Source organism: Elephas maximus, chromosome 22 (genome assembly GCF_024166365.1).
Source record: "Elephas maximus indicus isolate mEleMax1 chromosome 22, mEleMax1 primary haplotype, whole genome shotgun sequence".
In the NCBI taxonomy this organism is placed as follows: Eukaryota; Metazoa; Chordata; class Mammalia; order Proboscidea; family Elephantidae; genus Elephas; species Elephas maximus.
In genome coordinates, this window is record NC_064840.1 from 45,709,170 (window position 1) to 45,985,340 (window position 276,171).

At 43.5% G+C, this 276,171-nt stretch overlaps 3 protein-coding genes across 16 annotated transcripts; 2 read left to right on the top strand and 1 right to left on the bottom strand.

Annotated features, from left to right (window-relative positions):
* Positions 1-9,830: 9,830 nt before the first annotated feature.
* On the top strand, positions 9,831-28,540 carry CHRNA2 (cholinergic receptor nicotinic alpha 2 subunit). Of its 10 annotated transcripts, XM_049866519.1 has the most exons (8): positions 9,831-10,234; positions 16,370-16,577; positions 17,877-18,028; positions 18,533-18,577; positions 20,371-20,480; positions 22,170-22,222; positions 24,153-25,162; positions 26,776-28,540. In XM_049866519.1, the coding sequence occupies exons 2-8, from the start codon at positions 16,505-16,507 to the stop codon at positions 26,899-26,901; spliced, it is 1,569 nt and encodes a 522-aa protein (XP_049722476.1). In that variant the 5' UTR covers positions 9,831-10,234; positions 16,370-16,504; the 3' UTR covers positions 26,902-28,540. The 10 variants fall into 10 exon arrangements, with proteins under 10 accessions (XP_049722476.1, XP_049722477.1, XP_049722480.1 ...); XM_049866520.1 differs by lacking the exon at positions 22,170-22,222 and having other exon boundaries at positions 24,148-25,162; XM_049866523.1 differs by lacking the exons at positions 20,371-20,480; positions 22,170-22,222 and having other exon boundaries at positions 24,284-25,162.
* A 399-nt stretch (positions 28,541-28,939) lies between these two features.
* On the bottom strand, positions 28,940-194,328 carry PTK2B (protein tyrosine kinase 2 beta). Of its 4 annotated transcripts, none has more exons than XM_049867057.1 (31): positions 194,112-194,328; positions 114,067-114,312; positions 86,733-86,911; positions 86,091-86,178; positions 84,776-84,855; positions 69,728-69,790; positions 69,471-69,525; positions 68,729-68,869; positions 68,076-68,150; positions 67,389-67,490; positions 66,585-66,702; positions 65,991-66,030; positions 65,568-65,614; positions 64,728-64,778; positions 63,963-64,060; positions 63,034-63,118; positions 62,695-62,795; positions 62,290-62,405; positions 59,450-59,550; positions 59,242-59,331; positions 57,544-57,748; positions 54,140-54,248; positions 53,224-53,289; positions 51,725-51,850; positions 36,487-36,633; positions 35,862-35,897; positions 35,443-35,467; positions 33,905-33,951; positions 32,877-33,014; positions 32,542-32,622; positions 28,940-30,023 (listed from the first exon to the last, which is right to left on the bottom strand). In XM_049867057.1, exons 2-31 carry the CDS (start codon positions 114,268-114,270, stop codon positions 29,808-29,810), a joined length of 3,030 nt encoding a protein of 1,009 aa, XP_049723014.1. In that variant the 5' UTR covers positions 114,271-114,312; positions 194,112-194,328; the 3' UTR covers positions 28,940-29,807. The 4 variants fall into 4 exon arrangements, with proteins under 4 accessions (XP_049723014.1, XP_049723016.1, XP_049723015.1 ...); XM_049867059.1 differs by lacking the exon at positions 194,112-194,328 and adding an exon at positions 153,015-155,146; XM_049867058.1 differs by lacking the exon at positions 194,112-194,328 and adding an exon at positions 146,977-148,559.
* Positions 194,329-204,004: 9,676 nt separating this feature from the next.
* On the top strand, positions 204,005-233,167 carry TRIM35 (tripartite motif containing 35). Of its 2 annotated transcripts, XM_049866057.1 has the most exons (7): positions 204,037-204,548; positions 212,595-212,690; positions 217,894-218,124; positions 221,965-221,987; positions 222,806-222,924; positions 223,519-228,922; positions 230,838-233,167. In XM_049866057.1, the coding sequence occupies exons 1-6, from the start codon at positions 204,114-204,116 to the stop codon at positions 224,094-224,096; spliced, it is 1,482 nt and encodes a 493-aa protein (XP_049722014.1). In that variant the 5' UTR covers positions 204,037-204,113; the 3' UTR covers positions 224,097-228,922; positions 230,838-233,167. The 2 variants fall into 2 exon arrangements, with proteins under 2 accessions (XP_049722015.1, XP_049722014.1); XM_049866058.1 differs by lacking the exon at positions 230,838-233,167 and having other exon boundaries at positions 204,005-204,548; positions 223,519-230,825.
* Positions 233,168-276,171: the final 43,004 nt, after the last annotated feature.

Consider the following 276,171-nt stretch of genomic DNA (forward strand, 5'->3'; position numbering starts at 1 on the left):
CGAGTACATTCTATTTTGTGTGAGGAATAGTTATTGTGTTAAAAAAAAATTTTTTTTTTTTTAGGCATTATCTTTTTTTTCTTGAAAGAGTTAAGTATGGAAAGTTGGGTGTGCATGCGTGTTAGAAGCCAAAGAGCAAAACTGTAATGGACTTCTTTTATTTTTTATTTTTTATTTTTTTTATAATAACTTTTATTAAGCTTCAAGTGAACGTTTACAAATCCAATCAGTCTGTCACATATAAGTTTACATACATCTCACTCCCTACTCCCACTTACTCTCCCCGTCTTGAGTCAGCCCTTTCAGTCTCTCCTTTCTTGACAATTTTGCCGGCTTCCCTCTCTCTCTATCCTCCCATCCCCCCTCCAGACAAGAGTTGCCAACACAATCTCAAGTGTACACCTGATATAATTAGCTCACTCTTCATCAGCGTCTCTCTCCCACCCGCTGACCAGTCCCTTTCATGTCTGATGAGTTGTCTTCAGGGATGGTTCCTGTCCTGTGTCAACAGGAGGTCTGGAGAGCATGACCGCCGGGATTCCTCCAGTCTCAGTCAGACCATTAAGTTTGGTCTTCTTATGAGAATTTGGGGTCTGCATCCCACTGCTCTCCTGCTCCCTCAGGGGTCCTCTGCTGAGCTCCCTGTCAGGGCAGTCATCGATTGTGGCCGGGCACCAACTAGTTCTTCTGGTCTCAGGATGATGTAGGTCTCTGGTTCATGTGGCCCTTTCTGTCTCTTGGGCTCTTAGTTGTCATGTGGACTTGGTGTTCTTCATTTTCCTTTGCTCCAGGTGGGTTGAGACCAATTGCTGCATCTTAGATGGCTGCTTGTTAGCATTTAAGACCCCAGACGCCACATTTCAAAGTGGGATGCAGAATGATTTCATAATAGAATTATTTTGCCAATTGACTTAGAAGTCCCCGCAAACCATGTTCCCCAGACCCCCGCGCTTGCTCCGCTGAGCTTTGAAGCATTCATTTTATCCCGGAAACTTCTTTGCTTTTGGTCCAGTCCAATTGAGCTGACCTTCCATGTATTGAGTGTTGTCTTTCCCTTCACCTAAAGCAGTTCTTATCTACTGATTAATCAATAAAAAACCCTCTCCCACCCTCCCTCCCTCCCCCCCTCGTAACCACAAAAGTATGTGTTCTTCTCAGGTTTACTATTTCTCAAGATCTTATAATAGTGGTCTTATACAGTATTTGTCCTTTTGCCTCTGACTCATTTCACTCAGCATAATGCCTTCCAGGTTCCTCCATGTTATGAAATGTTTCAGAGATTCGTCACTGTTCTTTATCGATGCGTAGTATTCCATTGTGTGAATATACCACAATTTATTTACCCATTCATCCGTTGATGGACACCTTGGTTGCTTCCAACTTTTTGCTATTGTAAACAGAGCTGCAATAAACATGGGTGTGCATATATCTGTTTGTATGAAGGCTCTTGTATCTCTAGGGTATATTCCGAGGAGTGGGATTTCTGGGTTGTATGGTAGTTCTATTTCTAACTGTTTAAGATAACGCCAGATAGATTTCCAAAGTGGTTGTACCATTTTACATTCCCACCAGCAGTGTATGAGAGTTCCAATCTCTCCGCAGCCTCTCCAACATTTATTATTTTGTGTTTTTTGGATTAATGCCAGCCTTGCTGGTGTGAGATGGAATCTCATCGTAGTTTTAATTTGCATTTCTCTAATGGCTAATGATCGAGAGCATTTTCTCATGTATCTGTTGGCTGCCTGAATATCTTCTTTAGAGAAATGTGTGTTCATATCCTTTGCCCACTTCTTGATTGGGTTGTTTGTCTTTTTGTGGTTGAGTTTTGACAGAATCATGTAGATTTTAGAGATCAGGCGCTGGTCGGAGATGTCATAGCTGAAAATTCTTTCCCAATCTGTAGGTGGTCTTTTTACTCTTTTGGTGAAGTCTTTAGATGAGCATAGGTGTTTGATTTTTAGGAGCTCCCAGTTATCGGGTTTCTCTTCATCATTTTTGGTAATGTTTTGTATTCTGTTTATACCTTGTATTAGGGCTCCTAGGGTTCTCCCAATTTTTTCTTCCATGATCTTTATCGTTTTAGTCTTTATGTTTAGGTCTTTGATCCACTTGGAGTTAGTTTTTGTGCATGGTGTGAGGTATGGGTCCTGTTTCATTTTTTTGCAAATGGATATCCAGTTATGCCAGCACCATTTGTTAAAAAGGCTGTCTTTTCCCCAGTTAATTGACACTGGTCCTTTGTCAAATATCAGCTGCTCATACGTGGATGGATCTATGTCTGGGTTCTCAATTCTGTTCCATTGGTCTATGTGTCTGTTGTTGTACCAATACCAGGCTGTTTTGACTACTGTGGCTGTATAATAGGTTCTGAAGTCAGGTAAGGTGAGGCCTCCCACTTTCTTCTTCTTTTTCAGTAGTGCTTTGCTTATCCGGGGCTTTTTTCCCTTCCATATGAAATTGGTGATTTGTTTCTCTATCCCCTTAAAATATGACATTGGAATTTGGATCGGAAGTGCGTTAAATGTATAGATGGCTTTTGGTAGAATAGACATTTTTACTATGTTAAGTCTTCCTATCCATGAGCAAGGTATGTTTTTCCACTTAAGTATGTCCTTTTGAATTTCTTGTAGTAGAGCTTTGTAGTTTTCTTTGTATAGGTCTTTTACATCCTTGGTAAGATTTATTCCTAAGTATCTTATCTTCTTGGGGGCTACCGTGAATGGTATTGATTTGGTTATTTCCTCTTCGGTGTTCTTTTTGTTGATGTAGAGGAATCCAAGTGATTTTTGTATGTTTATTTTATAACCTGAGACTCTGCCAAACTCTTCTATTAGTTTCAGTAGTTTTCTGGAGGATTCCTTAGGGTTTTCTGTGTATATAATCATGTCATCTGCAAATAGTGATAACTTTACTTCTTCCTTGCCAATCCGGATACCTTTTATTTCTTTGTCTAGCCTGATTGCCCTGGCTAAGACTTCCAACACGATGTTGAATAAGAGCGGTGATAAAGGGCATCCTTGTCTGGTTCCCGTTCTCAAGGGAAATGCTTTCAGGTTCTCTCCATTTAGAGTGATATTGGCTGTTGGCTTTGCATAGATGCCCTTTATTATGTTGAGGAATTTTCCTTCAATTCCTATTTTGGTAAGAGTTTTTATCATAAATGGGTGTTGGACTTTGTCAAATGCCTTTTCTGCATCAATTGATAAGATCATGTGGTTTTTGTCTTTTGTTTTATTTATGTGATGGATTACATTAATGGTTTTTCTGATATTAAACCAGCCTTGCATACCTGGTATAAATCCCACTTGATCAGGGTGAATTATTTTTTTGATGTGTTGTTGGATTCTATTGGCTAGAATTTTGTTGAGGATTTTTGCATCAATGTTCATGAGGGATATAGGTCTATAATTTTCTTTTTTTGTAATGTCTTTACCTGGTTTTGGTATCAGGGAGATGGTGGCTTCATAGAATGAGTTGGGTAGTATTCCGTCATTTTCTATGCTTTGGAATACCTTTAGTAGTAGTGGTGTTAACTCTTCTCTGAAAATTTGGTAGAACTCTGCAGTGAAGCCGTCCGGGCCAGGACTTTTTTTTGTTGGGAGTTTTTTGATTACCGTTTCAATCTCTTTTTTTGTTATGGGTCTATTTAGTTGTTCTGCTTCTGAATGTGTTAGTTTAGGTAGGTAGTGTTTTTCAAGGAATTCATCCATTTCTTCTAGGTTTTCAAATTTGTTAGAGTACAATTTTTCATAATAATCTGAAATGATTCTTTTAATTTCATTTGGTTCTGTTGTGATGTGGTCCTTCTCATTTCTTATTCGGGTTATTTGTTTCCTTTCCTGTATTTCTTTAGTCAGTCTAGCCAATGGTTTATCAATTTTGTTAATTTTTTCAAAGAACCAGCTTTTGGCTTTGTTAATTCTTTCAATTGTTTTTCTGTTCTCTAATTCATTTAGTTCAGCTCTAATTTTTATTATTTGTTTTCTTCTGGTGCCTGATGGATTCTTTTGTTGCTCACTTTCTATTTGTTCAAGTTGTAGGGACAGTTCTCTGATTTTGGCTCTTTCTTCTTTTTGTATGTGTGCATTTATTGATATAAATTGACCTCTGAGCACTGCTTTTGCTGTGTCCCAGAGGTTTTGATAGGAAGTATTTTCATTCTCGTTGCTGTCTATGAATTTCCTTATTCCCTCCTTGATGTCTTCTATAACCCAGTCTTTTTTCAGGAGGGTATTGTTCATTTTCCAAGTATTTGATTTCTTTTCCCTCGTTCTTCTGTTATTGATCTCTAGTTTTATTGCCTTGTGGTCTGAGAAGATGCTTTGTAATATTTCGATGTTTTGGACTCTGCAAAGGTTTGTTTTATGACCTAATATGTGGTCTATTCTAGAGAATGTTCCATGTGCGCTAGAAAAAAAAGTATATTTTGCAGCAGTTGGGTGGAGAGTTCTGTATAAGTCAATGAGGTCAAGTTGGTTGATTGTTGTAATTAGATCTTCCGTGTCTCTGTTGAGCTTCTTACTGGATGTCCTGTCCTTCTCCGAAAGGGGTGTGTTGAAGTCTCCTACTATAATTGTGGAGGTATCTATCTCGCTTTTCAGTTCTGTTAAAATTTGATTTATATATCTTGCAGCCCTGTCATTGGGTGCGTAAATATTTAATATGGTTATGTCTTCCTGATCAATTGTCCCTTTTATCATTATATAGTGTCCTTCTTTATCCTTTGTGGTGGATTTAAGTCTAAAGTCTATTTTGTCAGAAATTAATATTGCTACTCCTCTTCTTTTTTGCTTATTGTTTGCTTGATATACTTTTTTCCATCCTTTGAGTTTTAGTTTGTTTGTGTCTCTAAGTCTAAGGTGTGTCTCTTGTAGGCAGCATATAGATGGATCGTGTTTCTTTATCCAGTCTGTGACTCTCTGTCTCTTTATTGGTGCATTTAGTCCATTTACATTCAGGGTAATTATAGATAAATAAGTTTTTAGTGCTGTCATTTTGATGCCTTTTTATGTGTGTTGTTGACAATTTCATTTTTCCACATACTTTTTTGTGCTGAGGCGTTTTTCTTAGTAAATTGTGAGATCCTCACTTTCATAGTGTTTGACTTTATGTTAGTTGAGTCGTTACGTTTTTCTTGGTTTTTGTCTTGAGTTATAGAGTTGTTATACCTTTTTGTGGTTACCTCATTATATACCCCTATTTTTCTAAGTAAAAACCTAACTTGTATTGTTCTATATCGCCTTGTATCACTCTCCATATGGCAGTTCAATGCCTCCTGTATTTAGTCCCTCTTTTTGATTATTGTGATCTTTTACCTATTGACTTCCATGATTCCCTGTTATGTGTATTTTTTTTTTAATTAATCTTAATTTGTTTGTTTTTGTGATTTCCCTATTTGAGTTGATATCAGGACGTTCTGTTTTGTGACCTTGTGTTGTGCTGATATCTGATATTATTGGTTCCCTGACCAAACAATATCCTTTAGTATTTCTTGTAGCTTTGGTTTGGTTTTTGCAAATTCTCTAAACTTGTGTTTGTCTGTAAATATCTTAATTTCGCCTTCATATTTCAGAGAGAGTTTTGCTGGATATATGATCCTTGGTTGGCAGTTCTTCTCCTTCAGTGTTCTGTATATGTCGTCCCATTCCCTTCTTGCCTGCATGGTTTCTGCTGAGTAGTCAGAACATATTCTTATTGATTCTCCCTTGAAGGAAACCTTTCTTTTCTCCCTGGCTGCTTTTAAAATTTTCTGTTTATCTTTGGTTTTGGTGAGTTTGATGATAATATGTCTTGGTGTTTTTCTTTTTGGATCAATCTTAAATGGGGTTCGATGAGCATCTTGGATAGATATCCTTTCGTCTTTCATGATGTCAGGGAAGTTTTCTGTCAGAAGTTCTTCAACTATTTTCTCTGTGTTTTCTGTCCCCCCTCCCTGTTCTGGGACTCCAATCACCCGCAGGTTATCCTTCTTGATAGAGTCCCACATAATTCTTAGGGTTTCTTCATTTTTTTTAATTCTTTTATCTGATTTTTTTTCAGCTATGTTGGTGTTGATTCCCTGGTCCTCCAGATGTCCCAGTCTGCATTCTAATTGCTCGAGTCTGCTCCTCTGACTTCCTAGTGTGTTGTCTAATTCTGTTATTTTATTGTTAATCTTTTGGATTTCTACATGTTGTCTCTCTATGGATTCTTGCAACTTATTAATTTTTCCAGTATGTTCTTGAATAATCTTTTTGAGTTCTTCAACAGTTTTATCAGTGTGTTCCTTGGCTTTTTCTGCAGATATCCTAATTTCATTTGTGATATCATTAAGCATTCTGTAAATTAGTTTTTTATATTCTGTATCTGATAATTCCAAAATTGTATCTTCATTTGGGAAAGATTTTGATTCTTTTGTTTGGGGAGTTGGAGAAGCTGTCACGGTCTGCTTCTTTAAGTGGTTTGATATGGATTGTTGTCTCCGAGCCATCACTGGGAAACTAGTTTTTCCAGAAAATCCGCTAAAAAAAAAACTGCAGTCAGATCCCTATCAGAGTTCTCCCTCTGGCTCAGGCTATTCAGATGTTAATGAAGCCGCCTGGGGAGGGTGGGGGAGGGAACAGAGAGATAGGAGAGTAGCACTTCAGAATATAGCCAGAGTTGCTTGTCTTGCTTGGAAAGACTATTATATCTGAGATTCCCGCGGGCGCGTCGCCTATGTGTGCTGTCTGTGTGGAGATTGCCCCCGGGGGGTCTGGCCCGCTGGAGTCACGGTCAGATCCTCCGCTTCCAGCCCCACGCCCAGCGTCAAGGCTCCCCTACTGGGACGGTGCACTCTCGACTCCAAAATCAGTCGCTGCCTCCCGGGGACTTCTCGTCCCTCCAGCCGCGTGGCCGTGCCGTCCCCGTGAACCAGGTGGGCCCCCTCCCGGGGTTAGTTCAGATGGGTGGAGTAGCTCCCCGTGCTTGTGCCGCGACCGAGTGTCCCGGCTGGAACGCTGTTCTCCCCGCTCCAATACCAGTCGCTGCCTCCCGGGGACTTCTCCTACCGGCTGCGTCCCACGCCGCCCGCGCGACCCGGATGGTCACCTTCCCGGGGTTAGTTCAGGGGGTGGAGCAACTCTCCGTGTTTATGGCGTACCTGCGTGCAGTCCAAATCCCTGTGGGACGGTTCCCCGGCTCGGGTGCTGCTCTTTCTGCTCCAAGATCAGTCACTGCCTCCCGGGGACTTCTCCTAACGGCTGCGTCCCACGCCGCCCGTGGAACCGGCTAGTCCCCCTCCCGGGGTTAGTTCAGGGGGGTGGAGCAGGTCTCTGTGCTTGTGCCGTACCTGACTGGTATGCTGGCTCCAGGCTCTGGAAACAATCGCTGCTTCCCCGTATTAGTTCGTTCTCCGTCTCTAAATCTGTGTTTGTTGTTCAGGGTTCGTAGATTGTTATGTATGTGATCGATTCACTTGTTTTTCCGTGTCTTTGTTGTAAGAGGGATCCGAGGTAGCGTCTGCCTAGTCCGCCATCTTGGCTCCGCCTCCGGACTTCTTTTATTTTGGGGAGCTTCCCACCACTTAAACTCCTTTTAAATATTTTGAGAATGTCCCCATCTTGTTGGTGCAGGCCTACCTTACCCACAGAAGCTCAAAATAGCAGACTTCTGCTTTTTCATGCTTCCTTTTATCTAGTTCTTGGGCATATACGTGATTAGTCAGATGCATCTCTTCTGGCTTCTGTATTGGGAGCTAGTGACACAAAGAAGCACGACAGAGGAGAATTAATCCTGGTAGTAGTGGCAGCAGAAGCAGCACCAGCTGGTTTCTAGGGGCAGCAGTGACAGCGGTACCAGTGATGGTGGATGGCTTCATATCCCAGTTCCGCAGCAGAGCCCCACCAAGCTGGTGATGGGTATAATTTTGTCTGCAGTCCTGGCTGATGTGTCCCTTGTTCTCACCTGTTTCCTAAACTGGTTCTCCAGCTTTCTAAATGCTTCTGTGAACTACCTATGTCCTTTTAATAAAGTCATTTTCTGCTTCAATCAATCAATAGCTTTTGTTTTTTTATTGCTTGCAACCCAAAATTCTGATGGATACAACCTGTAATGATTTTCTTTCTCTCTTTCTTTCTTTCCCTATCTTCCTTCCTTCCTTTTCTCTCTGTCTCTGGAGAACATATGCATCAAATACCTATATAACTTTTAAATCGTACGTATATATACATATATAGATGTGTATGTAAATATCAATATGAAAGTAGATATGACCAAGTATTAACATTTCTAAATTACGGGTGGTAGAAATATGGATAATTTACAGTTTTTGTGTTTTATTTCTTAAATATTCTCAAAAGATTATACTAGCAATGTACATGCATGTGTAAATATACGTGTGTGTGTATATATGGCTTGCACTGTTCTAAGCACTTTATTTGTATTAACGAATCTACTCCTCATAACAACCCTATGAAGTATGAATCATTATTAATGTCTTCATTTTACACATAAGGAAACTGAGGCACAGAAAGCTTAGGAGACTTATTCAAGATCACATTTTTTTTTCTTTTTTTATTGAACTTTAGATAGAGATTTACGGAACAAACTAGTTTCTCATTAAACAGTACACACATTGTTGTATGACATTAGTTAACAACCCCACGACATGTCAACAACTTTCCCTTCTCAGCCCTGGGTGCCCTATTACCAGCTTTCCTGTTCCCCCCTACTTTCCAGTCCCCGCCCTAGGGCTGGTACACCCCTTTAGTCTTGTTTTGTTCCACGGGTCTGTTCAATCTTTGGCTGAATGGTGAACTTCAGGAGTGGCCTCATTACTGAGCTGAAAGGGTGTCCAGGATCCATACTCTCAGGGTGTCTCTAGTCTCTGTCAGGCCAGCAAGTCTGGTCTTTCTTTTTGAGTTATAATTTTGTTCTCCATTTTTCTCCAGCTCTGTCCAAGACCCTCTATTGTGATCCCTGTCAGTGGTGGTAGCCAGGCACTATCTCGTTGTACTGAACTCAGTCTGGTGGAGGCTGTGATAGATGAAGATAAGAAAATTTTAAAGAGCAGAGCTAGAAATCAAACCCTGGTGGTCCATGTTCAGGGCCTTTATTTTTAAAGAAATGAGGAAGATGAAATGGCAAGTAACTTGAGGGACAGGTAGAACCCAAAGAAGGAGGTCCACTTATTTACCAGTTGAGGATAAGGAGCAAGTAGAGAGAAGAGGCGAAGATGTAAGAAAGATTGGGGATATTTAGTAGGTGGGGATGCTATCAAGATCACAGGGGCCAAGATTCACCAGGCACAGAAAGAGGAACAGGGCCCCTTGTTTGAGACTAGAGAAAAGGGGGTAAGGGGTCAGTTTATTGATTTTGAGGCAATGTGACCTTACTTCTCCAGAAAATAGAAGGCAAGGTCACCTGCAAGGAGATCGAGAAGGTGACAGGCAAGCTACAGCTGATCCAGGTGGCAGTGTGAGTAAACGCGGTGGTCCTGTAGGCAGCTGGTTGGGGGTGAAGGCGTTCTTCCAGGGGACAAAGGGAAGGAGGGAATTGTAGGCTAGTGGGCCAGTGGCTCTATCTTTATTTTATTCAAAACTATACTGCCCTTTCAACAGACAGACCCAGGCCCCACACATGGTGAGATCAGAGAGCATAGGCAGTAATTCTGGAGTACTGGGTCCTTCAGAGAAAAGGGTTAAACATTATAGTGAATGGGCAGAGGGAAAGCAAAGCTGCTGTCTGTCCCCACTGGACACAGGCTGAATAGTCACAGGCTCCTCCTCCTCCTTCCCTCCTGAGAGGGTGTGTGTGTATGTGTGTGTGTGTGTGTGTGTGTGTGAGAGAGAGAGAGAGAGAGAGAGAAAGGAATAAGCCTGTGCGCTCCTTAGCCAGCAGTCCCTCCTGTGGACCAGCATTGGTTTTACCTGCAGAGGCCTCTGTGCCCAGGAGCTTTCCCTGATGCCTTCAGCAGTAGTACCTGCATGAAGCCCTCTCCAGCTGCCAGAGCTGGGCAGCCCCAGCAAAGCTGACCTCTCTGCAGAACTTGTCCATCCACCTTCCGGGAAGCCAAACTGCCTCGATAGTAAGGTCTCCCTTGTCTCTCCAGGGTGTCTCCAGGCCAGCATCTTTTTGACCATGAAATGAAGTGAATGAGCTCCACTCTGTACCTGCCTCTCCATTTCTGGGGGAACTTTTGTCAGCTGCCCAGCATCTCCAAGCCAGGCTGGTCCTCTGCAGCCTTTGAATGGCACATCTTCTTCTGTGGCCACAGGTAAGAAAGGTGCCTCTGAGGCTTGTGTTGGGGACATTGTAGGTGTGGGGACATTGTGGATGTGGGGCCAAAGGGATACTAGCAGCTTCTGGCTACCTGGGGGGTGGTATATCAGAAAGCTGGAAGTCACTTGCTACTAGAAAAATTTTAGTTTTTGGGTTGTTCCTGCTGGGGTTGTTCAGAGCCCAATGACAGTCATGCCCTCCTGCTGGGTAGGGCAGCTTAGTCTCAGGAGCAGTGGCTTTACTGTGTGGAATCTACCTCTATATCTTTATTAATACTATTTATTCATTTATATATTCATCTAGTAAATATTCTACATACTTGAACAAAAAGCTAATAGATACTGATAGTGTTTACTGACAGAAGGTAGTTAGGTCTTCATTGCTGGGTTGTTCTGAGGCTAGAATTCAGGGTGAGATTTCTACATCAGCAAGTGTGATAGTCGAGGTGACCTTTAAGATCTCACCCAGCCTTGGGGTGTTAAGCTTCTGTGATTGATCCATTTATTGAGCAGGGTAGATATAAAAACTAGAAATATGTCCTCTCTTCATTAAGCAGCGCTAATGAAATTATTTGGAAGCAGCAGCAATATCATTTCCTCTAATCAAGGGGCTTTCTTTGGCTTATTAGTAATGGTGGAAGAGCTGGGATTCCCAGGCTTGGGGAGGTGCTGGGTGGCAGAGAGGGGCTGAGTGGAGACTAAGAAGGCTTTCTGGAGAAGGTGGTGCTTGTGAAAAGGATAGAAGATGAGCTGGTGAGTAAGACCAGCTGCAATAGGAAGATGGACAAAAAAGCAAGGCCAAATAACCTTGATGTCAATGCATCTAGGACTTAAAAGATGGATGAGAGGCTGCAATGAGCCTGGGGAGGTGGAAACAGGGTCAGGACACCGTGCGTATCAGCAGGGAGACAAGCCCAACAGGGATGGATATTAGTCTCCAAACACTCTACATCTGCAATATTTTTGTATAGGTTTCTCTGTACTCCCCAGCCACCCAGACTCGCTTTATATACAGGGACTTCTCCCACTGCCACCCCCACCAAGTCTGCCAGTCCAGCCGCTTAGGGGATCAAAGTGTTCAGCGCTCTTTCTTTTTTCATGTCTTTCTAACAAGAGGTGAAATGTTACTTTAATTACTGTCAATTACCTGGAACAATTTCTTCTTTTGTTTCCAGTGACAAATTAATAAAATTACTATTGCAGGCTAATTACAAGGGATGCAAATTTGAGGCATCTTGCAGGAATAGGTCCTCTAGAGTCGAGTGAATCTCATTTGCACATTCTTCCTGAGGAATTTCCAGAGAGAGGTCCAGAGGTCCCTCACCGGACCTTTATGTGATGCAATTTCAGCATGCCTGAATTCCACCTCTTCTCCCCTACTCTCATTAATGCGAAAACAACATCTTTCTTTTATGTAATGTGCTTGCTTAAAAAGTAAGATGGATGGTAGCCTCGCACTTTGTGACCATGATATTTGCTTGGAAGGAGTGAGTGAATTTGCACACTAGAGGAGGAATCTCCTAGAATCTTGGATCCAAATGAGCTCAGTTTTGGGATGGGGCACATTCCCCATCTCGTCATCTGTCCCCCACAGACCTCAATTCTGATAGTGGTTTGCTATGACAGTCATAGCGCTGGGATCTATAGAATAGATGCAAGTACTAGCCACGTTGCTCATACAACATCGTCGTCCTACTTGGTGCCACTGGGTAACACTTTACCCATATCCACGTTCACATAATAATTTGGAAGCAGAAGACCTGAGGTCGAATCCCAACTTTACCACTTTATCACCTATGTGGCCTTAGGCAAATCAATCAGCTTCTCTGAGCAGCAGTTTTTCATTTACATAAAGGTGATAATAATATCTCTTCTCTAGGCTCTCCTAGGGGTGCTGTGAGGCTCCAACGAGTTCCAAAGTGTGAACATACTTTGTAAACCTTAAAACTATAGAACGGAGGGAAGTTGTTCGTAGGAAGACCTTCTAAGAATTAACAACAAAGAGAACCCCGGGATCTCTTTCCCTGTGCTACCTAGCTCTATTTTCTCACATATAGCCAAAAGCAAAGCAGTGAACCTTCATGCATATGTGATGATAGATAGAAGCAATTGAGTTTTACAACTCTTTTTCATTTCAACAGGCAAACAAAACTTCCAGATGGTGGTGATAGTGGAAGTAAGGCAATATTTCAGTCACTGACATCCACAGGTAAATTAGGAGGACATGGGACACTTGAGGAGTGCCCGGGTGGTGCAAATGGTTAAGCGCTTAACTACCATCCAAAGGTTAGCGGTTAGAACCTATCCAGAAGTGCCCTGGAAGAAAGGCCTGGTGATATGCTTCTGAAAGGTCACAGCCTTAAAAACTCTGTGGAACAGTTCCATTCTGCGCACTTGGAGTTGCCGTGACTCAGAATTGTCTCAAGGGCAGATTTTTTTTTGGGGGGGGGGCGGGGAGAAGTGAGGGTACCATGCAGTAGGAGCTCAGTGATTGCCAGATGTCTGGATGAGTGAAGAGAGAAATGAAAAAGCATAATGTACTCTGCAGTTTTTCTTGGTGTTAAAGAATCTAGTCTCCTACATGTGGTATCAACACCAGGATCTCTAAACTAAACCGAACCGAACCGAACCAAACCAAACTAAACTGAAGCATACCTCTGATGCTCACCTAGAATCAGGCTCTGGGAAGAACTTCCAATGTGGGGAGTTGTATAAAGCCTGAAGGGTTGCCTAGGAGAACCTGGCGTTTCCCTTCATGGCTCTGAAACGAAGAGAACTTAATGCCTCATAGCAAGGGTGGATGAAGGATGTCTAGGATATTTCTTCCTTCTGCTTCTTCTCCACTGTGTTCTCCTCTGGACCGTGTAAACTTAGTTCTTGGTCTCTAATGCCTGGCACCTTGTTAGCCCCCAATAAATGGTGAATGAATAAAGAATATAACAAACAATGGGATTATGGGAATAAATGTTCTATACAGTCTTGCTTCCTAAACTCAGCGGAAAGCCTTGGTCTCCTTCCACAGATGTTCTCCCAGCCTTCTTTTTCCCTTTCCAAGTTGCTCTACATGCCTGAAGACCACAAAGTGAGTGCCTACTAAGTGCACGTACTGTGCTTGGGCTGGAGGTAAAAAGTATCTAAGACAGCATCCTTACCTTCAAGAGGCTCACACGGGGAACTTCTACTTTACTTCAAAAGCCCTTGTAGACTTTTTTGTCCCTGATCACCAACCCCCCACCCATGAGGGGTTCAGAGGCTGCCATCCATTTCCTAGTATCATTCTTGTCTCAGCCCTAAGATGATTCCAATGAACATAGTTGGCTTTTGATTACTTACCCACCATTCATGGAGGGATGGAGTCTCAATCTGCATGTATTTTGGGAAGAATTTGTGTAAAACACACAGCAGGTGAGTTTTAATATACATTTTATATTAAGAAACTAACACATACTTATGGTAGGAAATTTGGAAAATAGAGAAAAGTACATATATGTGTTTGTGTGTGTATATATATATATATATATATATATATATATATATATATATATATATATATACCCCTGGTGGGACAGTTGTTAAGAGCTGCTGCTGCTAACCAAAAGATCAGCAGTCCAAATCTACTAGCAGCTCACTGGAAACCCTATGGGCCAGTTCTACTCTGTCCTATACAGTCACTATGAGTTGGAATTAACTCCATGGCAATGGGTTGGTTGTTTATACACACACACACACACACACACACACACACACACACACACACACATATATCTTGGTTGGTTGATATATATACACACATACATATATATACACATAAATATATTCCTCTAATTCCTGCACCTAGAGATAACGCAGGTGATCACTATGTAATAGGAAAAGGCCAAAATGGCAAAGATAACTTCCTTTGGACATAAGTTAGCTATGCTCATTTCCTCTGTAATGGATCTGCTTTGGGCAGTCCCCAAGGAGACAAGTTTCTGCACCTTTGAGAGCCAGAGACCCTGCGACCCCGCGGCTGCAGCTCAGCAGCTCATTGGCACCTGGGCCACAGGTGTTGAAAGCCCAGGTGGGGGAGGGTGCTGCACAACCATTCTGCATGATTTGGTGGTGCCTCTGGGGACCCCTTTCCGGGCTAGCTGTGGGCTGTTCCCTTCTGGTGCCCAGCAGGTGCTTCAGAGCAGCCACCCTCTAGGAACCACTGGGCTTTTCTCCCTCAGGACACAGCTACCAGGTGGGGCTTGGGAGCCGGGAGGGGAACCAGAAACAGTCCTAAGAGAGCTGGGACTACTAGGAGTGGAAGCTGGGGCATGAATTGTAGTGTGGTGCTTAGTGTGGCTGGTGATGAGGAGCCATCTTCTCCTGCGGGAACAGGACAGTAAATATAATGATCAATTTCGAATAAGTCTTTAATTCAAACTTCCAAGAAAATTGAAGTGGGAGTGTCTTCTACTCCAGACATACTCTGGATTGATGTTGTCGTCGTTAGTTGCTGTCAGGTTGATTCTGACTCATGGCAACCCCATATGTCAGATTAGAAGTGCTCCATAGGGTTTTCAAGGCTGTAAATTTTCCGAAGCAGATCACCAGGCCTGTCTTCCAAAACGTATCTGTGTGGGTTCAAATCACCAGCCTTTCAGGTAGTAGTAGAGCGCTTAACCGTTTCCATCACCCAGGGACTCTACTCCAAACATATTCTGGAAAAGCCTATTTTAATTAATTTTATGTCCCAGAAATTCCAACACTTTGAAATTCACATCAAACCCCTCCAACAGCCTCTCTTTCTCCAAGTTGGCACAAGCCATCAATGTGTGATGTTATTGGATCATTGTGTCTTGATAAGTGTAAGCGCAACCACTACATGCTCCGGCACTCTGCAGTGCTCGGGGCCTTTCGTGGGCATTAGTCCGGCTGTTGCTCTCACTAGGCCTGGGGAGCGGGCAGGGCAGGGAGTCTGCTATCCTTATTTTACACATAGGACAAAATCCCAGTGGGGCTGAGTGGCTTGCCCAGTCAGTGGTGGAGCCAAAACTCAAAGCCACATTTGCAAACTCCAAGTGCAGTTCTCTTTCTCCTACCAACGGAAGGTAGGATGGAGTCGGCTGACAGGTGTGATGGGAGGTGAAGTATCTATAATGTCTGGAGTCATTGCTGAGAGTTGGGACAGGGTGGACTAGGGGGATGTGATCAAGCCAGACAGAAAGGCTTCATGACTCCAATAATACTAGTTCTTATTCCCTCCTGTATTTAGTGCCCTGGTGGTGCAGTGGTTTAAATGTTTGGCTGCTAACAAAAAGGTTGGCAGTTTGAATCCAGCAGTTGCTCCTTAGAAATCCTATGGGGCAGTTCTACTCTGTCCTATAGGGTCTCTATGAGTCGAAATTGACTTGATGGCAATGGTTTTTTTCTTTTTTTTAAATTTAGTGCTTTACATATTTAAAGCATTTTTACTCATACTCTTTTTTTATTATGTTAAAATACTCATAAGATAAAATTTACTGTTAGTGACATTTAGCACATTCATAATGTTGTGCAACCATCACTACTATCTAGTTTTGGAATGTTTTCATTGCCCCAAAAGGAACTCTGTACCTATTAAACAGCTGCTTTGCATTTTCCCCTCCTTTCGGAATCATTCAGTATGTGGCCTGTTGTGATGGGCTTCTTCCGTTCAGCATAATGTTTTCAAGGTCATCTATGTTGTAGCATTTATCAAGTACTTCATTCATTTTTATGGCTGAATGATAGTCCATTGTATTTACAGACCACATTTTGTGTATGTATCATCAGTTGATGGGCATTTGGGTTGTTTTCACCTGTTGACTCTTCTTTTACTTAACCACCCTTCGAGGTCTAATTATCCCCATATTATAGAGGAGACTCTGCTGTCAGCGTATTGGGGGTTTCTATCCTGTCCTGTGCCTTCCTTTCTGCCACAGGTCGGGGCTTGTGTTCTGGGCAAAGTGGCTGGTTGACCTGGTTCTTCAATCAAGCCAGAGAGAACCCAAGAACCTTAACATTCTAGGAGGCCTGCTAAGGGCTGGTTCCTCACCTTTCACACCTCTGTGCAGAGGGAGAAACAAAGCTCCTTCTTTGTTGAGGATGCACAATACTAAGAGCCATTTCCCCTGCGTGCTCAGGTTCAGCAGAGAGTGGGAGCCACGAAGAGTCCAGGGGCAGCTCTGCTGTGCCAGCTGTTTGAGGCCCAACCACAGAGAGCCCTGGCCTGCCCTTCTTCTGCTGTCTAGGGGAAGCCAGGCCCCACCACCGAAGCTATGGGCCTCTCCTGTCCTGGACTCCCACCCATGGCAAAGCTCGGCCTGTGGTGGCTCCTTCTGATCCCAGCAGGTAAGTGGGTTTAATCAATAAGGCGTAATTTCATACTCATAAATCTCACATACTATATGGAAAAAACTCCTGCTGATAGAATCAGCACAACAGCCAAAGCTGCAGACCATGTCAGAAATCATCAGCTGAGTAGTTTGTTCCACAGTGAGAAGACAGAGGGGGCAGTCACAGCTCTGACAATAACATCTGTGTCACCTTGAACTTCCCTGAGCTTCAGTGTTCCTCATCTGCAAAATGCAAAGAACACTGTGAACCTCCCAGAGCTATTGTGAAACTAACATCTGTAAATAGCAAGGGGTTAAATAGCATCTGGGATACACTCAGTACACTCTCCCAGCCCAGTGCCTCACTCTAGCTACTGTTATTGACAAACTTTCTGTCAACGACATGTTCTTCTGGAGTTTAGAGCAGTAGTTCTCGACTTCCTCAGGTAGCAGAATCCCTGATATGGTGAAGCTGTCTGGAGAGCACTATGAAACTCATGTGTGATTTCATCAGACTTCTGTGGAACACTGTGCCTAGCTGATTACCAGTGGCCATCGAGTCTACTCCAACTCATGGTGACCCTGTGTGTGTCAGAGTAAAACTGTGCTCCATAGGGTTTCTAATGATTTTTAGGAAGTAGATCCCCAAACCTTTCTTCCAAGGCAGCTATGGGTGGGCTCACATCTGTAACCTTTTGGTTAGCAGCTGAGCATGTTATTCGTTTGCACCAGAAGTAGCAAATGCCAATGGTTTAAGAAAAAAAAAAAAAATAGGGGAAACGCCCAACGTGGCACAGGATTTCCCAGTCTCAGAATCAGGCATGCTATCATTAGTGATTCATCTAAAGGCGGCCCCACTGCTGCAGGTCACAGTAACCAAGGCAGGCACAGATTCTTCAGGAAATCCTTCTGCCTCAGTTTACCCCACATGGACCAGGTATCTGCACCATGTGGCTGTCCCCCTTGGGGCGCTTCCGTTCAAGGTTGAATCTTGTCTCTAGGTCTGAATTCTTCCCCATTCCTTGCCTCTGTACCCCTTTCCAGCACTTGTTTCCACTACTTCTTATGTAGCTGACATTTCATGAGCTCGAAACATGAGTTAAGTCTTTGCTAAGCTCTGGCCTACACTGTTAGATTTAATCCTCAACCGTGTTTTGAGTTAGGTTCTGGATTATTACCCCCATTTCACAGGCGAGGAAACTGAGGCTCAGTGAGGTTGAGTGGCTCTGATTTGAGCAGAGACGGAGCGGAAGCCAAGTCTCAGGTACCATGAGTGGACTCCTGGAGACCCCACTCCTCTCTCCCTCTCTCATAGCTTTGGGACAGTGGGGCTCCCATACCCAAGCTGAGGACCGCCTCTTCAAACACCTCTTTGGGGGCTACAATCGCTGGGCGAGGCCGGTGCCCAATACCTCAGACGTGGTGATCGTGCGCTTCGGCCTGTCCATCGCCCAGCTCATTGATGTGGTGTGTTTCCCTACCACCCTTCACCCTTCAGAATCAGTCCCCAGACTGGTCTGGTCCCTTTCCCGGGATCCTCTCTCCAACCCCAGCTCCGGCCCTGATACGCCCATCTCAGTCACAGCCTGGTCAGGGGCCCACCCCTGGAGCTGGGTGGATTGGAGGTGATCTGATCCAGGTCTTCCCAGGTCTGCTCCTTCTTTCTCCCGCTCCCTCAGCCCGGGAGTCTCCTTCAGGGAGGGGACTGGTGGGCAGCAGTGGGCTTTCTGGATGCTCTGCTTGTTCCACTTGACACAGCGAAGAGGATCCAAGTGGCCTGTAGATCCTGAAGAATTTGAGTCAGGGCAGCAGGGTCAGGTGGGGGTGGCAGGTAGGGTAGACTTGGGGTATCATGTAAGTGTTTTCTCCAGTGAGGGTGGGGGCCTGAAACAGCCCATCTCACTCCACCCTGTTTTCTGGGGCTGGTTCTGTCATTCTAATTGTTATTACTCTCTCCCCACTACCTGCCAGGATGAGAAGAACCAAATGATGACCACCAACGTCTGGCTAAAGCAGGTGAGGGCCTTACCCCCAGCCAAGGCAGGAACGGGGCAGAACCCACTGACCTGGGTTGCCCCAATTATCCTCATGCGCAGGGTTGGAGGGTAGGGAGTAGAGGGAGGAGCCCCGGAATGGGAGGTTACTTAACCTCTGAGTCTCCCTTCCTCCTCTGTAACATGGCAGTAAGACGAACTACCTCCCACACACCTGTGAGGAACTAGATGATGTAACCCTGCTTGGGGTGGCTGCCCCAGAAATGTTGGTTGAACCCGAAAGCTTGACAGGCCATGCACTGGGGAGAAATGTGCACACTGATGAAGACCAATCACTTTCATAGGTGTTAGCCAGTGTCTTGAGAAATTCTGACACATTTACAAACATGTTTATCTTTCCTATTTTGCAAGTCTGACTCCTCTGCCCACCAAACCCTTCTCCTACACATGAGCAGTCAACACCATGCTAGACTAAGATCTTCCCAGGCTGGTGTCGGTACCAATGGTGGCTTAGTGAGATGATTTCAGTTGGCTCACAAACCTTTTTTTAGTAGTTGTATCTTTACATTTTAACAATTTTTTTTCAAATGCTGTTAGTTTCCCATATATATCAGTGATATAAAATTCAAATGTTAATCTACGTAAGTTTAAAAATAGTGAACTAATTAAAAAAAGACTTGTTGTTGGTGGCCCTGAGTATTAGAGCAGAACTGCTCCACAGGGTTTCAAGGCTGTGACCTTTCAGAAGCAGATCCCCAGGCCTGTCTTCCAAGGCGCCTCTGGGTGGGTTCGAAACAACAGCCTTCCGGCTAGTAGTCAAGCACTTAACGGTTTGGGCCACCCAGGGACTCATTAAAGAAACTATTAGGTAAGTCTTGGAAACTCTGTAGGGCAGTTTTACTCTGTCCTATAGGGTCGCTATGAGTTGGAATTGACTCCACGACAACGGGTTTGGTTTTTTTTAGTTTATTAGGTAAGTGATAGTACAGGTGGTACACATATGTGGCAAAAATTATGAAGTTAGTACTTAAAGTGTTTGAAGTTTGGGAAACACTGAGCTAGACAAAAAAAGTTTTCTTCTCATGTGCCTACTTTCTGAAACCTCAAATCAATGTGTAATCACAACTTGTGATAAGACCATAAAGAAAAACCTGAGAGGGTAATAACTAACCTGTGGGTTGTGGGGAGAAAAACGGTATCACTTGGAATTGCCTCGGTGGATGCAGAGATGGGGCCCAGGGCATCCCCCTTCCTGCTGAGACCCCTAACGGGGCTCTCTGGAGCATAGTTTGAAAGTCTCTGGTTAATTCCCCATCTCAGGTGGATACCTCCAGGTTGTTTTTACCTATCTGGTCCTCAGTTCCTCATCCGATACCTGGGGAAATACTGGTACCTGCTCGGCATCACTCTTCCTGGGTGGAAGGTGTGAAAGACTGAACAATGACAAAAAACGGCCTAACTACTGAGGAGTGAAGTGGGTTCCCGGGGCTGTCCAGCTGGAGAGTGGCAGAGTGAGGACGAGAGGCCCGATGAGGGTGACCAACCGTCTCAGTGTGCCCGGGACTGAGGGTTTCTCGGGAAGCCAGACTTTCAGAACCAAAGCCAAACCTAGAGGTTGGTTATCCTCGGCCGGACCTTGATTCCTAGGCCAGAGCTCTTTCCGTGCATCACAGCCGTTTTTATTGTCCGGGGCTGGAGGAGGAGCTCCGGGGGGGCCTGACCGTGGTGCTCAGGCCTGGTCTCAGGGCGTCCCCAGGCTGCCCATGGTCAGCGCTGCGGCCAGGCCTGCAGGGACGCCTCCCTCCCCACGCACAGGAGTGGAGCGACTACAAGCTGCGCTGGAATCCGGCCGATTTCGGCAACGTCACTTCCCTCCGGGTTCCTTCCGAGATGATCTGGACCCCCGACATTGTTCTCTACAACAAGTAGGAAGCCTTTGGGGTCCTGGGAGGAGCCTGACGTAGGGGTGGTGACGGAGGCTGTGCTGGGTGGATACGGGAGGGCCTCCCCATCGCATTTCAGCTTCCTCGTCTGTGCTTGGCCGGTTTGGGCTCTAGTCCTTACTCGCTAAGAATTTCTTTTTCATTTCTTCTATTCCCTTATTTGTCTTATTTTTGTCTTCTCATTCACTCATACAACCAAATTTATTGAACGCCTACTATGTGTCAGTGCTCAGCACTGTGCTAGTAAGACAAAGATTTGTCAATACTGAGGTTTTTTTTTTTTTTTTTTGAATGTGAGGCAGGCTCTGAAAAGAAGGCCTAAGGGTTTGTGTGTTGAAGCCTGTTGCACTGTTGACGTCATGAGCAGCACATTTGAAGGGGCAAGACACACCTGATGTCTGTATTTTAAAAAATCATGTCATTTCATATTTGCCTTGTAGTCCAGACCAAAAAAGATCAGTCTATGAGCACAATGACTAGAAGTTAGTAAAAACAGGTTTGTCTAAAGAGAACACTGGTGGACAAAAAACAAATTTATTTATAGAAAAAATAGAGAGCTATACTTCCATTAAAGTGTTTGCTATCAGGTAATTCTTCGTGGAGAAACCAGGAAGTTAAAATTAAAAGATCTAATTTTTAATTTGGTGTTACATTCATCTAAAAATGTTTCTAAGGATCACTGGAGTCCTTGGCAGCGCGAATGCTCAGCCGCTAACCGAAAGGCTGGCGATTCAAATCCATCCAGAGGCACCGGAGAAGAAAGCCCTGGCCATCTGCCTCTGAAAGGTCACAGCCACTGGAAACCCTGTGGAGTGCAGTTGCACCTTGACAGCCCCTGGTTTTAGTTCACTGAGATGTAAATAGGTGTGAAAAATGGCTCAGTGGTCAAATAATTTTGCATAACATTAGATGGCATAACCCCACATCCTTTAGAAAATGTCTAGGCACAATAGTATTTTAAATGTTGTTAGAAGTTCTGCAGCAAAGAAACCCATTTAACCCAGCATTTTCCAGTTTATTTGACCCTACTTTGAAAACACTATTCTTAAACAACAAAACAAAGGGGAAAACAAACCACTACTGGATTTTGTGTCTCCAGGTAGATATGAATGGGACAACAATGACTTCTTTATATCGTCCAGTTCTGGTCAGATTCAAAGTCCTTTCACCTCAACATGTTTATCACCTGGAAGGGCTGACACAGCAGATGCCTGGTGGTTGCTGCTGCTGCAGGCCTCACAGGTGCCCCATCCCACCCCGTATCTCCTCTGTGTCCCAGAGCAGCTCCCAGGATCCTTGTTTCTGTTTCCTGTGTATCTTGCAGAGGTCAGGAGCAGAGTCCTAGTATCAGATAGGACCTTGTGTTTTAGGATTACCAAATAAAGTTGAAGTCAGTATTACTTGATTTTAATAAGAGATTCTTTGCTAGGACAAAAGCCCAACACCAAATCTTGCAAATATCTAAAGAAGGTCCTCCCTCCACATAAACACTCCGCTCCAGGTTAACAAGGATATAAAGCAAGTCTTTTCTGGCCCAGGCCTTCCTCAAAATGGGGGGGGGGGGGGGGGGGGGGGTGCATGTTGCCATCTAGTGGTGATTATGTGTGATGACAGAAATGCCTTTTTTTTTTTTAAGTTTTGCTCTGACCTGTTTGTTGGTTTCTTTCAAAGTTCCTGTTTCCAGCCTGCCTATGACTCTGGCCTGCAACTACTCCAAAAGAAAGGTCTCCCTGTTCCTATGTATTCTTCTGATCCCCTGGGCCTTAGGGTTGACTGGGGGAATTCGAGGGGAAGAGACTGTGCATTAGAGATAAATTCATGGAGCCAAGCTGTGGCAACTCCCAGGGAAACTCAGGCTGAGAAGAAGTAGATGCGCAACTTGATGAATCACTAGGGCCCCAGGGTCCTCAGAGCTCTTGCCTTCCATGAGGTCAAGACCCATTGTGGGTATTAGAATCTCTGTCACGTTAAATGTTCTTCTTTTCCATTTATATGGCTACAGTAGCAAAGTCTTTATTACTTCACAGTGTGGTGTAGTGGTTAAGTGCTACGGCTGCTAACCAAAAGGCCGGCAGTTCAAATCCATGAAGTGCTCCTTGCAGACTCTATGGGGCAGTGCTACTTTGTCCTATAGGGTCGCTAAGAGCTGGAATCTACTTGAAGGCAGTGGGCTTGGTGTTTTTTTTTTTCGTTCGTTTGTTTATTCTGAATATCCAAAACCAAGCCAATTGCCCTCAGGATGACTCTACTCGTGGCACCCCGTGTATGCCTCGGAGCGGAACTGTGCTTCACAGGATTTTCAATGGCTGATTTTTTGGAAGTAGATCGCCAGGCCTTTCTTCCGAGGAGACTCTGGGTGTACTTGATCACCAGCCTTTTGGTTAGCAGATGAGGGTGTTAACCTTTTACACCACCCAGGGACTCCTGACTCTGAGAACCAAAAAAAGAAATAAAGAAAAAACAAAACCCACTGCTGTGGAGCCGATTCTGACTTATATACCCGTACCACAGTAACCCCATAGCCCTCTCTTAAGTCTCCCTTCATGTAGCCCCAGAGGCCACAGTGTCACCCCCCTCCCCAGCTGAAAACTTTCAGTGACTCTCCTTTCAAAACCTCTGCTCTCCAGTCCCATGGGACCCTTCTGGCTTTATCTCCCACTATACCCTTTTTTTTTTTTTTATACCCTAGGCAGAAACCCTGATGGCATAGTGGTTAAGAACTATGGCTGCTAACCAAAAGGTCAGCAGTTCAAATCCACCAGTCACTCCTTGGAAACCCTATGGGGCAGCTCTACTCTGTCTTATAGGGTGACTGAGTCAGAATCGACTCAATGGCAACGGGCACTCCACTCACATCCTGCTTTCCAGCCTGAGCCCGGCATACGGAGTCTGTCCTTTTCCATCTCTGTTTGTTTTTCTGCGGGTCCCTCTGCTGGTACGGTCTCCACCCCATCTGTGCGCCAAATCCTACCAGCCATCAAAACCTTGTTCAAAGGGCAACTTCTACGATGACCTTGCTGGCTCCAGCTGAAAGGAAGTTTTCTCCCATAGGTCTTGTGGGGCACTTGGACCACTCTCATGCCGTTTTTGCCCCTCATTGTTCTTTCAAGGCCAGGGATTGGGTCTTATATTCCTCTACCCCCACAGCTCGATAGAGGCCCTAGATGATAAGGCTGCCTCAAATATGCAAGTTACATGGATGGAATCAAGAAAGGAGTTTCACCAGCAAAGCTGTTAGGTCTTTTCTTTGTAAGGAAGTAAGGACCCCAAGGGGAGAGAACATATAAGTAATTACTCTGAAGTATTAAACACATAAAAACAGGTGATAAAAGCACAAATATGTAAAAATGTTATCTGTGGCAAAGGAAATACATCAAAATGTTAGTAGTGATTATTTTAAAAATTCTTGGTGCTTTAGTATATTCTTCAAAATTTCTTCTTTTGTGTTAAAAAATGGTCTTTAAAAAGACAACCCCTGTAGCTATAAATTTTCTGTGTGCTGGGCAAGCCTTATGCACTTACATAAAACCTAAACAACTTGGCCAGGTCTGACTTTGTTATTGGATTACCTCTCCTGCCAGCTACCTGGAGCAGCCTGGCTTGGGCAGATGGAGTGTGCAAGGCTCCCGAACTCCTTTCCTCTCCCCAGTGCAGATGGGGAGTTTGTGGTGACCCACATGACCAAGGCCCACCTCTTTTCCACGGGAACAGTGCACTGGGTGCCCCCCGCCATCTACAAGAGCTCCTGCAGCATCGACGTCACCTTCTTCCCCTTCGATCAGCAGAACTGCAAGATGAAGTTTGGCTCCTGGTCCTATGACAAGGCCAAGATTGACCTGGAGCAGATGGAACAGACGGTGGACCTGAAGGACTACTGGGAGAGTGGTGAGTGGGCCATCATCAACGCCACAGGTACCTACAACAGCAAGAAGTATGACTGCTGTGCTGAGATCTATCCCGATGTCACTTACTACTTTGTCATCCGGCGGTTGCCCCTCTTCTACACCATCAACCTCATCATCCCCTGCCTGCTCATCTCCTGCCTCACCATGCTTGTCTTCTACCTGCCCTCGGACTGTGGCGAGAAGATCACCCTCTGCATCTCTGTACTGCTCTCACTCACTGTCTTCCTCCTGCTCATCACCGAGATCATCCCTTCCACCTCCCTGGTCATTCCACTGATTGGCGAATACCTGCTTTTCACCATGATCTTTGTCACCCTTTCTATCATCATCACTGTCTTTGTGCTCAATGTCCACCACCGCTCTCCCAGTACCCACAATATGCCCCACTGGGTGCGGGTGGCCTTTCTGGGCTGTGTGCCCAGGTGGCTTCTGATGAACCGGCCCCTGCCACCCTTGGAGCTCTGGGACCCCTCAGGCCTGAAGCTCAGCCCCTCTTATCACTGGCTGGAGACCGATATGGATATGGAGGAGAGAGAGGAGAAAGAGGAGGATGAAGACAGATGGGTGTGTGCAGGCCATTCACCCCCCTTGATTGGTGCCATCTACAGCCACGAGGGCCTATATCCAGGGGCCTCAGGCCCCAAGGCTGAGGCCCAGGGACAGAAGAGTGGGCTCCTGCTGTCACCTAGCATACAGAGAGCACTGGAAGGTGTGCACTATATTGCTGATCACCTGAGGTCTGAGGATGCTGACTTTTCGGTAAGTTGGAGCTGAGCAAGGGGCCCCTTGTACACTAGCTTAGTAGGAACCACAGGGTGTTAGCCTGTGCCAACTGAAGCTCCTCCCTTGAGGACCCATCTCCCTTAGTCATGGCCCTTCAGTGCCCGGAATACATTGTGGTGGGTAATAGCTAGGTAGTAGACTCTTGTTATTAGTTGCCATTGAGTTGGTTCTGACTCACGGCGACGCTACACGTGCTGAGAACTGCTCCATAGGGTTTTCAAGGCTGTGACCTTTCAGAAGCAGATTGCCAGGCCTGTCTTCTGAGGTGTCTCTGGGTGGATTCAAACCACCAACCGTTCAGCTAGTAGTCGAGTGCTTAACCATTTGTGCCACACAGATTCTTAGGACATTTTATTAGCAGATGGCAGAATACCACGGAAGTCAAGACAGCGACTCGCAGACAGTGAGTGGGAGAGGGGCAGATCTTAGAAACTAAACTTCCCCAGTTCCACCTCACGCCAGCCATTTGTCAACATTACCCTGTATGGTGGGAGGTGGAGAGGCAGGAGGAGGTGGAGGGAATATTCTCAGGAAAGATCAAACAAATGAGTTCACTGTTTTAGCCTTCCACTTTTGTCCTGGATGGTCTCCTGCTTCTTCTTGTTCATGGGCTCTGGATGTTTTGTGAACTTCCGTATTCACCCAAACTCTGATGAATCTTGATTGTAGCAGATAGGCTTCCACCCCCGTCCCCACCATGTCCCACATTATTAGGTGAGCAGTGCATGGCCCAGGATCACAGAATTCTTCTTATCACACAAGTGCCAACTTATTAACTTAAAAAAAGGATAAAAGGCCAGGAGGTTCTTACTGGGTGGCCTTGTTCAGTCGATAAGAAAAATTAATCATTATCTAATCCGGGAACAACTTGGAATCCAGACTCCCTTGCCTAGGCTGTGAGCTTAAGATTCTCCCTGAGTCCCACAAAGGGTCCTGCAATCTTCCCTGGGTTGCACCTACCCTTACCAACCTCCCTCTCTCCATTTCCTACAGGTGGGTGGGAAGGCAACATGGGGCAGCAAAGTCTTTGCCATTCTGTAACTGCTGGGCATTGCATTTAAATCACTTAAGGTCTCTTCGGATGCAGTGGTGGCATAGTGGTTAAGTGCTATGGCTGCCAACCAAGAGGTTGGCAGTTTGAATCCACCAGGTGCTCCTTGGAAACTCTATCGGGCAGCTCCACTCTGTCCTATAGGGTCACTATGAGTTGGAATTGACAGCAGCGGGTTTGGTTTTTGGCTTGGTTAAAGGTCCCTTTGGGAGGGTCCCTGCCTGTAAGTGGCTCCAGCCTTTACCTGGATACCTAGCCACCCTTTACCTGGAACTTAGGAGCCTATAGAAAGGCTTTGAACCATTTGGAGGGAGTGGGATATGTCAGGAGTCATTAGGTGAGGATTATTTGAGCCTTGAGTCAACCATATTTCTGCTTTCCACCCACTCCTCTCTCTGCACTGGCTTTTAGCTTCCCAAGGTCTTGGCGGGGCAGTTGCCCCCCAGTGGTGATCCTCACAGGAGCTGTGCATGGCCAGGAAACTTCCCCTTCCTCCAAGGCCTGGCCTCTGTCACTGTGAGCCCATTTCTACCTCCAGGTGAAGGAAGACTGGAAGTATGTCGCCATGGTAATCGATAGGATATTCCTCTGGCTGTTTATCATTGTCTGCTTCCTGGGGACCATCGGACTCTTTCTTCCTCCATTCCTGGCTGGGACGATCTGATCTCATATCCCTTGCCTTGGCTCAAAGGGGTCGCTGCTGACCATCTTAACTGTTTCTGCCTCTAGAGTAAGATTTTGGGGTTAGCACCATCTGACTGCAGGTGCCTCTCCCTGAAGTCCCTAAACTGGCCCAATCATTGAAGATATGGAACAATTCACCTTGACATCACTGGACTCAGAGCTAAGAATCTGCTGAGCACACCTTGTTTTGAATGCAGAGGAGCTAGAAAAGGTGCGGGATTTGCTCTCCAGAAGCTTAGGAGGTGATGGTGACAGTGCGAGGCAGTGTAAGATGTTCCTCAAGGAGTGATGTGACACAAAGTGATGGGAGGGCCAAGCAGGGAGAAGCAGAGGGCGGGAGTGGGACCAGCAGAATGCAGATGTCAAAGGAGGGACACAGCAGGAAGAGGGGAGAAGGTGCCCAGGGTGGGGGAGTGGAACTGCTGTGAGCAAAGTTTTGGACTCACGTATCAGCCTCAAGTGTTGGGGAGAACAGCCAGGCTGAGGTGGGGCTTAAGTGTGGGGAGCAGTGGGAGGGAAGATTGGAGAGGCTGGTTGGGGTGGCTATAAACCAGACTGAGAAAGAAGTTGAGTTAATCCCGAGTCTGGAGGGTTTTGAGCTGTATAGTAAATAGTGTAGTGATAAGGGTGCTTCAGGGAGGGGAAGGAGGTGAAGGCAGTGCACTCAAGGGGGGAGGGCAGAGTAGTAATGTGGGCTGGAGGTACAGAGCAGATCCTTCTGGATGGAGGGGTGGATGGATTGTTGAATGCAGATAGCTAGACCATTCCATCCACCCTGAAGTCACTCCCCAAGGCTCCCCCTCAACTCTACCCTCCCCTTCCCTGTGGCAACATTGACTGCCATTCAAGAGCCAACTCAAACTCATAGCTTGTTAGACCCTCCCTCCATAGGGCCCTAGGCCCTTGGTGCTTCATTCTATGGGCTCATTCTGATTGTGAACTCCTTGAGGTTAGGGATTATGCCCCCCCTTTTTTTTTTTGGCATCCGCAGCAGCAGCCAGCCTCATGCTGGGTGAGTGGCGGTTGGCACTCAGGACATGTGTTCTGAGTGACTGGATTGCTTTGGACTCTGAGATGGCTTCATGAGTGCAAAAGCTGCAGGCCAGCTTGCCTTCTCAGCCTTCTCTCTCCTTCCTAAAGGCCCCCATTGTGTTCTGACCCACTCTGAACTTCTCTGTGGAGCCTGTTTTCCACTTTGGAATGGGAACAGTCAAGGCCTTTGGTCATGTGTGGGAGCCAGGATACAGCCAAGCAGCTGACTGATACCAGGTTCACCAGAAGGCTTCTGGAGAGCCCAGCAAAAAACCAGAGCTGAGCTTTTAGCTTCCTCTCAGCCTTTGGGATCCCCTCCTTCCAACCCCCGATATGCCTCTCCCTGGAAGGTGGATGCTTGCCAGACCCAGGGGAGACCAGCCTGACCCTGACACCCTGCCCCAAGACTCCCCCTCACTGGCCCGTTTTGGTTTCTTTCTCCTCCCTACTCCTACAAACGCAGCTTTCCAGCTCTCCCTCCTCACTCCCAGAGGTCACTGGGCTCTCTGGTCTAGTCTCACACTTATCTCCTGGTGTGGTGATGTTCACTAATGTCATTCACATTCCTCATCCATCTTGCATGTAAATAAAGGGATGAAATGAAACGTAATCTGCTCATTTAACTAAGGTCCTCCTCTCTGGCCACTTCCTCAGCACCATGAGCCCCTCCCAAGCCCCTCCAAAGTCTGGACACTTTGGTATCCACTGGGAGAGTGCCACTGGCATTCCTCAAGTGGCTGTGGTGGGAACTGCCATGGGTTCCTCTGGCAAGCGGCCTTTCTCTCAGGCCCCTCCCCCATCATGCGAGGCAAAGGGGCTGGAACAAACTCCACTACCCAAGCGTCACCTCATGCCCCCCCTTGGGTGAGGCCCAGTGTCTACCCATCACAGGGCACAATCAATTTACCCAGGGTTGTGGTTCAAGGCCAACATTCTTCCCCAAAGTGCGGCTCAAACAAACAACAAAAATCAAATAAACCACAAAGCAAATTATACAATTTTAATTCAACCACAAGTCAAATAGAAAGGAGGTAAAAGAGTGTTCTACACACACACAAGAGAAAGGAAAGGAGTGGAGGAGAAAAAAGGAGAACGAGTAAGAAAAGAGGGAAAAAGAAGGGAGGGGAGGGGTGGAGAAAGTAAAGGAAGAAAGAGAAAAGAGGGAGAGAGGAAGAGAGGCAGATGTGGCTTGAAATTTTGTTTTGGCCTCTGTCTCTTCCTAGTCTTCCCAGTGTGTGGTTTGTTGATATAACACAGTGTCCTGTGCCTAGACTCCCAATTAGCTTGTTCCTGGACCATCTCCCAGGTCCTCCCTCAGGAGGGCACACAGCTGTCAGTCCAGACGGACTTACATTAAATAAATTCCAATGTACACTGTACACAAAAGCCAAGTTCATCCCTTGCCTCACCAGCAACTGCCTCTCAAAAAAGCCCCTCTGCAGCCCCTCTGTACAGTAGGAGTCCTCTGGGGGCCAAAGAGGAAGGAGAATAGCTTGGTTCCCAAGTCTTCCTGCCATGTCCATGCTGCTGCTCCTGGCTCCATGGTGACATCCAACAAGGCACCCATGCTCTGGGCCAGGCAGGTGTGAGGAGGGAGTGGCCGTGCAGCTGCAGTTCTTCCTCCGAGCCCTCTCTGCCATCCCCCAGCATCCACAGCCCAGGGTCTCCTGTGTCCAGCTGCAGCCTGAGCATGGGTGGGGGTGGGGAAAGGGGGTCGTGCAAAATGGCAAGGGAAGAGCTCCCCTAGGCCTTCCCCCTGAGAAGACCCACGTGATCGAAAGCAAGGCAAGGGCTGGGGGGTGGGGTACATGACACCAGGTGGGGTGGATGATGCAAGCAGGGTAGCACCCTCCATCACTCTGCAGGTGGGTGAGCCAGGTTGGCCAGAACCTTGGCCTGGTCCACAGCATCGAGCAGGTTCTTGGCATCCACAGCCAGGGTGTGGGAGGCTGTGAGCATCTGCCGCTTACACTCCTCACTCAGGGAGGTCACGGCGTTCTGCTGGGCCAGCCGCATCTTGTTGATGAGCTCTGCGAGGTCCTTGTTCAGCAGTTTCTGGGTCCCCTCAATCTGCAAGGAAAGAACATGTTGGAGGCTAGGAGCTGAGTGGGCTGCAAAGCCTCATGCCAGGAGGAGGGTGACAACACAGGTGTTGGCCTCAACTGGGTTCAGACTTCGTCCAGGGTGGTCAGAAATTCCCTGGGCTCAATCCAAGGTCCCATGTAGGCTGGAGCCTGGGACAGCAAGGACTGATATCAAAGACTGGCCTGGACCATTCAGCCCACCCTGCTACCACCCCAACATGATCCAGATGGACAGGCCCCTTTCACTGAAATCTCTCCTCTCGCTGGGTCAATGTTTGAGTGAATGGTCATGGATTAAGTACACATACTCATGTGTTTAGCTGCCTACTGTCAACTCCAAGTGTGTCTGTTTTGTTTATTGCCCTATCCCTAGAGCCTAGCATACTTTTGAGCACATAGTCAGCGCTCAGAAGATATTTATCAAATGAAATGAATGAATTGTTCATGAATGAATGAATGCATGATCATCTCAAAGGTAACAAGCACTCACACCAGACAAGGCAACCCAGGCTGGGGCTCTGGGCTGCTGCTGCCACTAGAAGGGAGGTTGGGAAATGGGTTTGAACCCTTCTGCCTCATCCTGTCATGAGCAGCCACAGACAGTGGAGGTAGGCTGGGAGGTGGTAGGCACCTGTACCCCATTACTGACGCCTGGGGAGGGTGTAGATGAAAGCGCAGCCTAATGGGGTGTGAAAGGGCTTTCTTGGGAGTCTACTACTGGTTTCCAGATGCCTCAACATTAAAATGCAGATAACCAACAAATTGACAGTGGTACTGTATCAATGTCCTATGGCTGCTAGGACAATTACCACAGATTTTTAGGGCTTAAAACAACACAGATGTATTATCTTACAGCTCTGGAGGTCAGTAGTAGGAAATAGGTCTCACTAGGAGGTTAAGAGCTCAACTGCTAACGAAAAGGTCGGTAGTTTGAATGTACCAGTCGCCCCTTGGAGACCCTATGGGGCAGTTCCACTCTGTCCTATAAGGTCGCTATGAGTCAGAATTGACTCAATGGCAACAGGTTTTTTTTTGGGTGGGGGTGCTAAAGTCAAGGTGTCAGCAGCACTGTTTTCCTTCTGAAGGCTCCGGGGAAGAGTCTATTCCTTGTCTTGTCCAGCATCTAGAGGCCACGTGCATTCCTTAGCTCATGGTTTCCTTCCAGCAATTGCATCACTTCGACCTCTGCTTCTGTCTTTACATCACCTTCTCTAACTCTGGCCCTCCTGTCTCCTTCTTATGAGCATCCTTATGATGACACTGGGCCCACCCAGGAAATCTCCCCAAGTCAAGATCCTTAATTTAATCACATCTGCAAAGTCCCTTTTGCCATGTAAGGTAACATCTCCACAAATTCTGGGGATTAGGATGTGGATATCTTTGGGGGCCATTATTCTGCCTACCACAGGCACAGTCTCAATACTGAGCATGAATGCTTTAGGGATGTTTCCCATTCTGGTTTTCAGTGATAATTTTGTTTGCTTCTCATTTCAACAAAGAAAATTAGATCAAATGATTAAGTATAGAAAACTGTAAACTCTATTTCAATGACACACTCACCTTAACCTCTAATATGGAAGGTGACTAGATAAAAGATAAAAAGAGGGAATAAGAGGAAGTTGTACTTTCCTTTGCATATCCTCACTCAGTAAGAACACTGCAATGAACCAAGGCCTCATTTATCCAGAGACTAGAAGAACTAGGTGGTGCCTAGCTACCACTACCAACCATTCTGACCAGGGACACAATAGATGGTCCTGGATAGAATGGGAGAAAATTGTACAACAAAACTCTAATTCTTATTTAAAAAAAAAAAGGCTAGGCATACTGGACTAGTAGAGACTAGAGGAACCCCGAGACTATCATCATGAAAAAAAAAAAAAAATCACCATGAGATACCCTTTAAACTTTGAACTGAAACTACTCCTAGAGGTCACTTTTCAGCTAAATAACAGATTGGCTTATAAAATAAACAATACCAGCTGTGAGTACTGTGCTTCTTATTTTAAAAAAGAATCATCTATATGAGACCAATGGTCAACATTTACCTTAAAGCATAGATGAGAAGGTTGAGAGAGGAGGGGGAGCAGGACACTGGATTAATGGAATCAGAACAACCAGAATGGAAATATGGAGGATGTTGACACAGTGTCAAAAATGTAACTAATGTCACTGAACCATATGTACAGAAAATGCTAAATGGGAACCTAATTTGCTGTGTAAACTTTCACCAAAAACTCAATAAAATATTTAGGAAAAAAAAAAGAACTCACTGCAGTTATCTGAGACTTGAGCAGGAAATTCACACCAGGAAGCCCCTAGTGCCCTCTCAGTTCCCTGGTGGTCACTGCTCAAAACCTGTGGTGCACAGCTGCCTTCAGGAGGCAGAAATGAGGCTGCCCAGAATGGCCTTGTGAGCCTCAGGTAGGAAACACAGCCAGGGACAGGTGGAGGGGAGGAGAGAAATGAAGGCTTACAGCACTACCTGGGACGAGGACACTCACCTCTGTTCGTGAAGATGGTGGCAAGGAAGGCAGGAGATCGTCCACACTCCCAATGAGCTTCCGCAGCGTGAGCCCAACATTCTGGGGAGAGAAAGGGGCAGGGAGACCATCACTTCCTACATTTTGATAAAGCTGTTTCCCTTGGGATGGTACCTGCCTTCTGAGGCTATCTGGAACTAAATTCCCTTTGACCACCTTGCTCTAATGAGGGTCTTCCTAGGATAAGTACCTGCTGGGGTAACAGACAAGGAAGCTCAGCCCCTGCCTCTCCTTCTGGGTCTAGGCCAGGCAGCCTCCACCCCCCCCCATCCCCGGCTCAGGCTCTTGGCTCTTGCCTTCACCACGACCACATAGCCCTCGGGAGGCAGCTGACAGAGCTCGTTCTTGAGGTCTAGCACAGCCCGCACCAGCTCCATGACGTTGAGGTACACCAGGTCATCAGTCCTGTCCAGGTTAGCTGTGGGCTGGATGGACTGAGGGGAAAGAAGCAGATGGCCAGGGTGGGGGAGTGGGGGTGGAGTGGGAAAGAGTCAGGGGCTGCTATAATCCTTTCCTGAGCAGGCACTACAGGTACCCACTCAGACACTAAACCGATTTGAAAAGACTCTTCTCTGGAATAACAGCGCCCTGTCTTGGGGGTACATCCCTCCCTCCTGTTCCAGGGCAATGGTCTCAGCCCTGACTGCTGAGGCCAGGAGCTTCAAAACACTGATGCCCCCTTCACACCAGACCAACTGAATCAGCACCTGGGCATGGGGCCCAAGTAGTTTTCAAAGCTGCTCAGGTGATTCTAAGAGGCAGCCAAGGTTGAGAACCACTGTTGAAGAGAGCGGAAAACCAGCACCTCAGGCTGTTATATTGACAATAGGGGAGCTGGAAGTCAACAGGTAAGGCTAAACAGAGAAAGGGGGCCCACATCTCGGGCCCCTCGGGCTGGACCAACGAGTTTTCCTCTAGGTTGGGGAAGAGGCACAAGAGATAAGAGGCTGGTTCTTCTTGCTTTTTCTTGAATTGGCTGTGTGGCCTTAAAAAAACCAAACCCGTGGCCATCGAGTCAATTCCAACTCATAGCAACCCTATAGGACAGAGTAGAACTGCCCCATAGGGTTTCTGAGGAGTGCCTGGTGAGTTCAATCTGCTGACCTTTTGGTTAACAGCCATAGCTCTTAGCCACTATGCCACCAGGGTTTCCTGTGTGGCCTTACGGCAAGGCATTTCCCCTCTTCGGGCCTCATCTATATAATGAGGATATTGGACTAGATTATGCCTGAGGTTCCTTTAAGTTTGAGCAGCCCATGATCTTCAGTCTGGTGGAGACCTGACTCAAAGGGGTTACCAAACTTCTGCAAAACCCACCACGTACCTGTGCGCCCAGCCGCGGTGGCTTCTGTGGAGGCCCTGTGAACTCCGCTGCAACAAAGAAGGAGGGTGAGCAGGCCAGTTCTCATCACCCAGGCCCTTCCCTTCCTACCTCCCGATCACCAAGGGGACCCTTTCTCCTCTACGACCAGAAGGCCCCTGGGAAATGAAACCTGAATTCCAGGAATACAGCAGGAAAATAACCTGCAGCCAAATGAAAGTACCAGCAAAACACCCTCTGGCCTCTCTGGTTCTCCTGCAGGCAGAGACAACACTACCGTCCATTTCATAGAAAGAAAAAACCAGAGCCACGTGGAGATGTCAGTCAGAAGGGACCCCAGAGCCCGAATGCCTGGGCTCAAATCTGAGCTCTGCTAATGATTAACTGTGTGACTTTGGGCAAGTTACTTAACCTCCTTGTGCCTCGATTCAGTCTTTTGCAAAATGGGGTAATAATAAATTGTACCTATCTCACAGAGTTGCTGTTAGGATTAAATGAGTTAATATTTGTAAATCACTTAGGCCTGCGCTGGCTTGTGTTAAATTTTCTGTGACTTTTGTTGTGGTTGTCATCATTATCAGTATCATTGTTGTCATCATCAGGTAACTGTTAGGCCCTTCCAGTCCCCTTCCCCCAAGGATCCAGGCAGTAGCCTGGCTCACAGCTAGCTCCTTCCTCCCTGCTTTCAGCAGATGTTTCTGGAGAGACCCTGCAAATCCAGCTGCCCCCTCCTACTTTCTCTCTTCCATCCGTCAGGCCTAGAGAAGGTGAGGAGGAATGGAGAGAGGCAGGATGTTATTGTTAGTTGCCACAGAGTTGATTCTGACTGGTGATAACCCCGTGTGTACAGAGTAGAACTGTTCCTTAGGGTTTTCAGGACTGTGACCTTTCAAAGCAGATTCTGAGGCCTGTCTTCTGAGGTACCTCTAGGTGGGTTTAAACCTCCAACCCTTCAGCTAATGGTCGAGGGCTCATCTGTTTGCACCACCCAGAGGTAGGATAAAACAAAACAAAAAAAACTGTTGCCATCAAGTCAATTCTGACTCATAGCGACCCTATAGGACAGAGTAGAACTGCCCCATAGAGTTTCCTATGAGCGCCTGGTGGATTTGAACTGCCGACCTTTTGGTTAACAGCCGTAGCACTAACCACTATGCCACTGGGGTTTCCAGAGGCAGGATAGGGCTACTTTATTATTCATTAACTACTCTGTGCAAAAGAACCTCCAACAAAGTGAGGAGGAGACAGGAAGGAAGAATCACCAACTCCTCAAAATACATTCAAGGAGACAAACTAGGAAGAGGACTGAGGACTCAGGCAACAGAGAGAGATGAGAAAAGCTGCTACGCAGAGAGAAAGCAGCACAGATAGATGGAGCAGAGGGATGGATAGCAACTCGACAATGGGCCCTCATCATATCCTGAATTAAAACAAGGCAGATGTTTCTTAAAATTTCTGCAGCAGACAGCGAGCAAGGAGGGTGGCTCAACACAAGATGCTACGCAGAAACTCCAACCGAGAGGAAGGGTGTGAGCACTTACTGTAGCCAGCCTCCTTCTCTGGGCTCTGAAAGGAAGGGAAGAATAACAGTCACTAATGCTGCTCTGGGGACAACTGACTTCCCCTTTTTAATTACCCCTATTCCCTCAATTGTGCATTCAGATAACACAGGCACAGAGGGGAGCCCTGGGGAACTCCCGACCAGAAGTGACCTGGGGTAGGCCCTTCCATTTAAAGAGGCTGAGGGGCCCTGTGGCTTGCCAAGGCAGTGCTAAGGGTGTAGAACACACAAAACTTAGGAAACAAGCCACTTGGAGTTCAGTGTAAAGGGAAAAGACATTCTCCTAACATAAAAACAAATAAAATAATAATAATAATAAAAGAGCTAGAGCTGGGGGTTCCATTGTTTAAACAAACTGAGGCCTTACTTCTAAGAAAGAGACTTCTCCTGGTGACTTACCAGTGGGGACTTATCATTCATGTAAACCATGGGGTCCTGCAAAAGAGAAAACCAAAGCAAAGGACTTAGGATTCTAGAGATAAAAGGAGTAAAAATACATAGAGAGAATATTATGCTGCTGTAAAGAGAAATGAAGCTCTGATGTGTGCCACGGCATGGATGAACCTTGAAAACACTATGCTGAGTGAAATAAGCCAGTCACAGTTATATGAAATAAGCAAATATATAGAAACCAAGGATTATTAATGGTTCCTGGGGGTGGGAGGAAGGGGGAAAAAGAGAGTTTTTGTTTGGGGGGCATTGAGTTTATGTTAACAGTGGTGAAATATTTTGGAAAAGGATAGGGTGAATTGTAGCACAGCAAGAAAAATGTAATCAATGTCATAGAATTGTAAATATGAAAGTTGTTGTATTGGTGAATGTTCTGGTTTGCTATTTTCACCACAATTAAAAAAAAAAAAGAATGCACAGAGAGCATTCACTCTCATCAGCCTGGGAGATGAAAGAAAACACGAATTGACATGATAGCATGGAAATCCCTCCCATGCAAGCATTTTTATCAAAATGTGCTCAGCAGAGCTGCAGAGAAGGGTCCATTCCTACCCACAGTCCAGCAGGTGCTCACCAGGGATCTCTCCTCCTGCCTCAGCCACTTGTAATCTTCCGCCATCTGCTTCTGCTGCTTGTCCAGCATCTGCCGCATCTTGACCCTCTCGGCCTCCCATAGCTGCTGGGCCTCTTCGCGGCTGCTGGGTCGGATGAGGTCCTCCTCCTGACAGAGCAGCAGAGAGAAAGGAGAGGACCCAGTGAGACCAGTCCTCAGACTCAGAGGAGGGACAGTTCTCTGAAGAGCCTCGCTGGAGCCACAAACCTGGTCTTGTAAGCTGCATTTTTCTTGTAAGAAAAAAATTCATAGCCATGCATGGAGACAATCAGCTTCAAGCATGTGGCTATGGTGCAGCCTGATGCCAAGCTTGCGGCTACATTGATTGACATGCACTATATTCAAACTATTACACAGCCCATTAATGAAATCTTGTTTTCAAATTACTGCCCTAATATTATTTTCTCAGTTGACATTTGTGATGATTACTATCACTCAATAAATGTAGAAATGCAAAGCCAGCCCTCTGGAAACCCTCTGGTGCTTGTCTCCACCCCAGCACATGGCAGCAGTTCTGGAAGGGGTGCGGCCTCTAGCCCACAGGTTGCCGTCCAGGCCCACGTAACTGTCCATGGCTGAGCAGAATCTGGTACAAGGAGCAACGGCATGTACCCACCTGATCATGCCTGTCTATGAAAATGTACTCTTACTGGGACAATAAAAATAATTTACAACAAAAACAATAGCCATCGAGTAAATTCCAGCTTATGGTGACCCCATGTTTGTCAGAGTAGAATTGAGATCTGTAGGATTTTCAATGGCCAGTTTCTCCAGAAGTAGGTCACCAGGCCCTTCTGAGGTGTCTCTGGGTAAACTCGAACTGCCAACATTTTGGTTAGCAGCTGAACACATTAACTGTTTAAACCACTCAAGGACTATTAATAGCTTGGGTTTTTCCAAAGGTTAAAAGAAATGCATGAGCCAAGAGATAAAATGAAGATCAAAATTTAAGAAATAATACTCATGCGCTGTATAACATCTGTTTGGGCAACGTCCGACTGCATATATATGTCTGTGGTCCCATAAGTTATAACAGAGTTCAGAAATTCCACTTGGAGAATGAGACTTAGAAGATTTAGGCATGACACACTTGACACGATGATCCTCAAAAACAAAAAATCTTCTAAGCTGTTAAATGATCAGCTGCACTGAAAGCTACAAGGCTAACAGAAATGCAAGAAAGACTTATTTCAGACATGGAGAAATTGCTAACGACGTGGCTCAAGGACCAAACACAAAAGGGAATCCGTCTCAGCACATTGACAACCACAGCTAAGGCACAAAGCTTGTTCGAGATGATTAAACAAAAGCAGGACCAGACTACAAAATCGAGTTTAGTGCTAGCTCTGGGTGGTTCAAGTTCTTCAAACAATGTTTTTTGCTGCATAATGTGAAAGTGGGTGGTGAATCTTTGAGTTCTGATGTGAAGCCAGCAGAAGAATTTGTTGAAACCTTAGATAAATTAATTGTCCACAAACCAAACCAAACCCACTGCCATCGAGTCAATTCCCACTCATAGCAACCCTATAGGACAGAGTAGAACTACCCCATAAGGTTTCGAAGGCTATAAATCTTTACAGAAGCAGACCGCCACATCTTTCTCCCAAGGAGCAGATGGTGGTTCTAACCGCCAATCTTTTTTTGGTTAGCAGTCAAGCGCTTTAACTACTGTGCCACTAAAAAACTGGGCTCCTTAAACTAATTTTAGAGGGAGGCTATTTGCCCCAGCAAATTTTTACTATGGACAAAACCTCCTTATCCTGGAAGCAAATGCCTGAAGGGACCTTCATCCGTAATATAGTGTTCACACAACATCCAAATCACATAACATCTTATCTCCGGAACGTATCGTTGATGTTAAGCACCACATGACTGTACATCTATAGATCTGTGATAAATGCTTCCTTTCACTGGCTTTATTAATTCCACCCTTGTTTTAACTCACCTGTGGGGCTTTGGACCTATTCATAGTTTTACCTGCTAATTCCTAAACAGAAGGCACTGCATGTGCTTTCATTACTTCTTTTCCCTCAGTGTTCCCCAGGGTTCATTTGCATATCATCTGCTCAGTCCCTCTAAACTCTTTTGCTTTTTCTGCTGCACATGATCACCTCAGCTCCCTGAACTCATGCAGGAAAAGCATTATTGGTATCCTCTTAATTGCAATAAAACCCTGAGGTTGCCTTTTCTGGGGCAGAGGCCTTCTAGGACACCCAGGCCAGCAGGCCCCTTAGTTCTCTTCCTTTGGAGCATCCAGTTTACATACGAGTCATTTACATAAAATGCTAAAAACAACAAAAGCAATTCTCTACCTACTTTTACAAGCCATAATCTCTGCCAAGCCTTTTAAAAGACTTTCCCCACTAAACCCTCTAAAACATCCTTGAAGATAACAACACAGTTTAAAAATAGTTATATAGAGATTTTTCCTAGTGCTTGTTGAACTTAAATTACTGATCTCAGATTCTAACAATACTTATCCCCATGAGTTTTTTTTCCTGCTGAAATGCTCTTTGTTCAACAGCTATTTATTGAGCATCTACTATGTGGCAGGCATGGCGCTGGGTGCTGGGAGGACTGTGATGGTGATATATACAGTTTCTCTGTTCTCAAGGAGCTAAATAAACATTAGCTAGGAACAGGGTTTCTCAACCTTGGTGGTATTGACATTTAGGCCAGATAATTCTTTGTTGTGGGGTGCTGTACATTGTAGGATGCTTAGCAGCAACCCTGGCCTCCATTCACTAGATCCCTGTAGCACTCCCACCTCCCCACACACACTTGTAACAAAAATGCCTCCAGAATTGCAAAATGTCCCCTAGTGGCAAAATCATTTCAACTGAGAACCATTTAGCTAGACATTAAGAAAACAAATTTCAGAATTATGGATCTGATCAAAACAAAATAAAATTTATTTGATTCTGGAAAGATGGCAGCGTAAACAAACCGTTGTTCCAATCTTCCCTCACACATACAACAAGAAATACAACAAGGAAATGGTGCTCAGCTTTGAGGGACTCTGAATAAGGAAGGAGAGGAAAGCAGCGGGGGGAACTGCAGACAGGCAAGAATCAACCAAGCAACAATGCATCGCATCCGTAGGAAAATCACTTCTCTCACTGTCCCCGCCCCTCCCCCTAGCCATGCAGGCCACTACACCCCTTGCCTGTACAAAGAGACAGGATCCCAAGCTTCTGCTCTAAAATCAACAAGGGAGACCTTCCCAGGGGTCCATCTGGAGTATGCAAGCACCTTCCCCACCTGGACACTGTTGGCTGCAAGTGGGTTTGTGCATACTGTGAATTTCTACAGAAGGCCCCCCTGCATGGAGTCTGCTTCCATAGTCAACACTCTACCTGGCCCCATAGCTCAGGCCCTTGAAATCAACAGGAAAGACCTCCCAGGGATTCAGTTTGGGTTGGCACTGAGGACTGCTGACTAAGGCTGCTGTGTACTAGGAAGCAGGCATCTTGAGTAGACATAGAGGATATATCCACAGCCAACATACTCTGGGGGGCTCTGGTAGCAGTAAAATAGACTTCCTTGGGTGTCCAGTACCTCTCCCACCTGGACACTATGGGCTGCAAGCCTACTGCAAATTGCTACAGAAGACCCATGCAATGGAGTCTGCTCCGATAGTAAATACTCTGCCAGCCTCCCTCTGCACCCTGTAGCTCAGGCCTCTGAAAACAACAGGACAGATCTCCTGGGGAGTCAGCTCAGGTCTGTTTGCTCCTCCTTCCAGTCAAGGTTGAGGACTGTTGACTGAGGCTGCTGTGTGCTAAGAAGCAGGCTTCTTTAGCGGAGGCTACACCCACAGCCAACATACTACAGGGAAGGCTCTGATAGCAACAAGGCAGACCTCCCCGGAGGAGATCTGTTTGGGAGCATGACAGCCCCTCCCCCACCCAGACACTGTTGCCAGCAAGCCTGCCATGAATTGCTACAGAAGGACCCTGCAGTAAAATCTGCTCCTCTCTTAGTTATCTAGTGCTGCTATAACAGAAATTCCACAAGTGGATGGCTTTAACAAAGAGAATTTTATTCTCTCACAGTCTAGAAGGTTAGAAGTCTGAATTCAGGGTGCCAGCTCCAGGGAAAGACTTTCTCTTTGTGTCAGCTCTGGGAAAAGGTCCTTGTCATCAATCTTCCCCTGGTCTAGGAGTTTCTCAGTGCAGGGACCCCAGGTCCAAAGGACATGCTATTCTCCTGGCTCTTGTTTCTTGGTGGTATGAGGTCCCGTGTCTCTCTGCTTGCTTCTCTGTTTTATATCTCAAAAGAGATTAACTTTGGACATTACTTAATCTTGTAGATTGAGTCCTACCTCATTAACATAACTGCCACTAATCATATCTCATCAGCACCATAGAGGTAGAATTTACAACACATGGGAAAATTACATCAGATGACAAAATGTTAGATAATCACAAAACACCAGGAATCACAGCCTAGGCAAGTTGACATATACTTTGGGGGGACACAATTCAATCCATGACAGCTCCCATAGTCAGCACTCTACCTACCCTCTGGTGCACCTCATAGCTCTGGTCTCTGAAACCAGCAGAACAAGCCTCCTGTTGTTAGAGCTAGTCTGACCCTACTTCCAGTTGGTGCTGAGGACTGACTGAGGCTTCTGTGTGCTAGGAAGCAAGAATCCTGAGTGGAGGCTGCACTCACAGCCAGCAATCTACCAGGGGGACTCTGATAGCAACAAGGCAGACCTCCATGGGAATCTGACCAGAGCATGACGCCCCCTCCCCCACCTGGTAATTGTTGGTTGCCAGGCTGTTGCAAAGTGCTACAGAAGACTCCATAGTCAGCACTCTGCCGGCCCCCCTGTGCACCTCGCAGCTTAGGCTTCTGAAACCAACAGGATAAATCTCCCTGGAGATCAGTTTGGGTCTGTCTGCTCCCCCTTATAGCTGATGCTGAAGACTGCTGACTGAGGCTGCTGTGTCCTAGGAAGCAGGCATCTTGAGTAGAGGCTATACTCACAGCCAACATGCTACAGGATGGGCTCTGATAGCCACAAGGCAGACCTCCCTGGGGGTTCATTTGGAGTGTGACTTCCCTTCTCCAACTGGTAACTGTTGGCTGCTGAACTGATACGAACTTGTACCAAAGGTTCTCTACAATGGAGTCAGGAGGCAGGTCACCTAAGTGGAGACTGCTCCCCCAACCATCACAGGGCCACTGGGGCTCTGAAACCAACAAGACAGATCTTCCAGAAGTCCTTCTGGGGAGTGCCAGCTACCTCCTCCTGAAATGGAGGAATGTCTGCCTGTGCTTCCCTTGAATGCTAGCTCAGATATAAGAAGCTCTCACAGAGCAGGGTACAAAACCTCAGGAAAAACCAGAGGGCAACATCCAGCCCCAAAAGAGGTTTGGCGGGTGTGGGTTTTCTGACTGAAAATGTGATTGTAGAAACAGAGAAGGAAAGGGAGTAATAACCAAAGAGAGGGGACCGTGCCCCCTGGTGGACAGATTGATTAGTACATGATATCTTGCCTGAGTGGTGATGCCTGCTGGTGGACACACTGACCATAGATTGTTCTCTGGTGTGTTTGGGAGAGACTGAGAGTTGAAGAATGATATCAGGAACTTTCAAATCCTGGTTAAACCAGGGAGGGAGAAGGAGCTATCTTAGGGAGGGAGAGAAAATGGTAAGCAAAGGCTGAAGGCTCTGCCCATCTCGGAGTTTCTTGCAGAAAGTAGTGTGGACAAAAATACCAAATACTGGGGAAAACTGAGAAAGTTAACACCCTCAAAAATTCCAGAGTCCCAACAAAAAAATCACAAGACACACAAACAACAGAGAAACAATGGCCCATCCATGTGAACATGACAAAGGGAGTGGAAGTACATCTAGTGATGACCAAATAATGGGTAAAATGGAAGAATATAATACAACAACATTAAACATAATCAAATAACTAGGGGAAAACACAAAGAGCTAAAAGAAATGAAAACAATGGAAGAACAAAATGAGGATCTAAAAAGAGATTTTGCAACTGAAAGGGACAATAACTAAAATGAGAAACACAATAGAAGGACTTACTGACAAATTTAATCAGGCAGAAGAAAGAATGATCAAATTAGAGGATAAGACAGTTAAAATTACAGATGCCGAAGAGCAAAAAGAGCAGGGGCTCAAGAGACCTGAGCACAGTTTAATGGAACAAGAAGAGACCTAATATACGTGTCATGGAAATGCCATATGGAGGTGAGAGAGAAAAAGGGACAAGAAAGAATATTTTAAGACATAATGATATAAAATTTCCCCAGTCTAACAAAGGACATGAATTTACAAATCCAAGAAGCTCAAAGAACCCCGATCAGGATAAACCCAAAGAGATCTACACTAAGACACATCATACTCAAGCTTTCAAAAATTAAAGATAAAGAGAGAATCCTGAAAGCAGTGAGAGAGAAGGAAACAATCCTATACAAAGGATCTCCAATAAGATCAGATGCTTTTTCCTCAGAAACATTACAGGCCAGAAGGCAATGGAATGATATATTTAAAGTGCTGAAAGAAAAACAAATGTCAACCAAGAATACTATACCCAGCGAAACCATCCTTCAAGAATGAGGGTGGAATTAAAACATTCCCAGACAAAGAGAAGCTGAGAAAGTTCATATCTACCAGACCAGTCCTACAAAAAAAAAAAAAAAAAAAAAAAACTAACAGAAGTTCTGTAGATGGAAGGGAAAAGAAACTAGAAAGTAATTCAAAGCTATACATAAAAAGAAAGATCCCTAATAAGGGGAAATGCATGGATAAGTATAAGGGCTAATAGTAAGAAATTCATGCTTGATAATTCTAAATGTTTTGTCCTTCATGTTTTTTATTAAGAAATATATAAAAGGAAATGATAAAACTATGTTAATAAAATGTAAACATATAACTGGTAATAACAACAACAGGGGGAGGAGAGGAATTTCCTGTATGTTACTGAAGTTACATACAAAAAGGCTCACTACAGTAAACTAGTAAAACACAAAAGCATGCAGTACTAAAGGACAAAGGCAAAGAAGGCTTAACCCAGTGCTGTTGAGGGCTTAAGACACATAAAAAACAAATAACAAAATGATAGAAGTAAGTCATTTCTTATCAGTAATTACCCATACTCATTGCCGTCAAGTTGATTCTGACCCATAGTGATGCTAGAGGGCAGAGTAGAACTGCCCCATAGGATTTCCAAGGAGCAGCTGCTGGATTTGAACTGCCAGCCGTTTGGTAAGCAGCCAAACTCTTAGCTACTGTGTAACCAGGGCTCCTATCCGTAATTACAGAGAACATAAATGGACTAACTGCTCTAATTAAAAGGCAGAGAGTGGCAGAATGGATTAAAAAAAAAATGATCCAACTATATGCTATTTACAAGAGATACACCTTAAACTAAAGGACACAAATAGGTTGAAAGTGAGAGGATGGAAAAAAATATTCCATGAAAATAACAACCAAAAGAGAGCTGGGGTGGCAATCTTAATATCAGAAAAAATAGACTTTAAGACAAAGTCTGTCAGAGGAGATAAAGATGGCCATTGTACAGTGATAAAGGGGCCACTTAATCAAGAAGATTTAACAATCATAAATACATATGCACTCAAAGTTGGGGCATCTAAATATACCAAGCAAACACTGATAGGATTAAAGGGAAATAGCATTACAATAATAGTTAGAGACTTCAATACACCACTTTCAATATTGGACAAAAGATCTAGAAAGATCAACAAGGAAACAGAGGACTTGAGTGACACTATAAACCTACTAGACTTAGAAGACATATATAGAATATTCTTTTTTTTTTTTTTACCGAAAACAGCACAATATACGTTCTACTCCAGTGCACATGGATCATTCTCTAGGATAAACTACATTTTTAGGTCACAAAGCAAGTCCTAATAAATTTAAAAAATTGAAATCATACAAAGTATTTTCTTTGACCACAACAGAGTGAAGCTAGACATCAATAACAGGAAAAAAAAAAAAACCCAGAAAATATACAAACATATGGAAATTAAATAATATACTATTAAACTACCAATAGGTAAAGGAAGAAATCAAAAGAGAAATCAAAATTTCTTAGAGTCAAGTGAAAATGAAAGCACAACATACCAAAACTTATGGTATGCAGCGAAGGCAGTCCTCAGAGAGAAACTTAAAGCAATACATTCCTACATAAAAAAGATCTCAAATTAACAGCCTAACTTGACAACTCCAAGAAATAGAAATAAAAGAGAAAACTAAGCTTAAACCTACCAGAAGAAGGGAAATAACAAAGATCAGAGAATAAATAAATAAAATCGAAACCAGAAAAACAATAGAGAATCAATAAAACCAGAAGTTGCTTCTTCGAAAAGATCAATAAAATTGGCAAACGTTTAGCTAGACTGACAAGAAAAGATACAAATAACCAAAATGTAAAATGTAAGGGGCGACATTACAACTGACCCAACCAAAATAAAGAGAATTATGAGAGAATATTATGAACAACTGTATGGCAACAAACTGGATAAGTCATATGAAATGGACGAATTCTTAGATGCACACAACCTACCCAAATGACTCAAGGGGAACTAGAAAGTCTCAACAGATCCAAAACAAGTGAAGAAATCAAATCAGTGATCAAAAGCCTCCCAATAAAAAAGAGTCCTGAACCAGATGGCTTTACTGGGGACTTCTACCAAACATTTAGAGAAGAACTGACGCCAATACCATTTGACCTCTTCCAAAAGATACAGAATATAGAAATACTTCCTAATTCATTCTATGAAGCAAACATAACCCTCATACCCAAACCAGACACAGACACCACAAAAAAAAAAAAAAAAAAAGCTACAGGCCAATCTCTCTTATAAATACAGATGCAAAAATTTTCAACAAAATCCTAGCAAACAGAATCCAACAGCATATTAAAAGAGTTATACACCGTGACCAAGTGGGATTTATTCCAGGAATGCAGAGATGGTTCAACATTAGAAAATCAATCAACATAATACATCACATCAATAGATTAAAGGAAAAGAACCACATTACCATCTCTACAGATGCAGTTGATAAAATCCAACACCCTTTATTGATTGTAATTGAAGGCAAATTCCTCAACATGATTCAGGGTATATATGAAAAGCCAACAGCCAACATTATACTTAACTGAGAAAGACTGAGAGTTTTTCGCTTGAAATTGGAAACAAGACAAGGGTGTCCGCTCTCACCACTTCTATTCAATATTGTATTAGAAGTCTTAGCCAGAGCAATAAGACAAGAAAAGGAAATAAAAGTTATCCAGATTGGAAAAGAAGTAAAATTATCTCTATTTGTGGGTGATATAATCCTATATACAGAAAATCCCAAAGAACCCACAAGAAAACTTCCAGAGCTAATAGAGGAATTAGCAAAGTTGCAGGATACAAGGTCAACAAACAAAAATCTGTTGGATTTCTATACACTAGCAATGAGAAACCTGAAATGGAAATTAGGGAAACAATTCCATTTACAGTAGCATCTAAGAGAATAAAATACCTAGGAATTAACCTGACCAGAGATATGAAGGACTTATACAATGAAAGTTTTAAAACATTGTTGAAAGAGATTAAAGACAACTTAAATAAATGAAAAGATGTTTCATGTTCATGAACTGAAGGACTTAATATTGTTAAGATGTCAATGCTATCCAAAACTATCTATGAATTCAATGCAATCCTGATAAAAATTCCAACAGCCTTCTATACAGAAATAGAAAACAAAATCTTCAACTTTATATGGAATGGCAAGAGGCTAGAATAGCTAAAGCAATGTTGAAAGAAAAGAACAAAGTAGGAAGATTTACACTTCCTTACTTTAAAACATACTATACAGTTGTAGCAATCAAAACAGCCTGGTACTGGTATGACAATAGACACATAGGCCAATGGAATAGAATTGGGAGTACAAAAATAAACTCACACATCTATGGTCAACTGATTTTTGACAAGGGTGCTAAGTCCATTGGATGGGAAAAGAAGGGTCTCTTCAATAAATGGTGGTAGGAAAACTGGATTTCTACATGCATAAAAATGAAACAGAATTCTTGCCTCACACCATACACACACACACACACCCGCCCAAATCAAAATGGATTAAGGATCTAAATGTGCAAATTAAAATCATGAAATTCTTAGAACAACAAGCAGGGGCAATGCTGTCAGGTCTAGTTTTCAACAATGGATTACCAAATATAATAAATGTACAAACAGTGAAAGATAAAATAAATAAATTGGAAATCATAAAAATTAAAAACTTTTTGTTCATCAAAAGATTTTATCAAAAAAGTGAAAAGACAAGCTACCAACTGGGAGAACATCTTTAGAAACCATATAACCAACAAGAATCTAATAACCCAAATATAGACAAAACTCAGACAAATTAACAACAAAAAGATAAAGAACCCAACCATAAAATGGGCAAAGAAATTGAATAGACATTTCGCCAAAGATGACATTGAAATGGACACCAAACACATGAAAAGATGCTCAGTGTCATTAGCCATAAGAGAGATACAAATCAAAACCACAATGAGATACCACTTTACTCCCTCTAGAAGTAAATAAAATAAAAATCCTCACAACTGGACCAATAAGTAACATCATGATAAACAGAGGAAAGACTGAAGTTATAGAGGATTTCATTTTACTTGGATCCATAATCAATGCCCATGGAAGCACCAGTCGTGAAATCAAACAACGTATTGCATTGGGCAAATCTGCTGCAAAAGACTTCTTTAAAGTGTCAAAAAGCAAAGATGTCACTTTAAGGAAGAACAAACAAATCTGTGTTGGAAGAAGTACAGACAGAATGCTCCTTAGAAGCAAGGATATGTTATCAGGAAGGACCAGTTCCTGCAGAAGGACATCATGCTTGGTAAGGTAGAGGGTCAGCAAAAAATAGGAAGACACTTGATGAAATGGATTGACACAGTGGCTGCAACAATGGGCTCAAACACAGCAACAATTGTAAGGATGGCACAGGACCAGGCAGTGTTTCATTCTGTTGTACACAGGGTTGCTATGAGTCAGAACTGACACTATGGCACCAGCAACAACAACGAGGATGGCTAAGATAAAAAACAAACACACAAATAGAAAATAACAAATGTTGGCGAGAATGTGGAAAAATTGGAACTTTGGTCCATTGCTGATGGGCGTGCAAAATGCTACAGACACTGTTGAAAACAGTGTGGCAGTTCCTCTAAAAACTAAAAATAGAATTACCATATGACCCAGCAATTCCACTCCTAAGTATATAGCCAGAAGACTTGAAAGCAGGGACTCAAAAAGAGACTTGTACACCAATGTTCACTGCCCCACTATTCTCAATAGTCAAAAGGTGGAAACAACCAAATGCCCACCAGCAGATGAATGGATACATAATGTGGTACATACATACAATGGGAAACTACTCAGCCTCTAGGAGAAATGCCACAGTATGGATGGAGCTTGAAGACATTATGCTGAGCAAAATAAGCCAATCACAAAAGGACAAATATTGTGTGGCCTCATATAAAAAGACAAGAGAAGGCAAATGTATAGAGACCAAAGTTTACTAGTGCTTACCAGGGGCAGGAAGGAGGGGGAAAAGGGAGTTTAACAATGATGGAAAAATTACATTGACTAAGGGTAAGGTTGATAACTGTAATTGTTGTCAATAAGTTGTACACCTGTAAAAAGCTGAATTGGCAAATGTGTGATAGATATATTTACAACAATGACAAAAAGAAAAAAATTTATTTCACAGAGGCTGATGCTCCAAAATGAGGGGATTTTAAAGCTATAAATATTACCTGCTAAATGTCAATACAATGGTATGGCTTCTTCAGGCTATTGACAAGTAGGAACTAATTTTCAAAAAGTTCAGAGTATGGAGATAGGAAAATCCAGGTGTAATAAAAATGTATGGACTGAGGAAGATGAGAGTAAATACTGGCAGGATGAGTTACTAAAGTAAACAGTATTTAGTTCCGTAAGTGTGAAAAGAAGATTCCTAGCACTAAAATGCTTAGTATGCCTGCTGGGTGCACAGGAGTGCTATATCTTTCTCAGCGTCTCTCTAGCTGCTAGTGGGCATGAAGTATATGCTTTGGGGAAGGGGATATGATTGCCCTCTGCAGAAACTCAGAGCTCTGTTAAGCTATCTTAGTGGGATAAAGGAGGAAAGGCTCTGTTGCTAGTAAATCTAGCCCGTTCTGAACAGGGGCGATAAATGATATCAATTAGCTGCAGGGGGCCTTTCATTTTTACTAACTCCTTTTACCTTTTATGGGCCTTTTCATTATCCCTTCCCCTACCTGTTCTCTGTTCATGCTATTTGTCACATGGCTGTATGATTACTATTTAATCCTGGGAGAGAGGAAATCAGGCGTTCTCTCAAGATGCAAACAGTGGCATGTCTGGATGCGATCTCACATCATGCTGGGATGGGAGCCTAACTTCAGGGAACATAGGCTGGTGATGACGTATGCTTTTCTACTCATCTTTGTCCTGTTTATTCTGTGAGTAATGAACACCCATTGACCACGCCATTAGAACAGTGTCTGCTCTGTGCTCTGCTCCAAATGATCTTCACTAAGAATTTGGGAGTATAGTGACATTGCAATGTCCCTGACCTGGTCACCAACTCACCAAATGTTTTAGCATGTACTGGAAGATTTGTGCCTTATTCCCAGTTCATAATAAAACTCAGTAAAAAAATGAGATTTTAAAAAACTGAATCTCTTTAAAGACTTACTTTGATGAGATGTACCTTGGGTACGCTTATCAGGCAATAATACATTGCTGATCATTCTTAAAAGAAACCAGGTACTGTGGCGTTTAAAAAGGACTCTTACAAGCTGTGACGCCTTCTATAATTTGGCTACAACCCATCCTGCCAGTCTTATTTCCACCTCCACATGTACCCTTCCTTGTTCCAGCCAAACAGTGCTCACATTTGCCCTGTTTTCCCATCACTAAATCTTGGCTTATACTGATGCTTCTGCCTCTTCCATCCCCCGCGTCCCAATTTCTTCTTGTCAAAATCTTTCCCATCCTTCAAGGCCCAGCTGAAAAATGAGTATGGAGGGAGCTGGTCTCCTCTATGAACCCCCACTGCATTTTGCTGTATCTCCATGTGGCACTCATAGCTTTTGGCTTGTATTACAGGTAAATGTGCCCACGATCTGCTCCTTCTGGCAGACTGTAGGCAACTTGAAGCCAAAACCGCCTTTGTCCTCCCTTCAGCACCTAGGACAGCACCAGAGCCCACGGTACCATTAGCTGAATTTCACTATTATTTTTTAATCTCCATTGTGAGATTTTGAAGAGAGAATTGTTGCCTTCCTGACTTTTTCATGGCATCCTGCAGACTCTCAGATGCGTCAGGCTATAAAGTCAATCAGTAGAAAAATTGTTTTATGTTAAATGCTTTCAAATGCTTTGCAGAGGGTCGATTATACCTTTTTAGCATTCTACCTGGAAGAGGTTTTCTCACTGTTTCTGATATATGTCATACAAATGGAGTTTATATTTTAAACAAATTGGTTTTGTTTATTTAAAGAAACACTCGTTATGTTCTTTTAGGTAGATTCCCCTTATGAGGAGAACTTCTAAGCCCTTAATACAAAAGTTCTTTTTCCCTGCTGCATAGTCTGTCTTTATGGGACTGAACAAAGACCTCCTGGTGAAGCAGAGCTTAGACAAAGGCAAGGCCGCCTCTCAATTGTGCAAATTTGCTTCTTTCTAAAAAACACATTTTTAAGCAAAACTCACTAAAAATTAATTATGAATAAAGAGTTAAGGGTAGAAGGGTAGAAGAACGAAACACTGCCTAAATTATAGTGCATGTTTAAAAATGCAGTTATATTATTGCTAAGTACATGCTAAGGTATAAATTGGTTAAATTAATGTAAAAGAGAAAAATGAGGTAGGCCATGGAAAATTTATTCACACTAGATCTTCATGTGTAGAATTCTGTTATCTTTCAAAAAAAACCCAAACCTGTTGCCATCAAGTCGATTCCGACTCATAGCAACCCTATAGGACAGAGTAGAACTGCCCCATAGCATTTCCAAGAAGTGCCTGATGGATTAGAACTGCCAACATTTGGGTTAGCAGCCATAGCTCTTAATCACTATGTCAATAGTTATCTGTTATCTCAGTCATTTCAAAATCTTACTAAATTAAGAATAATGGGTCAGAGGTATATCAATATACTTTCCTACATTTTCCAAATCTATTATAATAAGCATGTATTATTACAAAAAAACTTTAGGGTCTTATATTGTTGTTAGCTGCTTTGGAGTTAACCCCCGATTCATGGAGACCCCATGTGCAACAGAACAAGATGCTGCCCAGTCCTGCCCTAAAATATCAGGCATATATACAGAGTCAGAACCAAAATAATAAGGGCTTTAGTTTGTTTTACTTCATATCAAGATTCAAGTGAGTAAAATACATCCAGGTGAAAGTGTTCGTGGCAACTGACTACCACAAGGGGACACTTGTATTGAAGAGGAAGCTGGGTGGCGGCAAGTGGGTGTCTGGCTACAAGCAAACATGGTTCTTTTTACAAGACCTGACAATCAGAAGGTGGTCCACCTTAGAGCTTCACTGGCAGGTGATGACAAAGAGATGACCGGGGAGGGTTCCTCTCCCCCTGAGGAGGCTTAGCTTAAAAGCTCCTTACCATATAGCACCAACTTTTATAAAAGCAGCAAGAGCGGTAGCCACAAAAAAGCCCTTCCTTCAACTAAGGAGAGATTTAGCAACCAAAGCAATCAAGCAAAAATGGGCAGAACAGGGCAGAGCCTCCAGGGTGTGTATTCTCCAGCACCGTCAGGCTTGGCTGTCCTCTGCCTGCAAGCCTCTACACTACTGTGTACTACCGACCCAGGAGTCAAGAAAGGGACACATTTACATCAGTCCTCACAGCACCAGAGTATGCACAAGAGCAGGTCCAGACCTCGCTGGTGTCCTCAGAGAACAGCCTGGCATGGCCCCAGCCTCAGAATGCTTTCAAAGGGAAGGATATCTCAGAGCCCCTCGGTGGCTTGCCTGACGCATGGCAACATGGAGGGTGCCTCCTCAGCCTGAGGACAGGGGGTTCCTGGTGTCCCAGGCCACCTCCCCTCCAACAGCCTCCTCAGTGCGGGCTGGGACCCAGCATGCAGAGCCCTCTTACCCGCATGCTGTGGCGCTTGAAGACATTGTGCCGGTGAAGAGGTGGGGTGTGCAGCGAGTTTACAGGAGATGGATACTCCATAGGGCTGGTAAGCGTAGGTGAGCTGGCACACAGACCCTCGGGTACCTATTCAGGAGAAGCAGAGAAGCACAAGGCACAGGGACAAGGCAAGGGGGTGGACAATTAGCTGCTACAAACACACGGACAAAGAAATGACATGCAAGCACTGTGGGGGTCACAGAGCTGTTCTGGGGATGGACTTGCTCTCCAGGAGCATGGTGTGGGTGTTTCATCGGCCTTATAGGGTTCCTGTGAGTCAGAATCAACTTGACAGCAATAGGCTTGGTTTTTTTTTTTTTTTTTTTAAATCTGAGAGACATGGTGGAGAAATGTACACAGCTCTGGGCTATAGTCAGCACAGGCATTGTCCCCTTTCATGCATCTAACCTTCCTTCCCATGACGCTCTGCATATACCAGGGACTCTATGTGTGCTACTGATATCCTTAGAAAATGTTTCCTTCCTCAAGACTCTTTGGAAAAGAGTCAAATTTCCTAGTCATGTTACAAACTGACAGATATGATCAGCCTGTGTATGTGTATGTATACACACACACACACATATTTATCTGTAGTTACATATATGTGTGTGTGAGCATCTCTCTGTGTGTGTATATACATATATTTTAAATCGCTGTTATAAAAACTACAAAAGGTTATGTTTCTTTTTAAGGCCATTTCTTCTATTTTCTGAATCCAGGTTTTTTTTTTACGTGAAGAGGATTTATCTGCTAGGCCTTGGCTGGGCTTGTTTGGGCACTGGGGCACCTCCTTGAGGAGAAATACACGACCATGGGGTGACAGCTTTCTGCAAGGAGCACCAAACAAACAGTCATTGTTTCTATTGGTTGGGATGCTCCATTTCTGAGCAGCAGCTCTGAGCTGAGGAATGTAAGAGAAGAAAAGAGAGGAGCTTGGGCTCCCTATGATCTAGATGCAAGAGGGACACAGGACACAGATATTCTGTGACAGGGACATCCAGCCTTGGTATGATGGAGGGGGGAAGAAAGCTCAGATGGAACCCCTCTTCACTGGCCACCCAGATTCTGGGCCAGAGCCTCCGCATGGAACTCCAGAGAGCAACTCCAAGCTCTAGAGAAAATCAACTGTCCCCAGTTGCCTGGGATTCCTTCTCAGGGGCTCTGCTCAGGGCAGGGGCCCAGGGAGGCCTTGGACATGGAGAGTCAAGCTGCAGGCAGGCACATGAAGCAGCAGACACCGTGGACATTCTCTGAGGAGCTGATGGGTTAGGCTTAAGACAAGTCTTCTTAGACAAGGACAGCCTGGTATAATTTCATTTTTACTCTTGATCTTGGACACTCTGAGTTCAAATTCACCAGCAGGAAATTGCTGCTCTTCAAAGGCACAAGAATGGCATTTCAAGAATGACCTAGATGAAGAATGGACCAGAACTTTCCCATCCCTCCAGTTATATATGTACCTGGAATTGCAGTTTGGGAGCCAGAAGGTTGGTTTGTGGAGGGGGTCTGTACTTGGGCCGGCTGGGCTGCAGAGAAAAAACAGGTAAGTCTGTCCTCTGTGTGATGCTTTCCCTCCTCGAGTGAGAATAACTCATCAAGGGGAATATCAGGCTGGAGACAGGTCAAGGTTGTTCAGAATGAAGAAGAGATGAGGGACAAAGTTATTATTTAGATCACTGAAGTACCAATTCCATGCTGAGCAATGGGAATATACAAAAAAGCTAGCCTCTCTGCCTTCCTGGGATTAAGGGCCTCTGTATGTGTCTGTGTTACTACCTATACATTGAGCACCTGCCAAATAAGCAATCAAGAGCTATAGGCATTCAGAAGTAAGAGGTCACTGAGGGCTCAGGCACTCATGGAAACTTCAAGGAGGAGATAAAAATTGAGTTGGGCCCTGAGGGAAGGGTCAAAGCATGCTGAGCCATGGGGACAATGAGAAAAGGTCTTGGAGTAGACTAAGCATGGCCCTCAAAACCTAACCTCCTAATGGTGTTACAGCAAGGCACTGGCACCTGAGCCCAGAGGTGCCATGGAGGGCATGGAAACGGAGACTGGACGTAAGGGGTCCAAGGATACTCTTTGTTCACGTATCCTCAGGGGAAAATAATGTGTCCAGAAAAAAAGTTTCAAGAAGAAAATGCTCCAGCCTCTCAAGGGAAACTTTTCCAGGACAATTCCCTGCCTCAGCTTTCTACAAGGTGTCTGCTGTCAGATTCCATCCAAACTGCCAGGGCAATGATGTGGCAGGGGCTGAGTTCCGTGCTGATGTTGGGGAAACATCTTGCTGATGCAATGAGAGGCAAGAGAATGGGCCAGAGAGGGGCCCGGCTCTGCTGTGACCCACAGGAATGAGGAGCCTAGAGCTTGGCTTACCTTGGGTGGGGGGTCCTGGAAGGCTGTGGGCTCCAAGATTTTGGGGGCTCGGTAGCGAGCATTTCTCTCCTGCTCTATAGCAATGTCCTTCTCCATCTGGTAAATGTCACTGCCAAGAAGTCAAATCAGTTAAGGAGAGAGAAACAAGGTCAAAGTCAGCTGTCCATCAGGGGAACATCTTTGCACCCCAATGAAGCCCAGAGAGGCCTGGATGATGGTTGCTGAAGTTCATTTCCATCTCCTCGGCAGAGTTGCCTGGGGAGACCTCTCTGTGACAGGCTGAGATATGGGATGATCACAGGAATAGATCCAGGGTGGGAAAATATCCTTGAGATCCAGTGGCAGCCCAAAGGGCCAGGGGAAGTCTGTTTCCAGCCCTATCTGCCCATGCCTCTTGCCGTCTTGTATCTGCTGTTGCCACCATTCCTGGACTAGATTTCTGATGTCCCCAGCCTACTGCATGTCCAAGGCCTATGTTCTACATCTCTTAGTTTTCATAACTGTCATACATATTACTTCCTTAAGAGTTTAAGATGTCCAAAGCTCTTTCCATCAACACCTCCCTGCTGCGTATTACTGGGGAAGGGCTGTGAATTTTCTCCCTAGTGCATGCTAACCGGAGGTTTCTTGCCTTAATCATCCAACCCAGTGGTTCTCAACTTGGGAATCCAGACCCCAGGGACTCTGGAATTATTGAGGGGGTCCATGAATGCATATGTTTATATGTGTACCAAGTATTGTGTTTAGCCAAAATATTGTGTACTGCTGATATTTAACATTTGGTATTGATGTTTCAAATGTGTATGTATTAAACTATATCTAATTGAAAAAGAAAATTCACTGTAAAGTTTACTACATTTCTTCAGTCCATGGGTACTAAAGTATAATGATTGTTACATGGAGGGAATCTCAAAATTTGGCATTGAAAGGGCCCTTCCTACTCTGAAAAGATAGGGAAACACTGATCTCATCCCGTCTTAACTCTAAAGGCAGGAATGTCAGGCCGTGGCATTCCACTGATAGAGGTCTCCTGGGGAAATCTGGAGCTTTGAGCATCCTCAAATCACACTAGAAAAGCTTCCTCCTAACCACCTGTGGTAGGGGGTGACAAAGTATCTCTGATTGGGCACACTTCACAGCCCAGAGGTGGACACCCTGCTGCCCCTCTTGAAAGTTTCCAAGGCCCCAGATGAAATAAGACACCCCACCCTCATTACCCCTGAGATTTCACACTCTCAAAATGCCTTTCAGATACTCTTCTTCTGGGACCCTTTGGGTTCTTGAATCTCCCTAATGAGAGCAAACAAATGAGCCTAGAATTGACTGGGCATGCCAATGAAGGCACAGAGAGGCGTTTAAGTTGGGGATTTTGCAGATTGTGTTGGAGGCCCTGCCCCTCCAAACTAATGTAGTGTCAAGTGTCATCCTCACTGCCCCCAGCCCAGGAACTCTCAGCACCTTCCCCTTGGGTCCCTGTGCCTCCCAAAGGCAATTTCCAGGGGCCATTTTCTTGACCTCAAAAAAAAAAAAAAATGTTGACGAGAAATGCTAGTGTTTGAATTTAATTACCTGATGAATGTCCTAAAGTCAGAGTCAGCAAACTAGGCCTAGGGCCCAAATGTGGCCTCTGCCTGTTTTTGTATGGCCTTGAAGCTAAAAATGTTTTTTTTTTTTTAAACAATTTTAAATGGTTTGAGGGAAAAAAAAATTTTTTTGTGATATGTGAAAATTATATTAAATTTAAGTTTCAGTGCCCATAAATAAAACTTTTATTGGAAGACAGCCATGCTCATTCATTTACATATTGTCTGGCTAGTTATGTGCTACAACAGCAGAGTCGAGTAATTGCAACAGATATTGTACGGCCTGTAAAGCCCAAAATATCTATAATTTGGTTCCTTACAGGAAAATTTGGATTTGCTGAGTTTCACCCTAAAAGAAGCCAAAGGAAGCTAGACCCAAGGGAGAGCTGACAGCAGGCACACACCAAGAAAACTAGAGGACCCTGAACTCTGAAATTATCTCTGATCACACCTTCACCATTGATTTCATGGTACTCAGGGGATACCTTGGGCACCTGAAAATGATCATACGCTCAGCTCCCACCCTCCATTCAGAAAGGAGAGGTGACACCTGGGACACTGTCTTGATAACAAGTTAAGAATTTCTCCCTGGATAGTCAGCAACAGAAGAAGGAAGTGGAATGTGTGGCTAACTGCCTCCACAAAAAAGTGCCTCCTTTGCCATGAGACCAGAAGAACTAGATGGTGCCCAGCTGCCATTACTGAATGTTTTGATCAAAGATTCTATAGCGGAATCTTGATCAAAAGGGGTAAAATGAGGAACAGAGTTTCAAATTCTCATAGAATCCAGACTTTCTGGCTCCATGGAGGTTGAATGAACCCCTGAAACTACTGCCCTGAGATAATCTTTAAACCTTAAACTGAAAATATCCCCTGAAGTCTTCTTAAAACCAAACAATAAAAAAAAAACAAAAACCAAACAATAGTTTAGCTTAATTAATAAAGAATGCCTGTCTTAAGCATTGTGCTTTTTTAAAGAACTATCTACATGAGATTGAATTGACAACAGTAACTCAAAAGGTTAGATAGGACTCTTAGGGGGCAGTGATTTATGTTAATGGTGGAAGAACAATTCGGAAAAGGAGGGTGACAATGGTTGCACAACTTGAAGAATGTAATCAATGTCACTGAACTGTATATGCAGAAATTGTTGAATTGGTGTATGTTCTGTTATGTGTATTTTCAATAACAACATAAAAAAAAAAATTACTCCCTTGCCTGCTAATTTGAAGGAAAGGCAAGAGAGTGCTTCTGAGAAAGCAGGTTGCATGCCCCAGTGCCAGCATCTGGAAGGTGTACTTCCAACTTATACAAAGAGCAGAGTAACTTCAATGAAAGTCTGGTTCAGTCTTTTGAGTAAAACCTAAAAAATATTTCCTGAGCACATCGTATGTGCAAGGCACTGTGTTCAGCATTGAGACGCGCCACCATGAGCAAGGCTTAACCAGGCTCACCTTTTCTCTGAGTTCGTATCTGACAGTAAACTTGGTTTTGACCTTTTGTTTCTGACAGCTACTGGTACCTCTGTGATATGTATCCAGCACTGTGCTTCTGTTGCAAGGTTTGGCTAATTCCACTTGGATGCATGACTCAATGTTGGTCAGAAGGAAGGCCTGGGTTCAAATTGCAGCCCCATCCCTCCCTGCCTTGGGCAAGTCATAAATTTTTAACCTTATTCAAGAACACCTGCTGTATAGAGCTCTGGTGGGCCCCTGAGCATTTCTTATTTGGGGAAGTCTTTGGTAAGCCTCTAAAAGCTGTCTGATGAGCCTTGTTCCCACCTCAAAGGCCCTCTGCTGAAGCCCCTCCCTCCATACGCACCTGAGGCTACACACAAGCTCAGTGAAGCGAGGCCGGTCACTGGGGTCATAGTCCCAGCAGCGGGTCATGAGTGTGTAAAGGACAGGTGGGCAGAGGTCAGGTTTGGGCAGCCGGTCCCCTTTCTCCAGCACTTCAATGACATCCTTGTTTTCCAGCCAGAAGAAAGGCTGCTTCCCGAAGCTCAGGATCTCCCACATGCACACAGCTGAGGAGAAGGAGGAGAGGGCTCAGGGCCTGTGCTGGGGAGGACTGGTTCCCACAGAGACAAGGCCATCTTCCCCAGACTCTGATGTGACAATCAGCACTCCAACCCTGCCAGGAGGGACCACTTGCCTTCTTGCCTCCCACTCTAGCACCTCTGAGGTCTTACCCGCCATATGGTCCACCCGAGGACCAACACTTACATCTCTAAGTGAACTAAGGCCTCCCTCTCCAGAACCCTGTTATGGATTGATTGTGTTCCCCCAAAACATGTGTTGGAATCCTAACCGCTACATCTGTGGATGTAATCTCTTTTGGAAATAGGGTCTTTTTGTCTGGTTAATACAGCCATATTAGTGTGAGGTGTGTCCAAAACCTAATCACTCCTGAGTTATAAAAAGAGCAGATTTGACACAAAAGCACGAACATGGGGAGGGGGTAGACACTATCTGACTACGAGGCAAAGGAATCTAAAAGCCCAGGAACTCTAAGGATTGCTGGCCACTAGACCTGAAAGGAAAACCTGGTGGCGTAGTGGTTAAGAGCTCAGCTGCTAACCAAAAGGCCAGCAGTTCGAATCCACCAGGTGCTCCTTGGAAACTCTATGGGACAGTTCTAATCTCTCCTATAGGGTCGCATTAGTCAGAATCAACTTGATGGCAACAGGTTCAGTTTTTGGTTTAGAACCTGAAATCCCCCTCCCCCTAGAGCCACACTCTGAACTTAGACTTCTAGCCTCCAGGCTGTGAGAAAATAAATTTCTATTCTTTAAAGCCACCCACTTGTAGTGTTTCTGTGACAGCAGCACTAGGAAATTAAGACAACCCCATATCCAAGGAGCTATAAGGGTTCTGCAGCATCCAGAAGTGGCAGTCAAAGGCACATCTTTGGGACTACTGGTGCCTTCTCTAGGACAGCTGGAGGGTGGTGAAGCCTCTATGAGAAAACTGGGATTCAAAACCTCGCTCCGTCACTTGTTGCCTATGTTGTTATGGGCAAGCCCCTAACGCAGCTGAGCCTTAGTTTCCATGACTGTAAAATGGGAATAATAATGATAATTTTTTTCAGGTCTGCTTTTGCGAGGTCTAAATGATCATCCACATGGCTGCATGTTCTGTAGAGGGCTGACCATTGATTACCTGTTTTGTTGTCACCACTTCCTGAACCCCCTTCTCAAAGCAAACCTCAAAGATTTGTCTTTGTGTGTCCCCTCCAGATTGTCCCAGATTAGTCCTTGGTGCTGGCTAATGGAGTACACACTCATCACAAGAACTATTTCCAGGATTAACCAATGCTGCCCAAGGTCAACCCTTAGCTCATATCACACTCAACCCACCACTGGTCTCCCCACTCTGGAACTTCTCAGAGGCCACAGCAAAAGAGAACTCTTGCAACACAATGGGAGAGAGGGCATCAAACCCCTGCCCCCATACCCTGTCAGGGACCCACTTAGCCTGGCCATGGAGGTGAGAAGGGCCCTCCAGAAACTCCACTCACCAAACATCCAGACGTCACTGGCTGTCGTGAAGCGGCGGAAGTTAATGGACTCAGGAGACATCCACTTGATGGGAAGACGAGTCACAGAAGCTTTGGGTGGCAAAGAGGTTGACAGGAGATATTTAGAGATGCAAAGACCCAGAAGGTATCCAGAGATACAGTCTATTCTCTGCAGTCCTTGGCTTGACCAATCAGAGCCTCCCCTCACCTTTATAATACTCCTCATCCTCAATGTACCGGGAAAGGCCAAAGTCTCCCAGCTTTACACACTCAGGCGAGGCCACCAGGATATTTCGGACAGCGATGTCCCTGGAAGAAGGATGAGAAGACAGGGTGAGGTACATCCATGGGAATAGGGATGCTTCACAGAGAGAGACACAGACAGATGGTCAGAGAGACAAAGGAGAAGAACATTGGCCTGCGACTAGGATTTCAGAGCAGAATCGGGCAGCTTCTGTTGGTGAGCGCTTTCCTCCCCACTGCTGCCAGGACTATCCTGCTAAAGCATAGCTCAAGTCCACCCTGTGGCTGTGGAGCTGGTCCTTCCTCCACTCGCTTTGTTTCCTGTTGCCTGAAATGCAGGTTGTGTGCTCTCAGAGCACTGGAGTAAGTAGATGGATTCCTTTCAATTCAACAGCATTGAGCCTAGGCTGCCTCCTCCATACTTCCTGACATAGCATTCCAGGCACTTGGCCATCTCTTCCATCTCACCAGTTGACCTTTGTCTACCATGGTCCCTTCTCACATGTCCCTGACTCAAAGCCCGTTTGCTGCTCCCAGAACATGACTTGTCCACTTCCTCTGTGCTGTTGTTTATATGGTTCCCTCTGCAAGGATGCTGTCACCCTGCTGATTCGTTAAGGATGAACCTCTACAATTGCTACAAGTTTCCTGGCCGCAACCATTCTTTCCCTATTCTGCCTTTCCATTGTTGTTTTTAGTTTTTATTATTGCTATGAACAGCAGCAGCAAAAGCAGCAACACAGCTAACTATGATTATTAAGAAACCAGTTGCCTTTGAGTTGGTTCTGACGCATAGTGACCCCACGTGTGATTAGGCACAATTAAAAAAAAACAACCAGTTGCTGTAAGATCTATTCTGACAGCATTTTATTTTTTTGGTTTTTTTTTTTTGTTTGTGCTTTAAGTAAAAGTTTACAATTCAAGTCAGTTTCTCATATAAAAACTTATACACACACTGTTATATGACCCTAGTTGCTCTCCCTATAATATGACAGCACACTCCCTTTTCCACCCTGTATTTCTTGTGTCCATCCAACCAGCTCCTGTCCCCTCTGCCCTCTCATCTCACCTCCAGACAGGAGCTGCCCACATAGTCTCATGTGTCTACCTGAGCTGAGAAGCACACTCCTCACCAGTATCATTTTATGTCTTATAGTCCAGCCTAATCTTTGTCGGAAGAGTTGGCTTCGGGAATGGTTTTAGTTTTGGGCTAAGAGAGTCTGGAGGCCATGACCTAGTCTCAGTCAGACCGTTAAGTCTAGTCTTTTCACTAGAATTTGAGGTCTGTACCCCATTTTTCTCCTGCTCCCTCAGGGATTCTCTGTTGTGTTCCCTGTCAGAGCAGTCATTCGTAGTAGCCAGGTACCATCTAGTTCTTCTGGTCTCAGGCTGATGGAGTCTCTGGCTTATGTGGCCCTTTCTCTGACAGCATTTTTAATGGCTGGTTTTTCAGAAGGAGATCACCAGGCCTTTCTTCCAAGGTACCTCTGGGTGGACTTGAACTTCCAACCTTTTGGTTAGTAGCCAAGAATGTTAACCGTTTGTTGCACCCAAGGACTTCAAATAGGCACAATGGCCAGGATCGTATAAGTGCTTTCCATACCCTAAGTCATGACCTAGACCTTCAGAACCTCCTGGTATAGATAAGGAGACTGGGTCCCAAAAAGCTAAAGTAGCTTTGCCCAGTAGGCTCCTGGTGAACAAGGATTCAGCCCAGGTAGCCTGTGCTCTTAGTCCACCCAGAGGTAGCGTTCACTGACATGTTTCACCTGCGTTCCTCAACACTTCTCATAGGCAGGCTCCGTTCCTTAAAATTTATTTTTACTATTGAAAAGGTGGCTTAGAAACATGACAACTCTAAATAAACAAGCACAAAAAGGAAAAAAAAATGTATTATGTCATCATTTTTACCGTGTAACTACTTACGTTTTGCATTTTACACTCAAACAAGAATGTAGCCCCACAAGGAAAAGAAGTTTTGTCTGTTTTGGTCATGACTTTATCCAAGGCCTAGAACAGTGCCTGGCATAGAGTAGAAGTTCAGTAATATTTGTTGGACGCATGAATGAATTTTTATATCCTCCAACAATGTTTAGCATGGTACCACACACAAGGTCAGAGAACTGATGTCAATGCTGCTGGACTGAAAGGAATCTGCCCACTCACCCCAGTACTCTTAAAGCACCAACCTGACTCCAGGAGATCATCGCCCCAGGCAAGAACCTCCTTTCAGGGAACTGGGAACAAAGCAAGGTGGGGAAGGGACCAGCTATAAGCCACAAGATGAATTAGCCCAGGGCACACTGGGGAAATAGGGCAGTGTCATCTGCTCAGCCTGGGAAGTGCCTAGGCCCTAGGATCTTCCTCATGCTGCTCTTGCCCAGTCCCTTCTTCCTGGGCCCTGTGACTCCCAAGGTGTTCCTGTGGTAACCAGTGAAATGGATGAGCCAGGAGGGGGGCAAGCTCTAAGCCAGCTGAGAAACTAGTTCCTGGAACTCAAAGGGAAGGGGACTAGAATTTATTAGGGGACAATCAGACACCTAGGGCTTTGGATTTACTCTTAACAGTAGTCCTGCAAGGTACATACTGTTATTTTAACTTTTCAGGTGAGGCAGCAGGTTCATAGCAGTTGCTCCAAGTGGCTCTAAGTTGCCAAGATAGGCAGGGTCAAAGCCAGGATTCAATACTGGTCTCCACATTCAATACAGGTCTCAATGAATCCACAGCCCTGCTTCATCCCAAACTTCTCAAGGATCAGATAAAGGGGCCTGGGCTTCCTGGCTGCCTGCCCTGCCCCACCCGTACCTGTGGACACAGTTGATGCTTTCCAGGTAGGCCATGGCCTTGCATATCTGCAGCGAGTACAGGACAAGGGTGAGCACCTTCAGGGAGTTCTTGTTTCTCTCCAGGTAGTGGCCCAGCTGTGGGACGGAGGGGAGGTTCCATCAAGGCCTCTGACACAGCTTCTCCATGGAGCAGAAGCCAGACTGCAGGCAGCCACTGGCCCTTCCAGGCAGGGTCAAACCCAAAACCAGCAAGATATTCCTGAAATTTCCTCTACAAATGCTCTCTTGTTTGTTCCAGCTGAACACAGAGGTAGAAAATGAGGCATTGGGGCTCCTCGCTCTAAATTCCTCACATCCCAGAGGCCCTACTCAACTGGAGGCCCAGTTTTCACCTTAGGGTTTGTCTTTCCCTCCTCTAGCTCACCTCTCCATAGGGATACAATTCCATGATGATCCAGATGGGCTCCTCCTCAATGATGCCGATCAGCTTCACGATGTGTGGGTGGTCGAGATTCTTCATGATCACTGGAATTGGGAGAAGAGGGATAGGCTGGGTCCATTCAAAGGTCCAATAGGAGGAACCTTGCTTTGCAGCCCCAACTGGGAGAAGAGGAAGTAAAAGTCTCCTCCTGACCTGAGGCCCAGAAGTGATCATTGCCCCTCCCCTTCCCAGATTTGAGGTCACCCTTCTATCTTGGAGGGTTTGCAGGCTCTGGGGGCCTATCCAGCTCATTGGGCTATGTCCTTCCTCGAAAAGGCCTACCTGCCTCACTCATGAACTTCTCCTTGTTGTCCAGAGTGCAATCTTTCTTGCAGGTCTTTATAGCGACATTGATTTGCTCCCCCTTCTGCAACAAAAGTGTGTTCAAGGTCCCTTGGTCCACTTTATTGTGCAAATGAAAGTGCCCCTTCCTGGCATCACTGTGTTCTTTCCATAAGGATTTGTTGCCAGTCAAAGGAAGATGGAGGTGACCTTGGGAGCCCTCTGCTTCTCTTCACATCATAGCATGTTTTCCCTCCCTTTCTTCTTTTTCTCTCTTCTTCTCCCTTTTTCATTTTCTCTTCTCTACTCCCCCACTGCTTTCCTTCTAAATCAGGGTATGTTAGAACTGGAAAGGACTTTAGAGGTTAAATAAGTCAAGCCCCTCATTGTATGGATGAGGACCCTGAGCCTCAGAGGCGTTATGTGTCCTGCCCATAGCTAACGGGTGTGTGCTCCAGTCCAGACCACCAGATACATTGTTCAGGGCTCTTTCTCTCTTTTTATTCTTGTTTTTAAAAATTTTGCTGCCTTTTTCCTTCCCCCGCCCCCCACCCCCAGGACTGCTAGAAGCACAATTACAAAGGCAAACCTTGTATGGCCCCACTGGTGTGCTCAACACTAACTCCTGCCTCAGATTCTGCTCTTTGTTTTCTCAGAACAGTATTTCTATTTCTTCTCCCCTTGCATTCTTTCATAAAGACATCTTTCTCCTGGTTCTTCTCCTATTTTGCTATTTTTCTCGGTATTGCTATCCTTCTTGGAAATTACTCTTATTTCCACCATCTCCCTGGATATTTCATTAGTACTTTCAAGTGCCAAATAGATTCACCCTTTCACAGCTGCTGCCTGCAACTCTTATAATCTTCAAGCTCCTGCCTCACCCTATACCCAAACTGAAGAGGAGTGTCAGGGAAGAGTCTAGAACTCACATGGTTCTGGTAGACACCTTCGTATACCTCCCCAAAAAAGCCTTCGCCAAGAATGCGACCCAGAATCACATTTTCCCGGGTGACGCCATACTGTGGACCTGTGCGAATGGAGAAAACAGGAAGTCCCAGAGAGCCCAGAGGCCAGCCAGCATCTCAGGAAATCTGAGAGTTTGTAGCAGGGCTTCCAACCAATACATTCCAGTTTGAACCCCTGCTGAGAATTTGCATTTCCACCCCAGATATACTGAACCAGAATCTACATTTTAACAAGATCCCCAGGTGATTCTTATGTATAACTTCCTCGGAACTTGTTAGACATGCAAATTCTCAGCAAGGGTTCAAACCAAAGGAACAAGTTCAAAGCCCAGGTTTGCAGGCCCTAACCCCATGCCTCCTGCCCAGGCTTTACCAGGCCCCCAACACAGCACCTCCACCAGGGTGCAAGGGCTGGGCTGAGAAAAGGGATCCAGAATATCCATTTCTTCAGACTCAGAGACCAGCTATCACCTCCTCTCAGAAAGTTGGGTTGCGTGTTCATGCTTTTAGAACTCCCACACAGCACCACAGGTATACAAAGTGTCAATCAATACAGAGAAAGGGTAATTATCATATCTTTCCAATAAAAGTGCCTCAGATTTGCCCCTTTCCAGGCCACATGGAGGGAAGGACAAAGGAAGGGAAGAAAGTTCCCTCTGTGGTGTCATCTGCCTCAATGTAGTGTCACTTCACAGGATTGGGGTCAACATGGTAGAGTCAAGGACCTACCTCCAGGCCTTCTCAAGGTCTCATCAGGGATCTCTGCATAGATGTCTGACTCTGGAATGACAGGAAGAGGCCCCATCCCATGAAAAAGAAGCCCTCAGCAGGCATCACCCAAGACTGAAGTGTGTGGCTCCCACCTTAAAGCAGTGGAACCAAGGCTGACACCACTGGAAGAGGGGAAAAGCCAGGCTCATCCCATTGTTTCCATCCCAGGTTTGAAAGCAGTCACGTGGTCTAGAAGTTAAGTACAGAATCTGCAGCCAGGGAACCTAGATTTGAGTCCCTGCTCTGTGACTTTGCATTTGTGTTATTTTAGAACAAGTTGGTTAACCTCTCCTAACCCCAGTTTCCCTTTCTGTGAAATGAATGTTTCTGGAGGGTGTTGTAAAGACTGAACAAAATAGCTATAAAGTGTTCAGTGCAGCATCTGCCACATAATTACTGTTCAGTAAGAAACAAAAACAAACCTATTACCATGGCGTCGATTCTGACTCATGGTGACCCCATGTGTTACAGAGTAGAACTGCTCCATACTGTTTTCTTGGCTTTAATCTTTATGGAAGCAGATTGCCAGGCTTTTCTTTTGCAACACCTTTGGGTGAATTTAAACCACCAAGCTTTAGGTTAGTAGTCAAGTGGAAACCGTTTGCACCACCCAGGAACCTTGTCTGCTCGGTACACATTAGCTATTATTTGAATGGCATTTTAAAGCCCTCGTCGAGAAGTTATGGGAGAAGGTTGTTTTTCTGTAACTTTGAGGGAATCCTTGGAGATATCATGAGAGCAGGCAGAAGCAAGAAGAGCAGAAGAGCGGCTCTAGGCACCAGCCAAGGTTTGGCTTACCTATGCTGCAGCTTTCTGAGAAGTGAGATCGTCGATCCTCCAGGTTTCTGTAGGGCAAGATCAGAGGACAGAAGCCAAGTGGGCTCAGAGCCTGGCAACTGCTCCCCCTACTCTTCCTGCCTACAGGGCTGGCATGGCAACCCCACTGGAAGCATGGCTCCAGGCTGCCAGAAGGCAGGGCACGGGGGACGAGCAATCCCCTACTAAGATGACACCAAGTGGCATTAGGACAAAGGAATATCCTGCAAGTATTTACTGGAAGGGAAAAACTGCCACTTGTGAAAATGCTGGGGTTCCAGTGGTCTCCCTTGAGGCCTGGAAGCCAGAAACTATGGAGATGAAGGCTCCCTGTTTTCACTTCGTCATCCTGGGCAGACATAGGCTAGGCCCAAGGCTCTGTTCCTGCTTTTCCATTCTACTCACAGCACAGGGATCTGGGGCAGGCTGTTCCGCTTCTCACCATCTGGGGAGAGAGGAGAAGGAGGAAGAAGTTGGAGCAGGCAGACACAGGGGTCCTGAATGGACATCTGACCTCTTCTCTGCTCCTAGGACTCAACACAAGGGAATTCTCCCTCCCAGCCATTCTGTTCTCTCTTTGAGTCACAGTGCAAACATTTGGATACTCCTTGTACGAAAACTGCCACCTTCCACATGTTTCAGTCCAGAACCCTGCTCCCTGATTCCAACCCTAAAACAGAGGCAGAACCAGCTTGTTCTATCTAGCAATGGCTTTGATCTTCCTAGGTCTACAAACATCTCTCCTCCAAACATCAGTGCCCATGCCACCTTTGACCAGCAAGGCCAGGGGACGATGGACAGGCTGGGGGCCTGTAACTGAGGACCCAAATGGGTCCACAGGGCACATCCAAGCAGGGCTGTGTGAGAACATCCACATGCTTCTAAAGCCTCTTTTCTCACAATCAATGGCTTAGCTTCTCCTGCTCTGCTTCTGGAGACTTTGGCTCAGCTGTGCTGCCATCCAGTCTTCAGTCAATTTTCATTAGAGTGGAAACCCACCTTTCCTGGGGTGAACGATGAGAGAGCCTTTGTGCTCCCCCTGCAACCGGCAGTAACCATCGACAAGGTCAGCCATGTTCTCAGCTTCTGCCAGAGAGGAGGTTTTGATGGACAAGGACTGCAGAGAAGAGACCAGCCAAGGATGAGACCCCATAGCCTTGGCGAGAGTCTACCCACAGGGCTGGAGAAAAGACTGCACACTCAGAAGGAGCAGGACCCCTGCTACCCACACCTCTGCCGCCCTCCATCACACCTCTCCCAGGGCTCTGAGTGCATTCCCTATAGCCACCAGGGGGCAGTGCCTGTCATCCCTACTGAATGCCCTAAGGTCCATGAAGGCCAAAGTCAAGGCTGAATTATTTTGGTCTCCTCCATTGCTTAACACAGCGCCTTGTCTAGTAGATGCTCAATGTGTAACGGCAGGGAAGAGGGAGGGCGTGGGGAAGGGGACAGATGAATGAAAGGAGAGATAGACAATCTGTTTGTAGTCTGGGGTCTCCCTGATTCTTTTACCACAAAAAGCCCTGGTTCCCTGAGATCTTGATTCTTGAGTTGTTCACCCTTGCTTGGTCACCTTTACCTACCCTAAATATTGCCCCAACTTCCTTCCTGACATTTTTAAAATACACATAATAATTTATCATCAACCTGGCACCTTGTTTAAGAACTGGGTACCATTTTTTTTTTAACAAGAACCCAGAAGCCAGGGAACTCTTGGCCTCCTGCCCACCCTGGCCAACATGACCTAAGAACTCCCAACCTGCATTTGCACCCACTTGTTTCCAGATGTCCACAGATGCTCACCTGGGGGGCGCCTTCAATGCCCAGCTGCAGCACGGCCTGTCCCTCCTCCAGCGGGAGGCACCGGATGGACCTGACCTGCTTGAACTCAGCCAGGCAGGTGGGCTGTGGAAAATTGGCCCTTAGTTCCTCCCGGAGCAGGAGGACCCTTCTGACCACTGAGGGATTAGGCCATGCATATCCATCAGTGCAGGGGAACCCCAGGGAGGAACTGGGAGAGTCTCTCAGGGAGACAAAGTGAGAATCAAAGAACACTGTACTAAGGCTGGAAAGAATCATCTTATCCAAGCCCCTCACTTTGCAGAGGAGAAAATGAGATCTGGAGAGAGCCAGTACTTGCCCAAAGCTATATGCCAAGTTGGTGGCAGAGCCAAGACTGGACCTGGGCCCCCTGACAGCCAGCCCAGTGATCTTGCCATTGAAAGAGCAAGCCTTCTAACAAAGCCAGAGAACAAAGTTAGGATAGGGGCTTAGTACGGGGAAGTAAAGGACAATCTGTCCCATGCTGTTTCTACAGCTACTTTATACCAAGGGCATAGCCTTATAAGACCTTTCTGCTCTTGGCAATAGTGGTAGGGAGTACCAGTGGGGTGGACCAGGGTGTGAGGCAGCAGAAAGGGGAAGACCTCCCAGCCAGGCTCTAAAGGACCCCTCTGGCTGGATGGTGGCTGCTCCCCAGTCTCTTTCTACCTTTGCATCTTGACTTGTCAACTGGCGGATGCCTTTAGGTCCAATGACCAGGTCCACAGTAATATTCCATCCTTGCTGGAATAAAAGGAGAGAGGAGACTGTTTTCCCTGTACTGCTCATCCCATATTTCAGAAATCTCAGGGAAAAAAAGCTCACTGAACTAGACACATGCCACTGTCCCTTGGGCCCTCCAGTTTCTTCCACTCTAAACCCCTACCATACAGATTACCTCCCTCCCAACACACACTCAGAATATTGGGCCTCAGAGTTGGAGGGCCAATATTTCAGTTCCTGCCTTCAGGCAAGTTCCAGTTGCTGTTGACTCCGACTCATGATGACCTCATCTGTGTCAGAGTAGAACTGTGCTCCATAGGGTTTTCAATGGCTAGTTTTTTAGAAGTAGATCAGCTGATCTTTCTTCTGAGGAGCCTCTGGGTAGACTCAAACCTCCAGTCTTTCAGTTAGCAGCCAAGCGCACTAACCATCTCAGACAAGTAGATTAGCGGTAGTTCCATTTTAGGGCAGGCCAGTGAGGCTCTGCTGCTTAAGAATCGACAAGCAAGTGAGCGCCTTCCCACCCCGAGTTGGCCTTCTGGACCCCTTCCCTGAGAGGCCTGGAATTCGGGTCAAAAAAAAAAGAGGGCGTGTCATACAATGAGTTCACAGCGGTAGGTCTCCTGGTCGATGTTGGCAAAGCCTGCGAGGGTATTGAAGAACTTCATGATGCACTCCTCCTCCTTCAGCGACGCATACTGCTGGAACGTCTGCTGGATCATCTTCCGGAACTGTTTAGGCTGTTGTGAGGGAAGGGTGGCGGGCGGGGGAGATGCCATGGGTGAGTGAGGCCTAGCTCCTCAGAGCGATTCCTTCCCTTAAGATCCCCCTTGAATTTCAGTCTCAAGACTGTCCATTGCTGCAGGGCAACCCCCAGACCCTGTGCCTAGAAAGCAGCCTTAATATATTACCTAAATCACACTCCCATTGTCTCAAGGGAGGTTCAACAGAAGCCTGTGAGGGAGAGCAATTCCATGTGTGTCAGAGTAGAACTCTGCTTCATAAGGTTTTCAATGGTTGATTTTTTTCAGAAGTAGATTACCAGGCCTAAAGGCAAGTTCCACCAACTTTTTGGTTAGCAGCCAAGTATGTTAACCATTTGTACCACCCAGTGACGCCATGAGGGTGGCAGGAGAGGTATTATCTCCACTGCCCAAGCCACAGAGCTAATAAGCCTCAGATCTGGAACTAGAGCCCAGGCATCCTGGTTCCCAGAATTTTGTTATCCCATCTCCAGGTGGCCTAAGGTAGCAGATGCCCTGGTTTCTTAGAGTACCCTGAGGCCTGGGAACCAGCACAATGGGGGTCTGCCTGGGCCTCTCCCCCACCAGTTCTACCCACCTTTAAGTTCTCCTGCATCTGCCTTGGGAAAAATAGGTCCAGCCCCACTTCCTTCCTAAAAGACAGAGCAAAAAAGTAGCATTGGACTCCCCCTCAGTCCCAGTCCAGGACTTCTGTCCAGTCAGAGGATGATGAGGGAGCTTGGAGACTGGGGAGGCAGTGTCTGCCTGGCTCTGGTTTGCAGACGAGTGGAGGAAGGTGAACAGTAAAAGGAGGACAGGAGAGGAAGAAGAGGCAGGGGCCCTTCCCATACTTACTCCAGGAGCTCAAAGTTGGACTTTTTATCAAGTGCATTGTGGGGCATATCCTTGAAGAATCGCCTGGAGAGATAGAGAGAGAAGTTCTGGAGAGGCAGACTGATAGCTGGAGAATGAGGCCAGCATAGCCACATCACCCATGTGCCTATACGTTGGCCTAGAAGCCCCTCCCCCAGATGTGGGGAACCACTTTGAGGGAGACAGGAGAATTATAAAATTTGATTCTTAGAAAACCATGAGGAAGATGAAAGCCCATGAATTTCATTCCTAGAAAAGACTCCAGCCCTGTGCTTTGGAAGATCCAGCACTACAATGGCACGCTGTGCAGAGGAAGGAGATGGTGGCTCTCTCTGTGGCCCCTAAAACAAAAGACCTAGGACAGCTGACACGTAAGCTACCAGCCTATGAATAATCCGCCTCTACCTTCAGGTCTGGTTCTCTTTGTGATCTCTTTTTCCTTTATTTGTTGTCTCTGAAATAGTAGGTGTGTGTGATTGTGTACTCATTTAAATGATTATTAAATGTAGTACATGTGAAAACTTTAGAGATTAAAGAACAGGATGAAGAAGAAAATAAAAATAATCCATAAGCTTTACCACCAGAGGTGACGTCTACTAATATCTTATACATATTCTTTAAGTCCTATTTCCCTTAAAAATGTATGTTTTGGGGAGTATTCTTATGTATTATTTATTTATAGCGATTGTGGTTTAAGTTGAGACCAAACAGCTAATGTCCTGGATGCTCCAGCCTCTCTTCCTGGCCTGGGTCACAATTTCTCATGCTGACTGTTGCAGTCACTGTTCCCTCCTGATCAGACGGTAACCCTGTGTTCCTTTAACCCAGGTGTCCTTTTACATATCTGTGAACAGTATTATACTACCAATACTATAAGCAGACAGAGGTAAGAAATTTATGATTCAAAAGCAATGAATTTAGACAATTAACTGTGTTTAGAAAATAGGAGGTCAGATCCACACCTCACACTTTATTTGAAAATACTTACTGTAGATGGATTAAAGGAATAAATGTAAACAATGAAACCATTTTAAAATTAGAAGAAAACCCAGAGAAATATATCCAAATCATGGGATTGAGAAGAATATCTAATGCATAAAATCATAGAAAAAATCCCCAATAGAAATTCAAAACATATAATGTCATATAAACTAAAATTTTTTAATAAATGGGATTTTTTAATATACTGTCATTTAAGATAATAAAAAAATAATAAAAAAAAGTATCATTTAATAAATATGGTCTCAATTTTAGGAAAAAAAAATGCATTTGTCTTAGTCATCTAGTGTTGCTATAACAGAAATACCACAAGTGGATGGCTTTACCAAACAGAAGTTTATTCTCCCACAGCCTAATAGGCTAGAAATTCAAATTCAGGGCATCAGCTTCAGGGAAAGGCTTTCTCTGTCAGCTCTGGAGAAGATCCTTGTCATCAATTTTTCCGTGTACTAAGAGCTTCTCCATGCAGGAACCAAAGGACGTGCTCTGCTCTCACTACTGCTTTCTTGGTGGTATGAGGTCCCCAACTCTCTGCTCACTTCTCTTTCCTTTTAGCTCTTGTAAAATAAAAGGTGGTGTGGGCCACAACCCAGGGAAACTCCCTTTACATTGGATCAGGGATGTGATCCAAGTAAGGGTGTTATATCCCACCCTAATCCTCTTTAACCTAATCTAATTTTGCCTTATTAACCAAAGACAGAGATTAGGGTTTACAACACATATTGTTGTTGTTAAGGGCCGTCTGTTGAGTTGGTTCTGACTCGTAGAGACTCTATGTACCATAGAATAAAACACTGCCCAATCCTGTGGCATCATTAACAATTGTTGCTATGCTCGAGCCATTGTTGCAGCCACTGCGTCAATCCATCTTGTTGAGGGTCTTCCTCTTTTCCACTGACCCTGTACTTTACCAAGCATGATGTCCTTCTCCAGGGACTGATCCCTCCTGACAACATGTCTAAAGTATGTGGGACACAGTCTCAACATCCTTGCTTCTAAGGAACATTCTGGTTGTACTTCTTCCAAGACAGATCTCTTCGTTCTTTTGGCAGTCCATGGTATATTCAATATTCTTTGTCAACACCACAATTCAAAGGCATCAATTCGTCTTTGGTCTTCCTTATTCATTGTCCAGCTTTCACATGCACACGATGTGACTGAAAATACCATGGCTAGGGTCAGGCACACCTTATTCTTCAAGGTGACATCTTTGCTTTTCAACACTTTAAAGAGGTCCTTTGCACCAGATTTGCCCAAGGCAATGCATCTTTTGATTTCTTGACTGCTACTTCCATGGGTCTTGATTGTGGATCCAAGTAAAATGAAATCCTTGACAACTCCAATCTTTTTTCCATTTATCATGATGTAGCTTGTTGGTTCAGTTGTGACGATTTTTTGTTTTCTTTTTGTTGAGGTGTAATCCATACTGAAGGCAGTGGTCTTTGATCTTCATCCATAAGCACTTCAGGTCTTCACTTTCAGCAAGCAAGGTTGTATCATCTGCATAACGCAGGTTGTTAATGAGTCTTCCTCCAATCCCGATGCCCCATTCTTCTTCATATATTCCAACTTCTCAGATTATTTGCTCAGCATACAGATTGAATAGGTATGGTGAAAGGATACAACCCTGACACACACCTTTCCTGATTTTAAACCAATCAGTATCCCCTTGTTCTGTCCGAACAACTGCCTCTTGATCTGTGCACAGGCTCCTAATGAGCACAATTAAGTGCTCTGGAATTCCCATTCCTCGCAATGTTATCCATAATTTGCTATGATCCACACAGTCGAATGCCTTTGCATAGTCAATAAAACACAGGTAAGCATCCTTCTGGTATTCTCTGCTTTCAGCCAGAATCCATCTGACATCAGCAGCGATAGCCCTGGCTCCACGTCCTCTTCTGAATTCAGCCTGAATTTCTGGGAGTTCCCTCTTGATATACTGCTGCAGCCACTTTTGAATAATCTTCAGCAAAATTTTGCTTGCATGTGACATTAATGATATCGTTCAATAATTTCCACATTCAGTTGGATCACCTTTCTTGGAAATAGGCATAAATATGGATCTCTTCCAGTCGGTTGGCCAGGTAGCTGTCTTCCAAATTTCTTGGCATAGATGTGTGAGCACTTCCAGCACTGCATCGTTTGTCGAAACATCTCATTTGATATTCTGTTAATTCCTGGAGCCTAGTTTTTCAACAGTGCCTTCAATGCAGCTTGGACTTCTTCCTTCAGTACCATTGGTTCCTGATCATATGCTACCTCTTGAAATGGTTGAATGTCGGCTAATTCTTTTTAGTATAATGCCTCCACGTACTCCTTCCATCTTCTTTTGATGCTTCCTGCATTGTTTAATATTTTCCCCATAGAATCCTTCACTATTGCAACTCGAGGCTTGAATTTTTACTTCAGTTCTTTCAACTTGAGAAATGCCGAGTGTGTTCTTCTGTTTTGGCTTTCTATCTCCAGCTACTTGTACATGTCATTATAATACTTTGTCTTCTTGAGCTGCCCTTTAAAGTCTTCTGTTCAGTTCTTTTACTTCATCATTTCTTCCTTTTTCTTTAGCTGCTCAACATTTGAGAGCAAGTTTTAGAGTCTCCTTGGACATCCATCTTGGTCTTTTCTTTCTTTTCGGTCTTTTCAATGACCTCTTGCTTTCTTCATGTATGATGTCCTTGATGTCATTCCATAACTTGTCTGGTCCTCGGTCATTAGTGTTCAATACATCAAATCTATTCCTGAGATGGTCTTTAAATTTAAAACTCAAGGTCATATTTTGGCTCTCATGAACTTACTCTGATCATCTTCAGTTTCAACTTGAACTTGCCTATGAGCAACTGATGATCTGTTCCACAGTCAGCCCCTGGCCTTGTTCTGACTGATGATATTGAGCTTTTCCATTGTCTCGTTCCACGGAGGTAGTCGATTTGATTCCTGTGTATTCCATCGGGTGAACTCCATGTGGATAGTCGCCGTTTATGTTCGTAAAAAAAGGTATTTGCAATGAAGAAGTCACTGGTCTTGCAAAATTCTATCATTCGATCTCCAGCATTGTTTCTGTCACCAAGGCCATATTTTCCAACTACTGATCCTTCTTCTTTGTTTCCAACTTTCTCATTCCAATCACTAGTAATTTATCAATGCATCCTGATCGCATGTTTGATCAATTTCAGACTGCAGCAGCTGATAAAAATCTTCAATTTCTTCATCTTTGGCCTTAGTGGCTGATGCGTAAATTTGAAAAATAGTTGTATTAACTGGTCTTCCTTGTAGGTGTATGGATATTATCTGACAGCATTGTACTTGAAATGTTCTTTTTGACGATGAATGCAATACCATTCCTCTTCAAGCTGTCATTCCTGGCTAGTAGACTGTATGATTGTCAGATTAAAAATGGCCAATACCAGTCCATTTCAGCTCACTAATGCCTAAGATACTGATGTTTATGCATTCTATTTCATTTTTGATGATTTCCAAGTTTCCTAGATTCATACTTCGTACATTCCAGGTTCTGATTATTAACGGATGTTTGCAGCTGTTTCTTCTCATTCTGAGTCGTGCCACATCAGCAAATGAAGGTCCTGACTGCTTTACTCCATTTACATCACTAAGGTCTACTCTACTTTCAGGATGCAGCTCTTCCCCAGTCGTCTTTTGAGTGCCTTCCAACCTGGGTGGCTCATCTTCCAGCACTATATCAGACAATGTTCCGCTGCTGTTCATAAGGTTTTCACTGGCTAATTCTTTTCAGAAGTAGACTGCCGGGTCCTTCTTTCTAGTCTATCTCAGTGTGGAAGCTCAGCTGAAACCTGTCCTCCATGGGTGACCCTGCTGGTATCTGAATATCAGTGGGACACAATTCAATCCATGACAGCACTGGAAAAAATCTGAATGGATCTACCGTGTTAATGGAAGTTATCTCTGGATAATAAAATTCCAGGTAATTTTAGTGTTTTGTTTTTTCCTTTTCTATATGTTTCAAAGGAAACCCTGGTGGTGTAGTGGATAAGTGCTATGGCTGCTAACCAAAGGGTCTGCAGTTCAAATCCACCAGGCGCTCCTTGGAAACTCTATAGGGCAGTTCTACTCCGTCCTATAGGGTTGCTATGAGTCGGAATCGACTCGACGGCACTGGGTTTTTTATGTTTATATGTTTTAAATATTCCATACTGAACAAGCATTACCTTTTTTACTTGATTAAAAATCAAGGCAATAAGTTTGGTTAAACTGTCATAACACGAGCTTTCTGGGCTCACTACCTGACAAGGCAGCCTGTTGCACTCTTACATGTTCTACTTGGTAGAAGGTTCTTTCCTGTTCCTTCCTCTCCCTGGTCCCCTGGAGCTGCACAGAATAAGTTTAATCCCTTTCTTAGATGTCACATATTTGAAGACAATATTTCATCATAATTTCTCCGCCTTTCCCCAATCCCCAGTACACACACCAGGCCGTTGTTCTCAATGACCTCAACCTTTTCACTTGGGTGAGAAAAAGTGACGCAAAGTAAGAATGGGAAGGAAAAGAATGGAGATGCGGTGTGAGAGCCACAGTAAGTAGTTATATTTCTACTATGGCAATTGAGTGTGTTTAAAATGCCATAGGTTGAAATGGAGGTAAAGCGGGAGATAATATTTCTCTTATAGAATTAAGAATGAGTACATTAAAATGAAGGAGCCCTGGTGGCACAGTGGTTAAGTGCTCAACTGCTAACCAGAATGTCAGTGGTTCAAACCTACCAGCTACGCTGTGGGAGAAAGACATGACAGTCTGCTTCTGTAAAGATTTACAGCCTTGGAAACCCTATAGGGCAGTTCTACTCTATCCTATAGGGTCACCATGAGTCTGGATGGACTCAGCGGCACACAACAACAACATTAAAATGAGTATTAGGGAGTAATAACATTTAATGATGGCTCAGTAAATATTGAATTCCGTTTGACAATATTAAAATATATTTCTACCCTATTTCCTTGCACGAAAGGATGCAAGGATAAAAACCAAAAACCAAACCCAGTGCTGTTGAGTTGATTCCGACTCACAGCGACCCTATAAGACAGAGTAGAACTGCCCCATAGAGTTTCCAAGGAGTGCCTGGCGGATTTGAACTGCCAACCCTTTGGTTAGCAGCCGTAGCACTTAACCACTACACCACCAGGGATATGAAGTCTTAAAATATGTTTAAATAAAATAGGGCTAGAAAGAAATCAGGAAATGACATAAAGAATATGACAACCTATAGTAGTGCCATGGAAAGTCTGGTTGCGTAGTGGCTAAGGGCTATGGCTGCTAACCAAAAGGTTGGCAGTTTAAACCCACCAGGCGCTCCTTTGAAACCATATGGGGCAGTTCTCCTCTGTCCTTTACGGTCACTATGAGTCGGAATCGACTTGACGGCAATACGTTTGGGTTTTTGTGGGGGTATGGTTTTTGCCATAGATGTTATCATTTAGTATAGGTTTGGAATTTGGTTGTCCTGGCAGCCAAAGTAATGCATAGAAGAGTTCATCCAGTCTCTAATTCATCAAGTGGAAAAAAGGTACAAGCAGTTCCTGAGTTATGAATGAGATCCATTCCTAACTGTGTCTTTACGTTTTTACGTTGAATTTGTAGGTAAGTCAGAACAGGTGCCTGCGGTTCTTATTTAGCCTTTCTTTAGTGCAAGAGGGAACCCTGGTGGCGTAGCGGTTAAGTGCTATAGCTGCTAACCAAAGGGTTGGTAGTTCAGATCCTCCAGGCGCTCCTTGGAAACTCTACGGGGCAGTTCCACCCTGTCCTATAGGGTTGCTATGAGTCAGAACCGACTCGACGGCACTGGGTTTGGTTTTTTGGTTTTAGTACAAGAAAAGGCTCAAAGGCTTTTCAGTGATTTAAAAGCTGCATGTGCAGCAAGTGGAGGTGACTGATGGAGAATTTGTTGCAAGTAGAGGTCGGTTCAATCACTTCAAAGTGAGGGCAAATTTACTTAACAGTAAAGGGGAAATAGGAGTTGCCCTGAAGTCTGACAATACCAACCCTGGGACTGCCTGTACTGTAGAAGGTAGATTTCATTACTTAAATAAAAAGTTTGAAAAGACACTGATTGAAAAATTCATTTTACCCAAATTTTTTTAAAAGACAATTTCATATTTTTTTCTTTTGTTGCAATTTTGGCAAATCAAGGCCATAACATTAAAGCACAATTGAGTAAATATGATTATGTGTGGCTTAACTAAATGTGGTCCAAGTACATGACCTTTCAGTGGCTCTCAACTGGGGGTGATTTTATCCCTGGGAACATTTGTCAGTACAGGGAGACATTTTTGGTTGTCATGCCTTTGGGGCAGAGGGGGGTTTGCTACTGGCATCTAGTGGGTAGTCCAGGGAAACTGCTAAACATCCTACAATGCACAGAACTGTGTCTCCTCCCAACAAAGAATTACCCAGCCCAATATGTCAATAGTGCTAGAAAGTGGTGGCACTGAGAAACTCTGGCAACTTGATCCAAAGAGAGAAGAGTGACTCTTCTGCAGAGCAGGACAGCAGATGGGACAGTTTTGCTCCTTGAGAATGAGTTGTATGGCTGGTTAAGGGCAGGTCTGCAGACTTTGGAAGTCTGTTATGGATTGAATTGTGTCTCCCAAAAATGTGTGTCAACCTGGCTAGGCCATGATTCTCAGTATTGTGTGACTGTCCACCATTTTGTCATCTGATGTGATTTTCCTATGTGTTGTAAATTCTCTATGATGTTAACGAGGACTCAGTCTACAACTTTAGGTTTTGTCTTAAGTCAAGTCAATCTCTTTTTAGATATAAAGAAAGAAGCCAGCAGAGAGACAGGAGGACCTCGTACCACCAAGAAACAAGATCCAGAAGAATAGCGGGTCTTTTGTATCTGGGGTTTCTGTGCTGTGAAACTCCTTGACCAGGGAAGATTGATGACAAGGACCTTCCCCCAGAGCCAACACAGAGAGAAAACCTTCCCCTGGAGCTGGCACCCTGAATTTGGACTTCTAGCCTCCTAAATTGTGACAGAATAAATTTGTTTGTTAGCACCATCTATTTGAGGTATTTCTGTTACAGAAGCCCTAGATAACTAAGACAAAGTCTGATGACTGGTAGGCAGGGATGGCATCAGGTTATAAGTATGAGAAGCCTATTCAGTACTGTTTTCTGGATGGAAAAGCCTCTTTCTCCTGCTTCTGAAACCCTGCTCCGCTGCAGTTCACTCCCCCTTTGTTTCCATGCCACCATCTTCACAAACCTTGGCTTCTGAGATTTGTTCCTAGCGCTAGATTTTTGCTTATGCACAAGCCAAGATCTTGGCGCATGCACAAACCAAGAGAATCGTGTCCTTCCCTAACCCTGGATGAGCTGAAGGTATTCTACAGCCCTCCATTCCACCACAGCCCCTTTGGAAAGTGAGAAGTCCCAGAACTCAAACTTCTCATGAAGAATGACTCAGCATTCAGATCTTCAAATTTGGACATAGGAGGGCTCCGGGTGTAGGGTTTCAGGTACCAATCCCTGCCCTCACCCCATCCCCTCGAGGAAATAAAAGGTCTCCCATCCTCTCCAGTGGGGAGCGCTCAGTCTTTTTTTTGGCCAGTAGGCTTCTGTGCAGACAATAAATTTGCCACTTTCTGTTTCCCATCCTATTTTGATAGGCTAATAGGACAGGACAAGAAGCCAAAAGGAATTCGGTTACACTTCCACCTGCAGGGCGTTTGCCTGTCAGAGCCAGAATTGTTTGCAGGAAGCAGCAGCCTTGGGCCTGTGCCAGTTAATAATATCCCAGAGCACCACATAGTGAATCATGACAGACTCTGGACATATTCTGACCAGTGTTACCTGCTTACCCTCCACATTCATAGTAAACCTCAGAGCACTCCTGTGAAGTATTGATTATAAGCAACGTGGCCATCCACTCTTATCCTTAGGCTGAGTGAGCTGAAAATGTACTCCTAGGTAACTGAACAAATTTGCTTTTGGGCCAAAATTATTTAATTCTAGCAGAATAAATTCTGGCAAATGTCCAGCAAAGAAGAGCATTTCAGTTTTTTCAGAGTCATCCATTTATACAAATAGTTATCGAATTCTTGTTACGTGCCAGGCGTGGGACTCCAGATTCAAAGATGAACTCAGCACCAGCTCTGACTTCAAGAAATTGACAGGATTTCACAATCTAGTACATGTGAGCACAGCATTGCTCCAACAGAGCTACACATAAAGTACAGAGTTTTGAAAAGGAGGGTGGTTGGGGTGGGGATAGGGCAGGGAAGCTTCAAGAAGGAAATACCCTTAAGCTGGCTCAGCAGAAGGGTGAGTGGCCACATTGCTTATAATCAACGCTTCACAAGGGAGCTACGAGTTTGTCTGTGAATGTAGAGGATAAGCAGGTAACAATGGTTTGGAAAACTTTCTGAAGCTGCCAGAATAAAGAAGAGTTTGCCAGGCTGAAAAGGAGGGCTAGAGTATGTCAGGCAGAGAGGATGCGTTGCCCACTGAGGAGCTGTGACCTGCTTCCCAGCCAGAGATGATGGTGGTCTCTTAAAGTCACTCCTGGTTTATGACAATTATTGAATGAATGAATGCACTTTGAGACTGGGAATGGAAGATTTCTGAGGACTTGGACATTTAAATAAACACTAGTAAAAAAATTGGGGGTTGGCTAAATGGAAGACTGTTATGGATTGAATTGTGTCCCCCACTCAAAAATATTGAAGTCCTAACCCCTAGTACCTGTGAATGTGACTTTGTTTGGAAATAGGGTCTTTGATGATGTCATCAGTTAAGTCAAACCAAACCCAAATCAAACCCATTACCATTGCGTTAACTCCGACTCATGGCAGCCCCATGTGTGACAAAGTAGAACTGCTCCACAGAATTTTTTTGCCTGTAATCTTTATAGAAGCAGATAGCCAGGCCTTTCTTCCATGGCACTGTTAGGTAGGTTTGAACTGCCATCTTTTAGGTTAAGTAGCCCAGAGCAAACTGCTCATGCCACCCAGGGACCTATCAGTTGTGTTAACATGTGGTCATACCAGAAGAGACTGGGTCCTAATCCCATCTGAGTACCATCCTTATAGAAGGAGAATAGACAGAGAGAGACAGAGGAAGAAGCCATGTGACGCTGCAGCTTTCAACCAGAGAATGCCTTGGAGCTTCGAGAAGTCAGGAGAGAGGAATGGAATAGATTCTTTCTCAAAGCCTCAGAAGGAATCAGGATGGCTGGCATTCTGATCTCGGACTTCCAGCCTCCAGAGCTGTAAGATGATAAATTTCTGTTCTTTAAAGCCACCTACTTTGTAGTACTTTGTCATGGCAGCCGTAGGACACTAAGACACTGGGCAAAACAAATTTTGAATTAACATTATAAAACACATGGAAAGTAAAAACAATTTTAAAATGATTAAGAAGGTAGAGGATGAAAAAGATGTCTTATTATGAAAGGGGAAGTTCAGCTAACCCACTTAGGTCATCACGATCTCTTGAAATCCGGTTTTCTCAGTTCTTAGCTCACAGCCTGTGTCACTAAGCACCTTCTCCCATGCACTGAAGTCAGTTACAGAGTGCTACTCCGGACTAAGGTACCCCGGCACTCAAATGTGCCATGAGCTCTGTGTTCCTAACATTCTGAGCAAACTTCCTGGGGATGTCCAAGAGAACAAATCACTACCACTAGTCAGAAATACTGCTCTCTCCAGAGACTGAGCTTTGCAACCTTCTGACTGAGCCCCTTCTCAGCTGCCGCTCATCTATGAATGAGGCTGCACCTGCTAGAAGCACCTAGCTGGTTTCCCGGGCCCAAGCCTGCAATTTTGAGTAGCTCACAATCAGACAGCAGCAGAATCTACAGACATGGTACACACAGGCCCATGACTGATACGCAGGTCAAGGACAGTGGGAAGTAAAGGAACATCTACTCAAAATCCAGTTGCTGGTGTTTTTCTTCTAAAAAGCAACAGAGAGATTAACTCATTGCCTGAAAAGGTTAACCTTTATAAATCAACTATGAGAAACAATGTCTTTTGAAGCAAGGTAAGTGTTCTTTCTCAAATCTTTACCTATTATCAGTCACTACTTAACTAATCTTGGGTTACACATTCACTCTGACTGATTTCTTAGGTCAGAGGACTCTGGGGCTCTGCTTCAGTTGGGCAAGGGTCCTGGGTGTCTCAGGTCAAGGGAGAAACTATTTGGTTCCTCAAACTGGACAGGTACTAATTTCTAGCATGAACCATGATTTTCAAATTTTAATTTACAGAGGAACATTTAGATAAAATCATGACTTTTGCACTTATAAATTATTCCCAATAAATCAATAAAAATGTTAATTAGTACAAATAATAATTATTGAACACTTCTGTTCCTGTCATTGTTCTAAGTGCTTTACATGCTTTCTCGTTTATTCCTTATAACAACCTTACAAGGTAGCCACTATCATTATCATTCCCATTTTACAGAAGAAGGAACTGAGGCAAAGTAACACAGTAAATGGCAGATGAGGGATTCAATCCAAGTAGCATAGCTTCAGGCCCTTTGCGCTTCATCATTATGCCCAACTACTCCTTGATATGAATTGAGTCCATGGAGAATTCATTTCACAATTTCATATTTCATGCACATATCCTACTTTTTTTTATAGCCAGGAAAAAATATATTTTTTCCTTCATGAAGACTATGTATCTGTAAGACTATATCTCTATAAGGAGCCCTGGTGGTACAGTGGTTAAGTGCTTGGCCGCTAACTGAAAGGATGGCAGTTCAAACCCACCAGCTGCTCCCTGGGAGAAAGATGTGGCAGTCTGCTTCCATAAAGGTTTACAGCCTTGGTAACTCTATGAGGCAGTTCTACTCTGTCCCATAGGGTTGTATGAGTCAGAATCCACTCAACAGCAGTGGGTTTTGGTTTATATAGCTATAGGCAGGTGATACAATCTGTAGACAGGTAATGATCAATGATGGTAACAGAACAAGGGGACTTCTGCCCAAGATTTGTAGGTAAACCTGCCTTGGAACCTTTTCAGGCAACAGCCATAGTCCTGGAAAATTCTGCATTGTGGCCTGATTTTCAGAAATGCGCCTGACTCTCTTGGTCAGAAACAGTCGTAACTTGATTTTAAAATATCCCCATCATAGCCTATAGCTTTGTATTCAACTTAAAAAATTATTAAACTAATGGACCACATCTACCATGGCCTCCACCAGACTGAGTCCAGAACAACTAGATGGTGCCTGGCTACCACCACTGACTGCTCTGACAGGGATCACAATAGAGGGTCCTGGACAGAGCTGGAGAAAAATGTAGAACAAAATTCTAACTCAAAAAGAAAGACCAGACTTGCTGGCCTGACAGAGACTAGAGAAACCCTGAGAGTATGGCCCCTGGACATCCTTTCAGCTCAGTAATGAGGCCACTCCTGAGGTTCACCCTTCAGCCAAAGATTGAACAGGCCCATGGAACAAAACAAGATGAAGGAGGTGCACGAGCCCTGGGGCAGGGACTGGAAGGCAGGAGGGAACAGGAAAACTGGTAATAGGGAACCCAGAGCTGAGAAAGGAGAATGTTGGCATGTGGTAGGGTTGTTAACCAATGTCATAGAACAATGTGTGTACTAACTGATGAGAAACTAGTTCTATAAACTTTCATCTAAAGTACAAAAAAAAAAATTATTAAGCTTGAAAATCTTTTAAGCTTACAAAATGAGTATTCTCCATGTCGTGTCCCTAATATTATACACTCTGCATCTCAAAGGTTAACCTGTGTGACCAGGAATATCTATCTGACTCTGTTCCTTGGACCCTGGAGATGTGAAATGGTATGCCCGTCACTAAATAAGTGTGTGTTTTTGAATAATCTTGGTTTTTGGATAATCTCGAATCGATGGCAGCAAACATCACTAGACTGTTAGCTCCTGATGAGGTTATAAACAAGAGCCGTGTCTGATTCCTCATTGGGTCCAGCGCATTCAGCACAGTCCCTGGCGCTTAAGCCTCAACCATTAGTAGTTTATGAATGATTGGAGGGAAAAAGATGAAATACAATGCTAATGTGTCCTTTCTATGCTGCTGTTTTACTAAGTGGTGATTGTTTGACAGGTGACTTACATAACTGAAGTCTCAAAGTGATATTAGAGTCCTGGGTAGGAGATTCATGAATAAAAAGGTAAAGATAAGTTTTTTGGAGATGTGCAATTTCAGGGGTGAAAACAGGGCAGCGTGTGACGTGGTGCAGGTTACAGGAATTGCAGTGGTCTTGGGAAGGCATACAGGGGCACATGTGATGAGCTACGTGTCACAGAACACCACTGACCCTCCAGCACATATGCTGAACTCCCAGAGTCTCTACAAATTGAGTGAAATTGTTTGCTGTCTAACTGGATGCAGGGGCTGAAGGCTTTCTCTGCATAAGGGACCCTAGTTGTCTCCTTGCTTGTTGAGACAGAGAGTCAGCAAATGGTAAAGCAATGAGGAGCCCTCCAAGGCTGCCCTTGGCGTATTTTATCTCAAACTCCAACAGTCTCAGATGCTGAAATAAAATGGGAGCTCTCACCTTCCCATCCTATGGCCCTCTAGGGAACCCATCAACACTTTCTCTGAAACTTGGTATGGGAGCCAGAATTCCCCAATGACCCCTGACTCTGTAGAAGCATTGGTAGGCTTCTACTCACTAGAACATTAGGGTCACAAATAGGGTTAGGACTCCCCTGAAACCACATTTCCAGGAAACCAGAAGTAACCCTTTGACAAAGGTTTCCCTGGCAATCGTCCTGAAAATCCTTCCATCAACTCACTGAGGCTAATGGCATCCAAATCACCTGGGAAGTGTGTTAAAAATACATATTCTAGGGTTCCACCCAGATCTACTAAACCAGAGCTTCTAAGGGTGGAGGTAGGAAATCTTCATTTTAATAAGTTCCCCAGGCGAGTATGATTTACAGCCATATTTAGGAACCACTGTTCTGTGACAGAAGGAGCCCTGGTGGTTGGCGCAGTGGTTAAAACAATCAACTGCTAACTGAAACGTTGGAAGTTTGAAACCACCAGCTGCTCCAAGGGAGAAAGATGTGGCAGTCTGCTTCTATAGAGATTTACAGACTTGGAAAACCTATCGGGTTGCTATGAGTTGGAATCAATTCAACGGCAGTGAGTTTTGGGTTCTGTGACAGACAAGGGGCACAGACAAGGTAATGTGATGGTGGGATGGTCAGACAGATGGTGAAGTTGACAATGGTGACTCATTGGTCAAGGAAGTGCTAAAGGACAGATTGAATTACATTAGTGTCCTCTGCCCCAAACTGCAATGACTCCCAATACCCAAGAACAAGGACTAATTTCTTAGAGTGTCATTCAAAGCCTTCCACAATCAACAACTTCCCTCTCCAAAGCCATCTCCCACTATTCTCCAGCCTATCCCTTCCCCGCATTATCTACCTATTGAAATCTTTCTCCTTTCCAAGGAACAGTTCAAATCCCCTTCTTCCATTGATGCTGTCTGTCAGGATTAATGGCTCCAACTTGTAACTCTGTTTAGCACATATTTCATCCTGCCTTGTGTTACGATTAATTGTATACATATCTGTCACTTTCCCTAACACTGTCAGTTTGAAGGCATCTCTGAATGATTTATTAATCCCATAGATACTTATTGAATGCCTACTGGAGCTGGGGACATAGTGGTGAATAACACAGACTGAAAATTCCTGCATTCTAATACTCCCCAGAAGCTAGCATGGTGCTCAGAGAAACATTTGCTGAATTGTTTGAATATCAGGCCTAGACGATGGATAAATGGAAAAAGCAGGCAGCCTAAAGGCAAGAGTGGTGGCAGTCAGAGGAAGATAGGAGGATTGACCAGAAAGAGATCCGATCCTTCAGGCTCAGGGACCAAAAGGGCCCCTAGCCTACTTCTTCCCTTCCTGGCTCTCACATATCCATTATTCTTGGTTCCCACCCTAAATGTGAGGAAAGTCTCAGTCAGCTGAGAGCCCAGCACAGGAGGGGAGGTACAACAGGTGCCTCCCTTGGAGAGTCCTCAAGGCCAAGTACCTGAGCTCCAGACAGCCCAGCTGCAGAGCCATGCCCTCGCTGACCTTGCTGGCGTAGCGTTGCATGTAGTCATTCCTGAGCTGTAGGGGAGAGAAGACCAAGGTTCAGACTCACACTCTCATTCCCTGTTTCCCTAAGCAGAAGCCCCAGGAGATGGCAGGTGCCTGGAGCACAATCCTGCCTCACTGATGTCTCTCATACCCAGCCCACCATGAAGGAGCATGCAGTGGGGGATGAAGAGCAGAAAGGGATGCTCATGCTCAGCTCTGCCTGACTCCCTCTGTATCCCTGGGCAGTGGTAATCATGCCTCCACAAGCGAAGCATTAGGGCTGTTGAAGTGCATTTTCACTTCTGCATGAGGCAGGAAGTGGTCTGTCCTCTCTCATCCCCAATGCCATTTTGGAGATTAGGAAAGTGAAATTTTGGGAGAAGTTAGTAATTTATCCAAAGTCTTATTGGTAAGAAGATGTCATCCATGGTCCAAGAAAAGTCTGGCTTGGTCTCCAGCAAACCAGCAGGGAGATCAAGAAGGGAGCTAGGACCAGATGGAAAATAACGATGGCAGCTCACATGTACTCAGCACTTGTGCCAAGTCCTGTGCTAGGCCCTTAACCTACATTATATCCAGTTGTATGCTGGAGTGGCTTCAAACAGCTCATGAGAGCTGGTTATGACATTTTCAAAAATATCATGAGCATTTGATGCCACACTAGTAGCCAAATAGGCCATAATGGGAGTATTTATACCATGCAAATTGGCAAGTGCTACAAATCAGAGATTTTTGATTCAGAGGGCTCGCTTATCAGCAAACCACTGATGATAACATTTGGTCCTCACAGCAACCCCATAATGTAGGAATTATTATTATCCCCATTACACAGAAGAAGAAATAGCTTCAAGCAGGTCAGTTATGTTCCTGTGGCTACCCAGTTAGTAAATGGCAGAACTGGGCTGGAAACCAGGTGTGTCTGACTGCAAAAGAGTCTACTGTTAAGTGCTACAGCCTTCTCTTTGGACTTGCTCTTCTTTCCTCACAAGTTTGGACTCCTGGGCAGTAAATGGCCACTAGGAAATCCAGGAGGAGCTGTGAGCATATGGGACAAGGTTAGGCCATCACTTAGTTAGCTGGGAGAGAAGAAGGATTGGAGAAGCTGACCAGGGACCAGGGAAGGTCCACAAGAGAAGTTGCATGGATGGGTCCCTTCAAAATCTGGGCTTTGTCTTTCCATCCTCCTAGGAGAGGATGAATAATACTGTACTTGGCTTTTAAGATGCACTGGGACCCATGGGGGCAAGAAAATAAAGTCCTTTTACCTGTTGGTAAAAATAAAGCAGCGTTGTCCTGTCTTCTTTCAGGCTCTCCATGAAGTCCTCTGGCAAGTAGCGGATTTGAAGGTCATACCTGGGACAGGAAATTCAGACTCTCTGGTTGATACAGGGAAGCTGGTACCTAAAGGAGGGAGTGAGGCCTGCCAAGAGCAGAAGCCAAGAGTCCCCAGCATGCAAGGGACTTACCATGAGGCTCCTGGGCACTCATTTAGGACTTATTTCTTCTTTCCCTTCTCTATGGTTGGGTGGAAGACCATGGAGGACAACGGTGTGACCAGCAGGCAGTGGTTAGCACTAGTCCTGACTCCCCACCTCTTCCTCCACATGGCAACAGTTTTCCTTAGGTTCATACACATCCTGTGATTGACCTGGCCTCTCCACCCTTCTGCTTTCCCTTCACATAGCACCAACAATATTCTGTCTGGGAATATTTCTAGATATCTGCCCTGGTGAGGATATATTATGAGCCCAAGTCAGGGCTTGGCGAGTACACTGGACACTTCGGGAGGACTGAGCCTAGATGCTACTCTGATTTTCTGGAGAAGTCTCAGAAGTTGCGAAGGGTCACCCAGGGCCACCCCATACCACACTCTGCCTCCATTACAGAGCCAAAGACACCCCTCCTACCTCCACTCGGCCTCCACGTGTAGACGCTCGTACTTGTCCTGCACCTCACCCACCGTCATCTGAGGATGCAACCAGTGGATCTCATCTGACTTCATGTGTTTCAGCCTCAGCCCATAGCACTCAGCCAGCTGGATGTTGGGCCCAATTCGCCCACTCAGCAGGATGGAGGTGATGATCTCCTATGGAGGAAAAGAGGCATGTGACTTAGTGGTGCCCACTTCTAGGCTCCCACAGCCCACATATAGCCCCCAGAATTGTGATTCTCTTGGGCAGAGGGGGTTCTGTTTTAATGGTTTATTCATCTCTGAGCGTCTAGCACTTGGTGTAGGGCTTGGTACATGGGCTCTCTTCATTCATTTGAATGAACAAATGGGTGAAATAAGACAGAGAGAGAGGAACTGAGGAGAGAGCAGAAGTGAAAGAGAAAATGCAGAAAGGCAAAGAGACAGATTCCCTGGTAAGCTCCTGCATTTCATTCCAAGCAAATCAATTAATAATTACTAAGAATCCATCATATGCAAAGCACCTTCCAAATGTTTCTGATGTAGCCAGTGTTACTGAGTGTCTGTACCAGGCACTGCTAGGCAGTTCTTACACATTGTTTCGTTGAATCTGCACAACACGTGAAGTAGGTGATACTCTCCCCCATTTGGTTGATGAGAAGACTGCTGTAGGTCACACAGCTCGTGGTATTAAGCTAGGATTTTGAACCCTAGGCCACTGGACTCTTAAGAATTCTACTAGGTCAAGCTGCTTCATAAAATTGTGGGGCTGGGCAAGACAGAAACACAGGACTCATATCAAGGGATTATGTGTCCCAGTCCTCACACAAGAGGCGTGACAATAGGATAGGTAATGCTGGCAAGAAATCTGGTGTCCTCTTGTTCTTGGTTTCTTGTTGACCAGAGGCTTAGTAGGCTCCCTGCTGCACAGCCTGATGCCATAGCTTCCTGACCCATAGCCAGAGCTGGATTAAGAGGAGGGCAGATGGGAAGCTCATCTACAAGGCACTGAAATGGCCAGCTCTGAAATCACTTTGGTGCCAGGTGAACTCAGGTTTCTCATGTGATTCCACACATACTTTGTAAATTCAGCCCACTCCTGATGAAGCAGAGAATGCCCTTGAATGCAAAGTTTAAAACTCACAGGCACTGACCTATGTCTGTTGAATAACTTTGCAAGGTGCACTCTACCAAGCCTACCACCAGCCTAAAGACTGAATAAAGGACAGAAGGAATGACACCTTATTAGTCAGGTTTTATGCTGTTGTTGTTGTTTTTTTAACATACCTCCCAAGAAGTTGTCTAATTTAGTAAACAAAATGTACTCAATTTCTTAATTGGAAATAAAAGAAAAAGGTATATGATTCTTATTAGAAGAAAATCAGTAAATGCCAAGCTAACATTTAAATAATACTGGTTTGAAAGAACACCAAATTATTCATCTGCCTGGGCACCCAAATGTCTCAGTCTAGCTCAGCCTCCCATCAGCCCTCTTCAGCCTCATGGAGTCATGAAGCTAGAAGGTTCTAAGCCTAAAAAATCCCTTCCCCGTTAGGAAAGAAAATGCCTACCAGATCAACCATCTATTGCTCTCTGAGACAACTGGTGAAATAGAGGCACAGAATGTACATGTGAACAGTTAAAACAGATCAGTGCAGGAATAAGAACCACAGCCCTGGGATGGGCAAGAGGGCTGCAGTCCATGGCACCTCTACAGTGAGGATCCTAGACAGGTGGAGAAGCTCAAGGCTGTGAAGTAGAAAATTTTGTCATCATCTCCACTCATTTCTCCTGTCACTGACACTCTGCATTACTCCGTCCACTTGGTTTTGTCTGTTCTAGAAATTCATATAAATGGAATTATTTAGTATACACTCTATTATGTTCGATTTCTTTCACTCAGTGTAAAGTCTGAGATTTATCCATGTACTTCAGTAATTTGTTTTATTTTATTGATGAGTTATACTCCACTTTATAAACAAACCACAATATATTTATTTATTCTTCTGTTGCTGGATACCTGGGCTATTTTTAATCTTTGGCTATGAGAGGTTAAGTGCTACGGCTGCTAACCAAAAGGCTGGCAGCTTGAATCCACCAGGCACTCCTTGGAAACTCTATGGGGCAGTTCTAACTCTGTCTTATAGGGTCGCTATGAGTTGGAATCATTTCGACGTTTTTTTTTTTTTTTTCTGGCATTGTGAATAAAGTTACTATGAACATTGATGTACAAGTCTCTTTGTGGACATGTGTTTTCATTTCTTTTGGGTAAATACTTAGGAGTGGAACTGTTGGATCAAAGGTAGATGTACGTTTATAAGAAACTGCAAGATTTTTCCATTTTATATTTTCACTGTAATATGAGATGTCTGTTGACCATCTCTTCACCAAAATTTGATTTCATCAGTCTTTTTTTAATATTAGTCATTTTAGTGAGTGTGTATAGTATTTCATTTGCATTTAATTTGCATCTCCCTGATGACTAACGATATTTGGCACATTTTCACGTGCTTATTGGTCATTCATTCAAATATCTTCCTTTTTCAGGTGTTAAAATCTTTTGCCAACTTCTTTGTGTTGTCATTTGAGTTGTGGAAGAAGATCTTTATTCATTCTGACATATGATTAATGAATATTTTTCCCAGGACTGTGGCTTGCCTATTCATTTTCTTATCAGTGTCTTTTAATAAAGTCTAATTTATCAAAATTTTCTTTTATGGTTAGTGCTTTCTGTGTCCTTTCTAAAAAGTCTTTGCTTGCCTCCAGCTCATGAAGATATTCTCCTGTTCCCCTTTATAAGCCTTTACTTTTAGGTCTATGATTCATATATAATTAATTTTTATGTATGGTGTGAGATAGGGGTCAAAATTTATTTTCCCCCCTCATATAGATCTACAGTTTTTCTTGCACTTGTTGACTTTCCTTTCCCAATTGAAATGTTTTTGCTACCTTTGTCAAAAATCATATTGGCTGTATAAGTTTAGGTGTATTTCTGGACTATCACTTCTGTTCTATTGATCTTTGTCTATACTTATGCCAATACATCATTGTCTGGATTATTGAAGCTTTAGAGGAGACCTTAAAGTCAAATCGGGTAAGTTTTCCACTATTTCCCCCCCAAGGTTGTTAGACTACTCTACGTCTTTAAATTTCCATAGAGTCAGCTTGATGCTTTCTAATTAGAAAATCTGCTGATTATGACTGGGATTGTGTTAAATCTACAGTTTAATGGGGGGAGAACTGATATAACAACACTGAGTCTTCCAATCCTTATATATGATATACCTCTCCATTTACTTAGATTTTCTTAAATTTCTCTCAGCAGTGTTCTGTAGTTTACAGTGGATAGGTTTTATAGGGCTTTTGCTAAATTTATTCCTAAATAGTTTATGTTTTTTGATGCTCCCGTAAATTTATAAAATTTTCTATTTTGGAGCTCATCACCTCTGTGACTCTTTCTTTCCAGGACTTTTCCCTAATCTTCTGCCTACTCTGCCAGCTCAAGTTTTACCCCTGAACATCTTAAGCCGGTAAGGCTGCAACTTTCTGCCCCTGAAGCCCTTCTCTGAATGGAAAGTCTCTCAGGTAAAAAGCCACAGACTTGCAAATCTCATTCATTGCAGTTCATGTTTCAAGGGCAGATGTCCCTCCAGGTTCTGCTTTCTGTGGTCACTCTCCAGTGCCTTCAAATTGTTTGCTTTTATATCTTGTCCAGGTTTTATCACTGTCATCTGCAGAATAATTAGTCCTACCAAACTACTCCTCCACGTTTAAAACCTCTGTGCTATTTTTATGAACAAATCTGTGTTCTCTGAAAACGGAAGTGGATTGGAGAGCAGAGAGCTCCGGCGAAGATACAGATAGCCGTACTAGAGCATAACAACTATCCAATATACAGCCCTGGCATCAGACTTCAGTAGTGCTTCATCCTTCAGTGCGCTGCCCTTGAACAATGTATTTAAACTCTCTGGAGTCAGTTTCCTTATCTATAATATGGAGAAAATAATAGTACTCATTTTAAATGGCTTTGTGAGGATTAAATCAGATAAAACTCCTTAGAACAGAGACTGGCACAAGGTAAAGGTTAATATTATTTTAATACAGTAATCTATTGCAGATTCTGGTACTTTGTAAATCACATTTGTGGAGGAGGGGGGCTCCAGTTTCTTCTTCTTCCTTTTGATCTTCTTTTCTTTTCCTTTCTTTGGAGGCAGTGTTATGGCCAGGGGCCAATGAGGTAGTGAGGCTAAAGAGTTGGTAGCTGCAGCAGGGCCAGGGGTGGAGCAAAGGCAGTGGGGTCAGGGGCAAAGATAGAAGAGTAGTTAGGAGATTAGTTACATAGAAGGGTATGGAGCAAAATAATAAATATATTTAGGATAATAAGAGTCAGGTTTCTTACTGTTGGAGTAAGTACTCAATATATAGAGAGTGGTAAGACTAGAGAGGACGCTGAAGTGGGGGGCTGGAAGTGTTGGTGTGAACTCACAACTTGATAGCTAGGCAGATAATAGATAGATGATACATACACACAGAAATAGATCGATAGACATATATTTCCTAGCTTTTCTACTGAAAGGGCCTAGGAGCAATAAAACCCATAAATTATTTGCACATCAAGTGCCAGGTCTTGATTTCTTAATAACATTATCCACTAAAGAGATCCAGGGATCCTTGAAGAACTGGCTGATTCCAGGACTGGAGCAAGGAAAATACAAGATGAGCCTGGAATAACTTTTTGTGGCAAAAAATAAGGAGGTGCTTAAATAATGGTGGGGACACGTCACAACGACACAGGAACAGCTTGAAGGAAGGGGTTCCCACTGGCCAAAATCTGGGACAACCTAAGCATCATTTATATCATGATAGGACTGAATTACAATCCACTGAATAAAACAGAACCCATGATAAAAGATAGGTAGACAGACAGATAAATAGAAAAGAAGGGAAAATTCTTCCTTGCAGTAGATGCCAGCTAATGAGTGTAGAACTAATGGAAATGGAAAATTACAACTGGGTGACAGCTTGCTTGTGGTTGATTCAGGCAGACAGGGCCTTGCAACTTTTCCAGCCAAACTCTCTGAGAGGAGTCAGACTGAATCCTTTACTCTGTGGTTGCTGAAACTCTCCAGGGCCTGGCTTGTGGTGAAAGCTTTCCATGATTCTTACTAAGAAGCAACCAATTTCTGTTGTAAGGGATAAGAACCTTGGAGAAGAATTTCATTAAAAGAATCTTCACCCAAAAGATATTCATAGGGAGGTAGTTTTCTACCTGGAGTTTTTTAAAGCATGGAATGTACTATTTAAGCAGGTTCCCTGGTGCTGGGCAGATTCTCACCAGATAAGCATTCTTTCCAAGGGGGCAAACCTGAAGCTACTGGAAAGACGGAGCTTTACTCAGTGGCAGCTTTACCTATTACCACCATTATCACTGCTGGTTACTGACAGAAGTGTGTCAATCCTTCTGTGACACAGAACTGCAAGTGACATAGAAAGAGGACTAACCCTAAATTACACAAACCTGGGTCTGTGACACATACTTCCAGCAGGGTGACTTGCTCCCGGAGCCGCAGTCTCCTCCCAGCAGTTCCCTACTCTTTTCATGTCAAGCTGCCTAAAGGCTATTCCATTCAAGCAGTCAGCAACTATCCATTACACACGTGTTATGCAAAGCAGGCAGGAGCTCTGGTGGTGCAGTGGTTAAGCACTCGGCTGCTTACCCAAAAATGTTGGCAGTTTCAACTCACCAGCTGCTCTGTGGGAGAAAGATATGGCAGCCTGCTTCTGTAAAGATTCCAGCCTAGGAAACTGTATGAGGCAGTTCCACTCTGTCCTATAAGGTCACTATACTCGGAATTGACTCGATGGCAATGGGTTTGGTTTTGGGTGGATGCAAAGCAGGGAGGTGCTGTAGACACACACACACAGAGCCCTTACCTCCAGGAGCTTATACTCAGTAGGGGGAGGAAAAGTGGCTTGAGTTCAAGGAGGCTCAGAGTTTCAAAGGAGAGTAAGAGTTGAGGTCTGAGATGATCTCACTTGTGCCACTTTTGTATCAGCCTTACCTTGCTCACCCCTTTGCTGCTGCTTTTCCAATATTCACGCAGCTTCTCAAGCGAACAATGGGTGTGGCAATATCAGCACTCTGCTCGTACACTGTCATCAATGAGTCAATATTTCTTTTTCTGCAGTCCCTGCGGACAGTTAATGTGCTCAGCTGCTAACCGAAAGATTGGCAGTTCAAGTCTACCCAGAGGCTCGCTGGAAGCAAGGCCTTACTTCTGAAAACTCAGCCATTGAAAACTCTGTGGAGCACACTTCTACTCTGTGACACACACGGGTCGCCGTGAGTTGGAACTGACCCCACGGCAACTGGTACTGCTATTTCTTTTTCTATCAATAAATCATTTTTTTAAAAAACAACAGTACGTTTGAGTACTCACTAAATTGTCATTATGTAACATGAGCCAAAAGAAAAAAAAGAAAGAAAACCTGTCTTAATTTTATTAACCGCTGCTTAGCTAAGCTGAGGATTCTTTTCTGCTATGGGAAAACCTCTGCTTCCTCCCATATAAGGGTTTTCAGGTACTGAAAAGTCAGCCCTCAGACTGCCCACGGCTCACAGCATGGACATTAAAATCCTTCTCATGGTTTCTTGCAAACATTGGGGATTCGATGGCTTTTCTTCTGGATGGCTAACACTCACGCCCTGCTTCACCAGATAGTGTGATGACCCCAAGCTGCCCTTGTCTCTCGCCCTACTCTGTCATTTCCTCTTATAAGTCATAAATAAAGAAGAAGAAATGAGACTGGCTGCTTTGTCCCCAAGCCCAGGATGATTTACTTCCAAAAAGCAAAAGGTTCCCTAAACATTTAATTACTCAGTTCACTTTCCCTCTTCATGATCAGCGCTCAGTCACAGTTTATAACTTCTTCAGTAATCTCCTCAGTCTCACTGTTTTCTTAGACTCACCTTTTTTTTTTTTTTTTAATAAAGCATCTAGCCTTTTTTGCTTTTTCTAGAGCTTATTTAAACATATTTGGGGCTAATGGTCGGGTTTTAGAAATAATACACAATGGTTTCGTTAAACGTTTCTTTGAGAAACACTGTCTCCGCCCATAGCTCCTGGCAATGTTGACAGTTAAGCCCCCGATTCCCTCTGCCAGGATTATCCTCACTCAGAGAGTCACCCTTGCTTTACTGCTGGGAGCACGCATCCAGTGACTGGTCAATACCAAAACCCAAACCCATTGCTGTCGGGTTGATTACTACTCATAGCAAACCTATAGGACAGAGTAGAACAGCCCCACAGGGTTTCCAAGGCTGGAATCTTTATGGAAGCAGACTGTCACTCTTTTATCCGTCGGAGCAGCTGGTGGATTGGAACCGCTGACCTCTCGGTTAGCAGTCGAGTGCTTAAGCACTGTGCCACCAGGGTTCCTTGACTGATCAATACAGTGGTATAAAAGCCCTGCCTTTTCATCCAGTCCCAGCTCCAGAGCTCTCTGTGGAATTGGCTGGAGCTTTTGCTGCAGCTGCACCACAGTCCAGCATCTCCCTCTGCCCAATTCTGCTTCCTTCCATCCCCCAAGTGATTTCATGAGACTTCTCCTGGCACACGTTCTGCAAACGAACCTGCATCTCACAGTCGGCGTCCAAGGAGTCTGACCTGAGGTACTAGCCTTCAGGTTGCTCTCCAGGCTTGATATGATGCATCCTCCTTATTCTTTGCTCCGTGAAGACAAAATACTCCTCTTTTTAAAGATGATTAAATTAAAAATTTTAATGAAATAAATTTAAGCCTTCATTTAAAAAAAAAAACCTGCTTAAATTTTATTTTAAAAAGTGCCACTCTGAGATTGAAGACAAATGCAAAGTGGGTGACTCTTGTTGAACCCTCATTTTCTGCAGGATAAGATCCAAACTCTTTGGCACAGGGCATCAAAGGCTCTTCGGCATGTTTCTCTGAATGTTCTTTCCAGTCACATCCCCACTCTTCACTCACCACGTGCTCTATGTGCCAGCCTCCCAGGATTTTCTCTTCCTTCCCCCAAAACAGCATGCCCTTGTATTCTTCTGTGCCTTAGCACACTTCATTCTTCCAGCCTGGAGGGTCCCGAGCGCCCCTCTCCCACTTGTTCTCCCACCTAGGGAGCCCCCAGGCACCTTGAAGGCCCAGTCGGCTCATGGCATCCTCTGTGAAGACCTCCCTGACTCCCCTTTGCAGGCTTTTCGTTTCTTCCTCTGGGTTCCCAAAGAACTTTGCACATACATCTAGTGAGACACTTACCAGTTAGAACTAAAACAATTGTCCATATTTGTCTTTCTAACCTTGCAAATTCAAGTTCAGAGGCCAAACCTTACATAAAATATCCTCCCCAATTCCAAGCCCAGTGCCTGGTACAGAGCAGGTTCTCCAATATTTAAGTAATGAATTAATGAGTAAATGAATAGGAGCCACTTCTCTGGATAGCAAGCGTACAGTGACCAAAGGTCAGAATGTACATGAAATCAGAAGTGTGGTGGTTAAGGACAGAGGCTTTGGGGTCCACTGGACCTAGCCCAGGCTGTGTGCTCTTGATGAGGGCACTTAACCTCCACTTCCTCATCAATGGGGGAAAATACCACCTCCATCATGGGACTTTGAGAGGATTAGACAAGATAAAATATGGCAGAGATGAAGAACAAATATGAAATTATAAGTATGTGAAGCCGTCTGCCCTCCATTTCTAAGGAGATTTCTATGCTTCTTGGGCTCCTCTTACATGAACTTGATAATGGGTGAGATTGAGAAGGTTCCAAACCAGCTGGACTTGACTTACACTGGAGGAGACAAAGAGTGACTAAGGGCAGAAAAAAAAATAGAAAAGATCTGGAAGGTGAGAAACAGAGGGAGAAAGATAAGAGTCTTTTTGGGCTGGATTTTAAGAGTCCTGAAAATGTAAGTAAAGATATTTCTGGACAGCAGCCAAGCTGATTGGATATTAAGTTGTATAAGAATTTCAAGAAATGTTGCTATTTATCTTGAAAGTGACCCCCCATGATTTGTTTTCCAAAGAGATTTTAGTAAAGATTTAAATTGATCTTCAATTATTTTTAGATGTCAGACTAATAATTTTTTGGTATGTGACACTGAGCTGAGGCTAGCTTTAAAGTAAAAGAAAGTTGGCAGGTTTTAATTTATATGAGTTGCAAAATACATACACAACTTAGCATAACGCTTGGCAAAGAGTAGGTGCTCAACAAATGGCGGCTATTATTATGATCTACCACCCGTCTGTCATTTTATCATACTGTGGTGGCTTGGGTGTTGCTATGATGCTGGAAGCTATGCCACAAGGATTTCAAATACTGGTTGGGTCACCAGTGGTGGACAGGTTTCAGTGGAGCTTCCAGACTAAGACAGACTAGGAAGGAAGCCCTGGTGATCTACTTCTTAAAACTAGCCAATGAAAATCCTTTGGATCATAACAGAATATTACCTGATACAGTGCTGGAAGATGAGCTCCCAGGTTAGAAGGCACTCAGTCCACAGTGGTCACAGCAATGGACTTGAGCACACAAACTATTGTGAAGATGGCACAGGACCAGACAATGTTTCATTCTGTTCTACATGGAGTTGCTGTAAGTCAGAGTTGACTAATGGCAACTAACAACAACATTATCATGATGGACAGACAAGAAGATAAGGGGTAAGCATGGCTCAAGTGTCAAGCCAACCTGGGGAACTGGATTAATTAACACCAGAAGCCTATATTTGAGACATAAAGATGTGAGCCTGAAGTGGAGTCCAAGCGTCCCTCAGGCTCTCCCTACCTTGGAAGGAATTGGTGTCTTGGAAGACCCAGCCCCACAGGAGTAACTGGCTAAGTAGTGGCTAAGTGAAGGGGAAGGAGCCATAGTTGCCAGTAACTTCCAACAAAACTGTTTTGCTCTGCACAAAGAATATAGGAAGTTGAAGAAAACAGTCTCTGGAAAAAGGGATAGGAGGCTGCCTGCAAGCTGAAGCAGGCTGGTAAAGTAGATGAATGCACCTGGTAGAATGCTCAGGCCACGGCCACTGCCGATCTGGCTGAATAAGCCATGCGGGAAGAAATCATGCAGAGAAAAGTGACTTCCTTATGCTTACAGGAAGTTGGGCTCTGAGAAAGTGAGAAAAAAATGTTGAATAGGCAAAAGGAAGCCTCCTCTTCAATTGGCTTGAACAGAACGTAAGTAGCTGTCTCAGAAAAATAAAAAAGATTCTGTTAAAAATAAGACTATTCTGTCAAAAAGTCTGATTCACTAGCAAACTCACAGGAAACGCCCTTTGATGCCAAGCTGAAATTTGGGAGGAATGAAGAACAGCCAAGGTCAGGCAGGAAAGTACCAGGTGGATTTCATGCACTTCTTTGCAAAAGTCCCCTTACCAAAATACCTTTTAAAGCGATGACCTTGAGATTCATTCATGTGATATGCAGTGTTTGCCTCAGGGTGGGAGGGGTGGATCACACGGGTAGCTTCAGCGTGATCAGTAGTTTTATTTCTCACATAGGCTGACGGGTTCAAGGACATTCATTTTATTGTGATGCCTTGAACTTATAGCACTGAGTCTCAACAAGGCACCGCTGGCATTTGGGGCAGGACGATTCTTTGCTGGGTGAAACTGTCAATACCCATGGCCTCAGCCCGCTAAAAGCCTGGCCCATGCCCCAGTTGTTGTGTCAATGATGACAATGGGACAACTGCAAAAGTCCCCTACACATTTCTAAATACCACCTTCCTGGAGGTGTGGTACAGTCCCCAGGAAGCAATGCTGACTCACATATTCAGTACATATTTTCTTTTGCATATATAAAAATTACAAAATAAAGCCTTTCAGATGGATTCCTATTCATTCTTTCATTGAGCACGCCTCTCCTATCAGGCATCACTCTAGGTTCTTTGGATATAGCAGTGAACAAGGCGAAGACTGATACCACACGAATATATGTGTTACATCAAGAAACTTAAAATCACGGACTGCGCCACACACTCAGTGATTCATCCAAAACAAGGACAGCAGCCTAAATTCCAATATCAGAGACTGAACGAACACCTTCATCTTTGAACATTTGTTGTGTTATTTTGCACAGGGCCATTCTTTGTACTTGTTTGTTGTGCTTTTAAAACAATTAGCAAAACAGCTTACATTTGTTTTTTTTTTTTCTATTCCATACTTCCCCTCCCCCGCTTCATGTTTTTCTTCTCTTCAAAATCCATTCCTTTAAAAAAAAAAAAGGAGAATGGAAAAAAAAAAAAACTTTACAAGTGTTCTTATCTTTGACTTAGTATCATGCCCGGAAGCATAAGCTCAAAACATAATTCCAAATAATAGAAAAACTCTTGTGTACAATGAAGCTTACTGCAGCATTATTTAAATTACCAAAATCCCCACAATAACCAATCAATCCAACCCATACGTGGGATTATACACTAGCTTTTAAAATTGTGTTTATAAAGGGTTGGTAATAACTTTTGGAAATGCTTCTATTATAACAAATGGGAGATAGAGGATATAAAATCATATATAAAGTATGACAGTGAGAGAAGAAAAGCAAAAGGAAAGAAATCTGGAACGAGCCACATCAACATGTTAACAGTGTTATCTGAAGGTAGTGCAATTGTGCACATGTATCTTTTCATTCTTCTGACTTCCCTGTGTTTTGAACTTTTGTATTTAATGCAGTGGTTAAAAGCATGGCCTCAAGTCAGAAAACCCTGTTCATCTCCAGCTAGCTCTGTGATTTTGGCAAATGAACTCCCTGCCTTGGTTTCTTCACTTGCAAAATGTAAATTTTCCTAACTCACAGGGCTCTTATGAGGATTAAATGAGACAATACAAGTGAAGAGTTTATAATAATGCCTCACACATTAAAAAACAAACAAACAAAAAACCACACTTGTACCGTTGAGTCGATTCTAATTCATAGAGACCCTATAGGACAGAGGAGAACTGCCCCATAGCGTTTCCAAGGAGTGGCTGGTGGATTCAAACTGCCAACCTTTTGGTTAGCAGCCAAACTCTTAATCACTGCTCCAAAATGCTATTATTATTATCGAAAGAACATGACTCATTCTATACATTGTTGGATTTGATTTGCTAATATTTTGTTAAGGATTTTTTCATCTTTGTTCATGAGACATGTTGGTCTGTAGTTTTCCTTTCTTATAATGTCTTTCATGTATCATTTTATAATTTTAAAAAAGACTTCAAAAATAGTAGATTAATATTTATGTTTAGATGTTTTAGTAGACTTGGTTTTACAGATTAGGAGTAAAGAATTCCTAGTTACATGATATAAGCAGACATCACCTTCTGCCAGTTTGGAACCAATGCCCATGGCTTACACCTAAGTGCTTGTTCATATACAAAGGATACTTTGCTCTCAAGCACAGGCTACCCACCTGTGCCCACAAACCCTACTTATAGGTTCAGCCTTTAAGAGGTTCATAGGCTCCCTGAAAAATATAAAACTCTAAAATTCAAATGTTGACTAGGCAGTAAATGTCACAGGGTCAGAGAGAAAAAGAATGGCCAAAATTCACTCAGGTCTCCACAAAAGTTAAGTTAAACAGAAGTTTTGCGTTTTAGACCCTAGAAGCTCATATGTGAGAGCAGGCATCGCTGATGTAGCCACAAAAATAAAACTCTCCAACTCTAGAGACGGGCAAATGTTTATTACGCTCATAAAACTTAACCTGGGATTTCTGAGCTAGAAGTAACTTAGAAAACTAAAAAAGAAGTAACTTAGAGATCACCTAATTTGATAGCTTCATTTTTCATTTAAGAAACTGAGACCCAGAGGGTCAAATGGCTTCATTTAATTAATTAATTAAACAAACTGGGGAAACAAAAACAAAGTCCCTGCTCTCATGGCACTTACTTTCTTATTTCCCAGGGTGAGGGTAGAAAAAAAAAGTAGATTAAAAAAAAAATCATATAATAGTTTCTCAGGTTCTGATAGGTACTAAGAAGAAAATCAAGCGAGGCAAGGAACTGGAATGTCAGGGGCTGCAATTTTATATTGGGTCAGGAAAGTCCTCTCTGTTAAGGAGGCATCTGAATAGATCCCCAAAGGAGGTATGGGATACAGTGAATGGCTTTTTCCGTAAGGTCTTGCAGGCAAAGGGACCAGAAAGCACAGAGGCCCCAAGGTGGGGGTATGTAAAACTCCAGTTTAAGAGACCGTGAATACGCTAGTAGGTTTGGGGTGGAGGGAACTGGGAGGAAAGTGATAGGAGGAGGGGTGAGAGTAAGCTAGACCGGGAGATGGCAAACTCTCCTCTGAGCATCTAGTAACTAACAATAAACTCTGGTCTCTATGCACTTGCCTATTCTAGATATTTCATATAAGTGCAATCATATAATATTTGTCCTCTTGTGTCTGACTTATTTCACTCAGTATAATGTCACACAACATGTATCAGGACTCCATTTCTCTTTATGGCTGAATAATATTTCATTGTATGGATATATCACATTTTGTTTATTCATCTGTTGATGGACATTTAGGTTGTTTCCATCTTTTGGCTATTGTGAATAATGCAATGAACTCTGGTGTACACATATCTGTTCAAGTCCCCACTTTCAATTCTCTTAGGTACATATACCTAGAAGTGGAATTGCTGGGTCTTATGGTAATTCTGTGTTTAACTTTTTGAGGAATCGGCAGACTGTTCTCCATAGCAGCTGCACTATTTTACATTCCCATTGGCAATGCGCGAGGTTCCGATTTTTCCACATCCTCGCCTTTCTGTTTTTCTGATAGTAGTCATGCTAGTGGGTGTAAAGTGGTACTTCACTGTGGTTTTGATTTGCATTGGACACAGTAAAGTTTTTCTATAAAGGGCCAGGGAGTTAATATCTTAGGCTTTATGGGCCATACAGTCACTGTTGCAACTACTTAATTCTGCCATTATAATGTGAAAGCATCCATAGAAATAAGTAAATAAATGAATGTGGCTGTGTTTTAATAAAACTTTATTTACAAAAACAGGCGGCAGGCTGTTTTTGGCCTGCAGGTCATCATTTCCTGACCCCTGTTATGAGGTAAGGACTTTGGATTTTCTTTTGAGTGAGAGATAGATAGCCATTAAAGAGTTTAAAGTAGAGTAGTGATATGATCTAAACTATGCCTTACATATATCCCTCTAGCTGATCTGTTTTAAAAATGCACTGTGATTGCTACCTATAGAATGGACCACACAGGGATAAAGGCAGAAGCAGTTAGGAAGATTGTGTACTATTCTAGGCAAGAGATGATGATGGCTTAGACCAGGGTAGAGGCAATGGAGGTGGGATAAGTGATCAGATTGTGGATATACTTTGATGGAAGAGCTGACAGGATTTCCTGATGGAGTGTGAAAGGAAGAAAGAATTCAAGGATAATCCAAGGTTTATACCCTGAGACACAGTTAACTGAAAGAAAGGAGCTGCAATTAACCAAGATGGGAAAGGCTAGAGAAGAAGCAGACTTTTAGACGAGGATTATGAGTTTGATCCTTCACCTGTGAGTTAGATATCCAAGCAGAGATGGTGATATATGAGTTGGAGATGTGGGAAGAGATTGGAGCTAGCACTGTGAACTTGGGTGCCATTGGTTAGTTGGAATTTAAAGCTATGTGTCTAGATGAGATCACCCAAGCAGTGACAAGGGATTAGCCTGTGGCTTCATGTAGCCTGACAACATCAGAGGAAACATCTCTCCAAGGCACAGGTTGCCTATAGGCTGCCCAGCCACAGAGAATCCCAGGTAGTAGGGAAAAGTAGCACTTGTCAGCTCGTGTTCTGTGGTCGGTTCTATGACACCCGGACATCTTCTGTGTGAGACATCTTCTGTGTGAGTGTGCATATGCGTGCTATGTGCTTATGTTCACCTGTGTACATCTGTGTGCATGGGCCTGTGTGTGCCTGAAGGGGAACACCATCCACAGACACTGTGATTCTAACTGATGACTATAGTGGCTTGAATTGGTGGCCCCCACAAAGTTATGTCTCAGTCCTAATCCCCCAAACCTGTGAATGTGGCCTTATTGGAAATAGGTTTTTGCAGATGTAATCAAGTTAAGAATCTTGAGATGAAATCATCATAGATTATCCTGGAGGGTCCTAAATCCAACGGCAAGTGTCCTCATAAGAGATGCACAGAGGAGAGAGAGTGAAGAGAAAAAGGCCCTGTGAAGACAGAGGCAGAGAGTGGATTTGTGCCGCTACAAGCCAAGAATGACAGGAGCCACCAGAAGAGGGAAATGACTTTTCTCTAGAACTTCTGGCCTGGCTAACACCTTGATTTCAGACTTCTGGCTCCAAAACTGTGAGAGAAGAAATTTCTGCTATTTTCAGCCACCAAGTTTGTGCTAATTTGTTGTAGTAATTTGTAGGAAATGAATACAATGGCTATATGAATTCTCAACATACACCTAAGGGATAATTTTTAAAACATGACTGAAGAGAAAAATAATAAAAATTAGCATAACTTATCACTCTGAAAGCATTCATTTTGATGTGTTAAAAGCCTCTAAAAAGAACATTCATCAACACAACCACCAGATTAAAAATAGAATGTAAGCACAGGCGCCTGGCTCCTAATTTGTCAAGGTAATAAATCTAAGCACATTGGTAAAATAGAGAGAGCCCTTAACTCTGCCTGTTTGCAGGGTGCTTGCTTCTGCTGGTGTCTCTGTGTGGGTGGCCTGGGGAGTACACACAGGAAATGAGGAGGGGGTGCAGAAAGGAGGAGGTACATCTTTTTATATCTTTGTGAAGGTACATCTTTTTATGTCTTTGTGAGCGTCTCTATGGTAGTGGTTTGTGGTTTCCTGGCTGAGCGCTTTCCTCTCTGGCTTTCAGGTAATGATCTCATTTATGGGGGCCTGGCTTTGTGTAATTCCATTTATTCTCTTTACAGTAACATTTCTTTCAGAAATAGTAACTTCTCAGGATAAAGTTCCCTTCCCTTCTTCTGGTGCCCCAACCTTACAGCCTGCCCTAGCAACATCTGAAGGAGGGCAGCAGTGATTGGTCTGGAAACGAAGACACTGAGCCAATGACCTATGAGGCAGAAGTCTGTTCCTTAGATCAAAGGGAGCTGGCCCTGTGTCTGGTTAAGTGATAGGTTTAAATTAAAAACTAACTGGGATCAACACCCAATGAATACAGGTCAGAGGACAATAGATCACAACATCTAAATCTGCCTCTCTGGGATTCTGGAACATACCACCACTGAATTCATGGGGGCGGTGTGGGGGGTGCAGGTGAGTTCACGTGTGTATGGAGCAGGCTTCATTTGTGAACTGGACTTGGCCCTGAACACTTGCCCAGGTAAGCAGCACCCACTGCCTCCTGCAGCCCTGGTGTCAGGCTGGAGGGACGCAACTGGATCCGGTGGGAAGGCATATGATGGCTTCAGTTTCTATGCATCCCGGAATGTAAATGTGGATTCTGGAGTGGGAGAATGCTTCAGGAGAAAACAGTGATGACTCCTGAATGTGGCTTTCAACATAGTAGAGGCTAGCCGAGTGAAACAGTATTGGACAGTGGACATGGGGCCTCGCCATCATCCTCTGAACCATACCATATCACAACCTCCCATGTGAGAAACAAACAGTCAGATGATGGATGCAGATGGGCACATGCAGAGAGCAGGTGAGTCAGAGTCAGCCAGAGAGAAGGGAGAGCAAGGCACGTACAAGTAAGCGAGCATATAATTTATCCTCCAAATCACGATAATTTTGAGATTGGCAGGGGAAGTTATTGATGACTATTCCCAGAACAAAAACAACAAAAAAAAGTGGAGATGGACATAGGCTCACTCCAAGCCCCTGCAAGGATTCTAGTCACATGCAGGGAATGCTAGGCTACACCCAGGGATCACCGCCAGCTGCTGTTGAGTTCACTCCAATTCATGGTGACCACATGTGTGTCGGAGTAGGACTGTGTTCCATAGGGTTTTTAATGGATGATTTTTTGGAAGTAGATCACCAGGCCTTTCTTCCTAGGTATGTTGGCATGGACTTGAACCTCCAACCTTTCGGTTAGCACTGACTGCTTAACCATTTGCACCACCCAGGCCTCCTATTCCTGGACAATGCATGCAAAATGGGACCGTCTCAGGCTAAGTGGGACATATATTCCCCTACCCAGAAGACCCCCCATGTGTCTGTCAGTTTGTCATACTGTGGGGGCTTGTGTGTTGCTGTGATGCTGGAAGCTATGCCACCAGTATTCAGATACCAGCAGGATCACCCATGGAGGACAGGTTTCAGCTGAGCTTCCAGACTAAGACATACTAGGAAGAAGGACCCAGCAGTCTACTTCTGAAAAGCATTAGCCAGTGAAAACCTTATGAATAGCAGCAGAACATTGTCTGATATAATGCTGGAAGATGAGCCACCCAGGTTGGAAGGCACTCAAAAGATGACTGGGGAAGAGCTGCCTCCTCAAAGTAGAGTCGACCTTAATGACGTGGATGGAGTAAAGCTTTTGGGACCTTCATTTGCTGATGTGGCAAGACTCAAAATGAGAAGAAACAGCTGCAAACATCCATTAATAATCGGAACCTGGAATGTACGAAGTATGTATGAATCTAGGAAAACTGGAAATCGTCAAAAATGAAATGGAACGTATAAACATCGATATCCTATGCATTAGTGAGCTGAAATGGACTGGTATCGGCCATTTTGAATTGGACAATCATATAGTCTACTATGCTGGGAATGACAACTCGAAGAGGAATGGTGTTGCATTCATCATCAAAAAGAATGTTTCAAGATCTATCCTGAAGTACAATGCTGTCAGTGATAGGATAATATCCATACACCTACAAGGAAGACCAGTTAATACAACTATTATTCAAATTTACGCACCAACCACTAGGGCCAAAGATGAAGAAACAGAAGATTTTTATCAGCTGCTGCAGTCTGAAATTGATCGAAGATGCAATCAAGATGCATTGGTAATTACTGGCGATTGGAATGCAAAAGTTGGAAACAAAGAAGAAGGATCAGTAGTTGGAAAATATGGCCTTGGTGATAGAAACAATGCTGGAGATCGAATGACAGAATTTTGCAAGGCCAATGACTTCTTCATTGCAAATACCTTCTTTCACCAACACAAACAGCGACTGTACACATGGACCTCGCCAGATGGAACACACAGAAATCAAATTGACTACAATCTGTGGAAAGAGATGATGGAAAAGCTCAATATCATCAGTCAGAACAAGGCCAGGGGCCCACTGTGGAACAGACCATCAATTGCTCATATGCAAGTTCAAGCTGAAACTAAAGAAAATCAGAGCAAGTCCAAGAGAGCCAAAATATGACCTTGAGTACATCCCACCTGAATTTAGAGACCATCTCAAGAATAGATTTGACGCATTGAACACTAGTGACCGCAGACCAGATGAGTTGTGGAATGACATCAAGGACATCATCCATGAAGAAAGCAAGAGGTCACTGAAAAGACAGGAAAGAAAGAAAAGACCAAGATGGATGTCAGAGGAGACTCTGAAACTTGCTCTTGAGCGTCGAGCAGCTAAAGCCAAAGGAAGTACTGATGAAGTAAAAGAACTGAACAAAAGATTTCAAAGGGCCACTTGAGAAGACAAAGTATTATAATGACATGTGCAAAGAGCTGGAGATAGAAAACTAAAAGGAAAGAACACGCTCGGCATTTCTCAAGCTGAAAGAACTGAAGTAAAAATTCAAGCCTCGAGTTGGAATAGTGAAGGATTCCACAGGGAAAATATTAAACGACGCAGGAAGCATCAAAAGAAGATGGAAGGAATATATAGAGTCATTATACCAAGAAGAATTAGTCGATATTCAACCATTTCAAGAGGTAGCATATGATCAGGAACCGATGGTACTGAAGGAAGAAGTCCAAGCTGCTCTGAAGGCATTGGCGAAAAACAAGGCTCCAGGAATTGATGGAATATCAATATATTGATATCAATAATCTCAATATATTGAGATATTTCAACAAACAGATGCAGCACTGGAGGTGCTCACTCGTCTATGCCAAGAAATATGGAAGACAGCTTCCTGGCCACCCGACTGGAAGAGATCCATATTTATGCCTATTCCCAAGAAAGGTGATCCAACTGAATGTGGAAATTATAGAACAATACCATTAATATCACATGCAAGCAAAATTCTGCTGAAGATCGTTCAAAAATGGCCACAGCAGTATATCGACAGGGAACTTCCAGAAATTCAGGCTGGATTCAGAAGAGGACGTAGAACCAGGGCTATCACTGCTGATGTCAGATGGATCCTGGCTGAAAGCAGAGAATACCAGAAGGATGTTTACCTGTGTTTTATTGACTATGCAAAGGCATTTGACTGTGTGGATCATAACAAACTATGGATAACACTGTGAAAAATGGGAATTCCGGAACACTTAATTGTGCACATGAGAAGCCTGTGCACAGATCAAGAGGCAGTTGTTCGGACAGAACAAGGGGATACTGATTGGTTTAAAGTCAGGAAAGGTGTGAGTCAGGGTTTTATTCTTTCACCACACCTATTTAATCTGTATGCTGAACAAATAATCCGAGAAGCTGGACTATATGAAGAAGAACGGGGCGTCAGGATTGGGGGAAGACTCATTAATAACCTGCGTTATGCAGATGACACAACCTTCCTTGCTGAAAATGAAGAGGACTTGAAGCACTTGCTAATGAAGATCAAAGACCACAGCCTTCAGTATGGGTTATACCTCAACATAAAGAAAACAAAAATCCTCACAACTGGACCAGGGAGCAACATCATGATAAACGGAGAAAAGATTGAAGTTGTCAAGGGTTTCATTTTTACTTGGATCCAATCAACAGCCATGGAAGCAGCAGTCAAGAAATCAAAAGACGCATTGCACTGGGCAAATCTGCTGCAAAGGACCTCTTTAAGGTGTTGAAGAGCAAAGATGTCACCCTGAAGACTAAGGTGCACCTGACCCAAGCCATGGTATTTTCAATCACGTCATATGCATGTGAAAGCTGGACAATGAATAAGGAAGTCAGAAGAAGAGTTGACGCCTTTGAATTGTGGTGCTGGCGAAGAATATTGAATATACCATGGACTGCCAAAAGAACGAACAAATCTGTGTTGGAATAAGTGCGGCCAGAATGCTCCTTGGAGGCAAGGATGGTGAGACTGTGTGTTACATACTTTGAACATGTTGTCAGGAGGGATCAGTTCTTGGAGAAGGACATCATGCTTGGCAGAGTACAGGGTCAGCGGAAAAAAGGAAGACCCTCAACGAGGTAGATTAACACAGTGGCTGCAACAATGAGCTCAAGCATAACAACAATTTTAAGGATGGCGCAGGACCGGGGAGTGTTTGGTTCTGTTGTGCATAGGGTTGCTATGAGTCCGAACTGACTCAACAGCACCTAACAACAACAACAACAACAACCAGAAGACAGTAAGAAGAAAAGAAAGAAGGGAGGGAGAGAGAGAGAGAAAATGAAAGAGAGGCAGCAAGAGTCAAAGAGAGACATGTTGTGTGGGCCCATCTGGGTGGTGCTCTGCCAGTTGTTTTCAAAGTGTCGTCTTAACCCCTTTCCTAGACAAGCAAATTAGAATGTTAGAGAAAAATATAATGATATAAGCCTCCACTTGGTACAGAGATTGAGAGCTCCCGAACAAACACAGTTTCCTATGACTATCAAACAAAAGGGAAATGGAAAATCGAGAAGAGCAAAATACATTTCTCTTTAGGCAAATTGCTCAACTCTCTTAGAACACCTGCCTAATTTCTGTTAGGTCCTAGACACGTGGGCCAGGACTTATTTACGTAGCTCTTAACAACACAGAGAAAGCATCACATGAGGCTATTACATCTGCATAGAAAAAAATTGAGAATAAAAACAAAAACATGAAACCAGTAAGTATGCATGAGTATGTTTTGGGAAGGTGCCATCACATGCACCATCCCAGGGTGATTCTAGATTACTTCTGTATGATCAGACAGCTACTTGGGGGTGTCAGAATTTCAGGGCTGTTCTTATGGAAGGACAAAAGCTTGGCAAATTTGAAAGGGCTGACAGTATTTTGAGCTTGTGGAGGGTGGCAAAAGAAGATACAGAGCTGGAAGTAAAAAAAAAAAAAATCAGTCCAAGAACAAAGGCAAACCAGGTAAGGAAAGTGTAAGAAGTCAGGAAGCAGAGGAAAGAAGGCACTACTTCCTGAGAATCCAGAAAAGAAAAGAAACCAGGGCTGGGCCTGCACTGCTGGACTGTCACATCCTACAACAGGCTCTGAAGAACAAAGCTGTGAGGAAGATGAAGCCAGAGGCAGGAGTGGAAGCAGTGGAGGGGAGATCTCTGAAGGAAATCCACAAGAAACAAAAAGCCAGGAGAAACGGCCAGTCCAGGAGCCCAGAGACAACCACCACTGCCCTTGGATTGGTGCCCCTGCAAATTCATGGTCTCCCACTTCGGTTGGAATGTGGCTGTTCCTCGAGGTTTGGGCTGAGGTCTTCTGTATTACAGGCAGCCCCTGACTTACGATGTATTTGAGTTATGACGACCTGCACTTACGACCCTCTTTTTTTTTTTTTTTTGGCACATCTTCTCATTAGTACTACATACTACGTTGTACTACATACAGTGCTGCAGTGTGTAATTTGCTGATGTTATTATTCTCAGATGTTCATGCAGAAGGTGTTCAATTTTTTGATTTACTGTTCAAAACTCTGCTATATAAATTTAGCTTTCTAAACTAAATCAAGGGCTTCAGTTGCTTGAAAACATGGCACAAAAGCTGATTGCTTTGTTAAAGTCAACAGGCAGATTTGGGAAGCAGTGAGATGTTACTGCAAAATATATGAAGAAAAAAGAAAAGGACCACACAGACAACTCTCACTGAGTTTATGACTAGAAACACTATCCCCATTCCAAGGATAATCCAGATGACCCAGATCCTTCCACAAGTGGAGTTATTACTGCAACTGACAAAATACCAATGTTGCTCAGCTCTTCTTCATCATCATCAGAGTAAATTTTTATGATTTGTGTATTTTTATGTATGTATTAAGACATATTTGTAAGTTTATATGTAATGTTTCTAACCCCCAAAGTCAAATAAAGATCAGATTTATAAAGATACTAATAATAAAAAACAATAATAGTGAAAACTAAAAAAAAAAAATGAGGTATTCGACTTATGTCAGAACCGACTTACAATGGAGTTGTCAGAACGTAACCCAGATAAATTGGGGACTACCTGTATATGCTCTCACAGGATGTATTTCTTCCCACAAGAGCACTTGCCTTAGCTTGTAAACGTTAATGCATTGGTGCGATTCAGTGTCACAATAATGGACATGACAGCAGGGAGTGCACCTGTGTTTTGGGGTATGATGATATCTCCAGGTTGTTCCTTGCATGGTGGCAGCACAAGGGGCACCCAATAAATATTTGTGGAAGGGATGATGGAATTACTCAGGACTCTTTCCTAAGTGATCTCATCCACAGCCATGGCTTCAACCACCATCTAAAAGCTGATCACACTCAAATGTTTATCTCCAGCCCAGTCCTCTCCTCCAAAATCATGTATTCAACAGCCTACTCAATACTTCCCTTGAAAATGTTCAAGCATCTCAGTCATACTCTACAGGTCCAAAGCTGAACTTGTGAACTCCCTAGCTTGTTTCTCCTCCAGTGTTCTTCATTTTAATGAATGGGACCACGTCCATCTGGACCAGGGCTGTCATTCTTGACTCCTCCCTCTTCTTAATTCCCACGTTTCCTGTCCATCACCAAGCCTTTCATTTCCACGTCCTAAATCCTCTGGAATACAATCACTTCGCTCCATAGATCACAAAGGTTAAGAGTGCAGACTCTGGAGGTAGGTTGCCTGGGTTTGGAAAGAAGCTCCACCACGTACTTGCAATTTACTTAACAACTCTGTACCTCAATTCCTTACATATAAAATGGAGATAATATGAGTATCTATTTCATAGGTTTCTAATGAGCGTTAAATAAGATGATGCATATAATGTGCTTTCAAAATTGCTAGCTGGTATTATCACCACATCATCATCATCATTTCTGTGGCTACACTCTAGCCCAAGCTACCATTATCATTCATTTAGATCACTGCAATAACCACTGAATAGCTCCCCACATCCATTCTTGCTTTCTTCAAATTACTTTTTCACCATGTAATCCAAGTGATCTTTTACCAACATAATTTCATGTCACTCATATGTTTAAAATATTATCAGAAGCTTCTCACAAAAGACGGGGTAAAGACCAAAATCTTTAATGTGGTTTAAACAGCCAACGTTGAGCTACCACTCTTAGCTCCAAATCTGCCATGTGTCTTCCCACTTTAGAAGCTTCATACATGCTATTCCTTCTGCCCGGAATACTGTTCGTTTTGGTTCTTTCTTTCCCTTCATGGTCAAACGTCTTTGAAATGTTATTTACACTTCACTGTCTTTGCTCCCCGTTCACTCCTCAACCCACTGCATAAAGGCTTCTACCTTCATCTCACCCTGGAACTGCCCAGGAAAAGGTTGTCTGTGGTATCTGTTGCTGAAGCCAGTGAACCTGTTTCTGTCCTTATCTGACTTGACTTTTCTGCCGTCTGATACTGCTAACCACTTTCCGCAAAATTTTCTCTGCCTTAGGCTCCCCTGACTTTGCTCGCTTGGTTCTCTTAATCTTTCTTTGGCTAATTCTTCTTTTTCTTTCATTTGCCCCTCTTTCCCTATCAGCCCTGTAAAAGTTGATTTCCCTAGGTACCTAATTCGAACTCCTTTTCTCTTCCCTATGTATTCTCCCTGGATGATCCTATTCATTTGTATTTCATCCATTAGATAATGGCTCTAGGTCCTTTTTCACTCCTGAGCTCCAGATCCATGCTCCTCTGTGGGAATGTTCTGTAAACACTTTAGATACATATATGAAAAGCTGAAATCTCACATATACTTCTCCTATCTCTGTTTGTATCTCAGTGAAAGGCACCAGCACCCATTCAGCTGCCCAAGCAAAAACTTGAGTCATCCTCGTCTCTTTCTTTTTTCTGCCTCCCTCCATCTAGTTAAAGGAGCCCTAGTGGCGCAAAGTTAAGCACTCAGCTGCTAACCCACCCAGCAGCTCTGCACATAAAAAGACCTAGTGATCTGCTCTCATAAAGATGATAGGCTAGAAAACTCTTTGGGGCAGTTCTACTCTGACATATGAAGTTGCTATAAGTCAGAATCCACTCGACGGCACATAACAACAACAACATATCTAGTTAATTACCAACTCCTTTTTTTTTTTTTTGACCCTGCCTTCTTAGATATACTCAAACCTATTGACTTAACTCTGCTCCAACTACCACTCCCTTAGTTCAGGCTCCTGTCATTTCCTACCTGCATTATTGCCAGAGCCCTGTAACGCATCTCCCTCTTACCAGTCTTTCCTCTCTCTAATCCTTCTTTGCACTGCTGTCAGAGTTTAGGTAAAACGGTTCATCAAGCAGTTTTCCAGAGATCTAGTTTTCCAACTTTTCTAAGAAGGATTTCTTAGATAAATAAGAAATGGCCTACTTAAGAAAATACCACTTCTTTGACCCTTTCTTAGCAATTCACCAGACGTAGCAGCAAATTCAAGGCTTTGAGAAGTCCTGCGGCAAAAGAATCTGTTCAAAATTGTTCAACCAAACATTTGCTCAGATTTCTTTGACCATAAAACTTCTCCTCCATAGCACATTTTTAATATCTTGCAGAATACTCTTATGCTGTTTTAAAACACAAATCTGATCACCCTACTTCTCTATTTAAAAATAAGACAGACAAGTAGATTTAAAAAAAGACAATTTGCACTTTGTTCTATGGGCAACTAGAGACCCCTGGAGACTTCTGGTCAGGGTAGTGACCTAATACCTACACAATCAATAGCTGCCAGTTTTTGAGCCTGTACTGTGTGCCAGATGCATCACATCTATTATTGCTAATGTTTACAACAATGCTATAGGTGAACACAATCCCCAAGTGAGAAGACAAATACCTAGGTTGACTAAGCATTGGGCCCTAGGCCGTATAACCAGTAATAGTGAAGCAACATTTGGCTCTGAAGTCTAGGTGGCTTTAAAACCCATTGTTGTCAAGTCCATTCTGAACAACAGCGACTCTACAGGACAAAGCAGAACTGCCCTACAGGGTTTCCAAGGCTGTAATCTTTGAGGAAGCAGACTGCCACGTCTTTCTCCCATGGAGCAGCTGGTGGGTGTGAACTGCCAACCAGGGCTTCTTGATGGCTTTAAAACTACAGCTTTTTGCAATAATCAGGTGATATTTGTACTTCTGAGAGACTGGAGGCAGGTAAACTAAAAGACTTAGACACAAATTCTGAGAAGACAGGCACCTCTTTCTTCTTTGGTCTTTTCCACTTTGGGCCCTATATCCCTCTAGATAATGCCTCAAGTACTAGTAGCCATTCTTTTTAAGCTTGGATCTCATCACCTTTTCTCTAGGCCCGTTGAAATTTTCCCCCCTTAAACCACCTAGCAGGACATCATACAGCTCTAGGAACGCCTCTCCTCTGCTTAAAAATTGTGTATTTTTCCCTAGTGCCTACTCAAGTCCAAATTTCTCAGCCTGATATTCTAGGCCTTCCACTATCTGCCATCAACTTTCCCTTCCATTCTTAACTTTATATACTTTTCTAAGTCTAACACATACTCAAGCCAAACCTAACTACTCAGTGTTTACCAGCCTTCCTGCCTTTGTTCATGTTGTTTCTTCTACTTGGAAAGCCTACTCCTCTCCCCAGTGCTGCATCCTTAAATCCTACCTATTCTTCAGAGCCCCTTTCCACTGCCAACTCCATGTAAAATGTCTTAAACTGAGCCAACCAGATGCTCTGTTCTTTAGCACAAAAGGGTAGTAAGGTGAGGTGAGGTGCCCCCATGCTTGTTAATTATTTTCTGAAAATTAAGCTAGCAAAACCTGCAATGGATGGCTTCAGCTATCTAAAAAAATGACATACTCAAAGGAAGAGTCAATAAGTGGACAGTTAAGTGGACAGGATATAAGAAAACATCCTTCTGGATACAAGGTGGCCAGGACTTCTCTCAGGACACAAGTATGTATACATAACAGAAACCATAAGATGGGCAAACAAAGCCCTAATCAGATCAGTCACAGGAAACAGAAGCAGTCAACCTAACTGTAATCAGTTGTAATAACTGGCCAAGACAATGACCTAATCAATTACATTCTGCTCTGTATACAGAAGCGCAGTTATACTGAAATAGAAGGAAGGTAGCCAAGGTGATGTGGCTTAGTCTGCCGCCAGCACTGCCTAGAGGAGACAGTCGCTGAGTTTGAAGGACACTGACTTTTAGGATACAGGAAGGGTTGGCTATGAGACAGAGAGATTTCATCCAGTGTTCTCAGACCTGGTTAGTTTTTCCAAAAGTCTCCTGCTTCCTTTGCTTAAATTACAAATCAATGAAATAACCTTCTGTGAACCAATTTGGCCTTCCCTTACACCATCAGAAAGGAATATTCTGGGCAGTAGAAAGGGACATTCCCATTGTATCTACCCCATGGGGCTGCTGGGAGGATTCAATGAGCTAATGTGTGCAGAGACTGACCCAGGCCGGCATATGGTGATTGTTCAATAAATGTGGGTGATGAAAATTAGTTAGCATACCAAAACTCTGCTTTCAATGACAATTTCTTATAAATTTAGTTATGGTGGGCTGGCTTCCTAGTATCTATATTCCCTGATAAATATGGGTACCTGGACTTGCAAAATGGATTCCGTGACCCTGGGTGGTAATGAACCAACGGAGGTTCTGACTCGGAAAGACCTGGGAACCACCTGCTTATCCTTGGGCCTCTCAGTCTTATCTTCCCTCTCTTAAAAGCCCCATCAGCTCCAGACATCCAGGACCCATCTTATACCGTTTTTGTTCATTTTGATGCAATCACTGGTGTATCTCTCTAGTTCCAATCTCATCTGAGTGTAAACTCTTTGAGGGTGTGGGTTTTTAACTCCCTTGTGGAGCCTCAAATATCATAAATTCTTAATGAGTTGCAATGAGTTGGATCAGAGACCAAGCAAATGACCTGAGGGTATAAATGAAGGCTATAAAACTTGCCTCCCTGGCTACTAGCGAGTGAGATGCAGACTCCTGGAGACGAGGCAGGGGGATACGAGTTAGGAACATCTGTCCTGATGCCATTCCAACTCCGTATCCCAGCAGGTGGCTACAAGTAAACCAGCCAAGCTGAAGGAGGACTGCTCAGCTGCCCAGGAGGGAGAGGGAGAAACAGACAAACAGATGGAGTAAGTGCTCCTACACTTACCTGGATCTCCGTCTGTATGGTGCATTTGACCAGTTTGAAGTTCTTCCCGGGGTTGAAGCTGTTACTATAGAAGCAGACCTTGAGGATCCGCACATCTTCCTTTTCCACATCTATGGGCACCACCACCATGGGCTCTGGGGGGCCTTCAGGCCGGCGCAACGTGCCCACCTTCACTCGGCTCAGGGGCTCGGACACCCCAGACATCCTCTCAGACAGCAGCTAGGACCAGCACATTGCCGTAGAGTCCTGTGGGGACAGTAGAGGCACAGCCCTGAGATGAGTCTCCCCGTAGGCCTACGTGCCTCATCCCTGAGGGGCAGCACCCACCAAGCTCTGAAACCTACACAAACTACACATTCTTGTGTTTCCGAAAATGTCCCATACAAGCTTTCTGCTTTATTGACTGGGGAGGGGCTAAGGCATGAAGCAGTCTGTATAAACACCCAGGTATAGAATCAGGACTTGGCGCTGCCAGGGTTGCCATCTCTTTTCTAGAAGCCACCTCTCTCCATCACATTTACCCTCCCACACTGTGCTCCTGGGCAAGGGGCCCACACTTAGCAAAAGCAGCTGTGAGAGGAGGCGGTTACAGCATGGTTCCAAAGCACAGCTGAGCAGAAAAAATGGAGAGTGAGACAGTAGAAAATAGCAGGAGAGAAATAGGAACAAGGAGAAAAAGCCAAGAAGAAACAGAATTTAAGAATGGTTGGTCCTGAGGGAACCGGAATGGGGAAGGCAGGAAAGGATGCAGGTGGTGGGCCAAGCTATCAGCTGATGTCTTTGTCTACTCCCACCCTCTGCTTCTAGCTGGAACTTTGTGAACTTTATGGTAGGAGGCCACTGTCCCGCAGGAACTCATGATGTAGAATATCACTCGTTATCCACAGGGGAATTCAAGAGGAACGGCACTGTGCTCCCTGCAGCCCAGTTTGGGAGGTCATTCTGCAGGGTGGGAGGTGGCTGGATGGCACTAGAAGACCTAGCCCAGTTCTGGTGACAGCCTGCTATGATACACAAATGCACATACATGTATTATGAAGACATGAAAGAGATGTTATAAGGACGAGGGAAGGAGTAGGGCATATCCATTAGGTCAGAGACAGGCAGACAATAGGCACAGCCCCAGGCTTAAAGAGAGCCAGAACTTGGGACAAGGCAGATGGAGAAAAGACTCTCCAAACTGCTTTATTATTATAGATAGATAGACAGATAGATATGGGGTAGCCATGAGTCCGAATTTACTCGTTGGCAGCAGGTTTGGTTTTGGTTTTAGATATAGAGATAGAGATTATAGATACAAAAACTCTGTCCCTCTATCTTAGAAGTATCCATTCCGTTCTTCCAACAAACATCTACTGAACATGTCCCTTGTGCCAATACTCTGCTATATACTGAGGATGTTTCTCAGTCTCCCCTGACCCTCAACAAGGAATTCAGAGAAAGTAGTTTATTTGAAAGGTAGCCGCAGGAGATACCCTAGGGAAGTGGGAAATGCATGACAGGGGAGGGAAAATAATCAAAAATAAAGGGGGGCTATCAGCCACTCCTTGGAAATCCTATGCAGCAGCTCTACTCTGTCCTATAGGGTTGCTATGAGTCAGAATCAACTCAACAGCAATGGGCTTTTTGGTATCAACCAAGTTATCACTTGCAACTTAATCTTGCTGGGGAACTCTGAGAGTCAGGGAAGAATGCAATCCTTAGTTATCCTACACAAGGAGTGAGGGATCTGGGGTATTTATACACCAACTGCTTACTGGTGAGGGTTGCTGGGGTGAGGGGACGCATTCATATCTCAGCACAAGGGCAGAGCAGACTGGGAGCCATAGAAAGCCCTCAGGCACAAAGATGCAGAGGCTGGCAGTTGGAAGAAGGCAGGAGGAAACTGAACTGGCAAGGCCTACGGGGCCACTAATAGCTCCTGCTACAGGATGTGAAGATGAGAGAAGAGTACCTTGCCCCTGAAGAGCATACACTCTAGTGGGACAGACCAACAGGCAAATATATGTTGTAAATAAATACCTATACACATAGCTGGTCCCAGAGGAGTCTGACGTGAGATCCAGTATCAGGGTATGTCAGTTTAGCAAATGACCCCATGGCCCCCAAGCACCTAATTTGTAGGCCAGGGCCTTCATGAAGAAGCTTTGTGAACAGGTGTCCTGGATAGGGATAAAATGGGCTGGTGTGTGGTGTCTGTTCCCAGGGACTAGATCCTACTAATGGAAGCCAAAGGATCTGCATTCACAAAGGCCATTTTGATACCCACAGCACAAGCAGTATTACCATGTCACCTGGTGGGAAACTGGACTCAGAGCTGTCAAGTGCAGTAACACTATAGGGTTCATTGTGCATCGACAGCAAGAGAGACGAGATGCCATCTGCAGCCTTGGGGATACCAGGAAGCTCCCCGCTTGGGGTCAGGCAGCCTTTTCATCCAAAGGGAGCTGGCACCCGTAAAGACAATGTGATATCTTAGAGGCTCCCTGACACACCCTGGGAAGAGTTTGAAAGAAAGTAACTAAATGAGAATAATACATCAGTAAAAATTAAGTGATATGACTGGTAAGATGTGGAGACACTTCATTTTCACGTATTATATGTGTCACTGGCTGAAGAGTGACAGAAGATAAGGTCTCTCTGAATGGCAGACCACAGGGACAGAAACAGAGCAGATGAGTTGGAAGCCATGCCTAGGACAGAGCCCAGCATAAAGTTGGGCAGGAGAAGGGGACTGGGTCTTCATGGCACATTTAATCCTGTTACTGTTACATTCAATGGTGCAATGAAATGTGGTGTTTTTAAACTTGAGGAGCCAAAAGAATGTGAGAATGTCACGATGAAAACCCACAACCTGATAGTGACCCCTGCCACACAGCCTGACTGGGCAGTATCTAGCCACTCTGGAGCCAGTCCCTGTTCTGGCCCTGCCCAAAGGGAAACATTCAGACTCTGCATCTGACCGAGTCCTGTGTAGCCACCCAGACTGATGCTGGTATTACCAACATGCCTGGAAGCCACTGGTTTCTTATTGTCATTGGTTTTTCCTAGCCCTTGGTTCAGGAGTCATTAAGCACAGTGACCATAGAAATATTTTAGCAAAACCATCTCAGTCACCTGGAATCTACCTTTATTTTCAGCCTGATGTAAGTCCCTTAGTCCTTCACTGTTAAAGTAGTAATCTCTGATCAGGTTGTTTATTCAGAAAATAACCACAGTGTAAAAACTTAAAAATAACACATAAGTGATTTATACAACAGTCCTGGAGGTGGGCAGGGGAAACCCACTGAAGGAGGTTAAGCTATTTAGTCAAGGACTCATGCCTGTGAAGTAGTAAACTCAGATCCCAAACTAGATTTGAATCCTAATTCAATGTTTTTTTTTTTTCCACTTCACCAGCTGCTTTTGAAGAAGGTAGTTTCTCTTGGAAGACAGTACAAACTCTGCAAGAACAAATGTGTCAGCCCAGTGTTGAGTATTCCCAGTCCATGAAGAATCCTGAGCCCCTCCTGGCCTAGTAAGCATGACTCACTCGCAAGTTAGGACTTTGTCTTGAGAGGTCCCGCAGGGAATCAGGGCTAGAAACCAAGTATTTGCTAAAAAGTCCCCAGGCCTAGAAGGTGGTGCCCATGTCTCTACTGATATATGGCAAACTCCTCAAGGGTATTCAAGCTCCAATCTACTATAAAAAAGATCTGCAATGAACTGCCAAGGGATTCCCATAACTGTCCAAAACAAAGTAACTGAAAGGCGTGATACAAAGAAGACCTCAGCTACCCTTATCCAGGGTCTTGGGGGAACATATCCCTCAACCCCACCCTCCTGCTTCTCTCACAGTCATTCTGCCTGTCTTCTGGTCCCAGCTCTTCCTCGGAGAAGTGTTGTGAAGAAGAAGTGAGAAAACATAAGTGAAAGCTCATCATAAGCAATAAAAAAAACCAAAAAACCAAACCCGCTGCCGTTTAGTCGATTCCGACTCATAGTGATCCTAGAGGACAGAGTAGAACTGCCGCATAGAGTTTCCAAGGAGCAGCTGGTAGATTTGAACTGCTGACTTTTTTGTTTAATAGCCGTAACTCTGAACCACTACGCCACCCGGGTTTCCCATAGGCAACAAAGCAGGACACAAATGGAAGAAGGCTGTATCATTAAGATTTTCCAAATCTTGACTAACTTATATTCCTAATATCTTGTCCCTCCTGCCAGGGGCTCACCAGGGGGAAAACTAAAAAAAAAAAAAAAAAGCAAAAAGGGTCCTGATTTGCAGCATTTGCTAATTTCTATGGTGTAAATATCCCCACCATGAATGATTTCAAGCTACCAATGTACATCACTGAATGCAGAGTCCGGAAGAGAAGGGAACCAATCTGTTCCTTTTCCTCACAACAGAACTTAACCTGTTCCTCCAAATTTTGCCTGATTACTTGAATTTCTCATCAATAGCCTATCTCTGGTTTCTGATGACCTCAAAGTCCTCTGACCCTTTACTTGTGAGCCAAAAGCCGTGCCGCTTTCTGCAGTACAGACCTCCTTCCTGGCTTACCCAGCCCTGGTATTCTCTCCTCCCTGCACTCTGGCCTGCCCCAGGCTCTCTGAGCAGTGACAAGAGAGAAAGCTCCTGCAGCACTAGCAATAACCTTGGCTCTGAGCCATCTTGGGCTCCAGCTTGCCTCTCAAACCCCAGATCTGCTGAAGTCAATGTCAAAGAATAACAAACACAAGGAAACAGGCTCAAATTAAAACAGGAAAGGTTTTAATTGGCTCTAAGAACCTCTTGGCCAAAACCTAGGAAGGGTCCTGAGGGAGGCTGGGCAGTCTCTGAGAATTTTCAGGAAGAAAAATAAATTGTAGTCCTTCCTGGATGGCAAGAAATCCACCTGCCTGAAGGAGGAGAACTGAAGGGGAATGCTGTCCCTTCCAGGTCCTCCAGGCTGTCACTGGACCTAGCGCTGTGTTCCCAGTCTGGGGACGATGAGAGGGTTATGATAAGTATCACAAAAGCCACGACTTTTGCCCTTGAAGATGTGTCAGTGTAATGGTACCTCTTACTGAGCACATAGTATGTGTCAGGAATTTACACAAGTAATCTCTGATTTCCCAGAAAAATTCTGCAGGATAGCTAATGTTAGCCTAATACCACAAGAGAGAAAACTGAGGCCTAGAGAGAGGAAATTGCTGAGACCACATCACTGGTAAGCAGCAGAGCTTTGGGGCCACCATGTTGCAAAACTCCAGAGCATCCTGTGAGTAATTCCCCCAGTGTTGTGTAACATGGCAGCCCCAGGACACGTGTTTTGAACTCAGGTTTGAATGACTCAAACATGTGTGCCCTCTCCCTTACATTATACTGCCTTTCTGACTAATGGTCCCTGTATTAGGCTGAGTTCTCTACAGAAGCAAAATCAGTGAAATATATATATAAGCCCTGGTGGTGCAGTGGCTAAGAGCTATAACTGCTAACCAAAAGGTTGGCAGTTCAAATCTACCAGCTACTCCTTGGAAACACTATGGGGCAGTTCTACTCTGTCCTATAGGGTTGCAGTGAGTCAAATTGACTCAACAGCAACAAGTACGGTATGTGTGTGTATATATATTTATTTATATATTTTGTGTGTGTATATACACACACACACACACATATACATATACATATACCTATATACGTATATGTATAAAGAGAGAGATTTATTTCAAGGAGATGGCTCATGCAGTTGTAGAGGCTGGCAAGTCCCAAATCCATGGGTCAGGCAGCAGGCTGGAAGCTTCTCCTGACTCATGTGGTTGCAGGAGCTGACGAACTCAAAATCAGGAGGTCAGATGGTAGACTGCTGGCTCATGTCCCAAGAACCAGAGGTCAGAAGATGCCAAGTTGGATGCAGGATAGAGAGAAGGTGAGCTTTGCCAGAACATCCATATATATTGGATGCAAGCCACACCTCCAAGGAAACTCCCCTTATATCAGATCACAAAATGGAGGATGATTACATAATACTGAGAATCATGGCCAGGCCAGGTTGACACATAACATTAACCACCACAGTTCCCCTTTCAGTGCTCTCTCAAATCAGGGGTAGAACTTTTAATCCTCAAGACAACTACATTTTACCCTCAGTACTCCCACTGACTGCTCTCATTTGTGTCTCCTCAAGAGGCCAAGCTTCAATGTCAATAGCAAAGAATGGAGGGCTGGTGCTATGTCTTGCCACCAGGCTCAGGAGTTAGTGCCTGGGCTCTGTCACTAACTAGGTTTGATGCTTTGAGACATGGGCTTAGCTGAGTCCGAGTTCCTAAGCAACAGTTGCTAAATTGATGATGGCCTTTGATGATGTTTTCACATGTCCATGGCAAAATGGCAAGCATAAGGACAATGTAGAGAATTTTTCATAAAGCTCAGTGTATCATAAAGCTCAACCCGAAAAAGGGCTGTCTTTTATTCTAAGATACGTCTTTCTGCTTTTTTATAGTTTTACAATGCTCATTCACTTAAGAAATGGCAGTGCTGTGAAACAATTCCACTTACAATAGCAGCTAAGAGAATAAAATACCTAGGAATAAATCTAACCAGGGATGTGAAAGGCTTATATGTTGAATACTATAGGACACTGCTGAAAGAGATTAAAGAGGACTTAAATAAATGGAAAGATGCTCCATGTTCATGAATAAGAAGACTTAACATTGTTAAGATGTCAACACTACCCAAAGCTATCTATAGATTCAACGCAATCCTGGTAAAAATTCCAACAGCCTTCTTTACAGAAATAGAAAAACCAATCTTCAACTTTATGTGGAATGGCAAGAGGCCCAAAAGCTAAAGCAATGTTGAAAGAGAAGAATAAAGTAGGAGGACCCACATTTCCTGATTTTAAAATACACTATTCATCTACAGTAATCAAAACAGCCTGTTACTGGTACAATAACAGACACAGAGACCAATGGAATAGAATTGAGAGTCCATAAATAAACTCACACATCTATAGTCTACTGATTTTTGACAAGGATGCTAAGCCCATTTGAGGAGGAAAGAAGAGTCTCTACAATAAATGGTGCTAAGAAAATTGGATTTCTACATACAGAAAAAATAAACAGAATTCCATGCCTCACACCATACACAAAAACAAATTCAAAATGGATTAAGGGTCTAAATATGCAAACTAAAACCATAAAATTCTTAGAAGAAAAAGCAGGGACAACACTGTCAGGCCTAGCTTTCAAAAATGGATTATCAAATATAACAATAAAAACAAACAGCAAAAAACAAAATAAATAAATAGGACCTCATAAAAAATTAAAAACTTTGCTCTTCAAAAGACTTTACCAAAAAAGTGAAAAGACAAGCTACCACCTGGGAGAATATCTTTAGAAACCATATATCCGACAAGAATCTAATAACCAAAATATACATAAAACTTTGACAACTTGACAACAAAAAGATAAATGACTCAATCATAAAATTAGTGAAAGGGCTTGAATAGACATTCCATCAAAGAGGACATTTAAATGACCACCAAACAAATGAAAAGATGCTCAGCATCATTAGCCATCAGACAGATGCAAATCAAAGCCACAATGAGATACCATTTTACTCCTACTAGGATGGGTAAGACTGAAAAAAAAAAAAACAGAAAATAACAAATGCTGGCAAGGATATGGGGAAACTGGAACCCGTAACCATTGCTGATGGGAATGCAAAATTGTGTAGCCGCTGTGGAAAACTGTTAGGCAGTTCCTCAAAAAACTAAAAATAAACTACCAAATGACCCAGTAATTCCATTCCTAGGTATATACCCAAAGGACTTGAAAGCAGAGACTCAGAGACTTGTACACCAATGTTCACTGCAGCACTATTCACAATAGTCAAAAGGTGGAAACAACCTAAATGCCCACCCTTCAACGGACGAATGAATAAATAAAATGTGGTATATACATACAATGGAATATATTCAGCCAGTAGGAGAAATGAAGTCTTGATGCATGCTACAAGATTGATGGAGCTGGAAGTCATTATGCTGAGTGAAATAAGTCAATCACAAAAAGACATACTGTATGACCTCACTTATATAAAAAGACAAGAAAAAGTAAATGTATAGTGAACAAAGCCTATTAGTGGTTACCAGGGGTGGGAGGGAAGTCAAAAGGGAGGGTTAATGGTGATGGAAAAATTGCATTAATTAAGAGTAGGGTTCACAGCCGATTATTGTAATTGCTATCAGTAAGTTGCACAATTGTAAAAGCTGAATTGGTGAAAAGTTGTGTGGTTGATATATTTGCAACAACTTAAACTGCTGAGACTGCTTATGTACAACCAAAACCCTCATGGAATTTGGTTTCTTGGTTTGGAGGTTTAAGGTCATGGTTTCATGGGACATCCTAGTTAAGTGGCCTAATAATATGTTTAGTGTTTCTGTTCTACCTCCTAGTTCGATGCATAGTGTCTAGGGTCTTAACAGCTTGCAAGTGGCCATCCAAGGCTTAACAACTGGTCTCTATTCACCTGGAACAACAGAGGAATAAAGAGAGTCAGAAATAAGAGGAGGATATGAAATGTGTGGCTAATTGCCTCCATAAGCAACTACCTTTTTTGCCATGAGACCAGAAGAATTGGGTGGTGCCCGGCTTCCATAACTGAATATTTTGATCAAAGAATCCATAGAAGAATCCTGATCAAAAGGAGGAAAATGTAGAACAGAATTTTAAATTCTCATGGACTCCATAATTTCTGGAGCCATGGAGGGTGGATGAACCCCTGAAACTACTGCCCTGGCTAAACCAAAATATCCCCTAAAGTCTTCTTAAAACCAACTAATAGTTTAGCCTAACTAATAAAAAAGGTCTGCCTTGAGCATTATGGTCCTTTAAAAACTATCTATATGGGATCAAATTGACAGCAGCAACTTGAAAAATTGGACAGGAACCTTAGGGAGGAGTGAGATTATGTTAATAGGGGAGGAAGAACTCAGAAAAGGAGGATGAGAATGGTTATACAACTCAAAGAATGTAGTCAATGTCACTGAAATGGTACATGTAGGAACTGTTGGATTGTTGTATATTTTGCTATGTATATTCTCAACGACAACAAAATAAATAAAATTATATATATATATGCATATATATATAGAGAGAGAGAAATGGCAGTGGTAGGAGATGGTAGGCACATGTATCTTTTAAATACCAGTGGTCTGGCAGAGTAAAGAACTGGAAATGTAAAAGACCTATACAAAGAAAGCCATACAACACTATTGCAAGATACCAAAAAAGACCTACATAAATGAAAAAACCTACCATGCTCATGGATAGGAAGACTCAACATGGTGAAAATGTCAGTTCTACCCAAAGCAATCTACAAATATAATGCAACACCAATCCAAATACCTACAACATTCTTTAACAAGATGGACAAACTAATTACCAGCTTTATATACAAAGGAAAGAGGCCCTGAATAAGCAAAGCATTACTGGAAAAAAGAACAAAGTAGGAGGCCTGATCTCAGAACTTACTATACAGTCAAAGTAGTCAAAACAGCCTGGTACTGGTACAACAAGAGACACAGACCAGTGGAACAGAATCGAGAACCCAGACGTAAAGCCATCCACCTATGGTCAGCTGATCGTTGACAAAAGACCAAAATCCATTAAATGGAGAAAACACAGTCTTTTTAACAAACGGTGCTGCCAAAACTGGATGTCATCTGTAAAAAAATGAATCAGGACCCATACCTCAAATCATACACAAAAACTAACTCACAGTGGGTCAAAGACCTAAATGTAAAATCTAAAATGATAAAGATGATGGAAGAAAAATATAGGGACAACGCTAGGGGCCTTAATACATGGAATAAATACAATACAAACCATAACTAAGAAAGCACAAACACCGGGAGAGAAACCATATAACAGGGGGCTCCTAAAAATTAAACAATAGCAAAAAGATGGAAACAACCTAAGTGCCCATCAACAGATGAATGGATAAACAAATTATAGTATACACGCACAAAGAATTGGTAATATCAGAGTCACTGGGTGGTGAAAAGAGTTAACATGCTCAGCTGCTAACTGAAAGATTGGAGGTTTGAGTCCACATAGAGGTGCCTCAGAAGTAAGGCCTGGCGATTGAAAACTTAGCCATTAAAAAACTTATGGAACATTAGTGCCTGAGGTCTTAAAAGCTTGCAAGTGGCCATCCAAGGCACAACAATTGGTTTTTATTTGCCTGGAGTAACTGAGGAAGCGGAGTCAGGAATAGGAGGAAATGGAATGTTTGGCTAATTGCCTCCATGAGCAACTCCCTCTTTTGCCATGAGGCCAGAAGAACTCGATGGTGCCCTGCTACCATTAGTGAACATTCTGATCAAAGATTCTACAAGAAGAATCCTGATCAAAAGGGGGGAAATGCAGAACAGGAAGTTCTCATTGGAACCCAGACTTTCTGGAGCCATGGAGGCTGGATGAACCGTTGAAGCTCTTGCCATGAGATCATTTTTAAACTTGAAACCAGAAGCATCTTCTGAAGTCTTCCTAAAACCAAACAATAGTTTAGCTTAACTAGTAAAGAATGTCTGCCTTGAGCATTACGCTCTTTTAAGATCTATCTATACAGAATCAAACTGACAACAGCAACTTGAAAGATTAGACAGGAAATGTAGGGGGCAGTGAGCATATGTTAATAGGGGCGGAACAACTTAGAAAAGGAGGGTGAGAATGACTGCACAACTGGAAGAATGTAATCAGTGTCACTGAATTGTACATGTAGGAACTGTTGGTTTATGTTTTGCTATGTATATTCTCAACAAGAAAAATAAAATAAATTACTAAACAACAACAACAACAAAAACCCTATGATACACAGCTCTACTCTGACATACATGGGGCCAAAATGAGTTGGAGTTGACTTGCTAGCAACTTTTTTTTAACCCAATTATCGGTCTCACTTTTTAAAAGTTAAACTACCCAAGTAAGTCCAGGATCAGATAGTTTGGCTGCCCCTTCCATCTCCAGCGTTCTGAAGCTGCCTTTACATCAAGACCCATTTTCCTCCATTCCACCTGCTCATCTAAAATATTGCCTCTTGCTCCTACTCTTTGCTCTCAAAGAGCACTGTCCTCTGCCCTGAGAACACCACATGAAGCATGGAAGGAAGCCTCAGAGGAGACAGTCATCACCAGCTCTTCAGATCCAGCAGCAGCCAGAATGTCACGAGACGCACATTTTATTTCCACTCTGTCTCTGAGTCACTTCCCCTGGCCATTTCCACATCAACAAAATGGAGAATGATACCTTTCCTATTGCAAAGGCCTGCTGAGTGCAGTCACTTAACTAATTGGAAATGTCATTGTAGTCACAGTAACCTGTGCCTTGTTTCTGGGCAAGGCTAGGCCTCACTGGCTCCCTGCAGCCACCCCTCCCCAGCTCCAGCCTAAGCCCTTTCAGCTCCCACTTCCCGCAGAGCAGGCATTCTGCCCAATTCCAGTGCCACTCTATCCATCGTTTAATTAATCCCTTGCCCTCCTCTCCTAGCATCCCTCCCCATTACCTTGTGAAGGAAGGAACGAAAAAGCTTGTGATTTTCACCAGTTATAATTCAGTGTAATTTCAAAAAGCTTTTATTAAGACTCTCCCACATTTTTTCAGCTCCCTCCTCCACGCTCATTACTCACTCAGGATCTGTCTCTTGTTAGCAGGAGCCAACCAAGAGGCCAGCAGACTTGGGGCTGGCTCTCAGGGGCAGCAGGAGAGTGACAAGGACATGCTTTACCCAGTCCTTCCTGGTTAAAGTACTTCTACTCTCTTACTAGTTCAAGGCCTTTGATCCCTGCAGAGAGCTGTGTTTTTCTCACCTCCTGATAGATCTCTGAGTTCCACTGCTTTCCTGACTCTTCAAAATATCACACTCACTTTGCTTCTTATTTGCCCATTCATGAGTGACTTTTGGCTGGCCTGTTTTTGTCCCTCCCTCCCTTCCACCCTTTTTTCCTTTCCTCCTCCCTCTCTCCCTCCCTCCCTCCCTCCCTCCCTTCCTTTCTTCTTCCTTCCCTTCCTTCTCTTTCTCTCCCTGTCTCTCTCATACTCTCTTGCTAGCTTCTCTTGAGTCAACCCCTGACTCATGGTGACCCCCTGCACAATGAAACAAAATGCCTTCTGGATGGGAGTATGCCCATGAGCATATATAGATTTGACAGAGGCTATTTCTATATATACCTGTATTTGTATGGGCTGCAAATATATCCATGTATATACCAGAGCACACAGAGGGCAAAGTTATGAAAACTTCTTAGCCATAACCAAACACCTTGAGGGACTGGGTCACTGGGCTTGAAGCCTTAGGACCATAGTCTCAGGGTACATCTAGGTCAATTGGCATAACATAGTCGATAAAAACAATGTTCTAAATCCTACTTTGGTAACATCTGAGGTCTTAAAAGCTTGTGAGTGGCCATGTAAGATTCAACTACTGGTCTCTTCCTGTCTGGAGCAAAGAAGAATAGAGAAAATCCAAAGGACTAAGGGGCCACACAAACCACAGCCTCCACTAGCCTAAGACCAGAAGAACTAGATGGTGCCCAGTTACCACTACTGACCACTCTGATCAGGATCACAGTAGAAGGTCCTGGACAGAGTGGGAGAAAAATGTAGAACAAAGTTCAAATTCATAAAAAAGACCAGGCTTACTGGTCTTATAGAGACTGGTGGAACCCCCAAGACTATGGCCCTTAGACACCCTTCAAACCTGGAACAGAGCCCACTCCTGGAGATCACTTTCAACCAAACAAAAGACAGGCCTATACCTGTGAGGAACATGCTCCTCAGAACAATCAACCATACGAGACCAAAAGGAAAGCATTTGCCCAAAAACAAAATTCAGAAAGCAGGAAGGGGCAAGAAAGATGGGCAAATGGAAATGGGGAACCCAGGGAGGAAGTGGATAGATTGCTGTTGTATTCAGGAGATTGCAACTAATGTCATGAAGAAGAATGTTTATACATTGTTGAATGGGAAATTAATTTGCTTTGTAAACCTTAACTTGAACAACAATAAAATGTTCAAAAAAAAAATTGTTGCCTGGTTCTGCTCCATTCCCGGGATTGGTTTTGGATAGGATCATTGTGATCCATAGGGTTTTCATTGGCTAATTTTCTGAAGTAGCTCACCAGGCCTTTCTTCCTAGTCTTAGTCTGGAAGCTCTACTGAAATCTGTTCAGCATCTGTTTTAGTTATATAGTGCTGCTATAATAGAAATACCACAAGTGGATGGCTTTAACAAATGGAAGTTTATTCTCTCACAGCCTAGAGGCTGGATGTCCAAATTCAGGGCACCAGCTCCAGGGGAAGGCTTTCTTTTTCTGCCTGTTCTGGGGGAAGGTCCTTGTCATCAATCTTCCCCTGGTCTAGGAGCTTCTCAGTGCAGGAACTTTGGGTTCAAAGTACGTTCTTCCTTCCTGGTTCTTCATTCTTGGTGCATGAGATCCCTCTGTCTCTCTACTCACTTCTCTTTTATATCTCAAAAGAGATTGACTCAAGACACAACCTAATCTTGTATATTGAGTCCTGCCTCACTAACATAACTGCCTCTAATCCTGCCTCATTAACATCATTGAGGCAGGATTTACAACACAAAGGAAATCACATCAGATGACAGAAAGATGGACAATCACACACTACCGGGAATCATGGCCTAGCCAAGTTGACATTTTTGGGGGGATACAATTCAATCCACAACAGCATCATAGTAACACTCAAGCCTCCACTGACAGATGGGTGGTGGCTGCACATGGGGTGCATTGGTCAGAAATCGAACCCAGGTCTCCTGCATAGAAAATCAAGAATTCTACCTTTTATCAATGCCTTCCTATGTTCCAGGAGGCATGCAGACCCTGAAGTTATGAAGATAAACAGAAGAGGGTCCCTGTCCAGTAGCGACTCACAATTCAGTGAAAAGGAAAAAAGGGTGTTTTTTTGTTTTTTTTTTTTAAAGGCAGCCACAGCATGATATGGGATCTAATAGGGGTGTAAGCATGGTGCTGTAGGATCACAGAAGAGGGCTTGCCTACTGGACCTTGGGGCACCAGGGAAAGTTGACAAAGCAAGATCAGGAAACCGCATGCCAGAGTGATGTAGGGCTGGCGAAGGTGGTAGGCGAATGGTTGTCGGAAAATGAGACTAGGGAAGTGGCAGCATGCTAAGGATACTGAACGTCATCAAAAACAGATTTTCATTTTAACAATATGACTCTGGCCATGCTGTGGAGTGTGAAGCACAGGCGTGAGCTAGAAGCCAACAGAAGTTAGGGTAAGGGCCTGAGCCAGTGCTGGCACATGTTAACGACTGGCTCTCCAGGGGAAAAAGCCTTGAGTTGTGGCATTTGCTGATTTCTGTGGTGCAGATGAGGTCCCTGGGTGGTGCAAAAAGTTAATGAGCTCACTGCCAACTCAACTGTAAAGTCAGAGGCTCCAGTCCACCCAGAGATACCTCAGAAGAAAAGCCTGGCAATCTGCTTCCAAAAATCAGCCACTGAAAACCCCGTTCTACTCTGACACACATGGGGCCGCCATGAGTCAGAGCTGATGCAATGGCAACTGGTTTAGGCTTTCGGTTTTGATGGTGCAAATGCTCCCACCAAGGCTGATCTGCAAGCTACCTACATCATATCACTGAGAACGGACTTTGGGGAGGTGGCGCCATCAGTTCCTGAGTGCTGGCCCCAGCACGCCACTGGTCCAAACAGTGAGAGAGAGCCAGTGAAAAGGAGGACAGATCTCAGGACCACAAGCCCCAAGCCAGTTCTGAACTTTGATGTCTGCCTGGTCCTTGCAATGATATTACCACCCAGTACTTCAAGACGGTGTTTTGCAAGGTACGTGGAAGCACAAAAATATAAGATATGTTTTTTCCTCCAAGGAGCTTCTTTTACTCTTTCAACTGCTATTGTTGTTGTTGTTAGTTGCCATCAAGTCAGCACCAAATCATGACAACCCTACACACCATAGAATGGAACATCATTTGGCCCTGAGCCATTTTCAAGATCATTTGTATGGTCCGGTCCACTGTTGCGGCCACTGTGTATTTTGAGTGCTTTCCAGCCTAGTGAGCTCAACATCCAGGACTACATCAAACGATATTCTGTCAAGATCCATAGGGTTTTCACTGGCTAATTTTTGGAAGTAGATCACCGGGCCATTCTTCCTAGCCTGTCTTAGTCTGGAAGCTTTGTTGAAACCTGTCTACCGTGGGTAACCTTGCTGATATTTGAAATGCCAGTGGAATAGCTTCCAGCATCATAGCAACACGCAAGTCACCACAGTACAACAAACTGATAAATGGGTGGTGGTCTCAACTCCTAAAAAACATAATTTTCAAAAGCAAACCTTGTCATCTTTAACCCTAAATTCTACTCCAACTTTTCCACTTTGAATGATATCAGCTTTTTCCTTCTCTGAGTAGGTTACAAAGTTGGTTGAGTAGGGAAATTTGGTAGTACGATGAATCAGTACTTCAGTTAGGTGTTTGACTGAGTTCTTCTCCATTTTCTTGAGCAGTTAATGAGAAGGCCGGATGATAAGCAGATGGATTCATAACTGGTCAAATGGTTTCTTCCAAAGACTGCCGAACAACTATCCATGTTAATCCGGAGGGGCAACTGTTGTTTTAATTTCCCCTTGGTTCACATTCTTTAATTTGGTATTAACGAGTTTGTGCTTATCAGATAAGAAGCAGGAATTTGAGCAAAGGATTTGGAGAGATTGTGACTTTAACAGCTGACTTAAAAAAGATTGTCTAAATCCCCTAAACAGGCTAGCAAGACCTGCCAAGTTTAACAAAATGAAGCTCGTAAAATGGGATAAATGTGAAGCTCTTCATGTAGGTTAACAAAATAAGCACAAATCTGCACTAGTCTGGGATGAGGAAGATGTGGTTTAGCAGCAGCATGGATTAAAAAAAACGGGGTTTAAGCTAGCTGTAAACTCACTGTTAGTCACTTCATAGTAACATCATTGTAACTGCCAAAAAAGTTAATGCAGTTTTGGGGTTACTAGAAAACCCCTAAAATAAGGATGGGGCTTTTCCCGCAGGGCCCTGCCAGTGGCATCATTAGGGTTGGTGTCACGCAGTATGGCAGCTCATACTCCATAGTCCTCCTTCTGATTAGACCATAGTCCTCCTCCTGAATCAGGCCATACAAAATCCGTAGTAATATTTTTTGTACTAATGTTACTCGTGAATTGTAATTCCTGTACATGACACCTTCTTTCCCTTTACTTACTACTTCATTCTCAAAAAAGTGATTGATAAAGTTTCACAAATACTAATTACCACAATATTGTAGTTAAAACACTAGAATACTTGACAAAATCAGCAACTATAGAAACACCAGCAGCAAAGAAAACAACAGCGTACGCTTGTGGCACGGCAGACAGAACCATGTGATTCAAAGTGTCATTGTAATTGGGTAATAATGACTGCTCCGATTGGAGGGCATTAGAAGGTCCAAAAAGAAAGTTAGCACAGAGTTTTAGCCTTGTAGGTATATTGATACATGTAAGCTGGGCTTCCCAAAAACATTTTTGTTGTTATAACTAACTACCAGGATATTTTTATTAAAAGAAAAAAATTTCAGGTGAAATACTGCACAAAAATTTTATAGGTAGTCATTTTGGTGTCACGCCTTCTGACTGTGTCAGCCAGTGTGGTCCACACCCCCTGCACCCTTGTGACGCCACTGGGCCCTGCACAGACACAATCATACCTACAGTACTGCCAGCCCTTCTGGGCAACGAGGTTTGTGAGACTGTGTTCGAGGAGAGGCAAGTCCACGTCCTGTAGAGACTGCAGCCTCCTAAACCTGAAGGGAGACGAGTCCTGGAAGTGAAGACATGACTGCTAGTTTCAAATGGTTGAAGGGCTGCCTTGTAGAAGATGCATTAGACCCTTCATCCAAACCAAAAAACAAACAAACAAACAAAACAAAACCCTTTGCTGTTGAGTTGATTCCTATTCATAGCCACCCTATAGGACAGAGTAGAACTGCCCTGTAGAGTTTCCACGGAGCGCCTGGTGAATTTGAACTGCTGAGCTTTGGGTTTACAGCTGTAGCACTTAACCACTGTGCCACCAGGGTTTCCACATCCAAGCCAAGTTTTTAAAAAAGCACATCAAAACAGAGAAGAGGGAAGACACCCTTGACAGTCACATATCACCTACTGTGTAGCCCTTTATAAGGAGCCATGGTGGCACAACTGTTAAGCATTTGGCTGCTAACCAAAAAGTTGGCAGCTTGAACCCACCCAGAAGCTCCCCAGGAAAAAGACTTGGAGATCTGCTTCTGTAAAGATTACAGCCTAGGAAACCCTATGGGGTAGTTCTACTCTGTAACACCTGGGGTCACTATGAGTCAGAATCGACTTGAAGGCATCCAACAACAACAACAACATAGCCCTTTATAAAGTGTTTGTACAGTCATTATCTTGCTGCTATCTCCCAAGGTAGATGTCACTCCCATTTTGAGGTTAAGAGAAAGAGAGTGAGCACCAGGCTCACAGAGACAGGACTAGAACTCAGATCACCCGTCTTCATTCAACAAACGCAACGTGTGGCCTAAGTCCCAACAGTGAGCCCACCTACTCCGGGCTTTCTCTCTACACAAGGTAATTTCCATGATGGAAAGGACAGTCCAGGTGAAATCTTGATGATAAAAAGAAAACTCAAAAAAAAAAAAAATTTTTTTAATATAACCAGAAAGTACAATCACAGGCCTAACAGTACAGGTGTTGTCCCTCCTTGTTTATCCCAACACTGAAAACAACACAAAGCATTCTCTTGAACGAGCTTCTCCACCTGCCAGCCTCCTAATCTGCTACTCTTTGCAAACCCAGTAAAACCAAAAACCCACTGCCATCGAGTTGGTTCCGACTCATAGTGACCCTCTGGGACAGAGTAGAATTGCCCGGTAAAGTTTCCAAGGAGCACCTGGCAGATTTGAACTGCCAATCTCTTGGTTAGCAAACCCAGTAGACACTAAAATTTTGCTTTATGTAAACAGATATCAAAACCATTAAACAGGAAGATGCACCCTATCTGTGCACTGCAGCAATCTGCTTTCATCTTCATGTGAATTGGATAGAACAGCAATTTAGATGGCCTATCAAAACAAAACAAAAAAAAATTAAAAAAAAAAATTTTTTTTTTATCAACAAACGGAAACCCTGGTGGCGTAGTGGTTAAGTGCTACAGCTGCTAACCAAAAGGTTGGTGGTTCAAATCCGCCAGGCGCTCCTTGAAAACCCCATGGGATAGTTCTACTCTGTCCTATATGGTCACTACGAGTCTGAATTGACTTGACAGCAGTGGGTATGTTTTTTTTTTTTTTTTGGTCAAGCAAACAGGATGTTACCTGTGTGTGAAAAGACTTGGGAAAATTAAAAATAGATGGAAAAATTCTTGACAGTTAAAAATGCTAACTTAAACAACTTGAAGGTACCACCATAAGCCTGTTAAACAATTCAAGATACCTAAAGAAAATTAATAAAATCTTATGTTTATGGACCTCAAGTGAAATAGACACAGCTATCAATCGATTGAGAGCTGGTTTTCTGAAGAATGAGCTTGCTAAATACAAAACAACTCACATTTTTAATCTGGTCACCCAACTTAGGAAATATACCCCAAATATCTAAGGGAGTGGGATTTGTGACATTGCACAAAGCTGTTCATAGCTGTACTATTTTTAATAGTGAAAATCAGTACAAGATGCTCAGGGGAATATCTAAACAACATCAATAGTAAACTCCAGGATAAAAATGTTTATTATGGTGATACACGAAAACATTTATATAAAAAATGTTTTTCGTTTACTTAGATTCTATGGGTTATTTCAATTCACTTCCAAATAAATTATATAGATAGATAGATATTATCTCCTGAAATTTGTCTATATATATATATATGTGTATATATAGATATAAATTTCTTAAGCAAAATTGGAAATAGATTGCTATTATTTGCAGCCTAGACAACCTGGGTAAAAAACCACAGGCAGAGAATGGAATTTACATACTGATTATAACTACATAAAAACATACCTACATTTAGAATTGCATAAAGTTAAAAGATCTTAAGTTCTCTTACTATTATACAGGTTAAATATATAATAGAAACACGTCAAACATATTCCACGACGACAAAACCTGGTTCTGGTTCCCGTGCTTCTGCCTCTAGCCCCTCCTCCAGCACAGTGTTAATCTCCTCGTAGCCTACAGAGTGGCCAAACCTCTAACCACAAGGTTCAAGAGAGCAGATGGTGGTGTTGCTGTTCGCAATTGAGTTGATGTGGACTCATAGCAACCCTGTAGGACGCAGTAGAACTGCCCTGTAGGGTTTCCAAGACTGAAATCTTTACGGAAACAGATCACCAGGTCTTTTCTCCCACAGAGCGGCAAGCGAACCACTGATCTTTCAGTTAGCAGCCAAACCCTTAACCATTGTGGTACCAGGACTCTGACGGCAGACAGCCCCCTGAAATCTAGATTCCCGGATGCTACCAAAACCCTCAGGACGGGGGTAAGCAGGTTAAAGAGGTATCTCAGTGAAGTCGGGCAAAAGAACCCTGTTACTACAGAAAATTATTCTGAACTCCAAATGGTCCTGCAAGAGACCAGAGTGTCTGGCATGCCTCGGGGTCCTTTGTCGCATTGTGACCTCGTGTCTGCTCTGAGATCCTGAGAAATGTTCAGTTCCCCTTCTCCCCTTCTCCACACCTGCCTCAGACATGTTACTTCTGAGAAATAACAGCAGTTACACTTACAGAGTGCTACCAAGCTAGACCCTGGGCCTAGTGTGATCTCATTTCATCCTAATAACAAACCTAAAAGTAGGTACTGTTATCACCCCATCTCACAGATAAGACAACTGAGGCTGAGATATATTAAACATCTCACAGCCAGTAGGGAAGAGGCTGTGATTGAATGGCAGCTGCAGTGGCTCTAGGGCGTGGGCCCCTTACCACCCCCTCACGCAGGAATCAAGAGCCCAGGATGCCACTGAAGGAAGCCTCCTCCTATAAACACCCCACAGGGAAATGTTCTTTGAGGCTCTGGGTTTTGATGGTGAGAAGAATGAACCATTAGATCTGAAACAAAGCCTCAAATAGCAGTTGGTTCCATGGGATCTGCACCCTAGCAGCAGGCATATTGGAATCATATTTATAAAGATCCAAGCCTAAGCCTTACCCGTGACCAACTGAATGGGGCCTCTGGGAGTGGGGCCCAGTCATCTCTATTTTTTGATAGCATCCCAGGTGATTCTGATATGCACATGGTGATGGTGGATTGCTGCTGGTTGGGGACTCATCGCACCACTGAGAAACTGAGGGAGAAAGTGAAACTCAGAGAAATGGGTGGGCTCTCAGCTGGAGCACAGGTCTCCTGACTCTCAGGGCCACTCTCCCCCCGCTGACAGGGGCATGGCGCACCAGCGCTGGGTTCCCAAAACCAAAACTGTTGCCATTCGGTCTGATTCATAGTGACCCTACATGACAGAGTAGAACTGCCCCATAGGGTTTCCAAGGAGTGGCTAATGGATTTGAACTGCCCACTTTTTGATGAGCAACCGAAAACTTACTTAACCACTGTGCCACCAGGGCTCCAGCTGGACAGGTCCGAGGGAGTTACAATTCTTAAATGCAGGACCTTCCTGTGCATTTCTGGATCTCTTCTTTCAGGGTACATTAGTGGTTTCTGTTTTAGTTTCTTGTAGTTACCCAAACCCTTTATTGAAATGAGCAGAAGGAGAAGAAACAAGTGGTTTCAATAATTCAGAGCTCAGAAAATGTTGGGGCGGGGGGAGTGGTGGGGAATTTGATCTTTTAAACCTCCAGCCACGGTAATTCCAAGGCAGGGAAACTCTAAGTCCAGTGGCAAGAAATCCCCCAGCTCTAACAATCCTCCTAACTACTACTAAAATGTAGCTGGCGTTTTTTTTCCCCCAGTTAAAAAACAAAAATGGCAGGTGGCGGAGACCCACTGAAAAATTCTTGAGCATGAAAAGTAACAAAATGACTGTTACCCTTTTCAAAAGAGCTATGGAAGAATCTTAATGGACCCAAAATCAGACATACAAACTTAGAACCAGGTAGCCAGTACTGGGCAGGGCCTTAGGGCCCCGTGTAGCTCACAATTTGAGTAGCAAAACCCCTGAAAATAGAAGTTGATAGGCAGAAAGCTCAGCAATGTTCATCAAAAGAAAAACAAACAAAAATGCACATTGCTTTCCCCACTGTTCTTTGACCTCAGCTGGGTACGGAGCCTTACTCAAAACTTCTTGCCTGTTGTAAAACGGAACTGATAAGGAGACAGCTTAGGCATATGCAATTAAAGTGACATAAAAACCCCAAGGCTTGTATATATATTCTCTATACAAATATGCTCCCATGGTTACAACTTAGTATATGTTCAGAACGGAAGAGGACATAGAGAAATTAAAACAGTTGTAGTAGAAGGTGATTCAGTTTTCCCTTTTAATGTTTGTTTGGTTTTAATGAGAAATACTTCTAAAGAATCACTCTGGTTATTTCTTTAGATACATTGGACCTGAGCCTGAAAATAATGAGGACCCTACCATCTGCCCCCAGCCCCAAACACTTATATTCCCTACACAGCCAAGTTGGGGATACACAAACTCATTCATTGCCCTCGAGTCGATTTCGACTCGTAGTGGACAGAGTACTCAGAATCACTGAGATTAGTTTCTACAAAAATCGTGAATCCAGCTCCCCCAAGTTGTATATAAGTCTATGTTTGGCATAATGTTCCCCAGACTCTTTCTTTAGCTGTTCTTTAACTGAGGTCTCCGAAGCACACAGGAAATCAGCAACCAACTTTTCCACAGCTTCGCCGCAGACATGCCCCACCTGTAAAAATGGTGTGGCGGTAGCAAGAGACCTCCTCCTCTCACTTCACAAGGGGAAGGAGAGAGAAACATTATCAGCATCAGCAGCCCTAGGCTGACTGCTATGAGGTGGGGGTCAAACACACCTCCACTCTCAGCCTTTTTACCAATTCTGACACCAGTCATCCCTCCCATGGGACTCTACTTCTCTGCTGGGTTTGCTAATTTGTTGCAATGGCCACCCAGAACTCACAGATAATACTCATGATTATGGGGTTTCTTAGGGAAGTAACAGGTTACAATTCAGGGTCAGGAAGGACTCAGGATACAGTTCTTCGGTCAGGACAGCTTCTCTGTTGTGCCCACAAGCAGTCCTTTCTCTGGCCCTGAGCCCCTTGATTTCTTGGGCCAGCCCAGCCTCTGATCTGCTTGGGCAAGTATTACGAAGCAATTTAGCTCCTCCAATAAGTGCCTGGAGTTACCTCACTCCACCAGCAAAGCTTGGCCTGAAGGTTTCCGGCTCTCTACCTCCATGGGTCGGCAAACCTAGCTCCACCAACAAGTACCCAGAGGCACCCCACTCCACCAGAAAGACTGCTGCCCAAAGGTGTTCAACTCTCTCGTTCCATGGGTTGGCATGCCTCCTGTAACCACTTTGCTCTGTGGGCTGGGAAGCCCACTTCACCGTCTCATGCTGGTCTCCTGGTTCTGTTGCTGCCATTTCTCTGCTGCTGCTTCTTGTCATCTTGCACTGTCTCCAGTGTTACAGTTTTCTCTCTCTCTGTCTCCTGGGTCTAGGAGGGACCCAGGGTCCAAAGGTCCGAAGAATGCACTCCATTTCTATCTCTTCTTAGTGGTAGTGAGGTCCCCCCTTTCTGCCTCTGGAATGGCTCATTTTAAGCCTAATGGGATGGCTAAATTGACCAATCCCCTCATTAAGGTTCCATATACCTTATTTGCATGGTCCTACCCCCAGGAGGGTATCATGCACCTTATTTGCATTATTAGCAAGTTGTTCAATCCCCTTAGTGGGCCACAGCACCCTATCTACATAGCCCCACACAATCATTTGATGGTAGTTACAAGAGCATGGCTAGAAAGTCCATATAAAAGTGATCCATCACAAAGCAGAGAGAGCGGAACCCAGACAGACTGCCTTGTGACAGACAGACTGAAGGACTGAACTACCTCACTGCTGATCATCAGCCTCCTTGGTGTGAATAAAAATGTAGAGGTGGGAGCAAGCAGAAAGAGGTAAGAGGGGAGTGTGGGGCTTACGTCCATATTCAGGTTTTCAAGAGACCCAAAAAGAACCAAGTTCTACTTCTCTCATTCAGTTGACTGGGAATTTTCAGGTTACCACACACACAAAAGTTATAAGATTTTAAATTCTTTTGGACTGGATCAACTTTAATCCTAGTTGATCAACTTAAATCTGTGACAACTTTGGGCAAGTCACCTCACTTGTCTGGGCCTTAGTTTCCTCATATAAAGTGAGAAGATTAGGTGAGAGAAACATTTTTCCAACAAAGTCTTGAGCAGGAATATTTCAAAACTGTTAAAAGTGGTATACTGGTTTCTGAGGAGATTTAATTCTTTGTCGTTTCATTAAAAAACGCTTCAATGTTTGCAGAATCCCCAAAACACTTTGCCGTGTTTAAACTCAGAATGAAGCTACTGGGCTAGATGAGATGATTTCCAAAGTGCGCTCTTGGATCTAATATTCTCGAATCTAAAATCCTTTGCCCCAAGGAGAGGTTCTAGTTTGTTTAGGGAGAGATGAGAGAACTGAGTAAGAAATATGAAGCAGGGGAAAATAGTTGGAAAGAAAGAAAAAGAATTTGGGATGTTGGTAAGGGAGGAAAAATAGCAAATAGGACTGTTCTCATTAATACTGAGAACCAGAGCTGAAGGGGGCTTAAAGATGATCTATTTTTATCCCTTTTGTTTTCCAGATGAGGAAACTGAGGGCTCCAGAGACATTAAGTGACTCCCAAACACACAAAATGAATCTTGATTATAGGCAACAGAGCGGGACCCCTTTTATGGGGTAGAACAACAGGACTGAAAGGCCTGAGGATTAATTTATCAGGAGGCCCCTCTTACTCAAAGTAAATAACCATTGTGGGTGCCAGAGCCCAATGGATCACTTACTACGTGGATGATGCCAGACAGGTACAGAGAAAGAGGCTATCCATGTCTTCCAGAACCTTCCCCACTTGCACCCAGCTCTTCCCTAGAAACTGAGGCCTCAGGCCACTGCCCCCTCCATGACTTTTACCCTGCCCTACCCACCTTGGACTGCTCTCCTGGGACAGGCTTTTTCTAGCCTGGGCCAGTGTGCTCCCCTCCCCAGAAGCAGGGTCTACATTTAAATGATGACTTGTCCCTGGGTGGTGCAAATGGTTAACACACTCAGCTGCTAACGAAAAGGTTGCAGTTTTAAGTCCACCCAGAGGTGCCTCAGAAGAAAGGCCTGGCAATCTATATCTGAAAAACCAGCCATTGAAAACCCTTGGAGCGCAGTTCTACTCTGATACATGGGGTAGCCATGAGTCAGCATCAATTCTACCACCACAACTATTTTGTTTTGTTTTGCTTTTTAATGTAAATACTCTTTCTTCCTTCATGCAACACACCTGACCTTTCTCACCCCTTCTCTCTTTGGGGGTGGTGCTGCCCCACTTTACAGGGTAGGGGACCCTGGCTCAGAAAGTTTAAGCAGCTGAGTTAAGACTCACACAGCAGGAGGCAGAAGCAGGACTGGAACCTCTTGACCCCATTGCCAATTAATCTTGCTCCCTCCAAAGATGGAATTCCTGGTGAGAGAAGTTCACCCACACTGGGCGGTGTTATAAGCACATATTTGGAGGTCTGTGTGGCCCAGTCAAGTCACTGGGCAAGTCGTGTAACCCCCCTCAACCTCAGTGTGCTCTTCCAGAAGACGTGGGCATTTAATACTACCTTCCCCTGAAACTGCTGTGAAGACGAACTACAATAACATATGTGAGAACACTTGGTAAACTACAAACCTCCAGTGCAGGTGTTGGTAATGATAACAAATCCTCTGTGTTCCTCTGATTCCTTCAAGCTTCTATACAAACATTTCAATGACAGGGATTCCTTCTTGTCAAAAACAACTCTGTCATTCCATTTTGGGACCATTTTAAGTAGTACTAGAGAAATCTTCCCTATAGTGTGTAAAAGAGTATCTCTATAACTTCTGTGCCCAGGTGCTAGCTTTGCTTCTGGGGCTACCAAGCATGAGCCGTGTCCTCGTCCCGCTTTGCACTGCCAGCCTGCTGGTGCTAAAAGCAGGACTGTAGAGAGACATGGGGGGCTGGGGAGTCCACAAATCATTCCATACCAGGACCACCTGCTCCTCGTACACATTTTAATCCCAACCTCATGAAGTCCATGAAAATCAGTTTGGACGAGATATGTCAACATCAGAGGCAGTCACTAGAAGCTTCCACAGTGATTCAGCTCCTTGGAGGGGCAACAGCAATGGCAACAGAAGAGCAGTTAATCCTCCTTGGTCCTGCCTGAATCGGCCCTACAGCTCCCTGCTCTCTGGTTCTAGGTCTTAGGCTCTTGGGATTTTAGAGCTGACAGGGCTTTGAGGGTCACACCCCCTGGATCTTCTCCTACCAGATGTGGCTCCTGTCTGATGCTTGGTCCACTCTGAACTCTGGTCTCTGCTCATCCTTGAGTTGAGGCAGCAGCCACAGCCCTCTTTGGTTCCTGTTGCACCTACTGAGCAGGCTGACCTCCCACTCACAGGTTCTATTCTCAGCTGTCAACGTTGCCATCACCATTGCCATCACTTGTCAAGTGCCTAATTGCATGTGGCTTCGTGCCAGGTGACAGGAACAAAAAATCACAGAACACAGGCTAGCCTGCTCACTGCTATGGCCCACAGCCCTTCAGGGAACAAACAGGTCATACAGGCCAAATACTAAACCAAGACATAAATGGCTACAGAGCACTTATGTGTAGCTCAGGTTCACCAAAGGGTGGGAAACAAGGCCAAGTGCATAACTGGGGAGGAAGAAAGAGGCCCACCATGGAAGAGGCTTTCAGGGAAGAGGACGGAACATACATCAGGAGGCAGACACCTGGGTTCTGGTTCCCACATCTTTACCACCTAGTAGCTTGTGACCTTAAAGTCATTTTGGTTCTCTAGACCTCCACTGCCTCTGCTGTAAAGTAGTAATACTTTACCCACATGGTCTAGCCCAGGCAATGAGAATACTGTAGCATTTAGAGTAGGAAGGGGTCTCAGAGATCATCCAGTCTGGAGATTTCTAAAACTTGGATGCTGCTCAGGGTTGGGGTCGGAGGGGTGGGGGGGAGGGGTGGGGGGAAGAGGAAGAAGAATTGTTAAAAATGCCAATGGCCTACTCTAGATCTTCCAGTCAGAATGAACACATAGGGCAAAGGAACCTTTATTTGAATACAAAATTATGATGCAGCAAGTTGGGGATCACTGAATCACAGATGATAAGATTGGTGGCCAGACCAAAAACCAAATTCCTTGCCATCAAGTGGATTCCAACTCATAGCAACCCTATAGGACAGAGTAGAACTGCCCCATAGGATTTCCAAGGAACAGCTAGTGGATTTGAACTGCTGACCTTTTGGTTGGCAGCCAAGCTCTTAACCACTTCACCACCAGGGCTCCTTGGTGGCCAGAGAGGGAAAATAACCTGCTGAAGTCACACTCTTGGTTCAAGGCAAAGCTGGAACTTGAACTGAGGTCTCCTAATCCCAGGCTTCATTCAGCTATAAGACCTCAGATTTAAGGGCTCCCTAGGAGTCCCTGGGTGGTCAACAGTTAAGTGCTTGAGTATTAGCCAAAAGGTGGTGGTTCAAAGCCACCCAGAGGCACCTCAGGAGACAGGCCTGGGTATCTGCATATGAAAGGTCAGTCACAGCCTTGAAAACCCTACAGAGCAGTTCTACTCTGCACACATGGGGTCACCATAAGTCGGAGTTGATTCAATGGCAACTATCAAAAATGACATGCATCCCTATGCATCTAAGAGTGTGGGGAGTCAGGAGAGCTCGCTGATCAGTCCCAGACTGCACTGCTGACCCACATCATCCTACTGCCTCCGGGAATCACAGATGCTGCAGGCCTAGAGGTATTTCAGATATTCTTAGGGTGCTCAAATCCACACTATTCTAGTTTGGGTAGATTCTCGGACACCTTTGTTGCTCCTGCCAACACATTCAAACGTCACAGAGTAGCAGAAAAGGCACTGGGTTCCAGGCCCTGTGCTGCAGCTAACCATGAGACTTTGACCAAATCGGTTGACTTCTTTGGGTCTAGGGTACCCTCTGTACAAAGAGTGGGTAAAACTGGACTCTCTCAGGTGTCTTCAGTCTGGGATTAGTTGTCTGATTTATAGCAGCTCAGGGCTTTTTTTTTTCAGGGCTAGTAGGTTATTTAGGTATCATCTAGTCCAGTTTCCCACCTGGCATACTTTGATCCCTTCAGCCCTTGGGGACTAGGCAGGGCCAGCCATGGCCTGAACTTCCGAATTGTGCATAGGTCTCCAGTTTGCCACAGTTTACCTCCAGTGTGCTGTAGAAATATTCTCATTGCCTTTGTGTACCAGAACATGAAAAACTTTTGAGGCCAACAATCCAGTCAACCTCCACTCTAATAATCAAATCCCCTCTGCAACCTGCCACTGCCTGCCTCTCCAGCCTGTCTGATCCCCTAGGTCAACGGCGCCTTACTGCCTTAGGAACTGGTCCTTTCTACTTTCAAAGAGCTCTAATTAGGAGACCAGTCTGCATTGTGCTTACTGCAAACCTGTCTTCTCACAGCTGTTGGTCGCTGGTTGGACTTCTGCCCTCTGGGGACATACAGAATCGGTTCAATCCCTCTTAGATATGACATCACTCTAGCTTTGTAAAAGCAGTTCTGGATTCCCCAGAGACTTTTTTTCCCCAGTCTAAACGCTCCCAGTTCCTTCATTGTGCCTCAGAAATTAACACTCATGTTTGTTCACTGTCCTTGTGGTTCTTGAGCGTTCTACCCCAAGGCTCACCTCTGAGGGTCTCACCTGCCTCAGACATAAAGGAGGAAACAGAAAGGCGGAGCTGCTGGTCTGGTGTCAGCCACTTGCCCAAGGTCAGTTCTCCAAGTAATTTGGTACTTTCCTAGTTGGGATGAAAAGAGGCCTGGTGGCCCAGTGGTTAAAGCATTTAACTGCTAACCAAAAGGTCAGCAGTTCAAGTTCATCACCAGCTCCATGGGAGAAAGATGTGGCAGTCTGCTTCCATAAAGCTTTCCTTGGAAACCCTCTGGGGCAGTTCTACTCTGTCTTACAGGGTCGCTATGACTTGACGGCACAGTTAATGTTGGTTAATTAGTTTCAGGGAACAGAGCATTCCCACCACCACCACCAACACCCAAGGCCCCTCCCAAGACAAAGAGCTATGAAAGGAGTATGGCTACAGTAGATACTTTAAGACAGCAGCTCATGATGGAACTAGTCCACAAGACAGCTGACGTGTGCTTTGAACACAGTCTTACACTGCCGTCCCCCCTCTGCTCTCACAGAGAGAACATAGCATGTTGTCAGCTTGGACTCTCCTCTGGGTGCAGGGGAGAGGTCCCTGAGGTTCATGTGGGGTATCTTTCTCCTAAAGCTGAGGCAGCAGTACATACATGAGTGGGTATGTCAGGCAAGGGTGCTGGAGGCCAAGCTGACCTGGACAGCCAGTACTCTGACTAAGGGGAGCAGTCTCAGCTCAGATTCAGCTGACAGTTGCCATGTGAGAATGAAGGCTCCATCTAACCACTTCTAGTTTTTCATAAGAAGCTGGAAATCTAGATTTTTAATGTGAAATCTCCTGATTTTTGAAATGTGGGCTCAAACTTACAAAACAGATTGTAAACAAACAAAAACGCGTCTTGGGATTGGATCAGGCCCCAAGACCGCGAGTTTGCATCCTCTATCTCAAACTTGGCCAGGGATACCCTCCTCTTTGGGACAGAGTGGTTGTCCAGCAGGGGATGCAGATGCCTTCAGTGCTTCTCCAAGTCTTTCTCAGATACAACATCTTCTAACCACCAGTCTTCTTAACCAAAAAAGAGCTATATCTCTAAGGAAGAGGCTGAAGATTTTATCACATGAAAATGCCTTTTTCTGGTTCTCTGTCTAACCATTCATACCATATTTCTAATGTTGAACGTAATAACAATAATAACTACCATTTATCAAGCACTTTTTATGTGCCAGGCATGGTGTTGAGTAATATACATATACATTCTCCTTCAGTCCACATAGCACTTGTCCCTCTACCAGGACACATGAGAGCTACAATAACAGGGGCCATATTAGTCCTTCCCACCTGGACCAGTAGATACTCAATAAATACGTGTTGAGTTAAGGAATGAATCGGCCTTTAAAGTAGACAGTGTCAATATCCCCATATTACAGATGAGGAAATGGAATATCAGAGACCCTAAATATCCAGCCCTAGGTCACAGGGCTTAGAAATGGCGGAGCTGAGACTTACTCCCAAGTTCACTAAACTTCAGAATCCATGGTCTTGATCCTACACCACCTCCCAGTCTGCACACAGAGCCAAGCCCCAGTGTCTAGACATTCAAACTTTCTCAGCCAACAAAAATGAGTGTTGCTCATCCACAGCTCAGCAAGCCCTGAGACCAACAGATCTGCTACTGAGCCATCCACTGAGGTTTCGAAGACTAATTTGGGAGTCTAACCACATTTTCATCTTTAAAAATAAAAAAAAAAACTCGAGAGGAAGTCCACTGCAGGGGCTGTAGAATGCCTGCTTTTCTCAAAGCTGCCTCTGGTAACGGAAGAGATCTGCAAGTGTGGCCCCCATGCTAAGAAGGCAGACCGCAAAGAGAAGTGGGGCTGACCACTCTTGGCCCTGGAGGGGAGGATTGTGAGGCAATTCAACCAGTTTCTAGAAACTACCACCTGCTGACGTTCTGCTTTGCTCTTTAACCCAGGTGAGCCAAGCTGCACAGAGGGCAGGCAGATAAAGGACTGGTGGTGAGATGAAACTAGGCACAATTCACAAAAGGGAAAATTAAATACCAAGCATAGGAGAGGGGCAAAACAGGGAAAAGGGCAAAGACAGGCTCCAGGCTAAAATAGGGATGGGAAGGCTTGAACTGTTGTGGATACACTGTCAGACCCACTTGCAGTACCAGTGGACTAGTTGCCTTCATGTTGATTCTAACTCATGGTGACCACACAAGTGTGTCAGAGTAGAACTATGCTCCATAAGGCTTTCAATGGCTGATTTTTCAGAATTAGATCACCAGGCCTTTCTTCCAAGAAACATTCTGGTTAGCAGCTGAGCACATTAACTGTTTGTGCCACCCAGGGACCCCAGATGGTGTAAGCGGAGATTATTAATAACTTTGCTCCAGATGTAGGTATACATACAAGGTTTTTCAGTTGTTCCTTAATGACAAGACCCTCGCATCCCCACGTATCCAGAAAGTATCCTTGACTTCCCTGCTCCCTCTTGGAAGCCATTTAGGTCCAAAAATACACTGGATATGGTACATCTGCTTTGTTCAATATAAACAATAGTCTTATTTCTCCTTCTGTCCCTTGCAGCATCAAACTCCCATTTCCATAATTTCAATACAACATAGAAATTCTGATAAAGACATTGTAAGGCACAAGGAAAACTGCACGGTCAGGGTTTGCAGCTCCTGCCTTAACTCAAGTAGCTCTGAGACTCTGAGTGAGGGCTGTCCTTGCTGCGGCCTCGGCAGCACCACTTAAGCACATGGGGGTTAGACCAGTTCTTACATTCTCTGACTTAAATCCTTAATATGTGAGCCCCTCTGTGTTACCTGATGCTGAGTTCTTTCCAGGGAGGAACTCCCAGAGCCCCCAAGCCTAGCTCAGGGCCTGGCCATAGCAGGCCCCAGTACATGCCTCTGAAGGGGTTCTGCAATTACACGGTGGTAGTAGGAAAGCTAGAGGGAAGGAGGTGTGGTGGATGGAGCAGTAGGACACAGCCTTCAAACAGAGGGAAGTGGAGGTTGGAAAACACTGGAAAGACGGGGGCATAAAGAGATGATATTTCTTTCTCTTTTTATTGCAATATCACAGCTCTGTTTATTCTGAGAAGCAACCAGCTGCAGCTCCAAAATAGATGTGCTGAGAAACGCCTCTAATGACAGAGAATGCTTCTGAGGGGACGAAGAAGAGGCTGGAGAAGGGAGACACTCCTGGGTGCTCTGCCCCTCCCACCCATCCTCCTCGCCTCCCAGCCTGAGGCAATAATGGTTCTTTCCAGGGCCTCGGGGCAGGTGACAGCTGACCCCCGATGTGTTCACTCTTCGCTGACAGGAGTTCCACCACCAGGTATGGTGGATGTCTTTCCTCTCCCAGCTTATTCTCAAGCAGCTTTCCAGGGAGCAACAGAGATGATGGGGGGACCTGATGGAACCAGAAGATTTGTTAAGCGTCTGTGTTAAGAGTTTGTGTGTGTCCTTCTTTTGGTTCATGGATGTGCAGTGGTCAAGGGTGGGGAGGGTGGAGAGAGAAGCAGAGAGAGCAGTACATTTGGGGAAAGAGCTGTTCCCTCCCTTACCTTCCTCTGAAACAACCTGACTACCCAAAGTGAGCATTGGCTCTGATACAAGCCACTAGACTATCATCCACTCACCCCTCAGCAGAGTGAAAGGTTGGTCCTGGGCTACCTAGCTACCACCTATCTGTCAGTCTGTAGTATTGTGGTGCCTTACATGTTGTTATGGTGCTGAAAGATATGCCACCAGTATTTCAAATATTAGCAGGGTCATCCATGTTGAACAGGTTTCAGCGGAGCTTCCAGACCAAGACAGGCTAGGAAGAAAGGCCTGGTAATGTACTTCCAAAAATTAGCCAGTGAAAATCCTATGTATCACAAGAGAACGTCATCCAATATAGTGCTGGAAGGTGAGCTCCGTAGGTTGGAAGGTACTCAAGATATATAGCAGCCCAAACAATGGTACAGAGCATATCAACGATTGTGAAGACGGCAGAGGACCGAGCAATGTTCATTTCTGTTGTATATGGGTCGAGTCCGACTTGACAGCAACTGACAACAAGGCTACTTGGGGATTGGTAATATGGCAGGGTAGGTTTTGGCTCTCAGAGAGATCAATCCTATTCCAAGCAGGCCCAGCCTGGGCCTGATTCCACCCTGTCCTATCAGTTTGGATTCTCTTTGTTTCCACACCAATGCCCACTGCACTTGCAGGGATGGATCTGGGGTGATCCAGGCGGAGAGAAAAATCTTTCCTGGAGGTCTACAGTCTGCCTTGCAGCCTACCGGATACTTGGTTGAGAATGGACTGGTGGACAGGCCCAAATACATGCATACCTGGTTTGCTCAATCCCTCACCATCCTCAGCAGGACTACATGGATCCAGGGATTTTCCAGGACATAATTTAAGGACTTTTTGCTTAATTTCCCAGAATGTCAGGCCTCTCAGCTGCCTGCCTACCCCCATCCCCACCAAAGGGATTTCTCAGGCAGAGCCAGGCTGCACTCAAAGCCAGGAGGGCCACTTGACTTAGGCCTCACAGGATAAAGGACCTCAAATTTAAAATCTGTCATTTTCAAATGTGTCCATTCATGCAGCCAGTGTATGTGTGTTCATATATGTGTTTAAAACCATTAATTCGTGAAAATAAACATTTAAAATAGACGATAAAGTTTGCTGCTCTGTGTTGATATTTCTTCATCATTTTTTTTTTTTTTAATCCAGGGAGCCTCAAATAATGCAAGAGGCCCAGACTTCTCTAGAACTTTAGAGGCCATGTTCTCTGGTACCTTCTCTCTCCTCAAACAGAAGATTCAAATACTAGGTAAGCCAGGGTACAGCCCTCTCCTCCCATCCTGTACACTTTTCTCCATCCAATTCTCTGTTTCTTAGGTCGCCTAGGTCGCTACTCACCACTACTCTCCACACACTTCTCCCTGCTCCTTCCTCTGCTCCACACACACTCACAGACACAAACGTCCCCTACATACCTGGAGCTGAGTCTCAGACCTGGCAGACTCCTCTCCCAGCCCCCATTCTATGTGCTCGGAGGTTTCAAATGGAACTTCCTGCCTTGCTCAGAGATACAGGCTAGGTCATAGAAATTTGCATATTGCAAAGACTGACCTGAACAGGAACTCTGCTCAGGAAATATCTTCCCACAAGCAGGAGGTTGGGGTGGGGGAAGCAGAAGGCTAGAAGTTTGCTGCCATTCCCAAATGCCTGTTCTGATCCTGGCCTGGAACTAACTCTCCAGGATTCATGGTAAACTGAATTAGGCAAAGGCCTACCACCACCAGACCCTGGACACTCAAATCTAGAAGGTGTATGTTCCCTGGGGAAGTTGTTCTGTTCACATGAGAAAGAAACTAGTTAGCATAAAGCCTATAAAGTTGGGAACAAGGGGGTAAAGGGGGGTGCAGGATGGGAGGCATAAGCAGAGATAAATTAGTCAAAGGCCCGGCTCTGAGAGAAGTTGACAGCCTCCCCCGGGCGAAGGCGATGAGTACTGACACCAAAACCAGTTGCCATGGAGTCAACTCTGACTCATCGTGACCCCACGTGTGATAGAGTAGCATGTGCTCCACAGGATTTTCAATGGTTAATTTTTGTATTGCTAGGTCTTTCTTCAAAGGTGCCTCTGGCTGGGCTCGAACCTCCAACCTTTGGTTAGCAGCCAAGCACATTAAGCACTACTTGTTTAAACTACACAGGGACTCCCAGTAGAACAGTAGGAGGTTGAGGTTGAGCTGGGTGGGTGGGTGTGAGGAATCTGTCTGCAGGGAGGTTGGACTCATTCCTGGGACAGGATGAGATGGAGCCCCTCCTCAGATTTTCTAGGCTGCAGTTTATTCTGTCACCCCAAGACCCAGGTTTTTCCAGGCACTACTTGCCTCTTCGGGTCTCAGGTTTCCCGTGGATCACATGGAGTGAATTATCAGGTGGGTCATCGTCCTATTTGAAAAGGAAGCTGAGGAGCTTCACTGGAGAGTGGCCAGGAAGAAGGGATGAAGGGGGTGGCGTCGGGGCTGACTGCCAGAGCTCTGGGAAAAAGTGTGAGGTATTGTCAGCGTTCTTGTTGGGACCCTTTCTCCTCAGGACTGCTAAGTCTGAAGTTCCTCGTTATCTTAGCTCACATCTGAATCCTCTCAGACTCAGTTTTGTGGCTTTTGACAAGAAGATAACATTTTAACAACTAGCTGGAACATTCCCCATTACTAGGATCATCCCAGAGCTTTCTAGTTTTAAAATGTACACCTTTTGCCTTCTAAGAGAAGACACGTTGTTGTTAGCTGCTGTCAAGTCAGTTCCCAACTCATGGCGACCTCTTGTCCAATAAAACAAAACGCTGCTTGGTCCTGTGCCCTCTCCATGATTGGCTGTGGATCAGACCATTGTGCTCCATAGGGTTTTCACTGGCTGATTTTCAGAAGTAGGTCACCAGGTCTTTCTTCTTACTTCATCTTAGTCTGGAAGTTTTGCTGAAAAACCGTTCAGCATCATAGCAACATGCAATCCTCTACTGAGTTAAGTGGTGGCTGCACAGGAGGTGCATTGGCCAGGAATCTAAGCCAGGTCTCTGGTATAAAAGGTGAGAATTCTACCACTGAACCACCAATGCCCCCAGGAGAAGACATACCAAAAACAAACAACCAAACCCATTGCTGTCAAGTCAATTCCAACTCATAGCAACCCTGTAAAGAAAAGGACAGAGTAAAACTGCCTATAGGGTTTCCAAGGCTATAATGTTTATGGAAATAGACTGCCACATCTTTCTCCTGAGGAGCAGCTGGTGGGCTCAAACTGCAAACCTTTGGGTAGCAGCCAAATGCTTAACTATTGCACCATCAGGGCTCCTGGAGAAGACATAGGTTATTAATAATAATAGCTTTAAACTAATGAACATATACTGGGTATTTTTAATGTTCCCATTACAAATATTAACTCATTTAATCATTAAAAAAAAGCAAGGATGTTGGTACTATTATTATCCTGGCAAGTTACATATGGGGAAACTGAGGCATACCAAGATTAAACAACTTTCTCAATGTCACAGAGCTAGGAAATTGCAGATTTGGCTCCCATTTCCTTAACCATCGCACCATACCGTCCTTCAAGGACACAAACTGAACTTTCTCACCTTACAGAGAAAAGCAGTGGAGGCTTCAGCAGGCCTCTGTTCTTGCTAAATTGTTTCTTTTCCCTTAGAAAAGATACGCTGTACTGTGCCAAGGTTAAGTTATCTGTGCAGCTGCTTTCCCAGGGTCTCCTGCCCTCCCTCAGTCTAGGGCAGTCATTCAGCTGAACTCCGGGAACTGTGATTATCATCAGTTCAACAAACATTGAGTACCTACCATGATGGGGAGGGATGACAAAATAAAGCACGGTTTGATCAAGGAACTTAAAACAAGAGGAGGAGACAGACATATTTAGAGAATAATAATAGGAGGCAAAATGTGGTGAGTGCTACAACATAGATACAAATGAAATTATACACAGGGAGCAGCAAAAGAGAAAGAAGTTAATTTTACCTGATTGGTAAGGGCAGTATCTGAGCCCTGCCTTCAAAGATGGATAGATACGCAGCCAGGAGGAGGTGGCCAGGGAAGGTTGTCAGCCAAACTTAGAATGAATGTGGGCTGAACAGCAGGGAAGTCTAAGGCTTGCTAAGGATTCAGGCAAAAGGCTGGAAGAGAGCTTGGGGCCTTGAATGCCATATTGAGGAGTTGGGTCTTCTGTTATGCAAGCCTGTGGAGTCTCCTATGAGCATGGGAACAGCACGAAGACAGCCAAGGTTTATAAAGGCGACTCCTCATGACAGCTTTGCACAGGAGGGACTTATAGTAAAAAACCCTGGGGGCAGAGAGATCAATTTGATGCTGATGTATTGATTTACACAAGAATAATTAGGGTCTCACCCAGGATGGGGGCAATAAGAAGGGAATGAAGAGATGGATGAAAGGAGATGTCAGAGGTGGAATCCACAGGAATTGGAGGAAGAGCTAGTGTCTCCGGTAAATGAGAGAATGGTGAGACCATTCATCAAGTCAAAGGATGAAAATGTTGGTGGTTGGGCTGAAAAGTTCTCTCTGGGGCTGAGGCCATCCATGGGTGGGTACAGAAAATAGGAGGGCCCGTGAAGCTTTCTTAACAATACCTCGAAAATTCACAGATACAATTCTATTTGGTCCGTGTGGCATAGAATGGAAGGCCTCCCCACATCCACGCCCCATATCTCTGTCTCTATACACTTCCTTTTTGCAGAGCCCACCTCAAACTCCATCTCTGTCACCAAGCTTTTCTTTACATTCCCCAACAAGATGAATTCTATTTGCACCCTTTGTGGGAAACTCTTGCTTATCGTGAACATGTCGTATCCACTCTTTTGTTCTCTCCATCTTGGTTGTAAGTTTCTTGATCACACCTTGATTGGTTTTATATTCTCTCCCATCTGTCCACACAGTGGGTACTCAATAATGTTTGTTGAACTGACGATAATCACAGTCTCTGGAGTACAGCTGAATGACAGCACTGGAATGAGAGAAATAGAAGGAGGTCCTGGGAAAGTGGCTGCACACATAACGCAACGCTGGCATACTGCAGCATACTTTCTACAGGCTTTTGGGCTATAGGTTCCTCCTAAGCTAGTAATGGTACCTTGTTCACTTTTTTTCCCGTTTGTATTTAGCACAGTAGCTGGAATATTCAGAGCAGGCCATCATCCACCCAGAAGTATGGGATTAAGTGGCCCTGGTCTGAGCCCCTGAAGTACATGACCTGCAGCCACGTGAGGCCCCCTGCCTTGGACGCCTGTGAAATGCACCTTACAGCTCTGTTCCTGGTGGAGCAGTTAGCAGGACAGCCAGACAAACTGGATACGAAGCACAGCTCTATTGCTAGTTGTGTCACGGACAAACTTTCAGCTATTCTCAGCTTTGGTTCCCTCACCTGTAAGGTAAGGCCGCTGTTTTAGAGTCACTGTGAGGGTTCATTGTGAGGCTGTATGTAGGATGTACATGGAGCTCCCAGCACAGGACCACACACAGGCATTTGATCAAGGGCCCCCCGGTGTGCACACATGCCTGTGGTGCACAAAGGCCCAAGGAGCAGAGGCGAGGGCTCTGGGTCTAATCTTAGCCTGGCAGTGGCCTGGGTATTTCCTCACTTCCTCTTCTAGAGCACGAGGGAGAGTAATCTTAGGTCACAGGCCTGGGGGTGGGAAAAATGACCGGTAAGAATTCACATAAACATGTAACAGAAATGCTAAGTGACTGTACCAGCTCAGCCCATGGCAGACATTTCTGGGGCTTCTGCCAACAGTCATCACAGAGCCCACTCCAGATGTAGGCGCAGGCGTGACTGTGTCTCTGCCTGGCCAGACAAGGGTTCTGTGATGAGAAAGATGGAGATATGCTACAGGGAGCATGGTAACGTTGGCAGAAAAGGCCAGGCCAGACCCAAATCCAAGACTCACAGAGGCTAAAAGTAGGAAAACTTACCAGAGGTCAGCTAGTCCAGCTCGGACCCAGCACAGGAATCTGCTCTTAGTCACCTTCTGCTTGAATTCTTCCAGTGATACGGAATCGCTATCTAAAATTTTAGCAATCTGTTCCATTGCTCAGAGCTCCAATTATTAGAAACCTTTCTCTTCTCTTCAGCCCAAATACATTTTTCTGGGACTTCCACCTGGTCTGTCTTCCGAAGATATGGAGAACAAAACATATCTCACTTTCATCTAATACCCCTTCCATAACAGAGAACCGCTTATCTGATTCTCCTGAGTTTTCCCCAGTCTAGGCTGCTTCAGTTCCTTAAAACAGTTCTCACAAGGCACGATCTTCAGATCCTTCACCTTCCTAGATACTTGCAGCAAGGCCTTTCCAGCTAAAGAGCGGCCCTCAGAGCTGGGCTCGAGACCATGGGAGTAGCATGCTATCCTTGTTCTATCCTTACCCCAGTAAGGCGATTTTTCTCAGGGCCTGCAGACACTCCCCGCTTTTACCGATTTCCTACCGTGAGGAGGGCAGAAGTGCTGCTGTCCTTGGAAGACCTTCCTTGTCGATATCCAAGAATTCCCGGCCACCTCTGGCCACTTGGGTGTCATGGGCATCCATTGTTACAAAGAAGAGCGACAATGCTGGCAGAGCAGTGACACTCCAGGCACTTAAACCAGCTGCTGTCAGGTTGATTCCAGACTCTGACTCTTGGCTCCACAGGGTTTTCAATGGCTGATTTTTGGGAAGTAGGTCACCAGGACTTTCTTCCAAGGAGCCTCTGGGTAGACTCAGACCTCCAACCTTTTGGTTAGCATTCAAGTGCTGTAACTGTTTGCACCACCCAGGGACTCCACCAGGCGCTTAACTGAACCTGTTTCCTACCTAGGGGTTCTAGATTGCAAATTGAATGGTTCCTTGCCTGCAGGCTGACTTTCTCTCATCCTGGCCTGAGCAGAGTTTCTCTGAGAAGCACTAACCAGGATGGCCAGGGATGCACTTTCCCGGGTGAGTCTTTCCTGCCCAGTTTTGGGGCTCAGCATCACCCTGCTTGCTAGTCTCTTCAGTGAGGGGCAGGATTCTAACAAGGCAGCCAGAAACGAGCCCAGAAGTTTCTCTGGTAAATGTTGGCTTTCACTGGCAAACCTTACCAATACTGGGCTGCATGCAAACCCAAAGTGTCCCAGCAGATGGGATGGAAAAGCGTTGATGGGAAGGAGACGGAAAGAATGAAGCTGCGCTTGGGGGCTGGTCTGCCAAAGGTGTCAGGGAAAGAGGGATGCATAGTGACAGAATGCCAGAGAACAAACTGTTCCAAGTCCCTGCTTCCCCAAAACATCTCCCAGAAAAAACACAGAAAGCTTCCCACAGGCAACAAACTTACCCTAACAATAAATCACTAAAAGGGTGAGTACCTTTCACACCCAAGCACTGCTGGTGTATGGAGGGAGGATCCAGCCCTTTCAGTCAGCCTAGGCCAGTCACGTGGGGCACTAAAAGTCTGGGTTTCACCTAAGTAAGGAAATGACACATACCTGTCATGCCAGAGGGAGCTGCTGGGTGAATCACACCCAGGAAGTAGAAAGGACAGAGCAGGTTGGTCCAGGGGCAGGCGGGAAAGGGGAGGGGAGAACTGGGAGGCCCCGGGAAGTGCAGGCTGCTGGCACTGCCAGAGGCTGTAACTTTTCAACTCCTGGCCCTGCCCCTAGGGTGACTAACTGGATCAGCGGAACTAGGAGGCTCAGGGCCAGACCTGGATTAGGAAAGTTCGGCGAGAGTGATTGGTCAGCAACTCTTGTCCATAAAAGGAAGCTCCACAATGAGCACAGGGCCTCACCCTCCTGCCGCCCAGACCCAGCCAGGTTAGTGAACACCAAATGGGAGCACATTCAGCTCTTCATTTCATAACAGGGAGACTGAATTTTCTTGGCACAACTGAGCAGAGTTGGCTGCAAAGATGAATCTGAGAATGAGCATAATTCCTGAGGGAGGGTGTTTGGTTCTGCAGGGTTATCAGTAAAGAGGAGGGGGTGGGGGCAGGCAGGGAGGCTGGCCAGCTCCAAAGCCCTGTAAATCTGGGTATAGAGGCCCAAGGGACTGTTGATAATGAGGTTACTGGACATGCAAGGTAGCTGGGACCACAGCAATACCCATTTCCTCTTGGGAGACCACCTTGAATACCAAAGCAAGAAGGGCCCTTCTAGTATCCTGAGCACCAAAAAAAACCCCAAATCCATTGCTGTTGAGTCTATTCTGACTCACAGCAACCCTATAGGACAGAGTAGAGCTGCCCCATAGGGTTTCTAAGGCTGTAATCTTCATGCGGAAACTGCACGTGGTTAAGTGCTATAGCTGCTAACCAAAAGGTCAACAGTTCAAATCCACCAGGCACTCCTTGGAAACTCTTTATGGAAGCAGACTGCCATATCTTTCTCCCTCAGAGCAGCTAGTGGGTTAGAACTGCCGACCTTTCAGTCAGCCGCCGAACACTTAACACTGTGCCACTGGGGCCCCAGTATGCATCCTAATTTTACATATAAGAGTCCTGGCATCCAGGAGGTCAAAAAGCCAAATTCTACCTACCTTTCCTTCATCACTCCCCTGGCTGTTTTAAAGACTAAAACCTTCTATTTAGAGAATAATAAACAGTTGCCTTTGAGTCAACTCAATGGCAATAGGTTTGGTTTGGTTTTGAGCTCCATGGCTTGGGCTGCAGCTGCTAACTGGACAGGAAGAAAGTTAGTTCACAGCCCAGACAGGGCTCTTACAGTCACTGAGGGAGGAAGGATCGCTCTGGTGACAATTCCCACCCCTTGTAATTAAACACTAGTCCTAGTTGTGCAATGGTTAAGTGCTCAGCTGCTAGATGGAAGGTAGGTGGTTTGAACCCATCAGCTGCTCTACTGGAGAAAAGACCTGGTGATCTGCTTCTAAAGATGACAGCCTAGGAAACCCGATGGGGCAGTTCTACTCTGTCCTACAGGATCGCTATGAATTAAAATTGACTCAATAGCACATAACAACAACTGGCTGGCCTCTGGCCTTTATGACATCTCCCTTCTTTCCTGACAGCTAACTGGGTCCAGTTGCCCTTAGTCAACTGTCTTAGAACAATGTAAGAATGTATGAATATACAATTTTCAATGTAAATTGGGCTCCTTCCACTCCAAATGCATAAAAATTGCTGGATAAAATGCAACAACAACAAAAATTCTTAATCATACCCAAGCTTGAAAGCTTGAAATTCCCAGGTGTCAATAGAGGGGACATAAATCCACAGCATAAAACTGTCGTGGCCACAGGGGTGTGAAAGGAACTTAAAATTCATGCAGGTGGTATAATCAGGCTTCAGATTTTGGTGACTCAGGGACTGAAAACTGAGAGCAACTGCCCTGCTTATGAGATGGACTCTAGAAAAATTGTCCTGCTAACTAGCCCAGGGAGGGGAGGAAGCTTGGGACCCAGTCTAAAAAAAAGAGAGAGAAATTAAAAACCAATGCCTATGCCGTTCCACTTACGTGCAGGTGGAATTCTAATTCAAGTAATTAAAGTGATAACAAATCCAGGAAGTGTGACAAATTGCTCAAGCAGAGGAATAAGCAAAACTCTGTAGGACAGATTCCCCTCAATAGGACATTTCCACAACCAAAAACACATGGAAATATCTCTCTGTCTATCCGTCTGTCTCTTACACACACACACACACACACACACTCACAGTTTGAAATTATAATTTAAAGTTACAAATCACACAAGCAAACAAATGACCATGAGGAAGGGTCAACGGATGCAAATTATAGATTAGAAAATCAAGCTGGAGTTAGTAGACTACTGCAAAGACAATAAAACATATACAGTAAAATCTGTGAAAGCCAGAATCTGTGTAAGGCAGAAACCTATCAGAGAAGCAAACTAAACATGTGATTAAGGAAATGGTAAGACTGCACCCTATCAAAGGCAGAAATGTTAAGAGACCCAGAAAAATAAGGCAGTCCCATCGAGTTCCAGATCTCACAGGTTTCCGTGTATTTGTAACATTTTAAACAGAGAAAAAAGGTCTGGGAATTCCAAGGTAATAATCCTAATTGCTAAACTGGGGAGGGGGAATTTTGCAAGGAATTTAAAACTAAAATACTAGTTGACAATAGCTTAAAAGATGAGAGGAGAAAGATTAGAGTCAAAGTGTTATAAAGTCCTTCCATTTTGGGGAGGAATATAATGATATTGACTTATGTTAGACTCTGAATTCAAATAAAGGTGTTAAAAATTAACAACTTTTAAAATAATAGAGAATATAATATATAATTTATAAATCAGTAGAAGGAAAAGGGGGAAATTAAAAAAAAACACATAATCAATCCAATGAAAGGCAATAAAGTAGAAGACAAAGAAAAAGCGTGGCAAATATAAAATATAAATAGTATAGTAGAAATGTACCAAATATATTAGTAATCTTAATAAACATAAAAGCTTTAATTGCCTGTTGAAAGACAAAGACCTTCATATTTTATAAGATCCAAGACCATTTTTATCCTGTATACTCAGTGGGGAAAGCTATGCCTGGCACAAATTACACACTTGATAAAGACCTACTGAATGAATAACTGAACAAATGCAGATATAATTCCAACGCCTTTGCTTTTTCTATGATAGCAGACTACTTTCTCAGTTATCTCATTTAATCTTAGCTTTATATGACTCAAATAGCTACTTACATAACACAAACCTCATTCACTCCATCTAAATCTTTCCAAAAGGGGCTTCTTCTCTCTCCAGCATATTTATTGGCCGTCTCCCGCCCTTGATGGAGAGTTGGCAAAGAAAAGAGAGGAAAGCCAGGCTCTCACAACGCATATCAGGGTGTTTTACAGCACAGCCGAGACCTGTCACAGATGGGTTGGTTAGGAAATGATGCCCCAGCAGCTGTGGAGGGAGAGTCAGGCACAGGGTGGCCCAGTGCACTGGAGATCTGGGAGGAGTTGAGTTTCCCACTCTCCTCTGTTTTCAGTTGCTAGCATCATCTCTCTTTCCTATGTGGCCACAGGCAGACTTCTGGGAAGTGATGGGGACCATGAGGTATTTCTACAACAAATGCCCTGTAACCATTTGGAGGGATGATAAAATTCTTGGGGATAGACGTTTCCTCAGGCAGAGGAATTTTAGTCCATAGGTTTTTTTTTTTTTTTTCTTCAAACTTTTTAATGGTAGACTCCTAGGAAGTTGCAAAAAATAGCACAGAGTCCTGTGTACCCTTGATCCAGCCTCTCCCATGGTGACGTATTTATGTACCCACTGCCATCAAGTGGATTTCGACTCATAGCAACCCTATAGGCCAGAGTAGAACTGTGCTATAGGGTTTCCAAGACTGTAATCTTTATGGGAGCAGACTGCCACATCTTTATCCCGCAGAGCAACCGGTGGGTTCAAACCACCGATCTTTCAGTTAGCAGATGCGCACTTAACCATTGTGCCACCCAAAACCAAAAAAACCAAACCCATCGTCATGAAGTTGATTCTGACCCACAGTGATCCTACAGGACAGAGTAGAACCACCCTGTAGTGTTTCCAAGGCTGTAACCTTTATGGAAGCAGACTGCCACATCTTTCTCCCACAAAGCAGCTGGTGGATTCCAATTGCCTACCTTTCAGTTAGCAGCCAACCACTTCAGCCACTGCACCACCAGAGCGCCTTATATTTATATACCTGAAGTATAATATCAAGGAGCCCCGGTGGTGCAGTGGTTAAACGCTCGGCTGCTAACAGAAAGCTTGGCAGTTCAAACCCACCAGCTGATCTGCGAAAGAAAGATGTGGCAGTCTGCTTCCATAAAGATTACAGCCTTTGAAAACCCTATTTGGGCAGTTTTACTTTGTCCTTTAGGGTCACTATGAGTTGGAATTGACTCGACGGCAATGGGTTTAGTATAATATCAAAGCCAGGAAACTGGCATTGATACAATACTGCTAACTAGGCTACAGGCTATTTCATTTTCACCATTTTAAATTAATTTATTTGTGTGTGTGTGTGTGTGTGTGCGTGTGTGTGTAGTACTATGCAATTCTCTCCCATGCATAGCTTCAGGTAACCACTACCACAATCAAGATACAGATTGTTCCGTCGCCGTAAAAGAACTCCCTGTACTACTACTTTATAGTCACACTGACCCCCCAAATCATGCAACCACTATTTTGTTCTCTATCTCTATAGTTTTACCTTTTTAAGAATGTTAAATAAATGGGACCACACAGAATGTAACCTTTTGAGATAGACTGTCTTCACAAAGCACAATGCTGGTGAGAGCCATTGGGTTGTTGCATGTATCTGTAGGTCATTCCTTTTTATTGCTGAGTAGTACACCAGTCACTCACTGAAGGAAATTTGGGTTGTTTCCAGTTTTTTACTATTGTTCGTAGCTTTTTCATAGGATAGCTAGTCCTGCTTCAGGCTGCAGACCCTTTAGAAGGCCCAGTGAGCGGCTGGTCCTATTTTCCTCTCCACTCCAGCTACATGTGCACAGGATGGAAAGGACTGCACACCGTGAATTGGCTTTTCAGCTGTGGTTCACTTCTACTGATTAGGTTTTAACGGGAATATCACCTTTTCTGAGAAGTCTTGTGTGGATAACGGTCTCCCTGGCCTGACTCCTTCGGCTTCCCATAGTCTCACTATATGCTCTTTGCCTCTGTAACCCCAGCTCTGGTCCAGTACTCAGCACACTCAGCGAGCATCCGTTGAATCAGGAGGTTGACAGCAATGCTGTCATCACAGTCATTTTCTAGTGCCGGCCATCCCCACTTGGGATCACAACACACTCTTGGAAGCCATATCATAAAGGGAGATAAAAAGAAAAAACCAGACCATTGCTGTCGAGTCAATTCCAACTCATTGCAAACCTAAAGGATGGTCATCATTAACTGGGTCTTTTTTTCTTACTTGAAAAATGTTGTAACTGTAGTAAATTAAAGATAAAGCCAACAGTAGAGCCATCAGGTGGTTCTAAGATTTTGTAGTATTATAGAAAACACTGTAATGAACATTTTAATACACATTTTTTTTAGTATATTTCTGAATATCTGATTATTTCATCGGGAGAGAGTCCTAGAAGTAGAATTAGTGAGTCAGCAGGCATATGCTCTCTTGATACAATTTGCTAAGTTTCTTTCCAGAGGATAGTTGTATTAGTTTCCTACCGTTGCTAACAAATTACCATAGATTTAGTGGCTTAAAACAGCACAAATTTATTATCTGGAGATCAGAAGTCCTAAAATTAAGGTGTCAGCAGGACTGTGTTCCTTCTCGTGGCTTCTAGAGACTGCCTGCATTCCTAGAGACTGCCATGGTCCCTTTCTCCATCTTCAAAGCCAGCAGAGTAGCATCTTCAAATCTCTTTCTATCTCTCTGACCTCCACTTCCTTGTCACGTTTCCTCCTATCTTCATAACCACCTTCTCTGACTCTGAGCCTCCTGCCTCCCTCTTATAAGGACCCTTATAACACTGGCCCACCCTGATAATCCAGGATAATCTCCCCAAACCAAGATCCATAACTTAATCACATCTGCAAAGTCCCTTTTGCCATGTAAGGTGACATATTCACAGGTTCTGGGATTAGAATGTGGACATCTTTGGGTTACCATTATTCAGACTCTCATAGCAGTATAGATTTATACCCATGCCAGCAAAGTATTTAGTGTTAAGACTCCCTTTGAGCAAGGGCAAACTGTAAGAGGCAAAATCAAAAAGTCATTTATTCTAAGAACATGATTCACTGAAGACTAAAGGGCAAAGTGGTTTTTCAACTACAGACATAAACTGCAAAATAAAAACATCATCTTTGAAATTCAGGGATGATTCTGTGGGAAAACTGTCACTGATACTGACATTGAGTTCAAGCCCCGGGAATAAAGAACAACCACGTGAATTGATCTGTTCAATCCTACAGGTCAATATGACCAGGAAATCAAGCTCAGTTATCTCTTTCACGTAATAAATGTTGTCAAACAATACAGCAGAATGTAAACTATCTTTTGACGTATAATTCACGACCTTGCTACCTGTTCCTTCCACAGGGTTTGATTTAGTTCTCAGCAAGGACATAATTGTACATTGCCGATCTCCAACCACTTTAGATGGCACCAGTATCCTCCACTTCCCAAGTTTAACAGTCCTCCCAACAGTCACCCCTCACACATGCTTGGTAGCCACACATTACAAACTGCTACATGCCCAAAGCTCGCAAATTTATTTCAGCTCATTTGTTGTGTCTGCCTACAACACTTGCTCCCCTTCTTCAGAGAACTTCTCTTTCTTGGTGGGAACAATTCCTCCTCCCATGCCAACTATGTAGTTCTAGGGAAAGCTTCCCAACGTGGTAGACACCTGTCCTACCTCCCCACCTCAGTATGGACCACAGGACAGGGCCTATTAGCCAAGCTGAGGCAAACATAGTACCCCCATTCTCCTGGCCATGGGGATTGGCCCACAAATGGATGCATGATCTTAACCTAACCAATCAGAGTTCTTCCTTGGAATTTTTAAAACTTTAGCTTAAAAAAAAAATTCTTTCCTTGTGTGGATAAAGCTAGGAGGATGAGAGCTTGGACAAAATTAGCAGCTATGTTCTCTACTTTTTACGGGAGTTGTTCTGAAAAATGAAGAGAACATACTGGAGGAACGAGAAAGAGCGGAGAGAATGACAGAGAGGTAGAAAGGCAGGTCCAGAGACACTTGGCAATGTCTAAGTTTCTAGTTCTAGAGTTCAGAGCTTCCAGATCTCCCCTTAGTTTGAGTATGTGAGCCAAGGAATCCTCTCTTTTGGATTTCTATCATCTGCAACTAAAAGAGTACTATTTACGATAAATGGGCTGTATGACACTATTCTTTTTTTGCTTCATCTTCAATTGTAGCTCCTTTTCTTCTTACGAAGCCCTGGTGGCACAGTGGTTAAGAGCTAATCAAAAGGTCAGCAGTTGGAATCCATGAGCTTTTCCTTGGAAACCCTTTAGAGCAGTTCTACTCTGTCCTGTAAGGTCGCTATGAGTCAGAATCAACCTGACGGCAATGGGTTTGGTTTTTTTTTTTTCTAGTTTTTCTTCTAACGCAAGTCCCTGGGTGGTGCAAATGCTTAATGCACTCAGCCAGTGCATTAAGCATTGACCAAACGGTTGGACCAAATGGTTGGAGGTTCCAATCCACACAGAGGTGCCTCAAAGAAAGGCCTGATGATCTACTTCCTAAAAATCATCCATTGAAAACTGTACAGAGCACAATTCTACTCTGATACACATGGGGTCACCATGAATTGGAATTGACTTGGCAGCAACTGGTTTTCTGCATTTTTTTTTCCTTCTTATGCTATGTTTTTCTTGCTCTTGGGGAAGGTCTTATAAAGTCAACCATAGTCAGTTCTAAGTCACTTAAGGAGTATTCATCTTTCAGCAGCTGAGCAGTGGGAAATCACTCCTCATAAGCAACCTCCCCTTAACACAATCCTGTCACTACAGTGCTTCGTTTGTTCAAGTGCTGGTCTTGGTCCACCACTACAGGCTAGAGATGGGGATGTATTGTGGTGATTAAAGTATAAGCGTGGGTGAGAATACGTGTGTGTGTAACAGAGAGATTGAGATCAAGGAGATGGAATGAGTTAGGGCTCTGCTTACTGGTCTCAGAGGTTAACATGTGAGGACATAGTAGTTAGGTCAAGCCAGGCCATTCCTATCCCATGAGAAGAAAGGAGAAGGAGGGAATAAATCGTATAGTAGATGACAAGCAATGAGCACTCTATCTAGGATGGTTTGGCAAAAGCACTCCATGGACTAGGTGTGCCATCCCCAAAGCTAAGGCAACTCACTGGCCTGGTGTGGTAGCTCCCCATCAGCCTCACTGCACTTGTCTTGGGCATCTGATAGAGCACAGCCTCCAATGTTAACAGTTGCCATTGTGTAGCTCACACAAATTTCTGCTATAGACCTTCTGGGCCTCTTTCATAACGTGATATAACTCATTGCCATTGAGTCAATTCCAACTCATGGCAACCCCACATATCAGAGAGTAGAACTGAGATCCACAAGATTTTCTTGGCTGCGATCTTTACAGAAGCAGATTGCCAGGACTTTCTTCCACAGTGCCACTGGGTGGGTTTGAACCACCAGTCTTTCAGTTAGCAGCCAAGCAAAAACCATTTGCAACACCCAGGAAACTGCCTATTTCATTGCAGGTTCTAAGTAGATATTTTGGAGTTAAATTCTCCTTGAATGCTGAGACTAGGTTGGTAAGTACTTTGAGCACGAAGCTCTCCACTTCTCATTTTCTTTGAGGTGACTGTGATCTCAATGGGCTTAGGAGAAGGAGACCCCATGCTTCTTAGTCCATGGTTTTTGTTGTTCCTGTTATGGAAAACGCTGGGACATTTTACCATCCCCTCGAGTTCAGAATAAAGTCCATCCCAATAAATTAAAGCTCCTATCTTGGCTGACTCTTATAGGAAAAGCAGTTCACAAGTGTGGGCTGGCCCAGATGACCCCTCCCTTAAAAACATCAGGTATATAATGCTCTTGCTCGAACAAGCACCTAGGAGAGGAGAGAAGTTTGGGAGGCTTTTCCTGTCTTTTGTTTTTGTTTTTCACAGGAACATATTTTGAACTTTACTTGGCCTTCCATGCATCATGCATATGCTGGAGACTACAAGTTTCACAGATGAGTAGGTGGGTGACAAAAGCACTTTGGCAGTTTATCAAGATGCATGTACAGCATTTTTATTTTTTAGCGAGGAGTGGGAGACACCACCTTTATTGATTTGAGAGCACCCTGTAAACTGGGAAGGGTCAGGGCTATCAGAGCTTGGAGTGGCAGAGGGGAACTTGGTCAGCAGTGGGGAAAGGAGAGGCAGCTAGACCATAGGGCCCTGAGTGCGCCCTGAGTCACATTGGCTGGGCGGGCACAACAGAGCTGCTGCTGCCAGCTCTCTGCCCAGGGGAAGTGGAGCCCAAACAGCAGACTGAGTCATATTAATTGAAGAGACCATAGGAACAAAAGCTGTAGACAGGAGCCTGTGCGGGCGATGGCATTCAAACTGCTTTTACCACCTCATTAGCAGTGTTTCTCTTTCCCTCAAGTGGATGGGCCATGTGGGATGTGGGTTAAGAAAACAAAATACAGGTTCCATTTTCACATTATCCTTCAGCAGGCAGTTTTAACCCTATAGAACCATGTAGGTTTTGAGAGATTTGCTTACAACTGACATTTTATTTTTAACGTTCCCCCCAAAAATAACTTTATGTTTTATTCAAAAAAGAGCATTGATGAAGTCCTGAAAATTGTGAAATGCTTAAATGCTTAAAGTTAAGTTTTAAACTCTAAAGTTGTAAACTGTAAAGACTAATTAGCAGCAATGGTTACATTTGTATTATAGAAGATCTTTTTGGAAGCCCAACTTTAGCCTTAGTTAGAATCCCATTTGGACAAGCAGAAGGATGGATGTCAACAGATTTCAGAGCTAGACAAGTTCTGCCTGTAAATTACTACAGAACATTAAGCAATTCACTTTCCTGTTTTCTTATTTGAAAAATAAAAGGAACAATGGAGAAAATAACAATCATCCCTATTTTCTCAATCCAAAATTAACCACTGTCTTAGTCAAATGCTTAATGTACTCAGCTGCTGACTGAAAGGACGGAGGCTCAAGTCCACCCACAGGCACCTTGGAAGAAAGGCCTGGAAATCTACTTCCACAAAATCAGCCACTGAAAACCTACGGAGCACATTTCTACTCTGGTACACATGACTTGATGGCAACATGTTAACCGATTAACATCTTAGGGACTATTTTCCCGTATGTTAATAAAGGGGCTGGACTGGATAATTGCCAAGGTCCCTTCCAGCTTTCAGAGTCTTCTGTTCTATGGCTTACTATTCCATGGGTCCAGCCAAAACATAGATCAAATCTGTCTCCACAGTTCCGCCACTCAAACATCTATATATTTAAAAAGTCGGTTGTAATGTAATTAACCATTAAAACCTGTGTTGTATCTATCCTCCTATAAATTAATTATGAGCAGAATTCCCAACCTTGTAACAGGGAGTCTCTACTTATCTTTTCCCTGAAGCTCTAAGATTAGAGGGTAGATAGCAGCAAAGACCCTGAGTGAAGCTGCATTCCTCTCCCCAAAGAGCTTTGAAATAAATTTTTCAGCAAAGCCAGACCTTTGAGAGCTACCAGCATATCCCAGTTTACCTGCTGGGATCCTCTGTTATAAGGAGACCCTATCATTGCCTGGGGGAAGTCCCAAGGAAGAAAATGCAAATGTGTCTAGAGTGTTCCTCCTTGGTCAGACTCCCAACCTCTAAGATTTCAAGAACATCCAAATTCTATTTGCTTGTCACACTTTTATTTAAGTTACTGTAAATTACTTATGTTACACGCTTTAAGATCTCCTGTTTCAGGTATCTTCTGGTTGTAAGTTCAGCTCTTTCTCAGGCCACTACTAAACACATAACCACCATGGAAGTATCCATGACATAAACTCCAACACCTACCCAGCAACTGCTTCCCTAATATCTCTATCACGCTTTGGGCATGTTCTGACTCATTTGTTTTCTTTACTGAAAGGACAGAGCTATACACATCCCCAAGCCCAAACTAGAAGAAGCCTCTACAATGTTCCTGAGCTGAGATTCTGACTAGATAATAACCAACAGGCTTGCTCATGGGGCCCCAGGGAATGGAGAGTAGAAGTATGACTGCAATCTGTTTTTACAACTACAAGACAAATGGTCTGTAATGAAGGATTGGTCCTCTCCGCCTGAGGGGCTTGAAGGGCAAGTGACTATCATCTCAGTTTGCTACAATTTCAGGCTTTAAGGAAACTTTAGACATTTTGCAATCTATCTCCTTCATTTTACAAGTGGGGAACTGGGACCCAGTTTATCCATAAATTCTTACCTGAAATTTGTAAAACGCCTCCTTGAAATGTGTAAAGAACAACTTTGATACTTTATCCCCTTTGAACCTACAGCAACTCTGTACATTAGACCCGTCAGGTGTTCTTAGCCCTATCTTACAGGTGAATGACAGGACCTCGAACCTCGGGGCTGATGAGTGTAGAGTTACAAAGCGGCAGAGGCAGACCTGAGAGCTCCCAGCTCCCAGGCCAGCATTGCTGTCATTGCTCTGCACTGCCTCTTGAGATTTCAACCAGAAACCTGGCTTTAGCAGGTTTGAAAGGAAGACTAAAGAGCTAAAGCTAGAAGGAGAGAACAGTTAGAGGTCTGCGACTGCATGCCATGCATTTTGCTAGCTTCTTTCTATTTGTTACTTCATATAATTTTCATAACAGCCCCCTGAGGTAAATAATCCCATCTCCTTAGAAAGTAAAGAGATTAGAGAAACTTGACCTAAATCACATAGTCAACAACAACTGAAAGGATATCACATAGTCAAAACAACAAAAGACCTGGGATTGGAACGTGTGTCTTCGGTCTCCACACTGTTGCCTTCTCTCCTGTTTTATGCTACACGACACCCAGGGAAAAAACCAGTTGCTGTTGAATTGACTCCGACTCATGGCAACCCATGTGTGTCAGCGTAGAACTCTGCTCTGTGGGGTTTTCAATAGCTGGTTTTCCAGAAGTAGACTGCCAGGCCTTTCTTCTGAGATACCTCTGGGTGGACTTGAACCTCCAACCTTCATTTAGCAGCCCAATGCTTTAACCTTAAATTACAATGATTTGATCAGGATACTCATGTAGTGCAGGCAGTGGGCCTCAGCCCAGGTCTGTTTGGTGTCTGGCCCATTGGTCCAAGGCTGGGACAGACATGAATGCTAGAGCCAGGGACAGAGGAGGGACATGCACAGAAATTAGGAACCTGGGGCTGTACAGCAACATGGAGTGGTATTCAAAGCAGAGAGACCTGGGACTGGATGAACAGGAGGGCTGCAAGGTGGAGACAAAGAGCAGTGCCAGAGCACAGAAGCACAGCCTCCAAATGAAAGAGGCTGTGGGGAAGGCGGCGGTGGGGGGAGCGGGGCTTGGTGAAGGGCAGAGCTGCGTGGGAGCAGAGAGGATTCTGCAAGCTGCCCTGCCTGCATCACAGGCATCCTGAGAATAAGTGCAAGCAGAGAGATCCGGCCCTTCGAGAACCACCTACCCATCCGCCCCCACAAAGACATTACCCAATGCCAAGGAAAAGCAAAGCAGCAACCAATTTGGGCCCCCGGATGATGAGCCAGTGTCTCTGGAGCATAATGCTGGCCACCTCTGACGGTTACCTTTCCCTAGTTGCAGAGAGAAACCAGAGAACTGTTTGTATTGTCTGCAGTGCTCCATGTACAGTGCTGGGAGGTGTGATCACACTTCCCTTACGGGTTGCTAAGCATATAGTTACTAAGCAACCACATTAAGATGATGTACCAGGCTGAAGCTCTAGGAGGTGTGTGTGTTTGAGTATGTGTGTGTGTATGGGTGTGTGCATGCTCGGGAAGAGTTAGAAACTGAAAAGAGAAGAAAAGTAGGGTCTGTTGATTTTGCTGGGACTGAAGAAACTTGGCAAATGAGGTTTAGGAGAGCTCAGTCTTGTAGAAAATGCATGCAGGAGATTGCAGCTTGTCTGAATCACGGGGAACAAAGTAGGAAACACCTGAGTATTCACAACTTCGGAAAAGGGCTAAGTCCTGCTTAAAACTGCTACCCAAGAACAGTGTCTCAGAATAGACAGATTTCAAGCACCCAATTTCACTAGCTTCTGGCTTCTGGGACATAAGAGGGTTTTTTGTTTGTTTTGTTTGTTTCCCATACAGCAGGCAATTATGACTTCATCAGGATGCTCTGAACTGGAAGAAAAGCACCTTTAGCTTGTCAAACTTGAGGCCTTTGTTGTTTCATGTTGCAATGGTATAATGTTCTTGAAGCAAGCAGAACAGGCCACTTCAAGAGAAACGGAGTTCTCCATCTCTGTAAGTGTTTAAACAAGCTGGACAGCCACTTGACATGAGATGCTTCTTGGAAGAAGCAGCCTTGAAGGAGAAGCAGGGGAAGCTGGAGAGCAAGGAGCAAAAACAAAAGTATGAGAGATGAAAGGGAAGGGTGTGTTTTCAGAAGAAAAGGTAAAGTCAGCTGAATGAGAGTGATGGTAAAATAGAGAGAATGGTGGGAAGCAAAGCTGGAAGGGTAGACCAGAGGCAAACTGCATAGCGTTCTGGGGCCTTGAAAGCCTTGTTTAGGAACTCAGACTTAAGGATTTGTAGATAGGCTTTACTTATATTTAATTAGCAAAATATTTCAAAACAAAAGGTCCATTTGGAGAGGGGGAAGATGTGGTCCAGAGTGACGAAAAGGCTGGGAACCACCAACTAAAGCCCTCTTGTTTCTTGTGGAGAGTTATGTCTACTTCCGACCATGACATTTTAAGATGGCAACAAATCCATTTATATAGAAGTAAAAAGCCAGAAAGGAAGAGCATTTGACACACCATCTCATGCAAGGAAGTGGGGAAACAGCTCTTTATGTTTAGTCTAGATCAGAGAATAATGGGGTGGGGTGGTCTCCTACATTTGATGGAAGTCATATTTAAAAATAGTCATTATTTTAGAAAGTCTCAAAAGGCATTTCTAGCACCAGTGAGTGAGTTTCACACAGACAGTTGAATTCAATGGAAGGAAAAGTCATCTAGCAATAAGTATCCAACAATGGGATGGGTTGTCTGCATGAGATATTTTCCACAAATGCTCAAGGAAATACTTTTTTCCATGAGAAGGAGTTTAGATTAGATGACTTCCAGAAGTCTGCCCCGCTTCTCCTTTCCCAAATAATTCTTTGTTCAGTGGGGGCATTTCTGGTTCTTCTTGATGCCCCAGTTGTCTAGGATAAAATGAGAATCTACATCACTTTCCCCATGACTTACAGCAGCATGGGGAACAGAAAGCAAGTAATTGTATAAGAATAGATTTTTTTTAAATAAAAAGGATCCACAGAAATGCTTTCTTGAGATCTTCCCTATCCACAAGGGGGAAATTGAAGCTCCAAGAGAGCAAATTGCCTATAACGCATACCATCATCTTGAGCAACCAGACTTGTAGCTGAATCAGATTCTCCTTAACTTCAGAATCACAGTGAACTTCCATAATTACATGTTGGATTTCTAAAAGATATCTAGAAAATTTACTGGGTTCCAGACACTGTCTAAGTTACTAGCCAGGGCTGAGAGTGTATTGAAAGGCAGGTAAGACAGTTGCACAGGGCTCTCTCGAAGCCTGAAGGAGAAGGCTTCCCACTGCCATCCAAGCAGCAAGAACAGGGCCATTCATTCTGACTGTAGGCAAGAGGAGATCTAGGAAGCCTTCACAGAAGGGGTTCACACGCAGGAGAATGAGGATTTCAAAGGGCAGATAAGAAGAGAGAAGAAGCAAGAGGGAATGAGGAGCATTTTGGGTACAGAAAACAGCTTTTCTGGCAATGGTGTGAGAAGAGAATACCACTTACAGGAACGAAGAGCTGAGGTACATTTGGTACAGTGTCTCCAACAGGCTCAGTCACTTTGTGGTAGATTGTGTGAGCATCCCCTGCTTCTGAATGTTCCTCACCATGGCCACAGCCCTCATTGTGGGCTCCAGCATTATGAGCTCCTGGTCCCCCCCAGGGCAGCTATAGTATCTGCTGCACATGTATACATTTTTTACTTAACCACCTTCTCATGAATGGGTCAACCTTGTCATAGGCTTTGTTTGCTTGTTTTCTATGCCTGGAAACAAGCCATAAAAAAAAGAAATTGTCCACCTCTCCTTTCCTTATTTGATCAGAAAATCACTGTAGCAGCTCTATACAAATGGGTTACCAAATCCCACCATCAAAATCTCAGGTCTGTGATGTGGGGAAAGCAACTGCTTCTCTTCAAGAACAGTAAAAACCATCCAAACCTCCTTCATGGCTCAGACTGCCATTTCAGGGGAATTGGCGGGCGTATGTTTAACAGTCCATGTCCTCCAGGCCACTAAAACCCTCTCTCCTTCCTTCATTCCTTCCTTCCTTTTCTTGATGAAAATATACACATCCATTCAACTAGTTCTACATGTACAATTTAATGACATTGGTTACATTCTTCACGTTGTGTCATCATTCTCACTATCTCTACCCCTATTGTTTCAGCACCATTGACTTAGGTTTACTACGCCCTAAACTTCTCGTCTGTGCTTTAGAGTTACTGTTGTCGATTTGATCTCATACTAGGTAATACTTTAAAACAGCACAATGCTCAAGGCAAACATGCTTTACTAATTTAGCTAAACTGTTGTTTAGCTTAAAAATGACTTCAGGGGATATTTTCTTGGTTCAAGATTTTCTGAGGGCAATAGATTCAGGGTTTCCTCCAGTTTCAATGGATCCAGTAAATCTGGTTCCATAAGAATTTAAAATTCTGTCCCACATTTCCTGCCCCCATTTTGATCAAGATTTATTTATGAAGTCCTTGATCAAAACATTCAGTAATCGTAGCCAGATACCATCTACTTCTTCTGGTCTCAGGGAGACAATTAGACCTGCAGTCCAGTTCCTTGTCAGATTCCTGGGTCTTCTTCCTCTGCTGCTCCAGGCAAATAGAGAGCAATTATTGTATTTTGGATGACCGCTCCCAAGCTTTTAAGATCCCAGGCACTATTTACTGAATGAGGAGTTGGAACAGAAACTTTAAAGATATTAGGCCCATTGACCGGACAGTTCCATGAAGCTATGAACCTAAACCTAGAAGAAGAGGTTCCTATCTTCTTAGGGGATGGTAACAGAATTCCTCTAAGGAATAAAACCATGTTTGTTTAGAAAAATGCCCCACTAAATAATTACAGTTGGAAGATGAGGCACAAGAAGCCTGGCATAAGTATAATGTGTTCGTGGCTCTGGAAAAGGAGCAGGGAGAGGAAAGGAAGAGACCAGAGAAACATCAGAATGCTACATGAGCTGACTTTCTCTGTAACACTCCTCTCCCTCCCTCAAATTCTTCAGTAAAGCCCATAAAGTCATAAATGTTCTGTGTAGTAATTGGCGAAGGGGCTGAGCTCTGTGACTTGGGGTGATGTGGCTGAGCAAGATCTGATAGCACAGAGGTGGAAAGAAGCCTAAAGATTTAAGTCTAGAACTGGTGGAAATCATGGGGAGGACCTCGGCTGCCAAAGGCTGTAGAGCTGGGACTTTGGCCAGGTGTGATCAGATAGACAACGGGTGGAGGACCCAGGTGACATTTCAGTTGCACATGTTTCTGTCTTCTAAAAATGTATGCCATTGATAAACATAACAGCTAAATACATTAAATACTTATCACATGCAAAACACCAGTTCTAAGTAATATATATATATATATATATATATATATATGTTGTTGTTTGCTGAGGAGTTGATTCTGACTCATAGTGACCCTACAGGACAGAGTAGCACTGCCCCAGGATATAATCTTTATGGGACCAAATTTCTAGGTCTTATCTCCTACAGAGCCACTGGTGGGTTTGAACTGCCAACCTTGTGGGTTAGCAGCCGGGTGCTTAACCTTATCTTTTTAATCTTCTCAGTATCCCTTAAGGAAAGCACTACTATTATCATTATGTTGCATATAAGAAAGCTGAGAATTAGAGGGGTTAAAAATGTGCTGGAGGTTATGTAGCTAGGGAGTAAAGGAGCCATGCCCGGAGCCTGAAAACAAGCTCCTAACCATTATGAATATGGACATGCTGATAGACTGTAAAGAATGTAATTGTAAAGGGATGTTCCTTTGCCTCCACAAGGGGACTTCATGGCTCCATATATAAAAGAGCAATAATAATATCAGGTCCAAGCTTGTGCCAGGGAGGGGGTATGTGGAGTGTCAAGGACGTGGAGAGTAGGGAAGAGAGCACACAACGAGGGAAGATGATGTGGTCGCCATTTTCCTAAAAAAGGAAAGGTGGGTTCAAGAACTGAGTCTAGGAGTCCTATCTCCAACCTCAGGTCATTTTCTGTTAGTCACAGCACTCAGAGAAAGCAAAAGGAGAAAGCCCAGAAAGGAGGGCACACGGTCATAGCTAATACATAAGGCAAATGTTGGAGAAGGCTTACCAAGAGCAGCTCTGCAGAGATGAGCCATGATCTGTTCTGCAAGCTGTGGGGCTCTTCTAGGGTGATGTGAATAAACAGCAAAGTGTAGTATTTCCCCCAAGATGTATCTGGGACATGCTGGGGCTTCTGTGATTCATGTGGGATCTTCAGGTTAGGGGATACCATCAGCCCAGGCAGTATCGGTGGCTTTGTTTGAGAGGAATGAAGTCAAAGAGTAAGAACTAAAAGGCTATCTTGGGGGAAAGAACTATGTTTGGAACCTATATGAGTGTTGAAGTTAGGGAAGAATGATGGCTTGGCGATATGTAACCAAGAAATCTGATTTGTGGGATGGGAAGGAGTATATATATATATATATATATATATAAATCATAAAATGAAATTTCTGAGCTAAGATGCCAAAGGCAGCAAAATTTTTGCCTGAGGAAAAATTCTTAATACAGCTCTGGGGTTGGTAGTTCTTAGAGAGCTATAGATTAGTAATTAAGTTATTTTCAAGGCTGATGAACCAATGGGGTTTAGCAAATGCCTCCTCTTCCCCATCACCCCTGAAAATGTGGATACATTTCCAGAACTAGGGGCCAATAAGGGCCAAAGCCAACTGGTCTTCATTTGTTTTTCTGACCCTCACAGCAATCCAACAGACACTGATCAAAAACCTGCTTTCTGAAATCCACTGAGGAGGTTATAGGGACTATGACCCTGTCTGAAAGGAATTTATAGCCTAGTTGGGAAAAACAGTACGTATATAATAAACAATAAAATAAGGCAAAATGAAAGTACTAATCAGCGTTACACAGAGGGCTGTGGGAACAGAGAGGATGGTAAGATGAATTCAGGCTGAAGGGACTGGGAAAATGTCATGGGAAAGGTGGTATTCTATTAAGGTTTGAAGAAATCTGAGAGGCAGGGATTTAGGAAGCTCCAAGAGGCAGTCCTGACCAAGGGAACACCATGATCAAAAGTGGGAAGTGAGAAAACTCAAGGGGTCCACAGGAGGCTGTGGTCAGGTAAAGGGTGTGGCTGGATCACAGACCCCCATGGAGACGTGGTAGTCATTTATACCAGGGTGGGCATCTAAAACATGTTTAGAGCTTTAAAAACGAAGACAAAACCAACCAAAAAGAAGAAATGTCTGCCTGGGTCTGGCCACAAAAACCCACAGGCTAAGTCAAAATCCCTGGAGGGCCCAGGCATAGGGGCATTTCGAAAGCTGCTTGGGTGGTTGTAAGACACCCCCGTAAGTAACAGTATTAGAAAGGTGGTTGAGGGTCAGATCACTCAGGGTCTTCTATGCCAGAAGCATCAGGATCACAGGGGAATCTGCTAGAAATACAGATTCTGGGGCCCCACCTCAGAACTATAGCATCTGAAACCATGGGTTAGAGCCCAGTGTTATGGACTGAATTGTGTCCCCCAACTGTATGTGTTGGAATTTTAACCCCTATACCTATGGATGTAATCCCATATGGAAATAGGGTTTTCTTTGTTAATTTAATGAGGTCACATCAGTGTAGGGTGTGTCTCAAACCTACTAACCTTTGAGAAATAAAAAGAGCAGATTAGGCCAGAGAAGCAAACACAAATGGAGAGGAAGATGGATGCCACGTGGAGATCTCTAAGGAAACCCCCAAGAATAACATTAAAGAAGCTGAGATAAGCATTTTCCCCCAGAGAAGACAGGGAGAGCCTTCCCCTAGAGCCAGTGCCCTAAATTCAAACATCTAGCCTCCTAAACTGTGAGAAAATAAATTTATCTTCTTTAAAGCCACCCACTTGTGGTATTTCTGTTATAGCAGCACTAAGAAACTAAGATACCCAGTAATCTGTGTTTTAAAAAGCCCTCTGAGGCAAAACTATAAAAACCAATAACCACTTGCCATTGAGTCAACTCTAGTCCATGGAGACAACAGTGTGTCAGGGTAGAACTGTGCTGCATAGGGTTTTCAGTGGCTGATTTTTAAGAAGCAGATCACCAGGCCTTTATTCAGAGGCTTTTCTGGGTGCATTTGAACTGCCAAACTTTCAGTTAGCAGTTGAGCTCGTTAACTGTTGGCAACACCCAGGGACTGCAAGGCAAAACTACAGAGACAGTAAAAAGATCAGTGGTTGCCAGGGGTTCGGGGGAGGGAATAGGAATGAATAGGTGAAGCACAGGACATGTACAGGGCAGTGAGACTGTCCAGGGTACTGTAAAAGTGGGTAATGGTATTATACATTAGTCAAAACCCATAGAACTATATAACACAAAGAGTTAACCTCAATGTAAATTATAAACTTTAGTTATTAATAATGTATCAGTATTGGTTCCTCAGTTGTAACAAATGTTCCACACAAATGCAAGATGTTAATAACAAGAAAAACAGTGTGCACAGGCAAGAGGGAGTGTCTGCAAACTCTGTACTTTCTGCCCAATTTTTCTGTAAACCTGAAACTGCTATAAAAAATAGTCTATCTTAAAAACAGAGACCATGAAGACCTGAGTCATGTACAAAGCATGTAAGAGCGGCCATTTCCCTCTTAAAGAGGATCAGCATCTGGTAATTGAGGGTAGGGGAGAAGACCTCAAATGCCAGTGAAGTTCAAGAATGACTACTCTATGGCACACTGATGAATCTGGGTTTATTCCATAGTCAGCAGAAGCAGGGCATTGCTGTTTCTCTCTCCCCTCTAGGTCATTATACATGCTCCCACTTCACAACTTCTCCAAGTGAGGTCGCCCGGGGGTCAGGAAGTCCTCCACCCAGATGTCACTTTTAGCATCTGATAGAACTTTGTATATCTTATTTTAATAGGGCTCCCTCTCACGTCCTCATTCCCACGGGTATTGGTGACCATCTCTAATTTAACACTTTCTCTTCAGATCTGTTCCCTAAAACCTCCCCAGATCTGAACAGTTTACTGAGTACAAGCGTGATACCCTGACATTTGCTGGTTTATCATTGGGAGAAAATGGGGACATATAACGAGGTCCCTGCCTTCCACAATTCCATTTAGCAAAGCATGTACGTGTGAAAAATAATTTTATCTCAAGAAAACATGTGCCAGGCATAAATGGATAGTACAGCCAAGTACTCTGGAGGCGGGGCACTCCGGGAAGGTGGAATGTGGGGTTCTGTTCTCTATGAAATCCCTTTCTCTCCACCACAGTCTTCACATACTGAAGATCTTATATATCCAATATTCTTATGGTATACTCAAGTCCAATGCTAGGGCAAAAATAGATGTCTGACCACCCCCCACCCCTTGCTTTCCAGGTAGGTATCTTTTTCATGGACATCTTGTCCCTGTAGAATGAATATCATCTTGACCTCTGTACTTCCTGATGGAAGATAGGGTGGTTCTTACTCATTTGGCCAAGCCCCTCTCTCTTCTCTTTGGCCCACTCCCTCACTGCACATACACACACACAGGAAGTAGGAAGTGGGGTTTTCTTCAAGGCTGGCCCTATGGGCCAGCCCTTACCACCACTCTCTTTGGTCAACCAGCAATGTGAGTGGCTGCTACACTTGAGCTAGCAGCAGGAACTACAGGACCATGCCCCTGGTGGGTTTGCACTGTCCACTTGTGAAACATTGGCCACACCCTGGAAATGTTTATCTGTGAATCTCCCAGACAAGCCCTTCTCTCTGTTTGGCACAAGGGCTTCCCGGACCTGGTGCTAGAGTCCTCTTCTTCAAAACAGAAATCTGACTCTTCTCCCTGCTTAAAAATTCCTGTAGCTTCCCGCTACTAGAGAACAATGTCCGGAGCCAACGCAGTGATAAAGGGCCTTTCTACATCCTTCCAGCATTATTTCCATCATGATACTACTTGATTCAGCTGCCCTGAGCTGATCACAGTTTTCTCAAAGGCCACACTCTTTGGTGCCTTCTTATGTGGTTGTCGTTGTTAGGTGCTGTCCAGTCAGTTCCAACTCATAGCAACTCTACAACAGAAGGAAACACTGTCCGGTCCTGCACCATCCTCACAATTGTTGCTATGTTTGAGCCCTTTGTTGTAGCTACTGTGTCAGTCCATCTCATTGAGGATCTTCTTCTTTTGTGCTGACCCTCTACTTTACCAAGCATAATGTCCTACTCCAGGGACTAGTCCCTCCTGATAACAAGTCCAAAGTATGTGAGATGAAGTCTCACCATCCTTGCTTCTAAGGAGCATTTTGGCTGTACTTCTTCCAAGACAGGTTTGTTTGTTCTTCAGGCAGTCCACGGTATATTTAATATTCTATGTCAACAACATAATTCAAGTGCATCAATTCTTCTTCAGTCTTCCTTATTCACCGTCCAGCTTTCACACGCCTATGAGGCAACTGAAAATATCATGGCTTGGGTCAGGTGCATCTTAGTCCTCAAAGTGACATCTTTGCTTTTTAACACTTTAAAGAGGTCTTTTGCAGCAGATTTGCTCAATGTGATACATTGATTTCTTGACTGCTGCTTCCATGAGCGCTCTCGTGGATTGAATTGTGTCCCCCAAAAATACGTGTCAATTTAGCTAGCCCATGATTCCCAGTATTGCGTGACTGTCCACCATTTTGTCATCTGATGTGATTTTCCTATGTGTTGTAAATCCTACCTCTATGATGTTAATGAGGGAGAATTACAGACAGTTACGTTAATGAGGCAAGACTCAATCTACAAGATTAGGTTTTTGTTTCAAGGTAATCTCTTTTGAGATATAAAAGAGAAAATGGAGCAGAGAGATGGGGACCTCATATCACCAAAAAACAAGAGCCAGGAGAATAGTATGTCCTCTGGACCCAGGGTCCCTGTGCTGAGAAGCTCCTTGACCAGGGAAGATTGATGACAAGGACCTTCCCCCAGGACCAAGAGGGACAGAAAATTCTTCCCCTGGAGATGGCACCCTGAATTTGGACTTCTAGTCTCCTAGACTGTGAGAGAATAAATTTATCTTTGTTAAAGCCATCCACTTGTGGCATTTCTGTTATAGCAGCCCTAGATAACTAAGACAGGCATTGACTGTAGATCCAAGTATAACGAAATCCTTTACAACTTCAGTATTTTCTCCATTTATCATGATGTTGCTTATTAGCCCTGTTGTAAGGATTTGTTTTCTTTATTTGAGGTATAATCCATACTGAAGACTGTAGTCTTTGGTCTTCATCAGTAAGTGCTTCAAGTCCTATTCACTTTCAGCAAGCAAGGTTGTATCATCTGAGTATTGAATGTTGTTAATGAGTCTTCCTCCAATCCCGATGCCCTCTTATGTATGCTATGATCTTTAAATATGCTGATATCTGTCCCGAGAATAGCACCTCATCACCCTTTCTCTGCCTGGTACACTCCTCTGCATTCTTCAAACCCTTCTCAGTGTCACCTCATTTGTGAAGCCTTTTTAGCCTCCCTTTGGTAAAGGTGGTAGCTGTGGCCAACAGGCTTCCATGGCATTTTGCACCACTCCCTTACAGCACATCTCATTATATTGTGAATGCTTGCACTTCCATTTCCTCAACCTAAATATAAGCTATGAGTCAGAATCAACTCGACGGCAATGGCTTTGGTTTTATATATGCACATATTATGTCATTTTAAGATTTTTTACATGTATAGTTTAGTGACTTTAATTACGTTCATCATGCTATGCAACCATTGCCATTATCCATTTCCATATTTTTCCATCACCATTACTAGAAGCTCAGTGTCCCCAAAGCAATGAGTCCCCATTTTCCCTTTCCCTCCTTCCCTCCTGATAACCATTAATAAACTTTTGTCTCTCTACAGTTGCCTATCCTAGGTATTTCATATTAAGTGTGATCATACAATATTTGTCCTTTTGCAACTGATTCATTTAACACAGCATGATTTTTCAAGGTTATCCATGTTGCAGCACAGATCAGGACTTCATTGCTCTTCACGGCTGAGTAGTATTCCATTGTACGTATTACCACATTTTGCTTATTCATTCATCTGTTGATAGATATTTAGGCTCTTTTCATCTTTTGACTATTGTGGATAATGCTGCAATGAATATTGCATTTCTGCTTTCAATTCTTTTGGGTATATACCTAAGAATGGAATTACTAGATCATATGGTAGTCAGATGTTTAACTTTTTGAGGAACCACCAAACTGTTTTCCACAGTGGTTGTACCATTTTACAATCCCACCAACAATGGACAAGTTTTCTAATTTCTCCACATCCTTGCCAATATTTTTTTAATTATAGCTATGTTAGTGGGTATTAAGTGCTCTCTTATTGCACTTTTTATTTGTATTTCTCTAATGACTAATGATATTGAATATCCTTTCATGTGCTTGTTGAAATTATAAGTTTCTTGAAGTCACTTGATCACCTCTATATCTCCAGTGCCAAGATCAATGCCTGGCCCATAAAACTAAATCTGTTGCTATCTAGTCAATTCCAACTCATGGTGGTCCCATGTGTGACAGAATAGAACTGCTCTATAGGGTGTTCTTGGCTGTAATCTTTACCGAAGAAGACTGCCAGGCCTTTCTTCCATGGTGCCACTGGATGAATTGGCCCATAGTAGATGATAAATAAATGTACAGTCGAGCTTCAGATTCATCATGTAAAAGCCACTGATTTCATACCCTCAAAAACAGGAAACATTACTTCAAGGAAGAATATAGACTCTCCTTCCTTGATAATTTTTAAAACAAAGAGAAACACTCACATGGGTGGATGGGCTTAGACTCAGCCCCATCGTGCCCCAGAAGAAAGGCTGAGCTCTCACTGCCAAAGGAGAACACTGGGATCTTGTCTACGAATGGGGTAAGAATTACAGAGAGAATCTGGATTCTTCTCTATACACAGTCCTAAGCCCATAACTGCAATCCCACTGACTTCTATCAGTAGAGGAAGGAGCCCAGGCCACGCCAATGCTGCCCTTCTCTGTTCCTTGCTCCTTGACCCCCAACTCCAACTACACACACTCTAAACTTCACAGGAACCTATCCTTCATGTTGCTGACTTGAAGGTCTTTCTATAGAGCAATATTTTCCATCATTTATTCTCTCTCCATTGTTTCAGCCTTTAAAATCTCTCTCAGGCTTTTGTCCATGTCTCTTTTACTTCATCATATACCTGGCCACAGTTTCCTTATTCCTTATTCTCTTGCCCAACATTCTTCCTCTTTCTTTTCCATATACTCACCCCTAACTCCAGAGTATCATCCACCAGCTCACATACTTTTTTCTCAAGAGAGAAACAAAGGAGAAGAATGCGGCAGAGTAGTCTCTGCAGAAGCTGTCAGTGAATCCCTAGTGAGTGTGGTCTTTGAAGGAAACCATACTGTCCCACCACAGAAAAGAGAGAAGAAAAGGCCTCTAGAGCCAGACCCCCGAGGCACCAGGAACCTTGGAGTCCTCACACTGGTGGGAGAGGTGGTAATGGATCGGAAGTCTGAACAGGGCAAAAATCCGCTGGCACCTTCTCACAATTCTAAAGATCCTGCTCCAGCAACCGTGAACTAAATCTCACATTATGTTACTTGATCTCTGAGTTTTTCAGCCATCTCCAAGAAACTGGGCAGCCTCAGGTTCACCCGTTTTAAAGGAAGATATAGATTTTTCAGATAATGGAATATAAAATATCTATTTTATATATGAGTTTCCGACTTATAACTAAATCTCCTTTTAAAATAATTTTATAAATGGTTTCATGTAACGTAAATTAAAAACCAGTCTGTTTTCTGATAAAAATTAGAAAATCCTGGATAAAGAAGGGCAGATTGGGGTGGTTGCTTGGTTGACTAGCTCACCAGATTGCATTCCTTCTTTTGCTCATTTACTCGCTCCTATGGCCATTATTAGTCCACCTTCCCATCCATAAATCCATCCATCCCTCTATTTATTTTTAAAATATTATACATACTTAAATATAAGGTGAGATGTTTCCCCTCCAAAATTATGTGTCAAAAAAGAGGTAGTTTATATTTGAGTCTTTACAGAATCACTGAAATTATGAGTTGCTCTCTCAGTTACCTTATTTTGAACAAAAATATACTGTTGAGAAAAAAATATTAGCCTAAAACCACTTTAATCGTAGCTAGTTTGGGATACTGACATAATTAGCTGATATAATTTTTTTTTTTTTAAAAGAAGGCATAGAGATATAATATAAATTCAGTAACTTTTCTTGGGATTATAGGCTTACAATATAAGTGTTAATGTTACCGTAAACAAACCTTACAAGATTTTTTTTTAACAAACAATACACTATGTGGTTACACTGTGGACATAAAAAAATACTTTATAAAGATTTGAATAGGAATTTCTCAAAGAAGACATACAAGTGGCCAATAACTACATAAAAAGATGTTCAACAACATCAGTCGTTAGAAAAATGCAAATCAAAACCGCAAAAAGATACCACTTCACATTCAATAGTGATCCTTAAGGTTGTGTGTCAACTTGGCTGGGCCATGATTCTCAGTGGTTTGACAGTTACGATGTAGTTTGGCAGTCATGATAATGTGATCACCTCCATTACAGAATCTGCTGTGAGTAGCCAATTAGTTGAAAGGGAGTTTCCTTAGTGCAGCCTACATCCAACATATGTGGACTCTCTGGAAAGGCTCTTGGGCTTTTGGTTGCTCTGGATCCTGAGCTTGCTCCTGTTCATCTGATCTCTGGTTCCTGGGACTTAAGCTAGCAGTTTACCTGCCATCTTGCTTGCAGGTCTTGGGATTCATCTATCTTTGCAGTCTGTGAGGAAGAGCTCTGCTGTCTGACCTGTCAATCTTTTGTTTACTGGCTATGTGAATCAAGAGAAGCCTCTATCCTGATCCACAGACTTGGGATGTTCCAGCTTCTACAACTGTATGAGCCATTTCCTTGATATAAATCTCTTTCTATGTATATTTATATGCTTTACTGGTTTTGCTTCTCTAGAGAACCCAGTCCAAGATAAATAAGATGGCTAAAATCAACATGACAATAACAAGTGTTGACAAAGATGTAGAAGAATTAAAACCCTCATATATTGCTGACGGGATTGTAAAATGGTGCAGGTACTTTGGAAAACAGTCTGGCAGTTCCTCAAATGTTAAACATAGAGTTACCATATGACCTAGCAATTCTACACCTAAGTATATACCTAAGATCAATAAAAATAAAACCACACAGAAATGTGTACATGAATGCTTACAGCAGTATTATTCATAATGGCCAAAATCAATTGCATTTCTTCTTTTGTTCATTTATTCATTCCTATAGTGCATCTTTCCATCCGTATATCAATCTATCCATACATTCATTTGTCCATCAGCTAATGAACAAATAATGTGGCATATCCACACAGTGGAGTATTATTCAGCAATGAAAACATTATGCTGAGTGAAAGAAGCTGTACACAAAAGGTCATATATTGTATGTCTATATTTATATCAAATACCCCAAATTGGCAAGTCCACAGAAACAGAAAGTAGATTAGTGGTTGCTTGGGGCTGGGGTGGTAATAGGGAGGTAAGAGGGTGATAGCTAAGGGATAAGGGGTTTCTTTGGGGATGATGAAAATGTTATGCAATTAGATAGTGCTGATGCTTGCACACTTCTTTGAATATACTAAAAATTTCCAAATTGTACATTTTAAAAAGGTGAATTTAATGGTATGTGAAATGTATGTCAATTAAGCTGTCATTTAAAAAAAAATGACTTCAGGGCTAATAAAAAATATCCAACTGTCCTTAGACTGTGGGGATGATAATATATGCCAGAAAACTGCTAGCTGATTCAAAAAGTGATTATAGTGATGACAAGGGCACTGATGGCAAAGAAATGAATAAAGTGTTTGAATGTTTCATAAACAGGGAGAGGGAGAAAGCAATATTTTTAAGTTAATGTATTATTTTATATGGTATCTGATTTAAAATGCGTGTCACTAAAATAATATATTAAATATTATTCTAAAAGTTTATAGATTCAAATTAACCAAACATTTTTTTTAAACAACCCGCCTTATTAGGAGAAATGGGGGATACCTTATATCCAGGCACACATCATATCGATAGAATGTTGACTTTGTGTTAGGCATCAAGTCATATTCTGAGGTTATCACACTGACTCTCAGTACAGATATGGTTCTGCCCTCAACAGGGTTTACAGACTACTTAGTTTGAATTCAAGAGGAGCTCGAGTTTCATATGAAAAGTTTGTATAATTGATTATAAAATCTGTTCTTGGTATTGTTATGGATTGAATTGTGTCCTCCCAAAATATGTGTTGTAAATCGTAAACTCTATGCCTGTGATTATAATCCCTTTTGTGAATAAGTTGTATTTGTTGTGTTAATGAGGTAGGATTAGTGTAGGGTGTATCTTGAGTCAATCTTTTCTAAGATAGAAAGAGATTAAACATGCAAGCTAGAAGAGATGGGGAAAGAGAGATGCCAAGCCACATGAAGATCACCCAGGAACAGAAGCTCAGAAGAGACAAGGACCTTTCCCCAGAGCTGACAGAGAGAGAAAGTCTTCCCCTAGAGCCAGCAATGTGAACTCAGGCTTCCAACCTCCTAAACTGTAAGAAAATTAATTCTGTTTATTAAAGCTACCCGCTTGTGGTATTTCCATTAAGCAGCACTGGATAACTAAGACAGACTTTTAGAGTCACAGGTTCCCTGGAGAGACCGATAAAAGCTATGGAATTCTTCCAACAAACGTGCATTTTCTCAGAGTTGAAAGTTATGCATCTTCTTTCAGGGAGTTCATATATACAACTTCCACCCAACACATACACACCTCATACCCCAGGTTGGATTCCCTACTTTGAAATAACTCTTTATCAGATTCATTTGAACCCATCATCCAACCCCCATCACACATAAACAATGAATACTTCAAGAAGTGGAGACCCAGAAAGAATTCAAGATGGTCTGGTCCCCAGGAGATTCATGGAGAGCCCCAGGGCCACTGCAGAAGGGAGCTGAGGGCCTAGCAGACAGCTGCCCTTTTCATCTCAAACTTGGGAGCAGTTCTACTTTTACCTGCTTTACATATTGGGCTTTGGCCTAAGATCCATTTTGAAAAAAGGTTTCCACTAGCTAAAAAAATCTGAAAACTCCCTTACTTTAGAAATGAAGAGGCTTATTCAGGTGACTCAACCAAGGTGGTATGGTGGGATAGTGATAGAGCAGGGACCAGAACCCAGGGTTCCCCAGTCCTGGGGCAGCACACCTCCCCTCCTTCACTTCTCTCCCATGGAGTGAACAAAGGTTAGAGGCTGAGCTTTTAGCAAATGGTTGTAGGAACAATTTTTCTACACAAAGAGTCAGGTAAAGAATGAGAGGGGTCAGAAGCCACATCGGAGACAACTGAGGGCCACCTTCTGGGGATAAAGGATCTAATATGTACCAAGTGCTTTTAAATCTTGCTACTGCAGGAGCCAGGAAGCTCAGAGCTCAGGTACCACGAAAAGCGCTGAGGTGTGCATACCGTTAGGTCGGAGATTGGGTTACTTAAAAACTCTCAGTCTCTGCCTTGTACATCTCTCTCCCATATCTCCAAAGGAATTTTACTCTCTACCAAGGCTTGCCAGCTTTTTTCCTACACAGGATGTTTTTCTCTTGTCATTCAGCCTGGCCTACATGGCTCAATAGCAAAAGGATGAAGTAAAAGGGAAAAGACAGACTCAGATGGGTTAGTGAGACAGAGGCGAGGTTAAGTAAAGAGATTACTGAGCACCTGCTCTAAACCACCAACTCCTTCTCTCTATAGAAAAGCTCTGCATTCTAGAGAGGCAAGGAGCACAGTCTGAACCCTGGGGTGAGAATTCAAGGGGCTCAGGATATTTCCCCTGCTTTGTTGCAACTGATTGTGGTGACACCAAGTACAGGTAATGAGGAAGACGGGGTCTGACTCTAATGAGCCAAGCATGGCTGTGCAGGGAAGGAGGGCATCTCAATTCCCTTGCCCAGGGAAATAGTATCTCCTATTCTGGGGACTTGAGGGCTTTAGGAAGAACAAAATGAACAGCACCTCCTTGCCCTAGAGGAATTTAGCATCAGATTGAGTTGATAAGGAAACCCTGGTGGCCTAGTCGTTAAGCGCTAGGGCTGCTAACCAAAGGGACGGCAGTTTGGATCTGCCAGGCGCTCCCTGGAAACTCTATGGGGCAGTTCTACTCTGTCCTGTAGGGTTGCTATGAGTCGGAACTGACTTGACAGCACTGGGTTTGGTTTTGGTTTTGAGTTGACAAATTTTCAAGGAGATCAGAGGATGCAAGAAGCTCAGAAGATGGAGTGGGGAGCAAAGGTTCCAGAATGGGTAGGACAAGAACTGTGTCTTGAGAGGTAGATTTTGGGGAAGATGGAAGGAGCAGGTAGGTACTCCAGGCAGGACACAAGAAAGACCTGAGCAAAGGTCTGATGGGGACCAGTGAATAGACCAGGCTACCCGTTACCCGTTGCTGTCGAGTCGATTCCGACTCATAGCGACCCTATAGGACAGAGTAGAACTGCCCCATTAGAGTTTCTAGGGTAAAGTGTTAAGTTTGGAAAGTACGGGGAAATTAGGTTAGAACGGTTGACGAAGGTTAGTTTATGAAGGGCACTGAATGGAACCTAAGGGATTAGGATTTTCCTAGAGGCACTGAAAAGAGCCCCGGTGTGTAGTGGTTAAAGTGCTTAGCTGCTAACCAAAAGGTCAGTGGTTCTAACCCACCAGCCACTCCACAGGAGAAAGATGTAGCAGTCTGCTTCTATAAAGATTTACAGTCTTGGAAACCCTATGAGGCAGTTCTACTCTGTCCTATAAGGTTGCTATGAGCTGGAAGTGACTCAATGGCAATGGGTTTAGAGGCACTGAGGGAGTGCTAGTGGCACAATGGTTAAGTGCTTGGCTGCTAATGAAAAAGTTGGCAGTTTGAACCCACCCAGCCCATCTGAGGAAGAAAAGACCTGGAGATCTTCTCCTGCAAAGATTACAGCCTAGAAAACCCTACGGGACAGTTCTACTCTATCACTTGGGCTCAATATGAGTCGAAATTGAGTTGATGGCACCCAACAACAGAGGCACTGAGGTGTTTTGATGGAACTAGAGATAGGAAGAGGAAAGCCTCTCCTGACGGATTGCATATTAGGTAATAAAGTTTGGACTAGAGTAGGGCCCTGGACAAGTGAAGAAAGGAATAAGGGGCAGGGAGAAAGAATCTGTGGAATTAGTGATGGGCAAAATAAAGGCAAAGGAGAGAGGAAAGGAGTTGATGATAATGCTAAGACTTTTTGACATGAATGTCTAGGAGAATGACAACTGTAAGATGGTGTGAAAAAATGATGAATTCAGTTTCAGGTATGTAATATTTAAGATGATGAGCAGTTCAAGTGGAAATGTCCTACAGACTTCAGGACTAAAGAAAGGGAGGAAGGGCAGGGTGGGGTGGGGGGCTCGTCTGCATGAGGGACATCCTGAATTGCTGAGGGTGGTAAGATCTGAGTGCCAGGGGGCTGTAGAGGTCATAGCCTGGTTTCACTCTGTTGTTGTTGCTGTTAGCTGCCATCAAGTTACCCCGGCTTATGGCAACGCCATGCACAAGGGACTGCTGTGACCCATAGGGTTTTTCATCGGATGATTTCCAGAAGTAGATCGTCAGGCCCTTCGTCCTAGTCCATCTCAGTCTGAAGCTCCACCGAAACCTGTTCAGCATCATAGCAACATACAAGCCTCCACTGACAGACAGCAACATGGCTGTGCATGAGGTGCACCAGCCAGGAATCAAACCCAGGTCTCCCACATAGAAGACGATTCTACCACTGAACCACCACTGCCTGGGCTTGACTCCAGGAGGCTGCCATACAGAGGTTACCATAGAGAGCTCTAGACAGGTTAACATTTAGTACTTTTCTAGCATAGGTGAGACCCATGGCAAAGGGCTTATCTATGAATAAAGAACATGGAAAAAGGAGAGGCTGAAGGATAACAGCAAATTACTTATATAACCTAAACAATTTGATGCTTCCATAAATCCTGTATCATTTAAATCCATATAAGAACCAATTTCAGTTTAGAAAAAAGTAAAAGCCTTCAATGACCTGTAGACACTCCCCAGAACCCCAAACCATCCTGAATTACACAATGTATTCCAAGGCTCTTAAGGCATGAATTATTATAATAGCCTTCTACCTGCCCTTCCCCCAATTTCAAGCTCTCTCCTCTCTGATCTACTTTACACACTGCTGTGTGAATCTGGTCATGGCACCTTCACCCAAGTCACCATCTTGGACAGCTCCCTACCGTCTTCAGAATAAAGTCTGACAGCATCCTACAGCCTTCATAAAAATCTCCAAATTCCCCAGCCCCCATGTTCAAACCTTATCTTACTTTCTTCACTCATTTTCTATTACCCTTCACCATCCTTTGCTCCACCCAAATTGAGTCATTCAACCAGTGCCCTGTGTTTTTATTTATACTTTTCGTTCACCACCAAAACCCAATTGCCTTGGGGTCAAATCTGACTCATGGCCACTCCATGTGTGTCAAAGCAGAACTGTGCTCCCTAGGGTCTTCGACAACTGATTTTTTTTGAAGTAGGTCACCAGGCTTCTGGTGTAGTTGAGCTTCCAACCTTCCATTTAGCAGCCCAGTGGATTAACCATTTGCACCACCCAGGGATTTCTCTCACCATAACCACTGCCATATCCTACCCATCCCTTCAGAACCTGAAATGCCACCACCTTCATGAAGTTTTCCCAGATTGCCCAGTCAGAAGTATTCTCTGTTCTTCTGACCTCATAGCACCTTCTCTGTGCTTCCTTTGTGACACTGATAAGTCCCCATCTTGTCTTACAGTTATTTATCTGCATGTGTTACCTCCCCAACCAGAGTGTAAACTTAACGGGAAAAAAACACTGTGCCTTAGAGTGAAAGGGTGTGAAGAAGGGGAGGCACATTAAGCAAATGACCATAATGTGTTACAAACGAGAAAAATAAGGCTCAGAGGGGTTAAAAAAAAGCTTAGCAATGACATCCAGGTAGAAAGGGGCAGAGTCAAGTCTCATGCCCATACCTCTCTGACCCCAAATTCTTCATCTTTACTGGGACAGTACCCAGTGGTGGTTTAAACAGATTACAAGTCACTTCCAGATATGTCAATTGTTTCTCTCAACAACCCCATCAGAGAGGTAATATTAGTTCCTCATTTTTAAATGAGAAAAGTGAGGCTTGAAAGAGTTGAGAGACTTACCCAAAGTCACATAGCTATTAATGGAAGAGTCTAAACCAGACTGAGGTCTCCTGACTCTGGAAACAGTTACCCAGGCTGAAAATTGCCTTGAGCTAGAGGCTGCTGCTTCCATTGAGCTGGGGTCTTTGGAATTTAAGCTTGTGGTAAGCTACTTACAACTGCCTAAATTGACATTACTGTATTTCAGGGCTCAGCGTCTGTGTAAATAACTGAGGAAATGTAACTGGATGCTGGTGAGAGCATCTGTGACAGTGCCATAGTATTGAGTCTCTTGAAGCATGCTTGGAGCAGGCCCTGGGTGTGGGAAGGTGGTAAACCTGAGCTAAAGTGGGAGGAGCTGGGCTCTAGCTCCTTTTGGGCCTGGGAGAGGAGCAGAAACTTCCAGAACACCAAAAGAAGTGCTTGAGGTTAGGGAGAAGCTAGAGGGTAGGACAAATTTCATTAGTTTAGAAACAAGAAAAAGATGTGGTACTCCAAGTGGCCAGGACCAGAGTACAGCCATTCTCTCACAGATGGAAAAGCAACCCCCACGAAGAATGAAGCCCAAACTCAGAACAGAACTCCCAGCAACTGTGATGGGAGCCCCTGAGGGCATTAGTGGGACTGTAACAGCTATGGGAGTCTTTGAGAATCTGGAAGAAGACTTTCAAAGAAAGAAAAGGAAAGAAAAATGGGGACTACTGTCCTTGTGCCCTCAAAATGGTTGGGAGTACTGGCCCAATTTAAAGGAAGACTAGTGTAGAACACAAGAATTAAACCTAGTACCAAGTTCTAAACACTGAGCAAGGTCTAGATTCCTTTGAGCCCCTATCTTTAGTGAGTGACGATGCCAGATTCTGTGTGGGTGGATTTCAGAACATAAAAAAGAAGGGAACTGGAGAGGAGGAAAATGTTAGTAAAGTACAGCCAAGATATGAAAGGGGAAGGCTCACCCTTTCGTGGTCTTGGCAGTCCTTTATCATAGTTCTGATCACATTGACTGGCTGTCTTCTAAAATCAGCAATCACCATAGAGATCCCTCCAGCGCTGGAAAAGGCAACAGTTGGGGACTGCCCAGAAAACCAGAAGAGTGCCCACCTCTGCAGCCCACCCAAAGCCTACCTGGAGGGTCTCTGGAAAACAAAAACCTGCACCTCTATCGATCTGCCCAAATCGGTCCAGAATACACAGCACAGTCGGCTTTCTTAATCACACTGCCATCTTGAGTAATAATTGCACCTTGGGAAACAGCAGTGACTCAAAATGCTATCCCCTCCCCCACCCCTACCCTCTCCCAAGGCTCAGAGCTCCGCACACTCTGTGAAGAGCCCAGGAAGGCAAAGCCACCACCTTCTCCTGCCTTTCAGCTCTCTGAACACTTTTCTTCTTCAAGAGAAATAAAATGGTGCTTCTTTTTTTTCCCCACCAGCTCAGCTTAGCCATAAGTGGAAAATTATAAAAATGAGAGCTAACACCATTGAGTGTCTATTGTGTGCCAGTTATCAGACTAAATGTTTTATACACAGTTGAAGCTAATGTTAAGGTGACACGTATGGGCATCTGGGATGCTAAAATATTGACATTGCAGTTGGTAAATGTCTACTACCCCAGTCCCCTGAGAGCCAATCTTCTCCACCCTCCACAAGGTTTCCATTATCCAGCCCTAAAAGGGTGACCCCTGGCACGGCAGGGGGCCTTGCCAATCCTACCCAGGGCAATGGCTAGTGTCAGTTCTGTTTGATCAGTGCCCGTGCCTGTTTGTTACTGGTGCTGTTAGCTGCTTTCAAATTGGTCCCAACTCACTGTGACCCTATGCATGATGGAACAAAATGCTGGCGGATTCTGTGCCATCCCCATAATCAGTTGGAGTAGTAACACACAAGCCTACACTGGCAGATGTGTGGTTGCTGCACATGAGGTACATTGGCTAGGAATCGAACCCGAGTCTTGCACAAAAGGCAAGAATTCTACCGCTGAACTATCACTGCGCCTGCCCAAGCCTTGTTGTTGTTGTTAGTTGCCTTCTAATTGATCTGACGCATGGTGACCTCAACTGTGCAGAGTAGAATTACTCATAGGGTTTAGACGGCTGTGACCTTCGGAAGCAGATCACCAAGCCTGTCTTCTGAGGTGCCTCTGGGTGGTTTCCAGTCACCAATCTTCAGCTAGTAGTCAAGCACATAACTGTTTGCACCATCCAGGGATTCCTTGCCCATGTCTCAGTAGCTGATAGACATTAGTATTTTGAATCTCTGTCCTGTGTATAATATCTCACTCTGTCCTCACAAAAAACCCTGAGATCATCTCCATCTTACAGATGGGGAAGCTAAGGCTAAATTACTTGCTTAAGTTCACGTAGGAGCCCTGGTAATGCAGTGGTTAAGCACTTAGCTGCTAACTTAAAGGTAGGCAGTTCGAACCCACCAGCCACTCCATGGGAGAACGATGTGGCGGTCTGCTTCTGTAAAGATTACAGCCTTGGAAATCTTATGGGACAGTTCTATTCTGTCCTGTAGGGTCACTATGAGTTGGAATCAACTTGACAGCAATAGGTTTGGCTTTTTGGTTTTTAAGATCACATAGTGCGCTGGGATTGGAATCCAGGCAGTCTGATTCCAAGTCTGGGTTCTTAATCATCTTACAGCTTGCGTGGAATGACCACTGAAGGGTTGGCAAAACCATCGCCACTATCACTGCTGCTACTCCTTTACCCTAGAAATGACTGAGAGATGAGAGACTCTTGATAACTTGGCCAGCAAAAATTTCTCTTTATTACCACCCTTTCAGCCCCAGGCAAGTCTGTGGTTGTGTAGCTCCACTCCAATCATTCCCATGTGACTACCTCAGAACCCTGTTCATCTGAGAGGTTAGGGCCGCATGGTCCCAAGACACATGACTCTTGGGTAGGAGAAAAGGCTAGGGACTGGGGGACCTATCACAAGGGTGATTCATTTCAGCACATGTTCTCTTCCCTCCCCTATCATTTTTATTTGTCTTAACAGTATTCAGGACATGGAGCTACTGTCATCACCATGGAGAGCGAAGTGCTAAGAGGCTTAGGCTTCTCCCAGGGTCCTCTGAACAATGGGAAATGGACTTAGGGTGCAGTAGAAAGATTTTGCCTGACCCAGGCAGAAGTCTGCATCTGTGAGAGATGTGTGACACTGGGAAAATTGCCCACAAGAGCTCATCCATGAAGATCTTCAGTAAGTTTAAACACTGCTGAATCTAGGATAAATTAGGTCCATTCTGCACAGCGTTATGGGGATGAACAAGGTCCTCTAAAAGACCCGGTTGATCCCCATACTGTATCTGCATTAATAGCACTAAATGTGGAGTGCTATTTCCTGAAGATTGTAATAGGTATCCTCAAAGCTGTTGCAAGGGTTCAACAGTCACAGTTAGGGAATGCTAGGTTAAACCCAGTGATCACCACTGGTTGCCGAGTCTGACTTGTGGAGACCCCATGTGTATCAGAGTAGAACTGTGCTCCACAGGGCTTACAGTGGCTGATTTTTCAGAAGTAGATTGCCAGGTCTTTCTTCCAAGATGCCTCTGAGTGGACTTGAACCTATACCCTTTAGAGGTTAGCAACTGAGTTGATTAACCATTTGCACTGCAGGGACTCCAAACCCAGTGATACATATGTCTTTAATGCAGGACTTATTATAACTTGACCATGCAAATATGCATAATAAATTTCCAAGAGTGGGCTCATTTAAACACTCTCTCAACGGAACATCTAAAAGCATCTCATAGCATAGAGTTATTCTGAACACTGTTTGGGAAATGCTGCTCTAAAGGGCTGGGGAGAAAATGCTTACACTGGGCAGGGGGATGGAGAGATTTAGCCACCGGAAAGAGGAGCCATTTTTAAATCCAGCAGTTCTCACAAGAGAAACACACTTTCCATTTCCTCTTTCTCTTAGTAAACCCTTAACCGTCTCCAGGTTCCCTTTTAGGAGGTTCTTATGAATATTTCTGTTAGTGTCAAAACAAGGCACCCTTACTTCATCTACCCTCAAGCACTATTTTTCTAATGAGGTATTGATTATAAAACCAGAAATAATGGCAGCCAATTTTATGGTGCATTTGTATGTGTCAGGCACTTTGCTGCGTGTTTTACATGAGTTCTTTCTTTTCATTCATTCATATTTACCTTCAGTTAATTCTACTTTGAAGGAGCCCTGCTGAGGCAGTGGCTAAGTGTTCAGCTGCTAACCGAAAGATTGGTGGTTCACACCTACCAGCTGCTCTACAGGAGAAGATGTGGCAGTCTGCTTCTGTAAAGATTACAGCCTGGGAAACCCTATAGGGCAGAGGGCAGTTCTACTCTGTCTTATAGTGTCCCTATGAGTCAGAATTGACTCAACAGCAACAGGTTTTAATTCTACTTTGAGCCACCCCCCTCCCTCTACCCACCATCCTCCAAGAAGCGATTGAAATATCTCTTCCAGTTGATGCAGATCATATGGGAAGGGAATGGCAAAGCTGAAAAAATTCAGCTTTTCCTTCCCCAACCAGGGTCAAACCCACTCTTTCACTAGAAGCACAATTCCCCCTGGATCCCCAAGTGCTCGATAAATACGAACTGAAATAAATAAGTCCCAAGCAGTTTGTAGATGCTATTTTGGTCACTGACTTTGCAGGTGTTAACAAAAATTAATATCTACCATTTTTTTTAGCACTTACTACGTAATTTCTACCATTTGTCTGCCAGTTGTTTAATGTGCCAGCTTGCATGTTGCTATGATGCTTGAAGCTATGCCACTGGTATTTCAAATATCAGCATGGTCATTGATGGTGGATAGGTTTCAGGGGAGCTTCCAGACTAAGACAGATTAGGAACAAGGACCTGGCGATCTACATCTGAAAAAATTGGCTAGTGAAAGCATTATGTATAACAGCAGAACACTGCCTGATATAGTGCCAGAAGATGAGCCCCTCAGGTTGGAAGGCACTCAAAATATGACTGGGGAAGAGCGGCCTCCTCAAAGTAGAGTCAACTTTAATGATATAGATGGAGTAAAGCTTTCAGGACCTTCATGTGCTGATGTGGCATGACTCAAAATGAGAACAGGTACAAACATCCATAAATAATTAGAATGTGGAATGTATGAAGTATGACTCAAGGAAAATTGAAGCACTTACTGATGAAGATCAAAGACTACAGCCTTCAGTATGGATTACACCTTAACATAAAGAAAACAAAACCCTCACGACTGGACTGATAAGCAATATCATGATAAATGGAGAAAATGTTGAAGTTGCCAAGGATTTCATCTTACTCGCATCCACAGTCAACGCCCATGGAAGCAGCCATCAAATTAAATGATGTATTGAACTGGGCAAATCTGCTGCAAAAGACCTCTTTAAGGTGTTCAAAAGCAAAGATGTCACCTTGAGGACTAAGGTGTGTCTGACCCAAGCCACAGTATTTTTGATTGGCTCATATGCATGCAAAAGCTAAACAATAAATAAGGAAGACCAAACAGGAGTTGATGTATTTCAGTTATAGTACTGGCAAAGAATATTGAATATACCATGGACTGCCAGAAGAATAAAAAAATCTGTCTTGAAAGAAGTATAGCCAGAATGCTCCTTAGAAGTGAGGATGGCAAGACTTTGTCTCGGGTACTTAGGACATGTTATCAGGAAGGACCAGTCCCTGAGAAAGACATCATGCTTAGTAAAGTAAAGGGTCAGCGAAAAAGAGGAAGGCCATCAATGAGATGGATTGACACAGTGAAGACAACAATGGGCTCAAACATAGCAACGATTGTGAGGATGGCACAGGACCTGCTGTACACAGGGCCACTATGAGTTGGAACCAACTGGATGACACCTAACAACAACAACAGGTAAATTACATATATTACCACTAATCTTCCCAACAACCTGGATGTTCGTGTCCTTATTTCAAAATGAGGATTCCGAGGCTCAGAGAAGCTAGGTGATTTCTATGATGCCTCACAAACTGGCAAGCGGCTAAGCTGGGATTTGGATTCAGGTCCATTGGGATCCAAAGCTCAATTTCTTTCTGCTATGGCAGTTTTTTTTTTTTTTTTTTCCCATCTGTATAGATGAATGAGCTGGCTAAGGAATTGATTTTGTTTTTCAAAATAACATGGTGAACCAGTACCAGTTGCAGTCGAGTCAACTCCAGCTCGTGGCAACCCCATGTGTGTCAGAGTAGAACTATGTCCATAGGGTTTTCAATGGCTGATTTTTCAGAAGTAGATTCAAGCCTTTCTTCTGAGGCACCTCTGGGTAGGTTCAAACTGCCAGCCTTTTGGCTTGCAGCCTATCACGTTAACTGTTTACATCACCCAGAGAATCAAAATGGAATCCATGAGGATTGGTTACAAGGTAAATATGTCCTAAGACTGTTCTCCTGGCACCAAGCACGTCTTATCCTGCACTTCCCAGCCAACAGCACCTTCAGCTTGCTCGTAGTATAGGGTTGCCAGTAAAATAAAGGATACCTAGTTAAATTTGAATTTCAGATAAACGACAAATAATTTCTTAGCATAAGTATGTCCTAGATATTGCATACAACATACTTATACTAAAAAAATTATTTACTGCTTATCTGAAATTCAAATTTAACTAGGTATCCTTTATTTTATCTGGCAACTCTATACCTGTATTTTTACTTGGAAAACCTAGCAACCCTCTCCTGGATTTGGAGGCACGCTGGGAAATCTCATGCCTGGCTCTAGGTCCCAAGCGTTGCTCCAACAGGAGTTGCCATGGCAGCCCTTCCAAGGCCCTTCTGGAGCTGTCTCAACTTACCTCTCCAGCTTCATCTCACTCCTGCACTCTCTATGCTGTGAACATGCTGAGCTACTTTCAGTTTCCTGAAAGCGTCATGAGGCTTCTAGCCTCCAGTCTTTCCACTTGCTGTTCACCATGCACAGGGCACCGCTCTTCCCCCTCTTTTCCTTGCCTGGTTCCTTTCTACTGATCCTTGGGGTCTCAACTGAGGATCACTTCTGCCAGGAAGCCTTTTGAGACACTCCTGACTATCTCCTCCCACAGCCCCCTAGGACTGGGTTAGTCAGCACCCTGCACCTCCCCATTGCAGCACACACCACTCACTGCACTGTACTTATCTCCATGACCATGACTCTGGAGGGCAGAGGCTCTGGCACGCTCACTGTTGTACCCCACGCCTAGCACCAGTGCCTGGCCCCGGGTGGGAGATCAGTACATGCTATTTGAATGAAGACTGCCTTACCAAAGCTGGGCCTCTTTAATATGACTACTTCCTTCCTCCTTTCTAAACAGATACGCTTAGTCCACTTCTCATCTCCGCCTCCTCCTTTCCCCCTCCTCCAAGTAGATCTGTGAATGGCAGCAGGTGAGGTCAGCAACAGCATTTCTTGGCTTGGACTTTCAGGTGAGGAGAGAAGAGCTAAGGGTGGAGGGACCTCCTCATGCCCCTTACACTGACGGTGCCACAGCTGGCTCAGGTCTAGCTACTGGTCAGCTGAAAGCTCTTCCTTCTCCATCTTCTGAATGCTCCTGGCTAATGCCAACCCTGTGGCCGACTTACTGGTCTTTTCCTCCCACTACCCCCTTAAACGAGACTGTTTAGATTTAGCTCCAAGTCTGGGGGGTGGGGAGATGCCAGTGTCAGATGGCTGAGGGTTAGGGCAGGTGGTAGGGCTTGGCGGACTCAGAACATCACCCATGTGTTCCATGTTCACCCACCCAAAGCTTTGCCCACGCACAGCCTGACAGCAGGAAGCAGCAGCACTGAACTTAACCCTTTAGCAGCATCAAGGAGGTAATCAGAAAGAGCCAGTGTGGCAAGTGTTAACTTCAGTCCTCACAACACACACACACACACACACACACACACACCTGTTTTGTCCCTATCCTGCTTGCACAGCTTGATTCAGAAGATATTCTCTTAGGAGCAAGAAACAGCAGCTGTAGGGAGAGGTGGGGGAAGGTAATAGGACTTTGACCCACATGGGGTGCTGAAAGGCATAGGGGAGAAGGGCACGTGCAGGCAGGACATAGGGAGAGGTTCTAAGGCAAGAGCTGAAGTTAGGTTCTGAAAACCCTGTTTGTTGCTCTCATATCTGACCTTTAGAGGCAAGCAGGCTTTGTGTGTCTTCACACCGTCGCGCCCCCCACCCCCTAATCTGAGTATGGTACGAGGAAAAGAGGGGGAAACACCATTTAGTTTCAAATTAACTCCAAAAATAGCACCCCTCTTCCCCTGCGGAAGGCTAGCAAGCTCCAGGCGCGCACAGCATCGGCAGCTCAGACTTCCTGGACCCACTGCTCCTTTCCCAGGAACTCCCAGACCTGTCCAGGTAGCCAGAATCTCGGAACCGCTACCACCCCCTTCCACCTCGTCAAGCCTCCAACTTCTCAGCCGGGCGCCCAGCCCCGGATTGCAGAAAGGTACTCACACGGAGGGAAGCGCGGACTCCGACGGCGCCTGCTTCTCGGACTCGGCGGGGCAGGCGCAGGTGAGTCGGGCCGAGGCAGGTGCGGGGGCGCGGGGCGCCGGGGCTGCCTAGGGGCCGGCAGGTTCGGGCTGCCCTGTCGTCGCTGAGTAAGAGAGCTGACAGGTTTGTGTTTTACCCCTTTCCTCCTTCTAGTTGTTAACCACACCCCTGCTGCTCTTCTACCCACTTCCTTAAAGGGTGGGGTGTGTTGTCTGTGTTGGTGCGTGTGTGCTGGCTCCAGCCTCTTACCATAAACTCTGAAATAGACGCTGCCTGCAATTCCCTGAGCTGTGGACGCTGACCTGAGGCTGAATCTCTGCCATCTCTGCGGCCCTGAAAGAGGTCCTCTGATGTGATGCTCCCATAGTGAACAGAGACCCCCCCAGTTCTTCCACCTCCACTTGTAGACGTTGGGAGGCCACACTTTTCGCATTGGTTTTTTCTCTCTAGCAGGCAGGTATGTTTCAGAGTGGGAGGCAGTTTACCTACCACACATACTTTCAGCACCCATTTTCTAGGCTCTCCACTTCCTAGAGCAGCCCTAGTCCTTTCTTGGGGGCACAGGAGATCAGGTGAGTATCTCCAGGGGCTTTGGCAGAACTGGTCCAAGTCCCTGAACATCAAGGACCAAGTCCCTGAGCGGTGATAGGGCAGGACCAGAGGGTGGCACAAGGAAGGTGAGAAAAGCTGAGCAGCCTCTTCCTGTCCCACCTCGGTCCACTTTACTCCCCAAATAAAGAGGCTGGTCCACCTCTTTACCCAGGTGAGATTTGGGGCAGGAACTCAAGGGCACTTAGCACCGTTTTACTCTCACTAGAGAGATTCAGGAGTCCCTGGGTGGCTCAAATGGTTAAATGCCAAAAGGTTGGCCGTTCGAATTCACCCAGAGGTGCCTCAAAAAAAAGGCCTGGTGATCCGCTTCTAAAAGGTCACAGCCTTGAAATCCTATACTCTCCTAAGTAGGAGTAGGTGGACTTGACCTGAGGTCAAAAAGCTGGAGTATACTCTGTGTCACCCACCATCCTCAAAGTTCCTTTCCAGAGCCCCTGCCCCAAACTTCTTTATTCTCGCCTGTGAAGAGCTGGGATCTGACTCCCGAAGCTGTGCCATTGCAGAGCTCTACAGGATGCTATTCACATAGTTCCAGAGAATGGCAGCCCCCGGAGCTGTGCAGTGTGCGTACTCTTCAGCCGCATGTGTGAATACACAACAGCTCTGCTGACAATCCCTCACCCCACTCTGATTTAGGGGACCAGAACAGTAGGAAAAGCCAGCATGTCTGAGTGCCCACAACTGTGCTAAGGAAGCACTTAATTTACCGGATTTCATTTAATTATCCCCAGTTTTGGAAAAGAAATCAGAAACATAGTAAAATTTATTAACAGGTCCAAGGCACAAAGCCGGAAAGTCAATGTTTCTGAAAGTGTGATCCTGCAGCTCTTTACAATGCAGTCACTACTCCAGGTCTACTGAAAATCAGAATCTCTGGGCCCACCCTCCAAAACATGGCAACTCACAACCCATCTGATGGGAGTTCACAGCCATAACTGCGGGAGCTTGCATTCATCCTATTCACCGATTCGTCGTGTTCCCAGCACTCGTGGAGACTTGCAGGTAGCACTGGCAGCTGCACAGCAGTCAGAGAAGGTGGCTGGGTGGGTGAGGGAAAGCTGCACATAGTAGGTGGTGCTTGAGGGGGGACCTTGGCTAGGGCTTGAGGAGGCAAGGCAAGTCAGAAAGGGGTAAGCTCGAATTAAGAAAGATGACTTGGGAAATGTAGGTGGGTAAGGAGTCCCTACGAAACTCTAGTGGCACAGTGGTTACGAGTTCAGCTGCTAACTGAATGGTCTGTGGTTTGAACCCACCAGTTGCTCTGCAGGAAAGATGTGGCAGTCTGCTTCTGTAAAGTTTACAGCCTTGGAAACCCTATGAGGCAGTTCTATTCTGTCCTATAGTGTCACTATGAGTCGAAATCAACTCAATGACAATAGGTTTTGGTTTTATGGAGTCCCCGAGTAGTACAAACAGTTAAGCCCTGGACTACTAGCTAAAAGGTTGGCACTCCGAACCCACCCAGAGGTACCTTGGAAGACAGGCCTGGTGATCTGCTTCTGAAAGATCACAGCCTTGAAAACTCTGTGGATCAGCTCTACGCTGCACACACGGGGTCACCATGAGTTGGAATTGACTTGACGGCAGCTAACAACCACCACCCGATCATATTGGAAGGTAAATATCAGAGGGGTCCAGGCAATCGTTGTTGTTAGTTGCCCTTCAGTTGACCCTGACTTATGGTAACCTTATGTACATCAGAACAAAACATTGCCTGGTTCTGCACCATCTTCATGATTATTGATATGTTTGAGTCCATTGCTGGGACTATTGTGTCAATTCATCTTATTAAGTGTTTCCCTCATTTTCGCTGACCCTACTTTACCAAACATGATTTTACCAGACAGTGATTGTCCCTTCTGAGGTCATGCTCAAAGTATGGAAGACAAAGTCTTGCCATCCCCACTTCTAAGGAGCATTCTGATTGTATTTCTTCTAAGACTGGTTTGTTCATTCTTCTGGCAGTCCATGGTATTCAATATTCTTCACCAACACCAGTTTGAATGCATCAATTCTTCTGTCTTCTTTTTCACTGTCCAGCTTTCACATGCATATGACGCGATTGAAAAGACCATGGCTTGGGTCAGGTGTGACTTAGTCATCAAAATATCTTTGCTCTTGTTGAAAATTTTAAAGAGGTCTTTTACAGCAGATTTACTCAGTGCAATATGTTGCTTTATTTATTGACTGCTGCTTCCATGGATGTTGATTCAAGTAGAATGAAATCATTGACAACTTCACTTTTTTCTCCATTTCAGGCAGTTAAGTGGCCACTATATTCTTGCTCATGGGAATGAGGTACGAAGATTGAGTTATGTGAAGGTTAGATTCCTAAGCGAATTGTTGAGGGTCTGTACTGGGATGGTGGCAGGGGAAACTAAAATGTCAGATGGTGGCAGTGGGAACTAAAATTGCAAAGTGACTTCAGAGACCAGTTTAAGAAAAGGGAGTTTGTGTATGCTGCCCCAGTGTGGCCAAATAAATGAACTACAATCTCACCAGGGAAGATGAGTTTTTTTTTTTTTTTAATTTTTGTATGTTGTTGAATTCTTCAGCGACTTTTAAAGCTCCAAAACCTAACTCTTAGAATCATAGGTTTTACTTGTGGAAGAGCACTCACAGAATCATAGCTTTCACTTATGAAAGAGACCTTGAGAAACTATACAGTGTGGCCAACTCTGCCTTCACTTCTCATATTCTGTCCATTGTAGCACATGAGGGGTTCAGGAGACAGGGTCCCACATTTCTACCTGCTACCTGCCTTTTAAAAAATCTGTCACAAATGCCTTCAGGAGCCTTATACTTCTATACAAATTCTCTGGGTCATTGTGGGTTATGATAGTGACCAGGGGAGCAAAATATTTCCCTTCTCTATAATTCTGTCTGTCTCAAGCTGAGAAAGTGCCATTGTGGAAGGACCTGGTTGGGAGTGAGGTGGGGTGGGGGAGAAACATATGGCTGAGTCAACTGAAGGAGAAAACTATAAGGAAAAAAATACTTTGACCAAATGTCCTCTTTGGCTGCAGGACTTTTCCATTTAGATGTTCCACCCTCATCCCAGATTCATGTCTACAACCAGGTATCATATTACTCCCAAGACAGGCCCTGTTTCAGTTTTCCCCATGAGTGTCAACATTCCCCCAGGCCCCTAGTGCTAAAAAAATCACTGTGGACTCTCCCTTCTCCCTCACTACCCCATAGTCATTCGATCTCTAAGTCCTGGGACTACTTCCAGGAATACATCCTATTCATCCTTTTCTATCTAGCCTTATTGCACTCCCCCCCACCACCCCAGCCCATTCATGTTCTGTCTTAAGCCTAAAACTTGTGAGTTTACCTAACCAGCCCCTGGGGGCCTTGGTGGATCAGTGGTAGAATTCTCACCTTCCATGCAGGCGACCCAGGTTTGACTCCAGGCTAATGCATCTCATGTGCAGCCACCACCTGCCTGTCAGTGGAGGCTTTTATGGTGCCACAGAACTGAACAGATGTCAGCAGAGCGTCCGACTAAGATGGACTAGGAAAAGGCCTGGCGATCTACTTCTGAAAACTAGCCCACGAAAACTCTATGGATCACAGAAGCTACGCGTGCACCTTGAGGATCGTGCCCTTAACGAGAGCAGGCACGCCCTCCATTAGTCCCTTTTCCCCTCTTGCTGGATGGAAACTGGAGCAGCCATCTTGGTTTATGATATGGAAAACACATGTTGAGAAGAGCAGAGCAACGTAAGAGATGAAGCCTGGGTCCCTAATGCCATCAAACCACCATGCTAGCCCTGGACAGAGTCTGGACCCATTTGAGAGAAAGAGACATTTTGTCTAAATCACTTTATTTTGGGTCTCTCTGATACTGCAGCCTAAACTGTACTCTAATAACTCATCATTTAGCCTTTTTTCTCTTAGACACAAATTAAGGCAGAACCTCAATTTCCTCATCTATAAATGGGAATAATTTACCTTACCGGGCTGTTGGGAGAATGAGAAATAACACATGTAAATTTCCTTGCGTAATGCTGTGGCTCAAGGCAGACAATAAATGCCATGGATTATGTCCAGGTATAACTATTAAAAATGGGTTCCTGGACATAATCCAAAGTGAATCCATTGAGAAGTTTATTTGGTACGCAAATGTGCAGATGAGATGAACAGTGTTTCTTATTTCCCATTAAAGAGCTACAGGCAGATCCCCGAGGCCACAGAGGCAATGTGGTTTCCACAGCCTTGAGTACTCCTGGAGCTGTCCAAGGGAGCTGCAGAGCTGTGGGGGGCAGGCTACTCCTGTAGAGAGTGACTGCTTGGAGGCTACGCCTGCCTCTGTGCTTCTGCCCACTCCTGAGTCAGCTCCATAACTTCTGGGACTTTGGCCCTATTGGCTTTAAACCTCTACCTCACCTGTGAGCGTGCCCATCTGCCCTTCCCCCTCCCCCCAGTTTATGGGTAAACTCGGAAACAACGGACTGACAGTATGAACCTAGTTTTGCCATTGTAGACTTGGCCATCCGGTCCCAGCCCACACTAGGCTGAAAGCATCAACTAGGAAGTAGAAGCAGGTTGTTAACAGGCAGATTCCTTATTAGTGACAATAACCCTCTAGAAAGGAAACAAACAAGCAAAAAACACAAACACAAAAATCAAACCTGTTGCCGTTGTGTCAATTTGGACACACAGTGACCTCATGTGTTACAGAGTACCACTGCCCCAGAGGGTTTTCTCAGCTGTAATCTTTACAGAAACTAATTGGTTGCCCTGCTGTGTGGGTTCAAATTGCCAATTTGTACTGCAAACCCGTCTGTCACCCAAAAACCCTCAAAATGTAGGCATCTGTGGCTTTTTACTGAATGAACAGAGACCAACAGTCCTATACACACTTCATTAACTCCTGAGGACATCACTTTATTACTCAGCACAGAACAGTAATTATTGTCTATTTTGATAAATCATGAAGAAAAGTTTAAATTATATTCTACATCCTTTACCCTAAAGAAAAAAAAGCATCTATTTTCAGGCAAATTTCTTTTCAAATGTTTGAAATAAAATAATTGAGTGCTTAAAGATAAATTTCAGAAACATGGAAAATCAGCTTCAATGAGGGCCTCATGAAGATATTTTCACAGCCCAGGCAGAGAGTGTCTGTGTCTCCCTTTAATATAACAGCCCCAGAAAAAAAGTCTACTTATTTGTTTACTTTATTTCAAATACAAATTGACAAAGGAGAAAAATAAAGTAACAAAAATATGCTTAGTGACTGTTATGATTGATTTGTGCTCCCCCAAAATACGTGGAGTAAATCCTAACCCCTAGCCCCGTAGTTGGGAATAGGTTTTCTTATGTTAATGAGTCAGTATTAGTGTAGGGTGTGTCTTAAATCAATCTTTTTTGACATAGAAAAGCAGATTAAGCAGCAGCAAAAAAGCAAACATGAGGGAAGGTAGATGCCAACCCACATGAAGATTGACCAGGAACAGAAAGAAGCTCCAAAGAGCAAGGACTTTCCCCCACAGCCCAGAAAGATTTCCCCCCTAGAGCCGGCACCCTGAATTTGGACTTCTTGCTTCTTAATTGTGAGAAAATAAATGTCTGTTAAAGCCACTCATTTGTGGTATTTCTGTTATAGGAGTACTAGATAACTAAACAACGAAGTAAGAAATAAATATTGAAAACACATATACAAGTAAAGTATTGTACACAGATTACATCAAATATAAAAAATCACATTTTCTTTAGTGATCACATCATCATTATTATTATTACAACTATTATGAAACAAAAATAAACATATGGGCGGTCAGCCCCTGATTATAACTGGTACATACAGAAAAAAGACACAATTGTTCTTGTTAAAAACATAATAATCAAAACAAAATACAAACATGTATAATTGTATAAGTAACTACATATAAGAAACTCTTAAAAAAGACTGTTTTCTGAAAAAAAATATTCTTGCTTTTAAATCTGCAAAAATTTGAACCATTTAAGATTTAGTTTTTGGACTATGCTATTTTCAATTACTAAGACAGTAAGAGATTTCAAGCTGTCCTTTGTCAAATTAGATCTCAGATAAGTTTTAGTAATTTTAGTTTATTAAAACTTTTGCAACTAGCATATGCCACCAGTAGCATAAGTAAAATTCTTAGGGCAGCCCATAAATCTGGTACCACATTTTGTGGATTATTTGCTTTTATGTATTTCAAAACTTCCAGAGGAGCACTTACATTTTCAGAAACCAACTATTTAAGGATTTAATTTCATCAAATAATTTTCTGTCATTAGTGTTTGTCTTAAATAATTACAGTAAAACCTGCGAAAGTCAGAACCTGTATAAGGCAGAAACCTGTCAGAGAAGGAAAATGTAAATATTTTCCACTAAAATGGGCTACAGAAAAGAGGTAAGTTAGCAGCTGAACATGTCAACTGTTTGCACCACCCATGGATACCTTATATTTAAAGTGGGTTTCTTTTAGGAGGCATACAGTCATTTTTATTTTTATTATTTTTTACCTAATCTAATGATCTCTCCCTTTTATTTGCAGCAGCCTCTTTCTAATTCACTGCTTTTAAGGGGGGGTGGAGGCATTTCTTCCTCTTCTCTCTGCATGTAGGAATCGCTTTTCCTGACATGTTTAATAAGTTATCACACCTTACATAAATTTACATGATGACGGTACGGGGTTTGGAAATCTAGCAGTGACCGGCAGGAATGTTTGAGGGAAGTTAGAGGCAGCAAGAACTGTGAGCAGGCTTCTGTAGTACAGGCAGTCCCGGGGTACAATCCGTAGTTACGAACCAACTCCCGTAAAGCCTATTGTATTACAAATTTGAGGTACATACAATGTTTCATAAATTCAAGCGGGTGCTACTTTGCAGTGTGCATCAAAACATTATTATTATTGTATTTTATGTTAAAGATATTTTTGTGTATCTGGAAGGGTTTCTCTAATGTTTTTTATGCATAGAAAGGTACACTATTTACTATATACTAAGACAAACATTTGACGAACTCACATTAGATACAAACCATACCGAACTCTTCCGATTTACATATAAATTAGACTTAAAGACAGATTTAGGAACAGAACTCATTCATAATCTGGGGACTGCCTGTAGTTTAACTAGTATACAGAGGCCCTGAACTTCAGAGTCCTCTGAAGAAAGTCCTTCTCACTGAAAGAGAAACTGAAGTTGGGAACTGATCGGTTATAGTCACCAAGATCTCTGTCTGCCCTGGTCTCTAGCTAAGTCTTAGTCTCCCTCTTTACTGAAATCATGCAAAAGATACAACAATTTCAGAGTGTCTGAACTGGAAAGGACTTGGAGCAATTAGTTCCATCTCTCCTTTATGGCTGAGGAAATGGAAGTAAGAAAAGTGAAATAATTTGCCCGAGGTCATGCTCTGGGTTAGTGGTGGAGCTTGGAATGGAACCAAGTCTTTTTCTGATTTCTAGAAAGACCAGAGAACCTTACTGGTTTAATGTTAACTTTTGTGTTCTACTCAAAACAAAATGTTAATTTCTACTCTTCACCCTTGTTTTTGTTTGTGGCCCCACTCAGAGAGAGTATGATAAAAATAAAACAAATAAGGAAAATCATGTGAGAACAGAATGAAACACATAGATAGCAAGACAGATCGATTCAGAGAGCAACTGGGACACACAGATAAAAGAACATGACTAGAGGAGACAAGATTTCCAGGGTGGCAACTGTAGAGTGTGGTTATTAGTCCCATCTTGTGGGCTTTTTGGATATTGTCTCTAGGACTAATTTCTGAAACAAACAGCTGTAACTGGAGACCTGGACTAAAGCTGGAACAAAGGTATTCAAACTTAAATGTGCCTAAGAATCATTTGGAGAGCCAAGTATGAATGCAGATTCCTGGGTTTCTCCCACCGAAGAGGTAAATTAATCCGAAGCGAGCCCAGGAATCTATACTTTTAGCTACTTATAAGAAACACTGAAGAGGGCAGTAAGAACTAGTGAAATTCATCCCTTTGACACGTGGGGGAAAGGACTATTTTGAGGAAATGTTTGGAAGGAAATTCTTAAGAACTCTAAAGGGTCTGAGATTTTACCCTGCCCTGCCACAATCTCAATGGATGCTGGTAAAAGACATGAGACTCCTGGGTCAGCATCAAAAGACAGTTTATTACTCACAGCAATAGCAGTCGTCAGAGTATCATCATGTGGGCGTTTCCAGAGCCCCCAATTTCCAAGCTATCTGATGAGGGTCAGGTGAATTTAACACGTGCAGGGAGGAACGCTGAGTTTAGAGAAACCGAATCCTTTATAATGGATGCTAAGCCTACCTGAAGACCTGAAAGCCTGGACTAATTCTGTTCACCACAGAAACATCCTTGGAAAAGGCAGTCAGTGCTTCTGCTCAAAAAATACAGCAGAGACCTATGGAGGGCTGTCTCCATTGTTCTCCTGTGAAGAACAGACTCGAAGCGCGTTAGGGGAAAAGGAGTCCTCCATCTGAATACTGTAAAGTGAAAAAACTAAGGAATTGGGAGTTGGAGGGATTCCCGCCCACAATACCACGCAAGAATTCAGCCTAGATTCTGGTTCCCATAGCTATCTTTGCAGAAGCCCTAATCTGTTTTAATGGGAGCCTGCCTAATGTCATGAGCACGTTCCATTTTTTCTTCACTTTAATCCTCATATCTCTTGGAGATAGTATGGTCATTTTACAGATGAGAACATAGATTTTTAAAGATTATGACTTGTACACTTTTTCAACCACAGACAAGAGTCGGGTCTTCGCAATACCTCCTTCCCTCATCCCTTTTCTCCTTTTTTCAGTGGGCCAGGGTAAGACTGGCCAAAATAAGTAAACAAACAACGCAAGAGCAGAGACATGTCTTTGAAAACGCACTATAAACTCTTAAATAATGAAGATTCTAAGGGCGCTTTAAGACCAAGCCTCTGCTTGGGAACAAGGAAGCTTCAAGTTCTGGCTTCTGCCACCAAGCCCGCCCGAGATTTCTGACTGGTTACGGCAAGGGTTCCTAGACTTCATTTCCATTTCAAATCGGAAGTAGGTTTCCAAAAGCAGGGAAGTACCTACCAGCACAGTTGATTTTTTCTCCTTTCCTAAACTGGCCTGCCCCGCCCGCTAGCATTGGCTGGAATCGGACCACGCGGGGACTACCAGGCACTCCGGTCCCGCCCAGGCCTTCCGGGGTTTCCTGGGCCGACCGGAACTGGGGAGGAGCCGCCCGACCGCGCCCCGCAGGACTGGCCAGCGCCGCTGTCACTCATCTTTCAGGGGCCTTGGCACCGCCCATCGGGGGGCTGCAAGCCGCGAGCCGAGTGGAAGAACGAAACTTGCCGGCGCTTGGGCCCGCGGCTCCTGAGATGGAGCCGAGCCCCGCCGCGTCCCCCGGGCCTTCCCGCTCCTTCAAGGAGGAGCTGCTGTGCGCGATCTGCTACGACCCCTTCCGCGACGCCGTCACTCTGCGCTGCGGGCACAACTTCTGCCGCATGTGCGTGACCCGCAGCTGGGAGGTGCAGGTGGCGCCCACCTGTCCAGTTTGCAAGGACCGCGCGTCCCCTGCCGACCTCCGCACCAACCACACCCTCAACAACCTGGTGGAGAAGTTGCTGCGAGAGGAGGCTGAGGGCGCGCGCTGGACCGGGCACCGATCCCCGCGCCTCTGCCGCCTGCATCGCGCCCAGTTCAATCTCTTTTGCTTCGAGGACAAGGAGCTGCTGTGCTGCTCGTGCCAAGCTGACCCCCGGCACCAGGGGCACCGCGTGCAGCCAGTGAAGGATACTGCTCATGACTTTCGGGTAAGATCAGCAGTGTGCGGGAGGTGGGCGCGGGCCCAGCGTCCAGAACGGTAGACCTGAACCGGCGCTTGGCCGAGGTCTGGTCAGCCGGGACAGTGCGTGCATGTGAGTGCCCAGAGTACGCCCAGACAGAGCTGGTGATCACCGGAGCGCACACGTGGTGGCGGAGCCAGGACCGGAACCCAACGTCCTGACACCACGTCCGCCAGTCCAGCCTTCCGTCTCCTCTTCTGCTCCCGGCTTGTTGGTGCCTCCTCAGGACACCCGCTTTCCCGACTCTGGTTACCTACAGAGGCTGCTGTGTTGTCAAGGCCAGCCCAGGGGGCCGAGATGGGAGCAGAGAGAATGTAAACCGGAAGTGAGAGCTGGGGTTACCTGATGTTTTCAAGACAACCCTGCTTCTGATGGGTTTAGGCCTTGAATCTCTTTATGCCAGCGGGGTGTGGCCCATACCCCTGTGAGAAGCACAGTCATGTGGGTAATGTCCCGGAAGCCTTGAACTTGGCACACTCTATTTAGAGGTGGGGGAGGGCGCCAAGACCTGGCCAGGTATATGGAGCCTTAAGATCTAAAATCGGTCACCTACTTCCTGATCTGACAGTGTACGGACATACATAGCTATGGGAGGCTTCTGGCTCCAGCCAGCTGATTATTCTGGGTCACTTTCTCAGCATCCCAGTGTCTAGAGTTCCAGTGGCTATAAGTAAACCAAGGGGCAATTTATAGGCAAAAGTAACCTGGAGAATTCTTTGGTGGAGTATGGGAGAATGATCAAAAAATAAGGGTTAGCCTAACTCAGGATTTTTCAAAATTTTGACCTTAGCCCATAGTAAAAAATACATTTCACATCGTGACCCAAAACACCCATACATACGTATTGTTCGCAACAAAAGTTTTGTGAAAACGTCCATCGTACTCTGACATTTTCTGTTTCTATTTTATTTTATTTTTTTAAATATGCAGGTTGTGAAACACTAAATTTATTTCACCCCATACTAATAAATGGGACTGCTCACAGCTTGGAAAACACTGGTGAGAAGCTGAGTGTACTGAAAAGGAGGCAGTTTAAGAACCCAATGCCTAGTTTCCAGACACTGGACACTTGGAGGAGCTTTAGGACAAGGCAGATGTGCTGGATACTGATTTGGGAGACCTGAAGTAAACTAGTGGGGGAACCATGGATCAAGCCATGATTAATCCTTGTGGGCCTGGGGAGGTACAGATGAGGACATGGGCAGGGGTCAAGACCAAGAGTACTAAGGCAAAGGCCACAGGTTGGGGCCAAGCAAGGGTTCAAGAACAGTGAAACCAGGCACCAGGGAGGTATATTGTGATCTAAAGACAGCTTTCTGTTTATTCAGCAGGTGCCTTGTATTGCCAGGTGCCAGAGATATTGCAGAAGATGAGATAGACAGCAATTCCTACCCTCAAGGAGCTTCAAGCAGAGACCTGAGGGATGAGGAAGTGTTAGCTAGGTGAAGGGGATGAAGGAAAGTATTTCGGTCAGAGACAACAGCATATGTAAGAATCCAAAAGCGGGGAAGCCTGAGTTTCCAGGCACAAGGGAACTTCCGAGTACTTAGAATGGGGATGGAGTCCCTGGGTGGTGCCAACGGTTAATGTGCTTTAAGTCCATTCAGAAGTGCCTCTGAAGAAAGACCTGGAGATCTACTTCTGAAAAATCAGCCATTGAAAACTCTATGGAGCACAATTCTACTTTGATACACATGGAGTCACCATATGTCTGAATCAACTTGACAACAATTGCTTAGAGTAGGGATGGTGAGGGAAGAGGAGCCAGGGAGCCTGGAGGCTCAGCTTTTACCCTGAAGACTGTAGGGAGCAGTTGAAGGGTGATATCTGAGGAGATTGGGAGTAGTCCAGGCCCAAAAGATCTGAGGAGAATACAAGATGATTGGAGTCAGCCTGAAGCAGGGTGGAATTCACTCACTTATTAGGCACATATGCACTGAGTGCCCATCGTGTCCCAGGACCTATTCTGGGTGCTGAGGCTGCAGAGGTCAACCGACAGGCCCCTTGCCTCATGGAGCTCATATTTCTTGGGGAGAAGCCAGACAGACAGTAAATAGACGTGATAAATTCAAGTGGTAATAATTGCCATCAAGAAAATACGGAAGAGCGATGAATGGGGAGTGGAGGGCAAGTGCATTCTTCACAAAGCCACAGAGACTGTTTAGAATGTGTAGCAGAATCTGTGACTTACAGGTTGTAGTCTGTGTGATTGGAGGGTAGGTGGGGGGCGGGGAGAGCAAGTGGTATGGAAAGGCTCCAGAGGTGAGAAGGGCTAGCTCAGAGCGGGGTTTCCAGTGTGCAATGAGGAGGCCTAAGAGATTTTAAATAGAGGATTTTGTGATGAGATGTGTGCTTTAGGAAGATTATTTGGGCAACTATATGAGGAACCCAGGAAAAATAATCATACCAGCTGTTTTAGGCTGGGTTCTCTAGAGAAGCAAAGCCAGTAAAGCATGTAAATATATATAGAGAGAGATTTATATCAAAGAAATGGCTCACATGATTGTAGAGGTTGGAATGTCCCAAGTCTGGATTAGGATAGAGGCTTCTCCTGATTCATGTAGCTGCAGGGGCTGAAGAGCCCAAAATTGGCAGGTCAGAAAGTAGGGCTCTTGCTCACAGGCTGTGAATATCAACAAATCCCAGGATTGGCAGGGAAGACCGAAAGGCTTCTCCTGATTCACATAGCTGCAGGGGCTGGCGAGCCCAAGATTGGCAGGTTGAAGAGCAGGGCTCTGCTTACTGGCTGTGAAGATGGACAAATCCCAAGATCAGCAGATAAACTGATAGCTCAAGTCCCAAGAACCAGAGGTCAGACGAACAGGAGGCAGCCGTAGGATCAAGAGCAAGCAAAAAGCCGGAACATCTGCTTATATTCAGATGCAGGCTATGCTCCCAAGGAAACTCCCTTTCAACTGATCAGCTACTCATAGCAGATACTATCATGGGAGTGATCACATACAAACACTGAGAATCCTGACCCAGCTAAGTTGACACACAATCTTAACCATCATACCAGCTAGGGCTTTTTTAACGCTTAACAAGTGCTAGGTGCTTTTACGGAGCCCTGGTAGTGCAGTGGTTAAGAGCTCAGCTGGTAACCAAAAGGTCAACAGTTCGAATCTACCAGCCACTCCTTGGAAACCGTATGGGGCAGTTCTACTCTGTCCTAAAGGGTCGTTATGAGTTGGAATCAACGCAGTAGCAACAGGTGTGTGTGTGTAAGTGCTTTTAAGTGTTTACAAGTGTCACCAAATTTAAATCCTCACAAAAGTTTATTATTGCTGCTGTAACAAGTTACCACAAACATCTACGGTCACTATGAGTCAGAATCGACTTGATGGCAATGGATTTTTTAGTGGAGTGGTTTAAAACAACAAAAACTTTTTATTAGAGTTTGGGCGGTCAGAATTCCTACTGTCAAGGTGTTGGAAGCTCTAGGGGAGAATCCATTTCCTTGTTATTTCCAGCTTCTAGAGGCCCCTTCCCTTGTCTTGAAAGTACATCCTTCCAACTTCTGCATTCCTCATCACATGACCTTCAATGACCCTAACTCTACCCCCTGCCTCTAACAGGGACCCTGGTGATTACATTGGGCCTGACCAGATAATCCAAGATAATCTCCCATCTCAAGATCCTTACCTTAATTTCATATGCAAAGCCCCTCCTGCCATTTAAGGTAACATAGTCACAGGTTCGGAAACCCTGGTGGAGTAGTGGTTAAGTGGTATGGCTGCTCACTAAAAAGGTCAGCAGTTCAAATCCACTGGGTGCTCCTTGAAAACTCCATGGGGGCAGTTCTACTCTCTCCTGTAAAGTTGCTATAGGATCTATAGGGTCACTGTAAGTTGGAATCGACTCAGCGGCAACAGGTGTGTGTGTGTGTGTGTGTGTGTAGTCACAGATTCCCGGGATTAGGATATGGGCCACTTTGGGGGCGGTTATTCAGCCTGCCAGTTAGGTACTATTATCCCAATTTTACAGACAATGAAATTAAGTCTCAGAGAGGTTAAGTAACTCATTCAAAGTCACAGAGCAAGTAGCTCCAGAATTCACCGGGGGCCTTGTTCAGCTCCCACTCTGGCTCGTGGACTCTGAGGGAAGCTTCTCTAAGGGTAAAACTTACCCTGTTCTGGAAGCCGTGTGGAGAGCTGATCAGGGTGTGGGTGGGGATACTGACAGCAGCTATTTATTGAGTATCTACTACATGCCAGGCACAGTGTGAGGTACGGGGGATCCAGTAGAGAACAGGACAGTCCTACCCTCTGCCTTCATGGAATCAGATAGACATGGATTAGTTTCAGACTGTGACATTTGCATGATTATAACAGGGAGGCCTGATCTGGTCTGGTGGGGCACAGGAAAGAGTCTCTGAGGAAGTGACTTCCCAGAGACCTTAGGGCTCAGAAGGAGTTAGCTCCATGAAAAGGCAGCAGCCACAGCGATGGTGGGGCAGGGAGTGTTGGCAGAATGTTACACCTGGGGAACAGGGGCTGGTTGCAATAACAGAGGCATCCTGAAGGAGAAATGTGGTAGTCCTGATGCTGCAGGGCACTGATGGGCACATTGAGGATCGGGGGTCTTGTCCTAAGTGCAGCGGGGCCCCATGGGAAGGACTGATGAGATTTCAGAACATCACCCTAAGTGTTTAATCCAGAGCTTTAAAGAAGTGTTAGAACTAAAAGGGTTCCTCAAACTTGACCAATGTACACACTCATCTTAAAGGAAGAAATAGGGCAACACAATGACTTCAGTTGTTTTATTACTTTATACGTACAAACACTACACTAGTATAACTTCCTTTCGCTTATACCACATATAAGCAATGAGACCAAAGAGAGTATACAAGTTAAATACACACAAAAGTAAAGTCAGTCAAATTCTAGTTAAAATATTAATTACAAGGTCTTACATTGCTGGAACTAATAAGTTGCTGCTCCTAGGTAGCTGGGTCTTCTCTGGCAAAGAAACTTTTTTTTTTTTTTTAAATAATTTTTGTTGTGCTTTAAGTGAAAGTTTACAAATCAAGTCAGTCTCTCACAAAAACCCATGTACACCTTGCTACACACTCCCAGTTACTCTCCCTGTAATGAGACAGCCCACTCTCTCCCTCCACTCTCTCTTTTCGTGTCCATTTCACCAGCTTCTAACCCCCTCCACCCTCTCATCTCCCCTCCAGGCAGGAGATGCCAACATAGTCTTAAGTGTCCACCTGATCCAAGAAGCTCACTCCTCACCAGCATCCCTCTCCAACCCATTGTCCAGTCCAATCCATGTCTGAAGAGTTGGCTTCGGGAATGGTTCCTATCCTGGACCAATAGAAGGTCTGGGGGCCATGACCACCAGGGTCCTTCTAGTCTCAGTCAGACCATTAAGTCTGGGCAAAGACACTTTTGATTTCCCTGTTTCCCCTGATTGCTTGGTTTCAAGTGATTGCTTGGTTCGCCGGCCAAAATTTCCCAAAATTGTTTAAGAACTGTGAAACAATCATGTGACATAATTGGCCTTCATTTGGTTCTAGCACATCCTTTACCTGTTAAGTATGTTTCTGTTCTTTTCTTATTAAAAAAAAAAAAAATTATTAGGCCAGTACAATTAAAGGAGTAGAGCCTGGTGTCAGGTTAGTTGTTAACAACATACAGATGCCAGTGCAGAAGTTGTAGGAACTGAAAGCATGTATCAGCTCTCTGTTTAGAAGGTGACTCAGAAGAGCTTTATCTTAGTATTTTTTTTAGATTATGATTAAGCGAGAACACTAATTTAGAATGCTCACAGAAAACTTGCAGATGTCACAAATACACAGGCCAGGCCCTCCAGGGGTCTGTAAGGAGATGATTACATTTTACTGAGGAGAAAGCTGAGACTTGCAGAAATGCAGTGACTCGTTCTAGTCACAGGACATTAGAGTGGTACACTAGGGTTAGAGCCCAGGCTGCTGACTCCAGTCCACCATTCTCTCTCTGCTGTGATGCTGGCTTGCATCTTCAACATGAGACCTACCCTGAAGCCCCACCCGGTCCTGGCCTCCAAACTGCTTTGTCCAGGTCCCTTTTTCATCCATCCCATGGGATTGACATGATGGCCATTCTCTACCTTCCAGCCTTTTCCTTCCTCAGCCCCAGCACTTCCTTCTCCTTCTGGGATTGCCTTCTTAGAATCAGTCTGGCCAAATCTAACCTAAGGGTGTTCCAGGTACCTCTTAAGCCACCTCAAAAGTCTTCCTCTTTTCACTTCTTTCCCTCTTTTCCCAACTACTCGTCCCCATCCCTGTTCCCTGGCTTATAGGCCAGGCCCTACCCAGATTAACAGTTGCACCAAAGAACATTTATCACCTGCTTTTTTTTTGGCAAGGCCCATAACCAGGGGGAGGGATGGAGCCTTACGGACCAGTGTTTACTGAGGCTTCTGAGTTATGTGGCCCCAGCACTGGGTGCCATGATGTTGTTATTATTAGCTGCCATTGAGTCAATTCTGACTCATGGTGACCCCATGTGTTGCAGAGTAGAACTGTTCTATAGAGTTTTCAAGGCTGTGACCTTTTGAAAGCAGACCGCCAGGCCTGTCTCCTGAGGCACTTCTGGGTGGTTTTGAAGCACCAATCTTTCAGCTAGTAGTTGAGTGCTTAACCATTTGCACCACCATTAATGCTATTAGAGTTATTTTTACTATTTCTCCAAAGAAGATTTCGAAACACTTTCTCAGAATGTAGAGAGAAAAGGATAAAGATGGAGAGAATATGATAGGTCTTAGATACAAAAAGTAGGAATCCAACTTAAAGCATATAGTAGTTTTTCAAGTAGACCGAGAAGATAAGAATCAATAATTAAAATAAAAAAACAAACTTTACTAAACAAAAAATACTTGAATTTGCTGATTAAGATTTTTCACATGATTCAAGCAATATTAGAATATTGGAATAAGGCAGAGGTAAGGGTGGACATGTAGTTTAGGTAAGGACTCATGGAAATAACTATTGTTAGTTGCCATTAAATTGCATGGCAGCTAACTCATGGCAATCCCAAGTGTAACAGAATGAAATGTTGTACAGTCCTGTGCCATCTTCATGACCATTGGTGTGTTTGAGTTCTTTGTTGTGGCTGTTATATTGACCCATCTCATTGAGGGATTCCCTCGTTTTTGTTGGCTCGCTACCAAACATGATGTCCTTTCCTAGTGATTGGTCTTTCCTGATGATGTGTCTAAAGTAAACAAGTCCAAGTCTTGTCATCCTCACTTCTAAGGAACCATCTGGTTATATTTCTTCTGGCAGTCCACAGTACATGCAGTATTTTTTGCCAACACCACAGTTCGAGTGCATCAGTTCTTCTGTCTTCCTTTTTCTTTATCCAGCTTTTGTGTGCGTACGAGATGATTGAAAAGACCGTGGCTTGAGCCAGACACACCATAGTCTTTGCTTTTTAATGCTTTAAAGAGGTCTTTTGCAGCAGATTTGCCCAATGCAATACGTCATTTGATTTCTTAATTGCTGCTTTCTTGGGAATAACTGTACCCTCTGTGAAATAACTGAATTACCCTATAATCAGACCTGGTTAGTAGTGACTGCAAACCAGTTCAGTTTAGAAAGTAGAGCTGGGAGCCTGTGACCATACCAACTCTGCAGCCCCGCTCACAGCTCAGGGATTCACAGTACAGCCTGGACCAGCTTTGCCCAAGCAGGATGCCTTTCTGTGCTATAATGTGACCAACTTGAGAAATAACAGATCCCTTTACTGCCGATGCCCTGTCTCCCCATCTATACCAGGTGTGAGATAAAGGGGCTGGGCTAGAGGATAGGGCCCTGGATGCTGTAAACTTTGGCTTCTAGGCCAGGAATTGTACTTACTATTCAGCTGTGCCCTACAGTGCATGGCACATACCAGGCTTAGTAAATGTCGTTGCATTGTACTGATGTTAAGGTGGGAATTCCAGTGTAAATGTGGTGTGGCTGTGCTGTCTGACCTGGTCTCCAGCCCTAACTTGCCTTTTTGCTTCCATCTGGTCCATTCCCATTAGGCCAAGTGTAGAAACATGGAGCATGCACTGCGGGAGAAAGCGAAGGCCTTCTGGGCTATGCGGCGCTCCTATGAGGCCATCGCCAAGCACAATCAGGTAAGTGAGGGCTCAGGCTGAGTAGGGAGGCTGGGGACCCCAGGGAAGTCGGGAAGAGGTGAAGGTGTGACTGAGTCACCCACGAGGTGACCATAGGTGCAGAGTCTGCACTTCTCAGCTCTAACGGCCTTGTAGAGCTGGGCCTTCTGAAGCTGTCTGTGTCTACTCTGCCTTGGCCCCTTTAAAGACGTGGGCATGCCCATGCCAGCAGCCAGGAGAGTGGCTTAAAAAGCCAACAAAGCCCTCTGCACTATGGCTGAAGAATAACTTTCAGCATGTGCCATGCTTCACCATTTACCCATTTGTTCAAGCTAACCATGACCTGGGAGTCATTAGTGATTCCTCTTCTCCTGTCACTGCCCATGGTCACGCCATCTGCAATCCTGTCCCTCTGTCTCCAAAATATACCATGCCTGTCTAGCACTCTCCGTATCCATGGCTACCATCCCTGTCCAGGTCGCCGTGGTCTTTCACCAGGACTCCTGCAGTAGCCTCCTGACTGGGCTACATGCATCCCCTCATGCTTCGCAACCCTCCCTCTAGGGACTGGAGGGGTCTTTTAGAAAAATGCATTGATTATTTCACCCCTCTGCTTAAAACTTCCCTGTGGCTTCCTGTCACACCCAGAATAAAATCCAGACTGCTTACCATGGCCTCCTGCCTGCCCCTTCAGCAGCCTCTGCCTGCCACACTTAAACAAGGTGAGCCCCTTGGAGACTTCTCAGATCCTCCCCTGGTTAGCATCTCTGTCATTACAATCTCAGCTCAGATGTCCTTTCTGAGAAGCTTTTCTCGATCAACCCAGCCTAAGTAACCTTCCCTTTCAGTCTTTATCATATCTCCCTGTTTATTGTCTTCATAACGCTCATTACCTATAATTATCTTTTTTCTATTTTTGTATTAGAATGTAAGGAAAGCAGGGCACAGTACCCAGTATCTAGAAGAGTTCTTGGCATATAAGAGGTGATCAATAAATGTGTGTTAGTTGAATGAATGAATTGGCTCCCCTCTGTCCTCTCTCACATTGTTATACCTTGGTACCCTCTCTTCATTTGAGTCCTGTTTTGATTGGCAGCCTGGTTTCTCACTGTTTGTCCTGGCTGTGGTCTGTCACTTCTTGAGGCTGTTGCTTCTAGTAATTACTGCTCACTTGGCCCTCACAACCATAGAGGAGACATGCCTGCCCGGGCTGCTGGGCTCTGCCCAAAAGGGCTTGCAGTAGCCAGCAGTGTTCGTGTATACACAGAAGAGGATTAGGCTTAAGAGAGAGCCTCATTAACAGCTGGCCAAGGAATTTCCATCAGAGCCCCAGACCTGGTGGAACAGAGTAAAAGGATTGCAATATGTTGAGGAGCCAGGCAGAAGCCTCAGAGCACACCTGTTTTCAGACCCAAGCCTGGTGCTTCAGGCAGATCCTTCAATCCCTCCAAGCTAATCTCCTCATCCCTTTTACATGGGGTCGTTATGAGGTGGAATCGACTCCACAGCACCCAATAACAACAACAGGATCTTTTAAACATTCAGATAAGTTAATGTGTATGAAGGGAGTAACAGAGAACTCGTTCATCAAATGTTAGTCTTCTCACTGCTGATGCCTTAGAGATCATAAAGCCAGTTTGAGAGATGACATTTTTCACTTTTTCAGTGAGCCATTTTATCATTATATTGTCAGCTGTAAACATATAGTGGACTTTCAGCAGAACACGCCTTCAGTGCTAGAGCTCACATTTTGAGTTCTTTTTTTCAGTGGTGGCCAGGGAATTGTAGAGCCTCATTTCTGTACTTCTAATGAATTTCGTTTGTGGCCAAAGCCATGGGACTGGCTTGACATGTAAGGAGTCTGTCCATGTTTGTCCATGTTGTAGCGACCTGTCTGCCCATCCAGTCATGGTGGAACTCTGAGCTTTTTGCTGGGGGACAGTGGTGATTCAGTGGTAGAATTCTCACCTTCCATGCGGGAGAGCCAGGTTCGATTCCTGGCCAGTACACATCATGTGCAGCCACCACCCTTATGTCAGTGTGGACTTACATGTTGCTGTGTTGCGGAAGAAGTTTCAGTAAAGCTTATAGACTAAACTGACTAGGAAGAAAGGCCTGGCAATCTGTTTCCCAAATCAGCCAGTGAAAACCTGGTGGTCCACGACAGTTCGATCCTGTTGTACACTGGGTTGCCATGAGCTGGGGGCCGAGTCCATGGCAGCTAACAACAGCAACAGCAAGAAGCAGCTTTTTTTAAATTGTGCTTTAGGTGAAAGTTTACAGCTCAAGTTAATTTCCAATGCAAAAATTATACACATATTGTTTTATGACATTAGTTGCAATCCCTACAATGTGACAGCATACTCCCCCTTTCTACCCCAGGTTCCCTGTGTCCATTCAATCAGTTCCTGTCCCTTCCTGCCTTTTCATCCTGCCTCCAGACAGGATCCACCCATTTGGTCTCATGTATCTGATTGAACTAAGAAGCATACTCTTCACGTGTACTATTTTTTGTTTTATAGTCCTGTCTAATCTTTGTCTAAAGAGTGAGCTTCAGGAAGATTTCAGTTCTGGGTTAACAGAGTATCTAGGGGCCATAGTTTCGGGGGTTCCTCCAGTCTCTGGGAGACCATGAAGTCTGGTCTTTTTATGTGAATTTGAGTTCAGCTCCACACTTTTCTCCTGCTCCATCCAGGACTCTCTGTTGTGTTCCCTGTCAGGGTGGTCATTGGTAGTAGCTGGGCACCGTTTAGTTCTGGTCTCAGGCTGGTGGAGTCTTTGGTTTATGTGGTCCTTCAGTCTCCTGGACTAATATTTTCCTTGGGTATTTGGTTTTCTTCATTCTCCTTTCCTCCAGGTGGAAAGGGACCAGCTGATGCATCTTAGATGCCAGCTAGCAGGCTTTTAAGACCCCAGACGCCACTCACCAAAGTGGGATGCAGAACATTTTCTTCACACACTTTATTATGCCAATTAACTTAGATGTCCCCCAAAAGGCAACTATTTGCTGAAGCAAAGGGTAACATGGTTAGATGTGAAGACTCTAAGGATCCCAGTTTGATTAATATCCTCTTAAATTCAACTAATCCAGCTTGATGAGTAGAGTGAAAGTTTTGATATTTACTTGTGTATTGTGAGGCTGTCATTGCCAACAGTGCAGGTGACTAGGGTTTATTTTTCACTTGCTGGCTTTTCTGTTCTTTATGTTCCATTGTAATAGGAATCATCCTAGATTTTACTCTAACACTGAACATTATCAGTCTTTTACTTAATATTTGCCAGCCTGATATTTCAACAATGCTGTCTGTTCTCATTTGCGTGTATTTGATTATTGATCATTTCACACGTGTAACAGCCATTTGCTTTTCTCTGAGAATGACAAGTCACATTCTTTTTTTCTTGGGATGTTTGTTTTTCTCCTAGTGGATTCATAAGAGTGCTTTGTATATTCAAAATGATGAGTCTGTTATATGTGCTGTACATATTTTTCCTAGTTCATCATTTCTTTTTCAATAAATTAATTTTTTACTTCTTTTTTGTCATTTTCATTTTTTCAGGGAGTCATTTTGTCATCATATTGTCCAAGCCATAAGTATATATCTTAAACTTTCAATCCAAAAATGTGATTACTAACCTGCATTGCTAGAGCACATTTTTTTTTAATAATTTTTATTGTGCTTTAAGTGAAAGTTTACAAATCAAGTCAGTCTCTCACATATAAACTTACATACACCTTACTACTTACTCCCACTTACTCTCCCCCTAATGAGTCAGCCCGCTCCCTCCTTCCAGTCTCTCCTTTCGTGACCGTTTTGCCACTTTCTAATGCCCTGTACCCTCCCATCTCCCCTCCAGACAGGAGATGCCAACATAGTCTCAAGTGTTCACCTGATGCAAGTAGCTCACTCCTCATCAGCATCTCTCTCCAACCCATTGTCCAGTCCAATCCATGTCTGCTGAGTTGGCTTCGGAAATGGTTCCTGTCCTGGGCCAACAGAAGGCTTGGGGACCATGACTGCCGGGATTCTTCTAGTCTTAGTCAGACCATTAAGTCTGGTCTTTTTATGAGAATTTGGGGTCTGCATCCCACTGTTCTCCTGCCCCCGCAGGGGTTCTCTGTTGTGCTCCCTGTCAGGGCAGTCATCGGTTATGGCCGGGCACCGTCTAGTTCTTCTGGTCTCAGGATGATGTAGTCTCTAGTTCATGTGGCTCTTTCTGTCTCTTGGGCTCATAATTACCTTGTGACCTTGGTGATCTTCATTCTCCTTTGATCCAGGTGGGCTGAGACCAATTGATGCATCTTAGATGGCTGCTCGTTAGCACTTAAGGCCCCAGACGCCACACTTCAAAGTGGGATGCAGAATGTTTTCTTAATAGAATTTATTTTGCCAATCGACTTAGATGACCCCTGAAGCCATAGTCCCCAAACCCCCGCCCTTATAGAACACATATTTTGAGTTGTTTTTCCAGTAGTGGTCATGAATTTTATTTATGTGTTTAACTTTGTTAATAGTCTCTTATCACACAGAACTTCTTACTTTTGTATTTAATTATCTCATTCTGTATGTATTCAGTTATCTCATTCTTTCTTCAGGGCTCCTCAGCTTTATATTATGCTAAGAAAGGTCTTTCTCATTCCAAGATGAGAAACGTTCTTTCTCTTTTTCTTTGCATGCATTTATGGCTTTGTTAAACTTTATCTGTGCTTTTTGTTGTTATTTCTGCATGCTATTAATGATTTATTTTAAAGTAAGTAATTATTTAAAATAAATACTTTTTCTACTGTTGTAGAAAGCCTCTGGATCAAACAAATTTGAAGCCCTGAGATTGGAAGACAAATATTTTTTAAAATCGTTAGTATTTGTAACAATTTATTTCTGTCATTAAGTATTTTTCTTGCTACTGTTGAAGACTCAGAACATTACACTTTGAGGGTGTTATAGGACTACAGTTGTCATCTGTAGATGGTGATTTTGTTTTATTTTATTTTTCAGTTTATCAAAACAATTTCATTATGCTGCTTGACTTTCCCATTTTAAATTTGAACTTAACAGATTTGTACTAATAAAATACTACCCCATATTTTATCCGTTGGAGTTCTACATAGGATTTTTTTTGAAATTAGCGTTCCTGTACTAAAAATCTGTGCTAGGTGATCATAAGATTCAGTGTCTGACCTTCTGTGACTTGAGGGCCCTCAGCTCCCTCTCGCTGTCTGCCATAGGTAGAGGCTGCCTGGCTGGAAGGTCGAATCCGGCAGGAGTTTGACAAGCTTCGAGAGTTCCTGAGGGTGGAGGAGCAGGCCATCCTGGACACCATGACCGAGGAGGCGAGGCAGAAGCAGCTTCTGGCAGAGGAGAAGATGAAGCAGCTTGCACAAGAGACAGAGGCTCTGGCACGTGAAATTGAGCGGCTGCAGATGGAGATGAAGGAAGACGATGTGTCTTTTCTCATGGTAAGGAGTCATTGTCCTAGTTCCAGGGACTGGGGGCGGATGTTCAGGAACCAGCGAGAGCTGCAGACTATCAGCCCTGGCTGATCCAGGCTTCTGGTAGCTTCCCGGACAGTGGCTGGGAGCAACTTACAGATGAGGTGCTCTGCTTGTATAAAGAGGCTAAAAGATTTTAATTAGGAGCAGCTTATAGATGAGGTGCTCTGTTTGTGTAAAGAGGCTAAAAGATTTTAATCAGGTCAGAGTTCCTTGAGAGTCTCTTTTGTTTTTTTCTTCTTTCTTTCTCTCACTGTGTCTTCTCTCATCTCTCCTTAATATAATTGGAGTATTTTAAAACTATTCAATTATTTAATTCTTTATTTAAATATGATGTGGTGGTATTCTCTAATTTTTTTTTTTTTAAAGATGACTCCATTCTGTCTTTTAAAAAAAAAAAAGTCGATTTATTCCCTCACCCCTTTTTATTGACTTCATTTTGCCCCCATGAGTCATTGGGTCTTTATGGAGAAGTTTCCGTAATTTGAAAGCTGGTTTGGAAACTGGTCAAGATAGAGAGCTATCTCCTCAACTTGGAAAACAGCTGGTCACTCTGGAAAGGGGAGTCTTTGTAGAGCAGAGTGGGAAGGGACATGGACATTTGTTTGCTAAGACAGGATGTCATATCCTTGTAGGGCCTTCGTGAGGTCTTAGCATATAAAAGGCCCTGAACATGATGTCTCCTGTCTCTGAATTACCTGTGATTGTAAAATCATTTGGTAGGTTCTAAGAGCCAGACCCGTTGCTACTTCTGGTTAGGATATTGGGAGCGTTATCTTGTTCAATACTCAGATGTGCTTTCAGATGTGCTTTCAGGAATTATTTTATGACTTCTTTTTTTTTTTTAAACTGAGATATATTCACATATCACACAATTCATCCATTTAAAGTGTGCAGTCCAGTGGCTTTAGTATATTCATAGAGTTGTACAGCCATCACCACAATCAAGTTTATGACATTTTCATCACCCCAGAGAGAAGCCCTGTATCCGTTAAAAGTCACTCTCCATTCTTCCCTTCCCCTAGCCTCTGGCAACCACTAACCTACTTTCTATCTCTATGGATTTGCCTACTCTGGACATTTCATATAAATGGAAGCATATGATATATGACCTTTTGTGAATGACTTCTTTCACAAGGTTCATCCATGTATAAGTACTTCATTCCTTTTATGCCAAATAATATCCCATTGATTGAATGGGTATACTAATCCAAAAACAAAAACCAAACTCACTGTCATCGAGTTGATCCCTACTCATAGCAACCCTGTAGGACAGGGTAGAACTGCCCCATAGGGTTTCCAAGGCTGTAAGTCTTTATGGAAGCAGACTGCCACATCTTTCTCCTATGGAGCAGCTGGTGGGTTCGAACCTCCAACTTTTCAGTTAGGCAGCTGAATGCTTTAACCACTGCACCACCAGGGATTCTTAATGAGTATACTACATTTCATTTTTCCATTTACCTGTGAAAACCACAATGAGATACTTCCTACCCACTAACCAAAAAAAAAAAAAAAAAAAAACCCAATGATGGTTAAATTTTAAAAGACTGGTAATAACAAGTGTTGATAAGAATGTGGAGAAATCAGAACCCTCATACATTGCTGGTGGAAATGTAAACTAGTGCAGTCGCTTTGGAAAAGTCTGGCTGTTCCTCAGAAGGTTAAACATAGAGTTGCCATAAAACCCAGAACCCGGTGTAGTCAAGTCGATTCTGACTCATAGCGACCCTACAGGACAGAGTAGAACTGCACCATAGAGTTTCCAAGGAGCGCCTGGTGGATTCAAACTGCTGACCCTTTGGTTAGCAGCCGTAGCACTTAACCACTACGTCACCAGGGTTTCCAGAGTTGCCCTATGACCCAGCAGTTCCATTCCTAGGTATATACCTAAGAGAAATTAAAACATATGCCCGCATAAAACCCTGTACACAATATTCATAGCAGCATTATTCACAGTAGCCAAGAAGTAGAAAAAACCCAAATATCCATCATCTGATAAAGGGGCTCCTTAATGGGTATAAAAACCAAACTCATTGCTCTTGAGTCGATTCTGACTCACAGCGACCCTATAGGATACAGTAGAACTGCCCCGTAGGATTTCCAAGGAATGGCTGGTGGATTTGAACCAACCTTTTGGTTAGCAGCCAAGCTCTTAACCGCTGTACCACCAGGACCCCCTTAAGGGGTATACTGCATTTTTTAAATCTATTTATCAGTTGATATTTGAGTTATTTCAACTTCTTGGCTACTGTGAATAATGCTATGAATATGTGTGTATAGGTTTTTTGTGGGCATGTGTTTTAAGTTCTCTTAGGTATATACCTAGGAATGGAATTGCTGGGTCATATGACAACTCTATGTTTAACCTTTTGAGGAACAGTCAGACTTTTCCAAAGTGGCTGCACTAGTTTATGTTCCTACTAGGCATGTATGAGGGTCCTGATTTCTCCATATTTTTTTTTTTTTATCAACACTTGTTATTATCTGTCTTTTAAAATTTAACCATCCTTTTTTTTAGTGGGTATGAAGTGGTATCTCATTGTGGTTTTCATTTGTATTTCCTTGATGGCTAATGATATTGATCATCTTTCATATACCTTTTGGCCATTCATTCTTTGAAGAACTACCTATTCAGATCCTTTGCCCATTTTTAAATTGGGCTGTTTGTCTTTTTGTTATTGAGTTGCAAGAGTTTTTTTGATATATATTCTAGATGCAAATCATTATCAGATACATGATTTACAGGTGGTCCCTGACTTATGACAGGGTTCTGTTTCGATGACTGCCATAAGTTGGTTCTCATGTAAGTCAAATACCTCTTTTTTTTTTTAGTTTTCATTATTATTGTTTTTATTATCATTATCTTTATAAACTCAATCTTTGAACATCTGCGAGTGAACATCTGAGAATAAAAACATCAGCAAATTATGCACTACACCATTGTGTATAGTACATATTACTAACGGTAAGATGTACAAAAAAAAAGATGGTCCTAAGTGCAGTTTGTCGTAACTCAAATATGTCATAAGTCAGGGACTGCAAACATTTTCTCCCATTCTGTGCGTTATTTTTTTTCCCTTTCCTGATGGTGTCCTTTGAAACACAAAAGCTTTTAATTTTGATAAAGTACATGTTATTTTTTCTTTTGGTTTTTTATCTAAGAAACCATTTCCTAGTCCAAGGTCATGAAAATTTACATCTTTGTGTTCTTCAAAGAGTCTTATAGTCTTAACTCTTAAATTTAGGTCTTTGATGAATCTTGAGTTAATTTTTATATATAGTGTGAGGTAGGGGTCCAACTTCGTTCTTTTATATGTGGATATCCAGTTGTTCCAGCACCATTTGTTGAAAAGACTATTCTTTTCCCATTGAATTGTCTTGGCACCCTTGTCAAAAATCAATTGACAGCAAATATGAAGGTTTATTTCTGGACTTGAATTCTATTCCATTGAACTATGTATATATGTATAGTGTTGCTTTGCAGTAAGTTTTGAAAATGGAAAGTGTGAGTCCTCTAACTTTGTTCGTCTTTTCCAAGATTGTTTTGACTCTTGGATTCTTGAATATCCACGTAAATTTTAGAATCAGCTTGTCAATTTCTCCAACAAAGTGAGCTGGAATTTTGCTAGGGATTGCATGGAATTTATAGATTAACATGGGGAGTATTGCCATTTTAACACTATTAAATCTTCCATCCACAAACCAAGACTCCTTTTGAGTTCAGAAACTCACAAGTTTTTTTTTTCTGTGTGTGTGTGTGTGCCTGTCTGTCTGTGTTTTTGTCTCTGTGGTTTTTCTGTCTTTCAGAAGCACAAGAGCCGAAAACGACGGTAAGTTGCCAAGGCTGGTTGAGGGATCGGGGGAAGAGCAGGCAGAAATACCAGGGCATAGTCTCCAGTGGCTCCAGGGGCCAGGCAGGTATGAAGTAAGCTGGGTACAGCACAAGAGGAATGGTGGGGGCTGGCACCTAGAGAGAGTCCTTCTTTCAAGGCATTCCCATTCTGACTTTGTACTGGAACACACAGTCCTCCTGAGTGTGGAGGGCCACCATCAACCATAAGGGAAGAGAGAGCGCTCTCCTGTACTTAACTCATGCTTCTCATTTCGACTCATTTGTCAGCCCCCGCTCTGAGAGCCTCAATGCACACTAGTCTGTGTTTACCGTTGCTGGGTTCACAGGGATGAATAAGGAAGAACTTTGTTTCAGGCAGAACTGTCCAAAAATGGTAAAGAGTCCTTTGGGCAGAAGTGAGTGCTTAGAGGTATTCAAGCAAAGGCTGGATAACAATTTGCTGGGGGTTCAAGTAGCAACTGGAACTGTTGGACTAGATGACCCTTAAGGCCCCATCCAACTCAGCCATCTTATGGGGGAATACGGAAGTGTGGTTTCTGCCTGAGAACCTCATACTTATATTTACCCCACCTGGGGCAGGGCAGGTCCTCAGACTGAATCCCTGGTGGAGGTAGCAGCCCAGTTTGTTTCCGGTTCATTTCCCAGCAGAGCCCAGTCCAAGTTTGTCTTGGGGAAGGTGGCCAGGAAATTTAGACCTGAGGCAAGGAACAAGTCCTGTTCCCTGTTCCCACTTGTCCCCACTTAGGCCAGGATCCAGGTGAGCCCTGCCCGCCATGTCCGTTTCTCCTTTCCCAGCCTCTTCTGCACCATGGAACCAGAACCCGTCCAGCCCGGCATGCTGATCGACATCTGTAAGTACCTGGACTCCCTGCAGTACCGCGTCTGGAAGAAGATGAGCATGTCTGTTGAATCTGGTGAGTTGGGGTGGGGGGTCAGGGTAGGTGCTATAGGCTGGGAGGGAAGCACTTCCTGCTGGGCAGAGAGGCAGCTGAACTCATTTCTTCCAGGTCCCCATCACCTCACACCCCTCCTCTGAGCCACTTTCTTCTCAGCAGGCCCCATCGTCCTGCTACTGCTCCAGTCCTTGCCCTCACTGCTCACACCCCTCCCAGCGGAACCTATTCTTTGAGTTCTGACCCTTCCACCTCTTTAGGAAGAGAATCTGACTTCCTCTCTATTCAGATTCCTATTGTGGATACAATGAAAGACCTTCTCAGTCCTCAGAAGCCTTTTATTTTCAGGATCACCTACCTCTCCCAAGGTGACCCAGGTCACATGAGTCTCTATGTCATGGCTTTACAGGGAGAAGTGTTAGTGACCCAGAGGAGTGTCCTGTGCTTTCCTAAGATGCCCCTGCTCCTCAGCCAGGGCTGTACCCTCCCTGGATCGGGGCCACGCAGGTTATAGTTGTCCATTTTGGGGGGATGGAGACGTCAGCTGGCATGCCAGAGGGAGGGAATGTGAGATTTGCTGATCCCCTCTCTCCTACTTTTCCTCTCTGCTCTCAGTGCCCTTCAGCTTCGATCCCAACACGGCAGCTGGCTGGCTCTCTGTCTCGGATGACCTCACCAGCGTCACCAACCACGGCTACCGGGTTCAAGTGGAAAACCCAGAGCGCTTCTCCTCGGCGCCCTGTCTGCTGGGCTCTTGTGTCTTTTCTCAGGGTTCCCACGCCTGGGAGGTTGACCTGGGGGGGCTGCAGAGCTGGCGGGTGGGTGTGATGCGGGTGCGCCAGGATGCCAATACAGAAGGACACTCACACAGCTGTTACCACGACACCCGCTCCGGCTTCTGGTACATGTGCCGCACGCAGGGGGTGGAGGGGGACCACTGCATGACCTCAGACCCGTCCACGCCTCCCCTGGTCCTGGGCATCCCGCGCCGCCTGCGAGTGGAGCTGGAGTGTGAGGAGGGCGAGCTGTCCTTCTATGACGCTGAGCGCCACTGCCATCTCTATACCTTCCATGCCCGCTTTGGGGAGGTGCGGCCCTACTTCTACCTGGGGGGCATGCAAGTGGACGGGCCACCAGAGCCTCTGCGCATCTGCCCCCTGCGCATCACTGTCAGGGAAGAGCTGGACGACTGAGGCTGGGCTGGGTACCATCCAGGTCTCCTTTCATGGCCTTTTTCATCCTAGTGCCGGCATTCACCTCAGTACCTCTCTGCTACCCACCTTCTGGCCAGGGATCTTCCTACTCTTTATCTTATCCTTCTCTGTGACTCCAGACCCCAAGCCTCTGTCTTCATTTTTGGTTCTTTCTCTACACACAAGCCCCTGGGTGTCACAAAACAGTTTGCACTGAGCGTCTAAAGTCTGGTGGTTCATACTCACCCAGCAGTGCCACACAAGAAAGGCCTGGCAAACTGCTGTCATAAAGATTACAGCCAAAAAAACCTTATGAAGCAGTTCTACTCTGTGACACAGGAGGTTGCTGGGAGTCGTAACTGACTGTACAGCATTGGGTTTGGAGTCATCAGGAGGTGCCTTACTGGGCCCAGGTTCTTCCCTACAGTCAGTGGCACTTTTAAGGATGTGGGCTAATTCTGACACCTCTCGGGTGAATTTTTGCTTCTAGAGTGGAACCGTGCCATGGCTTGGGGCAGGACTCAGGGCTAAGCTTTCCTGTTGCTTTTTATCAGTATTTTAAAACTGTGCTCTACAACCTCCCTGGGGTTCTCCACTGGGGAGGCAAGGCTACCCACCAGATCAGCTCTGATTTCTCTAGTTACAGTTGTATGACTTCCAAGGCACTTAAAAACAGAATGTGTACAACTGTGGCCTTAAACCCGTTCCCTCTCTGGGCATCATTTTTCTAATCTTCAAATGAGATAGTTGGTCTAGCAGATGTCAGTCTGTCAAGGCTGTGGAGGAAATGCCTCTGATTAATTCTTAGAAAGGAGAAAAGAAGGGAAGGGGGACCTTTTCAGTTAGGAAGAAAGGAAAGGGAAGATGTGGTCTGAGGTGGTGCTGTGGAGTGAGTGGGTGCTGTGTCCTCGGCCCTCCGCTGCCCCCCTCGCCTTTGCTTACCTCAACCTGCCTCATCCCGAGCCTCTTGCTCTGCCACTTCCTTGGGTTTTCCTCCCGATTTCTTTCTTCCTGGTGCCTATAGACTTGGACTTGAGCCTTTTTTTTCTACAGATGCCTACAGATAGTTTCTAATTGTCAATTGATTGTGTCCTGGAAGCAGCACTGTAAAGGAAATGCTTTCCCGTAGACACAGTGTTATAACTGGGGCCACATTCCTGACCAAGGGCTCAGCATCCCCACTCCTGTCTGTGCTCCACAGTTCACAAAAACTGACATTTCAGACAGTATGATTCAGGTCCTGTACATTGGTTACCAATGTGCTGTCTATAGTGGTTAGACTAAAAAGTAGGGGTCACAGGGAGAGACTAGTAGGAAATGTCACTGTGAAGAGGGCCAAGTATAAACGGGGAGTAGTGGAATGAACTGGTGAGGGCATGCCCCATCTGAAGGCTCTCAGACTCAGAGAAGTTTACGTATCTGAGGCCAATGTGAGGCCTCTACTATAAAATATTTATCTGGTCCATAAAATCTTTCTGTATAATGAACTTGACCTGGAATTATTTTGTTAGCTATAACCAATGTTTTAAATTTCTTTTTAATTTCTATTTTAGATGTCGGCAGAGTTTTTTTTAGGATAATTTGGATAGCCTAGGCCTGTTTTTAAAAAATAAAATTGAAATTTGAGCTTAACCCCACTTTTTCTTTTGCTATTTTCCCTTTATTGTTTTAGTAAGCAACAGCATTAAAGATCACCTCATAGCTTCTGAATTGCACTTTCTAAGACGGATTTTAAGTTTGTTTTTAAATGACCAGCACAACATCTAAAATATGTGAAGTCTCACCAGGGACTTTATTTGTGGAATTTTGGAAAAGAAGTTTTTTTGTTTTTTAAACTTGCTCTTGCTCATCTTTCCTTCCTGCTACAGTGGTTAAGAGCCTGGCTGGTAACCAAAAGGTCAGCAGTTCGAATCCATCAGCTGCTCCTTGGAAACCCTTTGGGGCACTTCTACTCTGAGTTGGAATCAACTGGACAGCATTGGGTTTAGTTTTTGTTTTGTTTTGCTTTGTTTTTGCATAACCAAGGAAAAAAAGTTTTTAATGTAGGTCACAGGGACTGAGCAGAAGGATCAGTCCTGTTTTGTTTTTTGTTGTTAATAATATACACAGCAGACCCAATTCAGCAATTTCTATGTATATAATTCAGTGACACTGATTATATTCTTAAACCGTTCTTCCCCATTGACGTAAACTCACCGCCCCTAAGCTTCTTATCTAACCTTTCAAGTTGCTGTTGTCAATTTGATCTCATATAGATAGTTCTTTATAAAAAGCACAAGGCTCAAGATTGATATTCTTTAGTAATTAAGCTAAAATATTATTTGGTTTACAGAGCCCTGGTGGCACAGTAGTTAAGTGCTCAGCTGCGAACCAAAAGGTCAGCAGTTTGGACCTACCAGCTGCTTCCCAGAAAAAAATATGGCTGTCTGCTTCAGCAAAGATCACAGCCTTGGAAACCCTGCAGGACAGTTCTCCTTTGTCCTGTGGGATTGCTATGAGTCAGAATTCACTTGATAGCAAAGGGTTTGCATTTTGTTTGTTTTGTTTTTGGTGTTATTTGGTTTAAAGAAGACTTAAGAGGATATTTTTGTTTTAAGGTTAAATTTTATCTCAGAGTAAGCTATCCTTCTGTGACGCCGGGCACCACCATCACCTCTACACCTTCCATGCCCACTTAGGGGAGGTGGGGCCCTACTTCTGCCTGGGGGGCATGCAAGTGGACGGGCCACCAGAGCCTCTGTGCATCTGCCCCCTGCACATCACTGTTAGGGAAGAGCTGGACGACTAAGGCTGGGCCGGGTACCATCCAGGTCTCCTTTCATGGCTTTTTTCCTCCTAGTGCCGGCATTCACCTCAGTACCTCTCTGCCACCCACCTTCTAGCCAGGGATCTTCCTACTCTTTATCTTTTCCTTTTCCGTGACTCCAGACCCCAAGCCTCTGTCTTCATTTTTGGTTCTTTTGCCACCCGCAAGTCCCTGGGTGGCACAAACAGTTTGCACTCGACTACTAACCTAAAGTCTGGCAGTTCAAACCCAACCAGCAGAGCCACACAAGCAAAGCCTGGCGAACTGCTGTCATGAAGATTATAGCCAAAAAAACCTTATGAAGCAGTGGGTTTGGAGACATCAGGAGGTGTCTCACTGGACCCAGGATCTTCCCTAGAGTCAGTGGCACTTTCAAGGATGTGGGCTAATTCCAGCACGGCCTTCCCAGGGCCCATCGCTGTGTCTCAGTGGCCGGAGGTGGTATACAGAGCAAGGACTGCTGGGCTGTTGGCAGAGCATGTCTACCTCTGGGCCTACCTGTTCCCTGAGGGGTTTGCAGGGCCTCCACCTACTTAGCAGGCTTTGCACTCTGGGAGCCGTGCCATCTCCCAGTGCACGTCTAAAACAGCTCACCCTGTCACATTCCACTTTGCCTGGAGAATTAGCCTAGAAAAATTGTTTTTGTTTTTTAAAGTGAACATTCACGTACAAGGTTTCGAGTAGGTGAATGTTTTTATTTCATTAGATATATACTTAGGAATGGAATTGCTGGGTCTTTATTGAGATATAATTCACATACCACTTAACTCACCTATTTAAAGTGTACAATTCAGTGATTTTTAGTATGTTCACAGAGTTGGACAAGCGTCACTGCAATCAATTTTAGAACATTTCATAATCCCAAACAAGAAATGCTGCGTTCTTTAGCAGTCTCTCAATTTCCCTCGAACCCCCAGCCCTAGGCAACCAGTAATCTACATTCTGTCTTATAGATGAAAGGAATTGTACAATATGTGGCTTTGTTTCTTTCACCTAACAATACTTTCAGGATACATCCATGTTGTAGCATGTATCAGTACTTCATTTCTCTTTATTGCCAAATAATATCCCATTGTATGGATGTACCACATTTTATTTTCCATCCCTAAGTTGATGGACATTGGAGTTGTTTCCACTTTTGGGCCACTATGAACATTTATGTACAAGTTTTTGAATAGGTAAATGTTTTTATTTCATTAGGTCTATACTTAGGAATGGAATTGCTGAGTCTTAGGATAATTCCTTGAAGTCCCTGGGTGGCCCAAATGGTTAAGTTCTTAGCTACTAACCAAAAGGTTGGCAGTTTGAGTCCTCCCAGAGGCACCTCAAAAAGCAAGGCCCAGTGATCTACTTCTGAAACATCCCAGCCGTTGAAAACCCTGTGGAGCACAGTTCTGCTCTGACACACATAGGTCGCCATGAGTGGAACTGTGATAACTATATGTTTAACCATTTGAGGAATTGCCAGACTGTTTCCCAAAGTGGCTGCACCATTTTACATCCCCACCAGCAGTGTGTAAGAGCTCCAATTTCTTTACAAACTCACCAACAGTTGTTACGGTCTATTATTTTTTTATTCTAGCATCCTAGTGGATGTGAAGTGGTATCTCAGAGTTTTGATACCGTTGTTGCCCTTTGCATCTCTGCCTGCCACTCCAGGAAGAGCCCTTACAAGGTAAAGCTGCCCTCGCTGTCTTCTCTGCACAGAGATTTTTGAGGGTAGGAACATCTTCACCTTCATGTACCTGGATCCAGGTGTATTGCTGGTGCTTAATAAATGATTATCAAATAGACACACCATTGGATGTGTGCTCTGGAGTTCAAGAAAGCTGTTTCTGAAAGCACCGAACAGCTGGCAGCACCTTGGGTAAGGAGAGAAGTGGCGTGAAACCTGAAGTCAGGCCTGGATGCAGACACGATGACATGAGACACCCCAACCTTTGCCAACTTCTCTGAACCTTGGCTCCCTTGTGTACATGAGGATTGCAATATCTACCTCAAGTTGTGGGAATTAAATGAGGTAATCTTTTATAGATACCCTGAACATAGCATAGGCTTAATACATGTTTGCTAATTTCTTCAGAAAGCAGGAACTTCTGAATGTTGAAATAGTGGTTCATAATGAAGAATCCCAAAGAAAAGTAAGAAATATAAGCTATCTGTATTGCAAGTGCTCAAATTTCTCCAGATTTTTAACAAAGATGTGTACATAAAAGCTTATATTTATGAAGAATTTTAGTAACATGGAATGGTTATGTTGTAATAAAAAAAGAGGACTCAGAGTTATACATGCAGACACGCAATACACACAAAGACATGCAGGATCTCTGTTTTTTTATGTTTTATGATTTGTATTATCTGTTTAGGTAATCCATTTACATGGCTGATTCCAAAAGTACAGGAGGTACTAGAACAGTCTGCTTCTGCCCAACCACTCATCTCCCCACCCTGCAGACAATCCGTATTACCAATTTTTTGGGAATCCTTCCAGAGATATTTTATGCATAACACATATTCTGGTTCTGAGTATACGCCGGTTCCCCAAGTACACTGTAGTGTAAGAGCAGATCGCTAGCTCTCTATCCCTAAGGAACCCAACCAAGAGGAGAAAAAAAAAAAGGATGTTATCAAAATAATTTTTTCTCAAGGTGGAAGATTCGTCCTGGATATTTTCATGCAGCCAGTTCAAGTGGTGGATTTCACTTATCCTCATTTAAATATTTCACCTTAAAACCAAAAAAAAAAAAAAAAAAACCAGTGCCATCAAGTCGATTCCGACTCATAGTGACCCTACCTTAGAGTTTTAAAATGAAGGATAAAAACTAAGTGAAATTTAATTGCTACTGACATTGGGAGATAAATTGTGAACTTGGGGCTGCAACATTTTTAAAATCTCAGTCCTCACAAAGATACCTAGTGACCGAAATAGCCAAGTGGCTAACAGATTTAGATATGAGACAACCTGGGTTCAAACACTGACTCAACCACTGTGCGATGTTGGGAGAGATACTTAACCTCTCTGTGCCTTTGTTTCATCATGTGAAAAATGAAGACAATAATAGCTCTTACCTTGTAGGTTGTTGTGAGGCTAAATGAGCAAATAGGGTTCTGGCACATACTCAGCAGTTAAGAGTGTAATATTATTTTACCTGACTGCTACTAGATAGCTGAGAGACTTTGGATAAAGCCATTCATTTTTCCTTCTGTTAACAGGGAAACTTGGATACTTCCATAATTCTTTCAGGGTCATTTCCTCATGTTCTGAGTCTGGAGGAAAAAAAAAAAAAAAGGGTCATATATTTCAGGCATAGGCAAAGGTTATTCTAGAGATGAATAGGTCTGGAAAAATTGTTCGTAAAATTAGTAATTAATCATGGACAAAAAAATTGTGTTTTCATGTTCGAGAGATGACTCGTGTACTTGATGCATGAGATTAAAGTCGATGTCAAATATTGACTCATGTCCACAGGAATATGATTTTAACAGCAGCAGAGCTATTTGGATTAGGCAAAATATAACTGACTGTTAGTGGTGGGAGATGTTGCACCGGGTTGTGTGGGGATTATAGCATATCCTTAAAGAAAATGGCCCCTCATACACTGGCCTGTGCCATCCAGTCCTTTCCCAGTTGCAATTGGAAGACTGGCAAGATGGATTCAATAACCAGTAAAGTCCAACGCCCCGGGACAGAGGGAAGCTTTCCTGCTCTGGGAGCTGTTTGTCCCTCTTGGTGGGTGTCACATCTGTGGTTTTCTTCTGCTAGTGAACAGGCTGAGGAAGATTGGAGGTTTTGGTTTCTATGGATACTGGGCTAGCTAAGATTTGGATAATGTGTTTCAAAGAACAGTCTGGGAACAATGTGGACAACGGAGGAATGTAGAAGCATGTGAAATGAGCTGGAGGGTCCAGACAGCTTTTTTTTTTTTTTTTTCTAGGTTAGAATCTGGGATCCTCTCCATCTGTCTGGATACACGCAACATGGAGCCCTGAGGATTGAGGGAGGTGGTGCGTGGACAGTGCCAATCACAGAGTGGGACACACATTAAAAAACCGAACCAAATCCATTAAGACTCATAAAGGCCCTATTCGACACAGCGGAACTGCTCCATAGGGTCCAAGGAGTGGCTGGTGAATTCAAACTGCTGACCTTTTGGTCAACAGCCGTAGCACTTAACCACTGGACCACCAGCGCTCTGAGAGGCACTTAAAACCCAAACCAAACCTACTGCGGTCGAGAGGATTTCAACTCATAGTGACCCTATAGGACAGAGTAGAAGTGCCCCATAGAGTTTCCAAGGAGCACCTGGTGGATTTGAACTGTCAACATCTTGGTTAGCTGCTGTAGCACTTAACCACTACGCCACCAGCGTTTCCAAGAGGCACTTACCAAAACCCAAAAACCAAACCCACTGCTGTCCAGTCGATCCCGACTCATAGCGACCCTATACGATGGAGTAGAATTGCCCCATAGTTTCCAAGGAGCGCCTGGCGGATTCAAACTGCTAACCCTTTGGTTAGCAGCCGTAGCGCTTAACCACCACGCCACCAGAATAACCACCACGCCACCAGAACAACCCTATAGTACTCAAAAAATGTTCGTGCTCTTTTGCCCCTCCCCCTTAACTCAGCTATTGGCTAAAGCGGTCCTTCAAAAAACAAAACGTAGTCTGTGAAACCTCGCTTGTTTATTTGCAAAGCATTTTCAGATATGCCCACTCATTTTGATCTTACTACCATCTGATCTCTGTTTGAGATGGCTCACGAGATTAAAGGCTGGTCCAAGGTCATGTGACGAATCACTAGCAGAGGCAGACCTCGGCCTTGGGTCTCCTGGAGCTACCGTTCCCAAATCCCAAAACATTTTCAGCAGTAAATGTGGCAAGAATTGAGGCAGGGACACAGACCAGTTCAGTTTATGAGGGCCTGGACTAAGGTAGGCAAAGTGGGGATCAAAGAAAGAGATGGTGATTAGAAAGACTGGCAGAAGTACACACTCCCAGGCAGTGTGTGGACAGAATGTGCCAGGGGAGGAAAGTCAGGAGTTATGGCTCCCCGGTGTCCAGCTTTAGTGCCTGGGTAGGTGCTGGTGCTAGTCACTGAGACATGGACCAGAGAAGGGCAGATGAGCTCAGTGTTGGGTTTGTGTGGTGTCAGGTGGAAGTATAGAAAGGGCCCTTAGCTGCAGAGCTCTGTAGCTCAGGCCAGGACCTAGAGAGGAGATACTGATTTAGGAGTCACCAGCAGGTAGTGGGGTGAGGCCACTGCCTTCACTAATGGCAAAGAGTGTCTAGAACAGAGGAAGAAGGCAGGGACAAGATCCAGGGAGCACAGACACATTTTAGAGGTGGCCAAGAATTCAGGGTTAGAGGAGTGAGTAGAGAGGCAGTAGATTTGGGAGGATGATGAAGTAGTGAAAATGTTTTCTTCTTTAGTGTTTTAATATTAGGGAGAATATATTTTCTCATTTGTTTTACTATAACTGTATAAGCTGTGATTAATCTCTAATCCTTGGAAAATGGTGCAGGCTCTGTTCAAAATATAGCTGAGCAGCCTGTTCCGCTCTTAAACATAACGAACACCCTAATACCTTACAACATATTTTCCCTTATTCGAAATAGGCGATTGAGAGCTCGACATGGCTAACGCTGTAATAATACTCTAAGTAATCTCTAAACATTTTTTAATTACACCAGCTGCACCGGTCTTCTCCGGAGGGGTGCGGAGCTATCTCAGCTCCTGTGGCTTTGATGTCTCCTTTCTTTGTTGTCTTGAGAAATGGCCTTCAGCCCGCAAACTGACAAGAAAGTTTGCTTTCTTGCTCCCTATCTCAGCCACAGTGGACTTGGCAAATACAGCCCCATTAGCCGAGAGATTCTTATGAGAGTTTTTCAGCTTGTTATAAATATACTGATTAGAGTCCAGGTGCCTGACATGTTTATTTTTAGTTTAATAAAGAGTCTTTGTAGTTGTTTTGCGATGTATAAGACCATCTGTGGACTACGTGCTAAAAACATTAGGTAACTGTGATCTTCTCTGTATAAAACCCTCCCATCAACCCTTTAGGGGAAACAAAGTTTGAGAGAAATTTAACCCCCTCTGTCTCTTGAATATCGGTATTCCATAAAGCCTTCTTCCTGCTTACCTCCTCCTGTCTCAGTATTGGCTTTGCGGCAGGCGGCTTGAACACGCAATTTGCGGTAACAGTGGGGTGACAGAAACAAAGAAACATGTTGAGTAAGGGTGGGAGTTTGAGTACACACCATTATACGGTTACCCAGTTGCTTTCAAGATTATTATTATAATGCTTAGAGTTTTGTTTCTGAATTTTATTTATTTATTTTACCATGATCAAGTAGATTTTATTTCCATAGAGGTCAAAAGGCATTTGATAAAATTAAACACATTTTCTTTAGAATTATATGAATTGCCATATTATATTATTTTTAAAATTTTTTTTTGAAAATTTTATTGTGATTTAGGTGAAAGTTTACAGAGCAAATTAGTTTCCCAATCAATGATTTATACACAGCTTGTTTCATGACGTTGGTCGCAAATCCCTGAATGTGTCAGCACTCTCCCCACTTCCTTCCTGGGTTCCCTGTGACCATTCGCCCAGCTTTCCTGCCCTTACCTTCCTTCTGAACTTTGCTGTTAGGCAAATGCTGACCTTTAGGTCTCATATAGTTCATTGTTCAGAGATGTACATTCCTTACCGGTTTTACTGTTCATTTTATAAGCCTGTCTATTGTATGGCTATAATGTGATCTCCAGAAGGGATCCAAGCTTGAAGGGTGTAAGGGCCATAGTCTCAGGGGTTCCACCAGTATCTATCATACCAATTAAGTCTGGTCTTATTTATGAGTTTGAATTTTGTTCTACATTTTTTTCCCACTCTCCATGATCTACTATTGTTTTCCTGGTCAGAACGGTTGGTAGTGTTAGCTGGCACCATCTGGTTCTTTTGCTCTCAGGCTAGTAGATGCCATGGTTCATGTGATCAGTTAGTCCTTTGGGCTGTTTCTTGGAGTCTTTAGTTTTCTTCACTCTTCTTTGCTCTAGACAGGAAGAGAACAATTGTTGTGTCTTAGGTGGTCACTCTCTAGCTTTTAAGACCCCAGGTGCTACTCACTAAGGCAGGATGTAGAACATCGTGTATGGATTATGATCTAGATGCCCCCAAGACTATGGTCCCTAGCCAGCAAGCCCAGTGTCTCAGTCCTGGGAGGTATATGGTTGTGGCTAGGAAGGTTTAATGACTGTGTCCCCTGTGTGCACTATTACATACATGGGTATATTTGCAGCATGTACACATATATATATGTGCATGTACTTCCATATGTCCTCCCGTTCCTGTTCAGCTTACATATCTACCTATGTATCCACTCATACATTATTGCTACTGTTTTTGCAGGGTTGTATATGTATTAGTATTTACTGTTGTTGCCTTTTACTCTTGTATACCATTCATTGTCTTCCTTTACCTTGATCATGTTGCCCTGACTTCCCCCCATATTGTGTGTTATGTCTCCTTTCACCAAAGTTAGTATGTGTCTACTATCTAGTTAGTGCCCCTCCATCCCTAGTAACCACCAAAGAAAGTTCCTGTCTGTGTGAAAACCTTTTCCTGACTTTTATACTAGTGGTCTCATACAATATTTGTCCTGTTGTGATTGACTTATTTCACTCAGCATAAAGTCCTCCAGGTTCATCCATGTTGTGAGATGTTTTGTAGATTCATTCCTTAACATTGCATAGTATTTCATTGTATGTATGGACCACAGTTTATCTATTCATACATTGATGGGCACTTAGGCTGTTTCCATCTTTTTGCTATTGTAAATAATGCTGCAACGAACATGGGTGTGCATATGTCTATTTGTGTTATGGCTCTTACTTCTCTAGGGTATATACCTAGGAGTAGGATTGCTGGGTCATAATGGTATTTCTATTTCTAGCTTTTTGAGGAAGCACCATATTATTTTTCACAGTGGTTGTACTATTCTACACTCCCACCAGCAGTGTATGAGAGTTGCAATCTCCCCACAGCCTCCAGCATTTGTCGTTTTCTGTTTTTTTGATCAGTGCCATTATTACTGGCATGAGATGGTTATCTAATTGTAGTTTTGAATTGCATCTCTCTAATGGCTAATGATCACAAGCATCTCTTCATGTATTTGTTGGCTGTCTGAATGTCTTCTTTGGTGAAGTGTCTGTTCATGTCATTTGCCCAATTTTTAATTGGGTTGTTCATCTTTTTGTTGTTGAGTTGTTGAAGTTTCCTATACATTTTAGAGATTAGACCCTTGTGTCAGATATGGCATAGCTAAAAATTTTTTTCCCAGTCTGTGGATTCTCTTTTTACTCTTGGAAAAGTCTTCTGATGAGCATAAGTATTTGATTTTCAGGAGGTCCCAACCGTCTAGTTATCTTCTACAATTTGTGCTTTTTTAGGTATGTTTGATAGTCTACTTATGGTATAAATTAGGGCTTATAGGTTTGCCCCTGTTTTTCCTTCTATGATCTTTATGGTTTTAGATTTTACATTTAGGTCTTTGATCCCTCTTGAGTTAGTTTTTTTGTATGATGTGAGGTATGGATTCTGTTTCATTTTTCTGCAAATGGACATCCAGTTTTGCCAATGCCATTTGTTAAAGAAACTATCTCTTTCCTATTTAATGAATTTTGACTCTTTGTTGAAGATTAACTGTCCATAGGTGGGTGGATTTATTTCTGAGCTCTCAATTCTGTTTCATTGGTCTATGTGTCTGTTGTTGTACCAGTACCAGGCTGTTTTGACTACCATGGCTGTATATTCTGAGATTGGGGAGTGTGAGGCCTCCTACTTTGTTCCTTAATTTTAAAAGTAATACATGTTAATGATAGTAATTTTTTTAAATACACACATAAAAATTACAAGATTAAAATCATTCATAAATCTAGCTCCCAGGTACATTCACCAAAGCAGAGAGTAGCATGCCTGCATAGAGAGACCTGACATGAACAGCCACATGGAGCAAGCTCTGTTAGCACTTGTTCCTGATACGGGCAGCCACACAAAATGCAGAGAAGCAGATCAGAGGCAAAGCTCCCAGCTGTGATTAACTAGGGCTCTGGCTCCCCTCCTAAACCTCCTACCTCAGGCTCCTGGTTGTCTGAATTGGGATTATAGAGAGTAAATGAAAATTTAAAAAGAGTGACACAATGGAAAATTAAAGTGCTTATCACATTTCTGACACATTCATTGCAAATACTTTGAATTATACGATATAAAAGAAATTCTACTCATATCCAAGACTACAAAACAAAACCCTATTTACATTTTAAAAAGGAATAAAAATCATTCTGGTTTACCAAAAGACAAATAACGAGGAAATATATAATCTTGAGCAAAGATTGTGAGTCATCCCAGAATTCTATACCTAGACAAATTGGTAATAATTTCAAATAGGTAGTTCACAAAATAAACCACCCATTTACCCTACTTGAATTAAATTATTGATGATACAGTATATTACAAATGTAAAAAAAAATATTTACATTTGTAAGAGATGATATCTAATGTTAAAATAATTTAATAACAATAATCTGATTATATAATGCCAGGTTATATTAACCAAACAGAAAATTTGTAAGTAAGGGATGTAAAGTTTATTAAATTCCTCATACCGAGGAAAAGGAGTAAGAAGGAACAGAATTAAAAATACATATGTTTCTTTCTGTACTTCTGATTTTTAGACAACCATATATTCAAAGTTTGTTTTAAAGGAACACTAAAACACTAGAGACTTTTATATGCCATATATTCCTTCCAAAACATGAAAATATATAAAAGAAGAAAAAAGATAATCTACACAGCAAAAAGTAGAGGTGCATCGAAAAAGGGGAAGACCCTTAATAAGATGGATTGACACAGTGGCTGCAACAATGGGCTCAAGCATAATAACAATTGTGAGGATGGCACAGGACCAGACAGTGTCTCATTCTGTTGTACCTAGGGTCACTGAGTTCAAATTGACTCAAGGGCACCCAACAATAATAACACAGCAAAAGAGAAAACAAAAGTAACCAGGACCTGTAAAATAAAATATAACAGTTGCTATGTCAACAAGCACAAATTGTTTAAATGTTCCCATTAAAAACAAAGATTCCCAAATTAGATTTAAAAAACTACAATAAAAAAAATCTACAATCAGCTGCTTATAAAAAATACATCTCAAACAAAAGAAACAAAATGAACCACAGCAGTAAGGAATTTGGCTCCTAACAGTACAAACCCAAACAGAAAACAGGATTGGCAATAATAGTTTCAGGCAGGAAGGAATTCACAAAAAGTGGGATATAAAGGAATACTCTATACTAATAAAAGCATGAAAATATATAAGGGAAGTTGTTAGAAATATACTAGAAATTTTCTGGTATAATAATTTCACAGAAACCCAAGAAAATTAACTGAAAACAAATTAGAACTAATAATAAACTTGGTAAAGTAAATCCATATGACATTAATTTATAAAAATCAAAACTTTTTATACCAGCAACATCCAATTAAAAAATAGCAACTAAAATATAAAAATTACCTTCCATTAAATTTTAAAACAAACCTACAAAACTTTACTGAGTTTTTTTAAAAAAAATAAATAAAGTCATAAATCAAAATACCTGGAGGTTTGGTTTTGAAATTAGACAAAGTGATTCTAAATTTAATTTGGAATAACAAGAAAGAAAGGTTAACAAATGGATTTTTGAAATGATATTTAAAAATGTTCTTATCATCAACGCTGTATCTCAAGGAAGTATCCAGATATTGGGACAAGAAATTATATACAAAGATTTCTTGTTCATCACAGGGTTATTTAGATTTAAATAAATAGTTGGAAATTAACTAAATAGCCAAGAGTAGGGGAATGGTTAAATTTTTCGTATGTTGGAATACTATGAAGACGCTAAAAAAAAAAAAAAAAAAAAAAAAAAAAAAAAGCCTAAGAATATTTAAAGACAAGAAGAAATACTTCTTGACAAAAGTCAAATATAGAGCCATAATCCGTGTAATGCTATATTTGTAAATCTGTCGTGTTTTTGACGGGAATATCCAACGTCGGTAACCCTGGGAACCTCTGGATGATCTGTTCACACATGATTTTTGTTTTCTGTCCCATTCCCTTCTTTGCTTCCTAAAAAGCAGCAGCCTCACACTTCAAATCGAAAAATGGTATGATTAAGAAAGCAAGAGTCCACTAGATTTGGCTGTTAGGTGCCTATCCGTGCCCTTGACACAGGTTTTATATTAAGGATGAAGCTATGAGGCGGAAGCCAGAACAAACCAGATAAAGGGCCGTAACCGTTGGGCGGGGTCCCCAGGGGGAGTATGGATGAAAACAAGGGGACCAGCGTGAGCAATCGCCGTGGCTCATTACGCATCTAACTCTCTTAATCTCGATTTTTTCAGCAGGACGCAGGGTCAAAACCAAGCGGCAGAGGTGTCCTGGAAGAAAGTGCTCAAGGGCCGGAAGAGAGGGGCTGGGCGAACTAAAAAGCCATTAAATAGCTGCGAGCCTGCGGATTTGGGAGGAGACCTCAGAACCACGCTGTCAACGAGGCGCGTGATTGTCTTCAGCGCGGCCTGCAGACCAGGCACAGCAGAGACGATCTGGGTTTGCCCAGTGGGCTCAGCGGGATCAGGGTGCCCAACGTACTCAGCTGGCCACTTCTAGGCTGGAGACATCTACAGTTTGTCACAACGGCTCATTAAAACATCCGGGTCTTAAGCAAACTTCATAAGCAAGGATGCGGCTATTGGCTCCTGCTACTGGGCATGATGTCACCATCATCCAATCTGAAGTTAATTGCTCCTCACAGGCTAGGGAGGTAAAAGGAGTTAACTCTTCGTAAGCAAGCCACGGTTCATTTTTTCCTGACTTTTGCACTATAGAGTATGTTTTCTTTGCATTTTTTTCTAGCAATTTGAAAAGTATATATTTTGTGGTTCTAGTAGTTGCTATCTTCAATCGTGTTAGAAAACCTGGCTAACACTTCCCAATTCAGTTTATGAAATTAGCATTACAGATCAAAACTTGAGGGAGACATTATAAGAATAGATAATTATAGCCCAATCTGATTCATAACCCAAGAGGCAAAAATTCTAAACAAATAGGGAACCGAATTTTGAAGTCTTTAAAAACAATAATATAACACAATCAGGTTAAGTTTATTTTAGGGCTTTGCTTTTAAAGTTCGAAACTCAACCAATTATTTCATCACATTAAAGAAAGAAAAATTATATGATCAATTCAATAGATGGCAGAAAAATCATCTGATAATTTTCAACAGCTGCTCATTAATAATTCTTTGAAAATTAGGAATAGAAGAAAACGTTCTCAATCTGCAGGTATCTCAAAAAAAATTACAGAAAATATTGTACGTAAAAAAACTAGTTTTTTTTTTTTTTTAACAATGAAATGTTGAAAAACTTTCCCTTAAAATCAGGAAGAAGGCAAGGATATCACAATCACCACTTCTGTTTATCCTTTTTTGGAGGCTCTAAGCAATGAAATAAGATAAAGTAATAAAAGGTATAAGGATTGAAAAAAAAATTTGCAAGTGGTATGATTGTTTATGTCGATAAGTTGAAACAATCTGAATATAAATTATTATTAATAAATGAGTCTAACAAAGCTGCTGGTTACAAGTTCAAGGCAGAAAACTCAATTTTATTTCTTTGTACTAGCAATAAAAGAATATGAAATTCAACAGAAGATATTTTCAATGAAAAATTTTAAAGCACAATATTGAAAAATTAACTATTTTGGAAGTATACCAAAATACGTGGAAGAATTCTACACAGAAAATTATAAAACTTTTTTTAACTTAAAAAAAAATGAGCAGTATACCATATTCATGAATTGTGATGTTTGCTATTGCTATGATGTCAGTTTTTCCCGCATTGGTCCATAGATGCAACACAACCAGTCAAAATTCCCCTGATTTACAAATGTACGATCAGGTAGATTGTAGATCCAAATGTGAAAGGCAAAAATAATACAGATTCTAGGAGGTAAAACAAGCAAATATTTTCATGACCTTAGTGTAGGGAAATAAGCAAGACACAAAAAACACTGACAATAATGAAAAGATTGATAAACTTGACTACACCAAGATTAAAAATTTTATTAAAAGAAGCCACTAAGAAAGTAATGATATAAGCCACAGTGTGGGAGAAGATATTTGCAATGCGCATAATCTGACAAAGGGCTTGAATTCATAATATATGAAGAAGTAAAGATGGGTTCTGGTATATTTCTCTGCCTAAATCCCAATCCGAAATGAAGAGGGAGAAAAAAAATTATTATTTCTCATTTACTATCTATACCCTTTCCCCATCCAGAGAACCAGAAGCCTGAGGTAGGAAGATTAGGAAGGGAGCCAGAAGCCTAGTTAATCACAGCTGGGAGATCTGTCTCTGAGTTGACTTGTTGCTTCTCTGCATTTTGTGTGGCTGTCTTCATCAGGAACAAGCCCTGACAGGGTTTGCTCTTGGCCTAGTGTGGCTGTTCATGTCAGTTCTCTATGCTGGTGCACTGTTCTCTGCGTGGGCAAATGTATGTGACAGCTGGATTTATGAACAATTTTAATCTTGTAATTTTTTTGTTCATATTTTTAAAAATTACTACAATGAACATGTATTACTTTTAAGATTAAAAAAAAAACTCTAAGCATTATAATGAAAATATTTAAAGCAACTGGGTGATTGTATAATGGTGTAATGTAAAACAGTAAAACCCTTATCCTTCTTCAAAATATCTATTCCACTTTCATACTTCAGCATCTGAAATTTTAACATTATGCTTCTTGTAATTTAAGAATTCAACTCTCCTTGTGGATTCCCCTTTAAAAATGTTAAAGACAAATTTTGCTTTCATGTTAAAAAATTTCATGTTAGCTGTGATTAATCATTATCGTTTTCATGTGCTTTGGGAAACACAGGGGTGAGACCAACTGTTGCTGAGTTAGGGAAAGCCTCCCAGAGGAGATGATGTTTACACTGGGACTTAGGCAGTGAGTAGTAGTAGATAGAAGAGTGGAGGGAGGTCATCCGAGGTGTGAGGAAGAACAGCATATTCAAAGATGGGATGGCAGGAAATAGTGTGGCTTCTTTGGGGACCAACAGTATTTCCTTTGCAGGCTGAAAAGGTGTTCAGTGTGTACGGTATGTATGTATGTGGTGAGGGTGGGGACTATGGAGGGCCTGAAGGTGCTGGGAGCCATCCAGGTTTTAAAGGAGGGTCAAGGTATGATCAGGAGTAGATTCCCCACTCTCTCTGCCCCCAGCCCAGTGAGGTCATTTTCTGTACTACTGCAGGATATACAATCAACTTTACTCAAAGAATTTTGTCCTTGTTCCTGGTTCCTGGTAAGTAATTTCTAAGCCCTTTGAATTTCCTCAGTTATTGGAGTCTTTGTTATTCATGGAGAGGCTCTTCACCACACCTACTGTTATGTATTGAGTTGGGTCCCCCTGTGTGATGGTTAAGGTTGTATGTCAAATTGGCTGGAACATGATTTTTAGTGGTTGGCAGTCGTATGATATTGTGATCACTTCTATGATGAGATTTAAAATAATGTGATCACCTCCACGATGGGATCTGCTATGAACAGCCAATCAGTTGAAAGGAGTTTCCTTGGGTGTGTGGCCTGCATCAAATATATATGGGCTTTTGCTCGCTCTGGATCCTGCAGCTAGATCCTGTTTGTCTGAACCAGAGTTCAGCTTACCTTCGGTCTTGCCTGTGGATCTTTGCAGCCTGTGAGTAAGAGCTCTGCTGTCTGACCTGCCGATCCTGGGTTTGCCAGCCCCTATGGCTGGCTACATGAATCAGGAGACACCTCTATCCTGACTCACAAACTTAGCACATTTCAGTCTTTACAACTGCGTGAGCCATTTCCTTAATATAAATCTCTCTCTGTATATATTTATATGCTTTACTGGTTTTGCTTCTCTAGAGAACCCAGCCTAAAACACCCCCCAAAGTATGTATTGCAAATCCTAACCTGTCAATCTGTGGATATAATCCCATTTGGAAGTGGATTTTTCTTTGTTATTTTAATGAGACCATATTGGTGTAGGGTGTGTCTTAAGCCAATCACTTTTGAGATATAAAAGATTAGGCACAGAAGTAAGCAAGTAGAAATGAATGGGAAGATACATGCCATGTGAAGATTGCCAGAGAACCAAGGAACAAATGCTGAAAAGCAGCAAGGACCTTCCCCCAGAGCTGATAGAGATAGAAAGCCTTCCCTGAGAGCTGGTGCCCTAACTTCAAACCTCTAGCCTCCTAAACAGTGAGAAAATAAACTTCTGTTCATTAAAGCCATCCACTTGTAGGATTTCTCTTATAGCAGCACTAAGAAACTAAGACATCTACCTAACAAAAACAAAAAACCAAACATGTTGCCATTGACTCAGTTCTGACTCATAGTGACCCTATAGGACAGAGTAGAACACCCCCATAGGGTTCCCAAGGAGCACCTGGTAGATTCAAACTGCCAACCTTTTGGTTAGCAGCTGTAGCTCTTAACCATTATGCCACCAGGGTTTCCCTACCTAACAGATAGTGCTAATGAGGTGACTCTTGGATGGGCACTGGCCATGTCAGAAAGATATGTGATATCAGCTAATAGTTGGTGTTTGAAGTCTGGAGAACTGTGCTCTTTTAACTTGTGAGAGCTGACCTAGCTCTGGTGGCTAGGATCAGAGGAAGAAGTACTGCATTTGCCCTTGGTGTCAGAGAGGATATTTAGAGTTGATGTGTGTTGAAGAAGACATACACACAAAGATATACCATTAGGCAGATAGACTATGCAACACAATGAGGAAAGGATGATGATGATTTGACTTCCACAGCCATGACACTCATTACTGAAAGAACTGCAACCACTTGTGATCCCTTGAGTACCTTCCAAGCAGAGTCCCTGGGGAGTTGAGGGCATCATCGAAGTCCTCAGAGCCTCAGCAGACCAGAATGATCTCACTCACAGTGTAACCTAAGTTTTCTTTCCTCAGGGACTTACTAACAACGCTTACTATTGCTGTTGTTAGTAAACCTCTCCCCAGGCAGAGAGAGCATGCCCACAGTCTGGGGAAGGCCATGGATTGTTAACTGAGATTCAAAGTCAGACACAATGCCCAGGGTGGTTTGTATTTTTCCCTAAACATTAAATGTGAGGTTGGCATTGGCTTTCATTCACTCTAGTCCCTAGCTCAGCTTTGTAAGGGTAATGAAGAAGTGATGCAATGGTATTGAGCCCTTCTAGTTCAAGGTGGTAAGGAGCCCTTGTGGCGTAGTGGTTAAGAGCTGGACGGTTAGCTGAAAAGTCAGTGGTTTGAATATACCAGCCACTCTGTGGGAGAAAAATGTGGCAGTCTGCTTCCCTAAAGATTATAGCATTGGAAACCCTATAGACAGTTCATCTCTGTTCTATAGGGTTGCTGTGAGTTGGAATCAATTCAAAGGCAATGGGTAGTTCAGGATGGTAGACTGAGCACATGTTTCTCTCCTTCCGTTTCTGGACACTGTTTAAATGATAGTAAAGTTATAAACCCACAAAAATGAAGTAAATGGGGCTATGAGAGGAGAAGGGATCTCAAAATCTCTTTTATCTGACTCTGCTCCATGCTGAGGTCAGTTTCCACATACCTTCCAGAAACAGAGACCTCTGAGATGGGTCCTGTTTCTTTTCAGTGCTGGGCCCTCCCTCTACGGACTCCTTCTTTATAGTCTCTCTTATATTCCATGAAAGCAGTCCTTAAATCTCAATGGATTGGTTCTAAAAGCTCATCTGAGGGATATTCAAAACTTGAAACAACCAGTGAAGTAGTAAAAGTTTGCTTCCACTGACTTAGAATTAATCCATTCATTGCCTCTGTCCCCAAGAGTTCTCTTCTTTGTTTCTCTCTTTCTGGGATGTTTTCAGTATATTATAAGCTCAGAAGCCCTGATAGGTTCATTCCCAAAACCTGTACATGTGTTTCTGTTGAAATGCTACACAGCCTAAGGAAAAAAGGGAGCTGACGAAGATAGTCTTCATTGTCTTCCTTCTTTCTTCTATATCCTACTCCTTAAGAAATACAGTGATGGTCCCTGAGAGAAGCCTTAAATATGAGGTTAGAAGTTTGAATCCTTCCTTCCTTTCTATATTCTGGAGAACACTGAGCATCTCTCTTTATCAAGTTCTGAAACCAAATTCTTGTACCCAGGTTGGGATCTCCAAGGCCCGTTAATTCCCTGTCATCTCTTTGTTCATTTTTCAAAAAAATTTTTTAATAGACTTTATTTTTTTAGAGGAGGGGCCATGGTGGCCCAGTGGTTAAAGTGCTTAGCTGTTAACTAAAAGGTTTCTCCTAGGGAGAAAGATGTGGCAGTTTGCTTCTTTAAGGATGTATAGCCTTGGAATCCCTATAGGGCAGTTCTACTCTGTCTTATAGGGTTGCTATGAGTTGGAATCAACTCGATGGCAGTGGGTTTGATTTGGGTTTTGGTGTTTTTTAGAGCAGTTTTAGGTTTTCAAAAAATTTGTGCAGAAAGTGTGGAGAGTTCCCATATACGCCCCCTTCCCTTGGATTATTTCTCCTCCTAACATCTTGCATCCCTGTGGTACATGTGTTACAAGTGATAAACGAACATTGATGACATCATTACTAACTAAAATCTATAGTTTACCTTAAGCTTTGCTTTTTGTGTTGTCCAGGCCTATGAGTTTTGACAAATGCTTAATGTCACATGTCCACCATTATAGCATTTTACCAAATTGTTTTTCTGCCCCAATAATGCCCTGTGCTCCAGCTAGTCACACCTTCCCCCTCCCTCTGGCCCTCTGGCCCTCTGGCAACCACTGATCTCTTCACTGTCTCTATAGTTTTGCCTTTTCCAGAATGTCAAATAGTTGAAATCACATAGCATGTAGCCTTTTCAGACTGGCTTCTTTCACTTAACAATATGCATTTAAGGTTCCTTTGTATCTTTTCAAATCTTGATAACGCAATTCTTTGTATCACCGAATTGTTGTTGTTAATTGCTGTCAGGTTGGTGCCGACTTATGCTGACCCCATATGTCTGTTCATGCGATGACTCTTATTTCTTTAGAGATTATTCCTAGAAGTGGGATTGCTGGATCACATGGTATTTCTATTTCTAGCTTTTTAAGGAAGCACCATGTTGTTTTCCAAAATGGTTGTACCATTTTACATTCCCACCAGCAGTGCATAAGAGTTCTAATCTCCCTGCAGCCTCTCCAACATTTGTTATTTTCTTTTTTTTTTCATTCATGCCTATAATGTTGAGGTGAGATGGTATCTCATTGTAGTTTTCATTTGCATTTCCCTAATGGTTAATGATTGCGCGCATTTCCTCATGTGTCTGTTAACTACCTGAGTGTCTTTGGGGAAATGTCTGTTCATACCCTTTGCCCATTTTTAAATTAGATTATTTGTCTTTTTGTTGTAGGTGTTGGATTTTCCTATAGATATTAGCAATTAGATCTTTGTCAGATTTGTCATAGCCGAAAATTTTTTCCCAGTCCATAGGCTCTCTTTTTACTCTTTTGGTGAAGTCTTTTGATGAGCATAAGTGTTTAATTTTCAGAAGATCCTGCTTATCTAGGTTATTTTCTGGTGTTTGTGTATCGTTATTTATGGTTTGTATCCTATTTATGCTTGTATTAAGGCCTTTAGTGTTGACCCTATTTTTAAAATTTTTTTTAAATGTTTGTTGTGCTTTAAGTGAAAGTTTACAAATTAAGTCACTCTCTCACACAAAAACTTATATACACCTTGCTACATACTTCCAATTACTCTCCCCCTAAAGAGAAAGCCTGCTCTCTCCCTCCAGTCTCTCTTTTCATGTCATTTCGCTAGCTTCTACCCCCTCTACCCTCTCATCTACCCTCCAGGCAGAAGATGCCAACGTAGTCTCAAGTGTCCACCTGATCCAAGGAGCTCACTCCTCACCAACATCCCTCTCCAACCCATTGTCCAGTCCAATCCATGTCTAAAGAGTTGGCATCTGGAATGGTTCCTGTCCTGGGCCAGCAGAAGGTCTGGGGGCAATGGCAACTGGGATCCTTCCAGTCTCAGTCAGACCATTAAGTCTGGTCTTTTTATGAGAATTTGGGGTCTGCATCCCACTGCTCTCCTGCTCCCTCAGGGGTTCTGTGTTGTGTTCCCTGTCAGGGCAGTCATCAATTGTAGCCGGGCACCATCTAGTTCTTCTGGTCTCAGGATGATGTAGTCTCTGGTTCATGTGGCCCTTTCTGTCTCTTGGGCTCGTAATTACCTTGTGTCCTTAGTGTTCTTCATTCTCCTTTGCTCCAGGTAGGTTGAGACCAATTGATGCATCTTAGATGGCTGCTAGCTAACGTTTAAGACCCCAGATGCCCCTCTTCAAAGTGGGATGCAGAATGTTTTCTTAATAGATTTTATTATGCCAGTTGCCTTAGATGTCCCCTGAAATCATGGTCCCCATACCCCTGCCCCTGCTACACTGGCCTTTGAAGCATTCAGTTTATTCAGGAAACTTTTTGCTTTTGGTTTTAGTCCAGTTGTGCTGACCTCCCCTGCATTGTGTGTTGTCTTTCCCTTCACCTAAAGTAGTTCTTATTTACCATCTAATTAGTGAATATCCCCTCCCACTTTCCCTCCCCCCTCCTCTCGGAACTACAAAAGAATGTTTTCTTCTCAGTTTAAACTATTTCTCAAGATCTTATAACAGTGGTCTTATACAATATTTGTCCTTTTGCAACTAATTTCACTCAGCATAATGCCTTCCAGGTTCCTCCATGTTATGAAATGTTTCACAGATTCCTCGCTGTTCTTTGTCGATGCTTAGTATTCCATTGTGTGAATATACCATAATTTATTTACCCATTCATCCATTGATGGGCACCCTGGTTGCTTCCATGTTTTTGCTATTGTAAACAGTGCTGCAATAAACATGGGTGTGCATGTATCTCTTCGTGTAAAGGCTCTTATTTCTCTAGGATATACTCCAAGGAGTGGGACTGCTGGATCATATGGTAGTTCTATTTCTAGCTTTTTAAGGAAGTGCCAAATCAATTTCCAAAGTGGTTGTACCATTTTATATTTCCACCAACAGTGTATAAGTGTTCCAATCTCTCCACAACCTCTCCAACATTTATTATTTTGTGTTTTTTGGATTAATGCTAGCCTTGTTGGAGTGGGATGAAATCTCGTTGTAGTTTTGATCTGCATTTCTCTAATGGCTAATGATCGTGAACATTTCCTCATATATCTGTTAGCTACCAGAATGTCTTCTTTAGTGAAGTGTCTATTCATATCTTTTGCCCATTTTTTAATAGGGTTATTTGTCTTTTCATAGTTGAGTTTTTGCAGTATCATGTAGATTTTAGAGATCAGGTGCTGATCAGAAATGTCATAGCTAAGAACTTTCTCCCAGTCTGTAGGTAGTCTTTTTACTCTTTTGGTGAAGTCTTTGGGTGAGCATAGGTGTTTGATGTTTAGTAGCTCCCAGTTATCTAGTTTTTCTTCTGCATTCTTAATAACGTTTTGTGTACTGTTTATGCCATGTATTAGGGCTACTAACGTTGTCACTATTTTTTCTTCCATGATCTTTATCGTTTTAGATTTTATATTTAGGTCTTTGATCCATTTTGAGCTCGTTTTTGTGCATGGAGTGAGGTAGGGGTCTTGTTTATTTTTTAGCAGATGGATATCCAGTTATGCCAGCACCATTTGTTAAAAAGACTGTCTTTTCCCCATTTAACTCTTTTGGGGCCTTTGTCAAGTATCAACTGCTCATATGTGGATGGATTTATGTCTGGATTCTCAATTCTGTTCCATTGGTCTATGTATCTGTTGTTGTACCAGTACCAGGCTGTTTTGACTACTGTGGCAGTATAATAGGTTCTAAAATCAGGTAAAGTAAGGCCTCCCACTTTGTTCTTCTTTTTCAGTAATGCCTTATTTTTCCGGGGCCTCTTTCCCTTCCATATGAAGTTGGTGATTTGTTTCTCCGTCTCGTTAAAGAATGTCGTTGGGATTTGGATTGGCATTGCATTAAATGTATAGATTGGTTTTGGTAGAATAGACATTTTCATAATGTTAAGTCTTCCTATCCATGAGCAAGGTATGTTTTTCCACTTACGTAAGTCCCTTTCGGTTTCCTGCAGAAATGGACTGTAGTTTTCTTTGTATAAGTCTTTTACAACTCTGGTGAGATTTATTCCTAAGTATTTTATCTTCTTGGGGGCTACTGTAAATGGCATTGATTTGGTGATTTCCTCTTCGATGTTCTTTTAGTTGGTGTAGAGGAATCCAACTGATTTTTGTATGTTTATCTTGTATGCCAATCCTCTGCTGAACTCTCCTATTAGTTTCAGTAGTTTTCTGGAGGATTCCTTAGGGTTTTCTGTGTATAAGATCATGTCATCTGCAAATAGAGATACTTTGACTTCTTCCTTGCCAATCTGGATGCCCTTTATTTCTTTATCTAGCCTAATTGCTCTGGCTAGGACCTCCAGCACAATGTTGAATAAAAGTGGTGATAAAGGGCATCCTTCTCTGATTCCCATCTCAGGTGGAATGCTTTCAGGCTTTCTCCATTTAGGGTGATGTTGGCTGTTGGCTTTGTATAAATGCCCTTTATTATGTTGAGGAATTTTCCTTCTATTGCTATTTTGCTGAGAGTTTTTATCGTGAATGGGTGTTGAACTTTGTCAAATGCCTTTTTCTGCATCAATTGATAAAATCATGTGATTCTTGTCTTTTGTTTTATTTATGTGGTGGATTACATTAATTGTTTTTCCAATGTTGAACCATCCCTGCATACCTGGTTGATCCTATTTTTTATTCCATGATCTATATAGTTTTTGGTTTTATATTTAGGTCTTTGTTCTATTTTGAATTAGTTTTTGTGTATGATGTGAAATATGGGTCCTGTTTCATTTTTTACGGACGGACATTCAGTTTTAGTAGCAACCTTTGTTAAAAAAACTGTCTTTCCCCCATTTAATGGACTTTGTCAAAGATTAGTTAACTGTAGGTGGATGGATTTACATCTGGGTTCTCGGTTCTGTTCCGTTGGTCAATGTGTCTGTTGTTATACCAGTACCAGGCTATTTTGCCTACTGTAACTGTATAGTGGAAACTCTGGTGGTGTAGTGGTTAAGTGCTATGGCTGCTAACCAAAGGGTTGGCAGTTCGAATCCGCTAGGCTGTCCTTGGACACTCTATGGGGCAGTTCTATTCTGTCATATAGGGTCGCTATGAGTTGGAATCAACTCGACGGCACTGGGTTTTTGGTTTTTTTTAACTGTATGGTAGGTTCTGAGGTCAGATAGTACAAGTCCTCCTACTTTATTCTTCTTCAGTAGTGCTTTAATTATTCGGAGCCTCTTTCCTTTCGATATAAAGCTAATGATTAGTTTTTCTATCTCTTTTAAAAAATGCTGTTGGTATTTGAAATGAGATTGCACTGTAGGTGTAGATTGCTTTGGATAGAATTGACATTTTCACGATGTTGAGTCTACCTATCCATGAGCATGGTATATTTTTCCATTCAGGCAATGTTTTATTCAGTTATACATGGGGTCACTATGAGTCAGAACCAACTCAATGGCACCCAACAACACCACCACCACAATTCCCATTGTACAGATTTGTTTTGAAAATTAAATTAGATAATTTATGTCAAGAATCTAGCAGAGTACTTGACCCATGTAGGAATTAAGTATGTGGCAGCTATTGTTGGTATTGTATCAGGCTGAGATCCCAAGAACTTATGGACCAATGACTTCCACATCCCAAATTGAGGAGTGGGACTCTGAAGCAAGGTTTGCAAAGGGGCCGAGAGAGTGTTTTGCAGACACTAGTTGACCACCCTCCTCCAGTCTGTAAAAGAAGTTGGGAAAGCAAAAAGTGGTGCTGAGATTAGAGGATTTCTTTGAGGAGAGTTTTTGGTGTGTTATATATTTCCTACTTACCCCCAACCCTTGTTCCCACTTCCATGACCACTGAGAATGAAAGGCATGTCTTTCATTTACCCCAATTCTACCCTGACCTATAGGGTTGCTATCAGTCAGAATTGACTTGACGGCAATGGGTAAGGTGGGCTAAAGAAAAGATCTTCAGTGGAACCACTTCGACCATTCCCTTGGAAGTCGCCATAGGCTGGCATCTGACTAATACTTGAGAAATCAGAATGAGAGGATTTGCGCTTGCTTGTCAGCTTTGATAGAAATTCTGGTGTCTTAGTGGTTAAGAGCTGTGGCTGCTAATCAAAAGGTTGGTAGTTTGAATCCATCAGGTTCTCCTTGGAAACTGTTTGGGGCAGTTCTACCCCGTCCTTTAGGGTCACTATGAGTGGGAATTGATTCAATGGTAACAGATTTTTTTTTTTTTTTTTGTCAGCTTTGATGACAGAGTGAAAAGAAGCTGCCACACAGGGACAGCCACACTTGCAAGGTTTGTCAGAACACAAGGTGAATGAGAATCTCCTGAGGAGCAGGTATGGGCCTGTGTGGCTGGGCTGCCTGGAGTTATCTTAGACTCTGCCCAGGGGGGATACTTTGAAGGGAGAAGGATCTTAATATGTAGAAGCTGTGAATGCACCTCTCAGGCTTGGAAGAGTTAGGTGACTGAGCTGTTAGCCAGAGGAGAGGTACTCATTCACCTCAGGAGATCTATAAGTGAGAGAGGCCCAGAAATGGGGACCTCTTCAAAGAACCCTCAAAATGCTCTAAGGGGAAAAGCCCAACCTCTGTCCCCCGCAAAAAAAAAAAAAAAAGAAAAAAAAGAAAAGAGTTGTTATTGAGTCAGTTCTGACTCACAGTAGAACTGTGCTCCATAGGATTTTCAGTGATTGGTTTTTCAGAAGTAAATTGCCAAGTCCTTCTTCTGAGGCACCTCTGGGTAGACTTGAACCAACTTTTCTGTTAGCAGCTGAGTGTGTTAACCATACATTATCCAGGACTTCCCAAGGTAGAAGTGGGCTCGAAACACCTTTGACGCCCAGAGAGCACTGAAGTTAATCATCATGACTATGCCATTCCCAGAAAATCTTGGTTTTGCCCCAGTGTCTCCTCCCCACACCCTTGGCCCCAGAGGGACCAGAAACCAAAAAAACAAACCTGTTGCAGTTGAGTCCATTCTGACTCATCTTGACCCTGTAAAAAAAAAAAGTAGGAGAGAGTAAAAGTGCCCCATAGAGTTTCTAAGGAGCAGCTAGTGAATTCAAACTGCCAACATTTTGTTTAGCAGACAAGCTCTCAACCACTCTGTCACCAGTGCTAGTTTCCAGGCTTTTCATCCAGAGGCAATTGGTTGCCCCTCACAAGTCCTGCTTATTCAACTTAATGATTATCTTACTATTATTATTTTTTTTAGGTGGAATGAGTGACAGCTTTATTTTTTTTACTAATCTCTTAAAGATATATAACATTCTTTTCCTAATAAAAACGGTGTATTGTCTTAAAAAATTGTTTAAAAAATTTTTTTCTGTGCCTTAGATGAAAGTTTACAGTGCAAATCAGTTTCTCATTCAAAAATGTATACACAAATTGCTTTGTGACCTTGGTTGTGATCCCCTCAATGTGTCAGCACTCTCCCCCTTTCCACTCCAGGTTCCCCATGTCCATTCATCCAGTTTTCCTGTCCCTTCCTCTGTCCCTTCCTGTGTTCTTATCTTTGCTTTTGGCTAGGTGTTGCCCATTTGGTCTTGCATACTTGATTGAACTAAGAAGCATATTCCTCACATATGTTATTGCTTTAAGGCCTGTCTAATCTTTGGCTGAAAGGTGAGCTTTGGGAATGGCTTCAGTTCTGAATTAGCAGGGTGTTCAGGGACCATTGTCCTGGGGGTTCCTCCAATCTCTGTCAGTCCAGCAAGTCTGGTCTTTTTTTTTTTTTTTTTCGTGAACCTGAAATTTTTTCTATCTTTTTCTCCTACTCTGTCCAGAATCCTCTCTTGTGATCCCTGTCAGAACCATCAGTGGTGGCAGCCAGGCACCATCTAGTTCTTCTGGGCTCAGGCTGATGCGGGTTGTGGTTCTTCTGTTCCCTTAGTCCTTTGGACTAATATTTCCTTGTGTCTTTGGTTTTCTTCATTCTCTATGGGACCAATAGATGTATCTTAGATGGTCACTTACAAGCTTTTAAGACCCCAGATACTAGTCACTAAAGTAGAATGTAGAACATTTTCTTTATGAACTATGTTATGCCAGTTGACCTAGATGTTCCCCAAGACCGTGGTCCCCAGCCCTCAATCCCAGTAACTCAGTCCCTCCAAGTGTTTGGATGTGTTTAGGAAGCTTCTATGACTTTGCCTTGGTCAAGTCACGCTTTCTTCCCCTAAATTGTGTATTGTCTTTCCCTTCACCAAAGTTAACACTTGTCCACTACCTAGTTAGTGATTTCCCCTCCCCATAACCATCAAAGATTTTTTTTCTGTGTGTATACCTTTTCTTGAGTTTTCATAATAGTGGTCTCATATAATATTTATCCTTTTGTCATTTACTTATTTCACTCAGCTTAATTCCCTCCAGATTCATCCATATTGTGAGATATTTCATGGATTTATCATTGTTCTTTATTGTTGTACAGTATTCCATTGTGTGTATGTACCAAAGTTTGTTTATCCATTCATCTGTTGATGAGCTTCTAAGTTGTTTCCATCTTTTTGCTATTGTGGAATAATGCTGCAATGAACATGGGTGTGCATATGTCTATTTGTGTGATGGCTCTTACTTCTCTAGGATACAGTAGTGGAATTGCTGGATTGGATGGTATTTCTATTTCTAGCTTTTTAAGGTGGTGCCATATCATTTTCCATAGTGGTTGAGCCATTTTGCTTTCCCACCAGCAGTACATAAGGGTTCCAATCTCCCTGCAGCCCCTCCAACATTTGTTATTTTCTGGTTTTCTGATTAGTGCCAGTAATGTTGAGGTGAGATGGTATCTCATTGTAAGTTTGGTTTGTATTTCCTAATGGCTAATGATCACAAGCATTTCCTCATGTGTCTCTTAGCCACCTAAATGTCTTCTTTGCTGAAGTGACTGTTCATATCTTTTGCCCAGTTTTTAATTGGATCGTCTTTTTTTACGGTGTTGAGGTATTTTATAGATTAGACCCTTTTCAGATATGTCATAGCCCGCCCCAATTTTTTTCCATTCTATGTGTTCTCTTTTTATTCTTCTGGTGAAATCTTTTTTTTTTTTTTTAATTAATTTTTATTAAGCTTCAAGTGAACATTTACCATTCCAATCAGTCTGTCACATGTAGGTTTACATACATCTTACTCCCTTCTCCCACTTGCTCTCCCCCTATTGAGTCAGCCCTTTCAGTCTCTCGTTTCGTGCCAATTTTGCCATCTTCCCTCTCTCTCTATCTTCCCATCCCCCCTCCAGTCAAGAGTTGCCAACACACTCTCCAGTGTCCACCTGATTTAATTAGCTCACTCTTCATCAGCATCTCTCTCCCCCCCACTGACCAGTCCTTTTCATGCCTGATGATTTGTCTTCGGGGATGGTTCCTGTCCTGTGCCATCAGAAGTTCTGGGGAGCATTGTCTCTGGGATTCCTCTAGTCGCAGTCATACCATTAGGTATGGTCTTTTCATGAGAATTTGGGGTCTGTATCCCATTGGTCTCCTGCTCCCTCAGGAGTTGTCTGTTGTGTTCCCTGACAGGGCAGACATCGATTGTGGCCGGGCACCAACTAGTTCTTCTGGTCTCAGGATAATGTAGGTCTCTGGTTCATGTGGCCCTTTCTGTCTCTTGGGTTCTTAGTTGTCGTGTGACCTTGGTGTTCTTCCTTTGCCTTTGCTCCAGGTGGTTTGAGACCAATTGATGTATCTTAGATGGCCGCTTGTTGCCATTTAGGACCCCAGGCACCACAATTCAAAGTGGGATGCAGAATGTTTTCATAATAGAATTATTTTACCCATTGACTTAGGAGTCTCCTCAAACCAAGTTCCCCAGACCCCAGCCCCTGCTCCCCTGACCTTTGAAGCTTTCATTTTATCCCGGAAACCTCTTTGCTTTTAGTCCAGTCCAATTAGGCTGACCTTCCTTGTATTGAGTGTTGTCTTTCCCTTCAGCCAAAGCAGTTCTTTTCAACTGATTGATCAATAAAAAGCCCTCTCCCTCCCTCCCTCCCTCCCCCCTTTGTAACCACAAAAGTATGTGTTCTTCTCCGTTTTTTCTATTTCTCAAGATCTTATAATAGTGGTCTTATACAATATTTGTCCTTTTGCAACTGACTCATTTCGCTCAGCATAATGCCTTCCAGATTCCTCCATGTTATGAAATGTTTCAGAGATTCGTCACTGTTCTTTATCGATGCGTAGTATTCCATTGTGTGAATATACCACAATTTATTTACCCATTCATCCGTTGACGGACATCTTGGTTGCTTCCAGCTTTTTGCTATTGTAAACAGAGCTGCAATAAACATGGGTGTGCATATATCTGTTTGTATGAAGGCTCTTGTATCTCTAGGGTATATTCCGAGGAGTGGAATTTCTGGGTTGTACGGTAGTTCTATTTCTAACTGTTTAAGATAACGCCAGATGGATTTCCAAAGTGGTTGTACCATTTTACGTTCCCACCAGCAGTGTATGAGAGTTCCAATCTCTCCACAGCCTCTCCAACATTTATTATTTTGTGTTTTTTGGATTAATGCCATTCTAGTTGGTGTGAGATGGAATCTCATCGTAGTTTTAATTTGCATTTCTCTAATGGCTAATGATCGGGAGCATTTTCTCATGTATGTGTTGGCTGCCTGAATATCTTCTTTAGTGAAATGTGTGTTCATATCCTTTGCCCACTTCTTGATTGGGTTGTTTGTCTTTTTGTGGTTGAGTTTTGACAGAATCATGTAGATTTTAGAGATCAGGCGCTGGTCTGAGATGTCATAGCTGAATATTCTTTCCCAGTCTGTAGGTGGTCTTTTTACTCTTTTGGTGAAGTCTTTAGATGAGCATAGGTGTTTGATTTTTAGGAGCTCCCAGTTATCTGGTTTCTCTTCATCATTTTTGGTAATGTTTTGTATCCTGTTTATGCCCTGTATTAGGGCTCCTAGGGTTGATCCTATTTTTTCTTCCATGATCTTTATCGTTTTAGTCTTTATGTTTAGGTCTTTGATCCACTTGGAGTTAGTTTTTGTGCATGGTGTGAGGTATGGGTCCTGTTTCATTCTTTTGCAAATGAATATCCAGTTATGCCAACACCATTTGTTAAAAAGACTATCATTTCCCCAATTGACTGACACTGGTCCTTTGTCAAATATCAGCTGCTCATACGTGGAAGGATTTATATCTGGGTTCTCAATTCTGTTCCATTGGTCTATGTGCCTGTTGTTGTACCAGTACCAGGCTGTTTTGACTACTGTAGCTGTATACTAGGTTCTGAAATCAGGTAGAGTGAGGCCTCCCACTTTCTTCTTCTTTTTCAGTAATGTTTTGCTTATCCGGGGGTTCTTTCCCTTCCATATGAAATTAGTGATTTGTTTCTCTATCCCCTTAAAATATGACATTGGTATTTGGATCGGAAGTGCGTTATATGTATAGATGGCTTTTGGTAGAATAGACATTTTTACTATGTTAAGTCTTCCTATCCATGAGCAGTGTATGTTTTTCCACTTAAGAATGTCCTTTTAAATTTCTTGTAGCAGAGTTTTATAGTTTTCTTTGTATAGGTCTTTTACATCCTTGGTAAGATTTATTCCTAAGTATTTTATCTTCTTGGGGGCTACTGTGAATGGTATTGATTTGGTTATTTCCTCTTCGGTGTTCTTTTTATTGATGTAGAGGAATCCAAGTGATTTTTGTATGTTTATTTTATAACCTGAGACTCTGCCAAACTCTTCTATTAGTTTCAGTAGTTTTCTGGAGGATTCCTTAGGGTTTTCCATGTATACGATCATGTCATCTGCAAATAGTGATAGCTTTACTTCTTCCTTGCCAATCTGGATACCCTTTATTTCTTTGTCTAGCCTAATTACCCTGGCTAGGACTTCAAGCACGATGTTGAATAAGAGCGGTGATAAAGGGCCTCCTTGTCTGGTTCCCGTTCTCAAGGGAAATGCTTTCAGGTTCTCTCCATTTCGAGTGATATTGGCTGTTGGCTTTGCATAGATGCCCTTTATTATGTTGAGGAATTTTCCTTCAATTCCTATTTTGGTAAGAGTTTTTATCATAAATGGGTGTTGAACTTTGTCAAATGTCTTTTCTGCATCAATTGATAAGATCATGTGGTTTTTATCTTTTGTTTTATTTATGTGATGGATTACATTAATGGTTTTTCTGGTATTAAACCAGCCTTGCATACCTGGTATAAATCCCACTTGATCAGGGTGAATTATTTTTTTGATGTGTCGTTGGATTCTATTGGCTAGAATTTTGTTGAGGATTTTTGCATCTATGTTCATGAGGGATATAGGTCTAAAATTTTCTTTTTTTGTAATGTCTTTACCTGGTTTTGGTATCAGGGAGATGGTAGCTTCATAGAATGAGTTGGGTAGTATTCCGTCTTTTTCTATGCTTTGAAATACCTTCAATAGTAATGGTGTTAAGTCTTCTCTGAAGGTTTGGTGAACTCTGCAGTGAAGCTGTCTGGGCCAGGACTTTTTTTTGTTGGAAGTTTTTTGATTACCGTTTCAATCTCTTTTTTTGTTATGGGTCTATTTAGTTGTTCTACTTCTGAATGTGTTAGTTTAGGTAGGTAGTATTGTTCCAAGAATTTATCCATTTCTTCTAGGTTTTCAAATTTGTTAGAGTACAATTTTACGTAGTAATCTGAAATGATTCTTTTAATTTCATTTCGTTCTGTTGTGATGTGGTCCTTCTCGTTTCTTATTCGGGTTATTTGTTTCCTTTCCTGTTTTTCTTTAGTCAGTCTAGCCAATGGTTTATCAATTTTGTTAATTTTTTCAAAGAATCAGCTTTTGGCTTTGTTAATTCTTTCAATTGTTTTTCTGTTCTCTAATTCATTTAGTTCAGCTCTAATTTTTATTATTTGTTTTCTTCTGGTGCCTGATGGATTCTTTTGTTGCTCACTTTCATTTGTTCAAGTTGTCGGGACAGTTCTCTGATTTTGGCTCTTTCTTCTTTTTGTATGTGTGCATTTATCGATATAAATTGGCCTCTGAGCACTGCTTTTGCTGTGTCCCAGAGGTTTTGATAGGAAGTATTTTCATTCTCGTTGCTTTCTAAGAATTTCCTTATTCCCTCCTTGATGTCTTCTATAACCCAGTCTTTTTTGAGTAGGGTATTGTTCATTTTCCAAGTATTTGATTTCTTTGCCCTAGTTTTTCTGTTATTGATTTCTAGCTTCATTGCCTTGTGGTCTGAGAAGATGCTTTGTAATATTTCGATGTTTTGGATTCTGCAAAGATTTGTTTTATGACCTAATATGTGGTCTATTCTAGAGAATGTTCCATGTGCACTAGAAAAAAAAGTATATTTTGCAGCAGTTGGGTGGAGAGTTCTGTATAAGTCAATGAGGTCAAGTTGGTTGATTGTTGTAAGTAGGTCTTCCGTGTCTCTATTGAGCTTCTTACTGGATGTCCTGTCCTTCCCCAAAAGTGGTGTGTTGAAGTCTCCTACTATAAATGTGGAGGTGTCTATCTCACTTTTCAATTCTGTTAAAATTTGATTCATGTATCTTGCAGCCCTGTCATTGGGTGCATAAATATTTAATATGGTTATGTCTTCCTGATCAATTGTCCCTTTTATCATTATATAGTGTCCTTCTTTATCCTTTGTGGCGGATTTAAGTCTAAAGTCTATTTTGTCAGAAATTAATATTGCTACTCCTCTTCTTTTTTGCTTATTGTTTGCTTGATATATTTTTTTCCATCCTTTGAGTTTTAGTTTGTTTGTGTCTCTAAGTCTAAGGTGTGTCTCTTGTAGGCAGCATATAGATGGATCGTGTTTCTTTATCCAGTCCGTGACTCTCTGTCTCTTTATTGGTGCATTTAGTCCATTTACATTCAGCGTAATTATAGATAAATAAGTTTTTAGTGCTGTCATTTTGATGCCTTTTCATGTGTGTTGTTGGCCATTTCATTTTTCCACATGCTTTTTTGTGCTGAGACGTTTTTCTTAGTAGCTTGTGAGATCCTCATTTTCATAATGTTTAACTTTGTGTTTGTTGAGTCGTTACGTTTTTCTTGGCTTTTTTCTTGAGTTACGGAATTGATATTCCTTTTTGTGGTTACCTTATTATTTACCCCTATTTTTCTAAGTAAAAACCTAACGTGTATCGTTCTATATCTTCTTGTATCACTCTCCATCTGGCAGTTCAATGCCTCCTATATTTAGTCCCTCTTTTTGATTATTGTGATCGTTTATCTATTGATTTCCATGATTTCCTGTTATGAGTATTATTTTGTTTATTTATTTATTTTTTAGAATTAGTCTTAATTTGTTTGTTTTTGTGCTTTCCCTATTTGAGTTGTGTTGATATCAGGACGTTCTGTTTTGTGACCTTGTATTGTGCTGGTACCTGTTATTATTGGTCATCAGGCCAAACAATCTCCTTTAGCATTTCTTGCAGTCTTGGTTTAGTTTTTGCAAATTCTCTAAACTTGTGTTTATCTGTAAATATCTTAATTTCTCCTTCATATTTCAGAGAGAGTTTTGCTGGATATATGATCCTTGGTTGGCAGTTTTTCTCATTCAGCGCTCTGTATACGTCGTCCCATTCTCTTCTTGCCTGCATGGTTTCTGCTGAGTAGTTTGAACTTATTGATTCTTCCTTGAAAGAAACCTTTCTTTTCTCCCTGGCTGCTTTTAAAATTTTCTGTTTGTCTTTGGTTTTGGCAAGTTTGATGATAATATGTCTTGGTGTTTTTCTTTTTGGATCAATCTTAAATGGGGTTCAATGAGCATCTTGGATAGATATCCTTTCGTCTTTCATGATGTCAGGGAAGTTTTGTGTCAGGAGTTCTTCAACTATTTTCTCTGTGTTTTCTGTCCCCCCTCCCTGTTCTGGGACTCCAATCACCCGCAGGTTATCCTTCTTGATAGAGTCCCACATGATTCTTAGGGTTTCTTCATTTTTTTAAATTCTTTTATCTGATTTTTTTCCAGCTATGTTGGTGTTGATTCCCTGGTCCTCCAGATGTTCCAGTCTACATTCTAATTGCTCGAGTCTGCTCCTCTGACTTCCTATTGCGTTGTCTAATTCTTTAATTTTATTGTTAATCTTTTGGATTTCTACATGCTGTCTCTCTATGGATTCTTGCAACTTATTAATTTTTCCACTATGTTCTTGAATAATCTTTTTGAGTTCTTCAGCAGTTTTATCGGTGTGTTCCTTGGCTGTTTCTGCAGTTTGCCTTATTTCGTTTGTGATGTCTTTAAGCATTCTGTAAATTAGTTTTTTATATTCTGTATCTGATAATTCCAGGATTGTATCTTCATTTGGGAAAGATTTTGATTCTTTTGTTTGGGGGGTTGGAGAAGCTGTCACGGTCTGTTTCTTTATGTGGTTTGATATGGACTGCTGTCTCCGAGCCATCACCGGGAAACTGGATTTTCCACGTAATCAGCTAAAAAAAATGCAGTCAGATCCCTATCTGAATTCTCCCTCTGGCTCCGGATATTCGGATGTTAATGGAGCCGCCTGGGGAGGGTGGGGGAGGGATCAGAGAGCTAGGAGTGTAGCACCACAGAATATAGAGCTTATCCCCGCTTTCACGCTCCGCCCCCGTCCGCCTAAATCCGGGCGGGACGGCTCTCCGGTTGGGACGCTGCTTTCCCCGCTCCGAGACCAGTCACTTCCTCCTGGAGACTTCTCCCTCCGGTGCGCCGCAGCGCTCGAGGGAACTGGGTGGGCGTCACCCGCACGACCAGGTTGGCCCGCCCCCCTGGCTCAATTCGGGGGAATATAATTGGACCCCGCGCTCACGCCCCGCCCGCTTTCCCCAAAATCCCAGCGGGATGGCTCCCCAGCTGGGACGCTGCTCTCCCTGCTCCAAGACCAGTCACTTCCTCCTGGGGACTTCTCCCACCGGTGTGCCACACTGCTCGCGAGAACTGGTGGGCGTGGCCCTCACGAACGTCTGGGCGCCCCCCCGGGGTCGCTTTAGGGAAATATAGCCGACCCCCCATGCTCGCGCCCCGCCCGCTTCCCGCCAAACTCCCGCGGGACGGCTCCCCGGCTGGGATGCTGCTCTCCCCACTCCAAGATCAGTCACTGCCTCCTGGGTGCTTCTCCCACCGGCTGTGCCGCTACGCCACCCACGCCAACCAGCTAGACTCCCTCCCAGGATGGGTTCGGGGGGATAGGGCTGGGCCTCTTGTCTGTGCCGTCTGCCCCCCTGGGCTCTGCCCCAGATCGAGCTCCGAAGGTCACCTGCGTGGTACGCTGGCTCCTAGTTCTGAAAACGGTCGCTGTCTGCCCGTATTTGTTCGTTTTCCGTCTCTAAGTCTGTGCTTGTTGTTCAGAGTTCGTAGATTGTTATGTATGTGTTCGATTCACTTGTTTTTCCGAGTCTTTGTTGCAAGAGGGATCCGCGGTAGCGTCCACCTAGTCCACCATCTTGGCCTCTCTGGTGAAATCTTTTGATGAGCATAAATGTTTTATTTTTAGAAGCTCCCAATTATCTAGTTTATTATCTGGTGTTTGTGCATTATAAGTTATAGTTTGTATTGTATTTATGCCATGCTCGAGGACCTCTAGCATTGTTTCTATAATTCCTTTCATGATCTTTATCATTTTAGGTTTTATATTTAGGTCTTTGATCCATTTTGAGTTAATTTTTGTGTATGGTGTGAGGTGTGGGTCCTGTTTCATTTTTTTTACAGAGAGACACCCAGTTTTGACAGCACCATTTGTTAAAAAGATTGTCTTTTCCCCGTTTAACGGATTTTGGTCCTTTGTCAAAGATTTGCTGACAATAGGTAGATAGATTTACATCTGGGTTCTCTATTCTGTTCCATTGGTCAGGGTGTCTGTCGTTGTACCAGTACCAGGCTGTTTTGACTACTGTGACTGTATAGTTGATTCTGAGATCAGGTAGTGTGAGCCCTCCTACTTTGTTCTTTTTCTTCAATAATGCTTTGCTTATTTGGGCTCTTTTTTTCCCTTATGAAGTTGCTGATTAGCTTTCCCATCTCATTAAAGAATGTTGTTGGTATTTGGATTGGGATTGCATTATATATTTGCAGATTGCTCTGGGTAGAACTGACATTTTCCATGAGCATGGTATGTATTTCCATTTATGTAGGTCTCTTTTGGTTGATTGCAATAATGTTTTGTAGTTTTCTTCGTACAGGTCTTTTACAAATATTTTATCTTTTAGGGACTGTAAAAAATGGTATTTTTTTCCTGATTTTCAAAGTTCTCTTTGTTGGAGTATAGGAATTCAACTGATTTTTGTATGTTGATCTTGTATCCTGCTACTTTGCTGAATTTTTCTATTAGTTCCAGCAGTTTTCTTGTGGAGTCTTTGGGGTTCTCTATGTGTAGTATTGTATCATCTGTGAATAGGGATGGTTTTACTTCTTCCTTCCTGTTTTTTTTCCTGATTTGGATGCCCTTTATTTATTTATTTTTCTTGCCTTGTTGCTCTAGCTAGGATTTCAAGCCCAATGTTAAATACAAGTGGCGATAAAGGGCTTCTATCTTACTATTCTAGTGTATTGACAGCACCATGTTTTGTCAAACCCTTGTACCTTTGCACATGCCTATCTCTCTGTCTGTAATGCCCTCCCCACTCCTTTCTGACTGGCAAAGCCCTCTCCGTGCATCAGAATGCAAGTCAATGATCATCTCCTTTGGAGAGTCTTTCTCGAACCATCCTCTATTGCCATAAAGTTTTTCACACTTTCCTTTGGGGATAGAGAGGGAGTGCTTCATTCCAGGAGGAAAGTACCTACCAATGCCACAGATTTGGGGGAAGACTTTCTTCTTTTATAAAATAAAATTATAGTAAAACCTGTAAAAATGGAACCTGTGTAAGGTGGAAACCTGTTAGAGAAGGGAAACACGAACATTTTCCACTAGTAGAAAGCAATAAAAAAGTGGTAAGACTGCACCCTGTCAAAGGCAGAAAACTTGCAAGACCCAGTAAAATAAGGCAGTCCCATCAAATTCTGGCTGCCACAGGTTTCTCTATATTATTATTATTATTGCCATTCCCATGCAGTAGTTCTTGTTTTTGTTTTAAATCAACTTGATTGAGGTATAATATAATTGATTGAGGTATAATATACTAATGGTAAAATGCACCCATTTTAAGTTCAATGCGTTTTGATAAATACATAAACCCATGTAATTGCTACCACAATCAAGGTACAGAAGATTTTCACCACCCTAAACATTCTCTTGTGTCCCTTCTCAGTCAATCCTCACCCCTCGCCTGGCCCTGGAAACTATGAACTGCTTTCTATCACAGTAGATGAAATCTGCCTTTGTTAGAGTTTCATATAAATTGAATCATACATGACAATTCAATTTTAATCAAGGAAAATCTTCGTAGATAAGAAAAAATCAATTTTTCCCTAGAAAATACAAAAAGTATTTAAAATATACATTGTTTCTTCTAACAAGCAAACTAATATTTACTCTTTCCAGAAAGTAAGCACACCAAAATATAATCTTTTTGACTATATTACAATTAGCTTAAAATCTATACACCTCTTCTGCCTTTTAATTTATATGTTTTCATTTTTCTTTTGTGTCTTGTTTTGCTAAAGTATTACAATATTATTGGCATTCTGCTTATGAGTATTTCTAATTTCTTTGGCTTTCTGCATGCAAATTGATTTTTAACGTGCTAATATAGCTTCAAGATTACTTTGCTTGAATTTGGCCTATTCATTGACCTAAATTGGTTTTGAATACATCAAGCAGAATTAGGCAGATCCTAAAATACAAAGGAAGGTGAATGAAAGTCACTATACTTTTTTGGTAACCATTGTGGCAAGGGTTGTATGTTTTCTTCCTATCTTACCTTTTGTCTTTTTAACCTACATTTCCAGTCTTCCAAGTCCCTAACCAAAAAACCCAAACAGTTGCTTCCAGTTGATTCCGACTCATGGCAACCCCATGGGTGTTAGAGTAGAACTGTACCCCATAGGGTTTTCAGTGGCTTTTCTTCCGAGGAGGTGCCTCTGGGTGGACTTGAACCACCAACCTTTTGATTAGCAGCCAGATGAGTTAACCGTTTGTATTACCCAGGGACTCCTCCAAGTTCCTACTTCTTAAATCTAAGTTCTGTCAGTAAAGGGTAGGTCAGCCCCTTCCTTACTTTTCTCTCTGCTTTCCCAAGTGGGACAAAGGGGGAAGTGTGTCAGAGTGTGATTCCAGATCCCTGGTCCCAGTGCCTCTGGCACACAGAGTGCAGCAGACAGGACTGGAAGCTGTTGACAGTGGCCTTGGCTCTGGGGGCAGCTGGCCTTCTCACCTTCCATTCCCCAGCTCCTCTGGCACTGTATGCTCATTGCAAACATCACTTGTTAGTTCCCTGCTCCCATACTATAGGAGGCATGTCTCTGGGGGCTTTAGCACCTGGTGATTCTTCTTGAGGAAAGAGGCAGCTCCAGTAACAGAGGCCAAGACACTTATAAGGCAAATACTCTTCCCATCCCCAGCTTTTCTCTTTTGACTCAAGTGTTCTGCCATTGGCAATTACCTTTTTTTCAAAGACAATTTTTTCTTTGTAATGAGCACACTATTAGTTTTATTTTTAGTCATAACTGTGATGTAGTAAACATGTGGGATCTCTGCTCCCCATTATCCCCCATCTCTGTGAACAGTACCCCCTCCCCATCCATATTTGTACTGTGCAACCTACCCCATGGCCAAAATCCTTGGCATCAGACATGGATACCTGACATAAACTGGACCAGACACATCCTCTTGCTTGGAGATTTGAAATTGGGATTAAAAGAGGGCTAGTCCATCTCTGTGTCACTCTAAAAAACATGGGGTGGCCAAGTGGTTGGAACACAAAAAAAATCTGTCACAGAGATGAAATGAAACAGCCTTGTAGGCAGATACTGATGTGAACATGGGAAACCATGCGGTGCTAAGGTTGGGGAGACACACATACAGAGAGTGAAAGAGCAAGAGTGAGAAAGAGAGAGAGAGCGAGGAAGGCTGCCCTGGTTCTGCTGGCCTCTAGTTCCTTGTTCCAGTCCAGTTGTCCTCCTTACATTGGTTTCTGTAGCATATGCCTGTAAACTTATAATTGACTTTCTATTTTTTGCTTAAGGCAGTTTGGAGTAGTTTCCTATTAATTTGCCCCAAAAGAACTCAGAATAAGAGGCAACCTGGTGCCAGGAAATGAAGTTGTGTGTAACCTACCCACAGGGAAAATATAGAAGTGACTGAAAAGGGGTTGGGGACAACAGAATCACCACTCTGAGAGGAGAAGCATCCTGTCTTAGACACACAAACAGGAACAGCTGGTTAAATCAGTGTCAGTTGTGTTTTGGGACTTGGGACAATGTGCCTGCTGAGGTTGAGGCTTTAGGGGACTTGCAAGACTACATGAAAGGATGTGCTGCTTACTTCCTGGGCCTTAGGTGAGGCGCACAAGAGAGACAAACAGTCTGAGGCTGTCTGGCTTAAAGTGGTTAGGGAAAAACAGGTCAGTTATATAACTTTGCTCCTGAAGTCCTTTCCGCTCATAGAATAGGATCTGGGACCAAGTGGTCCATTTTGAAAATTAATGATATGACTTAGTGATTGCAGGAGTTACACTGAATGTAGCAACCTACATGTGGAATTAAATTTGGGGCATCAACTATGAAACAGTGAGGTCTTGGCGACTGGAACAGATTGCTGGGGAGAGCCTGGGGGATTTAGGAACCCTGATCCTTTGACGCTTCTGGCTGTGCCCTCTTGCTGGACAAGGGTGGTAATGTCTCCCACTGTGAAGCACAGTGTAGGAGCAGCAACTAATGAGACAGAGGCAGACTTTCTCACTGCCCTCTACACCCTAAGGCGAAACCCATTAAGCAGAGAACACCGGCCCAGCCTTCAGGTTTCCTTCTAAGAATCTGAAGCCCACAGGCATGGCCCCACTCAGGCTGCTCAGCTTAGCGAGCTGTCTAGAAAAGGCTTTCAGCAAATGCAGTCTTCCTGAATTAAATTGACAGGCTGCCAATCAAGGTTTTACAGGTGTTCTACTGCCAGAAAAACCTCAAGCCCAGACAATAGGATCTTTAGATTGACACAAATCAACACCACAGGGCATCTCAGCCCCTCAGGCATCCCCAGGTCTATGGACAGTGGATACCACCTCCATGCAGAACACGAAGCAGCACACACCCCCTAGCCACTTTCTCCCCAACCTCTTCTCAGGGAAGCCCTGGAGAACAAGGACATGGGCGATAACCCCAGGGAACATGGAGTGGCTCTGCTGGCCAACTAAGGAACTGCTCAAGTGCCCAGAAGGAGTCAAGGTTCTGATTGTTCCGAGCTTGGTTGGATCATCCAGTGGGAGGTAGTGTGTACCTTCGACCAAGGACTAAAACATAGGCTGCTCCCCTGGGGGCTTCTTCATTTAAAAACTCTTTTTTTTTTTTTTTTAATTTTTATCGTGCTTTAAGTGAAAGTTTACAAATCAAGTTCGACTCTCATACAAAAATTAATAAACATCTTGTTATATACTTCTAATTGCTCTTCCCCTAATGAGACAGCACACTCTTTCCCTCCTCTATTTCTTTTTCGAGTCCATTTGGCCAGCTTCTGACCCTCTCTACCCTCTCATCTCCCCTTCAGACAGGAGATGCCAACATACTCTAATACATCTACTTGATCCAAGAAGTTCATTCTTCACCAGTATCGTCGTCTATCCCATAGTCTAGTCCAATCCCTGTCTGAAGAGTTAGCTTAGGAATGGTTCCTGTCTTGGGCTAACAGAAGGTCTGGGGACCATGACTTCCAGGGTCATTCTAGTCTCAGTCAGACCACTAAGTCTGCTCTTTTTACGAGAATTTGCGGTCTGCATCCCACTGCTTTTCTGCTCCCTCAGGGGTTCTCTGTTGTGTTCCCTGTCAGGGCAGCCATCTGTTGTAGCTGGGCACCATCTAGTTCTTCTGGTCTCAGGCTGGTGTAGTCTCTGGTTTATGTGGTCCTTTCTGTCTCTTGGGATCATAATTACCTTGTGTCTTTGGTGTTCTTCATTCTCCTTTGCTCCAGGTGGGTTGAGACCAATTGATGCGTCTTAGATGGCTGCTTGCTAACGTTTAAGACCCCAGACACCACTCTCCAAAGTGGGATGCAGAATGTTTTCTTAATAGATTTTATCAAGCCAGTTGACTTAGAAGTCCCCTGAAACCATAGTCCCCAAACCCCCACACCTGCTACTCTGGCCTTCAAATCATTCAGTTTATTCAGGAAACTTTCTGTTTTTGGTTTAGTCCAGTTGTGCTGACTCCTCCACTATTGTGTGTTGTCTTTCCCTTCATCTAAAATAGATCTTATCTACTATCTGCTTAGTGAAAGTCCCTTTCCCTCCCTCCCTCCCCCTCTTGTAACCATCAAAGAATATTCTCTTCTCTGTTTGAACTATTTCTCCAGTTCTTATAATAGTGATCTTATACAATATTTGTCCTTTTGCAGCTGACTAATTTCACTCAGCATAATGCCTTCCAGTTTCCTCCACCTTATCAAATGTTTCACGGATTTATCCTTGTTCTTTATCGATGTGTAGTATTCCATTGTGTGACTATACCATAATTTATCCATTCATCCGTTGATGGGTGCCTTGGTTGCTTCCAACTTTTTGCAATTGTAAACAGTGCTACAGTGAACATGGGTGTGCATATATCTGTTCGTGTAAAGGCTTTTATTTCTCTAGGATATATTCCAAGGAGTGGGATTGCTGGATCATGTGGTAGTTCTATTTCTAGCTTTTTAAGGAAGTGCCAAATCGATTTCCAAAGTGGTTGTACCATTTTACATTCCCACCAACAGTGTATAAGTGTTCCAATCTCTCCACAGCCTCTCCAACATATATTATTTTGTGTTCTTTGGATTAATGCCAGCCTTGTTGGAGTGAAATGAAATCACATTGTAGTTTTGATCTGCATTTCTCTAATGGCTAACGATTGTGAACATTTCCTCATGTATCTATTAGCCACCTGAATGTCTTCTTTAGTGAAGCGTCTGTTCATATCCTTTGCCAATTTCTTAATTGGGTTATTGTCTTTTTGTAGTTGAGCTTTTGCAGTATCATGTAGATTTCAGAGATCAGACACTGATCAGAAATGTCATAGCTAAAAACTTTTTCCCAGTCTGTAGGTAATCTTTTTACTCTTTTGGCGAAGTCTTTGGATGACAATAGGTGTTTGATGTTTAGGAGCTCCCAGTTATCTAGTTTTTCTTCTAGTGTTTGTGCGTTGTTAGTAATGTTTTGTGTACTGTTTATGCCATGTATTAGGGCTACTAACGTTGTCCCTATTTTTTCTTCCATGGTGTTTATCGTTCTAGATTTTATATTTAGGTCTTTGATCCATTTTGAGTTAGTTTTTGTGCATGGTGTGAGGTATGGGTCTTGTTTCATTTTTTTGCAGATGGATATCCAGTTATGCCAGTGCCATTTGTTAAAAAGACTGCCTTTTCCCCATTTAACTGACTTTGGGCCTTTGTCAAATATCAGCTGCTCATATGTGGATGGATTTATGTCTGGATTCTCAATTCTGTTCCATTGGTCTATGTATCTGTTGTTGTACCAGTACCAGGCTGTTTTGACTACTGTGGCGGTATAAAACCCAGCCGGTATAATATGTTGTAAATCAGGTAGTGTGAGGCCTCCCACTTTGTTCTTCTTTTTTAGTAATGCTTTACTTATCTGGGGCTTCTTTCCCTTCCATATGAAGTGTTGATTTGTTTCTCCATCTCATTAAAAAATGTCGGTGGGATTTGGGTAGGGATTGCATTGTACCTATAGATAGCTTTTGGTAGAATAGACGTTTTTACAATGTTAAGCCTTCCTATCCATGAGCAAGGTATGTTTCTCCACTTATGTAGGTCTCTTTTGGTTTCTTTTAGTATTGCCTTGTAGTTTTCTTTGTATAGGTCTTTTATATCTCTGGTAAGATTTATTCCTTAGTATTTTAACTTTTTGAGGGCTACTGTAAATGGTATTGATTTGGTGATTTCCTCTTTGATGTTCTCTTTGTTGGTGTAGGGGAATCCCACTGATTTTTGTATGTTTATCTTGTATCCTGAAACTCTGCCGAACTATTAGTTTCAGTAGTTTTCTTGAGGATTCTTTAGGGTTTTCTGTGTATAAGATCATGTCATCTGCAAATAGAGATACTTTTACTTTTTCCTTACCAATCTGGATGCTCTTTATTTCTTTATCTAGCCTAATTTCTCTGGCTAGGACCTCCAGCACAATGTTGAATAAGAGTGGTGATAAAGGGCATCCTTGTCTGGTTACCGATCTCAGGGGGAATGTTTTCAGACTTTCTCCATTTAGGATGATGTTGGCTGTTGGCTTTGTAGCAATGCGCTTTATTATGTTAAATTTTCCTTCTATTCCTATTTTGAGAGAAAAACATTTTTTTAATAATTTATTTTTAAGAAACTTTTATTGCAGTAAATATATACGTAACAAAATATTTCCCATTTCAACATTCTTTGCATGTACAATTCCATGACATTATGTTAATCATGTTGTTTAACCTTTTTTTCATTTTTTAAGTGGGAACTTTATGGTCATTGCCCAGTGTGCTTTATCACATGAGATGTAGACAGTTATTTTTTGCCGTTTTCTCCATAGACTGGACCAACTTGAGAGTGATCTGGTAGAGAATTGGGCATTGCCTGCGACCAGGGCCTCAGAGTCATTGACCCTACGGAGTCCTCCCAGTGGGAGGAGGTGGATGGTGTTTGCTGTTGGCCGGTTCTGCGTTTCTCCACTGCCATAGAACAAGTCGTGGACTCCTGGCTCAGGCAGTGCTGATTGATTTTTTTCCCCCCTGGGAGTTTTTAATTGAATCTAGGAGAGAAAGAATGGATTTTTCTGTGTGGTCCAACTACAAAAGATTCCAGCACTGGTGGAGGCAATGTGGTCCCTCCATGGATCTGAGGCAGCCATGGACATGGAGCAGCAGACCAAGGTGGTCTGCAGAGAGAAAAAGGAGGCAGCTTTGCAGTCTCTCTCTCTCATCTATATCTGTCTATACGGAGAGAGGTGGAGATCTGATTCATTGTTGCTTTCCTGATTCTTGTTTTTTGGGAGGAGGAGTTGCACCCTCTGTTTTGGGTTTCATGAAATATCCTGGACTCTCTCTGCGGTGCAGTGGTTAAGAGCTATGGCTGCTAACTAAAAGACTGGCAGTTCGAATCCACCAGTCGCTCTTTGGAAACTCTGTGGGAAAGTTCTACTTTGTCCTAGTGGGCTGCTATGAGTTGGAATTGACTCAACAGCAATGAATTTGTTTTGGTTTTTCCCACCTTTTTATTTAACTTTTGATTTTGAAATAACTATAGGTTTGGAGGAATTTACAAAGATAGTAAGGAGAGGCCCCATATACCCTTCACTCAGTTTCCCCCAGTAGTTACAATTTACATGACTATAGCACTCTATCAAAGCCAGGAAATTAACCTTGGTAAGATGTGTGTAGATAGTTCTGAGCCATTTTATCATCTGTGCAAATTTGTGTATGCACCACTGCAATGAAGATACAGACCTACTGTATCATCGCAAAGATCTTCTTCCTGCTTCTCCCTAAAAGTCACACCCACTCCCCTTCCCTATCACCCCCTAAACCCTGAACAACAATCAGTCTTCCATCTCTGTATTTTTGTCATTTGGAGAATGTTCTATAAATGGAATCATACAGTTTGTGACCTTTTGGTATCGGGTTTTTTCGTTCAGTATAATGCCTTTGAGCGCCATCTAAGTTGTTGCATGTATCAATAATTTGTTCCTTTTTATTGTGGAGTAGTGTTCCATGGTATGGATGTCCCAGTTTGTTTCCAGTTTTGAATGCTGTGAACATTTGGGACAGGTATTTGTGTGAACATAAGTTTTCATTTCTTGGACTAAATGCCCAGATGTGTAATTGCTTGGTCATATGGTAAGTGTATTTCAGTTTTTTAAGGAGCTGCCAAACAGTTTTCCAGATTGGCTGTACCTTTTTGCCTTCCCACTAGCAATGTGTGAGTGATCCAGTTTGTCTGCATCCTTGCCAGCACTGGTGTAGTCACTATGTTTTATTTTTATTTTTAGCTCTTCTAAAACTATTGAAAACCATATGGCACACAGTCCTATTCTGACACACATGGAGTCACAATGAGTTGGAATTGACTCCCCAGCAACTGAAGGTTTGACACACATCATTTTCTAATTGGATTTCTTTCTTTGCTTTTTAAACATGAATTTTGATGTAAGTTCCTTCTTTTTGTTAAGAAGTTTGAAATTGGCTTCTGTTACTTGCAAACCTAAGGCTCATGGGTAATGTACTTTCTCATTTAATTACAGTCATAGTCATAGTATTAGTTAACATTTATTGAGCACATACTTTATGCCAGGCACTGTTCTAAGTGACTAACAGGTTTTAGCTCATTTCATATATGTTGTTTTTATAAACATCATATGTCGTTTTTAAAAACATTAACCTCCATTACAATTTAGTTAGCAAATCTAATTGTTGACATAAACAAAAAAAACAGGCATGGCTAAATTCGAATTGACTGAGTTTATTTGTGTTTTAATTGGGGGAAAGAAAACTGAAGTTACTGATGTCATTTCACAAAAGTGCATGACTCACCATCATCACTCTTAAACTGAAATAGAATTAAAAAATTAAAATAAAAAAAATTTACATAGTGCATACTGTTTTTTGTTTGTTTGAAGTAAATATCTGACAATGTTCAGTTCATCAAATTTTACAGAACAATATTCTCAAAACTTCAGTCTCCCCCTAAAATAACAACAACAACAGAAAAACCAAACCTGTTGCTGTCGAGTTGATTCCTACTCATGGTAACCCTATAGGACAGAGTAGAACTGCCCCACAGGGTTCTTAAGGCTGTAATCTTTACGGAAGCAGACTGCCACTTTTTTCTCCTATGGAGTGGCTGATGGGTTTGAGCCGCCGCTTAATCACTGCGCCAACAGGGTTCCTTCCCCATGAAATAAAGGCAGAAAATAAGTATCCACTTATGTAGCTTTTAAAAAGTGCATTGGTGTGAATGGAGTAGATACACATGCAGGATAGGATATTCTGAATTCCTATGTGAGGCCAGGACCATATTTTTTGAGTTTTGGAGAAAGGTCAGGGGTTCGATGAGGGTCACCCATGTGACTGCTTAGTTGGTCCTACGGTAGGAGCTCTGGAGACTAAACACCCTTCTTTATGCCCCAGGGGCTGTAAGTGTGAGTTATAGGTGAGTCAAGTCATTGAGCAACGACTGCCCTTGGATACCTGGCTTCTGGATAACCAATTATTTATTCTTTTTCTTTCTTCCACACTCAAAATCGATGAGGAGATTCCAAGTACCCACTTCCACACATTAAAACAAAATGAAACAAAACAAAAACATCAGTTGCTGTTGAGTCAGACTCATGGTGACACCATGTGTGTCAGAGTAGAACCGTGCTTCACAGGGTTTCCAGTGGATGATTTCTGGAAGTAGATCAACAGGCCTTTCTTCTGAGGTATGGAATTTCTTCTGAGGGTGGACCTGACCCTCTAACTTTTTCATTAACAAGTGCACACATCAACCATGTGCATCATCCACTAGACAGGCACTGTTCCAGCCTTGGAAAAAATAAATGAATCAGGTCCCACACATGGGAATTCAGGGAATGACCACCACAAGCCATGTCTGAGTGTTACTGCCTCAGTGCAACCTGAGCTATGAAAGGTGACATCAGCAGAGGTGCTGTTACAGGTCTGTACACTGTGGGCCCCTCTGACTAATGTCCTACATTTAGATGAATTGATCACAATCAACTGACCCAGCCTGATGCTGACTCAGCAGGGACAAGGACAGCCTCAGCTCACCCACCTTTCCCAGCAAAGCTTACAGGAGCTTTGAACATACAGATCCGAGGAACCCAGTACCCATCCAATCTTCTCCTCTATCTGCTCACTGATTGCAATTCCACCCCTCTGAGACTGCTACCTTTGACCTTACAGATTTCTCTTCTGGTTTTGGTCCCTCCTCCCCCTTTATCCTTTGGACTTCATGCTTGGAATATTTTCCTACAAGAACTGTGTTTCTTTCTATCTCCATCCTTGTTCCTTCACCATTTCAGGGAAGTCCCTAAGATTTTTACATCCAGTAATGCTGGTGGCGGGGAAGGTGGTTCACCTGGCCAGCCTCACTCTCTTCCTTCTCAGTATTTTTCCTCTCATCCTGTCTTAGTTATCTAGTGCTGTTATAACAGAAATAGCACAAGTGAGTGGCTTTAACAAACAGAAATTCATTCTCTCACAGTCTAGGAGTCAAGAAGTCTGAATTCAGGGTGCCAGCTCCAGGGGAAGGCTTTCTTTCTGTGTCTGCTTTGGGGGAAGGTCTTGGCATCAATCTTACCCTGGGTCTAGAAGTTTCTCAGAGCAGGGACCCCGGGTCAAAGGATGTGCTCTGCTCCTGGCTCTACTTTCTTGGTGATAGGAGGTCCCTCTCTCTGCTGACTTCTCTCTTTTATATCTCAAAGGAGATTGACTCAAAATACAACCTAATCCTGTAGATTGTGTCCTGCCTCATTAACATAACTTCCTCTAATCCTGCCTCACTAACATCATAAACAAAAAAAAAAAAAACCCAAAGCCCTTGCTGTTGAGCCGATTTCGACTCTATAGGAGAAAGTAAAACTGCCCCATAGGGTTTCCAAGGAGTGCCTGGTATTCAAACTGCCAACCTTTTGGTTAACAGCCATAGGTCTTAATCACTACACCACCAGGGTTTCCATTAACATCATTTGTTGTTGTTGTTAGGTGCCATCAAGTCAGTTTTGACTCAGAACAACCCTATGTACAGCAGAAGGAAACACTGTCCAGTCCTATGCCATCCTCTTAATCATCGTTATGCTTAAAACCATTGTTGCAGCCACTGTGTCAATCCATCTCATGGAGGGTCTTGCTATTTTTCACTGACCCTCTACTTTACCTGGCATGATGTTCTTCTTTAGGGACTGATCCCTCCTGAAAACATGTCCAAAGTATGTAAGACATAGTCTTGCCATCCTTGCTTCTAAGGAGCATTCTAGTTTTACTTCTTTCCAAGACAGATTTGTTTGTTCCTTTGTCAGTCCATGTACATTCAATATTCTTCTCCAACACCACAATTCAAAGGCATCAATTCTGTGGTCTTCCTTATTCATCATCCACCTTTCATATGCATATGAGGTGATTCAAAATACCATGGCTTGGGTCAGGTGCACCTTAGTCTTCGAGGTGACATCTTTATTTTTCAATGCGTTAAAGAGTTTTTTTTTGTAGCAGCTTTGCCCAGTGCAATGCGTCTTTTGATTTCTTGACTGCTGCTTCCATGGGTGTTGATTGTGAACCCAAGTAAAATAATATCCTTGACAACTTCAATCATTTCCCTGTTTATCATGATGTTGCTTATTGGTCCAGTTGTGAGGATTTATTTATGTTGAGGTGCAATCCATACTGAAGGCTGTGGTCTTTGATCTTCATCAGTAAGTGCTTCAAGTCTTCTTCACTTTCGGCAAGCAAGGTGGTGTCATCTGGATAATGCAGGTTGTTAATGAGTCTTCCTCCAATCCTGATGCCCCGTTCTTCTTCATATAGTCCAGCTTCTTGGATTTATTTGTTCAGCATACAGATTAAATAGATATGATGAAAGCATGCAACCCTGACACACACCTTTCCTGATTTTAAACCACGAAGTATCCCCTTGTTCTGTTCGAACGACTGCCTCTTGATGTGTGTACAGGTTCCTTGTGAACACAATTAAGTGAAGAATTTCCATTCTTCATAATGGTATCCATAATTTGTTATGATTCAATTATGGTTCACACAGTGGAATGCCTTTGCATAGTCAATAAAACACAGGTAAACATCTTTCTTGTATTCTCTGCTTTCAGAATTAACAGAACTAACATCATAGAGGTTAGGATTTATAACACAGGATAATTACATCAGATCACAAAATGGAGGACAACCACACAATAGTAGGAATCATGGCCTAGCCAAGTTGACCTACATTTTTTGGGGACACATTGTAATACATAACACACCCCAAATATATATATTTTTCCAAAGTTCAAATCTAGGTTACCACTTAACAGCTAGTCAGTCTTTGCAAGTTACCTTTCTCATCTAAGTCTGTTTCTTTTATAAGAGGGGGTAGGTAATCCCTTTCTCCCAGGACTCTAGTGAGATTCACTGTTTATGTGTATGTGTGGTATCCATCACAGCCTAGGACTCAAATGGTAGCTATTATCTAGAAAGCTACAGGAAACAGGAGTTGTTGCTCCTTTCCCTTCTCTCCTACCTTGGCTTCTGCCTTCAGGTCAATGCTGTCCTTTTCCCCCATCCCTTGTCCCAGCCCAACACTCTTTCCCTGGTCTGCTAGGGAGAATCAGACTGATCAGCTCCCCTCTCCTAGTGGCAGAGGATCTCTGATTGGTTGCCATCACCATGGCGACTCACTGTCTCTCCATTCCCCTCTCCCCACCCACTTCCCAAGGCTGGCAGATTTATGGAGTTGCAGACTTCTCATGGCTAGGAGGGAAGAGGAGAGAGAGACTAGGGGAGGGGAGAGAGGCTCCCTTGACTGCAAGGGCTGCCATTCTTTTTGGGTTTGTTTGAATTCTAGACACCAGACTGGTATGCAGTGTGGCCTGTATTATTTCTCTCATTTGGGGAATCATTTCTGACATTCCTAGGAACTCCTGATTCCCTCTGAAATGGGCTGGCTTAGGACCCACAGGTCCTTGGTTAGTGGCATGAGGCATGCATGATAAACATGTTCAAATCTACTTACTGAATGCAAAACAGGAATAATGGTGTTCGTCCTGCTGCCCTTACAGCACTGCTGGGAGGATTAAAGGCTAGGACCAGCATGGTTGTGCTTTGTAAACTCCCAGGACTATCGGGGCCATTGGTTATTCTGTCTACCCCCAGGAGTGGATGGCCACAGGTGGGCAGCCTCGCTGGTACTCTCCCTTTCTGATGAAAAGTGGGGGTTTGGGAGAAGTATATGCACATGGGACCCCCTAGAGAGCAACACAGGTCAGTAACATGTAGACCAGTGGGTTCTACCTTCGAAGTCCAGGCCTATGAGTTAGTGCCAGGGTCTAAGAATCTACTTATGCCCAGGATATCTGCAGAATAAAGCCTCAGCTTGTCTTATACATGGCAGAGCTATGTTCAAATGCTCATTGATGCTACTGCAACTTTAAAAAATAATTTAAAAGCATGTGCTGAATTCAAGATAACTTTTTGTCATTATGCTTGTTCTCAGCCAACAAGGGGATGGTGGTAGAGGGTGTGGGTCCATGGGATTGAAAAAGGATGTGGTGAGGTTGTGTGGAGTGGTGTGTACGTGCCATGGGAGGTGGCGGGGGTGGGGGGATATGAAGACACTGAGGAAGGCTTTAATCAGGGATGGCCTAGAGATGGGATCTTGCTTGATCAGGCTACCTAGCCCCTCACCTGCCTTCTCCTGCCTCTCTCCAGCTGACCTGGCTGAGAGTGAGCAGGCTGAGAAGATGTCCTCAGTAGCTTCCAGCTACCCTACTCAGCATTATGCAGCCCCCCCATCATTTCCTGAGAACACAAAAGAAGCCACCATTTCACATCACCTCCCCTCAGGGTTCCACCACATTTAGGAATCACCTAGAGTCTAGGCTCAGCCAGGGGAGTGATGACCTTGAGCTTTAGTCATGGTCTTCCTACTTGTGGCTTCCTTTGGAAGGCCCAGCAGGCTGGGGGGGAAGTGAGGATTCACCAGTATTGGTCAAATGCCCTTGCTTCTGGCCAACACCACAGTGAGTGTGGCGAGAGGGAAGCCCTGTTCTCCTCAGACCCCTGCACTGAGCCCTAACTGGCTGCAGGGCCTGAGTTTTCTGCAGCCCTTCCCTTGCCTTCTGACTCAGGGCTTAAACCCACCGGCCCTTCTGACAGAGCTGGAAACTAGGCACCAAACCCTCCCTGAAGCTATTTTTAGGGTTCATCTGTTCTTTCTTAGTTTTCCTCTGAATTCCATATTCTCTCACCCCCAGGTTTGAAAAAGCTAAAAATTCTCAAAATCATCCATCATTCCCCCTCTCCAGGTGTTCTCTCTAGCTGG

Coding starts and splice junctions, on each gene's coding strand:
- CHRNA2 (XM_049866519.1), top strand. CDS start 16,505: ATGGGCCTCTCCTGTCCTGGACTCCCACCCATGGCAAAGCTCGGCCTG. Junction 22,223..24,152: donor GCAACTACTCCAAAAGAAAG/GTCTCCCTGTTC, acceptor TCCCCAGTGCAG/ATGGGGAGTTTGTGGTGACC. Junction 25,163..26,775: donor CTGAGGATGCTGACTTTTCG/GTAAGTTGGAGC, acceptor TTCTACCTCCAG/GTGAAGGAAGACTGGAAGTA.
- PTK2B (XM_049867057.1), bottom strand. CDS start 114,270: ATGTCTGGGGTGTCCGAGCCCCTGAGCCGAGTGAAGGTGGGCACGTTG. Junction 64,061..64,727: donor GACCTTGAGAAGGCCTGGAG/GTAGGTCCTTGA, acceptor CCATTCGCACAG/GTCCACAGTATGGCGTCACC. Junction 32,623..32,876: donor GCTATGTGGTCGTGGTGAAG/GCAAGAGCCAAG, acceptor TTCTCTCCCCAG/AATGTTGGGCTCACGCTGCG.
- TRIM35 (XM_049866058.1), top strand. CDS start 204,114: ATGGAGCCGAGCCCCGCCGCGTCCCCCGGGCCTTCCCGCTCCTTCAAG. Junction 218,125..221,964: donor ACGATGTGTCTTTTCTCATG/GTAAGGAGTCAT, acceptor TCTGTCTTTCAG/AAGCACAAGAGCCGAAAACG. Junction 221,988..222,805: donor CACAAGAGCCGAAAACGACG/GTAAGTTGCCAA, acceptor CTCCTTTCCCAG/CCTCTTCTGCACCATGGAAC.